The sequence below is a fragment of the Canis lupus genome, chromosome 11, assembly GCF_003254725.2.
Source record: "Canis lupus dingo isolate Sandy chromosome 11, ASM325472v2, whole genome shotgun sequence".
NCBI lineage: Eukaryota > Metazoa > Chordata > Mammalia > Carnivora > Canidae > Canis > Canis lupus.
Window position 1 is genome coordinate 57,714,777 of NC_064253.1, and position 288,358 is coordinate 58,003,134.

Sequence of the window (288,358 nt, forward strand, 5' to 3'; positions counted from 1 at the left end):
GAGTCAGAAATAGAATAGACCATCAAGTCTCCACCATTTTCCTCATTGCTTTTCACTAATGGGGGGATAGAAACAACTCCAGTTGGGAACTTGCTCCCCAAAATAACCGGCAGAGACTGCTTCTGCTTTGGGGAGGGGTGGCTCAGAGATACCATATTTGAACATACATATAAAGTGATGCAATTCATGCAATCCTCCAACTGATGCTTTGAAGGGTGTATTAGTTTCCTATTGCTGTTGTAACAAATTGCCACACACCTAAAACAACATACATATATTCTCTTATAATTCTGAAGGTCAGACGTCTGTCTTCTGGACTAATCAAGAGGTGAGCAGAGCTGGTTCTTTCTGGAGGTTTTAGGGAAGAATCTGCTTTCTGATTTTTTTTCCAAGTTCCAGAGGCTGCCCACATTCTTGGCTCATGGCCCTGGACCACATCACCTTTTCTTCCCCTTCTTCCATCAGCCCATCATTTTCTTCCCCCTTTACTCTCTCTGCCTCCCTCTTAATAAGGATCCTTTAATTACATTCAGAGCTCACCTGGGTAATCCAAGCTTATCTCCCTGTTTTGGTCCACTGGGGCTACTATAACAAAATGCCATAGACTGGTGGCTTATAAACAACAAACATTTATTTCTGACTGTCCTGGAGGCTGCTAAGTCCAATATCATGGTGCTGTAAATCTGGTGTCTGGTGTGGGCCAGCTTCTTTGTTGATGACTATCTTCTCCCTGTAACCTCAGATGGCAGAGGGACTAGCCAGCTCTCTGGGGTCTCTTTGATAAGGGCACTAATCTCCATCATAAGGGTTCTGTTCTCATGACCTAATCACCTCCCAAAGGCCCCACATCCTGATACCATCATCTTGGGGGTTAGGATTTCAACATATGAATTTTGAGGGCACACAAGCATTCAGATTTCCCCATCTCAAGATCCATAAGTTAATTACATCTTTGCCATATAAAGTAAGGTACTTACAGGTTCCAGGGATTAGGATATTGACATTTTTGAGAGCCATTATTCAACCCACTACGTGCCTACTATTTGCCAGTTACTACTGTTTGAGTTCCAGAGAGATAGCAGTGATTAAAATGAGAAAGCTCTGAGCCTGGACAGAGTTGGAGTTTAATGAATAGATGGGGAAGGTGATCAAACCATGCAAATCTTATAAGCCTTAGCCACTTGATTAGATTTTATTCAATGGGCAATGGGAAGCCAGGAAGTAGCATTATTCAGTTTGTGTTTTTTTATTTTTTTAAAGATTTATTTATTCATGACAGACACACACACAGAGAGAGAGAGAGAGAGAGAGAGAGAGAGAGAAGCAGAGACACAGGCAGAGGGAGAAGCAGGCTCCATGCAGGGAACCTGATGTGGGTCTCGATCCCGGATCTCCAGGATCACACCCTGGGCTGAAGGCGGCGCTAAACCGTTGAGCCGTCAGGGCTGCCCCAGTTTGTGTTTTTTTTTAAAAGATCATTCTAGGGGCACCTGGGTGGCTCAGTCGGTGAAGCATCCTATTCTTGATTTTATTTATTTATTCACGAGAGAGACACAGAGAGAGAGGCAGAGACATAGGGAGAGGGAGGAGAAGCAGGCTCCTTGCAGGGGAGCCTGATGTGAGCTCAATCCCAGAACTTTGGGATCACTTCCTAAGCCAAAGGCAGCTGCTTAACTGCTGAGCCACCTACGCGTCCCTGTCATTAGATTTTTCAATGGCAGTCATGGAAGCAATCAGATAATGCAGTAGGATTTCCAAGTGATTAAAGGGAAAAAAAGTTAGAAACCAGAATTTTATATCCAGCAAACTGTTGTTCAGATACAGTTGTTCAGGATGACAAAATGCTTCTCAAGTACAGGCAGTCCTCACTTTGCACAAAAGGGCAGGGCCAGAAGCATGTGCAAGCAGAAGCCACACAGAACCAATTTAGTAATGAGAAAAGTTATGATTGTTTCATGACCTTAAACATTTTTGCCAAAACTTTAAAAGCTGTCTTACTGTTGGTTGTAAATGTATGGGGAAATGAAAAACAGTCAAACTAAAATTTATTTAGTGCATTGAAATGTAAAGCTTAGAAACATTGAGAATTAAATATTTTATTTATTTGTAAAGAAAGTATCAATAGCAGTTTGATTAATGCTTACCTTTTTCTTTACTTCATATAAATTATGACGTAAGGAGTTAATCTGTCCTCAACTCTTTGTTGTCCACTTTGAGATTTCTCTGTCTTTCCTCGAATAAATTCCTTGATGGTGTTGCCTTTGGAAAAGGTTTTCCTCATCAACAAATAATATGTGATGATCATCATAACCACTTGGGTGTCCTGATTTCCTGACTCTGACCATAAACAAAACTTAAGTTTTCTTAATATCCTCATAGCATGCCCATGCAGCTTCCTAGCAAGTTCAGACACAAATGAGTATATGCAATGAAATGGAATGTAAGCTTCCAGTAACCTATCATAACAGAAAATGATGTATTCACTGATTCATGCTTCAAAAACTGAGGTGTAGCTACTGAGAGCTGAGCTTCTTAACCACCTTCTCTAGAAAGTTTCCCTGTTCTGGAACAATCTGTATCTTGCTCAATAAAATATTCATATTAAGTAAATTCTCTGAATTTCCTTTTGGCAGAAGCAATGAGCGGGATAGGGTGGGGGGAGACCCTGTGGTTTAGTGTAAAGTTATTCTTGAGGTCCTCGTTTTGTTTGGAGAGCTTTGGTGTTCAGCCCAATGACTGCCATGAGCAATACGTTTCTCAGGACTCACCTCTGACTCTCCTTGAAGCTGTTAGATTAATTAAATGAGGAGGCTGCTAGACCGATGTGGCACTCATGCTGTGGTGGCTGAGTTAAGCAAACCAAAATCTAAGCCTGCAAATGCCACAAGCTTGCAGAAATGAAAAAGCTAAGGGCAACTGATCACCAACAGCCAACGAGGCTTTAAGCTACACCTAATCAGTAATTTACTTATTTTGCTTATTCCTTTCTTTAAATGAAAGTCTTTCTGCTAGTTCCTCTTGGTAGAGTACTCCTAATTGCTTGCAGTTTGGCACTGCCTGATTCGAATAGACTTTTGCTCAAATAAATTCTTACAGTTTTTTAAAGATTTATTTATTTATTTTAAAGAGAGAGAGAGAGGAGGGGGGCGGGAGGGCGAGGGAGAGGGAGAGAGAGTGTTAAGCAGGCTCTGTGCCAAGCGGAGCCTGAAGTGGAGCTCAATCTTAAGACCCTGAGATCATGACCTAAGCTGAAACCAAGAGTCAGACACTCAACCCACTGCACCACCCAGGTGACCCACTCTTAAAGTTTCCAATATGCCTCGATTTCTTCTAACAAGCTTAAACCAGGCTCTATTCAGTTTCTTGTTGTAGGGGTAGAGGATGTCTTTTAATAATGGCAACAATATTGTCTCTCTCTTTTTTTTAAAGATTTTATTTATTTATTCTAGAAACAGAGAGAGAAGCAGAGACACAGGCAGAGGGAGAAGCAGGCTCCATGCAGGGAGCCCCGCGTGGGACTGGATCCTGGGTCTCCAGGATCACACCCTGGGCTGAAGGTGGTGCTAAACCGCTGAGCCACCCGGGCTGCCCTATTCTCTTTTTCAATAGTGAAGATTGTGCTTGATCAATTTACATATTAAAACCCTTTCATATTTATCTGTATGTAAATAGTTGATATATAAAATATTTGATTTAGAAAATGGAGTGAATGGAAGATGCTGTGGAGACAGAAAGTGGTATAAATCCTCACCTGGTAGCACATTGGTTTTTAAAGGTTTCTCATTTCTTGTAAAAATGAATGCTCCACTCACACCCCTATAATCTGTTTACTCCATTCAGGAACACATTGTAAGCATACTTCATGTTAAGAAATACAGCTCCAGATCATCATTTTAATGGCTGTAGAGAATTTTATATTTTGGATATCCCATAATGTGTCTAGATTGATTCTAGAATTTTAAAATGACAAATAAGACTGCAGTAAACATTTTTGTATAGTCGTATTTAAACAATTATTTGCTTTTGTTTTCTTTAGAATACATTATTAGAATTACATAGTCTAATCGTTGGGTAACTGGGTATGACTTATATTTTAAACTTTTAGTACAAATTGACAGATTGATGATCATTTTAAAAAGTAGGACAGTCTTCGTGAGAATGAAAAAAATACAAAACAAGATGTTCAGTACTTCAGATATCTTAGCATTTGCTAGCAGCTTAAAACTACACATCTCTACTGTTATTCTGCTTGCTAAGGCCACATTTCAAATAACCCAATCAAATTAGGCTTGGTGATCACTCAGGGGTAAATGTCCACATACATCATTAATAGCTCAGTAAAAATAAACACAAGCTAAAAAGAGACCATACCATACAGGTCTTAGAGGGAACTAGTCTTCAAGGTTAACTGACATTTGAAATGTCAATTCAGTGTCAAAACGTGCTCCATGGCGTGGACATGTTCAAATAACAGTATCTTTATCACTATACTTTTGAATTGCCCAATACCCTGGCATACAATTGCTTTTAAAGCCCTATTCAATTACAGGCTGCAAATAAATCCAGCCTCTAGGCTGGTGCATAAATTATAATTTGAGGTTTTGTTCAATAACTATAGCATAGTGACTTAATCTACGGTGAAGGGAAAATATTACCAGCCAGGAATATGGTTAGTAGAAAAAGCAGGGAAGGGATGCTGCCTGAACTCCCTCCCAACTGTTCCAAATAAGATGATGTGTCTCCTGCTTTATGACTCTCTTCAATAGGAAATAATATCACCATCCTCCAGTAGAGACCAAGCTAGCTTCAAATTCCAAGAGCTACCTGTGAGAGGTGACACATCAACTTAATTAACTTCACAGCAGACTGTGTGTGTGTGTGTGTGTGTGTGTGTGTGTGTGTGCGTGTGCAAGGTCAGAGTGTTTCTGAGGTTTTGAGAGTGACAGAGGAGGAGTTGGCAGAGTGCCAGAAGTATCAGGGGGTGATGCAGGTGATGTTGGTTGGGAAGACTTTACATGAGCTGAGGTGCTTGAAGCAGTCTCCGGTTTCTTTTCTTTTTTTAAAGATTTTATTTATTCATGAGAGACACAGAGAGATTCACTGAGACATACGCAGAGGGAGAAGCAGGCTCCCTTCAGGAGCCCGGTGTGGGACTCCATCCCAGGACCCTGGGATCATGCTTTGAGCTGAAGGTAGCTGCTCAACCCCTGAGCCACCCACGAGTCCCATTGGACTCTCTGGACACTCTCTGTTGACTTCTCAACTGTAGAAAATTATAACTGAGCTAGTCATCAGTGTGGTCAGCCTTATTCCTCTGATGTGGGGAAGCGGTGCCCAAAGGCAAGATTTGAAACATATAGTTCTGCTGCAAGATCTCCTTTTTTTTTTTTTTTTTTTTTAAGTAGGCTCCAATGGAGGGCTTGAACTCACAACTCGGAGATCAAGAGTCTCATGCTTAACTCAATGAGCCACCCAGGCATCCCAAGACCTCCTTTTAACTAGATTGGCTGCTATGCTTTTAGGCATCAGAAAGTCATAAATGGATGTATTGGAATGAATGTGAGTAACATCTTAATGCATACAGTTCATTGCAGTCAATGAAGCTTTAAATTGATACACTGTGTCAATTATATTATGAATTCTTTACTGATCTCAGAATTGTTTAAATGCTAGATGTATATAGTCATCATGAGCCACACAAGACAGCACATATGCAATCAATAAATAGTATTTTTCAGACGTAAGTAATGTACAGGCTCCTCTCTAAAGGAAAACAAATTTACCATGGACCACCTAGTGCTTACATAAATTATTGTTATTATAATGTTAGTTAAAACATATATAAACATAATCATGGAATAAATGCCTGTACTTATATAGCTATACAAATAAAAACATATATGAATTTAATATAAAGAAAATCCAGTAAGCTTCACATGAACAATATTTGACATGATGCTTGTTGTTGTTTTGCTGAAATTAAGGCCATATTTGCACTGTGAACATGGTGTGTATAGATTCTTTGGAGTTCAGTGGTCTAGCTCACCACTCTTGACTGCCCATTGGGGAAGATGACTGACCTCTATTCAGGTGGTTTCTTTTGAGATTTCTATAAACTCCAAGACTGAGAGAGAGAGAGAGAGAGTGTGCCTGGAAACCTGATGGTCCAAATTTGTGCTCAGAGAGGGTGAACTGGACAAGTATGATTACCCTGGCCTGGGATAGTGTTTATTTTGTGTGTGTGTGAGAAATTTTTTATGAGAAATGAATTTTGTGTGTGCCACAGAACATTTAAGTTCTACTTCTCTTAGCAAATTTCACTTATACAATATAACTTAATTTTAAAAATTAAAATGAGATTATACTATTCATAATGTCATGGTGTTCATATTATGACCATTAAGTTATACACATTTCCCATTGTGAAGCTGTTCCATAACTTAAGCCAGCTCTTCTTTTTTTTTAAAAAGATTTATTTATTCATGAGACACACACACACACACAAAGAGAGAGAGAGAGGCAGAGAGGCAGAGACATAGGCAGGAGAAGTAGGCTCCCCGCAGGGAGCCTGATGCGGGACTCCATCCCAGACCCTGGGATCACGCACTGAGCCGAAGACAGACGCTCAACCATTGAGCCACCCAGGCGTCCCTAAGCCAGTTCTTCTTGAATATATTCAAGAAGTATATTCACTAAGTACCTTCTGAGCCACCCAGGTGTCCCTATGCCAGCTCTTCTTGAATACATTCAAGAGAATATTCACTAAGTACCTTCTGCTTCTGATTATTTATAAATGTGGCTTCATGCACAGATCAGCTACAAGGAATATGTTGTCTTATTGAAATAATTAACAAATCAGCATTTTGATTATAACATTGCATATAAGTTTGGATAACGAGTATTTTATTTAGTCCCTTGATCACTCTCAGGAGTTCCTAAAATTGTTGTGTATTTGACCCAGATGGGACATAGGTGACTTCACCTATATAATACCACTCGGGGAGGAAACTTTATACTCATCAGCCAGCCTTCCCTAGGGGATACCCCCTTCTTCAATTGTGTTTCAAGTTTTAACAGTACCTTTATTGTCAGAGCTGATGGGTTTGCGCAACAAGAGCTCGGACATAATCTGGAAGGCCTTAGTCAAAGGAATAGAGACTTGAATTGGACTTTAAAAGACAGATATGAGTTAGATGGTTGAACTAAATGGGTCAGTCAGCTGTTCACTTCTGAAAGACATGATTGCAAGATGCTATTCAGCAACAACCATCAGAAAGCTTTGAAAAAATAAAGGTTTATTTCTTCCAGAACCTGGAAATTACAGTTTATCTGGAGCCACACAGTGAGTTTGGGAGGTAGGATGGTAGCAGGTGGAGGGGTAAATATCTACAAGGGCCTGGGGTTCTGCTACTATTGGGGTTGGGGGATAGGGGCTAGAGTTTCTCGGACTCACTATGGTTGTATCTAAATGTAAGAGTGTGAATTTAAAATGATAGCAGAGGGACATGTGGGTGGCTCAGTGGTTGAGTGTCTATCCTCAGCTCAGGTTCTGATCCCGGAGTCCTGGGATCGAGTCCTGCATCAGGCTCCCCACAGGGAGCCTGCTTCTCCCTCTGCCTATGTCATATCTCTGCCTCTCTCTGTGTCTCTCATGAATAAGTAAAATCTTAAAACAAAACAAAACAAAAAAACAAACCCAAAGCAGTAGCAGAGAAAAAAACAAAACAAACCAGTGGCCTAAATGATCAGTTCTCAAATCCACTAAGATCTCTAAAACAGAGGAACTCAGGGGGTGGGGAAGTGGTCTGGCTCTTTATCCAATCTTGTGGCTGGCAATGTGTTTATTCAAGATAGTATTCTTTAAAGTAGATGCCTCAGCAATCAAACCTATAATCATGCACTTGCATTACAAAGAGGAAAGCCAACTATGATGGGTTATTCTACAACATATTAGAAAAGTAGCAAGAAAACTATCATTATTTGCTAATTCTACAATTGTTCTCCACCCTCTGCTCCCTACCCCTCTTAGTCAACAAGAAAGTTTTCTAATAGGTCAAATGCAAAAATATATATAGCACTTATAAACAATTGGAAAAATATAATGTAAAAAGTCTTATTACTGAAAGCAACAAAGCCTCAGAACTATCTAGATATAGCCTTGATAAGTGACATGAAAGATTTATAAGAAGAAAACGATGAAATCTAACTAAAACATAAAGGAAGATTTGAGATAATAGAGAGGCATGATGTGTTTCTGGTTGAGAAGACTAAATATTAGAAAATTTCATTTCTCCCTAAATTATTATATGAATAATAGAATAATTAGTTCTATAAATAGAACAATTTAGTTCTATAAATAGAACTCACTATATTAACATCTCAATGGAATTTTGTTTGTAAAGTTTACAAACCTTACAATGTCAATTGTTTTGATTCCCTGCTCCCTCCATAGGCTCTATTCCCAAATACCATCACACTGAGGGCGGGGTGGCACATGAGCTTTGGGAGAACACAATTCAGTCCATAGCACTGGGTTGTTGAAAGTGTTAGAAATGGGCTCTTCCATTCTCCCCTCTGCAGGAGTAAAAACAGCCCATATCTTTGGAGTAAAATACTATAATCTCTTTACAAACCGCCATCTGAGTGATCAAGAGGTTGTCTGTGGGCTAGGAATAGGACCACCTTTCAGCAAGACTCTTGAGTTCATTTGCTGGAATCAGGTTGGGAGACCAGACCTCTGTGCCTCTTAGCAAGACTCCAAAGTGACATTCTTTGAACTCTCATAATTTTTGGGCCACCAGTGCTGGCTATCAGCAGATGCTGTGATGTGTTGCCAACCTTTAATGGAAATCAAAACTATAAAGATCTTAGTAACTTAAACATAGCATAAAAACATAAACCTCAATTCTATGACTGTACCATGGACAAAACATAGCTTTTTAGGAGAGCATTAAATGATGGGTGGCTTCTTTGACAATTTGTGACTAGATCATCTCTCAGGTTTCCTGGCTTCATGGACTAAATCCACAAGCATGATCCACAGAAATCATACAAAGAGGGAATAACATAGTGGACCCAGTGATCTGGGGAGAAGGAGGCAGGGGTGTGGGAAAGAAGAAAGATGTGTTATGGCGAATGTCTGTAAGTGAGGGGAAGCTGAGAACAAGGGGGCTGGTTTCTGCAGGATGCTCTCAATCAGGCATAGCTGGGTATCATCACTTAGTGTTCCTCAAACATGTCCAAAAGGGGGGGCATAATTAACAAAAGTAAGAACTTGCATTTCCAGAGTTTTCCTCTGGAGATTCTGATTCGCTAAGTCTAGAGCAGGGGCCATGGAACCTGCATGTTTATTTATTTATTTATTTATTTTTTTTGGAACCTGCATGTTTATATTTAACACATGATGTCAGGCTAGATAAAATACAATTGGATTAAATGTAAGGATAAAGGAATTATGTTTAGTACACAAAGAGCCCAAGCTAGGGTTTTAGAAATATTTGAATGCATGGAGATAGAACAATAATCTTACCATAGAACATTTTCAGGGAGCATAGCCAAAACGGTAAACAAAAATCCAAAGCATTTTAATTTTTGTCCTTTAGGAGAGCATTAAGCCCACCCTAAATAGTTGGCCAGGTTTCTAAGAGTTAAACTGAAGACATGACCGAAGGGTTAAATTGAAGACATGACCGAAGAGTTAAACTGAAGACACGACCAGAGTTAAATTGAAGACGCGACCAAAGAATTAAATTGAAGACATGACCGAAGGCAGTACAGTATTCTCGAACCAAAGAGAAGAACTGGGGATGTAAGCGTGTCACCTGCTGCCACCTCATGGCAGAATTGTGCAGTTAATAAAGACAGGTTGCAAGTCAGACTAGCAAATGCTGGTCTACTATTAATGAGGGCCAAATTTATTTTTTTAGGGCTATCCTTTTCCCTCTGGATTAAGACGTCGGACAGGATGTGGCCTGTCAGAAATAGGGAATAAGTTCAATGAGAGAGGTCTCTGCCATCCTTCCCTTCATCTATTCCATTTCCCCAATTATTTTGAGTGAGGCTACTCCTTTGAATCAGATGGGCAATGTCAGGGGTAAATGTAAAAAGTCTTATTCTTGAGGTGTCAGGTCACTGATTGGGGCTTTAAGAAAAGATAGATATCACCAGGATCTGGAGAATATATATGGTTATCTACATGATGAGAATTGAAAGATTCTATAAATATGTGCTCTCTTCTTAATTTTTCTGAGTGTGGGTTGAAGTTAGCAGTGAAGTTAGCACTCTGAAGTGTGGATTGAAGTGAGGGGTGTCCTCACAATTTCCCTGAGACTCTCTTAGTTCTGCCTATCTCTGTGTTGGCTATCAAGCTGGTTGGCAAGAAGCGTCCAGCGGTTTCAGTCCTCACACAAAAAATTGGGAGGATAAGTAGACTGTTGTAGTATTCCAAGCAATTAACCCTGATCAAATGGTCCATTGTTAAGACTAGGATTTTGCTTGGGGAATGAGACTTACTATTTACATTAAGACAATCTTTAGGGATGAAAGTGAAGTTAGCTTCCCCTAAGACATAGGGGACTACATGGATACTCGAATAAAGTCCTGATTGTGTTAAGAAAGTGAGGGGAAATGATGGATGCTGGGTAGGCAACCAACAATGTTCATTTAGTATCAGTGGTTGAGGTGTCACAGTACAACACACAGGTGGTGAAAACCAAATGAAACCCAACTAGTGTGAGGCAATTGATATTAGTGGAGATTATAGTAAACAGAAATAGAAGAGGATGCACTTCTCAGTTCTAGGCAATGTGACCATGCAAGACTACAAGAATATTGGAACATGTTAGAGCTTCAGCATTTTCAAGGAGTTGATAATCTGTATTTGTGTGTGTGTACACATTTTTATTATAACAAAGCAACCTGTACACTTCGAACGTTTAAAACTGAGCATCATCTTTCCTTTCCAGTGAAACAAAAAGAAAATTAAAGAATAAACAGGAACAAAATCACAATAGAGAATGCCAATTCCAAATAAGATCCTACAAGTTCTGCGGACTCTCCCATTGAGTGGCAGGGCTCACGTCACCATTAGAAGAGAGTTTTATTTTAAAAGTGTCATGATAACCTGGATTTTTATGTCAAGTATCTTATTTTGAATGTTGTAAACTAAGTTGGTTTTTGTTTTTAACCAGCCAGTACTGCCCAAAATAACCAAAGCTTATCTGGTGACCAAATACAGCTTGTGAAACCCTATTTCACAAACTTTAGGCTAGAAGAACCATTGCTTCTCATTCACTGGTTCTGTGGATACAAGGCTTGTCAAGAATAGAGCAGACAAAGGAAGGAAATCAGAGAGTTAGTGTCATTATCTCACACAATACATTTCAGTAGGTGAGTTTGATGCCAGGAGGGGGAGGCCTGGGGGGCCCAAGAGGGTCCTGCAGGACCAGCCAAGAGGATCCTTGGCTTCATGAAGGATGGAAACCAAACCTTAGCCAGCAGAGAGTGAGAGCAGAGTTCATTGAAGACATAAAGAGAACAGATACAGATGAAGCATCCAGGAGACTCAGAAAGGAAAGGAGCATGAGTTTTGTCTTTATTTGGGGTCTGGGGTTTTGAGGATGGTTCGTCTGGTGTACATGCCCTTTTAGGCATCCAGGTACCAGTTGGAAAAAAAAAAAAAAAAAAAGACAAGGGCCCGGGTGTTATTTCTTGGAGCCAGGGGGTCTTGGTATTGAGATGTCTAGCTCCGGTGGTATGAAACATCATATGATAGCCTCGCCATTCATCCTCACCTGGTCCTTCCTTAGACGTTATCTATACTAGAGACATCATTAACTCCTTGTCCCTTCCAAGGAGGACACATGCCTTTTGCATTACGAGGCATGTGTAAAAGTGGGGTGCAGATCCTAGCAAGAATAGAAGCAGGAAAGGGAACAAAAGGCAGATTTTTGTGGAGTTCCTCAGTTTCTCTATCTCCGGTCCCCAAACACAGTTCTCAGGCTTCTGCTTCGACTAACAAAATCTGAATTCCATTGGAGCCAGTTATTCCTCTCCTGAGTAGCAAACTACCCTCGTCCCCAGAATCACAAACACTCATTTACCCTCTTTCTTCATGCACAGGTGAAGACCCAGCGGTTACAGGGACCAAAATCTTCCTTACTACCAGAAATCCAGCGTGGCCTGGGCTTGATCCATTTTTTTCAAAGCTGCCTAAATTCCATTGGTTTTCTTTCTTTCTTTCTTTTTTTTTTTTTTTTAAGTTTTCTTTTTGAAAGAAACAGCTATCATTCTTGCATCTCGGGGCCCCTACCTGATGTCATTGGGCAGTTTCTCATAGTTCTGAGAGGCATACCGGTTTTTTTTAATTAATAAGTTAGATTGATTACCTTCCTATCATTCAAACGTTTAGGCATTTAGTTTAATTGAATGGGAAATAGCAGTTTGTTATGCACTAAAAAAAACCAAAAAACAAATCAATGCCTCATTAGCTTAAAATAGACTAATGTTTAGATCAGAAACTACTTATTGATCTATGTTTCTTATCTTTTCCCTGGTCAATTTCTTATTCTAAGGAAGCAAAAAAAAAAAAAAAAAAAAAAAAAAAGGGCAGTTACCTGTCAACCCAGTTTGCACCTTAGAATCTCGGGGCTGGAAGAGCGATTGAGGAACGCTTTAAAAAAAAAAAATGCCAGAGACTACCCGCCAGGGACCCAAACTCCCCAAATACTTCTCTAATATGTTGGCAGGGCTGTGCATATGAAACCTACAAGCCCCCGAAACCCATCAAATCTTTAGGACTTTCTCCAGAACCCTTCCATTCTGCACGAACCGGCTCGGAATAACCCCGGCGGGCCGTGCCGCAGGCGAGGTCCTTCCGCCCGGAGATTGACGGGACTACCAGCCAATCGGCAGTCAGAGCGAGTCTCCCGCGTACCCGGAAGAGGCAACGGAACCAGGCACTTTATTCCAGTAGAAAAACTGGGTCGCAGCAACAGTGGCCGACGAGCCGAGGAAGCCAGGGGCGCTCTCGCCAGCGACAGCGCGCAGCGGGTGCACGTTGAGGTCGGCTGCCTGGCGTTGCTGCAGCGACGGCCTCTGTTTCCGGGCGCGCGGCGCCCTCGCGGGACGTCACTTCCGCCCGGCCTCGGTGAAGCCCCTTCCTCTTTTGGTTCCCTTCTTCCTTCCCTTGGCCCCGCCTCCCGGAAGCTCCGATGGGTCCTCGCCTGCGGGTCAGGGGTGAGGAGTGGGGGCGCCGAGCGGACCCCGGCGAATAACTGCCCGAGTTCCGCTCTCCAGCGGCGCGAGTCGTTAGAGACCAGGTTAGATCTCGGCCGAGGGCGCTGCGGGACTGTGCGGGGCGTCGGGAGTCTCCACCCTCCCCGGCTGCGGGGCTTCCCTCTCCTGGGCCTGCCATTGGCCGCGCGGGAGGCTGGGGGTCCCTGCCCCCTCGCGACTCGGCTTGGGGTTGCGGCCGGAGCCTTGCCCTTCTGTGTCCTCTCTCCAGGCGAGGTCCGACTCGGGTTACTGCCGCCCATAAGCCCCCTTTTCCTGGAGCGTGGCTCGGACGCGGGGTAGTGTGTCGTCTCGGTGATGGCAGGGCCGCTTTCTAAAGCAGCGAGGTGCTTTAGCATCCATTTCTCCTCCTCGAGCTCCGAGACCCCGGGAGGCAGTTTGGGCAGACAGAGTATTTGCTCGCCTCCCCTGTTGCTGTGAGGAAACTGAAGCTCTTGTGGAAGTCCCTCCAGGCAACACGGCTCCCTGAGAGGTAGAATTGTGATTCACACTCAGGTCAGGGCTCCCCAGGGTTGCACCGAAATGATGAGGAGAGCGTTTGGCGATAGGGAAGAAACTGCAGATACAAGAAAAGGGAGCTGGTATTTCTGAGTGTGTTCTTCGTGTGCGGCGTTATGCTTAAGTTCTCCCTGTACTTACTCATCCTTTGAAAGGGGCACGGTAATAATACTCTTATCCCTGGGATAGGAGACTGAGCCTCAGCCTCAGTGATGATACACGGCTTGTTCAGTATTAATGATTCAGTAGACACTTCTCAGGTCGCTTTCAGCTCTGTGTTGTCCCCAACACAATAGATTTGGTTCCTGTCCCATTCAAACTATTATTCTGATTCTGGCATTTCAGGAAGTGAGATTTCTCTTTTTTCTTAGTCTCTTCATTCTTTGCCCATTGTCCCATTTGTCTTACTCCTTATCAGCATCCTGTTTAGAAATTAGTAGTTGCCTAGATTCAGCCCTGACTCTTAACTCCACACTTCACTTTTTTCTTTCCAGGAGGAATATGGGGATTGTGTTCCTTGGTATGAAGTTCATGGATTTAGGTTAAGAGGCTGGCAGAAAACTTGCTAGTTTTTACTTTGGAAGTGATCTCTTTATTGTTGCTCTTCTTTCATATCTTACCAAAGTTTCTGTTTTTTTTTTTTTTTTTTTTTCCCCCTCTCCAGGAAGACAGCTATCATCTGGTGCCAAGATGTCAGGAATTGGAAATAAAAGAGCAGCTGGAGAGCCTGGCACATCCATGCCTCCGGAGAAGAAGACAGCCGTTGAAGATTCAGGGACCACAGTGGAGACAATTAAGCTTGGAGGTGTCTCCTCCACGGTATGTGGAAACAGTTCTATGAGAGCGTGCTTTTCTTTTCTCAATTACAAGCTGAAAGTAAGAATTTATGGAAGCCTTCTGGTCTAAGAAAAATTTATTTGAAAAGAGGGAAATAAAACAGGCAGAAGTAGGTGAAATGATGTGGTCAGTTCTGAAAAGAGTATATTGACATTTGATCTTTATTTCCAAAGGTATGCTTCTGATCTCTGGAGAGTGTGGTGCCTGATACACATTGATTATAGGCATTCAACAGTGGGAAACTGTACAGTCATTTTTCATTCACTGAAAAGTTAGGTGCTAGGTACTAAGAGGCGGTGTTCCAAAATCACTGAGAGAGTTGTGATGGGTCACAGTCTGAGGCCAGACTTCCTGGAATTCACTCTCAGCACTAACACTTTCTAGCTGCATGGCTTATCCTCCCTGTGCCTCTTCTCCATGTTTATAAAATTTAATATGGTACCTACTTCATTGGGTTGTTGAGATGATAAAATGAAAGAGCCCCTGTTAAGGGTCGAAATGTTACCTTTAATATGTAAGTACTCCTCCATATATGTGAGCTATTAATAATAATTATTGGGCTAGGTATTATGACTATCATGGTGAATAAGATAGATACTGTCCTTGCTATTATGGAGTTGACAGATTCATTAGACTGTTCTACACCAGAAGCTTAGAGTAATGTTATATGTCCATTAGACATCAGAAGTTCACTATAATAAGTGTGGATCTAGATTAGGAGTCTGTATTCTGAAACTCAGCCATGGGGATATGGTGTTAAAATGCTACATTTGTATAGCTTATGAAACCACATCTCTTCCTTATTTGAATTAGGCTCAAGATGAAAGAGAAAATGGGAACATTCAGAGTAAATAGTTGATGAAGTGTCATTTCTGAGTCTGTCTGGGGTTCAACTACTCTGTACTGCTGCCAGGAGGTGATTTTGTCTTAACACTGAATCACGTTATGCATCCCAAGGACATTTGCTAATTCAGTAAATATAAATATTTGTTGAACATCTGTTATTTCTAAATACTATGCTTTACACTGAAGACAACCCCTGGACTTCAGTTTGTTAAGATGGCACTGCCAAGAGACCAGACTGTTCTAATATTTATGAGTGGGAGATGTGATGTTCATAGGGATAAATAGCCATAGGCTCTAAGGGAAGCAGACAGGATTCATCCCAGTTTGGACATTATCCACAAGTCATTAGAAGGTCTTAAGCAGGAGAGTAACATGCTCTGACTTCTGCTTGGAGAATAGATTATAGAGGAGCAAGATTTAGAGGTTGAAACGTTAGCAAAATTGTTCCCTTGTTCCTTCGCCCTCTTCTCCTTCCCATTATGGGTGGGGAGTTGGGACATATCTCCACTGATTCCTGCCCCAGTTGGTTGAAGGTTGCCTTTATAGGCAATATCTCTTCTGCACTTCAAGGTTGCTGTAGTGAGCCAGCTGAGATTGTGGAACAAAAGTTGAAAAGATTCCAGGTGGCTTGAGGTGGGAACACTGCCTGTATGAATGGAGCTGTCCACCACGGCTGTGCTGAAGTCTGGGAGACTGACAGGACATGGCATGGGGAACAAAAGTGTCCACTACAGGAGACTGTTGCAGTAATCTTTTTTATTTATTATTTTTTTATTGGAGTTCAATTTGCCAACACATTGCAGTAATCTTGATGAGGGATCATGGTTGCATGGGTCACCCTGGAGGTAGTGTTGACAAGATTTGCTGGTGGAGTGGATGAAGTTTATGAAATCCCCAAATTTGTAAGTATAGACTGTCCACTTACTGAGCTAGGGAGAAGTAGGAGAGGAACATACTTTTTGGGAAGCTGTGGAGGATGAATCAGGAATTTGATTTTTGACATGCAAGTTTGGGATACTTATTAAACATCTGAGTGGGTAGGTGGTTGAATACTATAATCTGCAGTCTGAGGAGAGGTCGGGGTAACGCTGTACATTTGGGAGGAGGTATTTAAATCCATGAGACTAGAGGCTCTAAGCGAGTGTAGATACAGAAGAGGTTTGATTGAGAACAGAACCCTGAAGCGCTGTGATGTTTTCATTTCAAAGAGATGCAAAGAGACTAACCCAAAGAGACAGAAAATGAAGTAGATGGAGAACAAGAGTGACTGGGGGCCCAGAAGTCAAATGAAGAGAGTTTCAGGAAGGAGTTGTTCAGGTGCTGCTGATGGTTTGAGTAGGGGGAGCATTGAGACATTTGGTTTAGCAGTGGAAGGTTCTCGGGAGCCTTGATAACTGTGTTTATGGAGTGGTAGTGCTAGAAGTCTGATTGGAGTGAGCTGAAGAGAATAGGAGAGGAGAGGAATTAGAGAAAAGAGGGTAGAGACCGTGCTTTGCAGGAGTATTGATGACTTTGTCTTTGCAAGATAAAGAAATGGGGCATTAGCCACAGGGAAATGTGGGGTTTAGGGAAAGTGGTTTTGTTTTGTTTTTACGATAGGAGCTATTACAGCAGGTTGATTGAAATTATTTGGTAGAGATGATAAAGTTGATGAGGTAGTAGAAAGAGGAGATGGTTGCTGGTGTGAATTTCATGAATAGGGGAGAGAGCATGGCATGTAACATACAAGTGGGGAATTGGTTTTAACTGGGAGCAGGGGCAGTTGATCCATAGCAACAAAGAGGAACACAGTGATATGAGTTCAGTTGTAGGTAGGTCAGTAGTTGCAGTTATGAGAGATAGATGTGGACATTCTCTCCTGATTGCTTCTATTTCTTTTTCAGTGAAATCAGAGGCGACTCATCTGAGAGTGAGGATGGGGGAGGAAGTGTTGGAGGTTTGAAGAGACAGGAGAAGGTATGAAGTAGTCATCTTGAAGAGGGAATGGACTAGAGAGATCGAGTATTGTTGCTGGGCAGCACTGAGGACCTACCTGACTCTGTGATCATGAGATAAAGTGAGCCCAGGCAGCACGGTACTTTGTTTTGTGGTCACATTCAGCTGCATGGATGTAGGCCTGGAGTAGTGGAGAGGTGGATGATACCACGGGTGGGGTTTTTACCAGGTAGGTGTGGAGAAGGAGCAAGGAAGGAAGAGGTTCTAAAAGGAGATGATTATGACTGATCATGGAATTCAAGTTCAAGAAAGAAAGGGAGTGAGGAAGTGAGAGGAGTGAAGGATGGGAAAGATAGAGGACCAATGATTGTAGGTGCTGGAGAAAGTGAAGAATTGGAGGAATCAGGGAACCCGAGAGAATGAGCTGGACAAGTAGGTGGTAATTGTGGAAAATGGGGTGTTTGAAATTCAGCTTATAGAGAGCATACACGTACAGCTCAGGCTAAGAATAAGAATAACAGAGTTTGGTGGCTGAGGGAGGTAGAGGACAATATCATTGGAGGAAAGGAAGTCAACGACTTGAGGATTTGAGATACAGGAAAGATCATCTATATGGGAATTGTAATCAGTAAGAACCGTGATAGTAGTAGCATTGGAGAGTGATAAGCTAGGTACTAAATCTTAAGGAAACATGGGGAAGTAATCGGCACATTTATAGACCAGTGCAGGAAGGCAGGGTGGCAGGAGGATGCCTGCCTGTTTCTGGCCCAGGGCAGTGCTGGAGAAATGTGCAGGGAAACCGTATTCTCATCCTGGTTTCAGTTAGAGCAAGAAGGGGAAAGGAGGGCTCAGAGAAGAGGTTAAGGATATCTTTTATTAATGGTATTAATAACTATACGTTTGGAACTATTGACTAATTTGGCATATCAAGTGTTTTAACACTGGAAGAAGGAGAATAAAATGGAAGAAGGAGAATAAAAGCAAAACAGGATATTGGTGCTCTAATAAACAGTGCTTACTTTAAAATATTCATGAACTTCGAGGTAAAGTAAAAGTGTAATCCTTTCCAATCCTTTGTTTCTGTGCCAGGGTTCTCCCTCCCTGACCTCTACCTCCCAACTTGTCCTAGGGAAGAGGTTAGGGTGAAAAGTTAAAGATACTGAGAGAGGTGTGGAATTACTGATGGAGTGATATTTTTGCAGAAACAGAAGGGAATGAGATCCTGAGCACAAGTTGAGGTCAAGTATGGAAGATAGTGGAGATAGAAGGGATTGACAAGGAAAAAGGAGAGAATTAAAATCCTGGAAGATCTAGATGAGGATTGGTATATGGGGATAAGGGCACAAGGTATCTGGAAAGATAAGATTTTATTCAAGGAATTTAAGGTCTCAGTTGTGACAGAGTTACAGATAATGACAGAAGTCCAAGATATGGCCTTTGAAATGTGTGGCTGAAGCACAATGGGGGAGATACTCACTAGAGTTAAGGAATTCAGAATGCAGTGTAGCTGCTAGAGGATTCGATGGTCTGTCCACATGTGTTCATGTCCACATGCGTATTGCGCTCACTGCATATGTTGGCAGGCACTGGGGCATAGAAGGGCCCAGGTGCCGAGGTTCTTGATCGAGTGAAGGGCAGTGCTGAGGAGATGGGTGGCAGCATTGATCAGGGTGGAAGGTGCTCTGGCTGAACAGCGGAGCCTCACAGGACTTTGTGGATGTCCATGAGAAAGAACAGTGAGATGGGCGAAGTCCAAGTCCTAGTATATGAGTGACATTCTCACTTCCCATCATCGCAGATTCTTTCCTTTTCTTCTTCTGTTCCTACTTCTTATCCAATGATTTGTTATAAGATTTAAAAAAAAAAATGAACAGCTTTAGTCATAGCAATAACGAATTAATGTGACCTTGTTGAATTTAACAGCTGATTTGCCTGATTTCTTTGGGGAGACTAATAAAATCGGTTTCCCGGGGCAGGAGGAGCTAGACATTCGAACACTGCAGACCAAAAATCGCAAGCTGGCAGAAATGCTGGATCAACGGCAGGCCATCGAAGATGAACTCCGTGAGCACATTGAAAAACTGGAGCGAAGACAGGCCACTGATGATGCCTCACTGCTGATCGTCAACCGGTACTGGAGTCAGGTAGCTGCCTCATTCATTTGCTCAGGTTTTTATTTGAGCATTTTTGTTCTCAGCACTCTTCATTTCTCAAGTTGTGTTCTTTTGGTTTTTCATAAATGTTGTACCCACCCTTCTCAGTTTGATGAAAACATCCGTATCATCCTTAAACGGTACGATCTGGAGCAGGGTTTGGGAGATCTCCTCACAGAAAGGAAAGCCCTTGTCGTGCCCGAACCAGAGCCGGACTCTGATAGCAATCAGGAACGGAAAGATGACCGAGAGAGAGGTGAGTATTTGTAGTGGATCTACCACCACATGCTGTGTGGGTGTTGGAAGTAGAGCTTTGCTTTCAGGATTTCTATTTGAGGCAAGAAAGAAGACTTTGGTATTTCCACTTTTATCATGTTGACAGCTTTTTTTTTTTCCCCTCTGTGTCCTCAGGGGAAGGGCAAGAGCCAGCTTTCTCTTTCCTTGCTACTTTGGCCAGCAGTTCCAGTGAAGAAATGGAATCTCAGCTGCAGGAGCGAGTGGAGTCCTCCCGCCGAGCTGTGTCCCAGATCGTGACTGTCTATGATAAATTACAAGAGAAAGTGGAGCTGTTATCACGCAAACTAAATAGTGGAGGTGAGGCAAGAACCAGGAGACTGGGAGAACGGGGAAAAATAAGAGCTCACCTTTGTATGCCGATTTATAGTTTGCAGACTTAACGTATTTATTTTTGATTAAATTCCTTGCAATCTAATTTCCAGTATTACTAGTAATACCTGTAATGTCATTGCTATGGCATGTTAGTATTTTCCAAGTGTTTCATATTTTGAGGCACACGATAGTCCTGTAAGAAGCTGAGGAAAGCCTCATTCTGAGGAAAGCCCCATTCTATTTATTAAACACTTTTATAATTAGCAAAATTAATTTTATTATTTAAGGAATAACTGTTTCTGGACATTTGTGTAGTATTGGCCATTGATTTATTTATTAGTGATAATATTTTATTTTAAATATTGGTAATTATTTTAAAAATTTTGTTTGTTAGATACTGAACTTTAATTTCAAAGAGTCAGTTTTTTAAAGATTTGTTTATTTATTTTAAAGATTTATTTATTTGAGGGAGAGTGAGTGAGTGAGTGAGCACAACCAGGGGGTGGGGCAGAGGGAGACACAGGCTTCCCCCCTGAGCAGGGAGCCTGACACGGGGCTCAGTTCCAGGACCCTGGGATCATCACCTGATCTGAAGACAGATCCTTAACCGACTGAGCCACCCAGGCACCCCTAAAGAAAATTATTCAAGAGATAGTCTGAGAGGTGGGTGGAAGGGCAGAGGAAGAGGGAGTGAGACAATCTTAAGTAGGCTCCATGCCCATTGTGGAGCCTGACTGGGGGTTTGATGTCACCACCCTGAGATCATGACTTGAGTCAAAATCAAGAGTCAGATACCCAGGCATGCCCAAAGAGTTTTAATATGTTCTTGTTTGTTTGTTTGTTTGTTTGTTTTTCTCTTATCTCTAATATTTTCAGAAAGAGATGGCTCAGGTTTTAGAGCTGTTGAATGATTTCTGTTTACAAAGATAAAAGAGGGGAGGCTGGGTAGCTTAGGTGGTTAATCGTCCGACTCTTGATTTCTGCTCAGGTCATGATCTCAGGGTCATGAGGTGGAACTCTGTGTTGGGGTCCGCCCTGGGCATGGAGCCTGCTTTAAGATTCTTTCACTTCCTCTCCCTCTGCCCCTCCCCCTTCACACAAAAAAATAAAAAGATAAAATATTATATGGATGGATAAGTGTCTATTTGAAGTAATTATGTTACTAGTCAGTGTTAATGGGGAACCTTACAGTTGTATAATATAGTAAAGTATTTGTGCAGTGAGGTTGCATTTTAAATGCCCAGATTTCACATTTTTAATAATCACGGTCTAGTTGTAATATCGTAATTTCTCTGATTGCTATTAAGATGTTTAACCTTCCAGGGTGCCTGGCTGGCTCAGTCAGTTGAACATGTGACTTTTGATCTCAGGGTTGTGAGATCAAGCCCCACATTGGGGATGGAGCCTACTAAAAAAAAAAAAAAAAAGATGATTAACATTTTATTTCTGAAAGTAATACAGAGAATGTAATGAATCATTGGATGAGCAAATAAGAATTTTATTACTCTAATTTTCTTTAAGGATACTTGGGCTAAATTATCAACAGAATTAAAAAATGAGAGATGTAAAATACTTGTGCGTATTTGATGGGAAATGGTTTCTTTTGCTTTTCTATACATGTATTTGTGTATTTAATTATTTGGATAATAGTTTTAGAATATACAGATCAAAAACATTTAAGAGTAGACTATAAAAGTCCTCCCCTTTCACTTCTCAAAGATAATCATTGTAAGCAGGTTATAGTACAAAGCTTCGTGTCCTCCTAGACGTTTGTATTCGTATATTACATCCACTTGTGAGTTCCCAGTTAAACTCTGTCCCCTGATGTAGTGCCGTGGCTCACTCTTCTTTGTTTCTCCAATGTCTAGCACTGTATCCGGTATCTAGTGTGTGCTTAGTTAATAGTGAATGAGTGGCTATAAATCACCTACTATAAACTGAGCTGGGCGTTACTTCGTTTTCCCTTGGCTATACTTGACCAGTTGGATGGTATGGTTAAATCCTAGTAATATGCCCGTGGATAAACCATATGGATTATGGTACGTACCATATGTATATTATATGCAGATAATATGCCATCTGCAGAGGTTATGCCAGTGTTAAACTTGATTTTATAAATGAAAGTCAAGTAAAAAAAATGGCTATATATTAAAAGGAACTAAAATGAGTAGCATACTAAACAGTATTTTAAAATTATTTTTGATGGCATGCATTTTAAGGTTAGAGTTTAAGTTAAAAAATAAAATAAGTGGGACGCCTGGGTGGCTCAGTGGTTGAGCATCTGCCTTCAGCTCAGGGCATGATCCTGGGATCCGGATTGAGTCCCACATTCGGCTTCTTGCAGGGAGCCTGCTTCTCCCTCTGCCTCTGTCTCTGCTTCTCTGTCTCATGAGTAAGTACATAAAATCTTAAAAAAGAAAAAGTTATAAATCGCTGAGCTATTATTTATAGCATAAAAGGCAATTGCTGTTGATAAGTTGAACTTGCGAAGAGATAAAGATCTATAAAGTATGAATTGTAGCATCAACTATACTTTTTTGGCAGTTCATTTTTTTCCCCATGTTTATTTTATTCATTTGTTATTACTACTATTTTTAAATATTTTATTTATTCATGAGAGACACAGAGAGAGAAAGAGAGAGAGAGGCAGAGACACAGGCAGAGGGAGAAGCAGGCTCCATGCAGGGAGCCCAACATGGGACTCGATCCCAGGTCTCCAGGATCATGCCCTGGGCCGAAGGCGGTGCTAAACCGCTGAGCCACCCGTGCTGCCATATTTATTTTATCTTTGGTTCAAAAGAATTGTATTTATCAGCTTATTAATTCACTATTTATTGAGCTCTTACTGTAGTCTAGGCTTTGTTCTGAGTATCTCAAGATATTAAAAGGACTGAAATTCAGCTCCTCATTCTTAGCTTGGATTATGAACCAGAAGCTTTGAGAACTTTCAGAGCATATGTTTTTTTGACCGTGCTCATGGGTATTCTTATTTAGTAGGTGTGGGATGGATCCTAGGGAAGTGTCTAATCTTAAAAGTTCCACAAATGATTCTATAGGCAGTCCTGGTTGAAAACCACGAAACCCGCCACATGACCATCCTGTTCTGTATGGTGTTTGAGTGATGCCAGGGAGATAGTAGGAGAGACCATAATTTTTCCTCCTGGTAACTGTCTTTACAGGGCATTACTATATATCCTGAGAGTATCTCGTTTCACTTGCTAACATTTGGATTTGAGCTATTATATTTGTCACTCTAATTTGAAACATATTAACTTATTGTAATAAGGTCTGTAAATTTATCTACTATCTTTGTAAATTGTAGTGTACATTTTGGCTTTTGAGCTTCAGGCGTGCACCTTGCATCCTGTTCTAGAACATGTTAAATAATTCTAAGCTCTTATGTTTACTCTTCCATGATTTTAGAGGTGCTCATTTGTACAAGGAAATTTCTGCTCTCTGCCCTCCCCTTCTTTGTGTCAACAGAGAGACATTTCATGTTGGTGTTAATGAATAATAGGAATTTGTGATAGCCTTATGAAATAGAATTTTATTGTTATGAAGTCTAACACTGATGAGAGATCCTCTATCTTGTCTACAGTTGTAAAATGTAGTTTTTTTGGTGATTCTGTCTTTTCCAAATAAAGTTAAAGAATCTCCATTTCTCTTCTCATGGCATTTTGACTTTATAGAAAGGAATGGGAGGTAAGTGACCTTGGCTCTGTGTCATTTTCTACTGAAGCACCAGAATGGCTTATTTCCTTAAGCAAGTCATTTAAGGTCTGGGTACTTTTTTTTTTTTTTTTTTTTTAAGATTTTATTTATTTATTCATGAGAGATACACAGACAGAGAGGCAGACACAGGCAGAGGGAGAAGCAGGCTCCATGCAGGGAGCCTGACGTGGGACTCGATCCCAGGTCTCCAGGATCATGCCCTGGGCCAAAGGCAGGTGCCGAACTGCTGAGCCACCCAGGCTGCCCAAGTTCTGGGTACTTAATCAGTCATTTGAGGATAATAACAACCAGCCTACTTCTTGAAGGTTTTCAGGAAAATAAAGTGAGATAACATGTTAACATTTTGGTGGGATGCATAGTTTTAAAATTTGACACTATAGATGCTAAACTAAAGTGCAGTTCTTCTCCCTCAGATAATCTGATAGTGGAAGAGGCGGTGCAGGAGCTGAATTCCTTCCTTGCACAGGAGAATATGAGGCTACAGGAATTGACAGACCTCCTTCAGGAGAAGCATCGCACCATGTCTCAGGAGGTACTTAACCCGAAAGGAGAGATAGTACTTCTCAGTGGCCTGTGGCAGACATTGACTCAGAATTTTGAGTACTTTGAAGGTCATTTGTCTGTAGAATGCCTATTTTTATATTGAAAAGCATGCAGAAAAAAAAGAAAGGAAAAAAAAAAGTATGTAGGGCAGGCTCAAGTGACCAGTTCTGAGCAATCAAAATCTGAGGAAGGGTTAAGGAGAAAAAAATAATCACATGTTTCTTCTAGACGTGTGCCTCTGTTAAACAGACACTTGATGATACTAGTTTTTAGGAAGAAATACCATCATATGGGGTTTTGTGAAACAACACAGCAATCCCCCCAATAATGAATTCCCCCAAATATAAAATATCGTGTACAATGTTATGAGGAATGGGTTGGTAGAAATTTCTTATAATGGGCAGTAGGAAGTACTGTTGATCACAGCCTGGGAACTTGAGGAATGTGGGTTTTCAATCCAGACTTGGGTGGAAATAGTGCCATGACCAAACTATGTCAGGATTTGGGTATTTATTTATTTATACACAGTGATTGAGATAAAGTGATAATAGCCCTTTAAGATTTTTTTGACATTCCTGATTATTGTTTCAGTTTAGTTCAAAGGATATTGTGCTGAAATTTGACATACTTTAGTTTGGCCACCCATGCCCTTGTGCTTATTATTAGTAAGTTAGTAGTTACCATCTATTTAGTGCCTAGCACTTAAGCACTTGAGTATTATCTCTAATGGTCAAACGATTCCCATCTTACTGCTAAGAGAACAAAATCAGGGAGGTTGATGAGTGGTCTGAACCCACAGCCAGAAGGTGATCAAACTGATTTGGATGTAGGTCTCTTTTACTTCAAAGCCATGTTCTTCATCACGCCGTTGTTTTGTAAACTCCAATGCCAAGGTCCATGCTGGGTGTTCTTATGAGAATCGTCTGGGAAGTTCATTAACACATGTGGATTCTTATAAGCCTTATAAAGGGTTAGAGTAAAGCAGTGCTTATAAATAGATTGGAGTGTAGTAGAAAAACAGAAGGACTGCTGTCACGTTGGAGACATAAACTAGGTGCCACCAAAATAGGAAGGTTCATCTCTACTGGCCCTTTCCCAATCCTCATGTAACATTACGAAGCTGGAGAGTGACGTTGCTTTGCTCAACTGAGCTGATGTCCATTGTGGCTTTTGTGGCTGGCTGTTGATGTGGCCTGTCCATTGGGTGGAAACTCACCTTTGGTTGTCCACTGGAATGCCTGCATGTTGTTGCCTCCAGCGTGGCAGTTTCAGGGTGGTAGGGCTTCATACATGGCAGCTGGTTTCTTCCATCTTCCAGAGAATGAATGTCTCAAGAACTTCAGGCAGAGTCTGCATGGCCTTTCAGACATGGCCTCAAAGTTACATAGCATCATTTCTATTGGGTCACTAAAGTTCACCCAGATTTAAGAGGAGGGGACTGTGCCACCACCTCTTGATGGGAGGACTATCACAGATTTTTGAGACCATTTTTTAAAACCAACAAAGGGTAAGTATAGATTAATGTGAACATGTAATAGTTTTGTAATTAAAGTTTTCATGATTGTAACTGACCCAGAAAGGTTAAAAATATCTGATTTCATTTTTATACTCATGCACTGGCAAGAAGGTGAAGGAGCTTCTATTTAAATTTTGTTTACAATGATCCATAAGCGAGGATTAATTTTGTGAAATTTGAGATGTAAGATAGTGATGGAAGGTATTGCTTTTCTTACTCCGTATTTTTTTTGGCTTTCTCTTTCTGGATGCCTTGTCTTTGGGATATAGTTCTCCAAGTTACAGAGTAAAGTGGAGACAGCCGAGTCGCGAGTGTCTGTCCTAGAGTCCATGATCGATGACCTGCAGTGGGATATTGACAAAATTCGAAAGAGGGAACAACGACTCAACCGACACTTAGCAGAAGTTCTTGAACGGGCAAGTGCTGTTTCATTCAGAGCTTAGGGACTAAGATCATTTTTAAGGAATCTGCTCAGAAAGGGTGGACTTGGGTAGTAGTACCTGGGGACAAAATGGACTCTTTAAAAGTACTTTGGTGATCAGACTAAAATCTTAGGGCCTCTTTTCACTAAAGAATCTTTTTCCTTGCTGTAGGTGAATTCGAAAGGTTATAAGGTCTATGGAGCCGGGAGCAGTCTCTATGGTGGCACAATCACTATCAATGCCCGGAAGGTAAAATCGGTGACTCCCTCGGGACACATTTTTGAACTAGTGTCAGCTGTTGTGCTGTGTACTTAGGAGTTCACAAATGGCAGAGGGGTTTTGATGGAAGAAGGGGTTAGTGAAGGTGGAAGCTTAGGAATGGGAGTGATTTAGAAATTCTTTTTCTTTATGCTCGTTTTGCAATTTTCCTGCTTCTCTCCAGTTTGAGGAAATGAATGCAGAGCTGGAGGAGAACAAAGAGTTGGCTCAGAACCGTCACTGTGAGCTGGAGAAACTTCGGCAAGACTTGGAGGAGGTCACTACGCAAAATGAAAAGCTGAAGGTAGGAGACACCTTTCTGAAGAGCCGTAAAATGAATCTTCTCACTGATCAACTCACATACATACCGATCAGGCCTCATAACTTATGAGGGAAAAGAAAAATGTGAGTTTTGGGGCCTCCTGGGTGGCTCAGTGGTTGAGCATCTGCCTTTGGCTCAGGTCGAGGTTCTGGGATTGAGCCCCACATCAGGCTCCCCATGGGGAGCCTGCTTCTCCCTCTGCTTATGTCTCTGCCTCTCTCGGTGTTTCTCACAAATAAATAAATAAATAAATAAAATCTTTAAAAAAAAAAAAAAAAAAGTGAGGGCAGCCCAGGTGGCTCAGCGGTTTAGCGCTGCCTTCAGCCCAGGGTGTGATCCTGGAGACCCAGGATCGAGTCCTACGTCAGGCTCCCTGCATGGAGCCTGCTTCTTCCTCTGCCTGTGTCTCTGCCTCTCTCTCTCTCTCTCTGTCTCTGTGTCTCTCATGAATAAATAAAATCTTTTTAAAAAAAGTGAGTTTTTTTGGCATACCAATTTATTTACTTATTTTTACCCTGCCTTGTTCTGGAAAGTAATTAAAATAGTCTACAAAGATGTATAGACTGAGCCAAGGTGTCCTAACTTGGAAATTGTTGAGAAAATTGAGGAGTAGGGTAAACTGGGGTGATGATCCAGAATGTATTTAAAAAAATATGTCTTGTATACAAGATATATGCATAGAGCACTTATACCCCATAACAGGGTCAGCTATCACATGCAGTAGTGGCAAATATGGGTCACAGAATTTGGCTCTGCAGTACCTAGATGTCAAAACCGAGAAGAAAACATGATCAGTGATAGTACCTATTGGTTCTCCAACCTGCCTGTTAGAGTTTTCTCTCCCCAGGTTCTTGGAGGGTGGGAAGAAAGTAGATCCTGAAAGTCTTCCTATCCCTCTTTCAGTAATAGCCACGTGTCTTTTATAATTTGATTTGTTTCTAGGTAAATACGGGAATAAAGATGTTTGAACCGTACAAACAAAACAAAAAACCCAACCTGAGTTAAATCAGTTAAAGTGTTTGCATAATTAAAGCAAACCATTGCTTAAGAGAAGCATAACTTTTTTTGATACAATGTCAAAAGTATATTTCTCTGTGACTTCTCATAAATAGAACCAAGTTAGTGACGGGGGTCCTCAACTATGTTTTAAGAATTAAACATCTTGACAAATTTCATAAGATTTCTCTGTGTCCTCACATCTGATAGATTTCACAGGGCTCTTCTGATGTTATTGGGTGTAAGTTGGTACATGTTGTAAAACATATCAATTAACACAGTTCTTGGGTGGAGAATACAGGTACCTGGTGTCACCTCTTGGATGGTCAGATTTAATTTGATATAGATTTTACCTAAGTGGAGGAGTGGGCAGATATAATCCATAATCTTCATAAACCTTGTCTGAAATTACACAGACCTCATAGTATTTAAGGTTTTATTTCCTCTCTAGCATCTAGGGCACAGACGCTAGCTAGCTTCTAATGTTTTTGGGCCCTCCTCAGGTGGAATTGCGGAGCGCGGTGGAGGAGGCAGTTAAGGAGACTCCGGAATACCGCTGTATGCAGTCACAGTTCTCCGTCCTGTACAATGAGAGCCTGCAGTTGAAAGCGCACTTGGATGAGGCTCGGACTCTGCTTCATGGCACCAGGGGGACCCACCAGCGCCAAGTTGAGCTTATTGAGGTAACAGCCTTGCTTTGTCTTCTGTATATAAGCTTTTCTGCCTCATAAATTCTATAATTTTACCCTCTCATGAGCAATTATCTCTCATTCAGCAAACATGTTTAGAGTGGTCAGAGGCCTTTGCTCTGCCGGTTGGTGGGCATCCTGCCATCCGAGATCAAACAGCCTCACGGGGAGAGTAGTGTCCATTAGAATGCAGAGTGGGACAACGAGGCATGCTTAAAACAGGCAATGATAAAGGAGACGGAGCATCTGATTTGACTGCAGAACCTTCCTGATACAGCTTGCCTGAGTAAAGTGTGAAGCTTAAGTTCCCTAGTAGAAAACTTGAATACAGATTTTATATAAAAATAGGTTCACTGGTAGAAAAAATAGAAGGGCATTCCCAGCAGTGAGAGGAACATATTTAAAAATAGCTGAGCATGGCTTGGAGCCTTCTGTGCCTGGGCAAGAATAGTGGGTAGAAGCTGCCTCCCCATTTATAAGCCATTATAGTGTGTCAGGGCAAATGTAAATACTGTTTTTTTTTTTTTTTTAAAGCAGAAACTTTTTTTTTTAATTTATTTTTTACTGATGTTCAATTTATTAACATACAGAATAACCCCCAGTGCCCGTCACCCATTCACTCCCACCCCCTGCCCTCTTCCCCTTCTACACCCCTAGTTCGTTTCCCAGAGTTAGGAGTCTTTACGTTCTGTCTCCCTTTCTGATATTTCCCACACATTTCTTCTCCCTTCCCTTATATTCCCTTTCACTATTATTTATATTCCCCAAATGAATGAGAACATATAATGTTTGTCCTTCTCCGACTGACTTACTTCACTCAGCATAATACCCTCCAGTTCCATCCACGTTGAAGCAAATGGTGGGTATTTGTCATTTCTAATAGCCGAGTAATATTCCATTGTATACATAAACCACATCTTCTTTATCCATTCATCTTTCGTTGGACACCGAGGCTCCTTCCACAGTTTGGCTATCGTGGCCATTGCTGCTATAAACATTGGGGTGCAGGTGTCCCGGCGTTTCATTGCATTTGTATCTTTGGGGTAAATCCCCAACAGTGCAATTGCTGGGTCGTAGGGCAGGTCTATTTTTAACTCTTTGAGGAACCTCCACACAGTTTTCCAGAGTGGCTGCACCAGTTCACATTCCCACCAACAGTGCAGGAGGGTTCCCTTTTCTCCGCATCCTCTCCAACATTTGTTGTTTCCTGCCTTGTTAATTTGCCCCATTCTCACTGGTGTGAGGTGGTATCTCATTGTGGTTTTGATTTGTATTTCCCTGATGGCAAGTGATGCGGAGCATTTTCTCATATGCATGTTGGCCATGTCTATGTCTTCCTCTGTGAGATTTCTCTTCATGTCTTTTGCCCATTTCATGATGGGATTGTTTGTTTCTTTGGTGTTGAGTTTAATAAGTTCTTTATAGATCTTGGAAACTAGCCCTTTATCTGATACGTCATTTGCAAATATCTTCTCCCATTCTGTAGGTTGTCTTTGAGTTTTGTTGACTGTATCCTTTGCTGTGCAAAAAAGCTTCTTACCTTGATGAAGTCCCAATAGTTCATTTTTGCTTTTGTTTCTTTTGCCTTCGTGGATGTATCTTGCAAGAAGTTACTGTGGCCGAGTTCAAAAAGGGTGTTGCCTGTGTTCTTCTCTAGGATTTTGATGGAATCTTGTCTCACATTTAGATCTTTCATCCATTTTGAGTTTATCTTTGTGTATGGTGAAAGAGAGTGGTCTAGTTTCATTCTTCTGCATGTGGATGTCCAATTTTCCCAGCACCATTTATTGAAGAGACTGTCTTTCTTCCAATGGATAGTCTTTCCTCCTTTATCGAATATTAGTTGACCATAAAGTTCAGGGTCCACTTCTGGGTTCTCTATTCTGTTCCATTGATCTATGTGTCTGTTTTTGTGCCAGTACCACACTGTCTTGGTGACCACAGCTTTGTAGTACAACCTGAAATCTGGCATTGTGATGCCCCCAGATATGGTTTTCTTTTTTAAAATTCCCCTGGCTATTCGGGGTCTTTTCTGATTCCACACAAATCTTAAAATAATTTGTTCTAACTCTCTGAAGAAAGTCCATGGTATTTTGATAGGGATTGCATTAAACGTGTATATTGCCCTGGGTAACATTGACATTTTCACAATATTAATTCTGCCAATGCATGAGCATGGAATATTTTTCCATCTCTTTGTGTCTTCCTCAATTTCTTTCAGAAGTGTTCTATAGTTTTGAGGGTATAGATCCTTTACATCTTTGGTTAGGTTTATTCCTAGGTATCTTATGCTTTTGGGTGCAATTGTAAATGGGATTGACTCCTTAATTTCTCTTTCTTCAGTCTCATTGTTAGTGTATAGAAATGCCACTGATTTCTGGGCATTGATTTTGTATCCTAAGGCAGAAACTTTTATTCATGTGTTCACTTCTGTACTTTCCGTAGTCCTTAAGGTAATGTTTGTCATAGTTGGTCTTTTACTGTATGTCTGGCAAATGAATTGAATTTAATGTATCTTACCATACATACGTTTATATCCTGTTTTACCACTTAGTACTTCTAGTAAATTACAACATTCTCACAGGTAGTGGCTATTTCCCTTATTTAATATCCTGCCAGTTCTCAAGTCAGTTTTTGTAGCTGACTGGTGCTCATTAAATGTCAACTAAATTGGAACATTGTAGAGTAATCCCTCTGAGTATTTCTTTTTTTTTCTTCTTAGATCCTTACTGGTCAAAATTAGGAAACCTAGTAACAATATGATGGTGTTTCCACATTTGGATAAGAAGTTTTGATTGCTTCCCTTTTTTGTGTGTAGCGAGATGAAGTTAGTCTTCATAAGAAGCTGAGGACTGAAGTGATCCAGCTGGAAGATACTCTGGCCCAGGTCCGCAAGGAGTATGAGATGCTGAGGATAGAATTTGAGCAGACCCTTGCTGCCAATGAGCAAGCAGGTATGATTATCCTTGCTTCACCCTGCAGTTTGCTGCACATGCTTCCCTTAAAAAGCATAATGTGGTCACCCGAATTTGTTAGTATTAAGTGGAGCTCAGATGTCTTAAAGACCCTTAAATCAAATCCTGTAATTCATTTTGGTTCATAGCCTGGGTATTTGTTTTGCAACTCAGATTAGCCAATTTTGTTTTCTTCTTCTGAGAAGGAATCTGTCTTTTGGTAATTTTCTGTATTTCTCAGAGGTTCCTGATGTGTTCTGCACTTTCTCTCCTTGTGCCTTTGCCCTTAATCTCAGTTCTTCATAACATTGCTATTGCTGTATTTAAGGCCCCATAAACCGGGAGATGCGTCACCTCATCAGTAGCCTCCAGAATCACAATCACCAGCTGAAAGGGGAGGTCCTAAGATATAAGCGGAAACTGAGAGAAGCCCAGTCTGACCTGAACAAGGTAACCAGGAGGGGTAGAATCAGTGCTGTCTGCTGTTCCATTTGTCAGGCTGGTCTCGAGGGAGGCGAGTAGTGTGGTTACCGCAAGTGGTGTGCTTCTTTTCTGTCTTTGTCTCCCAGACACGTCTGCGCAGTGGCAGTGCCCTCCTGCAGTCTCAGTCCAGTACTGAGGATCCAAAGGATGAGCCTGCAGAGCTGAAGCAAGATCCTGAGGACGTACCTGCCCAGTCCTCCGCATCAAAGGCATCTCAGGAGGAGGTCAATGAAATTAAGTCCAAACGGGACGAGGAAGAACGAGAACGAGAAAGGAGGGAGAAAGAGAGGGAGCGAGAAAGAGAGCGGGAGAAGGAAAAGGAGAGGGAACGAGAGAAGCAGAAACTGAAAGAGTCAGAAAAAGAAAGAGACTCTGCTAAGGATAAAGAGAAAGGGAAACATGACGATGGAAGGAAAAAGGAAGCAGAAGTTATCAAACAATTGAAGATTGAACTCAAGTAAGAGAATTTAGAGTAACTGTTTCTGACTCACAAGCTGAGGTTAGGACATCATGCACAAAATGTTTGGTTGATGGCGTGGGTTATAGAGTGTTGTAATATTTCAGGTGTAACTAAACATACAATTAATTGTGCTCTCAGTCCTTAATCAGGTGTACAATCCTTAGTACAGGTGGCTTGCACGGGCTCTTGCGTAGTCTGGGTCAGTGGTCAGGTCTCAGTAAACCCTCCTTGTGTAGCCTTGCTCTTCATGAATCCGAGTCAAGGGACAGGATGTCATGATTTAAGTGATACAAGAATTAGTGAAATTAACTGCTTGGGGATTGCTACCCTGAACTGTAATTTAAATCATATTAGGTTGAGTTTGTATCACTAGAACTTGAACAATGTTGATTTGTTTGCCTGGCAGTTAACTAGTTTGTGTATGTATCAGATCATTTTAAGAGCTGTCTTAGGAGGTTTACCCCTGCGAGCATTGAAATGGTAAGACAATCCTGTCGGTTAATGAAACACCAGCGTGACTTCACATGCTGCCCCTTCTCTTCCTGCATAACCAGTAACTTCTCTGGGAGAACTAGTTATTTATTTCTTGTTTCCCGTTGGTCGTGCCTTTATTGATACTTGGATTTGAAGGACAGCTGCGCCCAGAACATTTGAACTTCTTTGGTATATAAAAGTATAGTAAAGAGGTTTGATAAATTAGTAGATGAAGATTCAGTCTTCAGCTGATGGCTGATCACTGCACTATTGAATCTAGTTTTCTACCCCTTTTTTCTGCCATTCTTTCCTCTTGATCTCTTTAAGGTAAATGTTTTTTTCAAATGTATCAGAATCCTCTGGGTGACTTATTTAAAGTATATTCCTGGACCACATCACAGACCTGCTGAATCTCAGTTTCTAAGAGTAGGGCCCCAGAATTTTACATCTTTAATTAGGGCCATAGGCATTTATTTTTATAGCTTTATGTTAGAGAACTTAGTCTGAAGGGAGAAATGATTCTATTATCCAGCTTGCTTTTCTGTAGTTTCTGAGTATATCCACAAGTCTCCCGTTGGGTCTGTGCAGAAGATTTATCTTTTAGATCTGTGATAAAAGGTGTAAATGGAACTGTTGTAAACTATTTTGCTCAGTTCCAGTTTCCCTTGCTCTGATCTCCTGTGTTTTCTCATTACACCCTTTCCCTCCCCCTACTACCCTCATCATAGGAAGGCACAAGAGAGCCAAAAGGAGATGAAACTATTGCTAGATATGTACCGCTCTGCCCCAAAGGAACAGAGAGACAAAGTTCAGCTGATGGCAGCTGAGAAGAAGTCAAAGGCAGAGGTAATCTAGTCTGCCATTACCTGTCATTCTGGTTACAATCTGTATTTGTGGGATTTTCCTTCACATTTCTGAAGGATGTAGTTTCTTTCTTTATCTTTAAAGTCAGTGTTTAAAACTCAGCGGCATTTTCTTTCCTTTCAGAGACCATCTAAAATAAAATAGATTTCTGTATTCTCCACCAGGTAGTAAGGTATTTCACAATTTCTGGGAATAGGAGTAACCTTTTCAGACTTTTTATTCCCTCTTTCCCATTAGTGATTTCCCCATAAATCATTGTTACAGTGAGTTTCTTTTCTGATTACTTTTGGGAAGAATGTCTTAGTTTCTTACAATTTGGAGGCCTTAAAAAAAAAAAGGTGAGAACCACTATCCTAAAGAGAGGTACACGTGCACTTCTCACCAGTGTTCCTTATACAAGTGTGTCACGTTGGAACGAAGTGGAGTTACAACAGTGTTGTGCTGTGGTGGACCAGTATATCGTTTTTCTCCCTTTCTAATTCTGTCAAGGTACTTTTGGTGTTGGGGGCCCTCCATTTGCACGTGATTAATTGATTTTTGAAGTTTTATTACGGTTTTTTCTTCTTGTATGTGTGATTCTTTACTTCTCTAGTTGGAAGATTTAAGGCAAAGACTCAAGGATCTAGAGGATAAGGAGAAAAAGGAGAACAAGAAAATGGCTGATGAGGATGCCTTGAGGAAGATCCGGGCAGTAGAAGAGCAGATAGAGTACCTGCAGAAGAAGCTGGCCATGGCCAAGCAGGTGGGCACACTATCTTCATTTAGTTAGGTTTTTAAGTAAATGTTACTTGACAAGTTATTGGCAGTGCAATTTTCTTTCATTCCATTTTTTTCTTTTTCATGAATACGTTTTTCTCCTATATGTATGTTCGTTTTTATATTGAAGTCTTTCATTATTATTTTGTTTTATGTATTTGTGGGGCAGGAAATTTACTTTTATTTTCAAATGGATAGCCGGTTGTTCAAACATTGTTTATTGCGGGATCTATCCTTCCTCTGCTGATCTAGAATCAGGGATATAGTGAGTATAAATGAAAAAATATATATTATGTAAAGTTTTATGTATGTTATGGTTACAAATATATGAAACTAAGAAAAAAGAACTGTAGAGATTTTTCTTCTCACAATGAACATACTTCTTTTTTTTTTAAGTCCCCATGAATTTTATTGACTTTCAATAATAAAGATCCCGAAAATGGAAAAGCTATGTACGTACACTGTGAGGAACATCTTCACTGCGTCTAAAAAAATAGCAAAATGGCAAAGTGAAGGAGTTTTAGTGGTGATTTGATCATTAAGTACCTTGAGAAGAGGAACTTTATTAGAACTTTTATGCATTCTTTTTATAAAAAGTGGGCTTTGGCTTTTCTTAAATTTGGTGATTGCCAATTTTCTCTCCTTTGCTCTTTTTTTTTTTTAAAGATTTATTTATTTATTCATGACAGACAGAGAGACAGAGAGACAGAGAGAGGCAGAGGGAGAAGCAGGCCCCATGCAGGGAGCCCGACACGGGACTCAATCCCGGGACTCCAGGGTCGCGCCCTGGGCCAAAGGCAGGCGCCAAACCGCTGAGCCACTCAGGGATCCCCCTCCTTTGCTCTTTAAAAAAAAAAAAAAAATTCTTCTGAGGAAATTGCACTCTTAATAGGTTCTAGTAGCAGTGGAAAGGCACATGTATTCTTATATAGGATAACCCATTATCTTAAAAATGTTCATTCTCCGTAAGTTAATGTATAAATTTAATATGATCCTAGTAAAAATACTGATTTTTGGTAGTAGGCAGACCAGTATTAAAGTACATGTGGAAGAGTAAATAAGAGTGGCCAGTAAAACTGAACAAGAAGAGCAGTAGGGTTGAGGGGTGGCCGTTCCTATCAGATGTAAAAACATGAAGTTTCAATAGATAAAATAGCTTGAGGCTAATATAGACTGTTAGGACTGAATAGAAAGTCCAGAAAGAGACCAAAGTACCTATGTGTATTTAATATGTGCCAGAGATACAGTTTAAAGTCAGTGGAGGAAAAGGAAGACTATTAAATGTGGTAGGGCAAAAAGAAACAATAATATTGGGAAAAAGTTGGGTGTATAATCAGACACACTTTTATACTAGGATAATTTCCAACTGGGTAATAGCTGTAATATTAAAGAAGTTAATCCACTAAAAGAAAACAGACAAATTTCTTTATAAATTTGGATGGGGGAATCTTTTTAACTGTTAATATAAGTCTAAAAAATATGAAAAGAATTGATAATTTCAACTTATGAAAGAAGCCCACAAAAATTCTACCTGGCAGAAACCACTGTTAGCAAAGCCAGAAGATAATGACAAACAGGCAAAAAATATTTCTGACTCTTAGCATAAAAGGGCTTATCTTTCTTCAAGAAAAACTCCCCAGAAATGATAGAGAAGAAAACCCAACGCCCTAATAGAAGAATAGGCAAAAGATAAGACTCGTTCACAGAAAAGGACACAGATGGCTCTTACACATCTGAAAAGATGTCCAGTCTCCTATTAACACAAAATGTAAGTTAAAAATATTTTAGATACTGTTCTTCACCCATCAGATTGTTGTGCAGTACTGTTGGAAAGTCTAGTTAAATTTGATACTTCAGTTGTGGGGAAATCATGAGAAAATGTGAAGGTTTCGCGATAGAAGTTCACTTCACCAACTGCTACTTGATCATTTTGCTAGATTATGTATGGTATGTGTAAGCTTTGTCCACTTTGACTGTGAATATAGATCACCCAAGCATCAGACCATCAGTGCCAGTAGCTTCAGATAATAAGGGCTTCTTTTGTATTCCTAGGGCTAACCTAAGTGACAGAACTAAGCTTCCTAACACTGAGTCCCTCTGTCACTAGGTTAATTTATTTCTGAATGAACACTGGGAAAATTTAGTTTCCAGTGCTCATTTCTTTGGAGCTAAAAGATTTTATTAAAATGAAGGTTCTTTCTCCTTATTTTAGGAGGAAGAGGCACTCCTCTCAGAGATGGATGTTACAGGCCAGGCCTTTGAAGACATGCAGGAGCAAAATATCCGTTTAATGCAGCAGTTGCGGGAGAAGGATGATGCAAATTTCAAGCTCATGTCTGAGCGTATCAAGTCCAATCAGATCCACAAGTTGCTCAAAGAAGAGAAGGAGGAGCTGGCTGACCAAGTTTTGACTCTAAAGACTCAGGTAATTCAAATAAAGCTTTCCAGAATTCTGTTGACGTAGGGCGCTTTCTACGTGAAAGTATGCCTTAATGATTATGTGGCATTAAAAAATAAGAAAAAACCCTAAGAACTACATGTACCTTGTAAGCATTCTGGTAAATAAATTATACATCTCTGCAAGGGAGTACAGTGTAGCTGTTAAAACAAATATGGATCTGTTAATATGGAAGATGTTATCCTTAAGTGGTTTATTATCCCTTTTATGTTAGTAATGTGTACGTTTTGTGTATATGTGTGCTGTGTATTTTTACAAATTTCTGGAAGGCTGCATGAGAAACTGTGAGAGTGGTTACCTGATTATCTGTGGATATTGGGATGAGAGCCTGTGGGTGTGTGACTTTACTTCTTACCCTTTCATGTTAATTTTACCTTGTATGTGAATTTCAAGAAAAAGGCTGCTTTAGGACTTCTAGCCATTCTGAAAGATACACATGGCCTTTATTGGAGCTGTAATTTTCATGGTCTAGTATGAATTGCCAGGCTTTGAGAATTAGTATGGCTGAAGGAGATGAATTTTTGTAAATGGAATTCCCTTAGCTTTTGGCAATTTGAGAATAATTTTCAATGGTTTCCTAGACTCCTGCTTGAATCATTAACAATGAATTTTTAACTTTTTTTTTTTTTTTTGTATGAAAGGTGAAGTATTGTGCTCTTGCATGTATTTTGAAGGGCTCATAGGTAAAGACAGTGAAGGTTTGAGATTTCTAACAGACTCTTTTTGTGGGCCTACGGATTAGCAGCACCTAGCAGTTAATTGTTTTTTTCTTTCCTGTTTGTGTTAAAAATCTGATTTTCTTTTTCAAAGGTTGATGCCCAGTTACAGGTAGTAAGGAAATTGGAAGAGAAGGAGCATCTGTTACAAAGCAACATTGGCACAGGGGAGAAGGAACTGGGTCTTAGGACACAAGCCTTAGAGATGAATAAACGCAAGGTATGATTGCTTACACTGTAATCTAAAGTGATGATTAATCTCAGGGGAGCAAATAAGTAGGACACTGATGAAATTACAGGTTCACTTTCTTCCTTGGACCGGGTTAACATTTTGCCTCACTAGAAATAAGATGATGCTATTTGTATGTCCCACCTAGGCGATGGAAGCAGCCCAGCTGGCAGATGACCTCAAAGCGCAACTGGAATTGGCTCAGAAGAAGCTACATGATTTTCAGGATGAGATCGTGGAGAACAGTGTCACCAAAGAAAAGGATATGTTTAATTTCAAACGAGCTCAGGTAAGAGCAGTTGTGTTTTTTTTTGCATTTCACCTTTTAGGTATTTTCTGGGCTCTGGAATTTTACGAAAGAGTTATTGGTCTGATGTATGTCATTTTCTACTTGATTATAAGTTCCTTAAGTGAAGAGACCAAGCCTGTTTTCTTCACTGCCATACCCCTAAAGCTTATCCTGATACCTAGCACCTGGTGGGCATGAAATAAATACTAATTAATTGAATGAATTGGTGAATTTGTAAAGTAGCAACATACCAAATTAGAGGATTTTAAAGTTCTGTAATTTTTCTATTTTAGGCATGTCAAATGTTTCTCATAATAACTTTCTATCCTCATCCATACATCTGTAAATTATTATTATTTTTTTTAAAGATTTTATTTATTTATTCAGGATAGACACAGAGAGAGGCGGAGACATAGATAGAGGGAGAAGCAGGCTCCTCTGTGGGGAGCCTGATGTGGGATTGGATCTCGGGATCCTGATTTGAGCCAAAGGCAGGCGCTCAACCACTGAACCACCCAGGCATCCCACATCTGTAAATTATTTTAATCCAATCTACCTTCAGCTTAAAAAGAATTACCTTAAAATAAAGTGGCTTATCTAGTTTTTCAACCTTTTTTTTTTTTTTTTTTTTAATAAACTATTTCTATAGAACTAGATTGACAGTAGTTAGGTGCAACCTGAGTTTGGTGATAGGGTTATGGTTTTTTGCTCTGGAACAAAAGAAGGTATTTGCCATCTGTAGTTCTCCGCATCTCTAGAAGATAATTGGATTTGGGACACCTGGGTGGTTCAGCGGTTGAGCATCTGCCTTTGGCTCAGGGTGTGGTCCTGGAGTTCTGGAATCGAGTGCCACATCAGGCTCCCTTCGTGGAGCCTGCTTCTCCCTCTGCCTATGTCCCTGCCTCTCTCTCTGTGTCTCTCATAAATAAATAAATAAAAATATTTTTAAAAAGATAATTGGATTTGAAAGGACAGAAAGTGCAAATAAAGCACAGCAGAAGGTTCCAAGTTAGAGCAATTTTTTTTTTTTTTTTCTCAAAAATGGCAGGTCTAGGAGAGTATTTCTAATGTGTGCTGTGTTACCACAGGAGGACATCTCTAGACTCCGAAGGAAGCTGGAGACCACAAAGAAACCAGACAATGTGCCCAAATGTGATGAGATCCTGATGGAGGAGATTAAGGATTACAAGGTTAGGAAAATTGCCTCAGTGATTTCTTTGTGTGTTTTTTTTTTAAGTGGCCTACTAACAGACTGGGAGAATAAATGCTAAACTTCCTTACATGAATGAAGGTAACCAGGGGATGGTTTATTTTAGTGGGGAAGTGACACTCTCATCTTAGTGCATACGGGGTTTCCTGGTTGTTTGCTTACATATGATAGCCATTTAAACCTTTACAGTTGATCAGACTCTGATTTTTTTTTTTTTTAGGCACGCCTGACCTGTCCATGTTGCAATATGCGTAAAAAGGATGCTGTACTTACCAAGTGTTTTCATGTTTTCTGCTTTGAGTGTGTAAAGACACGCTATGACACCCGTCAGCGCAAATGTCCCAAGTGTAATGCTGCGTTTGGTGCCAATGATTTCCACCGCATCTACATTGGTTGAGCCAACCCAAGAGAAGAAGAGGGAATGGCTAGACAGGCACTTCTTCATTAACCACCAAACCTCTACCTCTTCTCTCCTTGACTGTCGCCTGCAGGGCAGTTTGTCTTTCGACTACCTTTCCTTCACAGACTTCACATCCAGGTTCCCCTCTCTAATGGCTAGATGACTTCAGGGAAAAAGACTGGTAAAGGCAAGGCTTGGTTTTCAGAATGAATTAGAAACAAACAACTGTTATTTGTCTTCCCCGCCAGCTTATTTCTTTCCTGCTTTTAGGTGTCTCAGCATTTTCTTCTTCAGGCTTACCATATAATCTTGGACTTCCATTCCTCCTGAAGAAGTAAATTGGCATATTTGACATGGAGAAGGGAACAAAGAAGAGTGGAGGCCTCTGGCTGTGTTGGAGGGTCAGGGTGATCTTTTAGAAATAAGCTGTCTCTGGGCACAAACATTTCTTGAGTTGGGTAGTAAACTTTTTGTAAAGTTGGATTATAAAATAGTGTAATTGTGCTACCTTTTCCTGGATGGATTGAAGCCTTAATGAAATTATGTCCAGGATGATTCAGTCCATTTCCTATTTACTAACAGAGTAACTTGTCAAGGTCAGCTGGTTTCCATGTTCAAGTTATTTAAATTTTGAATGTTCCACTCATTAAAAAGTCTTTAAATTTCTTGAGGCCAGAATAATTTCCATTTCAGTAGCCCTTTTGATCTTACAATGAAATCAAGATTGGAGAGGATGGGGAACAGGACTGAGATGATGAAGAGATCTTCTGGGTACTTCAGAAACTTGATATGGGGAGGCCTCAGTGAGCTATGAATTACTCTCATCTGCCTCTCCATGGGGATTGCTGTAATCCCTGTTTTCTGGAAGATTCCCTGTAATGTTTCTGTAGGACTTTATACTCCACCATCTTCAATTAAAGCAGGAATCAGTTTGTTTTAGTGTTTGTGTTTTTCTTGGGCAGCAAGTGGTTTGGGTTTGGATTTTTACTGTTTATGATGCTTGGCTAGGAGAGCTGGTTGTCCAGCATCGGGGGAATGCAGCCTGTGGAATGTTGTGGAAGAAACCACTAGTCCCATGGGATTTATGGGAACTTCCTCTAGCTGAGAACAGCAGAGAGCCCCTTGTCCCAACTAGTTTGAAGTCCCAGCAACAGAGAGAGAGAGCTCCTAGAGACATTTTGAGATAATTACCAAAAATAGTGGTGATTTTTGGACAGTGAGGCTTCTAACTACGGAAGAGGCCAATGAATGGGCTCCAGGAATACCCACACATTGTATACAAAATTTTGTTTGTGTTGTATGTACATTCTTCATAGCTTTTTTCAGATTCTCAAAGGAATTTTGAAGCTTCATAAATCCCAAAAAGGTTAAGAACCACTGCTCTAGGAGGACCTGGGTAGCTCAGTCTGTTAAACGTCCGACTCTTGATTTTGTCTTAGGTCATGATCTCAGGGTCCTGGGATTGAGCTCCACATCAGCCTCCTTGCTCAGTGGGGAGTCTGCTTGAAGATTCTTTCTCTCCCTCTGCACTCTACATCCCCGTGCATGCATTCTCTCTCTAAAATAAATAAATCTTTAAAAAAAAAAAAAAATCGGGATCCCTGGGTGGCTCAGCGGTTGAGCATCTGCCTTTGACTCAGGGCATGATCCTGGAGTTCTGGGATCGAGTCCCACAACAGGTTCCCTGCATGGAGCCTGCTTCTCCCTCTGCCTGTGTCTCTGCTTCTCTCTGTGTTTCTCATGAATAAATGAATACAATCTTTAAAAATAATAATAATAGAAAAATTTAAAAAAAGAATCACTGGTCTAGATCCATAAAGAACATTTTAGAAATTGCTTTAATGCTATATGTGATTCCAACTTCAAGGACTTATTGATCTCTTTTTTCTTTCCTCTCTCTTGTTGTTATCTTGGAAATTGTCTTGGCAATTTGGACCAAAATTAGGGTTGATGTGCTATAAGACATATATCTTAACTACATGGCTTGGCTCCTATATTCTTACCTCTATAGGGATCTTTTTCAAAGGTACTCAGCTATTTGTTAGCTGTTGCATTCTTACATGAATTTCTATTGGGATTCCTTGTTTCATTTTGTTTTTTAATCTCTGTCCAGATCCACAGCATCTTTGTTCTTCAAGGGCAGGAGTTCTGTGCACCTAGTACTGCGTGCATGCCATTTGAGTGATGAATGTGATTTGTTATTTTGGGGATTCATGGGAAGATTCTGGAGAATAGAGAAATGATCACTTCTTTCAGACCTATTGGGATGGTGATACTCACTTCTTTTTTTTTTTTTTTTTTTTTTTAGATTTTATTTTTTATTTTTTCACGAGAGACACACACACAGAGAGAGAGAGAGGGGCAAAGACACAGGCAGAGGGAGAAGCAGGCTCCATGCAGGGAGCCTGATGTGGGATTCGATCCCAGGACTCCAGGACTCCAGGATCACCCTGGGCCAAAGGCAGGTGCTAAACTGCTGAGCCACCCAGGGATCCCCTGATGCTCACTTCTTGAAGGAAGCTGTATGCTTCTCTCATCAATTTCCATGATCAGTTGTTGGTGTGGAATGCCTTTAAATTTTGATCTTTAAGGTTTTTGCTAAGGATTGTCCAATTGATTGATTGTCATTGATAGATAGACCCAAGTACCGGTGAGTACGCAAAAAAGTTTTGACTAGTTCTTACCATGGAAGTCTACCTGATTTAACATGATAAGACAGCTACATTGAGAGTTAGTAAAATTGGTGGGTTGTGTACATGTTGGATTGGGTTTATACAATAGGAAGTGTGGAAGGTATGGAAGTAACCTAAGCATTTCCTAAATCTGTAATTGTCCCAGCACACAGAAAAATTGAGCTTTACTCCCTGGGGATTTCTCCCTAAGTTGTTTTTTTTTTTTTTTTTTTTTCCCTAATGTCAGATATTAAGGTCTTATTTGTAGCATACTTCACAGGTATTAAATTTAGGACATAGAGCATTGTCTTCTTTTTTAAAAAAATTTTATTATAGAGAGAGTGTGTGCACAGAGAGAGAGAGAGAGAGAGAGAAGCAGATTCCTGCCACAGGGAACCTGACATGGGGCTCAATCCCAGTACCTTGGGATCCTGACCTGAGCCGAAGGCAGGCGCTTAACTGACTGAGCAACCCAGGCACCTGGAAAGAGTAATATGTTTACAACATAGTCCTCACTATTCAGTAGTAGGCCTAGCCCACAGCACCCCGGGCAAGTCTGCATGGTTAAGTTAATGCAGCTCGTTGCTTCTGCTAACAGTTCCTCAGAAGTCTGCTTTATTGGACCAGTGTGTAATTCAGACCTTACTCATTTTTTTTTTCACTCCTTTAAGTGGAAACAATTTTTCCTCATATATTGAAGTAACTTCAAATTTGGATTATCCTAAATATAGAACTATGTTAAATTTCCTTTCATGGTGATAACAAAAGGAATTATTATGAATTCTGAAACTGGTAACTCTGAGGTAATCCATGATAGCTATGGCTTTTTTTGTAGGTTTAGTCTTTTTTTTTTTTTTTTTTGAGGGAAATTGAAGACAAAGTTGGAAGCATGGTATATTTGTATTAAGAGTAATGCCATAGGATTTCAGGTTACTGAATCTAGAGTGGAATGGTTTGAAGATTAGGATGTGGGAGTTAAAAGGGACCTCAAATCATGTCCTTATTTTAGAGATGAGGAAACAGGTCCCAGGGTCACTCAGTTTAGCAGCAGAATAAAAATGTGGCAATCAGACCTCTGTTTTTTCTTTTTTTCTTTTACCCTAAGTGGAGACAGGTACCAACAGAATGCATGACATCAGGAAGATAATAAACGAAAATACCTTGAGTCTTTTAAGTCTTTCTGAAAATTTGTAATGTAATTAAGTAGGATCTCTGCCAGGCCCTCGGTTAGGACTTTTTCTTCCCCTATTCCTTGAGAGTTCCCATAGTACTTTGTTCCAGAGCAGGACTGAACCAAAGGGATCTTCGATTTCTCCTTATTCACCCAGCCCAGGCCATTTGTGCATTTGTTTAGTGCTTATTGTGATTCCAGGCACTGGGCTAAACGTGTTTCCTGTGAAGTCAGACTTTGGATGAGTATGGCTCTGCCTCTTGTCAGCAGGTTACTTCAGCTCTCTGTTTCAGGTTCTTAATCTATAAAATAACTATATTACAGAATTGTATTGAGGATGAAATGAGTCAATATGTATAAAACATTTTAACAGAGTACCTAGCAACTAGTAAATGCTCAAAACATTAACTTTATTGCAAAGAAATTGAGAGGTCAATTTTTCTTCTATATTTTCTTCCTATTTCTAAGAATAAAGAATAAAGACTGACATCTTTAGAATCTAGACCAAATGTGTTTATTTAGGTCTGTCTCTCAGTCCACCTGTCCTGGCTAAGTGATGTCATGGCCAAGTCATTCCCAGTCATCAAAAAGTTAACTTCATTTGCTCACTGCCCTACCAACAAATTGAATGCATGTAGATGATAGCCAGTTCCACCTAGCTGTGAGGACCCTGATTTTTTTTACTATAACCCTCTTTTAGCTTAAAATCCATTACTGGTTCCTGAAGTCTTTGGGATACAAATCCAATTTAGCATAGGTATCTTGCCTCTGCTTTTTTCTTTCCAGTCCAGTCTGTTACCCACATGTGCTTTATGTGTATCATTGAACTATTTGATGTTCCTAAGTTTTTTGATTGTCATGGTTTCCCACCTCTGGAACTTAGCACATTGCTTTTTTTTACCTGGGGTGTTGGTTACCCTCCTTTCAATTTCTCCACTGCGAGTATGTGCATGCACGTGCACACAACCACACACACACACGCATGTGCACGATGTGTCTTTCTTGCCTCTACAGTACCCGATGAGCATTTATCAGAATATACACCATGTTGTTTTGCCAGTTTGTGTCTCCCCATTGAACTGAGCTCCATGGGGTCAGAATCTGCTTTTTATTTTTCTCTCTCAAGCAGCTAGCTTGATGCTTGGCTCAGAATAAACATCCAAACAATGGATGATTGTATGATGCAAAACAACCTTCGGTAAGTTGGCAGTTGAATTAAGTTACAGTAGGTTTATATTTGTCTGAGATTTGACTTGAGTGTATTCCAAAAGAATGTGTGTGAAGAATGCATCCTGCTAGCAGGTTCATGATGGCAGGTTTGCCAGCAGCTAAAACTGCCAGGTGTGTCAGAAACAAGAGTGCCTGAGGCTGCAGGACTGCTGAGGGATTTTCAGGTATATTTGTACCAGTTCTCGGGCCAGGAAGCCAAAAGAGACGTCTAGAACAGCTGTTTCTGTGAGACTTGTGGGCTGCAGTGTTGAGTTCAGTGGACATGGCAATACAGGTGCAGTACGTGCATTGGTTTCCTTCTCTGTGGAGCTGGGGGGCAGGTTGAGGCATGGGTCAGACGCACTATGGCAGAAGGACTGAAGGGGAGTTGGAGGAAGGAGAGGGAGTTAGTCATAAGGCAATGATCAGAATCCTGACGACGTCAAATAGGTGTTCTGGAATTGCACTGCCTGTGTGTGAATCCATCTCTGCCACTACTCTTATTAGCTGTGTGAGCTTGGACAGCTTCCTTAATTCCCTGAGCCTTAGTTTTTCCATCTGTAAACTGGCTGTCTGGTTTATCTACTTTAGGTCTAGAAAGCCTGTGTCTTGGGGTTTTAATGAAGCTTAACATATGCTTAATAAATGTTAGCTTCTAGATCATTGTGTATTTACAGGTTGTGAAAAGGACAGATTGTGAGATCTCAGAGACTATGCCCATCCTATTCACTCTTGTGTCCCAGCACCTGGCACGTAAATACAGGCCATGTAGCAGATGGTTGTTGAATTACTAAGTGAGGGTGGCCAGGGCAGAACTTTTTAGAGATCTCTCAGTATTGTGGCTTTTCCTAGAATGTCTCCCAGATGAAGCCATTTCATTTATACTTTGTGATGCCCAGGCTCTGAGTTTTCTCAGCATACTTTGTGCCACGTTGACTCTACTGATGAAACAGTGTACATTATAGCATGAGTGAGTCTCCTGTGAGGAAGGGGCTGGTCCCATGTCCACATCTGAATCCCCAAAGACAATGCCAGCAGTACACCAGAAAGTGAAGTTTCTATCTGAACATTTATTCCACAGTCATAGAAACTGAAGATGGAAAAGACCTGAGAACATCTAGTCCATCCACATGGTTGTACAAGAAAAGTGGCTGGAGCAAAACAGCCTGTTCACTTCATGCTCACAAGACAGCATTTCAGTTCTTCCTGGAGTGGAGCGATTGCACACACATTAAAATGAAGACACAATGCAAACACTCTTTACAAACCTTAAGAAAATACTTCTAAGTACATTATTTTCATAAAACAATTAGGAACTAAACTTAAAAAGAGTGAGGGACTCCTGGATTAGATGGGTGGCATTAAGGTGAGTAAAGAAGGGAATAACTCAAAAGTGCAGATAGTGAAGTGGTTTTGATGATCAGAACTCAAGTTCTTTCCATGACTGGTTGAATTTTCTGGTTTGCTTATCAAAAATGAGTTGGGAGGAAGAGAGGCCCTAAAGTAGTTTCTTTCCCCTTCATTCTTTATCCACACCGAGGAAACGCTTATTAGCTCCAAGGCCCTATGAGACCCAGCAACAACACTGAGAAGCTCACTGCCCAGAAGATGTAGCTCGGTTTGACTTGGCAGTTGCTTCACTGACCACTTGGCTGGTTGGCGCAGAAGCAGCAGCCCCGGTATAGGGTTTGTGCAACAGCAAGATCCATGAATAATGGAGTCCCCTCCAGGCATGTTAAAGACCTCAAGTGATTGTGTCCCTGTGGCTGCCCCACTTGTCTGTTCCTTTTTTTTCCAACTTGTCTTTTAATTGTTGGAGGAATCCCCCTTGTTCCTCTACCCCAAGGCATCCACACTCTGGGGCCTTATAGTTACTATTTACATGAACCACGTTGCCCTATCTGTTCCTGCTCACCCCGCCGTATATTATTGTGTGCTTCCTGTGCCAGGAACTTCCCCTTTGGAAAATGGGGTGGGGTGTGCTACGCAACCAGGCCGTCTCGTTTCCCAGCAGCAGAGCTTGGAAAAGAATGGGCCTTCCTGATCTCATGAAATGGGAGCCCGGAAGAGGAGGCAAGCATCCCTTACCTCTTTCTCCTTTACTAGACTACCACCCTCCACCTGAAGCCTTTGCTCTTTGTGTTTTTGAGCCCGAGGGAAGTTGAAAGAACAGGTGGAGCAGAACAGAAAGGAGGGTTTTCAAAGGACCCACCATTTCATGAACTCTTTTTATGAAACACAACACACTGTTTCACACACTGCAAAACACTGGTCAGTTACTACCGATAACGACAACCACTGCTACTTGAGACTGCTTCATTCCACCACAAGCAACTATGCAGTTTCTCTTCATCCAGAACATGGAGGTGTTTCAAGCGATGCTGATGGCAGTAAGCCTGCCTCCAGCCCCTGCTGCTGCTTGCCCCGTCCTGGCCACAGTTTGGCCAAGTAGTTCCTCAGTAGATACTGGGGAAGCCGGGCACTGGTCATCCGCTTTGCGGGTAGGCAGGGCCGTCTAGCTTGTCACCACTGCTCAGAGTGCCTCAGTAGAGAAGCTTAAGGTAAACCCGAAATACAAAAATCCAAACTTACAAAACAGAGACATTAAGGGATAATTAATTGCATTACAAAAGGATTCTTTACTTTACAAAAGAATTCACCTCTGGGTTCCTTTAAATAGCCAGCTTCTCAAGTACAGTTAGTATGAGTTCAGTTACAAAAATGTCCATGTACATCAGGAGCATGGCTGTCACGTTGAGTTGAGAGGTACACCCGCACGTCAGCCTTCCGGGCCGCGCAGAGCATGATGGCAGGGTCTACGGCATCCTCAGCAGTTGCAGACAGGTGGGGATGGCTATGAGGCATCATCTTCCAAAGGTAGTTGCAAACCTACGTCTGGGCCTGGGTGAGAACACGGGAGGACAGGGTATTTCAAAGCAGGGTTGTCCTTTCTGTTTCCAGGGCTCCCCCCCCCCCCGACCCCAACACCCGTCGTTCCCTCACTGTTTCATCTGCAAGGTTAGGAAGTCTAACTAGAAGCCTCTTACCTCCCTCATCAGTCTCTGTGCCTCCATCCACCCCAGGGGTTTCTCAGATAATTAACCAAAGTGCTACCTAATTATAGCTGAAGGTGTTCTCTTTCCCTGGGGGCCTGGGGAGCTCCTGGTGGGAACGCAGGAGAAATTTTTTGATTGCGAGCCTTTCCAGGGATGGGTAGCTGTTACAGAGCACAGTGCGGGGGACAGTGCTGTGGATTCGTTGTGGGCATTCCCGTTGATGAGTCTGGAGCAAAGGAAGTGATAAACGAGGAAGTCGTCCTAAGTGGTCCCCTGGGGTGGGAGGGGCTGTGTGGAAGGTGAATCAGCAGGTGTGTGCTCACATCTAAAAACCTCTTAAAAGGGCTCTTCTCTCCAGCCTGGGAGCAGCCATCGTTCTAGAACAGTGCTTCCTGAAGAGGAATTTTTGGATCACATGTGTCAGTCACCTGGGGGAGTGGGGTTAACAGGTTTCTGAGCCAGACTCCCCACCACTTCTGGGAAAAAAGGCCCTGGTAGTCAGCATTCTAATGGGTTCCTAGCTGCTTCCCATCTACTCTAGCCCTGGGAACTGATGTCCCATGGTTCCCCATGACGTGCCCTTCCTGCATGTGTGACCACGCCGGTGCACCCGGGACAGGGATGCTTAGGCAGACGGGGAGGGGAAGCCAGGTTACTGATGATCAGTTCCTTGGGGGCGTCCGATGGGGCCTAGGGGAGAATAGGAGGGACCACATCTGGCCACAGCCCCTCAGGGAGGAGTGGGTGTCGGGCTGGGAGACTGCTTGGTGGTTACCTGTACAGAGATGGACGGCACAGGGCGCACCGTCTCAAATGTTAAAGCTTGTGGTGTTTGCAGGGGAGGTCCGCTTTTGGGATTCCTAGAGCTAAGGGGCTAATGTGTGGTTCGCAGAGCCTTTTAACTCAACCCACAGTGCCAGCTCGCTTGCCCCGTGTGGGCAATAAGCAGGGATAGTCCGGTTTCATCTAAGGCCACGTCCTTGCTTTGCTTTTTTTTTCCTTTATAAAAGGCACACTCTTGCGGAGATGCTTTGCTAGATTAGAAGTACAGTCCTATTCATGCATTAGCCAAATTGTTTTTTCTGGCCCAGCGCTTTGGTTCTTCAGCATGATGGCCATTTTTAACACCTCTTTTGTCTGTCCTCTGTTCCCTCTCACCACATCCCTGTCCCCTTCCAGAGTGGCAGGTAAGCCATTCCTACTAAATGTTGGTGAGGATGGTGCTGGTGATGCGGGACCCTCTCAGAAACATGACTCTAATCAATCCTTGGTCTGCTGTGACTCTAATGAGTTCACTTCATTATTTACGGACCCACACCCCTGGCTCTTATCCAGCTCCCCGGTCAGAATGTAGGAACAAGTCTAGATGGGGGGAGTTAGATCAAAAGCCACACCCCTGGATAATCCTGTTCCATACTAAAAATAAAACTAGGTATGAGTAAGCTTCTATCTCTTGTTGGTGACAGTGCAGAGAAAGGGCTAAAACCCCGAACTACTAGTGTGGCACCCGATGAGAAGGTTAGCAGGAGCCAGGGTTGCCTGGTCATTCATAGATCCTTTCCACAGAGTTTACCCCTAAGATACCATCCTTGCTCCGAAAGACCCCTTACCCTGGAGAGCTAGGGAGTTGGCTTGGGAAGGGCTGTGGCTGATTTTTAGGCTAGGATGGGCAGACTTGACCTCTAAGAAGACCTAGACCTCCGCTTCCCCGCACTTTTGTCAGTAGTTACAAAAGAGCATCGCAAAGTGTCTCAAGGGCTCAGAGGAATGCCCAGAACCGAGAAGGGGAGCGGCAGGCAGGGTCACCTAGGACTCACAAGTCCGGTTTGTCCTTTGATACTCTTCAAGCTCCGTCTTCCTGCTCACAGCCAGCTGCAGCTCCTGCCGGATCACCTGAATCTGCTTCTCGAGCTCTGAGAGTTCCTGCATCACTGAGTTCCGAGCTCCACTTAGGGAGTCCGCCTTCCCATTGGTGGTCAGCGAGGCGGGGAGCTCTCTCCTCCTTGGAGGGAGCGGGATGTCCTGGTGGGTCCGGACGCTCAGCTGGTTTTGTCCTCCCTCATCACTGAAGATGTACTTTCGCCGGTTATCATGACTCAGATTGGAAGTATTCCACACAGTGAGCTGACGGGGTCCCACACTGGACCTGGGAAACAAAGACACTTTAGATTCACCTTCCACTCTGCAGCTCTCAAAAGTGCTGCTCCCCATCTGTTGGCCATTTCAAACTGAATATGGAGCTGGATGTGTATTCAGAGATGAAGTAACAAAGCCTCGGATGGACTACCTGCTGGGGTGGTGTAGGGACAAAAAGAGCCATTTTACAGTTCTTTTCAACTGAAGTTCAAAGCTTTGCCAAGACTTCCGCTGCCCTGAAATTGGAATGGATCATCGGGAGGGCGGAGGGACCAGGGTGTGGCATATATCTTTTATGAAGAACCTTGGACGTCTTTCCATTTCCTTGCTACCAGTGAGGCTGAGCGAGCAGCACCGCCTTGAAACATTCAATGGCTACAAAAATGGTGCTTTAGTAAAAGTGAGAACCTGTTTATTCACCTCTTGGACTCTAAGCATAAGCCTGCTGATAGATACCATAAAACAGCTCATCCTCTGTCCCATAGGACTACCCTGATGTTTACTACTTGAGTTTGAGGAGAATATAAACATTCAAGTTGCGGGTTTCAGCAAAAAGTGTTCCATTATAGGGAAGACTTTATGTGGGTTGAGAATGACAGCTCAGGTCTGAAGCTAAAAAGAAACCCCAAGAAAGCCTCAAATTCTTGCTGGAATAATGAAAGTCAATAGAAATAGATTCACAACCCTCTTTCAGGCTTGCTTCAAACCACCTTCCACTGTCTCGGAGAGATGGCTGTGAACAGCAAGAGCTACTGCTGGACGGGCCCAAGAGAAGGGGGATTTGGTGCCCGAAATAAACTTTGACAGTTAGATGCAGTGAGAAGAGTTTCTTGCCATAAGAACAGACTAGAGCCCTCAGCAGTATGGCAGTTGCTCTCTTCTACTCTTGTAGGAGGAGGAGGGTTATGACCATTTTTGCATTGGTCATGGGGCGAACCTAAGTAGAAACACTCTGTTAAGTTCTTGTGCTTTTGTTCCCAACGATGTAACTGAATCAAGACTTTATTTCTGGGCTCTTTCTTCCCAGGAGAAGAAGGGGAGGACCTCCAGGGGAAGGAGTAGAGGGAGGGCCAATAAAGTCTTGATTCAGTTACATGGATGAGAACAGAAACACAAGGACTTAATAGGATGATTCTGTTTCATTTTGCCCTCTGGTTGACTGCAGAAATGGTCATAATCCTTTATTCCTCCTTTCCATCCATGTCCCTCGGTACTGGGACTTTGTGGCACAGCTCTATCAAGGAGCATTCAAGGGGAGAAAGTCTGGCTTTCCCTCCCTCTTGAATTTAGTCTGGTTTCATGACTTGTTTTGGGCCAAACTAGCAGAAATGGCAGGCAGCAGTTCCACACTTAAACTTTTAAGAAGCCTCGTCCACCTCCACTAAGGGTTTCTCTCAGAATCCTGCTGCCGCAATGTGAACAAGTCCAGACTGATCTGCTGATGATAACAGACAATGTGGAGAGAGTTCCCAGTCTCCCCGGTGGACCCAGCTGAGGCCATAGACCCACCAGCCCTTAGCTGCTTTCCCCCTCTCCACAAGCTGGCTGCAGATGTATGGGCAAATGTAGCCAAGATCAGCCAAAGTCTGGCCCAGACCAGTAAACTGCGCAGCTGACCCATAGATGCTAACTCGCAGTTTTTTAAAAAATTAAGTTATTGAGATAATTTTCTTACATAGCAAAAACCTAGATACCTGCCCCAAGCCATTAAAACACATATTCCAAACTACCCTGCAGTTCATTTACATTTCTCATAGTTTAAGTGGCATATAAATGAGTGAGTGGTACCAGAGCTTGACTTTCATGTGTCCTGGGTTGAGTAAAAGTCTATAATGAACCCACTTAGAGCTCCGCTGGCTTTATTATTTTTTTTTTAATTTTTATTTATTTATTATAGTCACACAGAGAGAGAGAGAAGCAGAGACATAGGCAGAGGGAGAAGCAGGCTCCAAAGGCAGGCGCTAAACCGCTGCGCCACCCAGGGATCCTCCGCTGGCTTTAAACCTTGGTCAGGGGTATGGTTAAAATTTTAAATTCTAGTCCTATAGTTCCCTTTAATTTTTCCTTCAAATCTCTTCCAGTTGAGTTTGAAAAATTTCGAGACAATCTTGTTTGTGTTTGTGTTATGTGGATTATAATTTTTTTATACCTTGGGGCAAGGAGAAAGGGAAAATGAAGGTGTATTGGAAACCTAGTGGGATGAAGTATAGACCAAAACTTATATGAAATCCCAGGTTGAATACACCAAAGACTGGATAGTGTCTTGCAATATTTACTTTTTTCTCTGCATTAAGTAGAAAAAGAGCAACATCTACTTTGGTATCATGGCCCAGAATTTCTTTAGGCCTTTGCTCAAATCCATATGTTAATCATTTGTTCATCATTTTTTTTTTAAGCTCAATTAAATCTTTATTTTCCAGAGGGTACACACACATCCATCGTCCCTGGTCCTCAGGGCCAGACTCATCTGCATACACCCACTTATCTATGGTTTTATTCATTCTATAAATATAGAGCATGCAGGAAGGATGCCAAATTGTAGCAGGCACAGGCATTTGTGTAGGTACTCTTCCAAAAAAGAGGCAAAGAGTTTTCAACCCAACAAACCTAACTGTAGTACCACAGAATGATTCATAGTAGGACACCTGCACATTTTCCTGGCATGTCCAGGCAACCACAGAAATCAGGTAAGTAGAGATAGCCAATCTGGTTTTCTCCAGAGCTTTGTGCATATATCTGGGAATAGAATATAGAGAAATAAGCAAAAGCTGGATTCCATCACAAACTCTATCAAGTGCTCTGGTAATCGACATGTGGCTCTGGGCCACCTATGAATGGAAGATGACAGATACTGATGTCAGATTTGGTTTCTCATTGGAGGCCTCTTCAGCATTTTGTTATGTTTTCTATGGAAACTTCCTGAGCCTTGGCATGTAAGGTGACCAGTGGGTGAACTGCACTTAGCACTTAAAATGAGCAAAACGAGCTTCCACAGACCAATTCTGTAACCTTGGAGTTCAATACTCCACTGGAGCATTCAGAAAAGGGATGACAGCTATGGGACCTCAAACACTCACTGCATTTGAAAGGTTATGGGTGGGTGCTGGGTAGTAGGGAGGTGGCACCGGAAGTGCAGGCCCAAGGTAAGCCAGGAAGGCGTGTTCTGCTTTAGTGCCTCAAAATAAGGGGCTTCAGAAGGGAATCTGCCAAGAAAGTGCATACACTGAGTGAAAGACACATTTGGTGCCCAACTCAGGTGAGAGAGATGTGACTAGGAATCACACCACGGTTGGAAATGGGATCACTGGGCTTCCTGTTTCTATTATGGCTGGTAAACAAATGCTTTGTCATGAGATGATGTCTTTGCTGCTATGTCTATCTGTGTTCCTCTGGTTAAAAATTTGTTTTAATTGCAGAGAAAACACATGTAACATGACACAGGACAGCTGTGACCTGATTAGTCTACAGCTTGTTGCTGACAGGGCTGCAACATGATCCAGGAATACCACAGACTGAGAGGGCGAGAAGTGCTCACTGACTGGAAAGAGAGGCTTCCAGAGAGAATGGAAATGGTTCTGACAAGCTAGATGCACACTGGAGACATGGGCACAGCAGCCGTCCCAGAGGAGGTATAAACAATGAAAATGAATGATGCCTTTCACCCCCTTTTTCCTTTTCCTCGATTAGGAGTGGGAAGTGTGAGTGGCAGATTTCAAAATCACCCAGAAGGCCAAGCTTTGAGCTGATGATCTGCCACAGATGAGAGTTATTTGGAGGCAGTGCCCTGAACTGAAGGCTCTGGTGTAAGGGAGGAGGAGGAGGAGGACGACGAGGAGGATGAGGAGGGGAGGAGGGCCACGGGGCAGCGTGCAGCACAGCCGGCCCCTTTAGCTGCAGCAGTCATCCACGGGCTGGATGTGGGGAAGGCGGGAAGCTTCGGTTTTCAGGTGTCCTCTATGCATTTACTGCTTGTTACTTCCTATCCATGAGATGCTTTTCTGGGCATTTGTAGTAAGAGTGCCAGGAAACGAATTAAGCAGAACACGTCTGTTGCATATTTCAAATATTCCTAGGAGTGCTGGAAAGGAGTGGGGAGCAGAAAGGCCCCACGGAGCCCACATGCCAGAAAGGGCACACTGCAGGAAACGAATTGTGTGCAGTACTCATGAATTAAGGTTTGCGTGTATTTTGTACACAAGAACAAGAGCTAAAATAGCTTCATTCCCGGGGCTTTACTTGTATTATTATCTCAATGAATCCTTACAGCCTCTCTAGGAAGTGAGTACTGTTTTTATCTCAATTTCACAAATGAGGACATTGAGGCCCAGAGAAGTTAAATAAATAATTTGCCAAGCCACACATACGGCAAGTGTCTGGGACAGGTTATGATCCAGGTGCCTGACTCCAGAGACCACAGCCGTGCTTTTAACCATACGTGGCCTATAATGCTTTTCCCTGTCCATATGTACAGAGAATTTTTTTTTATTCTGTCCTATTTCTGTTTGAAACCACACATACTCTTACTGGTTGTGTTATCAACAACTTGGTCCTGATCTGATCTGAATTACTTACACATAATTTCCCCTATGTGTAGGGAGACCCAGTTACATCTCTCCGCTTTTATTTTCACAAACATAAAGACACCTGGCGCTGGCCTCTTCTTACCTCTTTTCCACACGTTTTGTCTTGAAACGCTGCCGCTTTTCCTCTCCGAATGATGTGTTTAGTGCTCTATGTAATCTCTGGCAGGAAGAACAGATTCACAGGTAGAGATTATTAGAAACATACAGTTAATTGTGTATCTCACAGTTAACAGATCTTGGGCTCTCGAAACAAATTTCCAGGGATGCCTGAAAACGGATCAACCTTCAGCCCGAAATCTCAAGAGAACCAAATTCTAAGATATTATTCTTATCTAGAGGGTGGGGGGGGGGCGGAAATAAAAAAAATAACTTGGTAGGAAGCTTAGAAATGCTCTGATTTGTAAAAAGGCACGCGATACAATGAAGATACAACTAGCGTGTGGGGCAAGGGGCCTTGCAGAAGTGCTAGAGAGGAGTGTCAAAAACTTAAGTGCTGGCATCTGGGTTACTTGACAGAAATTCCATCCTGTGGCACTCGGCTTTGGCATCAGCCAACTTCAAAGCTCAGGGCCACTGAAGATGGGGACAGAACAAGGGCCGCTGGGTTCATCTAAATGGCAACAGGGACGTCAAGCTCACTTAAGGAGTTTCAATTCCGGCTAGAAAAGTCTTTAGGAAATACACTTCTCACACCATCTCTTCAGGTTGTCAGTATTAAGTGAAACGAGGCTGAAAACAATTCTATGGCTTCCATGTGGGCAATAGTGGAGGGTTCCATGAAAGGACAGGGAGTTATGGGGTAGGCTAATTTAAGAGGGAAGCGAATTAATGAGCTAGAAGGAACTCCGTCTTCTACACCAACTGTCTACACCACCCTAGTTTTCTTGGGAACTTGTCACCCATCTGACTTGGCCTCTCCCATCAGTGGGAGTTCTGAGGTTAGGATACTGGGCAGGATGCTGTGGCACTCACCTGGCTGGTATGGAGCCAGTACTGTAGCCTAGATTTGTTCTTGATTCGTGGTAGTAGGAGCCTGTACACTATGTGCTCACCAATGGTTGTCAAGATGGATAGACCAAATCCGATGCACAGCAGCACGAAAAGTCCAGAGAAGTGTTTGATGCCCATTTGCAAAGTCTATGGTGGAACAGGAAAGGAAAGGCCATGAATGTGTTGCTCCACCTGGCCCCATGCTGATACATTTTCCTGGGACCCAACGAGAGCTGGAGATCACCCCTCCCTGTGTGCTTGACCGGCTTCACTACAACGTGTTGTGGATGAACCAGCCTGGACCGAGGGCCACTGCCCGGCACACTTCCTGGGAGCTACGCACATATAGTCCTATCGTATGACTGTTCCCAGTGTCTGGACCACCCTATAGACTCTAGAGAGAGACTGAGAGGTAGAGGGACAGAGACCAAAAATTGAAACAATTTAATGTACTAAAGTGCTGCAGAGTTGTCAAGGAAAGAACCTTTCTCAGGGACACAGAACGAGTAGGTTTAAGGGGAAGAGATGATGAGTTCAATAATTTTGACATTTAGATCTGGTGGGAACATGGAAATCATCCACTTCAATGTTCTCATTTTACAGATGAGGAACCTGGGACCAGGGGAGTGAAGTAAATTCATGCAGGCCACAAAATTAGACAGTCACAGAGGAGGAAAAGATAGGACCTAATATTTATTGACTGCTTACTTTTTTTTGCACTGAGCTAGGTATTAAAACCACAATTTACAGTTGAAGACACTGAAGTCCTTGCAGCTTTTAAGTGACAAAGCTGGTCTATAAGTCCATGTTTGTTTAGCTGTGAAGCCTGGGCTCTTTCTGCTGTACACCAGAACAGCAGCTAGGGCACCTGGGTGGCTCAGTCGATTAAGTGTCCAACTCTTGATTTCGGCTCAGGTCATGATCTCAGGGTCATGGGATCGAGCCCCAGGTTGGGCTCTGCACTGGGCGTGGAGCCTGCTTGAGATTCTCTCTCAATAGTTACAACAACTATATGTGGCAGGTACTTTGCTAAGTGGTTTACATATGAGATCTAAGAGAATCCTCACGAGTTCTCTATGAAATGGGTATTTATTATTCAGTCACGGGTATCAATGACTACAGAAAAGACAGACTTTTGACACAGTGAGTATTTCAGGCACTGGTTGAGAAGTACCACAGGATTCGGATAGGAGGGTTACGTCCCTGCCTTTAATGGGCTTGAGTCTAGGGAGGAAGCAAACAATTTATACCCCATGATACAGACACTGATCCATGCCTTCTCAGTTTTATGGAGAAGTGGGCTCATGAGATAAAACGTAAAGGGAGAGAGGTAGAATGTGGAGGCTTGGGTGAGATGTAAGCACTCTGGAGGTTGCAGAAACAGGGAAAGAAGTGACGTCTGGCACCAGTGATGTAGGGGGTTGTGAAGCAGACCGTGGTGGCTGAGGGGTAGGTGGTGCAGGAGGCATGTGCTGTGAGGAAGAACCATACTAAGCAAGTCCTCGGATGCCAGTGCTTAGAAGCCTGATGTCATCCCTCTGCCGGGGGCTTTTGGTCATCATCCTCATCATTGATAATTATTTATCACTTAATATGTGGAAGGCACAGCTTTGAACACTTTATCACTCACAACTTGCTTACTATTCATAACAACCTATGAGGTAGGTACTGTCCTGTCTCCATTTTATAGGTGAGGAAACTTAGGAACAAAATAACTTAGCTCCTTGTCCAAGGTCGCACAACTAGCCAAGATTAGAGCTGGGGTTCAAAGTCAGGCAGCCTAGCTCCAGAGCCTATATTTTTGATCACCCTCAAATGACGGATGTCCGTGTCCTCCCGTTCTCTTGAAGGGAGTTTCCTTTCTTCCATTCTCCCCGCCTCTACCTCCAGTCCCGAAGAAACACTTAGCCAGACATGGTTCAGGCATGGGTCCATCTCCTGGGTATGCCAGGAAGTCCATCTGGGGGCAGCGTTCAGAGGTAGAACTTGGGGACTCCACTGGAGTCTGGGCATGAAATCGCTTTTTCTCCATGACAGTACATCCTCCAGCGATGGCTCCGCATCAATGACAGATGCTAGGATCCCTGGAGAACTAATGACCGGAGGTGAGCAGAGGCATGACCTGGTCTAGGCAACTGAGAACAAGGCAAGATACCTGGGCAGACCACCTGAGACAATGAGGCAGAAGCCCAGCCCTAGGGAATAAGGAATGCTGGTCTAGGAAAGGGAAGAGGTGTATCAGGTCCGGAGAGCTACACAAGTACTAGGGCTTCTCCTGGGACATCTCTGCACAAGTGGTGACCAACTGTATAACGCTGACCTCCAGAAAGTAGGTTACAAATATGTCTGAAAATAGCCCTCGGGCGGGACCTGTCGTAATGCATACAGGATATGGTTATTATGTAAGGATTCAGTGAGTTGTTGCTGCCATGGATGAAGAACAAAATGGGGGAATTCATTTTTGATGTTAACATCATCAAACATTTGGCACAACGCTTAACAGACTGGCAGTGCTTTCTTATAAGGTGCTGCCAAGACGACTGAGAAAAATGCAGCTTATAGTGAAACATCTTGCCTTTAAACACATGGCTCCCCCCTCTGTGTTTTTGTGCGTGACAATAACCAGTCTCATTTTCCTCTTATTACCTCAGTATCAAATAGGCTGTATTCAGTTTATTTTACACATTTTTCTTTAAATATTTATTTATTTGATAGAGTGGCACATGAGCAGGGGGGTTGGCAGAGGGAGAGAATTTTTTTTTTAAAGATTTTATTTATTTATTCATGAGAGAGGGAGAGAGGGAGAGAGAAAGAGAGAGAAAGAGAGAGAGAGGCAGAGACACAGGCAGAGGGAGAAGCAGGCTCCAAGCAGGGAGCCCGATGTGGGACTCGATCCCAGGTCTCCAGGATTGGGCTCTGGGCTGAAGGCTGCGCTAAACTGCTGAGCCACCTGGGGTGCCCGAGAGGGAGAGAATCTTGAGCAGACTCCGACACGGTGCTTGATCTCATGACCCTGAGATCATGACCTGAGCTGATACCAAGAGTCAGACATTTAACCAACTGAGCCATCCAGGCACCCCTCATTTTTTCCTTTGTTTACACCCATATACTAATAAACTAGTAGATATAATTACTGTTTGTTTTAAATTGGACAACTAATATATGTGCCAGGCATCACATATGCATATTATGATTTTTAATACCCTTTAAATATTATTATCCCTATTTCACATTCAAGGAAACTGAGTCTCATAGAGATTAACTACCTTCCCCAAGATCTTACAAGCTAATAAATGGGGGAGCCAGGTTGTAGATCCAGGAATGTTTGATGCTAAATCCCATACTACCTTTCTTTTCTCTCTCTCCCTCTTTTTTTAAAGATTTTATTTATTTATTCATGAGAGACACAGAAAGAGAGGCAAAGACACAGGCAGAAGGAGGAGAAGCAGGCTCCATGCAAGAAGCCCGATGTGGGACTCGATCCTGGGAATCCAGGATCACGCCCCGAGCCAAAGGCAGACGCTCAACTGCTGAGCCACCCAGGCGTCCCCCATACTACCTTTCAAGTGAATACCATTTATAGGTATCCCTTGCTACCTGAACTCTTACTGTCTATTCCCTAAAACAACGTGCAAATATTTTAATTCAAAATTCAACATCCGAATTGAAAATCTGCTATAATCTGCCTGTGAGCACCAACAAACATGTTTAACTTGTGTGTGAGTCTGAGTGATAAGATGTACAGCTGCAGTTGTAATTCAGCCATTCTCCTCCTCGGACGTGTTCCATGTACTGCGCATTAGCTATGTGCATCTGCCCCACATACCACGTGAAAACTTTCTAATAAAGTGGAACTTGCTCAACTCCACATTTATCACTGGCCAGAGGAAGAAGAGAAACAGTGGATATTCAAAGTCATATCTTAAAAATACATTTAAGCAACACAGACAAAATGATGGGAGTATGAACATCCTGTTCAGAAATGCGATCAGAGCCCAATGGTGTGTTGTCAGGAGCTGCATAAATGACAACAAAGAAAGGCAAACAGACATAAGGTTTTTGTTTTCTTTATCCTGTGGCTTTGTCTGCAGCTTCATTTGATAGCTCACAGCCATACACTTCTGAGGTCTCAAGTCTCTCAAGGAGAGAAGACTGTCCTAGGATTTAGCCATGGGCAAATCTCGGCCATTTATGGCTTTTTTTCCATCATACATTCATGCTAGGCCATCCAATCTCACTGAGCTACCTCTTTTTTTTTTTTTTTTTCTGAGCTACCTCTTTAATCAATATGTAACCACTCAAAAAACTGCCTTGCTTGACTATTTTGCTAAATGTTATTTATATATGTTATGCTTCTTTAGCATTTTATTATTTACATTAGCATATATTCATTGCATTGTGGAGGGAAAACATACTCTGCATATCACACCCACGAATATCCAATAATTATGCATTAAAGAAAGAATGAATAAGAAGCGATGTTTTAAATGCTTCCTATTATGCAGAAATCCTTGATGGACTGTTATATGCACTGTGCCTTAGATATTAAACACACGTGTCTAAGAGTGTTTTAGTGATATTTAAAACTGGTTGGGGTTTTTGGATGAAGTAGGAATGCTTTGTTTTTAGTTTTTCTTTTTTTCATTTAAAACAATGGAAAGGACTCCCACCATCTGGAAGTTCACCAGCCAACGTATTTCCAGGAATGGACTAGATTCAGATAAAGGGAGATGCCTGTTGTGTCAAATGTTCTAAGTGGTCCCTGCCCAGATTATGAGTGCTCCCAGCATAAAGAGGCCAAGACCACCAATTTTGTTGCTGCCTAAACCGTGCTTTGCATCTTGCTCAGATGTGGACATTTGAAACATCTGACAGCTGGTTAGATGACTAATTCTGAAACCTCCAGAAATGCAGAAGAGTGTTTCATGCATCATGCTTCAGATGTTACTGAGTCCAAAGAGCTAAGCCTTCCTAGCCCCCAGTACACATCCTCAACATACCAACTGCACACTTTCTCTGGTCCTCTAAAGAGTTGGTTATACTTGTTTTCAATTTCTCTGTCCCCATTCTCTTTTGAACTCATTCCATTTAGGCTTTTTGTCCCAACCTGTAACCTAGATAACTCCTGTCAAAGCCATCAATGACCTCCACATTGCCCAATACAACAGTCTTCACCTTATTCATGTACCAGGTTGGACACCATTGATTATTTCATCCTCTTTGATATATTTTCTTCACTGCTTCTGGGATACCTCTCTGTTCTACTTCAGTCTTGTTTACTGGTTCCTCCCCATCTTTATGATCATAAATATTGGCATGCCTTGATTCTTTAGCTACATTCACTTTCTTGTCCAGACTCACGGCTATAAATCCTACCTACAGGCCAATGATTTCTAAATTTATATCTTCCCCAACTTCTTATTCAGTCTTGCTGCTAGGATATCTAACAGACATCTCAAGCTTAACACATTGAAATAAACTAATTTTCCCCCCTGAAAACTGTTCCTCTCATAGTCTTTCTCATCAGAGAATCCCCATCCTTGCTATCATTCAGGCAAAAAGTCTTAGAGTCATCTTTGACTGCTCTCTTTCTTTAGCATCCATACCTAGTGTGTCTGCAAATATGGCGAACCCTACCTTCAAAGTATACCTAGAATCTGATGACTTCCCACCACTTCAACCAACCACTCTGGTCTATGCCACTGTCATTGCTCACTTGGACTATCGAAATAGCCTTCTATTTGGTTCTCTGATCCCCTCAGTCTGTCTTCTGCACAGCATCCAGCTTGGCTCCCTCAACAAAACATGTCATTCAATGTCTGGTGACAGTTTTCCATCTCCTCTAGAGTAAACTTGAGTTCTTACAATAGTCTAAATGACCTTCCATGATTTAGTCCTGTACTTCTGACTTCATATCCTTCTCTCACTTGTTCATTTTGCTCAGCTACTTGGGCTTCCTCTTGCTTAAGTCTATGGAGCAGTTGAGAGTCTTCATTTTCTGTGCTCTCTGCCTGCAACTCCTGCCAGTAATCAGTATTGTTCCTCTCCCTCATTTTCTTCAATTCTCTATTCAAATGTCATTTATCAATAAAGTCTCCCCTAACCATGTGGTTAAAAAGGGCAAAACTTCCTCCCCTTCCTTTCCTGGACACAACTTAACCCCCTTACTCTGCTTTATTTTTCTCCTAACATAATATATTTTATTTATTGCCTACTTCCCTTCTTACATAGAATGTAAGCTCCAAGAGGATAGGAGTTTTGTACATCTTGTTCAGACTGTACCCTGATTGCCTAGAACAGTGCCTAGCATTTACTTGGTCTTCAATTAATATTTTTTGAAAGAACGGATGAAAGCATTCAAAAGCTAGAATCTTTTTGTATAATGTAAATGTGTACCAATTTTTCTCCCTGAACACGTTATTTTTTATTTTTTTAAATAATAAATTTATTTTTTATTGGTGTTCAATTTGCCAGCATACAGAATAATACCCAATGCTCATCCCGTCAAGTGCCCCCCTCAGTGCCCGTCACCCATTCACCCCCAACCCCCGCCTCCTCCCCTTCCACCACCCCTAGTTTGTTTCCCAGAGTTAGGAGTCTTTATGTTCTGTCTCCCTTTATGATATTTCCTACCCATTTCTTCTCCTTTCCCTTCTACTCCCTGAACACTTTTGTATATCTCAGGAGATTTTTAGAATAATTCTGTGAGGGAGAAAGATAGAGATGGGTATTCTCAATTGATAGATGAGAAAAGTGAGCTTGGAAAACTCGCCATCATGACTTCATAATACCAGTATTCATCACTCTGGGACCTAATTGGAGGGAAGTATATTTGCAATTAATAAAAAGTTAGAGATTGAATGCAGTAATTTCAGCTGATTTGTGTTGGGCATGTATTGTATTGATTTTATTTGCTTAGGACCCTTTCCTTGGGGAAATTCGTAGTTTTCATTTATCAACCAATCAGACTCCTCATTGTTTGGTCCCTTAAAGCCAAGCATGTGACCTAAGGTAAGCCAATTTGCATTTGAAACAGAGATATTGGCATTGAAAGTTGAGACTGAGTCATTTCCAGTGCCAATGCTTCAAAGTCATAGTCCCTGGAGTCCTGTGGTTCCTGAGGCATTATCAGTTATTCTTTTCCTTACTTCAAAACACTGAGCTCCCCACTATTCTTTTGATAATCCCCTTTTTTCTTGCTTAATCTGTTGCTTGCAACCAAAGAACAGGACCCCATAGACTGCTTAAAGGATAAGCTCCTCTAGCTCCAAGCTGTAAATAGAACCTATCTTGAAATAGACTTTATTTCTTAATGTAGAACCCTGAAGTGAATCCATGAGTCTGTTCTAGGAAGATTTCTCTGATACAGTGAGGCTTTGCCTTTCTTTATATGCGTCCAAAAGCTTGGTGTATAGTGGGTGTTCAATACATGCCTATTAAATACAATATGTATCTGAAAAGAAACTTAGTTACAGTTAATCTCGAGATTTCCAGTACCCATTAAAGTAGGCTTCCCCCAGAATAAAATAACTACGAGAACCAGGGGAAATAATTTTATATTTTAGTGATCTAGTGCGTTAAACTTTGCATTATCTCTTCTCTGAGTCTGTAAAGCCCAATCCTGGTGTTCAAACTGATTTTCTTTAGTAAGAACAAGAGTTGGGGACTAATAATGATTTTAGTGAAAGGTAAAGGAAAGAAGAGCTATGGAAAGTCTGAACTATGGATGACTCCTAGATACTTGGAAGCAGGGTACATACATAGGAAGCAAATACGTTTTCTAATCTAGAAGACCTGATTTATACACTTTTTTTTTTTTTTGCCACCCACTATTTTGCTTGGAAGAGCAGCAGCTCAACAAATCTGGCAGCTTCATTGTTGTATCTATACAAATGATACAGTCATTTGGGGGAAGGACAGAAGATGGAGACTTGCAGGAGGCTGGGCTCGGAGGTCCCAAGGACAGCTCCCAAGGGATACAGTTTACCTGGCTGGAGAGTAGGGTAAAAGTGTAAGGTGCAATCATTTGGGATTTCTAAAAAAAAAAAAGAAAAAAAATGACAATGATTATGAAGAGGGAGAAAGAAGATGTTCACTCAGAGGATCTGGAATTTTTTCATCAATGAAGACAGATGGAAAGATCACATTTAACAAAAGAAACAAGAGGAGATGATCTGCAAAATCCAGCAGGACAATGCATAAGCAAAGTTAATTAACAGCGCTCACACATTTGCATTAGCAAAATGATGTAGATGGACAGCAACCAGTGTCTGTGGGAAAGTCTCATCACTTTCCAGGCCCTGGGGGCTGGGAACCTCTGTCTTCTTTAATCTGTAATCTGCTTAATGGCTCCGTCAGTGTGGCACTGCCCATCCTGTTCAGGAAACATTCCTTCTGTTCCTTGCCTTCTCCAAGCCCCTGCCCCTTCTAGGCTTCCACAACCACTTTTTAGCCTTGGACCTGGTACTCAATTTGCTACATTTCTCCATTGTGTGGTCTTTTGAAAATCTTGATTTATTATTAAAGCAACTCAGAAAAACATTTCTAAACTTTAGAGACGATTAACCATAATCCTTTTCCCATACATAGTTTCTTTTTAAAAAATAAGTGTCTACATCCCATGGGGGGCTCAAACTCACAATCCCGAGATCAAGAGTCACAGGCTTTAACCAACTGACCCAGCCAGGTGTCCCTACAAAACACTTTCAGTTCTTATTTTCTTTTCTGAACTGCATATGAGCCATATACATATGTATTTTCCAGAATTATGTAAATATATAGCAACTATGCTTTTTAAAAAAAATACTATTTTCCAAAAATGTGTATTTACAGTCATTTTATTTATTAATTTAATAGCTTTATTTTATCACCTATTATTTACCATAATTGGCAACTAATGTCAAACTGTCAGGTGTTTAATTTTCTTTAATATTATATATACATGATAAATATTGCTACAACAAAAAATCTTCTGTGTATAACATTTAAAAATCGGTTTTGATTCTCTGATATATATATATATGTATATATATGTATATGTATATATACATATATATATACAGTGGGTGGGATTAACAAGTCAGATGATATTACTGTTTTGAGGCCTCATGATGTGTGAAGCATCCTTCACAAAGTGTGAACACTGTTCCTGATGCTGCCCGATGCACAGAATGCTCACATCCCTGCCAAGCCTGTTTTATATGCAATCAATTTTTCTTGTTTTAAACATTCTGATTTGTATTTACTTAGGGAGGCTATTTTTTGATGTTTTTTCCATCTCCTTTTGTATGAATCATATATTTATATCCTTGCTGGTTATGCATTCCAGACAAGGCAAGGCTTTTTGTTGAAAAAAAGCTATTAACCTCTTTCCTACGTATTACTTATGTTTCTCTAATTACAAGTTAACTGTTAGTTTTTGTTATATTTTATTATATGGGAGTTTGAAGTTCTATATGGCTATATTTGTTTCGACTATTGTAAACCTATTGTTTCAGCTGTTAGAAAATATTGGTTGTTGGGATAAATGTTTTATGACCAGTTGCACTATTTTTGAAAAATAATGAACACTTTAGTCCATCTTGAGCTTTTGTACTAAAGAGTGGAGCAGATTTTCTCTTCCTTGAAGCTTTCCATTTTAGCCACATGCTTCATAGGTATCTTAGCCAATAAAAGGTCACTCTCATCTTGGGGTGGCATGCATTCATTTATGCTCATTTTGATTTTGATTTAAGAGCTTCAGATTTTAAAAATATTGGCAAATAAAAAACTTGTGAGGACAAACATCACATAAAACAACAAAAAAATTTACTTGTGGGTCGGATAAAGCCTATGAGTTTTCAGACTGTAGCCTTTGATGTACACAGCTGTCTTGCTGCTGGTGTTTCTTCAATGTTGTGGTTTTTCATTGTGAACCAGCTAATGTCTTTAAAGCTGACACATGATTTGCTGCTATGCGCACAGTCACCAGCCTTTGGGATAGCTACAGTAGCCAATATGAAAGGAGAGGCGTCCAGGCTGATTCTCAGTCTAGTGGCCTATTACGGTGCCACCTTGTCTTAAAAAACATCCAAGCCATTCCCTTTTCAAGGCATGCAAAACAGATAAAGCACAGTAGCCAGATCAATGACTTCTTATATGCTAACAAAGAGATTCAATAGTACAAGTGAAGAATAGAATTTGTAACTAAACAAAAAATATTTCCTGAGAGGTTTTTCCCTGAGAATGCCTCTAAAGCATGATAGACTTTGAGGATAAACCAATAGAGCTAAGGCTGTATTTTCTCTTATTTCAAAAAAAAAAAAAAAAAAAAAAAGAAGAAGTGTCTTGTGGTTTGGGATTGCAACATGTGGTAGAGAGCAGATAGAATCCATTAATATTGGATTTATAACAACATATTGTTACTGATCTGTATAGCCTGGAAGTATATTGGTTGCTATTATCAGTTTATTTTTTATTTTTATTATTTTTTAAAGATTTTATTTATTTATTCATGAGAGACACAGAGAGAGAGAGAGGCAGAGACACAGGCAGAGGGAGAAGCAAGCTCCACACTGCAGTGCATGGGTGCACACTCTCAAATGAATGAATAAATCTTAAAAATATATATATATAAATAAATAAATAAATAAATAAATAAATAAATAAATAAATAAATAAATAAAAAGCCTAGTTCAAGTTTTTGCTTTGCCACTTACCAACCGGGAGATCTTGGAGGAGATTCTAGATCTCTCTACAGCTTCATGCATTAAACCGAATGATGGCACCTACTTCGCAGTGTTGTTATGATTAAATGATATAACAAATTCAACAGTGTCTGGAACAGTGGTTCAATAAATGTTAACTACCATTATCACACAAGGAGTTGTACAGAACTATATTTGTTGGCAACTAGCAACTCACAGAAAAATCAAAACATTCTAACTTGGAAGTAAATGTGATCTTTCTCCCCAAATATCCATACAGTCAGATTTTTCCAGTTGCTAAAAGTAGAAACAGTTCTCAGTTCAAGGTCATTACCATAAAGCTCTGGGTAACTACATTAAGTAGACTGATGGAGCAATTAGCTTGTTAATTCCAGCCATTCCAGGAGCTGAAATATTTTTCCTCCTCTTGTTAAATTTAAACATGTAATTCAACATGTTTCAAACCCTTGGTCGTAATTTTTAAATTTCCATATTTTAATGTGTACATTGCAGAGTATATAAAAAAAAAGTCTCCAAGAGGCCTTGTCAGCTAGTACTACACATGCTGACTTTCCTCTTGCATAGTTTCCTCCACAAAGTCAAATAGGTTGGGCTAGAATGAGAGTCTTCTAAACTTTCTCTGGCCAAGAAGTCTCTCGTTACCTCTGCACATGAGGGGGTCAGGAGGGCTATGACATTGTTTCTTTCCTGGATTAGGATTATACAAACATCCAGCTAATTTTACACTGCTATAGCTAAGTACTAAGAAAGAGTTCAAGACGAAGAATTCTTTCCCTTATGTATCTTGATCTAATAGAAGTGGAGTAAAGGGGGGAAGAGAAGGAAATTACAATGAACTCATTGTGCTCTAGGCACTTTACTTTTATTATTATTATTATTATTATTATTATTTTAGTAGGCTCTACACCCAACATGGGGCACAAACTCACAACCCTGAGATCAAGAGTTGCCATCCAGGCACCCCTTAAATGTTTTAAATGTTTTATATTTTTGAATCTTCAAAATAACCATATAATGGATCCTCGTTTTAATTAGGAGAACTGATCCTGAGAGGTTAAGTAACTTGCTTATGCTCACAGAGTTAATAAATGACCGTCATAAAAACCGAGTTGCAAGCAACTCCAAACCCAAGTGTGTCTGATTTGATGCTATCCTGCAATGAGGGTATCACACAGGGTTGGGGCCATTTCTTGAGTATTAATACATTTTCTAGGACTGCACAGGAATTAAAGGACAGAGACTCCTCTATTTTTTGTGGTTCCTAAATAATCTAGAAAATAATAAGTGTGGCAGGGAGCCTTGGTAGATGGGTACCCTGACAGTAATTAAATTTGTGGACTTATTTTTCCTACTTTTGTTTTTTTCAAGACCAGCTACTAGCTTCTTCAAAATATAAGGATAATAGTATCTTTCAAACAGATATTCTTCATCCTGAGTAAAATCACCTGAGTTTTATCCTGTGTAGGGAGAGAATGTTTCATTGTACCGGTGTTTTGAGAGCCTTAAGCCCTTCCATGGGGGAGTGGTCCACTGTAAGGAAGAGGATTGGTAGTGAAGTGGCAAATGCTGGGACCAAGGACACCTTGTTTTCTGATAACTGACAGTTAAGTGGGACCTCAGAGATCGGGTAAGATCTGCAGTACAGGCAGTGATATACTTACTTATACTGGTTCTCCAAACAAAATGAAAAGTTTTTGCTCCTTCCCGTGATGTGCTAGTTCCACGGTGGCCAATTTCAATCTATCAACGTGATGACGTCACTAACACAGAGCTAGGAAGAGATGCACACTCGTTGCCTTTGCCCAGTGTAAATAGGCTCCAGTACACACCTTGGCTGCAGGTGTATTAGGGTATGAGGAAATATGGGCTGAGTGTTCCAAGAGAAAAGCTTCCTGGGGTGAAAGAGCTCTCAGCTTCCCTGCCAGGCCCGGAGTCTGATTTCTAAAACTAAGTTTAGCTAGTACAGATGGCATTCCCCCCCTTCTGCAGAGACAGGTCTGCCCGTATCTGCATCTTTTGATTGTGTTTGTCTCTGTCCTGTGGGAAGAATGACTCTGAATCTGTCCCTTTCCCTGTAACTGGGGTGGTGGTAGGGGGCTTGAGTTTTGGAGGTAAGAGCTTTCTGGGAAGGCCCCCACCCTGTTTGGCTGGAAGCAGTCTTAACTGAACTTCGTATTGGGATGGGTAGCCCACCCTGAAAGACTGCCACCGAGGCTGATAGTTGGGCTGGGCACTTAATCCAGGTTCAGTATTTCTTATAAGAGTCCTGAGACCAGTTTCTGGTCAGGAGCTGAAACGATGAGACAGGAGGAACCCTCCAGACAGGCTCAGGGATTTCTGCACGTAGGGTGGGCAGCTGGCTGCAGCCCAGGAAAGGGAAAGATGGGCTTTCGCTGCCCAGAGAGAACTGATCAAAGAGGTGTTCAGCCAAGAGAAATATATCTGCTCCTGTTGCCACCACAGGAAGTTAACAATCCGTCGTGAGAACTTGGCTGCAGGTAAATCAAAACTATCCACCCAGCACCTGATTTAAATTGTGCAATTTTCTCCCATATGTAACACCATGAGAGGTAAAGGCCAAGATGTGTATATTTTCTCATTTGGGGATTTTTAAAGTTCTTTTTGACTCTTTATAGTTTGGTTTCTGCGTCAAAGCCAAGAAAAAGGGCAGCCCCGGCGGCTCAGTGGTTAAGTGCTCCCTTCAGCCCAGGGCCTGATCCTGCAGACCTGGAATCGAGTCCCACATCGGGGTCCCTGCATGGAGCCTGCTTCTCCCTCTGCCTGTGTCCCTGCCTCTCTCTCTTTCTCTGTGTCTCTTATTAATAAATAAATAAAATCTTAAAAAAAAAAACACAACACAACAAAACCAAGAAAAAGACGTTTAGAAAAGCCATTTGGTTTTCTTTCCCCACCACGCTCCTTCATCTTGGTCTCCCCCAGTTAGAGCGTTACCCTGAATCGCTGAGAGAAAAAGAATGAATGACACCGAGTTGGTCATGAGGTTCGTGTTAGAAAAACGTGGCTTGACAAAGAGAAGCACTTCCAAGTAAGTCAGAGAGAGGGCTGCTGGGCTGCCTGGAGCCCATCTCAAAAGGGACAGAAAGGGAAGTAAGGGTTGGTGGGTGGTGCTCTTAACGGAAAAGCTCACACAATTACTACCAGCTTCTTGTGCACCTCCAGGCCTCCGACCACAGCACTGAACTCCTCGAAGGAGATCTTCCCGTCCCCGTCTCTATCCAGGGTGATGATGGTCTTGTCCACCAGCTGCTGTAACTGCCAGTCTTTCAGGTTGTCCCGGACCATCATCTTCAGCACCTGGAACAGCTCCCCGTTGGAGATGTAGCCGTCTTTATCCATGTCGTAGATGCTGAAGGCAAACCTCAGCTTCTGCTCCTCGTCCCCCCTGACGCTGAACTGGGAGGCCCCCAGGATGAACTCCCTGAAGTCCACCTCTCCGTTGCCGTCCGTGTCGAAGACGTCGACCACTCGCTGCACCAGCGGGTTCTGCTGCAGCTCGGGCAGCGACAGGAACTCGTCCACGCTCAGGGAGCCCGAGCAGTCCAGGTCCAGCTTCTTGAACCGCTTGCCCAGCCTCTTAATTTCGTCCTGGCTGAAGTGGGAGCACATCTCCTCGGGGTAACTGGCTTCGTTCCCCATTGTGCACGCGGGCATCCCTCGCTGGGGCGCTGGGGGCGCGGGGGGCGGACGGTTGCGGGGCGCGGGCAGCCTTGGGGGGCTCGCGGGACCCCCACGACCAGCCCCAGCGAGCGGGGGTGGGGAGCCAGGCGGGGAGCAGGGGGGAGCTGAGGGTTGCAGGGGATGGGCGCCCCGGGGGAACCCAGAGGCCCACAGGCTGCCCCTGCGCCCTCCTTCCTTCTCTCCTGGCCCTCCTCGATTTTCTCTCTAAATTTTTTTAAAATTTTTTAAATGTATTTATGATAGTCACAGAGAGAGAGAGAGAGAGAGGCAGAGACACAGGCAGAGGGAGAAGCAGGCTCCATGCACCGGGAGCCCGACGTGGGATTCGATCCCGGGTCTCCAGGATCGCGCCCTGGGCCAAAGGCAGGCGCCAAACCACTGCGCCACCCAGGGATCCCTCGATTTTCTCTCTAGTTCCCTTGCTAGGATTTTACCTTCTCACCTCCTCACATTTCCTTAGCAAATCACCCCCAAAAGGGCAGTCCCCCCACCCCCAGCACCTGTCCTGCAATACATACGCTTAATAAACCTGCAAGGCATTAGGGAGGGAAGAGCAGTCTTCGGCCCTTCCTGCTTATTATGCAGGCCTAGTGGGGGGACCAAGTGAGGTGGCGCATCACAGGGTTGGTCTTACACCTATTTTTCCTAAATTCTCTGGGAGGGGAAGCCAGCCTTGATCTTCTTCCCGTTGTGGTCATTGACCCTTGTCAAGGTATGGGGTTCAGGGCCTTTCTAAGAGACCACTCAGATGTCGCACAGGATTTCTCACGTGATCACCTACAGGCGGTGACATATTCCTGAGGAATGCAGGCAACGCTGGATTCAGGGCATTTTTTCAAGAACACACGGTTCCCCAGAATATTAGCCTTGGTTGCCCTATTGTTACTTGGAATTCATCATCTTACAACTGGTCTTCCTCGCTGTTGAACTGGTGCCTGATGGCTGTCCTGCAGACCACTTTGGGAATGGCTGTGATGAGCCCAGAGAAACCTTTGGCTTGTTCTGAGACTGCCAGTGGCCCTTCTGTGGTGTCACTCTTTCCTCTTTGCTTAAACTGGATTTGTCCTTTTTGTTAAATGGGAATCTGATGCACTACCCCCCTTCCCCATATTCCTTCTTCCTTTGGAAGCACATCAGTTACTCCAAATGCATAAGAAATAAATCGGATTCAAGAGCAATGCTGTTCAAAGGGTCTAAGGGGGGAAAACCCCAGGCCACTAAATCAAACCCAAGGGGGCAAACACTCACTTAAAAAATGCTAACACCTTCTTTGTGTTTTCAGTTCAGCCAAAATATCACTCTCACGGCGATTGTGCTGAAACATGATTCTATCCCACAACAAAGCTATGGGGTATCTTCCCCAAGAGCTAGACAATTTAAAGGGAAAGGCAAGCTTCGTAGACTACAACAAACCACTGAATTATTATCCCAAGTGACTGAATGAGCTAGATCTGAAAGAAGCATGATAGAGTGGAAAAAATTTAAAAGAGAATCACCTAGCATCAGCTCTGAACGGCCCACTTAGTAGTGGTAAGGCCTCAAACAACTTGCTTAACAGCAGTTTTTCCCATCTGTAAAATGGGGCTAATAATACATGTTTACAGCTGTAGGAGGATTAAAGTTGATCTTACCTGATATGATAAACCTTAATCATTATTAATATTACTACTAATTTCAGTACTATTTACCCTGCTGGTGAAGATGAAGTCTTAAAGAATGAACAGTTGGCAGCCTGGGTCCCTACGTGTCTGTTATTTACTGAGCGTTCCTCGTGTACCATTTACACGGTGCCACTTACTGCTCTAAGCATTTTCTCAGCATTGACTTTGGCTCCCCCAGTTCAGCATACTCCTTGAGGATTGACGACCTCACTGGCCCATCAGGCATGCTTCTGGAGTCTTCACTGATTTACCCCTGATGGTCATCATGTGGAAAGAGATACTAGCTTGAAAACTTTTAGTAAGTGTATTCCTCTATTCTTCTATGTAGTGAGGGGTAGTGGAAAGAGCATAAGAATTCAGTAGACCAGGTTCCAGTCCCTGCTCTGCCCAGATTAGCGATGAGCCCTTTGAGGAGCCATTTCTGTACCCACCTCAGCCTCCTCATCTGTAGAATGGTGATAGTAATTATAACTGCCTTCTCCACTGCATGTGGTTGTTCTGAGAGTGAGATGTGGGCATGCATATAGAAATGTTACATGAGAGGAGAAGTTAACTCCTGGTTGAACAGACACTCTCAGGAAGATGGTCCCACTTCACTAAAATAATTCAGTGTGTTACCAAGAATTGCTTAACTCCTGTCCTGCAGAGGATGCAATGTCATGCTGGATCTTAAGTTTTGGTCAATGTGAAGTTGAGTCCCCCATTGCTCCACATTACATAAACTTCGTAGTTGAGCATTATTATGCAGCTCAATGCCATTGCTTCAATTTTCTCTGGCTGTTATTCCTAGTCATTTTCAGTGTTACTTTTTCTCTTTATCACTGTGGAGGGATCTGGACCATTGGACATTCACCGCAGTAAGTAAATTAAAAGGGTTCACTGATTGTGCCAGAAGAAATCAGGAGCCTAATGGCACTTCCATTTCAGCAAGTCATTATTTTTTCCTCAAGAATTTTCAGGGAAAGAACTATGAGATGGTCACATGCAAAAATCACTGATATTGGAAAATAAAACCAATAGAAATGGAAGTGATGGATCCTTTGGCTCATTTAAGGCCTCATCTTCCAAGTCAGGAGAATGGGTTTCTGAGCAGTATCACACAGCCATTCTGGGAGCTTCCCAGGTAGTGGGTCATTGATCTTGACTTGGAAGCCCACACCTATCTGTGGTGTTGCAAATTACCATATTTAACATTAATCTGTGTTGAGGTTAGCCATCCTGTAGACTGCGGAACCACACAGCCCTGAGTTTAAAACCTTTTCTGAGCATCAGCTTCCTCATCTGCAAAGCAGGAATAATATGGTGTCGTAGTGACGTCTGGGTGGCTCAGTCAGTTAAGTGTCTGCCTGCCTTCAGTTCAGGTCATGATCCCAGGGTCTTTGGATTGAGCCCCCACATTAGGCTCCCTGCTCAGGGGGCAGTCTGCTTCTCCCCCTTCCTCTGCCCCTTTCCCTGCTGGTGCTCTCTCTCTCTCTCTTTTTCTCTCAAATAAATGAATAAAATCTTTTAAAAATATATAATGGTGTCATAGTATTATTTTAGATTTGAGTGAGAGAACATCTAAAATAATTAAAAAGCCATCTAAAATAGCATACCATGTGCACCTATCTTTTGTACCCTATCTTCTTTATTTTCCTTTCTTACTCTTTATTTGCTTTCTCCAAAGCAGATATTTGGCTCTGGCTATATGTGTTTTGTTTTCCTTGGATGTGACAAACGTTGTTTCAAGTTCAAATCCATTTAACAAATATATATCAAACACCTACTGTGAGCCAGGCCCTGTGCCAGCTGATGGGTCTTCTGTGGTGAACAAGATAGAGTCCCTTGAGAAATAAACGGTTTTGCTATTGAGAGATCTACAATTTAATAAACAGTATGACTGGAAAGATGTAGCACTATTTGCTTAGTCTTTTATGTGTAACATGTGTATTTAAAAGAATCAAGAATAATATGTTTGATTTTCTTTTGTAATTCTGGCATGGTGTTTAGTATGAGCACTGGTTTTCTTTTCTTTTTTCTTTTTTTTTTAAGATTTTTATTTATTTATTCACGAGAGACAGAGAGAGAGAGAGAGAGAGAGAGAGAGAGAGGCAGAGACACGGGGAGAGGGAGAAGCAGGCTCCATGCAGGGAGCCCGATGTGGAACTCGATCCCGGGTCTCCAGGATCACACCTTGGGCTGAAGGTGGCGTTAAACCGCTGAGCCACCTGGGCTGCCTAGAGCTTTCAATTTTTAACAATTTCAATTGTTAAATTTGCTATTTAACAACTCTATGATCGTGGGCAAAATTACTTATTTAAATCACTGCTCATCTATAAAACTGGGGCAACAATTGCTAACTCATTGCATCATTTTCAAGATTAAATGAGATAGAACACATTAAAGAATTAGGCTCAATGCCTAGCACATAGTAGGTACAAAAATGATAGATGTTATAATTGTGCCTACTTTAGGCTTGCCTAGAAAATTTTAAGACTGTTTATATACGTGTACATGTAGATATACCCAACTATATTCATTTGCTTTCTTCACAAATATTTATTAAACATTTACTATACAAGAAGCATGCATAGCATAGTGATCTAAAGCAGATACTTTTCCAGCTGTTTCTGTCCTCATGGAGCTTACAGTTTTGCAGGGAAGATGGGCATTAGCCAAATTACTATGCCCAGAAATGTTAAAGGGGCACCTGTGGTGAGTGTTGCAGGTTAGAGGTAACACATTAGGAATTTGTGGTGCCAGTGGAGTTCACACAATGCAAATTTGATCCAGTCGAAAAGATGAACTAAACTTTCATTGGGGAAATCATGATTAAGCTGAAATATCAAGGAGAATAATAAATTAATTGGATGCTCCGGGATGTGAGGGATGAGTGTTCCGGGAGGCAGGAACTATATGTGCAAAGGCACTGGGGCAGGAGGAGGGTCTCAAATAGAAGAATTTTAAAAAGGCCACTGTGGCCAGAACAGGGAGGTCACAGGAGAGCACAATATTAGATGAAGTGAAGAAATGTCTATTTCCTAGATACTAAAGAAAGTGCAGTGTTGGGATCCCTGGGTGGCGCAGTGGTTTGGCGCCTGCCTTTGGCCCAGGGTGTGATCCTGGAGACTGGGATCGAGTCCCGCATCGGGCTCCCGGTGCATGGAGCCTGCTTCTCCCTCTGCCTGTGTCTCTGCCTCTCTCTCTCTATGACTATCATAAATAAATAAAATAAATAAAAAAAAAGAAAGTGCAGTGTTTATTCAATCATTCCTTACAGGACATCATTTATCCAATCATGTTTCTTCAACATGTAGAGCACTGAGAAAGCCTACTTGCTGCTGAGTGACTTGAGGCATTAGAAAGTTGTAGTTAATTATAACATAAGATAGAAAAGGAAAGATGTCATCAGAAACGTAAAGCTAAGAGCTATAAGAATTCAGAGAATTGAGTTGTTGGGAAATTCCTAGAATTCTTGCTGGTAACAAATAGAGGAAGACTTGTCTTTGCAGGAAGTACTGTTTGATCCTGACGAAGACAAGGGGGGGGCGGCAGGTCCCATAACCACAGAAATGGGAAAGGGAGAGGTGGGGATCACAGCAACTGGTGCAATGTGGCTGAAGGACTGGAGTAAAATACCGAAGTGAAATGGAAGGAACCAGCTCAATGGGAGTTTTGAATGTTTGGCCAAGACATGTGATTTCTATAGGACACCAAAAGAGTGATAGAAAGCACACAAGAATGACTGAATCAGGATTCTATTCTAGAAAGATTAATCGGGCATTGTGAAGGGGAGGGACTGGCAGCTGGGAGGGCAGCTCACAACCAAGGACAACCACATGTGCTTGTCTGGAAAATGAGAGCCTGCAGTAGCCTGAACGAAGCCCTGGAGGTGAAAGGCTGGGTGCACGCATCTGCTTGGCTGTCGAAGCAAAGTACCACAAAGTGGGGCTTAAACAGAAGCTGTCTCCCAGTTCTGGAGACTACAAGTCTGAAATCAAGATGTCAGCAGGGCCATGTTCCCTCTGAAACCTTAGAGGGGTCCTTCTTTGCTTATTCCAAGCATCTGACAGTTTGTTGGCCGTCTTTGCATCCGTTGGTTTGCAGCTGCGTAAATCCAACCTCTGCCTCATGCTCATGGTGCTCTCCCTGTGTCTGTCTCTCCAGAGTGACCGTTTTCTTAGAAGGACACCAGGCATGTTGGATTAGGGACCCATCCCTCTAGAGTGTCTAGAGTGTGACCACACCTCAATTTAGCTAATCATGTCTGCAATGAGCCTATTTCCAAACCAGGCCTTGTTCTGAAGTACCAGGGGGTTAGTTCATTAGAACCTCATCATTGTGTTTTGGGGAACACAATTCAACCCATAACACCAGGCCTGAAGTCTTACTGGACAGAAGGATGGGGGGGGGGGGCGGACAGAGGCGAGGCCCCACGTGGGACTGCACTGGCTCCTCTGGCTGAGCAGCCCCGCATGCTCAGATGTTGCAGGAAGCCACCTAAAATGTGATGAGAGGGGCACCCCTTACGGGTCCCTGGGCTCCCCCATGATGCCGCCTTCTCATCTGACGTGTCCCGAAACTCCACCACTTCCCACAGCCGCATCGGGACAGAGGGTCTTCGGAGGCCTTGGGTATGACAGAGGGAATGTGAGGTCAATTTCTCACCTTCTTAGACTTGATTAATGATGTTTGTGAAGAACAAAAAAAGATGGCTTTTCTGATCGTTTGTGACACTTCACATCATAGCCGCTAGATGGCAAGCTTCACACATTTCCAAGCTTTCTGGGTTTTTTCCAGCCAGAATCTTGAGAGCCTTGGAAGCAACTACTTACTTATTAGCACGAAGAATAAATAGGGAGGAGTCTTGTTTCATGTGATTCCCCTATAGATTTCAGCGTATGGAAATCCGAAAACCTGGAAGGAAGACTGTCTCTCACAATAATCCTAATCAGTTTGAGCACTGTTCACACCTTTCAGTTGCATTGTAAATAACTATATTCATAAATATTCATGACTCCACTGAATGTAACCAGGGGAAAAAGCAAAAACTATTAACAGTATATCATCTTGGGCATAATTTATGCCCAAGCATCTCTTGTATACAAAGGAAGAGACCCTTATTCCATGAGCTCTGTTTACTTGGTCATTAGCAAGGGTGAAGGGGGCACCCGCTGGAATTAGTTTTTCTCATAACAAAATTCAAACTTCTGTCATGCACTATAAGCAGAGAGCAACAGAGCACCAGCCCCACCTTTGTGATGATGTGGCAGGAGAGGAAAACCACACAGGAGAACTCTAGGGCTCCAGCCTGCCCATCCGGTAACCTGACTTTGAAATACCAGTGATCACATTTAAAGAAAATAGTTAACTGCTGTTTCCCTAAAAATCTGATCTAAGTGCCTCTTAATGGTCTGCATACACCATTTTCAGGTTTCCCCGCTCAAACTTAGAAGCTGAGTTGGAAGAAAGGAATAACACGATACGGTAACAGCTGGTTAATCCAGCACTCTGCAAGGCAGAAAATTCCAGAATCATGTATTTCCCAAGTCCTCCAGGAAAACAGTCTTCAGTTTTATAACGTGTAAGTAACACAGAAAAGAATCTTTACGGTGGAATTGTAAGAGGCGTGTAATGATAAGAAGCTCCCACTTTTTTGGAGACGGGTCCAAAAGCTGGTCCAGAGGGTGCACCAACTGTAATTTCTTACACGTGCTTGTTATTTACCAAATATTTTTTTCTTCTGCACACGTAACTCTATACTCAGGGAAAGAGGAGGGAACATTTATTAACATCAGTATTCTTCCTAAAATAACTCGTTAAATATATTTCACTATTTAGAAGTAGATTCCATTATCGTTCCCAGTTTTGGGGGAAGGATCTGAAGTTTTCGAAGCTGCATGGCTTGCATGGACACACAGTGATGGAGCGGGGTGTCAAACCTCAGTATGCCTACTTTTGGAGCTGAAATTTTTTCAGTTATTTCAGACTGCCTTCCATATGGAGATTTAAAAGGATGTCTCTGCGGTAGTGGGAGTAACAGGGGAGCTATACGTCAGAACACAAGGCAAGGTGGCCGTCTATGATCTCAGAATCCCTAAGGAGGGCACCACTAGGAGGGCATGAAGTCCTGTCCATCCAGCAGAACTGGGTGCAGTGTCTCCGGAGGGTGGGGCCAAACCATATCGCTTGCAATATGGTTTGCAATCCGTGCCTCAGTGTCTTGCTCATACTCTGGCTGGAGGGTTCTTTCCCCTACAGGGGTGACCTCCTCCAGGAAGCCCTCTCTGATTCATTCTTACTCTTCCATAAGTGATTCATGGGCTTGCCCGTGTCTTCTTCTCCTGCTGTCTCTGTGACGATGTGGTGTATGGGGTTTGTTCACAGGTCTGTCTCCCTGCCTGTGAGTTCTGTATTCCTCTCTGCATCGGCTGCACCTGATGCAGGGCTGGCACACAGGGCTTCAATACATGTGTGCTGATGAGTGGGTGGATGGATGGATGAATTTGTTCAGGTAGCAGAGCATAAGAAGGTAAGGCCTTTCTGAGATTGGCCTCCCTTTCTTCATGCACAATTCCACACCACATCATAAAAGGACACACGTACAGTGTTGTGCTTCTCAGGTTTCCAGAAAGCACTACCTGGATAGGATCCATCTGACCTTATGCTTGGCTTAAATATGAAACTTAATTACTTAGGCTATTCCAAGGGAAGCACTCAGCTGTCAAGGTGGCTCCCGACATACACGGGTTTTCAATTTAAAGCAATCTACAGTCATTAACTCTCCTTGCCTCGCCATAACTTTCATCAGGTTGGATAGCAGTGACATTTTAAATTGAAAAAGGAAGGGGTAGGGATGAGAGGGGCAGGAGGCTGTTGAGATGTGACCTAGTTGTCAAGAGCAGAAAAGACTGCATTAAAACTCACTCCTCCCCCACCCCCATACCATTCCCTTTGGGTTTTAAAGACAAAATGGAAGGAAAACTGACAGCATTGAAGCCTCTTGATGTGACTTATGTGATCTATTTGGCTTTCAATGTGTAGTTGGTTAATCCTTTCCTCCCCGTCTCCCCCGCCCCCCCCAAATATTAAGGGAAGGAAGAATGGATTTACCACAAGACAACTCCATTTTATCAGTGAACAAACTAGTAAGCCTCCTATGGGATGCATGTTTTGGTGGTCTTGGGCCATGGTCAGAGATGGAGAGCCCAGACTGGAGGCCAGTCAATTCACTGTCCTTCTCTGTGTCCCAGGATCCGTGTCTTTTAGGACAGGATCCCTCTAAACCTGTCGGCCTGAGAACTACAGCGTTCTTTGAGCTGGACATGCTACACAGCTCAATCTTAAGGTGAGAAAACAAACCTGAGAGAACTTTAGTGATTCGTTGAAGGTCACTCAGTTGGTTCATGGCAGACAAATATGATGACTACCATTCATTCAGCACCTGCTTTTCTAGATGGCAGGCGCTTTTATGTACATTATCTCTGTTCCTTACACCAAGCCAGAAGCACCAAATATTGTTCTCTCCAATGAGCAGAGGAGACTCAGAGAGGTTAAGCAATTTGCATTTGATGTTTTGATGTACCTTTGTGACGGAGATATTTTGAGACCGGTTATTTTTACATTTGCACCTCTACAGTGCTCTTGAAAACAAATCATTTACCGTCAGCTTTAAAAAAATAACCTAATAATGAGCTTAGCAGACATCTCACTTCATCTCTGCCCAGTGGTCCCATCCCTTATTAAATGAAGTTCAGGACTGGAGAGGCCATGGATGGAGCAATTTCAGGGATGTAGTAAAGGTGAAGTTGAAGATGAGCTCAGAAATGGAATGGGGGCAAAGTTTCTTATTGTGCACTTCCCTTGAGATTAAGAAACACCTGAAAAGTACAATGATTTACCTTTAGACTGTTCCAAAATTTACTTCTCCTTTTCCTTACACCATGCAATCAAGGTCTCTGAACTCCTGAGATGGAACTCCTTTCCCGGCAATGTTTAACTTCCTGCTTAGTATGTATTTGTTTGTCTCAGCACTCAATAACAGCACAAGGACACCCTTGGATTCAGAGGAATCGTTTAACAATCCGGCAAGATATGGATTCAATTGAGGTTGAGAGAGGTTAAGTAACTTTTCCAAGGACATAAAGCTGCCTCCTCATAGTAATGCTGGAGCCACGATGGCCTGGCTCCCAAGTGTTGCTACAGTGGACCTGGTTGTACTTCTCTCTCTTTTTTGACTAAGGCAAGGCATGAGCTGTCTGCCTTCAGGTTGGACCTGGGTTTGGGTGCAGAAAGTGCACATTCTCAGATGGTCAGGCTGCGGGCACTTTCCTCTAACTGTCCCATCTCCATCTTCATCTACCATGAGGGGCTGTGCTGGACATTCTTTTGCCCTTCCAGATCCACTCTCCATCTTTCTCCATCCACCTTTGTGCCCTGGGGAGGTCCTCTGTGGACCATAGTGATAGGATCCCTTTACCTAAGGCGGTAGTGGGAGATGATGATGAGGCAAGAGGAGACTGAGGTCAGGTATTTATTCTCTGGCCATTTCCTAGCCGGGTCACTGTGGGTTGGCTATGTCCCTTGTCAAAGGCTGGCTCTGGCATCAGACACCCCATATTGGAAGCCTGCTTCTACCATCAGCTTGCCTTGGGCAAGTTGCTAAGTTACTCAGTCTCCACTTCTTCATCTCTTCTGTGGTTCCTGTTAGGAAGCCCTCTGCCATCGCCTCCCTGGGCTCTAGGAATGGCTCTCTCCATTTTTCTTCTTGATCCCAGATATGATAATGGCTTCTTCACTTTACTTGCCCTGGGAGAATGTGCTATTTCTGTTGGTTTCCTTAAACCATACTTTTGCAAATGGTTTCTTAGAAACTCCTCAGACTCTTTGAGTGTGATATCCATTCTCTGCCAAGACCACTATTTCCTCTTCCTTCTCTACTATTTCCAGTTGGTTAAAATGTTCAACCAATTAGGTCTTCAATCCATTATTTAAAAGATATCATCACAGATCTTCATAGTTTTTTAAAGAATTTTGGTTTGCTAAACTGTGGTCTATGGTCTGCCATCTTCCTGTTCCTGGTTTGCAAGTAACAGATTTCACAAAACAGTTGCCCTGGAACCCTAAATTCACTCAGTGACTTTACCAAAAAAATTACATTTTTTGCTTAGTCAAAAGGAAATGGAGGAATTTAAAGTCTACCATACATTTCTCCAGTGGAACTGAGTGACAAGGAAGGAGTCTGCTCTGGGCACAGAGTTGTGTTAGGACGACTATGGAGAAACAACTGAAGTCAATTTAAAATTCCACTCTGAGAACTGCCGGAGTCTGGTCAGCAGAACTGGACCTGCAATTTTCTAGGTGACTCTGGGGACCAGATAAAGCCCTGGAATTAAAAAAAAAATGAGTTTATCCTCCAGAGAGACTGCAGCTAGACAGCTCTGGGGTTGCCATGAGATGGGAGGTGAATACATCAAGATTCTCACAGGGGAGGAAGTACTAATGTCCAATTACCAGAAATAGGAAGAAAAAGCATCTTTCATGTCATGTTAGTAGGTGACCATATTACTCATTAGCCAAACTAGGATATTTTTTCAGAGTACAAGGGTGCTTAATTACTCTGTGGCTTAATTACTAGGACTGGACCTGGAAAATGGGAGGTCAGGTCAGAAATTAACAGAGTGATGTTTTCCACAAGAGCCCCTATTGGGAGAGGTGCCCTCCAGAATATACCTGCTTCTGCTGCACTGTGCACTGTAGCCCTCCCTCTGGGAGGGGGGGTGAAAGAGTGGGACGTGTCTATTAAACTACTATTTTATTTACTCTATTTACTCTATTTACTTTATTTACTCTATTATTTATCCTTTCAACAGAAGAGATGAAGAAGTGGAGACTGAGTGACTTAGCAACTTGCCCCAGGCAAGCTGATGGTAGAAGCAGGCTTCCAATATGGGGTGTCTGATGTCAGAGCCAGTCTTTGTTTCTCTGCACTATCATAGCCTAGCAATGTATGGCATTTAAGACAAAAGGGCTGATAAAGTACTAACAGGTATGCTTCCTTCTTCTGACCTTTTCTGGGAGAAGAGTTAAAAAAAAAAAAGCAGGTGGAAAATCATGGATCAAGCAAAGGGAAATCCAGCAGGCAGAGGGCCTTCACAGAGGACACCAAGCTCAGCTGAAGATTGGCTTCATTTAATTACATTCTACCTGTAGGTTTTGTGAGGGTGACATTCAGAAATTCTATCTTAGGTTTTGTACAAGACAAATGTGTCAGCCTGCACAAGGATGTGTACTGCTGTTTAAATGCACACAGGTGAGCATTGTCATAAGCAGTTATTGCATGGACTGGGAGATGCCATAGTACAGAGCACCATTCCTCAGAAAGAATAGCTCCCTGTATGTTCAGAATGTTCCCCGAGGCTGGGAGTGGCCCTCTTACCACCACACATACAGACTCTTCTTTCATTTCTGTCTCTGAGACAGAATTAAGAATACGCATCTCTTCCATTCTCTTCATTCCTACCCCTCCCCTCCTTCCAAATTCAGCTGATCCATACGACCAGGTTGGTCTTAACAATCATAACTTTTTAAAAAAGATTTTATTTATTTATTCATGAGACACACAGAGAGTGGCAGAGGGAGAAGCAGGCTGTCTGTGGGGGGCCTGATGTGGGACCGGACCTGAGCCAAAGGCAGACGCTCAACTACTGAGCCACTCGGGTGCCCCAACAACCATAACTTGATCCTGTTATCAGTCTCTTATTCAGCTGCTTCCAGTTCAATACACCCAGAATTTCCCACAATGCCTCTCCCCTGAATTTGGCCCATTAAAAGCCATGGCTGAAAAAAAATTCAGTGTATTTTGTATGCATCATCTAAACAGTTTATGACTTCTGCTGATTATTTGTTATTCAAAATCTGTCCTCTTATTTGTCCATACTTAATTGGTTTTGTTTGAAATTACGGTCAGTCCTGGGATATTTATTTATTTATTTATTTATTATTTAAAAAAATATTTTATTTATTCATGAGGGAGAGAGAGAGAGAGAGAGAGAGAGAGAGAGGCAGAGGGAGAAGCAGGCTCCATGCAGGGAGCCCAACGTGGGACTCGATCCCGGATCTACCAGGATCACGCCCTGGATCGAAGGCCGCGCTAAACCTCTGAGCCACCCAGGCTGCCCTAGTCCTGGGATATTTATGATAAAACTTCAAAATCCTTAAAAGCATAAGTGACCTTGTGGTTAGTATATTTGGGTATAAGCTCAATATTTTACAAGCTTTATCTGACAATTTTTACTATAATCCTATAGATATTCCCACCACCAATTTGCAGAAGATGAGGCTTAGAACCGTCAAGTATCACGTCCTATATCACAAACCTGAAAGGGTTAAAATCCAGAACTGTCTCGAAAGCCCGTTTTCAACCATGATGTTATACTGTAAAGAATATTGATATTTTTATCTCAGGATAATGTAAAGGGAAACCATAATCACTGGTCAAAGCTGAGAGGACTCCTGTAGATGATAAAATCCAAATACCTTATTGTATAGATGAATGGAAGTGAGTGGGATGAGAGCAGAAGCAACTTTCAATTTGTCGAGTGAGTGTAGAAGAGGTCAGTGATTGCTTATTTAGCATCCACTCTCCCATCTCCTTCTTCCTAAGGGAATCTTGCTTTTGTTTAGGTCTTCTCTATGTGATCATATATTTCAAGGGAAGCTGGCCCATCATCAGTCCAAGGGGATGACTCATGATTGGTCTAATCCATCATGGTGATCTCATTCCCCTCACACTGACTGGATTACATAGGGCAGATGACACAATTTTGGCCAATGCAATATGAGGAAATACACTGCTGGTCTTTGGGGAAGGTTTTCTCACTTCTATAAAGAGCTGCAGGAAGACACCTGAAGATATCTATGAACCTCAGGAAATTCTCCTGACAGAGGGAGAGGAATATTAGTACTTTCATTATTTACTATTTATTGTGTCAGGTTTCTTACTAGGTCTATACATAAATGATCTCCTCTTCTCAGAACAAAATAGCAAGGCAGGTTTTATCATATTCATTTACGGATGAGGAAACTCAGACTTCATAGCAGTTAAGTCATTCAGTTGTTAATTGGTAGATTCAGGATACAAGTCCAGAAATGTATGGCTTCAAATTTATCATGCTTTGTGGTAGCTCCTTTCATATTGGAATAAATAGACTTCTGCTAGTCCCCAAAAGGATATTCCCCTGTATGTGTCCAATGGGGTCAGATGGTCCCTTTAGCTGATAGCTCCATCTGACGGTCCTTTGAACAGCCTAGAGGTGTGATCAGGAGGTGCAAATCATTCTACATGGTTGGCTTTGGGGACATGACTGGGAGGCTCCTTTTGTCTAATGTCTTGCTGTCAACCTTCAATCACTTGGAAATTTTAGCATTAGTTAACCATGGTCACAGCAAATAGTAGAAAACACCAAGCGATTTGTACAATTTAAACAATTGGTTTGTTTGCTTCTTGGCTGACTTGACATATAAGACCAATTTTACTTCTTTTAGAAAGAGCCATGCAAACCACTCCAAATAAAAATAAAAATGCCTGACTAACAGGGTTGTAGTAGGAACCAATGAGTTCATTGGTTTTGTCACATGGTAGGAAAGTGAACATGCTAGTTTCCTAAGTCCCTCATTTTCCTCTTTGCTTTCTTTAAATCTTTGCCCTATGACCATCTTCTCAATGAGCTATACTAAATTAAAAAGGAAGATATGATTCGGATTGAAACAGCGATTATGGGCAGGGTCTGGAGAAGTGAGATTTCAGCTGGGAATTTATTTATTTAAAAAAAAGATTTTATTTATTTATTTGAGAGAGAGAGCGTGAGAGAGCACAAGCAGGAACAGGGACAGAAGGAGAGGGAGAAACAGACTCCTCGCTGAGCAGGGAGACTGATGCAGGGCAGACACTTCACCAACGCAGCTAGCCAGGGGCCCCTCAACTGGGAATTTATAAGAGGCATTAGCTGGTAAACGTCAGGGGTAAGAGTATTTGGGAAGGATGATCCAATAACATGTGCCAAGTTGCCAAGACAGGGAAGCCACTCACATTTCTCTATCTAAAATAACCATTGTGAAAAAAAAAATAAAAACAAAAACAAAAACAAACAAACAAAAAAATAAAATAACCATTGTGGGGGTCCCTCGGTGGCTCAGTTGGTTGAATGTCTGACTCTCTTGGTTTTGGCTCAGGTCGTGATCTCAAGGTCGTGAGATCAAGCCCCAGGTCGCTCTCTGGGCTCAGCTCAGAGTCTGCTTTAGACCTTCTCCCTCTGCCCCTCCCCCTGCTTGTGAGCACATACACGTGTGAGCCCTCTTTCTCTCATATAAATAAATAAATAAATAAATAAATAAATAAATAAATAAATAAAATAAATCTTTAGAAAAATAAATAAAATGGCCATGGTTGTGGGAATGTAATGAGGCAGGAGGAAAGTGATGTGAGATGAAACTGAAGATGTAGGCAGTCCCACAGGGCAGTGTAGCCATGTTCTGCATTTCAGATTGTTCCCTAATTAACATGACAGGCCAATGCAGACTTCTAAACAAAAGAGTGAACTGCCATGTAGAAAACAAATTGGAGAAAGGCAGGCATGGAAACAGAAAACAGGAGACTTTTGCAGTGGTCTGGATGAAGGATGAGGGCTTGAACTACAGCAATGACAGTGAAGATGGCAATAAATGGGCATACTTGAGATATATTTTATAGAAGGGAAAATGTGGCTTGTTGATGGATGCAAAAGGGGGAGATATGGAAGGCATGAAGGATCCTTGACAGTTTCTGGAATGAGTAACTGAATGGACAGAGGCGCCATTACCCAAAATATGAAGCACAGGAGGAAAAGCAGATTTAGGAGAGAAGATCAAAGGTTCAGTTTTTGACAAGTTGAATGTGAGATGCCTGTAGGATATTCAAGAGTGGAAAGTAGACATATGGTTCTGGAGCTCAGAAGAATCTTTAGATATGTAAATTTGTGAGTTTTTGGCAATTAGAGGTTATGTGAAGCCATTGTTGTTGGCTGTAGTGTTGTGTTTTTAAATGTCTGGCTGATCTTGTACTAGTTTATTTGGCTTCTCTTTTAAATACCTGAACCTATGGTTCTTGTTATATCTTTTAGTTTCCTATCTTAATTATTCACTTTCATGATTTCTTTCTAATTATATTATAAAGGCACAGCACTGCAATAGAAATAAGTGGATTTTGACTATTTGTGGGCCTTGGGCAAATCACTTAGATCTCTAGGTATTAGTTTCTCATCTGTAAAAGAAAGGTTTTGGTTGTTTTCAGTTTAAAAAAATCTATGATTTGGTAATCTAAGAATTACCCATTAAGGTGTGTTTATTTTGTGAACCCACAAAGGATTCATGGTTGGACCGCTGGGAAATACTTTGAGTAGATCCTGAAGGATCTACTGAAGTTCATATCATTAGTCCAGTAATTAACAATTGAACCAAACACTGTTAATGACAATCTTAGATACTATTGCTGTAATTCAAACAGCATTTCTTCTGCATTTTGGGATATAACATATAGAAAAAAAGTGGAAAATTCAGACATTGACTCATCAAAATGGCATCATATTTAAATCCAAGACAAACTAGTCTTTATGCAAATTCCTACCGGAATGTACACTCTTCAAGTGGAGTTAGGAGTAATGCAAACATCATGGTGAGTTCTAGTAGATGTAATAGCCTAGATTATTGACCACAAGACATATGTAACAGCATTTCTTCATATTCTTCAAGGTAAAGTGATACAAAGAATCAACATTATCAGCACTCTTTTTCCTTACCTCAGTGACAGCAAAGCTTCTCTTTCCACAGGGAACCACTTTGTACCACTTATCATGCAACACATCCATGAACCCATGTGACTTGTATTGGCTGATTAGCTCGGATATATTGGAGGTCAGTGGAGAGTTGGGTGGGAGGCCAATGCCATATCCTAGAAGAAAATATAATACCAGATCAGCTTTTAATTTGAGAGTATCCTAAGAGGTGCCACCACACTTATGTGATATTGCTATCAGATCTGGTAACAAGGGTAGGATGAGCTTTCACCATCTTTCTTTCAAAGGACTCAGTAATATCCAAGGTATGATTACTATGCATCTGCTGCCTTTCTGAATAGAAGAGATGATTCTGGAAAGGAGAGGAATCTGTGCACTGTGTTTTAGTGGCACACTGTATTCCAAGGTCTTTTGTCCTTCCTTTCAAGATAATTTTTGAGAAGATACCTTTGAGGCCTTTACCAGGACTAGGATTGCCTACCCACCTCTCTTACAACCCCTCCTGTGAACCTTAACACACACAATTGGATTAATTATAATCCCTGGTTTATGACATTCTCTCATCACTGGCCATGCATGAACCTCTCTTGCTTTTATTTTGTCAATTTTTAAATAATGAGACCATGTGAACATACAATATAACATGAGAATTAAAACATCCACAAAAATTTGTCAAAAAAAAAAGTCTGGTAAGGCCAGGTGTTGGAGAAGATGTAGGTCCATAACATCACTTATTATGTTGCTTCTGTGAATACAAATTAATATAACCATTGTGGAAAATAGTTTGCTATTATTTTGTATAGTTGAACATTTATATCTGCTAGGACCAGTAATTTTAAAGTACATTCCTAAAGAGCTCTCTACAACCATACCAGGAGATATGTGCCAGAATGTTCTAGAGGCACTATTCATAGTAAACATTTGGAAAAAAATGTTCTTTGAAAAAAGAATGGATAAATAAATTGTGGAATATTTACAAAATTGGAATATTATATAGTGTGTAACATATGAACTAGAATTACATGGTATAATATGGATGACTCTCAGCAATACTGAATAAAAAAGGTCAGTCCCAGAAGAGTATAGCATGAATCCATTGTATAAATTTAAACACATCCAAAATAAAATAGTGTATTTTTTAGGAATTCATATGTATGTGGCAAAAGTACAGTTAGAAGAAAATCAAGGAACTAATAAGCCAAATATCCAGGATAGTGGTTATTTAAGGCAAGAGAGGCAGGGGAAAGGATGAAGGAGGAACACAAAGGTGAATGTAATGTGTTGTTAGAGTTTTATTAATCAGCTTGGACTCTGTATCCTCACTCTGTGGTTTTACTTCCTTTCCAAACTATTAATTCACTGTTACTCTCTTTGATGAGCCATGTGAAAGGGCTAATTAACTAATTTTATCTTTAGTTATTGGATAACATAGTCCAAAGAGATGTTTCACCCTCAGGATGATTGAGGAAGATAAATTAAAAGTATAACTAGTTCTTTTTTCACTGATAAAGACTAAAAGGCTGTCAAGAATTCAAAAATACTTCATGAAAACAAATACTTGCTATAATTATTCTATCTTACAATTTATTTCTGGACATTAGTTTTTGCTCCATTTTTTATTGCAGATACACAAATCCTTTTTTAAAAAATGAGGCCTGAGATGTGTTTATAACCAATAAAAGAGAAGAAATAAATAATGCAGAAAATATTTTTGAATTTTAAAGAGCTGTATGGGATTTTGTCTGTTGCCTAACAATGGCAAGTCAAGGAAATGATGACAACGTCAAGAGCATGATTAGAATTTTCCATTCAAAGAGCTATTTTGGGTGCCTACTTTGTGCTTAGTAGTTTTGGTTTGAAAAGCAAGACTGACAATACAAGACTTTACATAGGCAGCCTGTTCTGCTGATGTTATCATTAAATAACATTTTTTTGTAATGGGTAACAACAAGGAAGTAACCAGTTTTCTTTAGAAACTTTTATTACAATGAACACTACTGACAACTCAATTGCATTTTCATTCATTCAGTATTTATTTACATGTCAGGCACAATACTAGTCATATGTCTAATAAAATTCAATGACTTACTGACTCATCCATCCATTCATCATTCATTCAATCATTCATTCATTCAACAAATGTTTGCTGAGGAATAGGCACTGCATTAAGTGATCAGGATTTAGCAATGAACAAGGCATATATAGTCCGTTACTGAGTGTATATGACATTACGGAGATAGTTATTGTTGCACTATGTAATGGTTATTTCATTACTAGTGACATAGATGCCATGAGAGAGAACTTGGGGCATATAAAACATATAGTAGGAAGACTTGGAACTATCTGCTGGAAATGGGTTGATCATCAGGATAACTAATACCAGGTTTGCTGAATATTACACCATTTTCCCCCTGAAGCAATAACTTTCAAAACAATTTCTAACAGGTATTGAGAGATTAGTATACACTATGTGCCAAAATAAACTTTGTATGTACCTTACCTCATGTTATAGATCATGCACTAGACTAAGATTGTATACTAGACTGTGGTATGTAGTTGAGTTAAATCATTCTGGAATTTAATAAGAACTGGAACATATTGATCCCTACTGTCTACCAGGTAATATTCCACATGTGTCTAACCCCTGTATGAACTTATACATGATAAGTATTACTTTAGGACTTAAAGAGTGAATAAGTAAACTGACCAAGGTCACACAGTTTGTAGTTGGCAAAGCTAGCATTTGAAAGTAGGTCTCTTTGAGTCTAAAGCCAATCCTCTTTCTACTGTGTCCAAAACTAGATATGATCAAGACAAGGGAATACTTGGCCTATTTCCTCCTCTTCAACACAGGTTCTATCACTACAGTCATATTGATGTAATCTCCCTGAACCAGGCAATTCAGTAAAGAACCACAATCAAAAAAAAAAAAAAAAAAAAAAAAAAAAAGAACCGCAATCATCTAAATTGATGGCTTTTTTTCAGCAAACAGATATATATGTCATTCATGGACAGATTGTTTATACACTTTTCAATAAGTTGTGTAAATAAATGTAAGTACAGCCCTGACTGATAGATGATTATACATATATGAAGAAATTAACTAGCAAGGATACTCCCTGACTATATCTTTTCTTCTAAGAATCATCTCAAAGCCAACAATTTGAGCCCAGGTTAAGTTAATAATGGCAAAATGTTTTCATTTTTCATTTGATATGCACTTATTGCACACTATTCATCTATTCATAATTCCACAAACATGTGTTGAATGCTTATTCTGTGCCAAATACTCCACCAAAGGCTATGGAGGCTTCCAAGCTAACTCAGACACCATTTCTATCCTTATGAAGCTCATGGGGGCATTGGGGAGATGAAGCAGACATAAATAGCTACACAACGTGGTAGAAAGTTACAGGACTTTTCTGGAAAACAAGATAGATGATGCATAAATTCAATAAAGGTCAAATAGAAAAACTGGATGCAATGAGGAGGATAGATAAAATTCTATGGAGTTTAGAGGAATGAGCTTGCTACCCAATGAGAGGATGAGAGGAGGCATCTTAGATTGATTCTTGATAGTGGCATTTAGGGTAGATGAGACAAAAATGCATGATGTAAAGTTTAAAAAGCTGAAATTAATACTTATAATAAATCTACATATTCTAAGAATAGAATTTTGGCACTACAACAAAAGTATTAAAAATGCCTTAGGGAAAAAGCTATGTTGAAGTTGCAGGGACATTTATAAAAAATTGCTACCTAGGAAATAATAAATATTAAATCACTCTACTCCATCACTTCAAGGTTAATTTGCAATCTGCTAAAAATAGATTACTAGCCTTTTAAATTTTCTATTTTAATATATATTGAGTATTGATATTTAAATGATTATTAGCATTAATAATGATTATTATGAGCTAATTAAAATAAACTATGCATATAGAACAAGGGGAGAAATTTCTCATGGGAAAAAGAGTTATGTGGTGATTAGAAGAGGTATTTGTTAAAAGACATAAAAATCCATTTTATTCAGAAACACAAAATAGTAAAACCTTGAAAGTTTCATTTCTGTCCTTCTCTTTATTAGTTGCTTTTCAAATTTGATTGTGTTCATTGGTTAAAGAATTTTTATTTTTAAATTGCTGACTCAACCTAGCAGCCTGAGTTGCTTTCATTATCATTAGAAACGTGGCTTTGCAATAAAGAAGAGGTTGACTATTTTGTGGTTGATGGATGAAGCAAAATGGAATCCTTCAACCCTAAAGATGAAGGCATCAGGCACCCTGGAAATTGGATACAGCTTAATAGCCCAAGAGAACAATTTTCAGAACAGAATTCTGATCTTTTCCCCATGGATAAATCAGCTTTACTCAGCTAAGAGTGGGGGAAATATATTTTGGCTAGCAAATGTATAGTTGGAAATTCATAGACTAAAAGAATCTTCCTGAAATGTAGTTGGGTAATAGATATTTTGAAAATGAGATCTTAGATAGGGTTAAAAAGGCTTCAGGAAGAAAGATTAATTCATTTTTGCTGTCTCTCCTTGGAATACCATATTTAGCTACTCTGGGGCAATGGTTGAGAACATATTGTAATAGCCCCAACTGTAAAGCAGACTTTAAGAATGGGTTTCCCTTACCCCCAAGCACATGAGAGTGAAGAGAGGAGTGCGTGGGAAAAGCTGAGATATAGGAAAGCTATCTATCCTGGGGTAATTTTATAGGGAATCCGTCTCGGTCTATTAATTCAATATACCGAATAATAATTTACTAGGCACTCTATGCTTATCCATGCTTCATATGTATTATTTTACTTAACCCTCACGACTCCACTCTAGATGTGGCATTCATAAGCCCATTATGCAGATGAGAGGCCTGAAAAACAGATGAAATGACTTGCTCAATGGGGCACAGTTGATAACAGCAACTGTATTCTAACCCAAGCACTCAGGTTCCAGAGCTAGTGCTCCAAGCACTGTATTAAATAATTAGTGGAAAGCAAGTAAAAGAACAAACTCAAAAACAGGCAAAGGTCTTTGGCAGAAAGGTCACAAATCATTACCGTGCAGTTCCATTACTCTTTCTTCCCATCTGACCTTTATTGTCAGCTAACTCCAATGCATAAATTTGGGACATGTATTCATTTATCTTAACACTTTCTTTTTTTCCAGAGCACATGATATGTCTTTGTGTCTCTGGTGTATGGTATTTAATATGACGAAAGACTTTCCACATGCTTCTGAATTCTGAATAGTTTCCGTTTGCTGAGCTGAGTCCTCAGGAAAAGGTTTCAAACTCAAAGTGGAGCCACTGGCTCACATGTGCCTCACCTTTGCCTTTGAAGCCTAAATAAGGGGTGCCTGGGTGGCTCAATGGTTGAGTGTCTGCCTTTGGCTAAGGTTGTGATCCCCTGGTCCCCTGGTCCTGGGATCATAGTTCCACATTAGGCTCCCCTCAGGGAGCCTGCTTCTCCCTCTGCCTATGTCTCTGCTCCGCCCCCCACCCTGTCTTTCATGAATAAATAACTAAAATCTTAAAAAGAATATTGAAGCCTAAATAAATGCAGAATGGTGAAGTTGGGAGGGGTGAGCAGTACTCACAAGGAGTTGGTGGGGTATCAGTACTATATAAAGTTAAGGTAGATTCAACATGAAGAAATTAATGGACTCTGTCTTCCCTCCTAAGTTCCCAAAGCCATTTAAGCACTTGGGAAACTATCTGCAGATACCAGGGTCCTTTCATGAACTCCATCAATATATGAATTAGATACTTATTTCAAATTTAACCTCATGAGTTACATACTAGGTAATACATCATCAATAACATCACTGTTATTACACAGGTGATACAGATACATATATATAAAACATTCCTGTAAACTAAAAGGGTAAGAATTGTTTGTAAATTTCATGACATTTTAATGCATATAATGTCTAATTAATTAGTAAGTCCACATTTTTATAAGTTCAAGAAACATAAATGTTGTCAAAGCATATAATATTTTTAAAAATTTCCTTGAGAGAAATATTCCCTAAAAATTTATGAGATTAACATTTTTTTTTTTAAAGATTTTGCTTATTCATGAGAGGCACAGAGAGAGAGAGAGAGATGTAGAGACACAGGCAGAGGGAGAAGCAGGCTCCATGGAGGAAGCCCAATGTGGGACTCAATCCTGGGTCTCCAGGACCAGGCCCTGGGCTGCAGGCAGGCGCTAAACTACTGAGCCACCCGGGCTGCCCGAGATTAACATATTTTAAAAAAGCAGTGATCAAGACTTTTACTAGTATCCCTATTACATTGTTGTTTGTGACTTTTAAGTATCCTCTCTTTGTGCTTTACCAAGTTGTTGTCAGGCTGTGAACTTGTTGGGAGGGGTAGTACTGAATTAAAATTTCTGATTTGCACCTTACCCAGAATAAACCACCAGTGGGTTTTATTTATTTATTTATTTTAAGAATAAACCAACAAGGAGGAGAATGTTTCCTATTCAAGTCTGTAGTCTTTCTGTTCTCTTGCAGAAAGTTCTTTCATGCGCCATTTTGTGCTTATCCCCTTTGAAAACAATGTGGTGTGTGGAGATGATGGGAACTGTAAGATACTAAGTCTCCGGAGCACAGATGGAAATGTAAACAGGAAACCAGTGGGGAGTTAATTGTGTGGCATCTGGCACTGGGGTCTAGCAGAGGCAAACAAGCCATCTCACCACTGTTTTTTGACAAGATAGGGTTGCCCCCTGAAGACAAAGGTGGAGAGTGGAGTCCCTCATTCTTATGCCCGCTACAAATGATTCATTGTTAGTAGCTGCTAAAGGCAGAAGGGACCTCAGTTACCCAGTGTATCTAGGACAGAAAAAAAAAGTAACATTCCTTTCATATCCCCAGATGCCACAAAAATGGGAATTTTTCCATCGTTACATCAAAATGGGGTTCTATGATAAATGTTCTATTGGTTTTCTTGCTTTTTCTTTCATTCTTTTGTTCTTTAGATTGTGCTGCCTCAGATTGTAGTTTTAATAGAAGACAACTACCACTAAATCTCTCTCTTCCTGAGTTCTATCCCTGGTTCAGGTGGAGGTCACTTTGCCTGGAGAAAAGATTGATTTCTCTTAGGAGAAGGCTCAAAGAAACATCAGCTCTTACATTCTCATTTATCACAAAAACAAAGACTGAAGTAAAAATTTTGCTGATATGTTTAGAGGAGACAGAGACCAACTGTAGCTGGGAGATTGGAATCAGAATAGTTTTGATACACTAGTTAACATACGGAAAAGCAGGGTTTTCTGGAATAGGAGTTGGGCACCCTCATGGGATTGTTTCAAGTCAAAGTGTTTTCTGACAAGTGAGCATGGCTGTCTTGAGAGCCAGCATGTACTGTCAGAGAAGGGAAGCTGGGAATTGGGAGATGTGAAATTTGCTGGTTCAAACTATCAGCTCCATATATCAACTGTTGTCCAGAATGAAAGGAGCAACTGACAAAGCAATCCTTCTCTGGTCCTGAAGTTTGATTGATTGGTTGATGAAGTTGGGAGTAAAAATTTGCTACCTGCGGGGAGAAAGGCAAACCTGAGGTCCCAAACAAGGTTTTATTTAGGATTCTTAAAGGTTATTAAGGTATAGAAGGAGATTTCTTTTTCTATTGTTTTCCCATCTAGTGGAAAAACATTTATTTAGAAACCATTGATATTTGGATTCTAATTCCAATATTATCATTTAATTGTGATTATGAAAAAAGTAATGTAATGTCCCTGAGCTTTCTTGTGGATAAAATGAGTAGATTGGATTAGATCGTCATTGAGGTCCTTCCAGTTGTAGAATGCAATCATCCTAGCTTTTGCGACAGATTCATTGTAGGAATTAGAAAATAAAGATTAAATTAAAATTGGACTCCCCGTTTGTTACACTGCACCACCACTCTCAGGTATTTGAAGCAACATCATTTGGGTAACAATGTTTGTTGTTTTTTTAACAATTGGGTAAATAAATTTTTGTGGAGTAGGTGAAAAATAAATTCCTAACTCCAGCAACTTAATAGCTAAATACTTATGAGTTGAAAATGAAAACAAGGCAAGATGAGTAGCTTTTTGCCTCTGACTTTGGCATTTATGACTTGCTAGGTTGGCAAACCGAGCACATCCTGAGTCAAAGTGAATCAAGAGTGACTGGCTAATACCTTCTATAGCAAATGGCTTCCCCACGGTTAGAAGTTTGCAGTCAGCGTCTATTGACACTTCATAATCCAGAAGGGCTTTGTCCATGATGAAGGCATCTAGTTTCTCTGGATCATTCCTATATTTAAGACCAAGAGAATAAAAGAGAAAAATGATTCATTAATAGACAGAAAGTTTGACAGCTGGCTTTTGTTTAGGGGACAGAAACCTGGAAAGGACAGCACAAGTTAGGTAGCTGCTGACTCAGCCTTGTTGACATCTCACTGACCCATAGAGAACAGACCAGAGGAAACAGACACTTTTCTAAGAGTGCATGACATCTCTCCAATGGGTTTATCTACCATTTCCTTTTATTACTTCTAAAGCCAACAATAAAGCCAAAGTGACTGAATTGAATGGGAAGGCTCAGTTCTCTTACATTAACTGAGTGACTGGATTGTTCTCCACACACTGTATCACTCATAATGACTGTGAGGTGGGGGGTATTATCTCATTTTAGTAGATGAGGAAATTGAGGCTCAGAGAGTCAAAGTAACTGGATCCAGGTTACATAGCTAGTAAGTATTGGAGCCAGGTGGTCTCATTAATCAGTGTGTGGAGATTTTTATTTCTTTCTGTCAAAATCACTATCATATTCTTCAGCAATCAGGCATCATTTCACATTTAGGAATACATATTAAGGAAATACAAATATGAGATCCAGGATTCCTGGGGAAAGAGAGCTAAGGTCTCTTTAAAGTCCATCGCTAGCATCCATTAACTGAAAGCGGAAGCACAGGTAATAGTAACGGGTCTTAGTGATCTACTTTATTAATACATCTCTAAAGATCCATGTTTCACTCCTATCTTAGGAAGTGATTCAGGCAGGGATCATTTAAAGTAGGTGTTCCTGGACTGTATCAGTGAATAAGACGTGGACTGGGCTCAAGATACCAACAGATGACTTGTGCATTCTTCATGTGTTCTCCTCATTTCTTAAATGTAGGCACAGAAATGGTCCAGAGATAGGTATGTCTCAGCACCGGTTGAGCTCCCAATTACAAAGGAGGTAAGGAAGAAGGAATTTTAAAAGAAACTCTTTAAGGTATATGCAATGACTCTTGTTTTCAGCTACTTCAAATCATTTTTGGACAGCTGTAGGACATATAGCCATTTAAGAAAGGCTTTCCGACTCTCAAGGCTATCCAAACATCTTGGCAAAGAGAACAACTCTTTTTCTATTCTATCTGGACTCAGTCGTTCCTCAATTAGAGCCAAAAATGAGTCTATTGGAATTCGAAGTGGAGTAGCCTCAAACTCAGAATAGAACACGGCTAGGGCCCATCAAAAATCTAAAAAAGAAAGACACCCTTAGCCACCTCTAAGGTTCATCAGTGGGAAGGAAGTACATATTTATCTGGATGGCTTTGTTGGGGCCATACATGGACACAGAGTAAATAGGCCAACTTCCTTCTAGATGCCAATGACCCTTGCTTCCTCTTTCTACTCTTTGAGGAAGTGAAACAGTCTATTCAAAAATGTGTTCTTTTTTCCAGGGGTATTGGATTTAAGTCATGAGACTTGTCTTTAACTTTAACCAAAATAAAAAACATCTCCCAGCTCCACAGCTGTGGGAAGCTTCAGAAAGGGTTGAGAATGTGAATTGTCTCCTAGGAGCCGATGATGAGGAACCTTAATGGAATCTTGGCAATAAAATAAAAATCAAGCTGAAAGATGTTTCTCCAATAAAGGTTTTACTGCCACAGTAACAAAATGTACCTTGGGAGCTACACAGCAACTAGTTACCATTTACCAATACTCTGCAAATATTTGAGGTAGCAATAACAATAGAAAAAATTGGGGTTCAGTTTTTCTAAGCAGTAATTACTGAGGTCCAGTCTCAGTGGTATCCTTAAATAATTACTCTTGATTTTGGATTGCAAAGTGAAGTTAGTTATGACAAGTCTCTATTGCATAGGAAGGTGAGAAGCAATTAGCTCACAGACTCCCTTGGGGCCCTGCACCGGTGAGGAAGTGGCTGGGTATGATTCAGGTATAAGCAGCTTCTAGATGGCTGAATCATCCTTACAGTTGGCAGGGCCTCCAATTTTTTCTCCCATTATAGAATCATGCTCTGTCTTTTTGAGAACTCTTTTAATAACACATATACCACAAAATAATGCACATATCACAATAATACACATATCATTGGCAATCATAGAGGTGTGTTCTTCAAGTCAGGGCTCTGGGATGTCAAAGGGGGTAATATGAGGACTGTGGTTTCTTGGAGTGGTGGCTAAGAGCATAGGCAGTGACTGGGCCAAACATGGAGAAAGAAGCCCAAAGATAAGAAGTCAGAGGGCATTAATGTTAAGTTCTGCCTATATTCCAAAGTCACTTCCATTAGCAAGTCACCTAGAGAGCTTGTTAAAATGCAGTTTCTGGGATGGGGCCTGACAGTCTGCATTTCTCACAAATTCCCAAGTGCTAACAGGAGCATGAATTCTGCTGGAACATGGACTATTCTTTGAACATCAAGGACCTACTTTTCTGTTACAGTTTCTAGACTAACCTGAAGCAGTGATTGGATTCTAGACAAGTGGTTTTAGTCCTGACTCTGGCTATATTACCATATTATCGTGGGCAAGTTGCTTCCTTAAGGTCTGGGCTTCTTCATCTCTGACTGCTTTTCTCATGATTTCATCTCTCCAGGCTAACGCAGGGCCAACTCTGAGTATTGGGGCCTTCTCAGGTGAAGTCTCCAGAAAAAAAATGAATACCCTGAGAGGAGTGGAACTGGGGACAGCCACAGTGTGGCTCATCTAACTCTTTTTATACTGCTAAAAGAGTCCAGTCTGACAGTGATTACTATCTAGCTGGGAGCCACTGCCATCTCCCTGACATCTTATTCTCTCTCTCAGGCATGAATTTGCCTGAAGGAGAGAATACAGAGGAGGGGCTGGAAGGCAAAGGAGCACTCAACTCTGTGTTAGAGAGGGACTCTAACATTTTAATGTTCCTGAAAAACTGAAAGTGCCATTTCATGGTGTTTAAACATCCTACATAACACTGCAAATCTGAGAGCACAAACAAGGCTTCCTCTCTAGACTCTATAAAAGTCCATAAGGAGTTTTAGGGTCCTGTCACCAGAGCTCTTGAGAAACATATAGCTCTCATGTCTTGTGCAATTATTTATTTGTTTCCCTTCTTTATTAAAAGAGAATTTGAGGTGGCAAGTCCTTCTGTTCATTGGGAAGATTATTGTGGTTGACCATAGATAAACCAGTTTTCTGGGGCTGCATGATTTTAGGGGTTGGAAGCTTGAATTTATGTCACGGTCCTGAGGCTACCAGGCACAAGGGAGAGGGCTGCTCACCCTCATGCTGTGGTGCTTATCAGGACCCATTCATTCCCTTTTCCCAGACAGATGAGATGAGCAGATCCATAACTGCACCACCCTTCTTTGCATTCAGCTTCACTGAATTACAGGCTCTGATAATCTGCCATGGCAATGTGATTGCTCTTGATTGCTTCTCATAAATTCTGATGAGAAGGATGCAGGCATGGGAATCACTGCCTTTTATCTTATTTCCTTTCTACAGGAAATCTCTAAGATAAATTCCATTTCCTTGTGGCAAGAGGAGACAGTCCATGGGCTTAGAGATTCACTGTGAAGGAAAGGGTTGCTTTGGGACACTTTATCCTCTGGCCACATTCCCTGAGTGTTTGATCATTTCAGCACCATTGTTTTCTCAAGTGATGCCAAGCCAACATTTACTTCCCCCACCATCTGCTACACTAATGACCCCACTGGCACTTTGAGCAAAGCTACTGCCAACTGGGGCCTATGCAGGTAACTAGTAATTTAGGTCACATAATTAAATGCACACTATTCCACACTGCCTTCTCAGTCTCACAATGTGAGGGAATACTGAACACACAGTGGGTATATTTAGCTGTCATTAAAACAACAACAACAACAACAAATACTATATATGTATCAGTAGCTAAGATATTTCTTTTGGTGAGAACTTTCTGGATCCAAGAGGTTGACACTCACTTCAGATACTCCACTCCGTCAGGGGTGGCTGGAACATTGTACCTTCTCATATACTCATGCATCTCTGGGAAGCTTTGCCTCACATAATCTTCAGCACTGCTCTCCCGGACAGTTCCAAAGCGGAAGCCTTGAGAGGGATGATGTAGCTATGAGGGCGAAAGAAATGTCTTTAATATAAATTATTCTTAGGATTGTTTTCAAAAATTTCATCTTTCATCATTCTTTGGAATCAAATAGTGATTTAGAATTTTTCAAACACACAGCATCATAAACATGTACATAGAAATGTGCGGATATGGACATACTCTTTCATATCCGAGCTTTCATGTAAGTAATTGTTCCATCTTCAGAAGCAAATGTATGGAAACAACAAACAGAAAACATTAAATGGTTTTCTGCTGTATACTGAGAACCTATCAGAATTCATTAGACATTTTATAAATAGGCATGCAGAACCAGCCTCATTATTATAAATTACATATCAGAGAAAGGATAAAGGTAATAAAAGTTGTGCTTCTTCTTGGTTAGAACTACACATAGACCAAGTTAAAACCTTGCATCCTGAGACTGAAATATACCTGACCCAAAGTAGTAAATACAGCTTTTTTATGTTTACCCATTTTTTGCTATAGTTTAAGTTTGTTGAATTTATTTTTGGAATAATTAGGAAATTCTCTTTCCTTTAGGATAACTGTATTTTCCAGTGCTGAATCATGTTACATATTTGCTCAAATGGAATGGGATGTAAAATAGTTAGGAGTCAAGAGGAGAAGGGTAGCAGGGACAGACCCTCTAATATGGTTATCCAGGGTGCAGGACCTTCACAGTGAAGAGAAGTAGCACACCTAGAGCTCTGTAGAAGCTTTCGGTCACCAAGGATAAAAAAGATATAGCACACACAACATTATTATTCATGAAAGTTGTATAGAAGTGTAAATGTAGCATCTAGACTTAATATTCTAATATAAGAATGAACTGGGATTGGGCCATGTTATAAAGATAGTTGAATATCCTGTAGTCAGGAGTATTTTAGAGAGGATACTTCTCCACAATTGTCACATTAGGTTTCCTGAACTTTTTTCTTCTGCTTCATGTTAACATATTTGGTATCCTTGCTTCTGACCTGAAGTCTTGGGACAGGAATCCATGGATGGGCTTTGTGAAGTTTATGAATCTCCTGAAATTGTAGGCAGCATCTTATGTAACTATGTTTATAATTTTCTTCTATGAAACCCCAAAAGGTTAAGAACTCACTGAATATGTAACAACTTATATTTAAGATGAATTAGTTTTGTCATGTGCCAAAAATCTAACAATATGGCAATAAATTAACAAATAATAAATTACATGGCACATGCTTATAGACTATTATGCAATGTCTAAATCATTTTTAAGCATATATAATAAAACAAGGCAAATGTTCATATGACAAATGGAGAAAAATCTCTTGTACAGTATGATCAAATAAAATATCTATATAGCTACTTTAAATGTTATGATCTCCAACATGTCTATGTCTCTCTCTCTCTCTCTCTCTCTCTCTCTCTCTCACACACACACACACACACACACACACCCCTTGGGAAAAAAATGTATCAAGATATTAACAATGGTTGTCCCACTGGTGGTGAAATGACAGTTTGCTTATTTATAGATTTACAGAAACATACCTCATGTTTATAAATAGAAAACAAACTTTATTTTATGATCAGCAGAATAAATTCCTCACTAATTTATTCAACATTTATTGAGGCCTACTTTGTACAACTTGCAAAGTTACTGGGACCACAGAGGTAACTATGCAATCACTGCCACATAGGAACTCACCACCTGGTTGTTCATGATATATTTTGGAGATCCCCTGTTGAATAGGTGATTAGGTATATCTTTGTGTTTAATGTAATTGCTCCATACACGGAACAAATTCTTATGTTCTGTGTCAGCATAACCTTAATGAGGCATCAACAATAATAACAGCCAACTTTTACTAAATATTTATTATGTGCCAGACATAGAATTTAGTGCTTTACATGCATTATCTTGTTTATTCCTCATAACAGCTTTATGAAGAGGGCACTATTATTATTTCCTTTTTTAAATATTAGTGGACTGAAGCTCAGAGAAGTAAAGTAACTGGTGTAAGATCACACAGAAATAGGAGGAACTGAATTTGAACCCATGTCTATCTGATTCCAAAGCTCATCTCATTATCAACCACATTGCCCCACCTTGCAGCTCATGGCAGCAACTGGAGAGAAGATGCTTATTAGAATAAACTCACTAGTCTTTTAAAATATTCTCCTTATGCCTTAGATCCCCCTTTGCATTCTCATAGGGGCAAACTGCAGACCCGTGCCTAGAGCAAGGCAAATCTAACAACACTGTCTGCCTAATACCTACTCATTTTTAAGGCCTAGATCAAGACTTTGTCTTTGAAATCTTTGGTCTTATCTAGCTTTACCCTCCTGTCTAGAACAGAAACAAAAACAATTAACTGCTTATTTATCTGTGCTGGTACAGCACCTTGCAGATACATAATATGGGGTCTAGCTATTTATTTAATCGTATTTAACACTTCTCATGCATCACTTCTTTCAATCCTCCCAAGAAACCTATGAAGTATTTCTATTATCTTCTTTTTATAGATGAAGAAACTAAAGATCAGAAAGTTTGTCATTTCCTCAAAGTCATAGAGCTAGTAAGTGTTGGATCTGGGATTTGAACCAAGGCAGTCTGATCGAAAATAGTAAGCTTTTGAACACTGTGAACACTGCTTCTGATACTATGTCATACTGACTCTTGGTGTGGTCATTACAAAACTTACTATTTATGTGTCTCACAGTGTCTCCCATTAGATATGTTTAATTCTCACAATAATCCTGCAAGATAGATATTTTCATGTTTTACAGATTCAGACACTGAGGTTTGGGTAGTTAAAGCGACAAATCAGCAGATTCAGGCTCATATTCCAGTGCAGAACTAGTCTTTTGTGTTTCTTCTTTTCCATGCCTTTCAGTTGCCTTTTGCTCATAGGCTTCCACATCTCCCTTCAGCTCTAATGTTTGTGAGGGGAACAGTTTTGAGGTTTTGAGGAGGGAAAGTTCCTTCAACACTAACACAGATAACCAGACTCCAATGGGAGGAAGTCTTTTATTAGTCTGACAGGGACCTCATTCTACCTTGGAGATGTTTTACAAACACTGCCACCTCTTCGGTCCGAGCCACCATCATTTCTGCCCTCTGCACACTTCCTCTCTTCCTTTCTAGTCCAGTCAGAGCAATCTTAGAGCCCAAAGCTGATCATTCCCCCACTTTTTTAAACACCTATCCGAGGCTCCCCCTTGGCCTTGGGATAAATATGACCTCCTCATGGGAACTCCAAGATTCAGTAAGACCTTGCTCTACTATCTTCTCTCCAGCCTCATCTCCTCACTCTCCTTTTGGTCCTCTAGCTTTAGCCAGTTCTCTCAGTTCTTCCAACGTATACTTTTTGCTTGATTAGAGTTCTTGCCCATAGTCATCACTCTGTCTAGAACGCTTTTTCTCCTTAACCTTACCTTTTCTTTGTGTAGATAACTTTTAAATATTGCTTTCCCAGAGAAGGTTTCACTGACCCCTAGATGAGATTAGGCCACCTGATACACTGTCTCATTACACCCTGCCATAGTATTGATAAAACTTGGAATTATTTGTGCAATGTCTACTTTTCCTGTTGGCTTATAAGTTCCATGAAGGCAAGGCCCATGCCTATCTCATTTGAGTGGTCATAACTCATTAACAAATGTTAGCTACTATCACTAATATCACCATCATTATCATCATGCAACAAATACACTGCTTAGCACACAGTTGATGCCTGATAAATATTGGTTATTTTTAACAAAATTCCCTTGGGTTAGACACATTACAAACTTGATACTTTTGTCCTACTTCATGTTGTCTTTCTTTCCCCTTAAAAGTTAGTTTTTCCCTTTAATTCTTAATTCTTTTGAAATGATATATTCTTTTTTATTTTCGTGTGTGAGATTCTAGTGGAAGAATACAATGGCCTACTCAGGCAATCACAGAATAATGGAATCAGAAAAGGGATCTTAGAAACAATTGATGCAACCCAATGGATGAGCATAGTCCATCCTGTGTATCCACATGGTATGTAATTCAAGCAGCCAGGGATGTCAGAAAGCCTGCATCAAGGGGGCAGGATAAAAGTATACAAAGAGCTAAAGCAGTTGTGCTGCATTACAACCATCACCAGAAAGTCCCAGGGAGAAAAACAAAATTTCTTTAAAGTTTCAGCTAAATATTTCACCAGCTCTTCTAGTTTTTTATATTTGTTTCAACCTCTTCAGGCCTTGGGGAAATATCTAAGGTTAAACTATCTATTTGTATGTGAACTGTTCAGTATTAATGGAATATTGAACTCTACCCAGAGCACCTGCATAGAGAATAATCAGATATGCATTTTGCAGAAAGCAGAGAAGTGGCTCAAAACAAAACAGAAGCAAACTCAAGGAATGATCAAGGGTCTATGTCCAAGGAGATATGATGCTTTAGATTAAAAAACAGTCTTAATGTTGGTTATTTTTATTCAAGGTCCACATTCATATTTATCTGAGATTGTATTCTAATAAGTGGAATGTAGTCACTAGCCTTGGTTTAATGTTCTTTGGAACTGGGTGGAAAGGGCCATTGTTAACCTGCCCAGTGGAATGGAATGCAGTAGTTATTGGGACCATGGCTTCTCCCCATGCCATTATTTTATTCACTTAAAACCTGTGGACTCTAGAATATTCTTAATTGGTCTCAGAGTTCAGAAAGGGCTTTAAAAGGTCTCAGAGTTCATCTACCATAATCATCCACTGGTTTCTGAATCCTTTATAGCAGGCCATACCAGCTGGAGTTTCTTTAAGATGTAGATTCTGATTCATTAAGGCTAGGTTGGCGCCTGACAGTCTACATTTCTGATAAGCTCCCAGATGATGCTGACACTTGGTTCATGGACCAGACTTTGAGTAGCAAGGCTTATTTATAACATCACTATTAAGGGCTTGTTAAATTCCTGCTTGAATGTCTTCAGAGAAAAGGAAGTCACTCCTCTTAAAGCCTATCTTCTGTATAGGAAGGATGACTCTATGCCCCACCTAATCAAACTACCCACCTGAATCTATAATAATAATGAAGTAATAGTGAACATTTTTTATGTATTAACTATATGTTAATACATTTAAATCTGATAAGATTGTTAAATTTATTATTTATTATTATATATGAGATTAAGATTCAAGGGGATTTAGCACATTGTATAAGACCAGCAGAAAGCGATAAAGATTTGAATCTGACTCTGTATGATTTGAAGGCCTCACCCTATCTAACGCCCTCACCCTACCTAGCACTATTTTCTGCCTTTATAGACTTGCGTTATTGTCCAAATTTTAACATTAAATAACACATACCTGTCTATGCTACAATTTCAAAACCATTTTGGTTCTTACAGCTTTGGCTATATAATTTATATTGCACTCTAGGACACTTCTCCAACAGGGGTCACTATTGATTATCACAGAGGGACAACAGGAACACTAAGACTGTTCCCAGCAAAAGGGATGTGTATTCACCTAGTTATTACTCGTGCTCTGAACATTGGAATACAGAAAAATTAGGCTGCAAACAACATTCTTGAGCCCCGCTCAGTCTTTCTCTCATGTGAATTACTGAATACATTTTATGTTGTAATTCTTTTTTTTCATGTTATTCTTATTTTCTTCTACAAAATTTAGGCTCTCCATTTTATTTAAGCATTTTATTTCCTCTCTTCATTTTTTGCCTGAAGCCCTCCATGTTAGGTCAGGTAATCTCTAGTCAACAACATTCTTTGGCATCATGTTTGATTTCTATAAGCTTTAGTCCCAATGCTTCTGACAACTTGAATCATTGCATCAAATCCCTTGTATAGTCTAGAGGTTAGCAAACTATGCCGTATGGGCCAATTCTGGCCTCCCACTTGCTTTTGTAAATCAAGGTTTATTGGAACACAGCCATGGCAATTCATTTACATATATGTACTACATATACTCTTGTACTACAACAGAAGAGTTGAGTAAGTGTGAAAGAAACTATATGGTTTCAGAAAGCCTAAAATATTACTATCTGGCCCACATAGAAAATGTCTGCCAGCCCATGGTATGGCAATATTGACCTATTTCATGGATTCTCATATTTGAAATTTTACTCTCTATTCTAAAAACCCATCCATCACTTAAGGGATGCCATCTTCGCAGGTGAATGAACAGAGGTAGATGTGATAAATCTCAGCAGGATTCCTGGCACTGCACAGATTTTGGCTTTAGCATTATGCACATCTCTCACATCTAGCTAAGTGGAGTATCAGTATTCCAACAGGGGGTCCCAACTACTACAGTCCTTTGTTTCTTTTTAGAGTCAGTAATAGAAAAACTGGTCACAAAATTTCAAAACAAAGCATTAGTATGATGCTTGGGTTAATTTGGAATTAAATTTTAAATCCAAGGCCAGGTGCTACTGGGGTGGTCCCCAAAGGACTGAAGTTGGGAGAACTGGCCAGGGACACATCTATTCACTCTAGCTGAACTTTTCCCTTCATTTCATTCTCTACTTTGCCACTTTCCCCCATTGCTCATCCTGGAGATGTAGACTTTGTGTATTTGTCATCTCATCAAAACTGGAGTTATTAATGATTCCTATAGTATTTCTTTCATTATTTTAATAATGGTAATAGCTAAACCTTACTGGATCTTTCCTTTATTCTAGGCACTGTGCCAAGATCTTAAATTTATCACCTCATTTAATCCTTACAGCATCCTTTTAGGGTACATACAATCATCATCCCCATTTTAAAGACGGGGGAACTGAATCTTAAAGTGGTTTAGCAACTTGCCCAAAGCCATACAACCAGAAAATGGCAGACCAAGGAACTGAATCCAAAGAACTTGTGCTATTAATCTCTAGTTTATACTGCCTTCAGGTTAGATTTTTCTTCTCTGAAAAAAGCTATAGATATGATAGGCTTCCTCAAGACTAATGGTCAATTTAATGCAAACAAGTGCCAGTTTAAAGAAGTAAGACAGAAAGCCTATACCCTTCAGGTTTTTGAACAAGGTATTAATCACAATTATAGCAACAGCAGCAAAAACAGCAACATTTGAACTGTGCTATTTACAAAACTCATTCATGCATATTGTTCCATTCACAAGGCACAAGCAGTCTGATGGGTTTTGTGTTCTATTCATAAAAGATAAAAAACAAGCTAGATGGGTTGGCCAAGCTTCCCGAAAACAAACACATTCATCGTGTATCCCATGATGGGGGAGGCTGGTGGGGGGGGCAAATGCTTGTGCTCCACATCTGGTAGTCTAGGAATAGCTGTAGGAAGACTGAACCCTGCTCCTTTTCCCTTGCTAGCATCCCCACATCTTCACACACATTGTCGCTGCTGCCACACTGGCCATCTTAATCCCACTGTCTGTGAGTTACTGGTGGGGCCTAGGTACTGAACTTGAAAAGAGATGCCAAAGTCGGGGAGGCTATAAAAATAAGGAGTCTAGGCTGGAGGACATGCTACAGATCATTTAGTCTATTTATTTTTATAGCTAATAATACAGGTAGCTTCCATTTATTAAGGCATTCTCTATATGTCAAGCATTGTGCTAAAACCTTAACTTGGATTATATATTTTAAGCCTCGTAACAACCTTATGGGCATATTTACTACCATCTCCAACTTTCCCACAAGAAACCAAGACTTGCATTTAAATAAATTCTCCAAGATCACTCTGTCAATAAGGCATATAGGAGGGTTCTGAACTTAGTCAGACTCCAGAGTCTTTGTATCTAAACATACTCTTGTAGTACTTTCTGTAAAGAAATTTAGGTCCTTAATGAGAAAAGTGAAGAAGGGACTTGCTCTAGGTCCCAAAAATTAGGCAAAGGTGAGCTTGAAAAACCCAAAAGCATTTTCCTCTGCTGGCCCTCCTGCTTGTGCTCTTTGATTCTCTGTCAAATAAATGAATAAAATCTTTATTCAAAAGAAGGTAGGGAGGCATCTGGATGGTTCAGTTGGTTAAGCATCTGCTTTTGGCTCAGGTCATGGTCCCGGGGTCTTGGGATTGAGCCCCGGATCGGGCTCCCTGGCCGAAGTGGGGAGCCTGCTTCTCCCTCTCCCTCTGCTGGCCCTCCTTCTTGTGCTCTCTCACTCTCTGTCAAATAAATGAATAAAATCTTTATACATATAAAAAAGAAAAACCCTAAATCAAGCTCAAATGTATAATCCTGTTGAATGGATAATCCCCTCCCCAAATGAATATGGCCGTTAAAAATTATTTCTTCTTTTTAGTATGCTATATTCAACATTTCCCCATCTACTATTTATGAAACCACTAAGTTCTAGACTTTTTAAAAAATTTTATTTTAAGTAATCTCTATACCCAACATAGGATGTAAATTCACAACCCCGAGATCAAGACTCACATGCCCTACCAACTGAGGCAGCCAGGTGCCCACATTAAGTTTCTGGTCTCTATTTCCTTCTTTAACAAATAAATTTGTTCAACAACATGTATGAAATAGCATTGTAGTCTTCATTTACTAGGCCTCTGGTAGTCCACAATATATTTGTGTCATGTATAGTAATACAAGGATAGGGCCTATTGTCATGGGGTATCTAGTCTTTAGATGCTAGAGACCAAACCAAAGAATTATAGGATTTCTACAGGGAAATTTGTAGCTATTCTACTACAAATGTTCAACCTATGTCTTTATTTCCTATTTCCTTTCTTTCATGGAAGTCTCTGGCTTCTTCTCTAGCCCTGGTTTCAATGTCTTATTCTATTCATTTGGAACTGCCGATCTTATTTAGTTCACTGAGACTCTTCCAATTGTCTTCTTCAAAATCCCCTTCTAATCCCAATTTATTTTCAGTGATCTTGTGGAGCAAAGTCCATTTCTCCCTCATATGTCAGACGAATTATTTCACTACTGGTGCTACCCACACTACTGGTATTTCCAAAGAAGAAGCATGGAATAATCATAATCACAACAGTGGTGGTGGCGATGATGTAGTTCACCATGTGCCACACGCTGTCTCAATGCTTTAGACATATTAGCTTTCTAAATACTTACAACCCTACGAGGATGATTCTATCATCTTATCTATTTTATAGATGAGAATCCTGAAACACAGAACAACTAACTTGTCTAAACTATGGAACTAGTAAATGAGAGAGCTAGGCAGTCTGAGCTCTATGGTTTATGCTCTCAACTGCTACGGTTTTACTGGCTATCCCCTTAACTGCAGTGACCCATTATCTGCAAAATGGTTAATTCAAAGAATTTAGCCATTATACATGGACCTAAGAGCTGATTATAGGATCTTAATTAGCTCTTAACAATATCTTAATACCCATAGCTGTCATTTCTTGTGCTGATTATATATGGGCTGCCCACATTCATCATCTCATTTCAGCCTTGCTTTTTTGAAAAAAAGATTTTATTTATTCATGAGAGACACACATAGAGAGGCAGAGACATAGGCAGAGGGAGAAGTAGGCTTATTGCAGGGAGCCCAATGTAGAACTTGATCCCAAGACCCTGGGATCACAACCTGAGTCAAAGGCGGGTGCTCAACTGCTGAGCCACCCCGGTGCCCCTCATTTCAGCCTTCCTATAGCCCTATATGGTAGGTTCTGTTAATAACTCCAGTTCATGAATGTGGAAATGAAGCTCAGAGACATGAAATAACTTTCCCCAGGGTCTTCAGCCCATGCTATTGGAGTCAGTTATACACACTTATCAGATGATTCTAGAACTCAACTACATGTAACATATTGTCTTAATGGGATTTTCAAGTGGGATTTAATTATGATCATAACACAATTGTCTAGAACCATAATTCTGCCAAAGATGTGATTCCACGGTAAGCGGCACAATTAGTGCATGAACCAGGTCAGCTGAGGTCAGAACCAACACCTTTTACGGAAAAAGGGAGGATTTCTCTAAGCCATGGCATGAGAATAACCCTGGTTTTATAATTGACTGGCTATCCAGCCAAACTTCAAGGTGAAAAATGACCTGTAGACTATGGAACCCAAACTTCTCACTTGAGTCATTGCCCATCACCAGCAGTACTGTACCCTGCAGAATGAGCAGGCAATAAGGTCCCCACTGAACCTAGAGTCAGCAATTCTGGGTTGATTAAATGCAAATGAATGAAAACAGCTATAAATTTACCTCCAGTCTGGTGATGTAAGCTTTTTGGCACAACTCCATCCAAATCTATGGCATAGGAACTTGCTTTAATGCCAGTTTTTATCTAACTATATAGCTCAGAAGAATTAAATATTAAAGCATGTCCAATTTGGACTTCATTCAGGGTGGGCTGTGTACAAAAGTACCGTAGTAAGTTTAGCCTAAAGGTCAGTAATCCCATAGCATGGGCCCAGGAAACCAGCCTCTTAGAGAAGCTGCTAAAGCAAAGCATCAAACAAACAAAAAGACAGGATACCAAATACAGTAAGATGAGAAATCCTTCGCTTCTGCTTTATTTTTCTCCTAGGCTAGCCCTTGGGGGTGACTTGGGCTATATCCAATAATTTTATTTGCCACAGCTGAACAGGCAATCTGTCTTTCCTCTGGAGCTCAGGGAATCAGTGATCGAGCTCTTACGGTGAAGGGGCTCTCAAAGATTCAAGTATTTATTCTGAACAAATGTATCCAGGAGAAGATGGCTCTCTCCCTACCAGGGCATCTTGCCTGTACCATTGCTCCCAGTTTTTCCACTTGAGACTACCTCCCAGTTTATGACTGAGCCGGTGTTTGCTTATCTTTCTTTTCTGTTCAGCACATTTGCTCCTGTTAAATGAATCACAAGAGCAGCACAACCAAAGTAGCATTTTGCTTTGTGAGCTAAGCATCAGAGGGCAGCAGTCAGCTGAGTTAAAAAGGCATTTTCTTTCTCTCTCTTCTGCAAATTTGAGAAATTTTCATGTAAAAGTAAGAAAGAAAAAAAATCATGTGATGATTCATAAAGTTTGCAGTTGAGAAATATGAGGATCAGCAAGATTAAGCAATTTGGCCAAGATTATAAAGAGCTAAGTGGAGCTATGTCATACGTGCATTTAACATACTACTTGTGTGTGGCCTCTGACACTTAACCTGAATGTGAGTTCTGATTCCACCATCTTGAGTAATCCTAGCAGCAAATAAATTAAGAGAATGAAATGAATTTATAATTCTTATGCAGAAGCTGGCTTGGTGCAAACTGGAAGAACAGATCCATGAACTGTGTCTAGTAACTAGATAGTAGAAATAAATGTTTAGTGTTTTTTTTTTTAAGTTTTATTTATTTATTCATGAGAGAGAGAGAGACAGAGAGAGAGAGAGAGAGAGGCAGGGAGAAGCAGGCTCCATGCCAGGAGCTCGACACGGGACTCGATCCTGGGACTCCAGGATCCCACCCTGGGCCAAAGGCAGGCGTCAAACCGCTCAGCCACCCAGGGATCCCTGTGTAGTGAGTGTTTGATGAGTGAATATGCCCATAATATAGAGAAGGAAAAGACAAAAGCTAACTCAGAACTTGCAAAGTTTAAAAAGCATACGTTTTAAAACAAATTAAATGTATTTCATCAGCTTAAAAAAGTAGTTGTAAGTGGAAGGTATTTGTTTTAAAAATCATCATCTGTTACATCAGTATACATTAAAAATAATGAACTTTTTAATGAAAAATATTGATTTAAAAATCTGTTTACTGATTAAACTTTGAATTAATACTTCCTTTTAGAATTCACTACTTTTAGAATTATTTTTGTTTGTTTCATATTCTGACTGGTAGTAGATAAGGAGGCTCATTTGCAAATGAATCATTTTCTTCCCAGAATTACAGCATGCTAGACTTAAGGTGATGTTAGAACCATTTAATTAATTAATTAACCACTTAATTTTATTATTTAATAAATAATAATTTATTTAATTTAATCCTTTAATTTTGCAGATGAAGAAACTAGAGTTGACCAAGGTTACATGAATAACCCCAAGACCGGGAAGCCTGGGTGGCTCAGCAGTTGAGCCTCTGCCTTCCACTCAGGGCGTGACCCTGGGGTCCTGGGATCGAGTCCCGCAACAGGCTCCCAGTCGGGAGCCTGCTTCTCCCTCTGCCTGTGTCTCTGCCTCTCTCTCTGTGTCTCTCGTGAATAAATAAATAAAATCTTAAAAAAAAAAGAAGAACCCAAGACCACAGACTTAACTATGGCAAAATTGAGAAAAGAACCTAGCTTCCTGGACTCTTGAGAATATGTAAGTTGCAAATTAAAATAATGTTCAGTGAATACATAGATATTGAAGAATGAAAAGTGAACATAAACAACCTTGAATATCTGGATTAACATTTAAACTGTTGAAATGGTAATTATGAGAAAACTTAGCTAGTTTCACTTTCTGAAAAAAAATCAAAAGCATATTCATTTATTTAATGCTATAAGTAATATACAAATCTATTCTCACTGTAAAATGCAAACAGAAGTTTCATGGCATAAAACATTATAGTATCTCTTTTTCCTCCCTGATTCTACTGCCTCCTCTAAAAGTAGCTATTGCTGATATTTTAGTGGTTATCATGGGTATTCTTGTTTTTACCTTGAGTTCTACAGGACTGAATTTGGCATTTAGATGTCCTTTTTTGATTAGAGCCTAGAAAATGTACTAGCCTTGATTGAGATGATTGTTTTGTTTAAGGAACATGAAACAGAAGTTTAAGTTTAAATGTGTGGCTACCTGGTGTGTCTAACCACTGATTGCTTAGATTTCCAAGGTAACTTTCTTTGTTATTTCTCTATTTATTCTCAGCTAAAGAACTTTAAAAACACCTTCTATACATATCCTCCTCCAAACCCTGGGATGTTAACAGAGAGGAACTGTTGTATTCTCCATTCATTGACGAGGAAACTAAACTCTAGAGACATTAAGTGTATACAGCCTATTAATTGTATTCATGGCTCCAAGTCCTCCCTTTGCCATGTCATCGTGAGTATCCTCCCTCTTTGACTCTGGTTCTGCCCAGGTGACTTACTTTGGTCATTGGAATGTTAGCAGAAATGATGTAAGCACAGTTCTGGAAAAATGCTTTTACCTTTCTGCTATAGCCCTCTGCTATCATCATAAGAAGGACACACCCCGGGTTAGCCTGCTGGAGGATGAGATATGTGGAACAGAGCCAAGTAACCTTACCAAATACTGAGGAAACCCTAGATCAGCCAACAGACAGCTGACCCCTCAATATGTAAGTGAGCCCATACTAAGGTCTTCTGAACCTTGCAAATTTGAGAGCTACGTAAATGTTTTTGTTGTATACCACTGGTGTTGTGTGATTTGTTATATGGCATTATTGTAGTAAGAGATAAATGACAGAGTGGTAACAACTATAAATGAGGATCCAGAAATTTAACTAAGATCTTCTGTCTTTGAGCCTATGTCATCTGGCCCAACTTTGCCTTTGCACACATTACCTCTGTCTGGAGTTCCCATTTCCCTTCTCCTAGTCTTCCTAGAAAATCCAGATCAGATACATTTCCTTTTAGAAGCCTCTCTGATCTTCCCAAGGAAGAGTTAACTATCCTTGTGGGAGCTACTTCTCTCTTTTACATATTTTTATTATTTCACTAAAAATTGTGTGGCACGATTAGTGGTTTACTTGAATCTATTTCTTAAGGGAATATGAGTTTCCTTGAACTGTTTTAGAAACCAGCTCAATGTCTCATCATTATTTTTGGAATTATATTAATTGGTAGAAAGAACAGAGAAAAAGAAATGATTTCTTGCTAAAAGTTTTCAAGCATATTTCTGATTTAGTCTTGCCTGCCATCTAAGTTAGAATTCCTGGGTCAGGTGATAGGAAGAACAAAGAATTCATTGATTGAGCACATATATATATGTCATATATACCCTGTTCTAGTTGATGGTCACTAGGATTAATAATATAGAAAAGGTGTCTACCCCTATAGAGAAAAACAATTAACAAAAAGCAAACCAGAAGGGCCCCTGGGTGGCTCAGTGGTTGAGCATCTGCCTTAGGCTCAGGTCATGATCTCATGGTCCTGGGATCAAGTCCCAACTTTGGATCCCCTCTCAGTTTAGTGGGGAATCTGCTCGTCTTTCTCCTTCTGCCCCTCCCAGGCTTGTGCTCTCAATCTTTCTCAAACAAAAAAATAAAATCTTTAAAAAAAGCAAACCAGATAATTACAGATTAGTGATCAATTGAAGAGAAAAAAATGGTATGATGCGATAGAAAGTCAGGTGGAGAGGCCACTTCTAATAGGGCGGTCAGGAATACTGATATCCCCACTGAGTACTTAATGGTGAACACACTTCCTCTCCTGTTTTCCGTGGTGTTTTAATCTCAACTTGATTACACATTTTATGAGGACAAAAATTATATGCATTGCCCTTTATATCTTCCACTAACTCTAGGCATGGAGAATAACTTGCTGGATGATTTATTAATCTGATAACGAGGGGGCACAATAAGTTCATCCTGTATATATGTGTGCGTGTATGTGTGTGTGTGTGTGTGTGTGTTCCTTTCAGATTTTAAAATTTATGCTACTTGCTCGGAGGGCTATTATAAGTCTGTAAATTCTACAAATAAATTTCAAATTCCTTGGTAATACTTCTGGGCTTCTTCTGAGATTTCCCATTAAAAATGGTCACAGGCTTTATTTTAAAGATGAATGTTAAAGCATAAATCCTGAGTGCCATGAATGTTGGCTGTAATTCTTCCTGGAGAAGTCAAGGATGCATTTGGTCTTGGCCTACTGTTAGAGGTCTAAGAAAAGTAACCAGCGTACATCCTCAGTCCTTGTATTAGATACAATTTGTCCTTCTTCATTCATCCAGTCATCTACAACCCTGGGATTATGGTTATCTACAACTCTGGAGAATTTAGATTTAGCAAATAATCATAGAACACTGTCAGAGGCCAGCACTCCGCTCAGGAATTTTATATATGCAATATCTCCTAACTGCCTAAGGACCATGCCAGGAGTAGGTATTGTTTTCATTTCTATTTCTTAGGTGAGGAATTTGAGGTTTAGAGGTTGAGTACCTTGTCCAGGATCACGAAGTCCAGTTATATAGCAGAGATAAGACTCAAATGGAAGTTTTCTGACTTGAAACAGAATTTAGAGAACTTTTACTGTGGGTTTTTTTTTCTTTTCTTTTCTTTTCTTTCTTTTCTTTTCTTTCTTCTTCTTTCTTTCTTTCTTCTTTTTCTTTCTTTCTTTCTTTCTTTCTTTCTTCTTCTTTCTTTCTTTCTTTCTTTCTTTCTTTCTTTCTTTCTTTTCTTTTTTTGGTGGCAAATATTTATCAAGTGCCAGGCTCTGCACTAGGTTCTGGAAATATATAATCAAAATGGCATGGGGCAATTCTCATGAGCTGCTTTCATGTTACCCTATAAACCTCAGAAGAGAGAGAGAGAAGAGAAATTGAAAGGAGGAGGAATAGGTTTGAGGTATTCTTTGTAGCACTTTGTCTATTTAGAAGAGGAAGCTTTGTATTGAATTCCCCAGACAGCCAGTAGTTGTCAACATCCTCCTCCCACTGAAGGCACTGTCCCCTAGTGAAGCAAGTGACCACCAGTTGATTATGGATGCTAGACAGTAAATGCTGTGCAATGCCCTATGGCTGGGGTTTTCATGCTTTTCCAGACCTCCTTGGACCAGGGGCACCTGGGGCTTAGGCAGGCTGGTGAGCTCTCATATTTTCCTTCACTACAAAATAGTCAAGTAAATATGTCTTTTGTGAGGCTTGGTTTTCTATCAGTATTTGGTTTTTATATATTCAAACTTTCCTCTAATATGCATAATTGCTAAAAGAAAAAGGCTGTAGAACAGCCATGAATTATGGCTTTTAGGAGAATGAACACTGCAGTTAATGTTGCAAGACAGCTTCCATTATAATCCCGTTTTCACATCCTTGTGATTTTTTAAGGGGGAATGGGGGGAGGAAGAATTTTCGTTTGAGCTAAAATTTTCCATAGTTTGACTCAGCCCAAGGTGATTTTAAAAAATGAAACAAACATGTGCACAAATGTTTCCATTTATTCTTGAGTTATTGTATTTGGAAAATGCTGTTCATTTTTACTCCAAGTAATATGAATGCATAAAAAATTCCATGTACGAATGGCTATTAACACTTCAGTCATTATGTGACACTTGTCTCAGACGTCAGCTAGATTCTTTCTTCATATAACTATGTTATAGCATTTACTGTGAAATGGTTAAAATATTTGTATTCACAGTTTCATTGTAATGCTTGGTTGGCACACAGATTTTCAGAGAGGAAATAAATATTTAGGTTACTTTTACTATTGTAAAATTTATGATGAACTCTAAGGTAACAAAATACACTTAAATAATTTCTATCTTTTTTGAACTATAGTAATCAAGCTTTTAAGTTTTTAGCCAAGGTCTTTTTCTTTTCTTTTTTTTTTTTTTTAAGAGGGAGAAGGGGCAGAAGGAAAAGAGAGAGATTGAGAATCTTATGCAGACTCCAAGCCCAGTGTGGACCCCATGATGGCACTTGATCTCACAACGCTGAGATCTTGACCTGAGCCAAAATCAAGAATTGGATGCTTAACTGACTGAGCTACCCAGGTGCCCAAGCTCGGGTGTTTTAAGTATCTCTTGTAAATGGCACTTGTTGAGACTTTTTTAAAAAATGTCACTTTCTTAGTGGAACCAACTTTTAGGGAGTAGAATTACTAATAATTTCCGTAAAAGCAAAACCAATTCTTCCTATATACCTAAGGATTTCTTTCTAGAATTTGGGGCATGTGTTTAAGTAAGTATCTTGTCCTATTGCTTTATGTCTCTAATTTGTTTTCTCCTCCTACCTATTCTTAGATATTCTGAAATACAATCTGTATTGTATATAATTTTCATTTAATGTGTATGATTTTAGATGATTTATTGATATTTATGCTAAAGCTCTGTCACTGTACCTCCTCACAATATAAAAAATACGTATATATAAAGTGATACAAATGAAAATTATATTGTCACTTAAAACAATATAATTTAATTTTTGAAATGATATTAAAATATTGAGAGATGACTTGTGCAGTCCAGAACTCTTTCCTGCCTTTTCCATTTGGTGGCAAACTTTATATTCTCCAAAATGAATGACATCTTCACTAGGTGATTGTTTCACATTAAATAACCTCTTGTTCATCTCTTTTAGAATCTGGGACCTATTATTGTTCCATTCAACACATTATTTTATTTTATTTTTTGAATTTTAATTCCAGTATAGTTAACCTGCCGTGTTATATTAGTTTCAGGCAACACAATATTTTATGATCTTATCTAATTTTTTCATCCTAATTAGTTATCCCTTAAATATTATCTCTATAGTTTTTTTTTAACATTTTATTTATGTATTCATGAGAGACACACAGAGAGAGTCAGAGACATAGGCAGAGGGAGAAGCAGGCTCCTCGTGGGCAGCCCAATATGAGACTTGATCCTAGGACCCCGGGATCACGCCCTGAGCCAAAGGCAGATGCTCAAACACTGAGCCACCCAGGTGCCGTCTCTATAGTCTTTGAATCTTATTCTTTTCTTTTGCAATTGGAGGTGAGGCATTTTATAAAAAATGGCCTGATGTTTTCTCATTGCAAATTCTGCTCTGGTGCACATACACGTATATATACACATCTATGCACACATATAAAACGTATGTATATACCATATACTTCTCATGCACACATATATCACATATACATACATTATATTATACAGAACATATATGCACATGTTTGTATATATGTGCATATATAAAATGAGAAATATGTATATGCATTTTACTATACTACATTAATTTTTTTAGCAAATACACATGACATGGAACATTGTGAAAATTTAAGGTGTACAATGTGTTACTTTGATACATTTATATATTGTAATGATTGCCATCATAGTGATATTTATCACAGTACAGAGTGACACTACAATATTGTTATCTATATTATTATACTGTGCATTAGATCTCTATGGCTTATTTACTGCTTGTTACAAGTTTGCACCCTCTGAAAACATCAATTTTATTCCCTCTACCTCTCATTCCCTGGTAACCACCATTTTACTGTCTGTTGTTTACAAGTTTGATTTTTTTCAGATCCCACATATAAGTGATATCATTCAGTACTTGTGTTTCTCTGTCTGACTTATCTCAATTAGCACAATATGCTCAAGGTCATTATTTTCTGATTCTCTTTCACTTTTTCCTCTAGCATATCCACACAGCTGTTCTTACCATTTGGAGGGGGGGAAGTAGATTAGATTTCTGTGCTTTCCTTTCAAGGTCTTAATATCTCACTCTCAATATGTGCTTGCTAAGAAGAAGCTTTGCCCTCTCCTTATCCTTTATGATTCTGACCCGATATACAGAGTTTAGTTCTGTTTACTTCCTCAAGGAGGCCTACTTTGATTGTGTCCTTCCCTTCCCAGTTGGTCGGGTTCCTGTTAATACATTGGCATAACATTCTATTCATCAGCATAACATTTATATCAGAGTTGTGGTTATTTAATGTCTGGTTCCTCTGCTAAAATGAAAGTTCTCTGAGGGCAGGGCTAGGGATCGGACTTGTCTGTTGCTATAACCCCAGTCTTTGTCTCAGTGGCAGATATATGGTGATATATACATAATTATGGAATGGTGGGATGAATGAATTGCCTGCCATTCTCGTTTTAAAAAATAATTCCTACGTTTAAAGTCATTAGTCAATATGAGTAGGCATTTAAAATAGTTTTCCCTATAATTGCTGTAGAGAACAGGCTAGTTATGGTACTCAATGGCTGAAAGCATTTCAACAACTCTTGCCCATGGGGAGCTATAATTTCACCTTATGATATCATAAACCACTCAAGGATTTCATGTAGTTACCAGAACCTTGAGCTAAAATTATAACCCTGAAAGCCCCTGCTGCCTATTAGTCATTTGGTACATGACACAAAGCAAAATGTATTGTGCATTCTTGGACTTCAGATTGGCTCTTAGTACACTGGCTGTTTGATTGCATTTTTTGACCTGCAAAATATTCAGCTTTCTGAAAGTTTAAACCATCCAAAAACTCAAGGTAATTCACAGTACTTGATCTATATCAAACAGTAAATAAATGTATTATGAATTTCTTATTTGCTCTGATCATTGTTTTCCTCAAATTACATTCCTGAAATGCTGACCAAACTTTGGGGGCTACCCTTGTACACTTAATAAGTTTTTGAATATAGTTTATATGAGGCAGCACATTGTATTGAAATCATGATGGATCTGAACTTAGGAAGCGTGGGTTTAAGTAGCAGCTTGAACTTTGGAAAAAAAATCACTTAATCACTTAACTCTTCTTAGCCTCTGTCTTTATTTCTATTAAATAAATGCCTTTTCTGCTGCAGAGATGTAGGGGCAAAACTGAGGTGCCAGACTGAAGCATCTGGGAGGCTATGGAGTGCTTTACAAATGGTATGTGTCACTTTTGTTGGTCATATTAGAGAAGCATAATGGTTATTTTCTAAAAGCATGTAAAAGTGAAAAGAAAATCGCTGGATCAGGATAAAATCTTGAATTTCCTATATGTAATATTTGCTCTTCTTTTAGTACTCTGTTGTAGATAAGAACTTGTGCAAGAGCATGCCTACGATAACGTGATGTGAATACAGGGACAGCGCCTTTCATTCCTCCAGATGCGCTGGAAACGATGGTTTGTCAAGTGATTCACAAGATGTGAAGAGTGGGGTGAGAAATGGGTTAATCACAGTTCAAAGGAGAAGCTGATAAACTGGTTACTATCTCCATAGAGGAAAGAACAAGAGTAAAAAGGCTTAAGATGCAATACAGAGAACTTTTTTGCATTGACAGCAGACTGGGGACAGAGACCAGGGAGTTTTTTCTGAAATTCTTCAGATGATGGACTGGTGTGTTGCTGGTTTGGCTAGAGGCACCAAGTAGTGTAAATCAGTTTGGTGGTGAGGCAGGTAGACAGTGAAGAACAAAACCGTATAGGCCCATCATCCAAGATGTTTACCAGCTGGACTGAAATTGTAACTGGCAGCCTGAGGCTCTGAGTCAAAACATCCCCCAGATGTTGGGAGAGGACCAGAGCTAGAAATCACTAGAAACTTGAAATTAACATGACAGTAATTATAAGACAGATGCAGATTTGGTCCTGGAACATGTCACTGACTGGAATTGCAAGGTAAGAGTGGGGCCAGCAGCAAAGTGCCAGATGCTGGGTCACGTGGGAAGTGGTCAACAGTGATGTTTCTCCCATCGTACTATGGAAATGAGACACCCAGGGATCTCATGAAAATACAGATTCTGGTTCAGCAGGACTGAGTAAGGGCCTGAGGTTCTACATTTCTAACAAGCCCCTGGAGATGCTGGTCCTTGGGCCTCACTTCTGAGGGGAAAAGACATAGACAGGCCATATTAAATTCTCCCTGAATGAGAATGGGATTGGTTTCTGAGCCCGTGGGGGGAAGGTAAAGAAGAGGTCTGTGTCTGAGTATGAGGCAAAAGTGGCCTCAGCTCTAAGAAGTTGAGAGTGAGGAGGAACTGAATCTTGGCAGCAAGCTAGACTGGCTGCCTCTCTTCTGGACCCTTCCACAGATTTGATGGTTTGTGTCTTCTCCCTAAAATTGATCAAATGGTCCAATGGTATATATTTCCCTTGCTCTCTAGGTAAGTAGAATTATCTAGTCTAAATTAATAACCCATACAGGAAACTAACAGAGGTATCACCTCTTTCAGGGAACATTTGTCTTATCTTGAAATAAATGCAGTATTATATAGGAGCCACCAGGAGGAAAATTTCCTGTTGGGAGAATTTCAGGACCCGTGCCAAGAAGAAAGAGATGCCCTCGATATCATTGTATTCTAGTGCTGAGCAACCCTCGTACAAGGGTGCCAATTTAGTAAAACTAAAAATTTTAATAGCATGTTTTCACAGACTTTTATTGTATAGGATTATTTTGCATAATCTACATTTTAAAAACTTGACTATATATCCCATTTTTTCCTTAACAGTAACATATTTCACTGAAAGAATGTGCCCTACTTTAGCCAATCTCCTCTTAATGACTAGAGATTCTTTCTAGACTTTCAACACTACAAACAATATTTTGATAAATAGAGACTGATTTAGTCTCTCTTTTCTCTGAATAAAATTGATGAGTTGAGTGGTGCTGAAGGTAGAGTGGGGTAATAGTTTGAGGGATTTCCCAGACATTAATTAGCACCAGGGTTCAAACATGAATATTACAGCTCCTTTTGAACACCCCTAACTGCAGCCAAGAGAAGAGAGGCTGCCATTTCTCAGGAGTGGTGGTGGGGGAGCAGGGTGGCATCTGAGGCTGAGGCTGTGACAGTGTGCCACGGTGGTGCTGGGGGGAAGACACGATGTGGATAAATAAGTCATCCTTAGTTTTTGAAGTACCCAGAAAGCCATATTCCTGCTGCAACACGTCTCTGGGTAGGGCATTAGTGATGATGGTGATGAGGGTGGAGTGAGAGTAAATCCTCCCTGGATCTGTGGGTCTCTTACTTCTTCATCCCGTATGAACCGTGTGCACAAATTCAAATGCCCTGGCCTCAGCAGCAGTCTCTGCCTGTGAATGGCCTTTGTGTGTGAGCAGCTTTCCCAGGTTAAGTCCAGGGGTGGGGAAAGGTCTACTTATAATACATCAGGGCTGGGGGTGACAGGGGGGGGGCACCTGGGTGGCTCAGTTGGTTCAGCATCTGACTTTGGCTCAACTCATGATCTTGGGGTCCTGGGATCGGGCTCCACATCGAGCTCCCCTTACTCAGTGGGGAGTCTGATTGCCCCTCTTCCTCTCCTACTGCCCTTCCATCTCCCACTCATGCTCTCTCTCTCTTTCAAATAAATAAAATCTTAAAAAAAAAAACATCATGTTGGGAAGAACATTCTTACTGCATATGAAAATGAAACACTGAGTAGGAATAATCAGTCAGATTTTGTTGGGTATGAATCCTGCCTCTACTATTAATTAGCTAAATGGCCTTGGACATGCTAGCTAATTTCTTTTAGCCCTGTTTCCTCATCTGTATGGATGCAGTAAAATTTAAATGAGAAAAATTCAAGTAAAGCAGTTAGCACAGTCCCTGGAACATGGCTGGTATCCAACAAATATTGTTATCATTATTATTTATTGATGCTATTTTCAGTTTCTGTCCCTGAAACTCTATCAGAAGTCTTATTATAATGCTAATACATACATACGTAAGAAGGTTCATATGTATGACCCTCAGGATTGATCATCATGTTAAACATGTAAATCACGGGGGATACATCTATTTATATGCCTACATTCACTTAATATTCTTATTTGCCAATAGAGCCACCTCCATTAATTTTATATCTTTAGATTATGCATGGAAAAAAAAGTGCCAGTTCAAGTATAATTTAAGGAAACGTCAATAAGCCTTGTTTTGGTTGGCACTGCTTGAATTTTCTATCATTTGGCATTTTTTAAGGTAGCAGCTTCCTAATAAAATGCCATGATAAATTCTTGAGTTTGAAAAAATTAATGGATTCTGATAAAACATCTTTCTGAATTCAAGTATAAATAACATCATATATATTATGTATACATTAGATATTATATACACATTATATACACCTATATAATATATACACATGTACATTGTATGCACTGTATATATACTATATATACCTATATATATATTTACATATATGTATCTTTGTAGTTGGCTGGAGTAGGCTTGTACGCAGTTGCAGTTGGGGAAAGCAAGCCCTAACTTGGCTGAATTTCCCAGAATGAACTCACAATGAAGCTGAGCTCACAGTTAAGCTTCCTGACATGTCACTAGATAGAGACACAGGGTGGTTAGCTCATGCTAGCTCCTGATCTGATTAAGGATCAAAATGTGAAGTTGAGGCTACATCATAAAAATCCAATATTCACCTTAATTCACACTGTTTGTGGAGCTACAGTATGTATTTTAGACATAAAAGAAGCCTCTTCGGGGTTTGTCTGCAACTTCTTCAGGTACAGAGATATTTATTGAACATGAAAATGAGATTCTTCACAGAGCTAACCTTCAAACCTAAGTTGCACCGAACATTTACCTATCCAACACTGGGACTTTGTCCTTTGTATCACCCTACATTGTCTCCTACTGGGGATTTCCTTCTATCCCTTCCCTAGCATCTAATATGAGAGTGGTGTGAATGCTTGTGAGATCAAGCAGAGGTGGCCAAGATGTGTCCAGGAGGACAGAGGCAGAAGGTGGGAGCCTCTCTCACTTGCAGTTGGAGGGCGTAGCTGTGAGATTTTCACATTATGTCCAAGAATGGCTTGGAGTAATTTAGCTCTCCCTAATTATTAATGCGTGTGTCCCTTGAACATTTATTAACTTTTAAATTATAAATATTCGTGTACAAACACACAGTTGAGAGACATGTGTACTGATCATAGTTTATAATTATATAAGATGTGGATATTTATAGATATCCTATAATACATTTATTGGTACAGAAAGTATGCTTAAAGCTAGTGCTTGCTAAGCAGGTTAAAAATGTAAACAAAGTTATAAGTCAATTTTCTTCTAATTTAAGAGAAAGGTTTGCAAAAATTTGGCACAGTCTCTGTATTCAAATGAAGGAAGTGATCTTAGACATTCATTAATGCAAATCCAGCAGGGTGTCTAATTGCTAACACTTTGCCGCTTTAGTGTGAATTACTGTATCTACTTGAAAGTCATAAAACTGCAGTTATTTAAAAAAATTCTAAAAGACTCCATCTCAAAAATATTTTGGAAGTAGATGAGGAAGTAAACCAATCACATGCTCATTTGTTCATTTTTCCATTTACCAATGTGAAATAGCACAATCTTTTTGGTTTTCCAAAATTTTTTCAATTGAACAACAGTCAGGAAGGGAAGGGAAATATCCAGTTGTCCAACTCCCAATAGGTGTCAGGTGCTGTGTGTTTGATCTTTACTGCAGCACTAAATGTTTCTAACCCAACTCCACAATCTGCTGCCAGGGAACCCAGAACCACCCAGGTTGGGGCAGCATTATCAGTCTCATGCTCTCATTCAAGGAAATCTACAACTCTGATCCTTGGCTCCACTATGGGCATCATAGTCCTAGGTTTTCTTTGCTCTGATGATCTGATTGTACCAAACTCATGGCTCAAAGAGTCCAGGTCACTCTTTGGATATAATTTGGAACTCATCTGGGTATATTCTCCAATTGCAAGTGAAAGGATTCCTATCTTCTACCTCTATTCTACTGGACACATGTTGATCACCTCTGCTTGGCCTCATGGCAAATCCATAATTTACAGAACACTTACCTACATGAGTGGTTGCTATATGCTTAGGCTCTAGGGATACAGGTCTTTTATTTTATATAGATCTGGTGTCCAGTCCCATGGAGTTTATAATTTAAATATAATTTAAATAAATATAATTTAAATATAATTAAGTACATCAAACTTAGATCTGTCCAAAACCAGAATTTTGTTCCTTGTATCATAGAGTACATTGTCGCTTACTGCGGCTTTCCTTCTATATGTTCCTTAGCAGCTAGTAGTAGAATGGTTTTAAATGGTCATTTTAAATGATGCTTTTGAGTCAAAAGCATGGATTTCAAAGTAATCCCTATAGGAGACTATAGCCCTATTCCAATGATGCCACTATTTTTCATTCATTTATTAATCAAACAACATTTACTGAATATTTACTGTTTACCCAACACTGTGAGATTCTAGTGGTGAGCAGGACACAGTGGGACAATTAACAAGTAAACAAATAGATGATATGACAATTTCAGATTGTTCTAACTCCTATGAATAAACTGAGTGGGAATGAAAATTTGCTTCTGAAAGTTTCTGTAGAAAGCACAACATCTTAAAATGTAAACGTTTTACTATGGGAGGGCTACTCATTGAGGAACTCAACCTGCCTGGACTTGAAAGTTTGCCGACAGCTGCACTGCATGTGGAGCCTACACTGCTGTTGTGACTACTGTCTCTTATCTAAATTATTCTGATTCTTACTTGGTTTATTATGAACTTCCTCATCACATCAATATTCCATGAACACTGTAGAAAATATGGAGTGGAAATGAAATAAATATCTCTTGTAATAACACTGCTCAGATACCAGTGCTGTTAATACTGTGCTATATTTCCTTCTAGGTCTTTCTCCTTTCTCCTTCTCCTTATCCAGTATATAGCTTTTATCCCAACTTTTCACTTCCTCTTATATTTTGATTTTTGATATTTAATTAAAACATTTTTATTATAACTTTTTAGTTGCAGTATGGTTTGACATATATTATTATACTAGTTTCAGGTGTACGATTTTTTTTGACATTCTAAAAGCTTTTCAAAATCATCTCTATTGGCTACATTTTTATAGTACATAGGAATATTATAATGCATTAATTGTGTTATTGTTGGATATTTACATGGTTTCTAATTTTTTGTTATTCTGAGTAAGCAATGAATCTTTGTAATAAATTATTGTTCATATATTAAGTTACTTCATTTGCATAGATTCCTAGAAGTAGAAGTCAAGGGTGAAAGGGCCTAACCCCCTTCAAGGGTCTTGACAGAAATGGCCAAATTGATTTATGAACTATTTTACCAACCTACCCTCCCAATAGCAGTAATGCTGGTGTCAGTCTTAACGTACTTCGACCAAGATTGAGAATCAGTAAAAGATTCCTAATATGACAGGTAAAATACCATCTCATTACTGTTTCAATTAGCATTTCTTTGATTATAAGATTTAACTTTTTTTCTTTAATTTGGTCAATTTTATTTCTTTTTTTGAATTGCTGTGAATATTCTTCATTTATTACCTGATTTTGACATTACTTAATGTATACCTTGCTCTCTTCCTGAAAAGATTTAAGGCAGCAGCTTAAAGGTCAAGCAGAATACAAGACAGCATAAATTAAAATACATTGAAGCAGAAAAAAAACCCCAAATGAACCCAGGAATGATGTTTCTTAAAATGCAAACTGCAACGAAAATAAATCTGCTGTTAGTAGGCAAGAAATTTGCCTCCAAGCTCTCTAGGAGTTAGCTCAGAAAGAGAATCTTGCCATTTACCGAGTTCACAGTGATGAGAGAGAAATAATTGTTCAAAATACATGGAATTAATATTAGTGTTAAAATCTGACAAGAGTTTTAAATATTCTTATTTTCTGCCCTCTAGTTGTCAGACACAATGCAAGTTGCTTTACTTGGATTATTTTAATTTCCATGACTACTCAGTGGGAGTGGATAATATGTTAATATCATTTACAACAGTGCCTGGCATATGGGAGTGGTCAATGAGTACTAGATTTTCTGCTATTATTACTAATATTAAGTATCTCAATATCTAGAAGAATAAACGCCTTGAATCTTCTTTTTCTTAGATTAAATTTAATATATATATATATATATATATATATATATATATATATATAAAATTTTAGGAGATACAGCAACAATCATACAAGTCAACAAAAAAGTCCATTGGTATTTTCATTGGAATTGCTTTATATCTATTAAGTAACCAAGAGGAAACTTACCATCTTTAAAAATCCAGTCTTCCAATTCAGTAATATGGTGGTTTGCTTATTTGTTTATAATTGATTAAAACAGTCTTTTTGAGCTATAATTCACATACCATACAATTCACCCATTTAGAGTGTATAATTCAATAGTTTTTAGTATGTGCAAGATACACAGAACCATTAGCACATTCAAATTTTTTTATCCAAACCATTTTTGTTCTGTACATTAGAAAGTGTTTTATTGCAATTCTCATGGAGAACACTTCCCTGATCTATTAAGAGTTTTTGCTGCCCAAGTGAAAGGGATGTGTCTCCCATCATGTCTTCTATTTGGAAATACACAGAGCCCATGGGAAGTGTAGCTTTTCTCAGACAATAAAATTTCTTAGATTTTTCTTCTTTTGAGAAATTTTCTCTCTAGAATGTCCTTTACCTTATTACTTGTCCTACTCTCCTCCCCCTTTCTCTGGCTTTCCAATCTCTCATAGCTCATGATGGAGTGGTCATGACTGCAGTCCTCTTCCTCTAGTCTTGGGGCTTCTGCACAGGCTGCCATGTCACTCTGAGGTGCTCTTCTCCTAACACCCCCTAACACGCCTGTCAGCTCATTTCCATTCTTCAGATCTCAGCCAGACTGGAGACCTTCTCTGATTCTCCATTGGATCAAGTCTCCTGTGAGGCTCTCAGATTCTCTTGAATTTTCTTCTACAGTAACATACCATGATTTAAATCATTAACTGAGTCATGTGCTCCTTTCATTAGTGTCTTTCTTTCCCACTAAACCGCATGTTACAAGGGCAGTGTCTGTTTTCTCACTGCTAAATTCCTGGCCACCTAGCATGGTGCCTGGAACAGAAGCTGCTGTTACTGGATGAATTAAAGAAGGAACGAGTGAATGGTTTGGTGTAGCTCAGTTTTCTTCCTTCTCACTTCCAACATCATGTTTGGTCTTGTCTGCCGTGGAGTTCTGGTACCCCCTCCTTTGTTCAAGGCCAGCCTTTATTGCATGAATTCACACGTTATATGAAGATCAATAAAGCTGGCTTTTATTATTTTGGGAAACGCTTATCATACCCTACCAGGACTACGAGAGTGTCCTTTACTTTAATACTTCTGGTTAAAGTTTGCTCTTGCCTTCACAGCAAGCCTATTTAATTTTTAATATTTACTTGAATGTTCACCAGGATTGTTTTTCTAAAGCAGCACCATCCTTTGCCTGTACAAAAATGACACCAGCCTTGTGTTCTCTATATGAAGCTGACTTTTTTTTATTATTAGACCCACAGAGATAAAGGGGGCATTTTATGTGAGAAGCTGGAAGAACACTAGAAGGTCCATTGTAATCGGTAGATAGCTAATTTCAAATGCTCTTGTGTCCTTTCACCTGGGCCATTTCAACTCTGAGGGGAGGTGGGGCTTTATTTCTTAGTGTATTTGTGCTTTATGAAGAAATTTTCTCATCTTGTCTTATATCTCTGCAGATCGAATGTCAATGGCTAGAAGGTTCTAAGAATGCCTATGTCTACACATTAGATTACAGACTCAGATGAAGACTTTGCTGGATAAAAATAATACTGCAGTTTCTATCCACCTGTCAGTCATCCCAAAGTGCTAAGAGGAAATGGCTTTGGATGAGGCAATGGGTGCTTGCTTCCATCTGTCTACTTTACCCTATTTTTTGCATTGCCTATAATGAATAGTGCTAGTTTTATGTCAGGAAAATACCCATCTAAGCTCTATTAAATATATCACTCATAAATTCTTGCTTTCATGGTCTCATGCTTCAAGAGCCCACCCGCTTTGAAGCATGGAGCTTGCTTCCCAGTAGAGTCAGTGGGAGGTTGGGAAAAGCTGCATATATTACTTTTAGTGTAAAATAAATTATTCTGGCGAAAATAGTTAAGTGAGGATAGAATCATCCTCTTGAATTTCATTTGCACAGCAGTCCAGTCCCTCTTCCTTGGGGTTAGCTATAGGAGCAGCCAGCAACAAGATGATTTCTTCCCTCTGACCCTCGTCAGTAAGAGAAAGAAGTATTCCAATCTGCCTTGGCTCCTGAAACATGTAGTGAATCATAAACTGGTCTGCCCCGCACAGCATTTTGCTTTTAATTTTATTTGATTCAAAGTAGTTAGTTGAAGCCAGTGAATTTCAATTCTGAAATGGTAATAAAATACTCACGCTCTTAAATTTTATTAATTGTGATAAATATATAGCCAGCATGCTAAACAATTATGATCAAGATGAAATATGGTGCTATTACATTCACTCTAAGTTATTTAATATCATGGTTACAAATACTTATGTGGCTCAATTTACTGATGGGCTGTGTATAAATACAGATCACAAATCTCACTTTTTAGGTAGGTTGATAGGTTTTCATCCAAACACATTTTCCCACAGGAATATTTTAGAAGTGGTGTTTGGATTCCAAGACTGATATTAAAAAAAAAAAAAAAAGCTGTAGCCCAAATTTTGGGCTAGAAATAGAAACCATTTCCAAAAAACCCCCACTATTATTATAATTGAAAATATTATATGTAACAGAAAAGTAGTTTTAAGGAAAGAGGAGATGGAAATCTGAGGAGTCCCTTTTTCAGATCCAGGGGCTTAGATGACGTCTAAGAGCTGAAGACATCTATTCCCAGGAGCACATTTCTTCATAAGCTGCTTCTAGAAAAGTCTGAGAGGTGTAATTCTCAAAGTTTTCAGGCACAGTCGTAATGGGTAGGCATGGGGAGATTAACCGGAGGTAGCTAAAGAAAAGTTAGAGAAGGCAGGTGTTCAAGAGCATTAATGTAGAGGCACAAGGAAATTTGCCTGAGGTGAGTTAACTGAGCTGTGAGGACTGTAACTGGGATGAGAATTGGCAGCGTGGCATAATGGGGGGTGTCCTAATACCTAGCATGTGAGGAGCACAGAAGGAAATGAAAAGAAATAAGACACACAGGGAGTCGGGGGTGCAGGAATCTTCAGAGTGTGACCAATAGGCTATTATGTCACCTTTCATTCAGATTTAGGGGATTTTCACCTTACAGCAGACAAACAAATGTCCCAAGAAAACTACAGACATCTGTGATTTCCACATAAGTGATATGTTTTCCCTATTCTGAATTAAAATGCCATCAAAAGAATTTGAGAGGAGTTTGGAAAAAAGACTAGGAAAAAGCAAACCATATAAAACCCAGTTTCATCAGACATAAAACACACACACACACACGCACGCATGTGTGTGCTCACTAACAACTCTCAGTTTGGACTGGGCATTGATCGGCTTTTGTCCTCTCTGATAACTGCTGGAAAGAAGCTAGAACACGGCAGACAGGATAATACCAATCTTCACTTCAAAAAAGTAAAAATCCAAACTATAGAAAGAGGGGCACTCAAGGGTCAGTGTGACTTTGTTATAGGGCACCTTTATCTCCTTGTTCTCCACCTTGTCTCTCCACAAATCCTGTCCTCCAACACCATGGGGCTCTTTGTGCCTGCTGCTCTCTTTCAGACAGCAATTCTTTTCTGTACCACCTTCTCCCTTGGGGTCTCATACTCTTCTGAGGACTTTAATACACAGGATCACCTCTCTGGTCAGGAGTCCCACCAGCTTCAGTCTCACTCCTGAACTCTGGCTTCCAAATGCCTGCTAGATCTCACCTGGATGTCCAAAACAAGATTTTAAGATGCTACGTGTGAAACTGAACTGACCACTCCATATTCTTTTTTTTTTTTATTTTTTATTGGTGTTCAATTTACTAACATACAGAATAACCCCCAGTGCCCGTCACCCATTCACTCCCACCCCCCGCCCTCCTCCCCTTCTACCACCCCTAGTTCGTTTCCCAGAGTTAGCAGTCTTTACGTTCTGTCTCCCTTTCTGATATTTCCCACACATTTCTTCTCCCTTCCCTTATATTCCCTTTCACTATTATTTATATTCCCCAAATGAATGAGAACATATAATGTTTGTCCTTCTCCGACTGACTTACTTCACTCAGCATAATACCCTCCAGTTCCATCCACGTTGAAGCAAATGGTGGGTATTTGTCATTTCTAATAGCTGCCATTCCATATTCTATTCCATAAACTGCCTTCTCTCCTTCCTTGAATGGTCCCAGCATCTCAGATACTCAGGCCTGTGACTCTGAAGATGACTTTTGGTTGCCTCTCACGTTGAGTTAATCACCAAATCCTATACAGACTTGATCACCACCCTATATCTTGCATCTGTCTTCTTTCTATTGGTGACTATAGCTATAACTTCTCTGCATCTTTCTCTTCTAATCTTGTTTACATGCTGCTCCCACGGCAACCACCCTAAATGGATACTGTTCCACTCTGCTCTTCCATTGTTCAAGAATGTCTGTGGATCTCTACTGTCAGATGGAGTTCACTAGTCTTAGCTTGATGTCAAAGATCTGATATCACAACTGAACTTAATTTGCAGGCGTGGATCTCCCCTCCTTCCCTTCATGTAACATATGCTATGGCAAATTGAACTCCCCAAGATATCCCGACTACACCATACACTTTTCCCCTCAAAGTAGTTCATTCTGTTCCTTGGCTTGGAATGACCACTCCTCTTCCCCTGACACATGTGTCATTTCCAAGTGTTCTTCAAGAATAGGCACACATTTTTATCTTGTTAATTAAGCTTTCCCTTAATGTATTAAGTGGAAGGTGATGGCCCTTTCCTTTAACTTTGACAGTATTTCATGTTTCTGAACTCCAGCATGTTTACAACTTTCAGAGTTGTTTTCTCCTCTCTTGGACTTATTTACCTCTCAATTTCTCTCCATCATTCAGTGTAAGAAAAAAGATACAGTCCTCTAAAGAATTTAGCATGGGTAGGACAGAAAAGTATGCATGTGAGTAACTGCAATACACTTAAGGATGAAAGTTGAGTGACTGAAAGGGTATGAACATTATCTTAATCATCTCTCTCTCAGAGAGGGTGACGACACTCCATCATTTGCATAATGCCACATCTCTGGATGAAAATGTAACAATTCTGTCACCAACATTATTTGTCCAAAGCCCAGATGTCAAGTATTGCTTAGTCAAATGATCTGGGTATCTTTATATGACAAAAACCTATATGTGAGAGACTTTACCATAGAACAATACTGGGGAAGAAATATACATTTGGGGGAGAACTATAGTGGAAATTCATTTATTATCTCAAATTGAAAGTCTTTTATTTTTTAAAAAAGATCTTATTTATTCGAGAGAGAGCACAAGCAGGGGGAGCAGGAGATGAAGAGGGAGAAGTAGACTCCCTGCCAGTGCAGGGCTCAATTCCAGGATCCTGAGATCATGACCTGAGCTGAAACCAGAATCTTAACTGACTGAACCACCCAGGCACTCCAAATTTAATGTATTTTAGATACTTGTCCCACTTCATTAAGAACGTACTAGCTATAACACAAAGTTGACTTTGTCTAGTTCTGCTCACTTTCTCTTGTGGGTGGGGTGAGGTTGATAAAAACTTCACCTTTTATTCTGGTGGAATCAGACATTGAATGGCTGTCTTGTTTTGTTTAAAGAAACTATTTTACTGCCGTGTGCCATCTATCTTTATGATTTTCTATTTAATCCCCTAAAATAATCATTGCCACTGGTTTCTCACATATAGCATCCATGAGTTAATTTTGACAATCTTTGGTTTTGATTAATGAAGCTCTAGTAGGGATTGTGTTCACCTTTTTACATTAGATAATGGTCTGGAATCTTCACAACAGGCACATATTAGATTGTTTTTTGTACTAGATTGGATTGAATGGTTTTCACTTTGAATTCCTAATTTAAGCATCACATTGCAAGATTCATGTAACATATCTGGGTAAGCCGCTAACAAGGCAGTGAACCTTTGGGAGATCTACAGCCCAACTTAGGCAAAAAATAAACAGCAGCTGCTAATACCACTGCAAAGCATGAATGCAAAAGCATGATTAAAATCTCTCTTTAGGGTGATACATTTATTTATGCTACAGACTTGGTGTTCATTGGATTCCAGCTCATAACCTGAAGCCCTGAATGTGCATTAAAAGGCAACGTAATTCCTTGCCTAATCAGTAAGCCATTGTTTGCTGAACTGTTTCCTGAGGTTCATGTCACTTACCAGGAGGTTTGCAGTGTATGGGTCAAGTTTCTCATGTTCCTTTTCTTGCAGAACAGACCTTATATCTTAATCCAAACTGTTTATGAGAGTCTCTAAAGGCACCACCAGCCCTCTGGGCCACTTCATCATTTGATAAAGATAGTTGCAAATATCCTGTGTGTTGATGCTCTATGAAATTAATTTTATTTAATTTTATTTTTTAAAAAAAGATTTTATTTATTTATTCATGAGAGACACACAGAGAGAAAGAGGCAGAGACACAGGCAGAGGGAAAAGCAGGCTCCATGCAGGGAGCCCGATGTGGGACTCGATCCTGGGTCTCCAGGATCACACCCTGGGCTGAAGGCAGCACTAAACCTCTGGGCCACCCGGGCTGCCCTGAAATTATTTTTAAATGTTTAATAGAAATTTATAGTAAAGTTTTAATACCTTGAGACTTGGTATGAAATGGGGTATTTGGAAAGACATAATGAGTGTTTCCCAATTTGAAATGCTCAGCTGAGCTGAGCTCAAGTTGCTTAAACACAGCGTGTCCCTTTAAAGGCACACTTGTGGGATCCCTGGGTGGCGCAGAGGTTTAGCGCCTACCTTTGGCCCAGGGCGTGATCCTGGAAACCCGGGATCGAGTCCCACGTCGGGCTCCCGGTGCATGGAGCCTGCTTCTCCCTCTGCCTCTGTCTCTGCCTCTCTCTCTCTCTCTCTCTGTGACTATCATAAAAAAAAACAAAAAAACAAAACAAAAAAAACACCATAAAGGCACACTTGTTTGTGAACAGAGTGGAGTATGTCCACTGAATTGCAACTTCCTCTGATCTCTCCTAGGTAGGTTGTATGCATTGGAACATACTTCTGCTCTGGATCTGAATTCTGTTCCCCATCAGGACTGTAGTACTCTTGGGCCTTAGTCCAATTTCCTTGAGCCTCAACAACCACCTCCTCCCTACTCTCACCAGATTGGACTAGGTTCTCCATACCCCTAGTCTCTGGAAGGCGTCCTGTTTTAATTCAGACAGAACACACACATGGCTGTCCTTACTCGAGTATCACCACAGCTTTGCCTGTATACCTGAACTCTACCCATCTCCTCCCATCTACCCTTGCGGTCAAAAGTCTAGGATACCAAAGGCAGCCTAGAATAGACATACTTTGTTTGAATGTCCTTGGACATTATAATATGACTGTTGGTACGAAACCCTCAGCCAAGGTGGCCAGCTGTATGGCTTTCCTTACTGTGAAAAAGACACCCTGTTTTTAGCTAAGCCTGCCATCTCAGTTAGTTCAGTACTCTTTGTTCTATGCCGATTGAGTTCTCTAGCATTTGACTTTGGATGTTTATGATAAAATGTTAGTTCTTTCCATTTTATTATTTTTTAACGGCAAAAAAAAAGATTCTTTACAATTTAAATGTGGATTCTATTATTTATTTCCATTATTTCCCAAGAGAAGTAATCCATCAGTTTTTGAAGTCTGCTTTGGGTGAAAATACTTTGTACGTCTATTCCTTGATGGCCATCCTGTCAGATTCACAAATAACACAACTAATAGATGTTCCTACCAGAAAAACCTTCTTTAGAAAAAACACCCTCTAAAGCCCCTCACTCTTTTTGTTTCATTCAATAAAACAATAAAGTATTTTATTTAGCTATTAGTCTGTAGATATGGCTGAGAGAATACTGTGTTAGATGAAAGAACATAGACATCCTATAGTGTAAGACCCGATATATGCAGTTACAATGGACAAGAAAGAAAGCTAGAATAAAAAGAAGCATTACCTTAGGATCATGTATTCCAGAAAGCTCTTCGTAGATCTTCTCACCTACCATGACAGCAGCCAAGTTCGCGGTGTATGTAGAAAGGCAAAACATACAGAAAATGGCCCAAAGGTTCATTAGAAACCTGCCAGTCCAGCATTTTGGAGGTTTGATGGCTGCTGTTCTACCAAACAAGAGGGCATAACAGACATTCAAGGCTGAAGAGAAGGAGAAGACTTTACTTCTATTTCGCCCCTTAGGAGTCATACCAAAAGGGCTCTTCCATTCGTACAGAGTCAGGAAGATGGCAGTGATGTGCAGAGCCACGAAAATCCCCAGCCACATTGTCCAGTGGAGTGGCCACATGAAGGCTCCAATGGGAGCTGCTGTGTCTCGGGTCCTCACTAAGATGCCCAAGCTGGTGGAAAAGAAAGGACTGGTGAAATCTATTACCTGGCTTCGTGCAGTATTGATGCTGAAGGAAGTGACTGCCAGGTGGGCCGACCCACTCAGGAGATCACCCACCAGCCCAGTCCAGTGCCCATTTTTCCAGGCTCCATACTTGCCATCCCCAACAATATAGAGGTCAAAGTCAAAGTTCATGTCTTCCGCTAGCTTTTCCAGCAGATCAATGCAATATCCATAGCAGCACTTCTTGAATTTGATGGGCACTGTATCATTACTGCTATGAAGGCTGTTAAAAAGGCTGTCCAACACAGAGGAGTCGTTAGTCATGGGGTTTAGACAGAGTTGGCCAGCAGGGCACAAGCCTTCATCATCTACCTCCCGTGTAAAGACAAATGGATGCTCAATCAGGGTAACCACCCTCAAGTGTAGTTTACTTGGGTATTGGAAGTGGGTTTTGTGCCTCTGGGCCTGCTCTGGCCATATTCCATAGTCCATGACAATCTTGCCCCCTTGCCATCTGCCCAAACGGGTCCACATTGGCTTTCCCATGGGGTCATGTTGCAGATTCCAGATGAAAAAGTTGTTTTCTGAGCTGATGATAGTGGAACCTTTTACTCTGATGGAGCCACTGATGCCTCTGAAAGTGGTGTTGGCTAGAAACCTGGCAAAGAGGAGCAAAGGCAAAAAGTAAGGAAGAGAGGTGAGACCAAAGACAGGAAGCAGTGCTCAGGTTTGCTTCTCTGCCTTAACAAAAAGAAATTCTAATTTTTTTTTTTTAAAAAAAGGGCATTGCCTATAATTTCCTCAGGAATTAATAACCTGGACTCTTTCTAAGAGTCTTATTTCATTGAGCAAATGAGATCTCACCCTTAGGTTCTCACATCTGGGCTAGGTATGAGACTCTTGGTCTTACTCCAAATCTCTTTATTCCTAGTTAAGGGAGGTGTTAATTGTTTCCTGTTGTAAACTATTAATTACATATATTTTCACAACTTTCTAAACTATGGAGGTTCTCAGCATCTTTAACATGCTTCATTTCTAACTGTTCACTCTATTCAATTGCAATGAAATCAGCTCAATAAATACTGTTTTTGGTGCAAGGAAGGAGTTTTTTTTTTTTTTTTTTTTAAGATTTTATGTGTTTATTTGACAGAGAGAGAGAGAGAGAACACAAGTAAGGGGAGCAGCTGAGGGAGAGGGAGAAGCAGGCTCTCCACTGAGCAGGGAGCCTGACATGGGGCTCGATCTCAGGACCCTGAGATTATGACGGGAGAGAAAGGTAGATGCTTAACCGACTAAGCCACCCAGGTGCCCCTTAAGCGATTAATTTTAATAAGTATGCCTATCCTTTTATAATTGCTTAAAAATTGGACTCATAATTCCAGAAAGTATCCAAATCTTACTTTCAACGTTTTTCTTTTCACAGTGGAAAGAATCAACACATCTGTCCTCATAAGACTAGTCAAAGCATGTTGGATATCATCCATGGAACACAGAAAATGATGAGAAATAGACTTGCAGATCTCAGGATAGCCTCAGGCTACCCTCCTTCTAAGTCATTAGAGAAAAACAATTGACTCTGGCTGTGGAGAGAGCTTCTTTGCCCAAGTCAAAGAAAGGAAAATTGCCAACTGAATGATATACTGATTCCTAACCAAGTGAACCAGGCACTGTCAAGTATATGTTCTGATTTCTTCTGATTTGGACAAGGCAGGAAAGCGCTTGCTCAGTGTCTGGGAAGATAAGGCAATACGAGATAACATACAAACTTGCAGTATTTTTCATACTCTTAATTATGGCCTATATCCAAAGAAAAGCCTGACTTTGACATCAGACCTCTCTGTTTGGATTTTGGTCCAGCCTCCTTCATTGGCTGGCTTTTTGGTGCCAGAGCACTTAGCATTGTCTTTGGTTTTGTTTTCAGCAAAATGGGGAAAATAATACGCCCTCCATTACAAGGGCTGGAAATAATGCATGTAAAATATATACCATAGCTTTTGACATAGAACAAATGTTGCAGATATAGTACCTATTATTCAGTGTCATTTGGTGGGGAATGACTACATGGGAAAGTTTCCAGAAGGAACTGGCCATACAGAAAACTCTGGAAACAGAGATGAGAGCCTCCTTGGAATGGCAAGGGGCCATGCATGTGATGGTCCAGATGGAAACTTTCCCATGTAGTCATTCCCCAGCAGTCACTCAAGTTTTTTTCAATCAAGGCTGTCCCCAGATCACTTTTCCCTTATCTGTAACAGAACTTTTCTAGTTGGAGACACAAAGTACTACAACATGGGAAAGTCAGAGGGTACTCAAGACACATTTTAAATGAGAAGGAATTTCAATGAAATGTGGAATGTAGCATAGAAGTTTTTTTTTTTTTTTTTTGAGGAATTAGATGATGCAAATCTAGGCTCTCAGCAAAACACATTCATCCATTGCCTGCCATCTACATGACTCAGTAATTTACAAATACCAATACAAGTAGTAAGAAGTTATGCTGCCATAGAAGGGACACAGAAAAATCAGAAAGTATGAAGAATGTACTAATTTTCATTAGAGATATAAATGTAAATCACATTTGAAGATGCTCCTATTACTAAATGCAACGAAACTGTTCATTTTGGTAGATTGCATGTAATGGTGATTATGCATGTTAGCACTCCCCAGTGGGACTCTCTACCACTTAAAATGAATTTTATTTTGCAACAAGTAATGAAGTCTCAGTTATCTTAGATTTTAAAACAGTTGTATCCTTCTTTAGAGAAGTAGGAAACCAAATTATTAAAGTATACAGATTAATCAACTGATAATTATCTAGGTACTATAAAGGAAGAGTGACAATTGTTTTTCTAATGAGCAGTCTACTGTTTGATGTGTTTGATGTATTTATCTCCACTCCCCCTGCCCCCTCCCTCCAACACACACACACTGACATAGCCTAGGGAACAAAATGGTTTGTAGTAAATAGGTTAATTTCATTTGGTCAATTTGGTGATCAGTAAAGTAAAGTAAGAGTTGTATATAGAGAAGCCCTTCACTATTTTAAGAATATTTGGGGAATTTTTATAGATTTTTAGCTGGATGGACCCTTGAAGGACTACCACTGAAAAAATATACACTTAAATCATCTCAGAAAAGAAATCTTGCAGTGATTACATAACTTCTTCATTCCAGGAAAACTAATTCCTCATTATTGATGTTCAATAACCTCCAAGAAGGTGGTGACTGAAGGACAATGCTCATTTGTCTCTGAGCCATTCATTTGTCACAGAAAGGCAAATCTACCAGGATCTAAAGGTCTTCAATTTTCCCAGACCAGAAAACCCAGTGGTTGTTTCACTATGCAATTGGCACCAAGAAATTGGGTCTCAGATTATTTCTGTCTATTTTATTTTCAGTTTTACAGAGAGGATAAGTTAAAATAATCTCATTGAGGGATGTGTGGGTAGCTCAGTGGTTGATCCTGGGCTGAGGTCATGATCCTGGGGTTCTGGGATCAAGTTCTGCGCCAGGCTCCTGAAAGGGAGCTTGCTTCTCCCTCTGCCTAGGTCTCTGCCTCTCTCTGTGTGTCTCTCACGAATAAATAAATAAAATCTTAAAAAAAACCTCATTGATAACTTTGGTTATAGTCATTCTCACTATGTATTCTTTGGAATATGATGACAGTCCATAAGCAAAGTTTAAATGCCCACGGAGTAAATGGCTGAAATCTTCCTTTTGCTTTAATCAGTTTCTACCATGTTCCTTTTTATCCTGCCTGGATTCTTTTTGGATGAACAAGAAAATGAAAAATCAGGAATACTTTTACTCACAAGAGAAACTGATGCAAATATGGTTCTTAACATGAGAGTTACAGAGATGAAAGACACACTCATTGTTCTCGGGGACCTTAAGTCTTCCAATGGAGAGAAAGAAAAGCAAGTAGGCATTTCTAAACCAATATAATGAGTGTCACAATAGAGGTAAATTTGGGTGCCACTGGGACAAGACCAAGGCCTCCTGCACATTTCACTGCAGACATGGCGGGGAAGGCTTCAGAGAGGAGGGGTGCCAGAGTTGACTCTGTTATGAAAGAATAGTTAGCCAGGAAGAGAAGCTGAGGACCGATCCTATTAACCCAGGGAGATGTGTGTGCAAAAGCCAGACACAGAGTACAAAATGATGCGTGGTGAGAAATAAAGCTAAAGACAGAAGTGGGAAATGAATTTCAAAAGGTCTGAGGTTATGATGAAGGTAATAGGGAGCCACTGAGGGGATTTCATCTGGGGAAGAACATGACCAGATTCGATTTTAAAAAGGTTTTTCCCCTTGTTAGCTATATAGAAAATGGTTTGGAAGGAGGAAAGGGGTGAGCACACTTTCATATGTGAAGAATAATGCTCCTTCCCTCTTTTTCTTGCTTCTCTCTCCGCCTGTTTCATAAGGGGCTTAAGGTGGCAAGAGCTAAGGTAATAGCAGTATAAGTGGAGAAAAGATGGCATAATCAGGAGATATATAGTCTTCAAAAAGAAAAGTAGTGATTTTAAGGCACCAAATGCACAGGGTTGCACTTACTCCACAAACCACATGAAAGATGTGTGAAACTCAGCTTGATGGAAGGTCACATAAATAAGTGCTGGAGTATTTAGTTGAATATCAGCTCAGTGTAAGCCCATATAACAACGTGGGTATAAAAAAGGAGAAAAGCAATCTTAAAATTTTTTTTAATTTATTTTTTATTGGTGTTCAATTTACTAACATATAGAATAACCCCCAGTGCCTTCACAAAAATTTTTAATAGAAATTTAGAGCCTGGGTCACAGGGACCAATAATATCACCACACTCTGTGTTGATCACACTACTGCTCTAGCCTAGAAATGAATTCTAAATAAACCTTCCAGCTTCAGGAATGTTATGAAGAAAGGTAGGGAGGGGGAAAGTATAACAAGGGGTAGGAAGCACAAAAATTCGATTGGAGAGCAGGGTAGAAAAATACGAGAAAATAATATAAGAAAAGCAGATTGCAACTAGGCTGGAGAGACTTTACACGTCCATTTTATGAGATTGGATTTTTTTTTTTAGTAGGAAAAGGGGAACCGTGAAGATTTTTGAGCAGAGTAATGATATAAGCAGAGGTCTGCATTAGTAATATTGATCTGGAAACAGGTAACCTGTGTACATAGGAAGAGATGGTGACCAGGAGACCACTTAGAAGAATATTACAATAGCTTTGTCATGTATGGTAAGGGCTTGGATCTTGTGCTGAGTAAGCGCCCACTTTAGCACTGTGCCTTTCCTGTCAAATGTTTAACAAAGCAGTCAGGTATCTGTGTTTTTTTTTTTATCAGCAAACCTCCCAAGATACCACTCTGCTCAAAAGAATGAAGCTCATTAGTTAATTTGCATTGAGGTAACTTATCACTTTAGTAAAAGCTCCCAATTATCTCACTAATTAAGAATATATGTTGATTTGTATAGGAGCCAAGATAAAATGTGTACTTTGCAAATTAAAATGTAAAAATTGTTTTTGAGACAGTTCACAGTATAAGCAAGATGAGTATTTAATACATTTAAGATACATTTTAATAGCCTCACTTGCACACAAAACTTGACTTGCTGATTCAAGGATTTTCTTATTCATTTAAACAAATGAGCAAAGGTGGTAAAAAACAAAAAAAAACAAAAAACCACAACACGTCACCCATTCAATCATTGATTCATTCAACAGTCCTGTGTGCCAGGCACTATGAGAAGTGCTAGGGGATATAGTAGTGAACAAAACAGGCACAAATCTTTGCAGCTTATATATTACTGAAGGAGACAAAATGAATGTGCTAAATAGGTAGTATGTATGGGATATGAGAGCTGCTAGGTGCAAAGGAGGAAAAATAAAGCAGAATAAAGAGATAAAATGTGTCTGGGGTGGCAGTAGTAGTGTGAAATTTTAAATTAGAGAGGCCAGCAAAGAAGGAGATATTTGAGTAAAGAGCAGAAGAAAGGGAAGCGGCTAACCAGAAGGGGGAGATGTAGGTAGAGTACTCCCTGTAGAGGAAGGACCAAGTCCAGCTTTCTTAAAGTGAGGGCGTTTCTACTGCTGGAGGGACACCTATGGGAGTGAGGGGCATAAGAGTTTAAGATAAAGTCAGAGAAGGGACACCTGGGTGGCCCAGTGGTTGAGCGTCTGCCTTTGGCTCAGGTCATGATCCTGGGGTCCTGGGATGGAGTCCCACATCGGGTTCCATGCAGGGAGCCTGCTTCTCGCTATGTCTCTACCTCTCTCTGTGTGTGTGTCTCTCATGAGTAAGTAAATAAAATCTTAAAAAAAAGTCAGAGAAAATTCATACATAGTGGGAGGTGGGGAAATAGCATGTTGTGGGTCATTATGAGGACTCTGTTTCTTCTCTGCATGAGATGGAAAGCCGTGGGTGGCTTTTGAGCAGGGAAGCAATATGACATGACTTACATTTTAACAGGATCACTACAGTGCTGTGTTAAGAATGAACTGAAAAAAGAGCAGCAGCAGCAGACCAGTTAGGGGGCTGTTTCCAATACCCAGATGAAAGGGTGAGGATGGTTTAGCCTGAGGTGGTAGCAGTGAAGGTTGGATCTTGATATATTTTGAAACTAGAAATGACAGGATTTGCTCAGATATGGTTGCCAGGAAAAGGTGACACAAGGATGACACCAAAGTTTTTGCCCCAGCAAGTGGAGGCATGGAGTTGCCACTGAGATCAAGAAAAGTGTAGGAGAGTCAGGTTTGAGGTGGGTGAGAATGACCAGTTCAATGTGCTTGGGTTAAGTTGGAGATAACTTACAGAAATTGAAATGCAGATGTCAAGTAGGTAGTTGGAGATCATCTGGAGCTTAGGAATGGAACTACGAAATTGGAAGCCATCCCTCTAGATGTGGTATTTAAGGAGACCAAAAGAGATCCCAAGATGAGTAACAGTAGATGAGAAGACCCAGGAGTAAATCTGAGCACTCTGTCACTAAAGGTGGTGCCTGACGAAGAACTAGCAAAGGGAACTGAGAAGTTAGCCAGAGAGGTAAGAGAAGAGCAGCCTGCGTTGGGTTCTAGAAGCCAAGTAAAAAAGATATTGCAAGGAGGGACAGTGATCAACTGTGTCAAATACTTCTATATTCCTTAATCAGAGGATGTTAGCTGCAGTGTTTATCTTAATTTACCTAATTACATTATTCATGTACTATTTTTACTTTTTAAAAAAACTTGGTCTAGGGACACCTGGTGGCTTGGTGGTTGAGCTCCTCCTTTCGGCCCCGAGTGTGGTCCTGGAGTCCCAGGATCGAGTCCCTCATTGGGCTCCCTGCATGGAGCCTGCTTCTCCCTCTGCCTGTGTCCCTGCCTCTCTCTGTGTCTCTCATGAATGAATAAATAAAATCTTAAAAAAAAAAAAAAACTTGATCTAAAATTTACTGAAGTTAAATAAAGTTAGCAGGAGTGCTACAAATGATGTTGTTATGTTCTTAACCAATTTTAAGATCTGTTGTCCCTGTTTTTTCTTCTTATTTGGCATATAGTTTTACTAGTATTATGTTTTTTCTATTTATTATAAATCTGTACCTTTTCTTACCTTTGAACTATTTCTGTAGTAATCCATTGTTTCCAGTCTTCCTTTTGACCACAGAGGAACTGAACCATTGTTTATAAACATCATCATCCTCCCGTGTCTTCTTCGGTGCCCAGTTGTTTACAGGTCAGATTTTTATTTCTATTTTGATCTTTTTTTCACTCAGCTTTGTATATCTACTTCTCTCATTTGTTTTTTATTTCTTTTTAGATTGCCCTCTTACCTTTTTTTTTTTCTGCTACCATTGCCTTCCATTAATCTTATTTGTACACAGGCATATCTATTTTGCTCTGTAAAGCCATAAAATTTATTTTCCCCTTTGGGAACTTTCTTTTGTATCATTAAAAAAATCTGTGTTCTCATTGTCTTATATCTTGAAAAATGAGCTGAATTTCTTTTCCTCTGATCATCTCATCACATTTAATATTCCCCCCCTGAGGAAGGGGAGACTTGTTCATCCTCCATAAAGCTCTATAAAATTTTTTAGACTGTGAAAACTTAATTTTGAATTCTTGCCTTTGCCTATATTATTGTTAGTGACATTCTCTCCAACTTCCCTCCCAGCAGCCCCACCTAATCCTTATCAGCTTGACTTGCTCCTATGCAGTGAATCTAAATATTTATTTCTTGGTCATTTTTAATTTAACTCCAGAGCTACTAACTACAGCAAAAGCTCAATAAAGCCCTCTTAGTATGAGACAAAGGAATATCCTTAAAGTTTCTCATTCTCCTTTTCATGGGGTAGGGGTTGGGGGTTGGAGAGGAGAGTTGGGAAGAGACCTGCTAATGTTCAGAAATCCCATCTTTTCTTCACATGATTCATTATCTATAATCATGTAATGAATCGCCAGTCAAAACTCACAGCCTCCAAAGTTCTACACTTTTACATTTGTGACAAGCTCATATTCATAGGTTTTTTTTTTTTTTTTTCCTGCTTTTTATCACTGGAGAGCCCCAATCTATTCTGTCTTTGGATAGTCTTATCTTTTAGAACTTACACCCAGTCCTGATCTTTTACAACCACTGTAGATATTTAGTTGTCTGAATTATTAGCTATTTATATTTTATGTTTGTATTTTAATCTATGTGTGTGATTTTTCTTAACTCTTCAAGACTTTTCCCTTAATGCCGCTTATTCTCTAAATTGTCCTCATTTTGTGTCTCTTCCCCAGGCTCTAGAATTCTTCCCCTTCCTCTCTAGGTTTCTTACAGTTTCTGATATATAGGTTAACCCATGGTTATCTCATTATTTTTTTTTTTGCTCTTTTCTCTTATTTTTCTGAATTTTCTTTTCTTCCTCTCTTTTCCTGTTGGTGGACTTTGTGTAACAGAATCACCAATATCCTGTCTTGTCTTGAATCAGCTCTTGACCATCTCTAGCTAATGTGATTATTTTTGTTATTGTTGCCACTCTAGTAGGCACTTTCCCACTCCTGAAATCTGTTTACTTCCCTTTATTCTTTTCATGTCTCTTTTGCCATCTCTCTCTCTCTCTCTCTCTTTTAAATAGCTCTGGAGACCCTTTGCCTATTTGTATGACCAGCTGCTATTAGTTCAGCTTTCATTTTGTGGCCTCTTTCATTGCAGCAGACCCCTGCCTGATGACATGAATTTGCCACCTGAGCCACAGAGCTTACCCATGGTCTAATTCTGTCAGAGGACATTGCTTTCTTTGGTTTTGTTCTCTGTGTATGGGATAGCTCTCCAAAATAAATATTAAATATAGATGATTTCTTGAGCTCCATGTGCAATGATGCCTTCACCTTCCTTTCTAATCGTTTCTAGTAAACAATTCTAATCGTTTTCAGTAATCCTAACCTGCAAGTATTTGGCAGATGATCACCTACATCTTTGACTTTGAACCATAAGTCTATAGTGTGGATTTTGACATTCCTCACATTCCTAGAGCAGTCTCTTCCACAAGAGGGGCTGGTAGGAATAAACAAACTCTCTCTACCCACTGCTCTGCTTTCTAACACTGCAGGCTGTCAAGCTGAAAGAGACTGTAGCGTGCATCGAAGCACCTACAGAGTACTGAGCCATCTTTGAATCTGAGGCATGACACAGTGCTTGGCCAGAGTTTCTGCCCAGTGATGTTTATGGGGTAAATGCAATCAAAGGCATGTCTTCTGCTCAGTTCAGACATGTATCACTTAAAGAGCTCTTCATCACTTTACCAGAAGAATGGGGCTCAGTCAGGCAGGAAGTATTTGCATCTGCAATTTACAAATTGTTCAAAGCATTAAAATTCTCGTATATTGGGCAGCCCCGGTGGGCTCAGCGGTTTAGCGCCGCCTTCAGCCCAGGGCATGATCCTGGAGACACAGGATCGAGTCCCACATCAGGCTCCCTGCATGGAGCCTGCTTCTCTCTCTGCCTGTGTCTCTGCCTCTCTCTCTCTCTGTGTCTCTCATGAATAAATAAATAAAATCTTTAATAAAATAAAATTCTCATATATTTTCCCCTCAAATAATGGGGAGTGACAAAATTAGAAATTAGGTTTAAAAAAAAAAAGAAATTAGGTTGATAGGAAACCTCTCTGATGATAAGGAATTTAATAGGAATCAGAAACTGCTAAATTTCTCAATCCTCAGAGCAGAGGGCCCCATGTATTTTGATCACTGATCACATCAGCTCCAAAACTCATCTTTTAAAACAAATTTCTATCAGTTAAAGGACAAGAGCAATTTAATAATATGTCAAATATACCTATGTACAAACATATGAATCATCTGGGTCTATGCTTTGCCAACATCAGCAAAACTCAGTTACTTATAAGCGAAACTGTATCATGGAAGGACAGCTCCTGTCCTTGTTAACTTTTTTTCCCAAGAGGAGAAAAATAGCCTATGTGATTGTGTTAATATACTTTTTGGGGACACCTGGGTGCCTCAGTGGTTGAGTGTCTGGCTTTGGCTCAGGTCATGATCCCAAGCGTCCTGGGACAGAGTCCCACATCAGACTCCCCACAGGGAACCTACTTCTCCCTCCGCCTGTGTCTCTGCCTCTCTCTCTGTGTCTCTCATGAATAAATAAATGAAATCTTTAAAATATATATACCTTTTGGTCTGTGTTACTATTGGTGTGAATAATACACACCAAAATATCAGACACATGGGGATGTCTGGGTGGCTCAGCGGTTGAGCGTCTGCCTTCAGCTCAGGGCATGATCCCGGGATCCGGGATCAAGTTCCACATCAGGTTCCCTGCATGGAGCCTGCTTCTTCCCCTGCCTGTCTCTCTCTCTCTCTCTCTCTCTCTCTCTCTCTTTCTCTCTCTGTCTCTTATGAATAAATAAATAAATCTTAAAAAAATTAGACACATGGATAGAACATTCTCTTTTTCCTGTTTTTGTGTGCCACAAATGACAAGCTGGCACTTTTTTCTTTCTGTGTTTTTCTCTCACATTGCAGTTAGATCTGTTCCATACCCTTAAGTAGTTTTCCTTACTCCTTGCTTTTTAGTATGGACCTTGACTCTTCTCCACAATTGTGATCTGTGCCCAGCCCTTGGACTGCTCCTAGTTGCTCTGTGTAACATCTCAACTTAACTTATTCTAGCTCTCTGGATCTGACTCCAGCACTAACCCAGGAACTGATATCCCCTCCAGTACTGCCCTGGCACTTCCAGTAGTAACATAGCCTTGGCATTGGCACATCACGTGGTATTTACCAGTCAATCATCCATCCAAAGGGTTATAGGGTCTGGAGATTGAAGTGGCCCGAGAGATAGATCTGGAATTCAGTAGAGCTGCAGTATTACCCTCTGCACTTGCATACCTCTTTCTGACATATTTCCAAATTTTATAGTAGATGTATACAAAGTAAAAAAGTCAAAACAATTTTCTCTCCAGCAAATAAATACAAGCTTGGAAGCTCTCCTCATTCGGAAAAATTCCACAGTTTAAAAGTTGCTGGATGCTGAACTAAGCAAATTTGAGCTGTTTTCATCAAAATAGGGTCCTGAGGGAATACCTATTTTCCAATGTTCCTTATTTGAAGCTTCCATGACTTTCTGAAAATTCCAGACTCAGCTCTTGGCATGACTTAAGTGACACAAAGAGAGAACAGCAAGTTCAATCAAGTTGGTCCAGTGACAGGAGTTCCTACTGGAAGCATCTGGAAACAGATCTTAAGTGTTGGACCCTAAGATTCACGACACAAAAGCATGTGCTTCCTACACCTTAGACACCCTAGCATAGAATATTAACTTAGGAGTAACAGCTGGACACACTAGATCCCTGCATAACAATGGGTTCTCCTTAGGGATACAAGGAACTAGTGTTACCAGCCTCTAACCCCTGGCTCCATATGCAATGCAACTCCACCTCTTCTAAGTACCTGATTAAACCTATAGGCTAACTAGTTTACTCAGTAGGGTCCTCAGGACAAGAATGCCTATACATGAGTAATCATGCCTGCTGGTGTCTATAGCTTTGACTGAAAGAATATAAACTGTCAAGTAATGGGAACCTAATTAAGGAAGGTGTGTGTGTGTGTGTGTGTGTGTGTGTGTGTGTATATTTTTTTAAGGAAGGTTTATATTAATTCTGAATTGGGAATTTGGATTTAGATGAACTGGTTTAAATCTTCCCCTATAAGGTACTAGCTGAATGACTCTAGGCATACCACTTGAGTTTTCAAGGTGGGAATCATTATAGTTAAGGAAATTAAAGTTTCCAAAGATTAAATAACTTTGCTAGGGTCACAGTGCCAGCAAATTAATGTAAAGGAGGGTGAGAACATCTAAAATTAGAATTTTATTATGCAGCCTCAAGTTCTTCTGGAACTCTCTAAATATCCAGGAATAAAATGTGGACCGTCAATTTAGATCTTGGGATTTTCGAATAGAGATTTATTTGTTTCGGCCTTTCTTTCCTGAAGCTTCCTAGTGCCTCACAATACCTGGCACATAGTACATTGTAAGCAATATGTGCAGAATCAATAAGTAAAACAACAATTTACTATTAATGAAAGGCCAGTGAATCTTGGTATTGCTTGACCATGCAAGCATAAAGATGGACGTAGCTAGGAGAGTCTCTAGCATGTTGGACTATTCATTAAGGATGAATGAGGATGGGGCCTAACAGTGCGAGCTAATGCCAGAAAATAATCATGGAATGGGTGTTGTTCCAATGAAGAATGATGAACAAACAAACAGGTCAAAGAAAGTGGATAAAAAAATATGGATAATTAGAGGAGCATATCTACTCTTAGTGTGAGAACAGAAGGGGATTGTCAGCTTCCTGAGAGCAAGACCCCTGTGTTCTATTCTTTGTGTCTCCAGCATTAGCCAAGGGCCTCACCTAATATTAGTAAGCTTCAACAAATGTTTGTGAATAAATAAATGAACTGCCTACTGCCTACTGCCTACTTGATACAGAACTGACCTGCAGAAGCTGTTCAAAGAATCAAGGCAAGATTCTATGGACTGTTTAGAAGCTGGAATAACTACCAGGACTATAATTAGTAAAGTAAAGGATCAGGGACTTCTTAGGCCCAGGGAATGAGGTGTCTGTAAGTGTCTAGACTGAATTCTTAAAGAAAAGATAACAGTCTTTGACCATGCTATGACTAACCCAAAAGAGCTCTTTCTCTAGGAACAATAGATTCATTAGAATCCAGTGCCTAAAGTAAGCATGGAAAAACCCTAATCCTAGGAACAGTAGGTCAAACTCCTACTCACTTTTGCCAGATTCTGGCATTTATAATGCCATAAGGGAGTAAACGTGGGCAAGGCTAAAGCCAGTTTTGAGAAATAAAAACAATTTTTTATCATAATGGTTTAAAAAATCACTTCCAAGGTTTTTATGCTATATTACTTTTTTTGCTTAATTTGTTACAGGATTATGATTTTATAAATATGTTGTGGCTAATGTTCAGTCATTCAAATGACACCCAGTATGCATATAAAATGCACACTTCTTAGCTTGGCATGAAAGCCCTGTGTGGCGCACTATCAAATTAACTACTTTTCCAGAGTCATGTCAAATGCTCTTCATATGCAATGTATGCTCCAACTGTACCAAATTTCTCTTTTGAGTCTTGGTGAATATACATATGCCATTTTCTACGAGTGACTTTGCTGCAAACCAGAAAATGACTCGTTTAGAAAGATTCAATTCCAGTGTTTCCTCCTTGGTCTCTGAGAAGAGTTCGTTATTTCCTCCTCTGTCTGTCTGTATGGACATATCTCTACTTTAAAGAATCATGTATCCTTTTGTTTTATAATCATTTCCTTACTTTTCGACCTCATGCACTGAGCTGTCAGCTTGAAAATGGCAGGATGCAGGAGGATCCCTGGGTGGCTCAGTGGTTTAGCACCTGCCTTTGGTTCAGGGCTTGATCCTGGAGACCCGGGGTCGAGTTCCGCATTGGGCTCCCTACATGGAGCTTGCTTCTCCCTCTGCCTTTGTCTCTGCCTTTCTCTCTGTGTGTCTCTCATGAATAAGTAAATAAAATCTTTAAAAAAAGTTTTAAAAAATGGCAAGATGCAGGTCTTCATTCTGCCTACCTCACCCTAGTTCAGCAAATAGCCATCAGCTGCCCCAAACCCCTCATATTACCAAGTAACATACCAGATTTCATTGCCTCAAATAATTATTAATAAAACAACTTGCAAATACATTGTTAAAGATCATACTATGAACTTAGCCCCCAAGTGGTTTTGTCTACATGTACTTATGATGGACATTTGCTCTGGGGTGTGGGGACCCTGAAGAATAAAAACCCTTATGCCTATAATTACATCTATGTAGCCTATCATGAGAAATAGTTTTTCTAGTCTAAAGCATATGTTGAAAAATCCATGTTTTTTGGCGATTTCATTAACATTTTAAAATGTTAACAATTATGTCAGCCCAAACTGAAAATGATTGTGTGAGAAATGAAAGCTTGCATAACTGACACTCGCTATTCATGGCTCATTATCCTCATGACTTTCGTGACGCAGTGAAGGAGTGGGGTCAGCCTCACAAAATTTAGGAACAATTAAGAAAATTACCGTATGCAGATGTGACTTATGGACTGAGAATAACGAACTTCCTAAAAGCCCATATTCAACAAAATAAATAAGACTGATGGAAATTCCACAGATGTTTTATGGCTTAAGGCAGCTTTTCAGTTATTCATTATAAAGACTCCTTCCAGGGTTTAGCCCACTTCCCTTGAACCTTTCCCGAACACTTTGAAACTTTCTCTTTGACCATGTTCCTCAGGGAGTCCAAGAAGTCCTAGGCATATTTCCTGAAGTTCCTGGAGTTCACTCTCAAACACATCCATGGAGATAAAAACATGGTCACTGACCCTTACACATTGTGAATTGCTACTGGGCTCCAAACGTCTTACATTCTTCTTTGAAACATTCAAACTTAGTGGAATAAACTATGTGGTAACAACCACAAGGGCAAAGGTTATCCACAAACCTGACATTTCATTCCAAAAAAAAAAAGAAAAGAAAAGGAAAAAAAGACTACATTTTTTATTTAGACAAAATGCTATTTATCAGCCACCTATTTTTCTTCTACAGCCACAGATAATGAAGCATGTAAATATAATATAAAATTTCCTTTCCTTCCTTCTATTTCAATAAATGTCTATTAAATGGCTGCTATGTGCTAGGTATTAAACTAGGCTGAATAATAGTGTCTCTACTTAATAGAATTTATACTTTAGCTCAGAAGTCAGACACATAGACAAATAATGATGATGGAATGGGCTAAGTACCATCATATAATTTCATGTACAAAGTACCATGGGATCCTTGTGAAAGGAAGCACATAACTTTAATATAAATTAAACCTTGAGGAGCCAGAAAGATCAGTTTGATCTTGATAAAATGAACCTCTAGGGTATATACAACCCAAGTCAACAAATATTTCTCCCTGTAGTTTCTAAACATTTTTAGGATCCAAACAGAATCATTTTTCTTGTGCTCTCCATTTTATATGAGGCAGAAAGATGCTAAATAACTTAATATAGCTTTCATAAGGGGTTTTTCCTGTCTGCTGTTTATGATTGCCCTTCCAAAATAATGACTATTCAAATTATACATAAAAATTTTGCTTATATTTTTGTATGAAGGAGAATTTTCTTATCCTAGATAAAATCCTGAGCCTCAATTAGGTGCTAGTTCAAAAATGGTAGATTAAATCTTGATAGCGGCTGTAAAATAAAATATGCAAGGACTTTAATCTTGTGGAAATTCAAATACAATATGGGGAAAATGGAAAGTTCACATGATGATGGAATATCTAATTTTATCATTAGTAGATGCCTAATAAAGGAATTTTAAATTATTTTATTGTATCAACATTCCTTAGAGAGTATACAGGCTAAGACTAAACTGCCAATATATGGTATTTAAGATGTCGCCTTGCACGTAGTAGATGCTCAATTCATATGTGTAAGATTAAATGTAAAATGCTTGTGATGGCCTGACATTTCATCAAATAGTCATATCTTTTCAAAAGGCAAGACACTATGAGGTTGTCTTTTGTTTTTCAATATAGTAAGATGTCCTTGCTCCACAAGGGCTGCATGCTCAGTCAGAAGAGCATGTGACTCTTGATCTCAGGGTTGTGAGTTGGTGCCCCAAATCGGGCTTAGAGATTACTAAAAATAAGTAAATAAACTTTAAAAATGGGACCAGCCTGGAGCTAAGCCCTCACCTCTAAAAGAGCAAAAATTTCTCTGATTTGGTCTTTTTGTTTTGTTTTTGTTTTGTTTTTTTGATTTTTTTTTTTTTGATTGATTTGGTCTTTTTGATCACAGGTGGTTTTTTTCAGGAAAAAAAGCTAGGCCCCTATTAAATATCTTTTAAAGATATTCTCCTTTTGCCAGGGATCATGAAAATTATTTCCATATTATAGATTATTCTTGAAATTAAATGGGCTATTTCATTCTATCCTCTGAACCAGACTGAGAAACTGGAGAAGAAAGGTACCTAAATAAAAAGTTACCTAGTTAAAGGTGCCCAATTATCTATCTATCATCTATTATCTATCTATCTATCTATCTATCTATCTATCTATCTATCTATCTATCATCTATCTATATATAAAATCCCATGTTTTTGTCAATTAAAGTCTTGTGGAACTCTTAGTTGTGTCCAGCTATCCATTATCTCTCTCTCTTTCTCTCTCTGTCTCTATCTATCTACCATCTAGTTAGCTAGCTATCACCTCTCTTTACAATGACCCCATGGATAGTAAGATCTATTGTTATGTCCATTTTACAAAAATGGAAACTAAGACTCAGAGAAGTTAAAGTAACTTGACTGAGTCACATAAGGAGTAAGTGGCAGAGCTAGAAATCAAGCTCAGAGAGTTTGGCTCCAGGCTCCATGTCTTTACCACTCTATACTGCTTTAAGCATCATGGCCTGAGAGGAGAGAGAAAAATCCATTTCCTACTTGACTAATTTTTTTCTCTGTATAGATTTAAAGAGATTTGTCTAAGTCTGTTGGTTTAAGAGTGGGCAGGGACAGAAACATTTGTTGGGTATCTATTATGAGCTGGCACAGTGTTAGGTACTTTTCATATATAATTTCATGGTATCTTAATTATCATATATCAAGCTATTCAATATAGTCTTCGCTTATTAATTAGAAAGCTGAGGGTCAGAGTTTTAAAATAACTTGTCAAAAATATCTAGTAAGGGTCTAAGCCAGGGTTTAAAAGCAGGACTGCATAGTCCCTACTATACACAGTGTGCTTTCAAATCTGTAGATCAAATTCCAGATGACAGATCATGAAATACTAGCCTATGTAACCAGAAGTGTCTCAGAAATATTATTAGAGTTAAAAGCTACTCAGTCAAGATTTCTGCAAATGGGTGAGGTAGGGGAACTTTACTTCCTGGCAAAACCCTACGAATGGGGATGTAACATAGGCCTTGCATCCTACCTTGATAAATATTGTCCTGAAGTGAGATTTGCAGTTTCCACATCCATGCAGTTCATCGTGCTGGGAATAAGTGCGAGTTCTGGCTGGATCATGGTGGCTGTGGCTACAGCTCTTGCGACCAGTTCCATGGCATCTTGTACATAGTACTCAAAGATGGATTGTGTTGTTTTTCCATGAGCAATGAGCCCTAGGGGCAAACCTTCTGTCCTCAGTTCCTCAACATTCTGGGAATCCCCCAGCACCCAATGAAGCTCAAGGGGCGTTACTCCAAACTGGGTGGTAATTTCGAAAATCCGCCGGATACTTTCCATGTCACAGCCAAACATCACCATTGTGGGCGTACTGTTCTTAATACTCTCAAGCTGGACCTGCAGGAAGCTCAAGAGGTCCTCGGTAGAGGAGAGGTTGGTGGTGATGTTGATGACAGATCCAAGGTGGAACTTGGAATTCTTCTGGGTAAGGAGGAGGAAGTCGGTGATGTTCCAGTCTTCCTGGCACAGCAACAAGCTAAAATTGTACCAGTTGTTCATGGTCAGGATTGAGACAGTGACATCAGCATCAGAACTTAATGAATTTTCTAAACTCAGTTGTAGGTGAAGGGGATTCTGTATTTAAAGATATGAAAAAGAAGAATTAGAAAGCATTGGCCAAAGATGGTAACGTGGGGTATTTTGCTTTCTTATGAGGCTTACTTAATCCTTTATTTTAAAAAAAATCCTTTATTTTTCCCTGCAATAGTCAAATGCCTCTGGGATAAAATTCCCATCATCTGGAAAACAACTTTCGTATCTAACTGAATTATTGAATCCCTACAGCTGACCTTCCTTGCTAAGAGTACCAGAGAGCAAATGGTTTTTGGTGTAAATGTCAGGGCTGAGGCAACAAGTCTTAAATTTTTATCAAGCTTTTCTACTTCCTTATAGCTTGTCCCCTTCATGTATTCCATTACCAACTATGGCTGTTTTTAACTCATTTGTTAAATTCTCCTCTCAGGTGAAATAATTAAAAGAAATTATGTTTGCTTTCCTTTAAAATCAATAGCAGAGAAGGCTAAAACAGTGCAGACACCTGTATAAGAATGGTGTGGAAAATGGACACCTCAGTTTACTAAACTTTTAGCCTCTGACAAAGGCATTTTTAATATATACGGTGCTACAGTCTGAATGCTTGTGTTTCCCCAAAATTCATGTTTAAATCCTCATTAATGCTCAATCTGATGGTATGAGGAGGTGGAGCCTTTAGGTAGTGATGAAATCATGAGGCCAGAATCCTTATGAATGAGATTAATGCCCAAGAGGCTCAAGAGAGCTCCCAACCCCTGCTACTGTGTAAGTACATAGTGAAAGGTTGGCAGGTTGTTACCCAGAAGAGGGCCCTTCCTCGATTATACTGGCACACTGATCTCTGATTTCCAACATCTAGAACTGTGAGAAATCAATTTCTGTTGTTTAGAAGCCACTCAGTCTGTGGTATTTTGTTAGAGCACCCTGAATAGATGAAGACCTATGTTATAATTAGCAATATATACATTAGGATAAAGTGTATAGCTCAATACTGAAGGCTTGATTATATTTGTGTCTACTGAGAGGGGATTTTTACTGTGAAATGTGTGCCATTTAAATACATTGATGGAACTTCCATCACAATTTCATCTACTTATGGAACTCACCAAATCAATGAAGGAAGAGTATTTTTTTCTTATTATCTTTTCTTATTCGAAAAGTCACAAGTCATTAATCATACAGGTGAAGTGGAAATAGTTTTCCAATGAATAAATTTGTTAACTGTTCTTCCTGAGAGCAGACATTCGATTTACTTATCCTTTACCATTCCTGAGAATGCTTAGCACAATACCTTACAAATATTAGGTGTATAATAAATATTGGCTGAATTTAGCTAAACATGTTCCCACTGATAACTAATAGACTATTGGCCTATTTTTGAGAACTTCCAAACATTCAGCCAAATAACATATGTAGAAAAATGAGGAAGGCTTTCTTAATAAAGTTTCAAGTGCTGAACAAAATGCAAGTGTGGCCTCCTCCCCTCTCACCTAAAAATGTGTAATGAGAAATAGGATTTGAGATAATTCTATGAAGGACTGAAAGAATCTTAATATGAGCAGACTAAGGAGTGAAGATTCAGAAGGGACTTATGGGAGAAAGACTATGGCTAAAAGCATTAAATGAGAGCAATCATGCTAGGAGGTAGGATGGAGTTTTAAAATTTATTTGAAGAAGTTAACTTCTGTTCTTCAAATTAATCTTTTAAGCATAGTTTGTAATGATCAAAACAGAGCTTCTGATCATCTATGGGCAACATTCAACACAGAGAGGAAAAATAAGCCCTTCAGGATCTTGAGTAGGTGCTATATGTTTAACCTGGAAGCCAGTATTAGTAATGGTAGGAAGGACATGAGGAAAGTTTTTTTTTTTTTTTAATTAAAATTTAATGACAAGATTAAATGTGAGAAGCAAAAAAGGGAGAAGTGTTAGAAACCAGGGGACAGCATCCAATAATAGGTAGTTCCTGGTTTCCAGGCTTGAGATGCCATACAAGATCTTGAGCTTGCCTTCCTCACTCCTACTCTTGATCAATATAAATTCCTTCAGAATGTTCTTCTTGTCCTAAAAAAGCTAAAAGGCTTTTCTTCCTTTGTATTTCCTCCTCTGCTTTAACCCTCTTCCAGAAGCAAAAAGGAATGGAGGGCAAGCTCTACATTTAGCTGGCAGAAACAAATTATTCCCAACTATCTTCTTGGCCTCAGCTCCCTATTTTGTTGCCAGCTTTCTTTGTACAACATAAATATGACCATATCGTTCTTCTGCACCATAATCTCTGAGTCACCCATAGAACAAATTTCAGAATCAATAGTATGGCTTAGGAGGCCATTTCTAGTCTTTAGCTTCACCTCCAACACTCCAAACATGTACACCAAGATGAGTCATAGTGGACAATTTATTTTTCTTATATCAGAGTGAGCATTTTCACACCTATACAAATTTGGTATGTTGATCCCTGCTGATTTCCTGTAATGGTGATTGGGGTTTTGTTTATTTAATTGTTCCTCTCACTCCTGATCAAGCAGAATTGATCACCTCATGTCTGTGTCACGGTCTCATTTTGGTCATTCCTCTAATACAGAATTCTTGACACCATAACGTAGCTAGTCAATTGTTTATCTTCCACACTAGACTGGAAGTTTCCTTAGGATAAAGATCACATCTCAGTCATCTCTTATCACACAGTTCTTAGTTAATCAGAGATAGTATTTGTCAAATGCCATTTTCCTTTGCTTGCTTCAAGTCCTAGGCTATGATCATAATATCTGACTATGGACTGAAAGACTGAGAAGAAGACAATTTCTAGCAGAGCTTCAAGACCCAATATTTTGCCCCTAGTTGGAACAAAAGCTCATCCATAAACTTCCTTCAGGGGGATTCATTAAATTGATATGTGAGGAGCAAGCTTTAATGGAAGCAGGGATAAAAATATTGTCCTTTGCTAAATAGGGAAGTGAAATTAGCTAATCATATTGAACGTTTAGCACCAAGCAGAAACAACTGCATTTGGCATGAAAGTGACATGGTAGTAAAATGAAGGACAATCTTCTCTCCTCCACCATGAATACTTATTAATCCATATAATCACACTCATCCCTATAAACAATTCTATTAAGAAATTCCAGTGGTTAGAAGTTAATCCTTTAACAAACTTAACATCATTCTTCAAAAAATATTTATTTAATAATAGTTTGGAAGCATCTAGTGATCTTATATTTATCTAGTAGCCTCAGATGCAACATCTTTCAACTTCTCTCTATGTAATATAGTAAAAGCAGAGGGGCAAGTGAACGTGCGCGCACGTGTGCACACGCACACACACACCTATTAATCCTTCTGTTACTACTTTCCTTTATTGGTACCTAAGATGGTACGCCATTCTGTTCCATTAATTTGTTAAGATTTAATTCCCATTATAATCTGCTTCAACATTATTTTGGAGGCTAGAATTCCCAAAAGTATAGGGCAAGAATGGTCATGCTGAAATGTACACATGGAATGAAATCTCAACAAGTCAAGTGCAGAGCTGAAGGGAGCAAGGAGCTGCCAAGATGACAATGCGGTTGCCAGTGTCAGAACTGCAAGAGTGTTAAGAATCATTCAATGGTGTAAGGAAAGATTTCTTCATCTGTTATATATTGATAACTAACAAAATACTAAAATTCCACAGAAAGTTAAATCAGACAAGAATGGCAAGAAAATTGGGAAATAGAAAAATGATAGAGGGGCCTTGCCTTAAGAGATATTAGAATACATCAGAAAATGCAATTTTTATAAAACAAAAACTAAAACAGGGAAGTAGTAACAGAAGGATTAATAGGTAAATAAAATAAATAGAACAATTGAGTTAATGTATGTAAAGAAGCACATTGATTTAATAGACTATCTTGATATAGGTTGCAAATCATAAAGGACTGTGGAAGAAGTACACATGGAATTAAGAGTTGAGAAAAGAGATTGTTTTTGAAAATAATTTCATTTAAATTCCTAATTCCACCATATATATTTTTTATATATATATGCTCCCTCTGGGAGCCTGATGTGGGACTCGATCCCACACCCTGAGTCAAAGGCAGATGTGCTTAACCACTGAGCCACTCAGTGGTCCCTCCACCATATATTAAAAATCAATTCCAGACCACTTAAGAATTAAAAGTATAATAGTAAATCATTAAAAGATAGACCTAATAGGTACATATGTTTCAGAAATCACAATAATGAAGAGAAATATATTAAACTAAAAATTACAATATACCTTATTTCTAGCATTAATCACCTATCATAAATAACCGCATCAAAAGGGGAAACATGAGAAATAAGAGAATATGTGCAACAAATTAGATAGACAAAGAGTTAATGTTCACTAAATATGAAGAACATTTACTAATCAATCAGGAAATAGAATCCTCAACTGAGCACTCACTCAATCAAGAAAAATAATTTTTAATCTTCTACTGTGAGCCATGCCTCTACAAGAAATTTCCCGTTGCCTGTATAGGGATTGAGAGACAATATAAAGGTATGTAGACAAATAAACAGTAATTATAAATTATAAAAATTACTGTAAATGAAACTAAGGATGTGGTAAGAGTGGGAAAGGGGGAAGAGGGTCCCAGGAAAAGTTTGATAATTATGATTAGTATGGTAGTGGATGCAAGTATCTGTACTATATAAGCACTCTGCAGTTAGGACTTCAGCAAAAATAAAGAATGTATATAAAATGAATAATCACTATAGATAGGTAAACATATATAACAATTCATAAAAACACACACATTTAACTAATATTGTGGTCTCATTTTGACCATCCATTCTCTTTCATCTAGATACTACCCTTCTAGTCCCAGATAAATGGTTGGAAGCACCACCTGCTTCCATATTCCCTTTGATTCTTCACTTTCCTCTTTTATAGTGTCTGCAATATTTTTCCTTAAGCCCTAAACAGTCCATGCTGGCTCAGCCACAGTTGAGCTTGTCTCTCCTTTCCTGGGGCAGTAAGTATCAATGGCTAGGGATTAGGAATCTTGGTAATCTCTGAAATTCTGGCTCCTTCATTTGTAAGCCAAGTGGCCTTCTACAAGTCACGTAAAGTATCTCGGAGTCACAAATTCCTCATCTCTAAAACTAGGATAATTCTACCTCCTACCTTACAGGTTCATTGTGAGAATTAAATGTGAGAATGTGTAATGCATGGGGAGTGCCTGGCACACAGTGAGGGCCTGGTTGGTAAATGGTAGCTGTTACAATTTGCTTAGAGTTAAGTCATTATGCTGAGAGTGCTTTTAAAGTGACTGCCATGTATTTTTTTCTTTGCTATTGTTCTTTTTTGTCTATTTTCACAAAACAGTCCCTGCCATACGTATCTTTTACTAATACCAATTACACCAACTCCCTAGCAGGCAAACAGCAACTCTGTCTCAGGCTGGGGGAGGCTATTTATTTGGGAGACAGTTGTGTTCACCGCAGAGTATCTGCCTCCCCGCCCCCCGCCACACACACACAAAGAAAAACCCCCAAAACTCTTCTTTCTTTGGTGCTGGTTCTAGTGTCACTTTACAAGTTAGGGAATTTTTGGCGCCAACTGCTGGAAATTCCCCATCAATCTTTGTTCTTCCTGAGAGCACAGATTCAGCTATTTTCTGGATCAGTAGAAGTTTCAAAAACAAGATTGGCTGCAGTAAAGAGCTTGCCAGATGCTCTGAGACGTTCTCTGACAAGAGAAAAGAGGTAACGAAGCCAGGTTCGTTTTGAGTGAAGAAAAAATGAAACTCTCTCAGCTCTTTCCTGGGCAAGCAAACCATTGAGTTTTGCCTTGTAGGCCAAAGCTCAGAAAGCTCAAGTGAGCATAATATTTCCACTACTTTTAACAGAGATGAAATTCCCTTCCTTTCCTAAGTCTGCTGATTACTAAAAGTGTTCAAGGAGCTCAGAACTGGCATTCTCTTCTGCTATTGCTTCTCCTCAGCCAAGGAGGCTGCAGTTTTGTGGTTTCTCATTATCTCACACCTCATTTGACCTATATTATACAGAAGTCTTTTTTTTTTCTGAAAATTAAAGCCTAGTCTTTTAGAAGCCCAGGCTTTTAAAGAAATGAACTGTTTGTTACCATTGCATTAGGGATTCAGGCAAAAAGAAGGCATAGTCCATGCCCAGAAATTGTAATCTAATAATAATAATAATACAAATGAAGAGCCAGTATCTACTAATGGCCCTGGTGCCTTACGCATATTGTCTTATTTTTTCCTCACAATGGCCTCATGAGGTGACTCCCATGATTAGCTTTTTAAAATAAATGACAAAATTGAGGCTCGGAAAGGGTAATTTTTTTTAAGGTTGCACAGCTACTGAGAAATAGAGCCTGGATCCCAAATCCAACTTTGTAGGACTTGAAAGCCTGTGCTTTTGGCTAGTACTCTGTAATACTCCCTCTACTTTATAAGAATGTGTGAAGTAGAACCTTGACATTTATAGACTTAATATTTATAATTCTGATTATTTGCAAGTAATCCTGAAGGCTCATGGAATCAAGTCACTTTTAAGATGCATCACAGCACGGGTTAGAATGATATGCCCCCTGTGGCTGGCACCTGGGAGCCGGTGAGGGGGCTAGCCTGCTGCCCAGCATGCACATAGCTTCCAGCAGTTTTCTTCACTCATCCTTCCATTTGTAGGAAGGAAATGACAAGATATGTATTTCTTCATTAACAGCAATTTAACAACAAAAGCCAGTTGTATAATTAATGACATCAGTTTTGTGTTCGGTAGAATAAGAAAGTTTGGAAAGGCTCACTTAAATTTTTCATTTAGGTTCTACTGAATTTTGTGGTTGAAACTATAATCTGTAATGGTGTTCAATCATTATGTATGGGGGGTGTCAGCAAAAATCTTAGGATACATCCCTCAGGATTTTTGAGTGATATATAAAATAGTACATAACAAAGTAGTAGAACACAACGAATGCTTCAGAAGGCAGGATTGTGGATGCATGGGGCAGTTGGCATAATATTGCCAATCAGGCTGGGTGCAGTCTGTTTCATTAGACTAGAATCCACCTCCTGGAATAGATAGGACACTGATAGACTGACCTGGCCTTAGGAAGAAACGTTGGCAAGCATAACATTGTCTTCAAAAACAACTGACTGATTTATTCATCCAACAAAACATGTTGAAAGCCTATTATACCAGACCATGGATAGAATAATGCATGTCTTCAGGTGGAGGAAACACTGGAAGTATGGCAAGCTATATCCTTTGAACCAACTCAGTCCTTCTTCATTTCAGGCTCACTTCCAAAAAGGGGAGTCAGAGGCATAGCAGGTTGGTTTGGGGTTGATTCTTCAAGTTACCCACACTCAGCTTTTGATCACACATTCTTTTTCTCATTCTATTTCCACCTAATTACTGCTATTCAATTTGTTTATCCGTGTCCCACTCCATTTCTGCTTTTTGTTCTAGATGGTTATACTTTATTTCTCTCATCTGACCTTTTGTAATCTTTAAAGCCGGCTTTAAAAATTTGGCTCTTTGGCTGCCACTCACTCTCTGAGCCCTGCTCTCCCAGACCACTCATGTAAAATAGACCTTTCCCAGATGCAACTTCTGGTGCTTAAAACTATCACTGGTAAACTTGGGGCAGGGAGGGCTTCGATCAAAAAGATGTGGCTGCTGAAGACATGTAGTCATAAGGTGCTTAGGAGAGCAGTCAGCTCAGGTAAAATGTCCAACACAGAAAAAGGTGAACCAAGGACAAAGGGTCATTGGAAATGTGGGCATTTGACATCAGGAAAGACTGTCAGCGAGCAAGAAAATCCAAAAGCTTGGTCTAGGGTTCAGAAAGTCACTGTAATTTCCAGGAGAGTCCAGAGAAGAACTTAGTGGCTGTATTTGGAGTTGTAATTGTGGTTCTTTTATCAGTTGTGTGTAACAGACTTTGTGAAAATCATTTAGCCTCATGGAGCTTCATTCTTCTCATCTGTGCAATGAAAATGATACTACCTACCTTGCAAGGTTTGTGAGGACTAAAATACATAATACATATAAAGCATCAGCACACAGTAAATAGTAAGTGGTAATCTATAATGCTGCTGCTGCTGCTGCTGAGATTAGGAACGTTACACTAAGAGAATCTAAGTATAAGGCCTAGACTGGTGGTATACTCAGTTTATTTAATAAACAATTGAATATGCTTTTTTGAGCAACTGTTTTGTGCCAATGCTGAATGCTGACCGTTGGGACTACAGTAGTGAAAAAGACCAATGTTATCTCTCTTTCATGGATTTCAAAGTCTGTCATCACTATCAGGACACAAATTGATAATTTAGAAATAAAGCAGAAGACTGGGACAAGAAATAGGGCCCAACCAAGGTGAACTAAACAGAATGGTGGTTTGGTTTTTGAGTTTTAGATTATGGGGCAAATATCATCACAGCCTTCCTGCTTACATTTTGGACAAGCTCTGGATACTGGGGCAAGACCAAATCTACAGATAGAGGTCAAGGGGTCATGGATGAATGGGAAGGGAAGAGGAGGCTAGATGGAGGAAGACTATGATGCTTTGGGAGGCTTTATCATATGCCTAATGTGTAGTAAATATGTGGTAAACATAGGCCTCTTTCTTCTTAGTGTTGTGAATAAAAGTAGCACACTTCTCTGGGCTGACGTAGTCGATCCTTCCCTGATGACTCAGGTCATTTTGATGTCTGCGCTAGTCATTGTACCTGGCTGCAGGGCCGTGATGTGTTCAGGGGCAATGGAGCCAGCAGGTGTCCATGTTGACTGAACCAAGGGGAACTGAGCTTATGGCAATTCCAGAATTACCGAGCCTCTTTAGAAACTATATTTTCTCTCTTTTCCTGCCACAGTGTCAGGCCGTCCCCTGTCCCTTTTCATTGTGTCAGCATGCCTTCATCAACTTCTTGAAGCCCCTTTTAAGATACTCTGACTTAGAGAAAGAGCATAACTCTCATGGGCACCTGGGTGGCTCAGTTGGTTAAGCGACTGCCTTTGCCTCAGGTCCTGATTCTGGAGTTGCCTATCTATTCCCCCCTAGGGCTCCCTGCGCGGAAGTCTGCTTCTCCCTCTCCATCTGCTCCCCCCTCCCCTTCATGCTCTTGCTCTTACTTTCTCTCCAATAAAATCTTTAAAAAAAAAAAAAAAAGAGCATAAAAAATAAAATTAAAATAAAATTTAAAAAATAAAAAAAGAGCATAACTCTCATGTAACAATTTTGTCTAAAATATGAGTAAAATACATCAAGACCATCCTATAAGCAAAATGGATCAGCTTTAGCAGTACTGAGGAGGCTGTGGACTGGTTTTGAGATCAGGACTATTCTGGGGATTGTGGTTTCCATTTCTTCAGCTGTGATGAGAGAATTATTACAATAGTTGACCAACTACTTCAGAGCAGTGGGGGACCATGTGATGCTATGCATGTGAAGGTGCTTTATGAAGCACTTTATGAACACGATAGAAATAGAAGGTAGGATCTGTTTGCATATCTATGTTCTGGACAGTAGGGGTGGCAGGATCAATAACCTAGAGAGAAGTAAAGGAGGCATCGCTGGAGTAGGATATTAAAGCTAGGTTTAATTGTCAAATTCTATGCCATTTTTAAATGCTCATATTACAAAATGACAAGATTATTTGTTACATTTTAAGAACTTTTGGAATACAGATGTTAGTTTGAGACTGATTTTAGTTACTATTTCACCACCCAGATTTTGGTCAAATTAAGTAATATTTGAATGAATGTACACATTTATATGTATCAGCAGGCAGATGATTTATAAGATAATTAAAATTTATTGAAGTGTTCAAACTATTGTTATAGACACTCTCGGTGACAAACTCTGGCATATTTTCTTATAATGGGAACCATTGAAATGTGCACCAGATAATTAAACTGTCTAGCATCCAAGTTAAATTTCCTATGGAAATTTGATTACTTTATGTCAATGCAGCTTGAAACTATTATTAAGAGATGGCTTATGTCACATGCTAATTTGCTTTATTACAATAAGAGTGAAAACTCAGCTAAATGATGAGTATTTCTATTTTTAAATACCCTCTAGGACTGACACCACAGTTGACATAAGCTTTTTTTCTCAATTTCTTAAACCATTCTTTTTTTTTTACTGATACAAGTACATGTTTGGTACATTTAAACCATGTTTCAACTAATTGTGATGTAATATGGCTTTTATATTATACTGGTTTAGCACCCTAGATTAATTTCATAATTGTAAAATCAGTTTAATTGCATAACAGCTTCTTATTTCATTTTGAAATAAAACAAAAATTTGTATAGACTCATATTCATTGCTTGCTCCCTGGCATTGACCAGTTTAACACTCTAAAGAGTATTAGCATGCCATTAAACAGTATCTCAGTAAATTTTCATTTTAGCACTTTATTTCAAAACTTGTGATCCACTAATTATGATTAAGCTTTGCTGCAATGACATTTTGTTTTACTTGCATTACTAGGCACACATTAGCATAATTAATTCTTTGTACCTTTCAGATCCTGGTTCAAAGTAAGAAGGCACTGGAAATGTTGAATTTAGTTCTTAGAGTCTCTGGTTGCAGAGGCAGTACTTTCTCATGAATTAGTGATCAAACCCAGAGGCTCTTTAAGCAGTACTGGTGACCTCAGATCCAGGACAATGAACAGGTCTATGTTCTTTCAGGGGGGGTCTGTGTGAGCATTATCACTAATTATGCAATGAAAAAAGGTCTAGTTGGCTAGTTATCAAGTTTAAGATTTGGATTACATCTGGCTCTATTGTGAACTCACTTGTCAAATCAATGCTTATATCTATTCAAGCCCAATAATAAACAGGGCAGATTTGTTAAGTTTGAATGATCTACCAGAAGCCAATTAGTGTACTTATGATCTTATCACTTGGTTTGGAAGGGACCTTAAAGTTCAGCTAACACAAACTTTAAGGAATGCCATGGAGTAAGGGGTAAGAATGAGTTAAAGGCATTTCTCAAATTAGGAAGGTTACTAATTTTTTAAATTGAGGCAGTCTGTCTTCCTTATATCTTCAATGAATATGACTGCATTTTAATATTTATGAATATCTGCTTGTGTTTAATTTTATCTCTTGAATTTTAAAGGAAAGATTCAGGCTCAGCCCAAACTTGCACACTCTAATTCTCTCTGTAGTCCTTAGGCCACAAATAACTGACCCTTATAAGGGAAGTGTGAAGAGTGCGTTGATTTATGAATTCAATAATTTTTCTTCCCCATCGTGACAAACATATATAATCACATCATGTCTTGAGAGCACAGAAACATTAGTTACTAATATATTTAGTGCTAAAAAGAATCAAATCAAATACAACGAGTTTTCCGGGTTTCCATCTGATTTACTGTATGAACCCTGGAATTATGTCTTTCTGGAATTATTTACTGTCCATATACAGTTATTCTGTTAACCTTTTTTAGCCTCTGTTGGCATTATTTTCTTTGAAACTCTTGCATATCACACCAGAAGCTTTTAGGCTTTAAAATGGGAAGAACCTCAAAAGACCATCTCTATGTTTTCCAAGTTGGTCCTGGAGCACAAACCCAAAAAGAGAACAGGGACCTTGAGAGGTCTTTATTATTTCTGGAAAAAAAAAAAGGGGAATTGATAACACTGTCTTTATAATACAGATCAACACTCATAATGCTAAATTCATGATGTTGATGATTTTCTCTCCTTTCTGTGTCCTGGATGTCCCCGGAGAACGCCGATATCCTATCTCTTGCTTCTCTCTCCAGATTACACAGGCTCCATCAGAGTGGACAGTGATATTTCTATGTACTCTAGCCCTCATGCTTATCTCCTCTGAAGCACAAGAGTGGTGTCATCTTGTCCTGTTTATTCAATTGTCTAAATATATCAGTTTCCTTTTATCTTGGAAGCCATCCCCCAGAACTTGGAATCCCCCAAGCACTTCAGCTGTGTCACCTTCACATGCACAGGTAGGTCATTTTCTGTGCCCAGAACACTCTAGCTCTCTTTTGACCTCATGAACTTCCAAACAGCTTTCCTCCAGCTACACGTTGCTGACTTACTTCACCCTCAAGTTGTGTTATAGGCCTCACTTTAATCTGGTGCCCTTCCACACTGTGCACATCCCCCAATCATTTATTACATGGCATAGTCATTATTCCTTTCTTCAACTCTCTCCTTTCCTGGACCGTTCAGGGGCTATATGGTCTTTTATAGTAAAATCCTGAGAAACAGTGCCCAGAAAATATGAGACTCGCAGCAAAGATTCGTTGCTTAAATGAACAAACAGTGATGTGTAGTTTAGATTTAGACAGCGAAGCCTGACCTTTAGCTGAAATGTGGGTCTATTTTTTATGACTCATTTTCCTTCCTATTTGACTAGTAGGGTTCTCTCTGGAGGCAAGAGTAATTATTATCTGCTTTCCCATAAAATCTTATCCTTCTAGATGACACAAATATTCTCTGATGTCAATCAGAAAAATGGCACCTGAATGCTGAGAGGATTGACAGGATTGCTCAATTGCATATGTGCCTGAGGCACTGTTTAGAAATACAAGTGAATCATGACATGTGCAAACTCAGTGTGTGTCACTCACTTTCTTTACACTAAAGATAGTTGTGGGGAAATATCTATTGTGATTTATAAATTATTCATAGTCAATTTTGTTTAAATGATCAACAATGATGCATTTAAAACATAATTGAATATACGAAAGTATCAATATTGAAGCAACCGTTCAGTTGCTCATCTGTTACGTAAAGTGAAGTACCATAACAGCACTGGAGAAATGGCTTTGGAATCTCTGACCAACTGAGAATGGTATTCTAACAAAGTACATGGAAGTGACAGTAAATAAAGAAGATTATGTTAAGAGAAAGAAGACTGACTAAAGCAAGATGATAGAAGTTTTATCAGGATTTTGAAACTTAAAATAATACACCTATTACTATGCACAACCATACATATCTTAGCATTTAGCATAAAAAAGCAAGTAATCAGGCTTCTATTTACTTGAATTCAAAGACACAGCTATACATGGCCTGGGGGAGGCGGAGAGGGGAACTTGGACAACCAAATTACAGTACAATTCCTGCTGCTCCTTTTTTATGCAAAGTGAAAACACTTCCCCCAGATGGCTGGTTCCTTCTCAACAATCAGGTCTCAGCTCAAATTTCTGGACTTTCTGCTTAACATTAACAGCCGTCCCACTGAACCACCCACCATCAAATCCATCACCTTCACGGATCCTAACTTCATCTTCTTGAGCACTGGTCAGTGATGGAAACTAACTTCCTTATTTGTTGATGGGCTTGTTCAACATTCTCTCACTATGAGGCTGAAAGTTTTCTGGGGGGTGGGGGCAGAATAATGTTTGATGGCATTTGTTGGTTGAATGACACTGACTCGAGTTATCTATTAATATTAAAGTTTATCTTTCCTCTAAAAACTTTAAAAATCTCATTTTTTGGCTGATAAGACATGTTCCAGAAGTTTTCGCCTTGAAATTAGTTTGGGATGGTTGACCGATAGAAATCTGTCCTTTGCTACCTCTGTCTCCACTTTACCTCCACTTCCTCTTCCATCCCTGTCTCTGTTTTCATCTTTATCTTGGTCTTTAAATTTCTTTATCAATATTTACTTTCTTTGTGGCTGAATCTCTGGTTTTCTCTTGCTTAAATACAAGGCAAAAAGAGCTTTCTTTAAAAGGAGGATACTAATGGCAAGGGACGGTATTTACTAAGCATTAGAAATAATTGTCATTGTATTCAAACAGCTTGCTGCTTTGGCTATTGTCCTAAAAAGATGATACATTTTAGATATTATTTGAAAAAAACTCATTATGGTACGGCTCTTTACTGCAAAATTGGCTATCTGTGGATCCAATCATGTTTCCTAAAATATTCTCATACAGTATTTTCTGATAGAATGGGGCTCATTTGTTCAATACCTTAATGTAATGCTGTAGAGAGGCAAAATTTAATCCTTTGGTGTTCGACGTCATATTCACTTCCAGAGTGTATCATGTTTCTAGGCAATATATTTTAGATACGTTTCTCTACAGAAAATATTTGGTTGAATTGCTACTATATGCCAGGCACTGTTACATATATTGGGAATGTAATGGGAATGAACAAAATAGACATGCCCTCTGTCTTCATGGAGCTTAGAGTTTTAGGGGGGAGGCAAATATTAATAAAAGAAAACGTTAATAAGATAAAGAATAATAATAATAGGTAACACTTATTGGATGAATGTTTACTATGTGCCAGGATGTGTTCTGAGTGTTTTACAACTATTAATTCATTCAATCCTTACAATTCTATGATGTTGGAACTACTAATGTGCCCATTTTACAAAGGATGAAACTAAGGTCACACAACTAGCTAGAAGCTAGGATGGGATTCAAAATGAGTCTCTAGAAGCCATTCTTTTAAACATTATATTTCACTACCTGGTGAGACTTGTTAAAAAAAAATGAGAGGTGAGATTCATTCCAAGTAAATTTGTAATTATGACAGTAAGTTCCATGAACCGAAAGTAAAGAGTCTAGAGAATATATTCCAGAGAAGCCTAGTCTGGGAATCAGGCAAGATTTTCTTAGAGAAAAGGAGTTAGAATTGAGACTGGAAGGATTTAATTAACATATATTTCATTCCTTCCAGCTTAGTCCTGCCCTACCTATACTACTGGAACTTTCTTTTCAAAGGAATACATAGGTCTTTCATTGAGAATTGGTCGTTAATTCATCCTTCTGACCTTTCCATTTCCTGCAAAATAATCAATCTCTGCTGTTGATTAACATAATGCAAAGTCAGAACAAATGAATACGGGTCAGAGGCACCTAAAAACCCCCTGGGTGGCCGTGGTCTGTCTTAGGATGAATATGATGCCATCAGTAATAACCCTAAGAAGAAAATAATAATAACCATGATTTTTTTTGTGTGTGAAATATTCTAGCCACTTGTAGATAAAGCTATAGTTTGAGAGGAATTATTTAAGAACAACAAAATCAGATTATGCAATCAGGGAGCTGGGAGGACTGACATTATTGCATTTAATTCACGACACGTTATAGAGTAAACCATTTCAGGGAAATGGAGCCTCTCCTTTTAATGCAGGTCATTAGGAAAACACTCCTCACTGTCCATGTGGCTGAACACTAGAATGTGCTGCCAGAGGAGGTCATCATAGGTTCTTTTTAAGCAACAGCTCATTTAATTCCCAGATAGGCCAGGAAGCTTCAATTTGTTCCTTGGACACAGATTTCATTCTTCACCCCAGCACTTATCTAAAAATGTAGAACGTTGCACACACGGGAGACCAAGAGAAAGAACGAGAATGAATGTATTGCCAAATGACCAAATTTTATAGTCTCTCAGGTCCGAGAGACAATTGATCGCTTTTTTTTTTTTCACTTGCAGATAAAACTTACAGATTTCAGGAAAGAAGTCACAGACTTGTAATGAGGTGGTGAGACTAAATCAGCAAATGAGGAACAAGAAACATCCCAACAGCAATTATTCAGCAGCCACTGAAATTTGCAAAAGATGCCAGTATCTCCCAGGAGAGCAAACAATCATGATGTTGAAATGTCAACTGTGGAAATAGTATGTTAAAAATGCAGTGCGAAATTTCCCAACAGTATATTTTGTCTTATGGAGTGTAGCATCATGCACAGCAGTCCGTAAGTAGCCCCAGGGTTGTAGCTACATCAGTTGAAATCTCTACTTCTCTGTCCATGGTAATAGTTAATGAACTGAGGACGTCTGGGTGGCTCAGCGGTTGAGCATCAGCCTTTGGCTCAGGGCATGATCCTGCAGTTCCGGGATAGATTCCCACATCGGGCAACCTGCAGGGAACCTGCATCTCCCTCTGCCTATGTCTCTGCCTCTCTCTGGGTCTCTCACAAATAAACACTTTAAAAAATAGTTAATGAACTGAACTGGGGCCACACTGGCTAGCTTAATTTATTATCACCAATATCAACAATGGCATTCAATCCAAACCTCATATACACCCACTTGACTGCTCTTTATGGCTAGTTTCTTGTTTGATCCTGCATATCTTTAGCACAGCAGAGAGGCCTCCCTTTTGGTTGCCCTTGTGATGCTTTCTTCATAATGTGTTTTAAAATATCGCAGATTGGCAGCTCCTCCGAAATAAGATATGGACAGAGATGGGGCTAAAAGTATTTTAGGCACAGACTAATTATTCATACACTTTTGTCTCTAGTTTAAGTAAGCACTGTATTTTTTTGTTTTAGATTTTTACAATTGCTCCCAGTACGAATAGAAATGTTTGAACACCGCATAATATGCCTATAGTTTTAAGATAATATTAGTGCAATAGTTTTCATTCTTAACTCTGGCAGACAATCTATTGTAAGGATCTGGGATTAGTCGACAGTGAACTTTTACTCCCTCTTGGAATGCGAGCTACCTCCAGGCAAGGGTAATGTTCTGCTATTCTTCACATGTAATGTTTCTGCACAGAAGGAGAGTGGAAAGGAGCATGAAGTCAGAAGTGGCTCACTTCTCTTTTGATAGTTCTTTCGCAAGACTTTCCCCTCATTGTTAACCAGTTGTATCTTGCTGAAAATCCAGTGAAGAAAAGAGGGAGTTCATCAATACAAAAGGTTGAGGGGTGGTGGTAGTGCTCAGAGGTACTGAATATGTAACGGATTTACATTAAAAGGGAATGAGAATAAATCTACCATTTGGATGAAGAATGTAAAATGAGCTAGCTGATGAGGGTAAAATATTTTACGTTCTAAAGGGTCCTGAGGCCATGTCAGTGAGTAAGTGTTAAGAGTAGACAACAGATCTTTAAGTGACTAATACAACACATTTCAGGACTTGAATAGCTAGCTTTATGTTTTCAGAGATTTAACATTACTTATTATGGGCAATGGGTTGTCCAATGATGGGGGAGACTGATGTCATGTGTCCTTTAAATATCTCTTCAAACAAGACAACGTGGTTTTTGTGATGGTTTTGCAGATAGGACCAATTGAAGCATATTTTGCGCCAACTGGGAATTTGCTCCACTGAGAATTATGTGATAGTATTGCTAAGTCATAGTGTGGGAATGGAATTCTCTGTATGAAAAAAGAGATGGGGTACTGTGGGTTAGCCCCCACTGAGCTCAAGGTCATGGATATTAATATAGTCTAGGAATTATCTATATGATACCTACCATGATAGGGTTCTATTTATATAATTAGAATTAATAATGAATGAGTCATTTTGATTTAGAGATCCAGAATTAAATTTATCATCTGCTTAAGGTATAAATCTTCAGAAATAATGGGATAATGATTTGTCTTATGCATTTCTATGGCTAACCTGACATTTTTATACCAGATGACTGAGCATCCAGCTCCAAAATTATAAGGTCTACACTAATGTCTCCCAGATGTTTATTAAAAGTCCCCAAAGTAATTTTGCAGACTCTCAAATAAAATTTTGCAGTAAATCCTCAACATATGAATATGTCATAGGACATATTTTATGAATCTCATATAATAATAGAAAGCTCAAGATTAAAATTTTAACTGTCGTAAATGTTTTTATAAACCTTTGAAAAAGATTCAAAATGACCATAGCACACAGGCAATTACGAAATGCTCCAATGACCTTTGGCCATAGACCTACTCTTAACCGCAAGTTCTGGTTTTCCCAACCATAATCTGTATTATAATTCTTTGAGTATTTCTTTTTCTCTTTTGAAACCGATTTTTCCTGAGACGATGGATTGCTTAAAATTTCTAGAAGTTAGACATGAATAAGGGAAGCTGATGATAAAAATATTAATATGTACTCAAGGTCAAATAGGTCTCAGAAAATTCAAACAATCTTTTCCAGAAAGAAATAAGATTATTTATCCATCTCAGCAGCTTCGGATGATAATAAACAATGTTTTAAGATGCCAAAAGGGTAATCTAACGGCAGTTTTCTTTGGTGGAATATCCCTGTTTTTATTGAGGCAGCAGACTTCGGTGATTAAAGTCTCAAGAGAGGAGTCAGGACCTTTGGATTTTGAAGTTGGTGCCATAGCAGCTCATACATTCACTACTAAGCTCTCAGAAGCAGAATCTCTGAATCCACGGTGACTTAGAGGACAGAGCACTGGACTTAAAATCAGCAAATTTCATTTAATAGTTGCATGGTAAAATAGTCTACCTGAGGCTCAGTTTCTTTATAACTTCATTTGTAATTTGGGTGAGTAACACCTTCCTCCTAAAGATATTGTAGGTTGTTATGTGTACGTGAGTTTATGTGAGCTGAAATTACTATGTAAATTGTAAAATCTTCATCACATGAGAATGAGTGCTTTATTGTACACATACCCAAAAAGACCCATGTCCTGTACCCAAGACCTAATGGGAATGAAACATTACCCTAAATTCACATTGCACTTATTCCTCTTTCAGTTGTGATGGAGTCTGTGTTAGAAAATGCAGGAATGGTATTTCTATAACCTATCAATATGATGGTGTAAAGAAGGGGCCTATCAAAAAGTGTTATTTGGATATCCCAAACTTAAACTTATTCTACATACAATCTTTTTTACTATTATTCCTGTAAATTGTTTTTCATGGAAACCCTTTGTTTTAGAGAATTGAGTGAATTCCAGTAATTTGAGAGGCCAGAGGAAGAGCTATAAAGAGATTTGAAGTATTGTCAGTATCAGGCCAGTCATTAAAAACTGGAACTTTTTTTTTTTTTTAATTTTTTTTTTTTATTTATTTATGATAGTCACAGAGAGAGAGAGAGAGGCAGAGACACAGGCAGAGGGAGAAGCAGGCTCCATGCACTGGGAGCCCGATGTGGGATTCGATCCCGGGTCTCCAGGATCACGCCCTGGGCCAAAGGCAGGCGCCAAACCGCTGCGCCACCCAGGGATCCCAAAAACTGGAACTTTATAGGTAAATGATAACTGGGAGACTGGGCAGAGTAGGGGTGGGTGAGTGGAAACTAGGGAGCTAACATATTGAGAATTTAAACCTCAACTATCAACAAATCTTGAATAATAGATAATAGCGGTATTGTATTCCAACGAAATTCTGTCAGAGAATTCTTATTTTTCTGAGTCTCAAACAGAAACACAAATTAAGATAAACATTCATTTATTGTTGCATGACGAATGCCAAAGTATGTGCAAATATTAGTAATCTTTTGCAGACATTAGTGGATATATTAATGTCTGAAGGTGACTAATGTCCTACATCTATTCTCAAGAGCAGTAATTTATTAACTAAAGAGAGATCTCTACTAGTTTAGAGATCTGTAATAGGTTAATTCTTTCCAAATTCTACCCTGTTCTATAGATTTCTATTTATGGCAAAAATGTATAATCAGTTTATCCAAGTTGCTTTTCTAATGGAGAGGCTACTGAGGACAGTCAGCTTCCGGTGATGAGGTACCTGAGGGAGGATTTTTGCCAAACAATGACAGTGACATTACAAGGGCATAAAGTCAACTGGCAACCCGTCATTGTTCCAGGCAATCTGAAAGACAAAGTACATGGCCAAAACAAATAATTCACATTAACATATTTTCCTAAACTTCGTATTGTCTGATTCAACTATCTGTTTAGTTCAGATGAATTGGAAAATTGCCCAGTCTCCACAGCTCTCAGCAGTTAGGCACACATGCCCAACATAGTAAGTTAAATGTTGTGAAATAACAATTTTATTGAGAATAAAACAAAATCAAACAATGTTGAGCAAAGAGGCATTAATTACTCACAAATGCATCTCAGAGTTAGAAGAAATCATAGCATCAATGCCATACATGATATGAGGCAAAGCTGCATAGAGACTTTGGAGATACACAGAGTGAATGTGACTCCTAGCCATGCCTCTTTGTAGTTGAGTGACCTTGAGTAACTGAGGTTCTAAAAATAAATGATGTTAACCAAGTAACTCCTGATCTCTTCACCAATAATATTTGGGTAAAAATAATATTAGCTACCTGAGAAGATTTAGTGAGAATTAAATATGAAAATGCAGGATGCCTAGCCCATAGTAATGGTGCAATGAATGCTAGCAATCAATACTATTTCTTTGATACCTTGAGTGACTCACTGAGTGGGTATGGCTATTGTCTCTCAGCTCCAAACCCACCTTTTCCTTCTCCACTTTGGGATGCAAGAGTTAGTACTCTAGTACCAGCTAGTACTCTAGTACACATCACATTTTGCTTTGCCAGGAGGATCCTGGTATGCTCTGCCAATAGAGGCCACCAAAAGGAGAATCCAAGACTGGAGGAAGAACAGGGTCTTGCTTCCTCCTGTCTCTCTTTGCTTCCAGTGGGTTTCCTGTCTGCTTCTGATTCCTTTTAGTATCCCTCCAGCAATACATATATGCACCCCTTCAGAGGTTCCTTCTCAGGGCAGAATTAAATCTGAGGCAGCCTAACACTTGCAGAACCACTTTTTCCTGTACCCTTAGAAATACCAACACCAACCAGCCAGTTTGGGGTTTGGGTCTGAGCCTTTTAGGATCCCTCCTTAGAGCTTAGAACCACCACCACCAGCTGAACAGCCCCACTTTTTTTCAGATATCCAAGTTTCAGCTTCACAAGCTCTTCCTCTAAGTTTCTAATTATTAATATTAACACTCTTCCTATTGTTTCCTCAGCTCTGGGATGGTAACTGGTTCCAGGTTGTTACTTTCATACCAGGGAGTTTTCTTCTTATCCTTCCAGTATTTGACTAACAACTTTGTACCATCATATTAAAAATTTCTCTCTTTAAATAATTGGTGTGGCTTCTATGTCCTGCGTGGCCCTCACTGATACACTGAATATCTGTAACAGTTTATATAATCACTTGGACAGCTTTGGTTTTTTTTTTTTTTTTTAAGATTTTATTTATTTATTTGAAAGAGACAGAGATAGTGAGAGAGCACGAGCGGGGGAGGAGACAGAGAAGCAGGCTCCCTGCTGAACATGGAGCCAGAAAGACATGGGATCATGATTTGAGCCAAAGGAAGATGTTTAACTGACTGAACCACCCAGGCACCCCTGGACAGCTTTAAAAGATCTTGGTTTTGAGTTAAACTTCCCCCTAGCGACTACCACCCATGGGGTCCTTTTGAACCACACAGAACTACTTTCTTCATGAATATTACTAACTTATCCAGTATTGGCATGTTTCAGACCAGATTACTGCTCTAAAGTCATAGAACTAGGTGGAAGAAGAAAGGAGGCAGACAATGCAGCCAGTAGGAAATGGCATGAAGGCATGGATAGAAATGAAATGATTGATACTCTGTTCAAGCTTAAACCACAGTGATGGATAACCGTTCTAGAGCTTATTCATAAAATTCCAATAAAATGCACAAACTGATATGATGCAGCATTCCTCAACTTTCCACTAAAAAAAAAATAAGACATAAAAATACATAAGCTCACAACTCTAAAAACCTCTATTAACAATCAAGAATGTTGCACAAACTGCAAGCTGGTGGAAGAAGAAAAAATATGAAATTAAAAAAAAAAAGAAAAAAGAAAAAATATGAAATTAATATTGTATCTGAAAGTAATAGTGGCTAATATTTCTTGAACATTTCATATGTATCAGGGCTTTCTTAACACTTTCTATAGGTTATTTCTTGAACATTTAATATGTATCAGGGCTTTCTTAACACTTTCTATAGGTTATTTCATTTAATCTTTTTAAAATTCAGTGGAATAGATCCTATTATTATCCCTATCTCATAGATGAGGAAACCAAATCATAGAGAGGATAAGTGACTTGCCTAGTTGCAGTTAGCTAATGTAAGTGTCAGGATGGGATTCAAACTCAAGTAATCTGGGTCCTTTAGCCCATAACTCCTATACTGACTATAATATCTTTCCTTCTACCACTCAGTTAAATTAGTCACCAGGGCCCGTCTATGGTATGGGCCCTGCTTTTTGAGGTAGTCAGAATGACATTTAGTCATTTTCTTCCTCTGGTTAGTGTTTTTTATTCCTGAATCTAGATAAAATTCATCTCCATGGGAAGAGTGTATGGGAGAGGTTTAACTCCCACACAAAAAGCACTATAGAAAAAAAAAAAAAAAAGCACTATAGAAAGGGGATGCCTGGGTGGCTCAGCAGCTGAGTGTTTGCCTTTGGCTCAGGGTGGGATCCTGGAGTCCCTGGATCAAATCCCACATCGGGCCCCCTCCATGGAGCCTGCTTCTCCTTCTGCCTGTGTCTTCGCCTCTCTCTCTGTGTCTCTCATGAATAGATAAATAAAATCTTAAAAAAAAAAAATCACTATAAAAGTTGGCAGAATCAGAAATCACCCTAAGAGACATGCAAACCAAGAGCCCTGTGTGTATATATGTGTGTTGCTGTTGTTGTTTTCACATATTTCATTATTTCAGATTAGTGAGTCTCAACCAAGTGAGCAGCTGGAAACACCTGGGAATTATTACTGTTTTGTTTTTTTGTTTTTTTGTTTTTTTTACATTTGCAAACCGATGTTTCTTAAGGTTTTGAGCCAGGAGATCTAGGATGCAGCCTAGATGTGAATTTTGAAATGGTTCCCTAGGTTGAGGAATTGATTAAGAGCCACTGGTTCATATCATCAAAAAGCAGTTCAGCAGGGGAAAAGTAGATTCCATCTTGGTTCAGCAGAGTCACACCACATGCTTGATTGCTGCTAAAGACTGGGATTTGGCTTAGGTGATAAACAGCAACTTTGTGTCCACTTGCATTTATTAGACAGAGATTTAACCAGAACATAAGTGAATTCAAAGTAAGGCAATTAGCAATCTAAGCAGCTAGTCTAGTGACAAACAGGTATAGACAGATCTCTTATTCTATAGTAAGAATTCCTCTTACCCAAGAAAGAGATAAAACAACATGGGCCCTATGCAAATGGTGTAGAACAGGCAAAGAAAAGGAGAATGATTTATTTTAGAAGCCAAAGAAAAATTAGAAAAAAATAAATGAAACACACAAGCCCCCTGACATTTCAACAAAAGCAGGATAACATGGTTTTTATGAAATATAAGTAAATCACAAGAGGCGAACACGTCGAGATGTGTAGGATGGAATAAAAAAGAACAGTGTCATATGGAAAGAAACAGGGAAACTAAATATCCAATAACAGATTTCAAATATGCTTTGGAAGCACAAAAGATATAATAGATATTGCAAAGGATTAAATTAGTGATATGGAAGGCACAATATAGAAAATCTTTCAGGATACAGAACAAAAGGATCAAGAACTATAATAATGAAAAAGTATGGCAGGGAAGTTATGAGTCTGTTTGTGCTCACACAGTTCCTGTTTCATGCCTATTGTCCTGTGTAATCATTAACTCCTTTCACTTTCAAAAGTGTCCTAGTTAGAACATAATCTATTTGGTCACCTAAATATGGGGGTCGAACCTAACAATTATGGTGTATCTAAGAAAGAAACCGTAACCACAGGACCAGAAGGACTAATCCAAGACATCTCTGAAGAAAAATTTTCTGTTTAAAAAAAACAACAACACAAAAACCACAGTTTGATGGATTTACCTCCTTCGTGGCATAATCAATAAAGATTTAGTTGTACTTAGACATATCTGGCAAGGTGTTTTAATTAAAAAAAAATAGCATTAGGAGGAAAGAAAAGGAAAAAAGTAACCTTCCAAAGGATGATTATAAATATCATGGGTTTCTCATTTCTGCTACATTAAATGCTCAAAGATAAGAAAAAAACAAATTTATTTGAGAATTTTATGCCTGGTTATTTGTCTTTGATTTGTAAGAAAAATGACAAAGACATGCTGAAATATATAAGGGTGTAGAAAATATGCCATTCATATGCCCCAACTAAGTAGTATTTATTTTCCTCTTCCGGGAATCAATGCTAAGGAAATAATCCATAAGGTAGACAAAAAGTCTATAAACAAAGATCTTTAGTGTGGAAAATTTTATGGCAAAAATTGTAAAAAACTTAAATGTCAACATTCTAGGCATATCCAAAAACTTAGGATAATATGCAATTAATAAAATAATAGTGACAGGGATGCCTGGGTGGCTCAGCAGCTGAGCATCTCCCTTCGGCTCAGGGTGTGACCCCGGAGTCCCAGGATAGAGTCCCACATCAGGCTCCGAGAGGGGTGCCTGCTTCTCCCTCTGCCTATGTCTCTGCCTTATCTCTGTGTCTCTCACAAATAAATAAATAAAGTCTTTAAAAAAATAATAGTGACAACTGGCTTCCCGTGATATGAAATACTAGCAATGCCGCATCAAATGAAAGATTCTGAATAGAAACTGTCCATGTTTACAGAAAAAGTTTTATGTAACAAGCACTAGGAGAAATATCTCAGCAAATTAACAGTGAGTATTTCTGGACAGCAGGATTAAGAGAGTTTTTCTAGGCTTTCATATTTTCCTGATTTTATAATGAGAAGAAAGTCAACAGAACAGAAATATGATTTGTTTGAAGTTTGTGGAGACATAAGATTCATGACCTAATGGGATTGAGAGCAAAGCAGAATACAAAATTGACTGTGTACTTATCATTTTCGAAGCATTCATTCATTCCTTAAGTATCTAAGTGACTACCATGTGCAAAAGACTAACAGGATCTTGGATTGTAATGGCAAGTAAAACAAAACACTGTCCTCAGAGAGATAAAAATGTACATAAGAGGATAAAAATCGGAAGGAAATAGATGTGAAGGTGATGAAACTGTTAGTCTTTATTTTTTTTTTTTTTAAGATTTATTTATTTATTTGAGAGAGAGAGAGGGAGAGCAAAGGGGCAGAGGGGGAAGGAGATACAGACTCCCTGCTGAGCATGCAGCTGACTCAAGGTTCTATTTCACAACCCTAAGATCATAACCTGAGCCGAAATCAAGAATCAGACACTTAACCAACTGAACCAAACAGGTGCCCCCAAATTATTAGTCTTTAAAATTGTAAATACATTTTTAAACATAATCATTACATTGTTTTCATATAAAATTATTTTTTAAATTGTTATTTTTTTAAAGCCCCTGAATAACAGAATACTATAAAGTAAAGGCAACCTTCCTACTCTGACCAGAGTATTATCAGAATTATTTTCAGAATAATCCAGAATTCTTCAGACCATTTGTTGAACAACTTCCTTTGCACAGGATTTAGAATCACTGAACTCATGGTAGAGGAAAGAAATCCAATGATGAGATACAGAGACATTTTTGTATTCTGAAATGACTTTTCCTATGAGGGACTCGAATCACTTTGTCATCACTACCTTGTTAATGATCTCATTATAGAAGTATTATCAGCTTTCTTGAAAACAAAAACAAGACTATCAAGGGAATTTGTCAGCTTTTTGCCATGAGCTTACTTTTCTTCAGTGCCTGTTGAATTTTAATGCGAGGCAAGAGAGCCTTAAAGAAAGGGGAAATAAGAGTGGCAGGATTTTTTTTAAGAACTTGAGTACCTGCTATATGTCCAATGACATTGTTAACCCACTTGATACGGTCTAGTTAATCAATACCTCAAACACCACGAAAAGTTATTATTATCTCATTATCCCTATTTTATTGAGTAAGGTTTCTAAGAGTTCATTTATGAGCACACCTGGAATTGATTACATTCATTATCTTCTAATGCCTTTTTCCCCTCTTGTTCTCTTGCTTTCAAATGAGGGTGGCCACCTGTCCTCTACAATATGTACTGATTTTAGTTCTTTCTCCCTGTACCTTAAAGCTACGGTACTTACAGGCCTATGTCACCTCCTATTGCTTAGCTAGTCACTGAGGCATTTCTAGTTAATACTTGTCTATGACAAATGCCTTGACACTTCCCAGTCCAGAAGTGTCACACTGGTGACCCTCCAGCCCTAGTGAACCTGCAGATTGTATTTTAAAACGTGAGTTACTTAATTAATGTGATGCGAAGAATCCTTTCACAACGTGTGTGTGTGTGTGTGTGTGTGTCAAATCATCACGGTGTATGCTTTCATATGCCTCACAATTTTGTCAATTATACTTCAATAAAGCAAAAAAAAAAAAAAAAAGGTGAGTGCATTGTCAACATTTAAGGAAATGTTTACATTTAAAAAAAATCCTCACCCTGGCTTCCTTTGAAAATTCAAAGTAACTGGCAACATCTCAATGGGTGAACAGCTGGTTGCAGCTGATGGTAGCTGGCTGGCTGTCTCCTTTAGAAAGGTTAGGCACTCTTTAGTTGCCCACGGTTTTTACTACTCCCTACTGTATTATCTGAAACTGTTTTTCACATTTCCATTACCTTCCTGACCCCTATAAGGCATCTGAGTTTGAGACCTCTGCCCCAGATCATTGATTCTCAAACTGTACTGTGCATATATGAATCACCTGGGGGAGTTTCTTTAAAAAAAAAAAAAGCATATAGGAGGCCATAGCATATGATTTAGTGGAACTCAGTGAGATTGAGAGAATCTGCACTTTAGACGTTACCTTAGGCTTTTTTTTTTTTTTTTTTTTTTCAGGTAGTACTTAGTCACAGTTTGAAAATCACATCAGGGGAGACTCTCAGGATAATGTGATCCCAAAATATGATACTCCAAATCCCCCATGGACACAATCACCAGTGAGGGTGTTTGTTTTTAGACAGATTTCTGTGCTCCAATCCCAGGAGTTCTGATTTGATAAGCTCGGGAACCCCTATTTTGAAAAGTTATCTGTGTGTTGCTGACACACAGATGGCCACCACTCCAGAGGTCTGAAAGCCTAAGGAATTATACTTAATGAAAGAAAAGGAGCCAGGAATAGAACCGGTTAGTCTTGGCCAGATCTGAATCCTTGTCTGATTTTTTGATCATTTTGTTTAACAAAGGATGACAGGATAAAATACAATTCCAGGCTTTTTCTCTTCTTAACTGGTGATTATTCCAGTAACTTTACTTTTCATCAATTCTGACATTCTTTAATTTTACATGTCGAGAATCTTTGGCTATACGATACAGTGAAATTGGTTGAAGGGGGATTAAAATTCGGGAAAGCAGTGGCTTAAAGATCTGAGAACAATATCACTTTTCTGTCACTTGTGGTCTCCAGGAAATTGAAAAGCGATTTGTGGACAATGAAGGATGCATAAAAAGCTTAATAGGGTAGTAGAAACAGGTTTTCTACTTCTTATGAAATCAATTTCCTCAAGGCCTTACTCTACCAGCTTTTTCTACATAACAGTAAATTCTGGGTGGTCAAGAACTCTCTCCACCACAGTGAATGAGGATCCTTTTTCATAAGGTGATACACTTTCTTAGGTTCACATCATCCCACCTGAACAGTCAGTGGGTTTTCCACAGGTGTTATACTTAATTCTATTACACTGGAAGGGATGGAAATGGACCACTCATTCAGTTTAAACAATAGTCACTGAGCATTTCTATTATGAGCCATGCACCGTACCAGAAGCTTAGGGTTTAATTTAGTGGAGGAGAGAGATATGCAGGTAAATAAATAATTACATGTCTATCTGATAGATCTAGTAAAGAAGAATGTGCAAAGTAGAAATGTCACACAGAAGTGGTTAACTGTGGTAGGGAAAGGATGAGCAGTGACCTGTGCACAGGTGATATATGAGCCAAGATCTGGAGGTCGAATAGGAGTTTCAGGCAGACACAAGGGGGAAAGAGCATTGAGAACAGCATGTGCCCAGGTTTGGAACAGGATTGTGCCTTTCAGCATTGCTGAGCAGAGTGCAAGGGCTAAGGGTTAGTATCAAGAAGAAATGAGGAGAGTTAAGCAAGACTCGGATAATGAAAGGTCCTGAATGCCTGCCCTAGGCTGCTTAGAATTCAGCCTATAGGGGCACCTGGGTGGCTCAGTGGTTGAGCATCTGCCTTTCACTCAGGCCTTGATCCTGGGGTCCTGGGATCAAGTCCCACATCAGGTTCCCCGCGCATAAAGTCTGCTTCTCCCTCTGTCTATGTCTCTGCCTCTGTCTTTGGGTCTCTCATGAATAAATAAATAAAATATTTTTAAAAAAAAGAATTCAACCTATAGGTTAGAGGCTGGCAGAGTGGAGGTGGTTCATGAGAAAATCTTAGGTTGATCAGGGGCTTGACATTAAGTAACACTGACTCACACAGTGAGAAAGTTAATCCCTTTTCAATTAGTATTTAATCCTTCTGCTAAATCCAGGAGAAAGCCTCCATTTGGTGTCAGTGTGCCTTTAACACTTCCCTAACACCTGGAAATGTTCCCATTTAAAGAAGAGCTCAGGCAAGGCTACCTAGCTAGAATGATTTTGTTTTCACGGTGTACTTATCTCGTTGTGTACTTTTTTCTATTTATGGCAAGGGGGACCGGTTCTTCACTGATATCACCATAAAAAGATTTTAAAAAATAAATTTATTGAAGTAAAACAGTAATTTAAAAAATTAGTTGCAGGGGGGCTTGGGTTAAGCATCTGCCTTATAGCTCGGGTCATGATCCCAGGGTCCTGGGAATGAGCCCTGCATCAGGCTCCCTGCTCAGCAAGGAGTCTGCTTCTCCCTCTCTCTCTGCTGCTCCCCCTGCTTGTGTGTGTGTGTGTGTGTGTGTGTGTGTGTACCTTCTCTCTTTCTCTGTCAAATAAATAAATAAAATCTTAAAAAAAATAAAATAAAAAGTAGCTATAGGTGATGTCAAAATACAGCATAAGTTATAAATTCAGTACACATTGTGCCTGAACCAGGCAACAATGATGTCGTTTTTAGGGAGGAGGCGGGGGGGTAAGGTGGCCAGTGAACCATCTCTCTTTCAGACAGCAGCTTGGAGACTGTCCTGGAAGAGCCAAAAAGCCTCCTAGAGTCAGCTAGGAGGACAATGAAATACTGGAGGCACGGATGGTGTGGCTGAGGTTGAGCCTGTTGGTTTATTCCTGATCTTTCCCTGCATTACTTTGCACAAAGGGGATCCTAAAGGTTCTCCTGGCCTGTGAGGGGCTGAATCCAGAAGTAATTCTGAAACATGGAATTGAAAGATTTTTACACAACTGCTGCCCAGCAAATGTTAAAGGCAGACTTGGAATGAAGGTTAGAGTGAGATTTGATTATTTTCCAGGATACCAATGAATCATGAAATATTACTTAGAAACCGATGAAATCTTAAATCTGAACTAATGTGTTTTTTATGAATGTAAGTGGCCAATCTGAGCTTTAATATCAGATTTCCAAAGTGTCTCTCATTCTAACCTGTGTCCTGGCTGTCACTTTGCTACCCTGTCAGCTCCTCAAAGCTCCTTTCTTTCCTCCTTAGGCCTAAGACAAGCACCTGACGCTAGGGACATTCAGAAGAAGCACTTTTCAAGTCTCTGTTTGGAAAGTGTGAAACTGCCCTGCTCTCCTCTCCTCCCCTTCCAGCTGCTGCTGACCGTTGAGGAGTTACAGCATGACCACTCTGGTTCAGTGCAGAAGGACAAGACAAGGACGGGCTATTCCCAGTGTTACATTAGTACTGGGAAAGATTAGTCCTGGCTTTCCCAAAGTGGAACTGGGAATGTTTACCTGACTAAAAAGATGCTTCAATAAGAATGCTTCTCATTTTTTTTAAAGATTTATTTATTTATTTTAGGGAGAGAGAGATGTGAGTGTGCAGTAGGGGGTAGGAATGGAGGGAGGGCACAGGGAGAGGGAGAGAGAGAATCTCAAGCAGACTCCCCAGTGAGCAGGGAGACTGATGCAGGGCTCGATCTCTCCACCCTGAGATCATGACCTGAGCGGAAATCAAGAGTCAGATACTTCATCGACTGAGCCACCCAGGTGCCCCTCATCTGTTTTTTAAGTCTGAATGTAGAAAATGTTTTTACGTATATTAACTCGCTGAAACTCATATCAATTCTTTAAAATAGCATAGTAGGTACACTCCACCAACCCCTGCTTAATGAGCAACTATTTATAATTTGTAATAGAAAAATGGAGACTCAGAGAAGTTTTCCAAAACTGTACAGATTACTCTGGCATTCTCATTGAAAGCCAGGTCTTCTGGCTTTCCTCCTCACTCCATACCCGCCCCCGCCCCAGCTTGGTCTCAAACAGAAAAAGCCTGTAACAGCTAGGGCTTAGTGTCTACAGAACTAATAGAATCCTGTCGTAGTATGGGCCAAAGAGGATTTTGTGGCCTGGCCTGAGGTCTTAACAGCCACAGATAACATTGTTTCAATGGAAAAATCAATTCTAAATAGGAGCTTAATTCATCTGCAAATTGTGACAACTTGAGTATATATCTGTCTTTCTATATAAATGTATAATAGAGAAATGCTTTTTAATATAATAACTTACATGTATTGATTTTTTAAAAGTCACACACACATATTTCTATTTCTAGAGATCTTATGCTTTCTGGACATCTGTATCTGTATCTCAGAAGGATGTCATGAATTGGAAAGAGTTATTTGCACATTGTGAAAGGTCTTGAGGACCAGGTTCTATCAATTTGCTAACTATTAACCTATGTCTCCCTAGCTTCAGGGGGGGCATGTCAGGATCTTGAGAGTGGGGGATGGAAGGCTTTTTTGGACTATACTCCCAAAACTTGGAGAGTCTGATACATTCTCTTAAGCATGGTGTACCCTGCTCCAATTCTGGGAATTACTCTTGTAGTGAATCATTGTTATTAAGGTGTGTTTCATCCCTCAGGAGTGTTAGGGCATGGAAGAAGAATGATAACACTGCCACGATAAAATGGCTTTCCAGCAGGGAGGTAGCATGAAGCTTAGTGCATTATACTTGGTAAGTGTTTGTTGAATAAAAAATGAAGAATGAATAAATAGATGAAAGTTGTTTTGCTTTCAAAAGATTTATCTAGCAGTAGTGTGCAGAATGGTTTGGAGGAAAGAAATAGAGTTAGAGAGACTATTCAAGAGTGTTGGCAGAAGGAGCTAATGTTTTGTGAAAAGAAGGAAAGATGAAGATATGGGAAATATACTAAAGAAGGCAACAGAGCCTGATGAGAAGAAAAGAGAGAGGTCCAAGGTGAGAATTCCTGTTATAGGTGAGAGGGAATGCCACCCTTGGGTATCTTTAAATATTTTGAGTTTAAAGTGACAATGCGAGATATAACTGGAAATCCCAGTTAGAAATTCCTGGTATTGCCATATGCAAGAAGACAAATTCAGTAATCTAAACCTTAGGAAATTTACCTTCTTTGAAAATGTGCCACTGACAAATGTTATAATGGCTGGTACCTTGGGATAGTCCATTTATTCATTTATTCAACAAATTTTTATTGCTATGCTCATTCCTACCTCAGAGGTTTTGTACTTTTGTTCTCTCTGCTTGTAATGCCCTTCCCTTAGAAATTTGCATGATTCGCTTCTTCATTCTCTGGTCAGGTGTCATCTCTTCAGACAGGACTTAGTGACTAACCAGTTATTTTTTTAATCTTTTTAAAATATTTTATTTATTTATTAGAGAGAGAGAGAGGCAGAGATGCAGGCAGAGGGAGAAGCAGGCTCCATGCAGGGAGCCCGACGTGGGACTCGATCCCCGGTCTCCAGGATCACACCCTGGGCTGAAGGCGGCGCTAAACCACTGAGCCACCCCGGGCGGCCCGACTAACCAGTTATTCTCTCATCCTTTACCCTGCTTCATTTTTTTCTCCATTGCACTTGCCTCTGCTTAAAAATGTTATATTTAGGGACTCCTGGGTGGCTCAGCGGTTGAGCATCTGCCTTTGGTTGAGAGCGTGATCCCAGTTCTGGGATCGAGTCCCACATCAGGCTCCCTGCATGGAGCCTGCTTCTCCCTCTGCCTGGGTCTCTGCCTCTCTCTGTGTGTCTTTCATGAATAAATAAATAAAATCTTTTAAAAATATTATATTTATGTTGGTGTATCTTATTGTCTGTCTCCCTTGCTGGAATGTAAATTCTTTGAGAACAGGAGTTTTGCTATTTTATTTACTGCTGTATTCTAAGGCTTATACTGAACACTTAACTCAGAAATCTGGCCGTTGCTGATTGGATTAAGGAAAGGTGTATAACTTGAGATGGAGGGGGAAGCAATGATTTGTTTTGGCTCATTAAACATCTGCAGAATGTGAACTAAGAGATACAAAACACATAGATGATTAAAGTTGAAAGTCCTACCAAGTTCAGGCTACATCCTGTCATGGTAAATTGAAACCACTTCCATGCAGGAGTTATGGCAGGGCAGAGGAAGAAGCTGGTATCTGGAGAGAAGGATGGAACAGATGTGAAGTGAGAAGCCAAGAGAGGATCTTTGGACCCCAGGGGATGGAAGGGAAGGTAGTAGCTGCCCCAGCACTTTCCAGGAGTGCAGGCTAGCCGGACCTCCTGCAATTCAGTTCCTGATCATGTTTTGTAGTTTCCAGCACAAACCCCTCACTTTTGAGCTCCTTAGAGTTTCTGTTTCTTACAACTACATACCCTGACAGCAATAGAGATATCCAACAGAACTTTCAATGAAGATAGAAGATGTTGTCTATCTGTGCTGTCAAATTCAGTAGCCACTACCTACATGTGCCACTGAGCCCTTAGAGCACCTGAGAAACTGACTTTCAAATTTTACATCATTTTAATTAAAACTTCAGTATCCATACAGAGCCAGCAGCTATCTTACTGGACAGCACAGCTCTAGGATTATTACCACAAGGGCTCAAAGACAAAAAGCACAAAAGATAATGAAAGGGCCGAAACCCCCGCCCCCAGAAACAACCTTGATGATGTCCCAGAACTCAAGCAGAGTGTTCCACAGGACCAAAAACTAAAGAATGTTAAAGAGAACAAGTCTGGTAAAGACCCATTAGTTATTGATTTTTTTTGTGGGAAATAACTTGGATTCAAACAAGGGGCTAAACAAATGAAATGTAGTGGGTAATTTGCCTTTGGATAAACAAATAATTAAATTATTGCCAATAAAATAATGAAAAATTATTAATGACTTGGGAAGATGCTTATAATATGCAAGTTAAAAATCATAAAATAGCACGATTCCCAATTTTATAATATATACATATGTCTAGATCCTTGGATTGTGGGTTTGTGTGTGATTTTTATTTTACTCTTTGGCATTTTTTTATTATTGTGATTATCCACAAAGAACATACCTTTTTTAATAATTAGAAAGAAGGAGCAAAGGATATGCCTAACACAATAAAATGGACACATCTTTTCAAGTTGCATTATAAACCAAAGTGATAGTAAATATACCTACTACAATAATTAACCACTCCGCCTTGCTAAAGTTAGTAAAAGTCGTTCACGTTTGCCTCTCCACACTTTGAGACATATACTTTCAGGTATCTTTAAGGTTTCTAATCGCAATTATAGATATGGTGGCCAAACAGCAGAAATTGTTGGATCTTCTTAGAAGGCAGAAAGAAGGTCTTTTCTGTGATGGATTAACCTAGATTCCCCACAGTCAAAAGAATAGGACATAGACGAAAAGCTGTTTGGAATCCTTCTCTTGCCTTGTCAGGCTGGATTTCTAGGATGCTTTAACTTAAAGCCAAAGCCGTATTTTAGGGGCCACTAGATGGCTCTCTGTGCCTGCGACCAAGTGAAGGCACACTGGATTAACTCAGGCATGGATTTATTATTCATTTTCAGGTATACATTGAAGCATTTTTTTTAAGTGTGTAACACAGTGTGTGAGGTGACTCAAATTAATTTCTTGTATAGCATCAAAACAATGACAGCTCTCCATCTGAACCTATTGAATTCACAATAGACAGAAGCAAATTCTTTGTTTAATGGAATCCCCACTTAACTACCTCTGGTTGGGACTGAACAAATAGAATTCCGCAATAGCCAGATTGTGATTCTGTTACATGAAGACATGCTGAGCATCTCACTTTGCTTTATGGGAATAAATTTTTAACGTTTTTAATCTGGAGAGTATTAACCCAATTGTTGCTTGGCTTTGAGTTGAGGCTTTCCATACAAAAAACACCAATAAATTGTATGCAGGTTTTGCAACTATCAAAGTGCTTGACGCTGAAAGTTCTGCTAATGACCACCCCTAGCTGAGAAGAGATAGTGGCAACCCATTTCCAAGCCATTCTTAGGAATGGTACTGAAAGATCCAGACTGAGCCATTGTTCGGAACTGTACAGACTCAGTCACTTGCAAAATGTTGAAAATATAAAGCTAGATTGCAAATACAAAGGAAACTACCACCTTTTAATATAGAAATACCATCAACTCAGAGTGCCCAAGATTCAGAAAGTCCTGTCAACTCTGAGTTTTTAGAAAATTAAAAAAAAAAAAAAAAAAAAAAAAAAGGATTTTCCTTTCTCTTATCCTTTGACAGCAATGCCTAGTTGGACCGACAAGAGGGCTTTCTTTAATTGTACCCAATGGTTTTTGAAAATTTTAAACAAAGAGCCTCAAGAGAATAAAATACATCAATATGTTACTCAAGGTCATCTGTGGACACCCATGGTGAGTAGTGCATATATATGCATTACTTTTATAATCAGAACAGCAATATGCATGTAAAAGGTCCCTTAAAATTGTATGCATCAAACAGTTTTGATACAGTCAGTATTCAATAAAATACAGTTTGCCTCATGGGTATCCTTTTTCTGTAAATCTTAGTGTATAATAGTGTTATTGTCACTAAACTTTTGAGCTAATATATGCCACAAGTCAGTTACATTAATATATATAAAGCTTATATGGAACAGGGGAAATTTGTAAACCTTGAATCCATGCCAAATTAAGACTCTACTCTTAACAACCTTATTTCCCCCAAGAAGTCTAAAATATCAACTGGCTCATGGTTCTACTGTTCCTTAAGTATAATTTCTGGGAGGTTCCTAGGGGAAATTAGAGTAGTAGATAAGGCAAGAATTATGAGTTCCTCACACCAATGAATAGAAATGAACATTATTTTTTACCTCTAATGTAACTAATCCAAAGATCCTATCATTCAGAACCAGTAGAAAGATGCAAGTAGTTGAAAACAGACCTCAAAGTTCACTTTTTTGCTAACCAACTTTACATACACCTAAACTTCAGTGAATGGAACTCTTAAGTGAGGTTTTAAAACAGCAGATTTCTTTGTTTTTCTTAGGGTTGGCCTACTGGAACTGGATCTCCTAAGCTTGAATGTCCTATGCATATAGAGGGGCATTGGGTTGGCTCAGTCACATGAGCATCAACCTCTTGGTTTTGACTCAGATCATGATCTCTGGGTTGTGAGATTGAGCCCCAGGGTCAGCTCCATGCTCAGCAGGAGTCTTCTTGAGATTCAGTCCCTCTCCTTCTGACTCTCTCCCCTCTATTCATACTCTCTCTCTCTCTCTCTCTCTGGAATAAATAAATCTTAAAGAAAAAAAAAAGAAAATGGATATAGAAATACTCTGGAGAGCAACCCAGAATATTTGAGTTCTTATCCAGATAATTTTAGTTTTGTCACATCAACAATTTATATTAAAAGAATGACCATTATCATAATAAGAACACATAGTGTTCTAAGGTACTATACTTAGAACTTTGCATACATGGTGTCATCCTCACCACAACTTTAGGAGATCGTCATATTTTATGGATCAAGAAATTGAGATATATTTCCCCAGGTAAGATGTCTAGAAAGTTGTAAACCTAAGGTTCAAATATAGGTCTGTATTTAAAAAAATCTCCTAATTCCTACTTTGTATTTCTCTCCTTTATGTTACTATTGTCTCATTTGCAAAATAAAGGTAATACATACTATTTGTCTTGCTCACCTCACAAAGTTAACTATGAGGATAAAATGAAAAAAAAATAGATGTGAAAGGACTTTGTTAAATCTAACTTACTCTACAATTTATTTTCCTATAATCTATACTTTCATATTGAAGTATCAAAGCATTGGTGAAGAAATGTGAAGCTAACTCATCATTTTTCTCTTAACATTTTTATTCATATAGGTAATACATACTTTTTTTTTTTTTTTTTTTAAAAAAAGCACATCGGGATGCCTGGGTGGCTCAGCGGCTCAGCGGTTGAACATCTGCCTTTGGCTCAGGGCATGATCCTGGAGTCCCGGGATTGAGTCCCACATTGGGCTCCCTGCATGGAGCCTTCTCCCTCTGCCTGTGTCTCTGCCTCTCTCTCTCTCTGTGTCTCTCATGAATAAATAAATAAATAAACAAACAAATAAATACAATCCTAAAATTATAAAATAAATTTAAAAAGTCTTAAAAATTAAAAAAAGCACAGATAGGGAAAAAATGGGCTCTATTACCATTTTTATAAATAAAATCCAAGACTTCGTATTTTCCAGGATCAAGGTCATACTTTATATACGTTATATAAAATTTTTTCTATATCTCTGTCAATATATTTTCATTTGAATGGGTATTAGAACTCCATTGTAAAGATCTACCATGATTCATTTAAGTCAATTCCTATTATTGGTTATTTAGTATGAAATATGCGTTTAACAATCAAACTTGTAGATATCTCTCTTATTTATTTTCCTTTCTTACTTAATTCAAAAGCAGTGATGGATCCAGTTTGTTCTTGGATTGTAGGCTAACAAATACACTGAATTTAGAAGGAGCTAATAGTCTGTTTTTCTTCTTGATGACTTCTCACTTCTCAGAATGCATAGGTCTCTCTAGTACTCTGTATGTTGTATGTATTGTTTTCTACCTCATAGGACTGTTTGAAGGATTCTGTGAACACATTTGTGAAGAAGGCCTGAAAAAGCACAAATGCTGTAAAAACATATATGATGGAGTATTTTCCTAAATCTATGACTCAAATGAAAAACAATGGCGCATAATTCAACCTGACTGAAAAAGAAGGCATTCTGTTTAATTCTTCACCACTTGAATCTTTGAAGGCTCATCTCTACCAGTAGACTATTCCTGGCCAACCAGATACTAGCTTTTCAGCGTCAGTATTTAGTCCAGTTGACACAATACCAGAGTAGGTCTGTATAATCAATCTTCTCCCTCAATGCAGGAGATCATGGTGTCCCCTTGAAAGTGACTGAATCTTACACTTTCAGAAGGAGACCTGAAAATGTGGCTGAAGTTTTAGATTGGGTCAAGGGGAGGGATGTGGCGAGAGAGGTAAGTTACTCCTTGTTTATCTTTTCCCCATTGTTTTTTTCTCCCATGATCCCATAAAGAAAAGATCTGAGAAAGACAAACAAGTGGCTTAAAGATTTCCATTAGTTTGTTATTCGTGCATTCATTCAAAAAACAATGTGGCAGATGCTGAGATGTCCTTTCTTCTTTCTTGCTTAGTTTTATAGATTCAGCATCACATTTCTGGTGTTGTACACTTCCTTTACTTTTCTGTGTATGTGAGTGGCAGTAGCTAGAGTAGTCAAGACAAAAGACAATGAGATTCTCATCTCTACATTTAGTGATGTCACCAAAATGCACAATACCTTGCTATGAGAGCCCCTGCAAAATTATCTACAGCAATGGTACCCAAAGTAGCTGGTGTGCAACTCTTTGTCATCTGTCCATGAGATAAGGAGCTTGTGCCAGTATGAACCAACACATTGCTTTTTTCTTCAAGAAAACTTGCTGTGAAAATAATATCAGATGAGCCAATGTACTTAGTGATATAATAGGTGAAGAGTCCATACTTTCATGAATAGTCTATTACTGTTAAGTTTGCTTATAGGAAAAACTTATAACCAATGTGAGAGATCAACATTTCTGAAAAACCTTGGGCATCTTATTGAGGCTTCTATGGCAATACCCAAGGCTCTAGATAGTGTTAGATGTGTAATAGGTAAAAATTTTCCATCGTTATAGAAATAGTACCTATGGCACATATCCCAGTTTGGGGCAAGTGCACAATGTACTTAGAAGCCTAGTTCTTTTTGTTTTTTGTTTTTTCCTTTTTGTGGGGAAGGCTAAACCTACTTACATTTTTTTTTTCTAAAGAGAAAGAAAATAAGGGAGTAGAGAAAAAGGTGGATGATGAAGACATGTTACACCGTGAATCACATTCCAATTTGATTGGTAACTACTAATAAGAATTAGTGAAGAATTAAGACTTGGATGATTCTTATCAGACAAACACTTCTCTACCAGTTGTTTGGCTAGCATTATAAATTTTCCCAAAGTACTTCAATCTCTTATTTGATGTAAAAAACAACTCTGTCAGATGGGTAATTACCTTCTTTTGAATTATAAGCATAGATGTTCAGAGACAGAGGCACTTGACAAGATTACATGGCCAGTAAGAGGCAGAGGAAACCTGAGAACCTTTTGATTGTTGTTTAATATACCTTCCTTTATATTGTGCCCTTTTAACCAACACTATTGGAATTTGACTGGAAGTTTTCTTGAAATAAAATCTAATGACACAAAATCCATTGTGAATTCTACACCACCAAAAGATAAAACATTAAGGAATTAGACAATGAAACTGGCCTTCAGAGAACTCAGATACTTAGTTCAGTTGATTCAATCATAAATTAATTCCAAGATGGAATAGTCAAAGAAGGTCAAGACCAAATATTCTGTATGACTATACTGTGGTAGGCACAAAGAAAGTGAGTGAGACAGATTAATTACCAGTGAATGTATATGGTAATCTTTTCTTTTTTTTTTTTTTTTTGGTAATCTTTTCTGATCTATTTATCTGGAAAAAAATTTTTTAAGTATTGTAAAGGAAAAAAAAATCCCCAAATTGAAAATAAAAACTTCCAAATTAATCCCAAGTCTCCGTTCCTCAAGAGGAATCTGTAAAAGATCACTTCCAAGAAAAGTTTTGTATCACTTGACATTTAATTTGAAATCATTTATCTTCAAGTCAGCAACAATTAGGTGCTACTACCAGCCATTCATCATGAAGTGTAGAAGAAATATATTTCCCCCAGAGGACAGAAAACAGTGCTTTGCATGAAGCAAGTCAAGGAAAACCAATACAGTTGAGAGCAGATACTTTAAAAATAAATGTCCTTTACTTGTCCCCTAATGACTCACCTAAGTCATATATAGTAGTCCCTCCTTATCCATGGGGGCTACGTTCCAAGACCCCCAGTGAATGCCTGAAACCATGGATAGAACCTATACTATAAATACTGTGGGGTTTTTTCTACACATACATACCTATGATAAAGTTTAATTTATAAATTAGGCACAGTAAGAGATTAACAACAATTATAACAATATGCTATAATAAAAATTATGTGAATGTGGCCTCTTTCAAGCTATCTTATTCTTTTGCACTCACCTTCTTCTTGTGATGATGTGAGATAATAAAATACGTATGTGATAAGATGAAGTGAGGAGAAAGACGTAGGCATTATGATTCAGCGGGAAGCTACTATTGACCTTTTGATACTATGTCGGCAAAGGAGAAATCATCTGCTTCTGGACCATGATTCATAGCAGAAAGCAAAACCTTGGCTAAAGGAGCACTACTGGTATCCCCAACTTTCTGAAACTCCTCATTATGCCACTTTGCTTTCATAAAAATGAAAATCCCCTTCTGAATTTTTTCCATTAGGGAAAACAGGTACTAATGTAGGTCTTTCCTCAAACTGAAGTGGCATTACACTAACTTCTGGAAAGAGGGGGGGATACTCTTCACTTTATGCCAGTTTGGCTTACAAAAGGTTTCATAGGAATGCTTTTCTTTCAGATAGTGGGGGAAGCCTGTACCTTAGTGGTATTACTGTTCTGGTCCCTCTATCATACAGAAGTGGTGCTGTGTTAGCCAAACTAATAAATAGACTTCAGTGCTTATCCTTGTGCTGTCAGAGAAAAGGGACCATCTAAAACACTTAGATATCCATGGGAATAAACATATTAATTAGCATACAATGGTTAATGAGACAGGCAAACTATGGTTGGTATGTTCAACTGGAGTTGAAAATAGTAATACAGTCACTTTTTGTTTTTTACTTATTTTTTAAAATATTTATGTATTTAAGAGAGAGAGAGAGAGAGAGCAGCCCAGGTGGCTCAGCAGTTTAGCACTGCCTTCAGCCCAGGGCATGATCCTGGAGACCCAGGATCGAGTTCCACATCGGGCCCCCTGCATGGAGCCTGCTTCTCCCTCTGCCTGTGTCTCTGCCTTTCTCTCTCTCTGTGTGTCTCTCATGAATAAATAAATAAAATCTTTCAAAAGAGAGAGAGAGAGAGAGAGCACGCACATGACCTGGAGGAGGGGCAGAGGGAGAGGGAGAAGGAGAGAAGAAGATTCCTCACTGAGCAGGGAGCCTATGTGGAGCTCAGTCTCAGGACCCTAAGATCATACATGACCTGAGGTGAAATCAAGAGTCCACTGCTCAACTGACTGAGCCACCCTGGAGCCCTGAGTCAGTTTTTGATTGTATGGGTTTGGACCTAAGCCAATTATATTACTCCATTAACTCTGCCTAATGGGCCAATATAGAATTAACATGAGATATTCATTTTAGAAATAAATCTGTATCTGTCACTAACTCAACGGGCAAATTTTGAGGAGTCAACTTTGGAGAAACAATATAAGAACCCTAGAAGAGAGGATAGTATGGGGATGGAAGAGAAAGAAAGAACAATTATGGGAACTTCATATAACTTAAATGTAACTGGGGATCCCTGGGTGACTCAGTGGTTTGGCACCTGCCTTTGGCCCAGGCTGTGACCCTGGAGTCTGGGGATCAAGTCCCATGTCAGGCTCCCTACGTGGAGCCTGCTTCTCCCTCTGCCTGTGTCTCTGCCTCTCTCTCTCTGTGTCTCTCGTGAATAAATAAATAAAACCTTTAAAAAAACCTTAAATGTAACTGGATCCATATGCAGCATCATTATTTGAAGGTCACAGGAATAGAATTTAGAACTAAGAAATTATCATTTTAATAAATGAGTGAGCCTCAAGTGGAGGTCTGGTGTGTAGTAAAATCAGAATTTTTAGATGGGAACAGGCTTTGATCCTATCTTTGTATGAAGCTTTTATTATGTAGTAATAATACATATCACTAAACTACCACTAGTAGTAAGAAAATAAACTACCACTAAAAGTGGGTAGCTTATTATCTTACTTAAAATGGATTTCCCTGCTTGAAGAAAGTTGGTTCCTCACAAGCTGATGACCTTACGTGTTTATTTAGTGAAAGAAACTATTTCAGTGGTATCACTTTCCATTCATGAACTGTGACAGGATGTTATCAAAACCACTATTTATTAATTAAATGTTTCATATCAAGGAAATTATCAACCCAAAAGAAAGTGAGAAAACTGTTGCCACTAAAGCTCCAAGCAATTTTGATTTGTCTGAATAAGACATAATTTTATTTTACTTGGTTGTGTAGACAAGTCCACTTCCTTCTGGAATTCTTTATTCAGGCATGGGCCCAATCTATTAGGTCACTGGGCAGTAGAATCCAATGAGAACAGTGGCTAAATTAAGTCAATTTTATTTATTTATTTATTTATTTATTTATTTATTTATTTATCTATCTTAAAATACAAAATGACTCTTACATTCTTTGATATTTTGAAAGTTGTTCCTTTTTTTTCAGTCACAACAGTGTTGGGAGAAAGGTCTACTCTTTAGTAGAAGCAAAGGAAAGATTAGTTATTATTTTTGCTGAAAGGGGATTATGGTCATATCCTAAAATTATATGTTATAGTGACTTGGCATTAAGTTGGACATTCTTAATATAGAACATTATAGAATGACATTTAAATGATATACTAAAAATGAGACAAGTTAGATATGTTTGAATTTAAAATACAAAGATAAATGAAAGAACATGTCAGTTGGGCAAACGAGAGCTGAATTAATACAATCATCTCTCTGTGTGCCATGAAAATAACAGTGACAACAGTGATTTAAAATACATTTCTGAATTGAAGTACAGAAGTAAATGTGCTTGGCGGAGTGTTCATTTTACTGTCAGCTTGTAAGGGTTGTCCCTGGAAGACTGTTCCCACAGTGGTCCTAAAGCTGTGAAGCTGTCTGATTCTAGATGCTGCTTCATCGTTTTCTCTGGTCCCCTTGTTGTAATGTGCTGTGTACTGCACAAATCCATCATGGAACACGATTTCCTTTCTAACTAAGGAACACTAATTTGGGGAAAATTCTTGCTATTTAAGATCTGCCAAACAATCTACAAATGGAAAGGAGTCTAGAGACCGTGAACACTATTGGCAACTTATGAAGTATTAGGTAATAAAGAAGCAATGATGAGAAGCACGTGATGCTGACTCTTGCATTTCGTTCAATCTGATTCTGCATATATATTAATAATGATGCACCCTATGGATGCAATTTCATGTTTATAACACTTTGGCCATTGGCAGCATTGTGCACCTGTGTTTTCCCTGCCTTCCCATCTGCTGCCTACAGTCATTCAGATTCAGGTGACGGAAATGTTTTAGATAAAAGTTAATTAGCCTGCACTCTGCAGATCAAATCTCTATAGTTCAGCATTAAATAGCAATCTTCAGGGTAACTGCTGAAAGTAGCGAGTGCCCAGCCTGCCTAAGATTAAAAATGTAAGATTCATTTTTCTAGAAAAAGAGATCTTTAGTACTCTCTTGATATTTTATGCATAGATTCTATCAAACTTTTCACTTGTATTTGGCCTTACTCATTTTCGCTTTTATCTCTGTATATATATCAAAAGTGGAAGATATTAGAAATATTTTTTTCCAGCTAAAGGGATAGCAGAAGGATATGTAGAGTTAGAAATTCCCCAGTGTCTAGACTCTTTTATTAGTACACTGATCAAAACTTTCCTTAGTCCCTCAATCTTTATCATGGGGCCAACACCATTTGCCTAGTTTCATAAATACTGGCAAGTCTTAATGAAGCTTGATATTTTGATAAAAATAATGCACAAAATGCAGCAAAATCCTATTCCTGAAAGGACCCCACCCTCTCTTTAAATATCTATATCATTATTGTCATCAACAGTAAGTTCACAAATAGCTTTTTTTATTGAAAATATATTCAACTTCTTAACCCATAAGAAACAAAACCATTAGATTCTTCTTTCTTTATTCCCAGATAATTGAGACAGAAATGGGCTGAACACAGCAACTGCATACAGCCAGTCTAGTCTTTGAGCCCACATCACGCAGAAAGAAGATAGGGACAAAAAAAAAAAAAAAAAAAAAAAGAAAAGAAAAAGAAAAAAAAAAAAAAAGAAAATCCCAAATGAGTCCTCCCATCCGTTTTTACGCTATCAGATAATAATTCTAATGCATTGCAATGCCCAAGGGTAACTGACCGCCCTTCTTTACCTATTGCTTCTGTACTAGTGCAGATTTCCTATTTACTCATAGAAATTCAGGGATGTTTTCTTCCTTACACCACCGCCCAAGCCTCAGGCACACCTTGTAAAGAAGTCAGAGCTGATGCAGCTCTTCCCGCCACATGCTCAGTTCCTGTGGGGAGTCCGACTCCAGCCCCGTCAGGGATCTTCCATCCCCATCCCCCGCGCCGGCCTTCAGAACCTCGATTGCTCTCCAGGGTCCTGAACTTTGACTTCCCCTTCCCTCCGGCATCCACTAGGTTTCCTCAGCTAGTCCAAACAGGAGTATTTTTTCGCTTATTTCCCCCACTTCCTTCCTACCATCTGCTACCCCCACCTCCTATTTTATTTCCATCCGCACTTAAACTGTCTTATGTTACTTTTACTGAGGTCCTTCAGCCAACCATCTCTGAATACGGTCCGATCTTTCAACAATACCAAAGTTGTAAAGCCCCACGTCCCTCCGGACTTCACCCTTCTCCTTTCTCCTCTCCTCCCCTCCAGAAGATCCCGGCCCCCAAAGTGCTCCCCACTCCTCTCACCTGACTCTCCCGCGGAAACTCGCGGCGCACGATGCTGATGACCGGAATGTGCAGGACGGAGCTGACCAAGTCGAGCTCCATCATCTCGCCCTGGCTCTGGGGGAAGGCGAGCAGCGCCGACACCCCTTGCACCACCACGGTGTGGCACACGCTCTGCAGGAAGGAGAAAGGGTCACTGCTCCACGGCGAGCTGGGGGAGGAGAAGGGCAAGAGCGGCAGATCGCCCAGGCCCGCCTCGATGGCCATCACCACTTCCAGAGACAGGTTGTAGGGCAGCAGACCTTCCACGCGGTTCAGGTTGTCCACGGCGAAGAGGAGGGCGTCCCGAGGCCACAGGGTCTCGGCCCCCGCGCCCTCCCCGGGCTTCCGGGCGCGCGGCGGGCCCCGGCCATGCAGGGCGCTCCCCAACCAACGTGCGCCCGGCGAGGGCGCCGGGGGTCGCCAAGTCCCTGGCTCGGGTTCATCCCGCTGGGCGCCTGCCCGGCTGCCGTCCGGAGCGCGGCTGGCGGCGCGGGGGGCCGTGGTCCAGGGCTGCAAGTGCACCGCGCCCACCCTCACCGCGTGCCCGATGCGCTTGAGGATCTGGCAGGGCTGCGGGTGCGAGGAGGAGCCGGGCACCCCGGCCAGCACCAGAGCGCAGGGCGGCGGCAGCAGCAGACAGACCCTGCTCAGCAGCCACCACAAACTCAGTCTCCTCATTACTGAGACCCGCAGGGAGAAAGCGCGCCCCCTCGTGCGCCCGGCTCGCCCCCCTGCAGCCGCTGCCTAAGGTCTCCGCCCCCAGGTCCCGCGGGCCGCTCACTCGGCGCGACCCAGCGCTCCCAGGAGCCGACGCGGTCTCCGGGCCATGCAAGTTGGAGCCTAGCGCGCCCAGGTCCCTCCGCCTCGCATCCTCTGGCCGCCCGGTCCCCGCAGGAGCCGGGCAGGCGGGCGCCGCTCACCCGCGGCTTGGGCGCGCGCTCCCTGCCCGCCCCATCTGCAGGGCGGCCCCGCGGGGAGGCTGGGCTGGGCTGGGCGCCCGAGTCCCGAGGGGCCACCGCGACCCGGGAGGCTCGGCGCTCACTTGGATTCTTCGCTTTTCCCCTTCCGCCCAGGCGAGACCCACTTCTTATTTCCTTGGGGTCGCGCCGGAGAAGGCGTTCACGCCCGGAGTGCGAAAAAGAAGCCAAATCCTCCTCGCCCCAGCGCCGGCCACCCTCTGGCGGGGCCCCCCGGCACTGGCTTCATCTTTCCTCCCGATCCTTGCTCCGCTCCCCGGTGGCCGCCGCCGCCGCCGCCGCCGCCGCCTGCTTGCTCCGAGGAGCGACGCGACTGGCCAGCAAAGGGTGGCTCTGCTCGGAGCGCAAAGTTCTCCCCGCCTCAGCCGGCGCCTCCCTGTTGCTGAGCCCTGGCGCCGGCCCGTCGCTTGGCTGCGCTAAACGCCCACTGATGGCGAGATGCGCCCCCGGGAAGCCCGCGCCGCTCCGCCGCGACCAGCCTCGGGCTCCGAAATTCCGAGCGACCCGCGAGGGCGAGGACTCGGAGCCGAATTCGGAGTCGCGCCCCAGGAGCCTTGGATGGGCTCTAAGAAGCCGTGATTTGAACGAGCCCCTCTTCCATGTGCCACTTGAAAGGTTCTTCTGGCTGAAGGGCACCGAAGCCAGAATCATCTACACGTTGCATCTCCCCCAGCCTCCTCCTCTCGGGCACGTGGGCCTCTGCGGTGTTTAAGGATTCCCTGTGTGCTTAGATTCCCAGAGGTAAAAAGTGAATGTGAAGCAATTCTATGAACAAGGAATTAAAGGGATTCAGAATGCTTTTGGAGTTTCAAGCCCAATCAACAACAATTTCCAGTTTAGACCAAGAGCCCTCCACACCGCTGTTTCTAGCTAAGTTCTTTCATTTGTATGGTAATGCAGTGACGTCCGTGGGTAAGGATTTGGTCTCTTCCCTCCTGGATCTGAATCATCCGAAATTAAAAGCAAGAGGGAGAGTTAAGGGCAGGCCCGTGGTTTCCACGCCTACAGTACATTTATTTGGTGCCCTGGTATCCTTTAGAAGACTAGGAGACGCATCCTTGGGGTCAGCAAGACTGGGGACCAGCAGTTCTGAATTTCAATACCCCTTCAAGAGAACCGTGACCTTGGCAATTTATTTCACCTGACCTTGCCCTGCAGTTTGGAGCTGCTAAATTGTTATGCAAATACAGCTTGCTTTTAACTCTGGAGGGCTGTTTTGATTCATGAGCTCAAATTTCCATCCTGCTTTAATCCTCAGGATGAAGAGGCTCTCGCTAAGTAAAATTCCCAAGAAGGTTGCAAAGTGAATGCTGTTTTCCTCAAAACAGACTTTTAAAGGTATCTCAGAGCAAAACTTCTCTGACAACCCAAACAGCCCCTGTAAAGCTGGTGTGCCGGAGAATTTGAAAAGGAGGGAAAATCGAAATAAAGGATGAACGGCAAGAGAAAGGGTCCCCCCTGGGGCCCTAGACAGCATCCCATGTATGGATGCTGGAAATTCTTTCTTGCTTCAGAAGATTCCACTGATTGGGCACTGAATAAGAAAAGTTTAGAATTTCGTGGTCCTTGCATTGCAAGGAAAACCAGGAATCTACTAATTGTACAGTAAGATGTGCTGGTCTGTGCACGTGTGCATTGAGGAGTGTAACATTCCAGATTATGGCCATGCCCTAGAGCGGTTAGCTTAGTACTTGGTATTATATATGTGTTCAAATCAGGTTCTCAAGAAAATAGATTGGTGATGAAGCATAGATGGGTCTGTTGGTTCGTTTGATCCTACGTTCTTTAGTCCTCTCAAGTCCATGACCACTTGAGGGAACAGCTGAACTGCTTGTTCACAGGAGAGGGGCCGATTCCCAAGGTTCTGAGGAATGTGCTCCACCAGCTCATCATAAAAACCAAAGGTTCATCTTGCGAAAACTGAGTATTCACAGTGATGAACAGCCTTTCCTTTCTGTGCTTCATTTTTTGCTCCTTTCCTGAGCTTTTTGATGATGATATCCTGGTTCCCTTTCTGTTGCCTTTTGCTGATTGGTTCTTTTTATCCATATCACTGCAATCGGAGTGTCTCTGACATGATTCTTTTCTCTCCTTTCCTCATGTCTCCCTTTCTCTTTCCCCTTCCTTCTCTCTTTTCATGCTTCACTGGTCATAATGTTGAGAGCTCTTTTAGATTCAGTCATCAGTTGAACGACCATTTATTAAGCTCCAACATCATGCCAGGCATTGCTACAGAACTGTCCTGGGGTTAGATGAATAAACTCTAGATCAAAGAAGTTGAGGGTTTTTTTCCCCCCACAAACCACATATTTAATGAGCGAACAAAATGCTGACATTGAGCTTTTATGCTAGTGGGAGAGACAGACAGTAAAGCATACAAAGAAGCAAATGTATGAATATGTTAGATGATGCTAAGAAGAAAAGTAAACCATCAAAGAGGAAGCATTAGATAGGAGAGCCAGAGTAAACCCCTCTGGGAAGATAACTTTTGAAGTTAAAGGGAGGTGATTCATATCAATATTCAAAACAAGAATTTCCAAGTAGAGGAAACAACGAGTGCAAAGGCCCTGAGGCAGGTGTGTTTCTGGCATGTCTGGGGAATAATGAAGGGTCCAGAGTTGCTGAGGCTAAGAGTAAGAGTGGTGACAGGTCAGGCCAGAGAAGCAATGAGAAGGTGGCAGGTAAGGTAAGGCAATGAGGAATTTTGGCTTCTACTCTGAAGGGGATGAGAAGGTATGGGGGCAGGTGGTAAACAAAAGTTTTAACAGGATTTTTCTAGCTGCTCTGTTGATAATAGGTAGGCAAGGGTAGAAGTCAGGAAACCAGAGATGAGGCTGTTGGCAATAATCCATGTGAGAGATAACATTACTGTCAAATCATAGAACCACTTCGTCAGATTAGTGTTATTACTCCCATTCTACAGGATAGGAAATCGTATTTGAGAAAAATTTGCGTTATTTGCACAAAGTCATTGCATAGTTAGTGAGTGGCAGCCTGGATTCGGTATTCTAAGTTCATCCCAGCTGCATTATTGGTAGCAGGAATCAGCCAAATTTCAAAATTGGCTCACCCAGAGAAGATGAAGCTCTTTTTATTACCAGATTCTAAATGGGAACTACTGATATAAGAACCCATGTTGGAGAGTCAAATAAACAAAAACAAATCCAAATGCTCACAATTGAAAATGTGCTTTTGTGCACATCTGTGCTTTCTGGTACCAGCAACCGGTATACTAAAAGCTGAGATATTCTGGAGGTAGCCCAGGAAAGCTGCGGTGAAGGATGCTGTGGGAGTCAGAAAGTTAGATTCTATTTTCAGCACCATTTCCCTATGGCTACAACATTTAACCTCCCAAAGCACAGATTCCTCCTTTGTACTGGGCTATGGTGACAGCTCTTGGCAGTTGTCTACACGGCAGTGTGTGGACTCCTGTGAACTCTTTCAAGTTCCATGGGAGTGGGAGGCTTTTTGTAGGGCTTTCAGTTCAGTCACATTTATAAAGATTTGGGAAATTACCCATTTTTCTTTCTTTTTACCTATACCCTGACATATTTCCTATACCCTACCCATATTTAGCTTTGTTTTGGTAGGTGGCAATAATATGAAATGACATGTTCCTATCTCTGGGTCAGCCTTTTATGCAATATTAGCAGTGTAGATTGTTGTTGTTGTTTTTATTCAATATCCAAATGAAAAACATGCTTACCTCTGGCTAATAATCCCCAAAGCCCAAATTGTGCCCTCTCCCTTATCAACTTCTTTGTCTTTGATGGGGAACAGGGCTAGCTGAGGAGAAAGCAAGGCTGATATCTTACAAATGACCCCCACCCAAGGTGGGATATTTGTGACATTCTTCAGGAAGCTTCCAGTTGTCTTAATGTTACTGCCTTGCTAGAGGGAAAAACCATCTTTAACTTGACAATGGCAAGGCCTCCGGTATCTTGTAGGTCCTCCTTAGCATGTAAAAATCCTTTTGGAATCTCTCTTCTTTTTTTTTTTTTATAATAAATTTATTTTTTATTGGTGTTCAATTTACCCCCTTACAGAATAACACCCAGTGCCCCCTCAGTGCCCGTGTCACCCATTCACCCCCACCCCCCCGCCCTCCTCCCTTTCCACCACCCCTAGTTCGTTTCCCAGAGTTAGGAGTCTTTATGTTCTGTCTCCCTTTCTGATATTTCCCACACATTTCTTCTCCCTTCCCTTATATTCCCTTTCACTATTATTTATATTCCCCAAATGAATGAGAACATAAAATGTTTGTCCTTCTCCAATTGACTTTCTTTTTTTTTTTCCAATTGACTTTCTTCACTCAGCATAATACCCTCCAGTTCCATCCATGTTGAAGCAAATGGTGGGTATTTGTCGCTTCTAATGGCTGCGTAATATTCCATTGTATACATAGACCACATCTTCTTTATCCATTCATCTTTCGATGGACACCGAGGCTCCTGGAATCTCTCTTCTGCTTTTTGTTCTCCACCAACTCCTGGGTATCTAATCAGCCTCCCCTCACAGGCCCAGGGCAGCCACTCTAACTGCCTACAGGTCCTGTTCCCCTGCTTTAATAAAACCACCATCTTGCACCAAAGACGTCTCAACATCTCAAGAATTCTTTCTTGGTCTTTGGCTCCGGACTTCACCTATATTCCAAAACTTCATCAGTCTCTATTGCCAGAGATCCTGTTGTTATGGGAATCCTTCTGGGTAAAAACAGCAAACAAAACAAAGAAAGAAACAAACAAAATCCAGAAACAAAATCACAAATACAGAGAACAAAGTGGTGGTTGCCAGAAAGCAGGGGGTTGGAGTGGGGGTGAAATAGGTGAAGGAGATGAAGAGGCACAGAAGTACAGCATAGGGAATATAGTCAATAATACCATAATAACATTGTGGTAACAGATGGTAACTACACCCTGTAATGTATAGAATTGTGGAATCACTGCGTGGTGCTCTGAAACTAATATAACTTGTATATCAACTATACTTAATAAAAATTTAAAACAATGTGTGTTGTTGGTAGAGAAGCAATGGTAGCAGAATTTGAGGAGGGAATGAATCACAAAAAATCTGGGTCAGTTTTGAGGAGCAGATCCTAAAGGTCAATTTATCTAAAGCCTAATTATTTTTTTTCTGTTCCCTTAATTGAAAAAAAAAAAAAGTCTTTAACCTCTTGACATCTTGTAACACTGTTTTATGTTCTACTCATTAGGCATTAATTTTGGCACTAGTCCTCCTCCTCAAAAAATGCAAGTAACTTTCATGATTATGGGATTATTAGGATAAATTATTTAACCCTGATTGTTGTAAAATTAATGTCCTGTTGGGAATTTTTTTGGGGGTGGGAGAGTAGCTCATTTTGCATGGGGATTTAGATACATAAGAAAGGACCAGGTGGAATTTCACTAAAGGAGTTTTAGGCAATTCAAGGAACTGGAATAAAAGAAAAGGAGCTTTAGGAACTAGGAAAGTGGGGTAAAGAAAGGAAAGCAAAATATTAGTTTGTCTTATCTATTTCAAATAGTGCTCGGTCTTTGCCATGACCCTGGAAAATATAAAGGGGAATGTCTCCTCCTTTATACCACATAATCACCTACACCCAGGAAACCAAATACAGGTCAGGACTATTACCTATCAACAAATTAGGAGCTGCCAATAGTTGTTTGCCTTTCCACTATGAAAAAGAACACTGTGGTGTCCTCAGTCTAGTTATTGTCAGGGGAGTAAGTTATCAGTTGTGACAAGTGCGTGGCCTTTTCAACATCCAGCAGGATTATTAGCTGAGTGTTTGGATTTCCTGATTCTTCTCTTAAACCACACACTACAGAAAACTCAAATAGGACTTGGAAAGGCCAATGTGGCAGTCTCTCTCACTCTCTTTCTCTCTCTCTCTCTCTTTTGGTAATAATCATTCCAATTTAGTGTTTATCCAAATGAATTTTGGGATAAAACTTGGCCCATCCCAGACTGCAACATTTTTAATGGACTTTTTTTGTGCCCAGTTTGTAGCACAAATTTTATAGCTATAGCCAGAGAATTGAGGACTTTTGCAAAGGCTATTTGCCTTCATGGTTCTCATGCCTTACATCTGGAAAAGCATTTTGTTTAAGAAAAAAAGGTTTTTTTTTTTCTTTAGAAAGAGGCTTTATGGAAGTTTTTCATCAGAAGACAAGAATTATGAAATCTCCATCACTCTAGAGTTTATTATCGAGTGACTTGTACATGTGAGGCACTTTGCATACATGATCTTCTAATTTTATGATTCAATAGACTGTGTTATCCTTATTTTATAGATGATGAAACTCAGGCTTGGTGAGGTTGAGTTATTTGCCAAGAACTGAGAAGCAAAGTCAGATTTGATCCTCTGACTCCAAAGTCCAAACTCTTTTTATTTCTACTTCCAAGTGTGAATGGACACATGATGATCAGGCCTAACTGACTGTAGAACCACTATCTAGTTAATGTACAGGGATAAACATAATCATAAAGTTACTTGACTATGTCAACTCTAGAAATCTTAATATTTTAGGAAATGGTTTCCTTACTGTTTAATACTACACATAAATAGGCATGGATCATTATGACTTTGTATTTTCTTATTGGCCCACAAAGTTTCCAGTGGATACTTTTTGTCTATTTCGTATGTGAAATGACTCTCACCTTGGCTACAGGCTTAAATGTCATTGGGAATATATTTTAACTCATTATCCTCCTTAGGACCTCTTTTCAGCAATCATATAGTCAGGATGTCAAGGACTATTTTAATATGTGAAAATGTGAGATGGTGCTTCTAGAATGTTCTCATTGGGATGAGTTCAATTCAAAGGGAAACTCTATGTTCTCTAAGGCAAGACCACAGCCTCCTCTTCACATATTTAATTGACAAGACTTCTATCTTTTTTTTTTTTAATTTTTATTTATTTATGATAGTCACAGTGAGAGAGAGAGGCAGAGACATAGGCAGAGGGAGAAGCAGGCTCCATGCACCGGGAGCCTGACGTGGGATTCGATCCAGCGTCTCCAGGATCGCGCCCTGGGCCAAAGGCAGGCGCTAAACCGCTGTGCCACCCAGGGATCCCAAGACTTCTATCTTGATCAAAGGATTTAAGAGTTTGCATGGTATAAGCTAGAGCACTAAAAAATGAGTTTGGATACATACTTCATATTGTGATGTATGACCTTTTGTTGGATAGAATTGTCCTTAATGCCATTTCCAGGTGCATCATTTGATGCAGACAGACACAAAAAAAATCTCGTGATTATGCTGAAGGAGAACCTTCTGAGAACTGAACCTCTCTTTGAAGTAAGGGCTAGTCATCTATAAACTGTTATTGAAATAGTCTGACCTCTTCCAGAAGTTGAAATTCCCTCAAAAATACACTGTCCCTTTACTTTTGGTGTGCCATCACTGGGTTAGAAAAATCAGTTGTGGGCACCTGGCTGCCTCAGTTGGTTAAATGTCAGACTCTTGATTGGGGCTCAGGTCATGATCTCAGGATCCTGGGATGGAGCCTTGCATGGGCTCCATACTTGGCAGAGAGTCTGCTTGAGGATTCTCTCTCTTTTCCTCTCCCTCTGGTTCTCTCTCTCTCTCTCTCTAATAAATAAATAAACCTTTAAAAAAATTAGTTGGCCCATACCCCCAACAGTACTACCAGTGCAGGGTATACTATAGAGAGCAAACTGAGCAAGTGACACAGTAGCAGCAATGATTAGCTTGTGATCACATGGCAGTCTACGGAGTACTCAATGGAAAAACATTTCATCCATTAAGAGTGCTGGTCTAATGAGACTGATTAAGATGAGGCAGGATGAAAATAGTAACCACTGTACTGTGAAATGGGATGACACCTTTTTGTTTGAAGAGCTTAATGCTTTCTTGAAGAATTTTTTAAATTCTTTCTCAAGTCGAAGAGAGTAGACATATTAATATATTTATATAGTTTTAAATCAATTATGAATAGCTGATGCCTGAGGCAGAGAGTCAATAAATGATAGCCCAAGGTTCCACAGCTCAAGGCAGACACAGAACTACAACCCCATTTCTTTTACAGCAATCAAAACGGGAAGGCAAGATATGCGACAATGACTGTAGCTGGTGGAGCTGGTGGGGTGTAAGCTGCTGTTTCTCCTCTGATCTGCTCCCAGGCAAAAAGACCCCTGTTTGGTTCTGACATCTGATGCCTTTAAGATGAGAGCTGAGCTTTTCTGATAATAAAAACACATGCAGCTCATTTGTTTATAATGTCTATATCTGCCTTAATCCTGATTCATGTTTTTTAACTGAGAGATTTGCACTTTGCTCCCTCCTTAGCATGGCTTTGTCCCAAAGTCCTTCATCTGGTTGGTGGCAAAGTCATGTTTCTGTGAATTTTCGAAATGGTCTTCAGCAAAAGCAATCTTCTTTTCTATTGTACCAGCTATTCAATCTTCCTCTTTAAGTCTCCCTACTAGCTCCCTGCTGCTTTCTAAATCAAGCTATGATTTTCCTGGTTTATCAGCCTCTCCATCATGGGGTTTAAATTTGCTATTACATATATATATATATATATATATTTTTTTTTTTTCTTACTAGTATCTTCCCCAGTGCTAAAATACATCATCTTCACTCCATAAGTGGGTGGTCAGAAACCTCTTCCTGACAACGTCCACGGTTAGTGGTACAGGTGTCTGTATATGTATGGGATGGATAGGGGAGATTGCCTATAGCTTGTTCACTTTGGCATCCACAGTTTTCAAGTGACTACAATGTGTGTAGGTTGCCTGTGCATTATTTCATTCTGATTCTGCTAATACCAGCAAGTCTTCTTCTGCTAATACCATAGCCAAGAGATATGGTTTTAAAAAAAGAAGCTAGCCAATACAGTCTCTGACCATTTTTCACAAGATCAGAAAATATAATAATTGGTGAGATTACACTGAATCCTCTGAGTGCAGCAGGAAAGGCTATAGCAATGTATTCATATATAATATAATGTAAAATGTAATATATGCATAATAAAAATATAATTTAGCAATATCTATAAGTTAAATCTATCTCAATTCTGCGTTGCCCAAAGTAGTAATATGACCTTATGGTAGAGTATATTTATCTAGTCTTTGACTTTGGGTTGGCTAACTCAATACTTTGACCAATGGTTTTTGTTTTTGTTTTTGTTTTTCAAAGATTTTATTTATTTATTCATGAGAGACACAGAAAGAGAGCCAGAGACATAGGCAGAGGGAGAAGCAGGCTCCCCGCCAGGGTGGGAGGGGTGAGGGGTGGGGAGCCTGATGTGAGACTTGATCCCTGGACTTCAGGATCACTCCCTAAGCCAAAGGCAGATGCTCAATAGCTGAGCCATCCTAGTCAACGGGATTTTAATGGACATGATGCAAATGAAGACTTGAAATGTGCTTGCACAGTTGAGCTTGTTTTCTTGAGTTCCTACTTTTTACCCATAGAAGGATATTCTTTGAATGACTATTTCTTCAAAGACCATGAGGGGCTTGCAAAACAGACCTGGACCCAACTGCAGGTGGGAGCCAAGTCCAATGGACCTCAGCCTAGGTCAGCTGAGCCCCGGTAAACAATAGTCTGGTGAATGACTCTGTTTTATGTTGTTGAGGTTTTCTCGGTATCCTTTCTGCAGCAAAGCGACTGAGACACATACATAAATCTGTGGGAAAAAATCTAATTAGATGCATCTTGTTCACTTTTAGGAGAGAAATATTCCAAAGATAAAGCAGAGATTTATGGGTTAAGCAAAAAACCTTCAAATGTCTCCATAGCATATTCTGGGGATAGTTTACATTCCATCTAAGCACTTACATTTACTTCTACATCCTCACATGGTGAAGGTTCACACTCTTTGCATGATCCAACACAATGAAGATTTTCAACCATCATGAAATTGAACATACTCAGCGTGCACTTATGAACAAAACATCCCACATATTCATATGATGCCTAGTATAAGTAGTATTAAGGTTAAGATGAACACATCTAGTCACAAAGTAATCTTAAAATAATACTTTATTTGTATTTTTCAAATAGCATGAAGAGATATACATACACTGAAGTAATACCTTAAAACTTTCATCTTTCCCATTCATTTCCTTTCTTCATTGCAAATGCTTTCACACTTCTTTCATCCTGAATTGACCCTATAATCTGCCAGCCTATTCTTGTTTGAAAATTTCCTCAGTGTTAGCCTGTTTTCTCCCAGTCGTTCTCTGACTCTAGCTTTCTTCCTGGTTCTGCACAACAAACCCCAAAAGAATGAGGTCCAATCTAGTTGTCAGGTGACTGAGGACTTCAAGCCAGAATCTTCCCCAGTTGCCAGAGTTAGATAAAGTCTGGGAATACTCATGATTGAGTAACTGTTGACACGTTACATGTCATGGCTCTGTTAGGGGCATGATAGTGTAAAATGCAGAAACAAATGAAAAGGTCTCTGCTTTGAGATCTCACTAGTGTTGGAGAATGTCATTCTAACAAAGCATTGAAAAGATATGGGTGCCTGGGTGGCTCAGTGGTTGAGCCTCTGCCTTTGGCTCGGATCATGATCTGGGGATCCTGGGATCAAGTCCCACATTGGGCGCCCTATAGGGAGCCTGCTTCGCCTCCTGCTTAAGTCTTTGCCTCTCTCTGTGTTTCTCTCATAAGTAAATAAGTAAAATCTTAAAAAAATATGAGGAATAAAGCTTGATATGGAAGATACTTCCTGAATTGCAATTGGGTTCTATAAGAGGAATCGGCAGAAGAATGACAGATAAAAGAAAATATAACATATGCCAGAAATCATAATGTGTGGCTTATAGGATAAAACAAAGCCTAAATATAAGATTAATATATGCATACAGACATATAAATATATATTTTATATTTGTCATAGTAACTATAGGGGTTTCCAAATTTTATGTTTTCCAACTAGGTGGTATCTTGGGTTATAAAAATGTCACTTCACTTCTGCATAACTAAAGTTTAATTTAGCTTTCAAATTTAAATTTCTACTGATGCTGAAAAACTTAAGTTGGCCAACTTAAGGAAAATTGATTTTCAAGAAGGAAAAATATATCAAAATATAATTCTTGTCCTTAGGTGTAAAGTGACCACTTCTTGGAAGATTGCATAAACTGAGAAAACTCACTCTTTACCTAATATGCTTCAGTGAGATTAAAGAGTTAAGTACAATCATACAGGAAAATTAAAATATATAGATCAAAGTACTTAAGGCCATGTCGTTGATGCCCTGAAGAAGTAGGAATACTGGGCAGCCCAGGTGGCTCAGCGGTTTAGCGCCGCCTTCAGCTCAGGGCGTGACCCTGGAGACCAGGGATCGAGTCCCACCTTGGGCTCCCTGCATGGAGCCTGCTTCTCCCTCTGCCTGTGTCTCTGCCTCTCTCTCTCTCTCTCTCTCTGTCTCTCAGGAATAAATAAATACAATCTTAAAAAAAAAAAAGAAGTAGGAATACTTGTATGCTGATTGTAAAATCAAGCTGGGAGGGGCACACAATTGTTAATCTTTTCTGATAAAATGATCTGCTTCATAGAAATTAATACCAGAAAACAAAGAAGAGAAAAAGAACAAAAGGAAGGAAGAAAGGAAGAAAAACCAAGAAGAGGTAGAAAGATATTTTGCAGTGTACTTGAAACTTGTGGAAACTTGGAAACTGGAAGGCAACATAAATAATTCACAAATAATAGGGCAATAAGTACATTTTTATGGCATGTTAATTCTATGTTATTTCATTCAGTTAGTAAAAATGATGAATATGGAAATTTTAGTATTTGGCAAATTACCTACAAATATGGAAAAAAAGTATGGATTGCATACACTTTGATTACAATTCTGTCTGTAAAATTTTCACTGGGGAACTCCTGGGTGGCTCAGTGGTTGAGCACCTGCCTTTGGCTCAGGTCATAATCCCATGGTCCCAGGATGGATTCTGTTTCTTCCTCTGCCTGTGTCTCTGCCTCTCTCTCTGTGTCTCTCATGAATAAATAAATAAAATCTTTAAAAAAATTTTTCATTGGTACATTGGAGACGACCAAAAAATATTAGTAGAAAATAATGGTTATAATTTTTAAAAATTAGCAGCACATCATTTACACATTTTAATGTAAAAAAGTGATATGCAAATTAAATTTCCAACTAATTTAGCAAGTAATTACCCAGTTACCTCTCATACTTGAAACACATTTAGGAACCAGAAAATAAGCAAGTACATTTCTAAGGAGCCAAAAAACAAAAACCAAAAAAACATTGCAGTGCCGATGCTCTAAAGTTCACACATTTTATTTATAGAGAAACACTTCCAACTTTTACTTAGAGCATTCTAATGAGCCTGATTCCTATACCAGTGCAGATTTGAAGAGATAATCAGAAGAGAGGAATCAAACCACAGGAAATTAATGATAATAAGATCCATACAAAAAAAAAATCCATACAAAACTTCTACTATTGATAAAATACATTCATATGCATTATTTCACTTGATTTATACAAAAACTTTGAGACATCATTTTTTTCATTGTGTTCATTTTACAGAAGAGGACATTGAGACACAGTGGTTAAGTGACTGTCCAAGATCACATAACTTAAACTCAAGTGTCCTAAATTCAAATTCCTAAATCTCTTTACCTTCATGGCATCCTCTGACTTACAATAGTGAAAAGTGACATCTGATTGTCTGCCAACTTGGAATGTCAGCGTAGCAGGTCCCTGATCAGTCAGATTGAAGTCAGCCTCCTGATTTATCTCTTTTCTGACAATTCTAAACCTTGGTTTCTTCTTTATAAAATGGGGAAAGCATTTATAGGACTTTTGTAATGATTAAATGAATAGATGCAAGTGAAGTGCTTGGAAGGGTGTCTAGCTAGTAGTATGGAAAATTTTAAATTTTCCAAGCTCACAGTAAACATGTACTTAAATTTCGGACATAATACAGAATAAGCTCAATAGACAGATTACCATATATTCAGTTTGGAATTTGACATTACTGTAAAGTGAAATATCTTCAATGGTCATATAATTGTATAGATGTTGGTTTCTTTTCTTTTAGACTATCCTTGCAATTCTGAATCTTCACACTTCTCTTAACCTCCATGGTATTCATTCTAATCATGAAATAAAAAATTAGGAACATTGAGCTTTTTCCATATACAGGTGCTAATTTTCATTCTAGAACATTTTAATGAATAGAAATACATAGAATTCTACTTGGTGCTCCTTTATATCATGGATTTTAGAAAAAAGACAAGGCCCTGAATAAATGGACATTAAAAGCTTCAATCATGAGCAAAGACTTCTGTGATCTATAGAAACTTGAATCAAATGATACTCCTTTGAAGTGAGCTTGAAGCATCATGTTCTCTTTTCTCATGTTGTCTTTTGGCTTTATGAGGTAGCTGATATTTTCCAAAGTCCTTTCAGGTAGATGAATTGATATTTTCTAGATTTTCTTGAACCCATTAAACTTCTACTCAGGGAAATAGTTTTGGTGCTGGTAATTTTTCACTTGTACACACACACACACACACACACACACAATCGCACACCACATACCACATAGCATTGGCATTTAGAATCTTAAATGCATTGTATTGCATTTCTGTCGTGTTTTTGTTTTAATAAGTGAACCTCTAAACTAAGAAAAACAAGTTCAATTATACAAAGAGATATTGAGATCCGCTCTTCCTTAGATTATATATATGAGCTCAACTCTTTGGCACCTCCCTAAACTTACTTTTGATACCAAATAAATACACAATAATGGGTGACAGACTTTCTTACTTTCAGCAGATTAGATACTAGCTGTATTAATCATATTATACTTGCTTTCTAGCTCAGGAGAATAGTTGTATCACTTATATGGAATGATGAATGAATAATTGGTAGGGGCCACTAGAGGTTTCAGCTTTGGCCCTCCTTCCTATTCTCTACCTCTGGTCTGCAAGAGTATGAAAGTGATTCATTGTTGAAACAAAACAATAGAACAACAACAAAACAAAAGTCCTCCCCCACAAACAAACAAGGCAAAGAAGCACCTGATAGAAGCTGCTGGGAGCAGAATCTACAGATGGTAGACAATGGCTCTAAAATGCCAATCCTTGTATACATAAGAGCTTCCGGTTGTGGTCAAACAGACTCAGCCACAGCTGGGCACTAATTTTAGGTTGAAATGTTCTAATATATATTTCTTTGTGTTAAGATAACATAAGCATTGGGATGTGGTGAGAAGTGTTACTGGTGATTTTGGAAAATTCATAAAGAGGGACGCCTGGGTTGCTCAGTGGTTTAGTGCCTGCTTTCAGCCCAGGGCATGATCCTGGAGTCCTGGGATTGAGTCCCATATTGGACTCCCTGCATGGAGCCTGCTTCTCTATCTGTCTCTGCCTCTCTCTCTCTCTCTCTCTGTGTCTCTCATGAATAAATAAATAAACTCTTTAAAAAAAAGGGAAAATCCATAAAGAGGAAGTTAAGCCAAGTGGTGTACAGAGTGGATAGAATGAGTCAATAATCAACTCCAGGGGATCCCTGGGTTTCTTAGTGGTTGAACGCCTGCCTTCCACCCAGGGTGTGATCCTGGAGTCCCAGGATCGAGTCCCACATCGGGCTCCCTGCATGGAGCCTGCTTCTCCCTCTGCCTGTGTCTCTGCCTCTCTCTCTCTCTCTCTCTCTCTCTCTCTCTCGCTCTGTGTGTGTGTGTCTCATGAATAAAAGAATAAAATCTTAAAAAAACAAAATCATCAACCCCAGGACCTAATGTCTGAGTAGGAAAGAAGGCTCAAGTTTTGAATGAAGTAACCTTTCTTAACTCCTGAATTAATCACAATGGCTAATAGGCACTGAGTATTAGCTATTATTATTGACTAAACACAAATTCTATATACCATAAAAAACCACCACCACGACCACCACCACTAAAACTATGAAAAATATACGGCTTCAGTATATAGGTAAACTGTATTACTTAATTCAAAAGTCTTTGAAAGCCTCTTTACATTTCAATAGAGTGCAATAGAAAGCATAGATCAGTTTATTCTCCCTCTCAATTGGATTCAATCACCACAAACCTATACTTTAGATTACATTCGTTGTTTCCCTTTAAGAATTGCACATCATAAGGGATCCCTGGGTGCCGCAGCAGTTTGGCGCCTGCCTTTGGCCCAGGGCGCGATCCTGGAGACCCAGGATGGAATCCCACGTTGGGCTCCCGGTGCATGGAGCCTGCTTCTCCCTCTGCCTGTGTCTCTGCCCCCCTCTCTCTCTCTGTGTGACTATCGTAGATAAATTAAAAAAAATTTTTTTTAAAAAAAGAATTGCACGTCATAAATTATACTTAATATTTTGCACTTGTCTTTTCTTTCACTTGTTACAACAAAATTTGCTAAAGCATTTACCGGAAATAAGGTTGAAGATTTTCCTCTACTATCTAACTTAGTTGTGCTTACATTAAATTATCTGTGAGCAACTCTTTTAGAAATAATTTATAGAAAAATCTTAGTTGCCCTTTAAGAACTATCATGTTCCCTCCCTTCTAGAAATAAGAAAGATAATTGGTTCTAATCACCCCTTTCATTGTCTTTACCAGAAAACTCAGTACCAACTTAGAGATTCGGGTAAAGCAAGTATAATGACATTATTTTTTTAATTTTTTGCTTTAAAATTTTTTTTTGATTTGTGTTTTACATGCATTTATGTCCTACAATTGCATTTCATGGTTTTTGTTTGCCAGTTGTCTCAAATCCTTTGTGTGAAGCAATAGATTCAAATCTAACCATTAAATCAATCAATCAATCCCACCATGTTCTGTATATTCTGCTTGAATTAAGAGAGAAGTGTGCAAATGACACATTATGCATTTATCTAAATTTATTAAGTCTGATAAGGGGAATACTCAACCCAAATGCCCTAATTCTAGATGTTAGTCTCTTATAAATGAAAGGACTTCAGAGGTCATCTACTTATACCTTTGATCTCTTAGTTTTTGCATTCCTGTTGACATCATATTTTCTTTCCTTTTTAAAGATTTTGTTTATTCATTTGACAGCGAGAGAAAGCACAAGCAGTAACAGTAGCAGGTAGAGGGAGAAGGAGGAGCAGGCTTTGTGAGGAGCAGGGAGCCCAGTGCAAAGCCTAATCCTAGAACCTGGGATCATGATCTGAGCCAAAGGCAGATGCTTAACCAACTGAGCCACCCAGGAATCCCTGATGTCAGTTTTCTAAAGATTATTTTTAGTGTTTTAATTTTTATTAATTTTTATTAGTTTTTAAGTCCAGTGTAGTTAACATACATTGTTATATTAGTTTCAGGTGTACAATATAGTGATTGAGCAATTTCATATGTCACCCAATGCTCACCATGACAAGTGCACTCCGTAATCTCCATCACCTATTTCACCAGTCCTCCCACCACTTCCCCTCTAAGCATCACTTTGTTCTCTATAGGTAAGAGTTGTTCTTGATTTGCCTTTGAAGATTTTTTAAAGCTTAGTTTATAATCCTTCCATGTTAAAATCTTGTGGTAAACAAGAATTTTAAAAACACACTTATTTAAATTAGGGTAGGAATGCTCAATAATGATAATGTACATTGCAGTACATCAAATAATTTTAACTAAAAGAATGTATTTTGATCCCTCTTATTTTTCTCATAATTTATATATTCATAAATATCCTAAGGTTCATTCAAGCCACTTGCTTCTGAATTACTTATCTGCATCTGAATGCTGGGAGGTAAGAGTTACCCGCTATTTAAAAACAACATCTAATTTGTGTCTTTGTAAACTTTTCTTGAATCTGAAAAAAAAGGTAAAGCAATATATTTCATCATTATTCAAATTGGGGTCTAAGCTTAAAATGTAGAATATTTTAAAAACTTAGAAACTTAAAAAACTTAGAAACTTTGAAAACTTAAAAACTTAGAATTTTAAAAACTTTACAGTAGTCAATCCCCAACACAGACAACTGTATACCCTTAGCTGTAAAATGACAAAAGCAGCAAAGAATAGTCAGTTAACTACACCCCACCTCCCTGACACCCTGTCAGTTTGCGCATAATATGGAAAGATGGTTTAGTAGCTCTGGAAAAACTAGCTGAGGGATAGGGAACATCTGATTCATAAAAGGAGCTGCCAATGAAAATAAAACCGCTAGTTATGGCTGGTTCTGTGTAGGAATGGGCAGTCATCACAGCTGGGTTTGCTGGACTGTGCTGGAAGAAGAGGTTTCTGTAAGTTTTTTGAGTAGAATCCTACCCTTTGTATCATGCACTTTCCGGATTCAGTGAGCCTCTTCACAGGCACTATTCTGTGGAATCACTTCCTTCTAAGAGACTCTGAGTCATGTGTAGATAGATGGCTGTGACATTCCCCTTCTCTGAGAAGGAAAGGAGAAAAGCTTCACTTATTTATTTTGGGTAAACTTAAAGTACTCCTTCTGTGGGGGAGAACTTCTGTGGAATCTTAGAGAAGTCATCTTTAGATGTGAGAACGCTGTGTCTTAGTCCAATATGCTGCTATAGCAAAACATCACAAACTAAGTAGTTTGTATACAACAGAAATTTATTTCTCGTGGTTCTGGAGGTTGCAAATTTGTGACCAGAGTGCTTCCTGGTTAGGTAAGGGCCCTCTTCTGGGTGGCAGATTTTTCCTTCTATCTTTATTTTTTTATTTTTTTGTAAGATTTATTTATTTATTCATGAGAGTCACAGAGAGAGAGAGAGGCAGAGACATAAGGTGAGACAGAGGCAGAGACATAAGGTGAGGAAGGCTCCATGAGAGGAGACTGATGTGGGACTTAATCCCAGATCCTGGGATCATGCTCTGAGCTGGAGGCAGACGCTCAACCACTGAGCCACTCAGGTGTCCCTCCTTCTATCTTTACATGGTAGAAGAGTCTAGGAGCCCTGTGGGGTTTTGTTTTTAAGGGCACCAATCCCATTCATAAGAGCTCTACCCTCATGACCTAATCACCTCCCGAAAGTTCCTCCTACTAATTACATCACCTTTGAGAGTTGGGATTTCAACATATAAATTTGGGGGAAGTGGTGCACAAACATTCAACCATAGCAAACCCTCTGCAAAATGTTCCTTGTGTCCCTCAATTTTAAATTTATGTCAGTACCAAAAATAGGCTGAGGGATGCCCCCATATGGAAGACCATGGGAATTTCTTTATGGGCAACTGTCTGCTGAGTTTCCTCTGAGGATTGTAGTCTTGGAATGACAGCTTGTGTTTGCTCTTTTCTTTTTCTTATGTTTGTGCTTTGTTAGTATCACTTCAGCATATCACATGTTCAGTTAGCCAATTAGTGTAAAATTACTTTATTGTCATATGAGCAAGTGGATATAGATAAAATACACAGGCTTTTTATTTTCAAAATAATGTCAATCCAAGATCAGTCAAAAGTTAATATTCCAATCAGACTTGACCAATTATCAGGTGAAACACTATCACTTACTAGAGCATGACAAGTGAACCACATAACTCTTTTGCAAGAGTTAGGAATGAATCATTGTGTTTTTATGATGAGGCATTGAAGATTCATGAACATTTCTTTTTCCCTTTTTTTCCTGGTTAATTCCATTAACCTATACATAACTCTTTGCATAACCTATCAAAGATGGAGATTGTTGGGCCCAGTTCAGAAAAGCTCAACTCAGCCAATCCAGAACATATAAAATTGCAACCTCAGTTGGGCTCCATCAAGGAGTAATCTGAGATGAGGACTGTGTTTTCACAGTAGGATTTAGAGAAATTGCAAGATTATCACCAACTCTGTATTAATAACTTGAGTTTTTAAGCTATAAACATGACTTAATATTTGTGTGTTCATAAGTCAAATCAAAATTACTTTGAGGATGATGCTCCTATTTAGGCACCAAAAATTAAGAAATGAATGTAAGGACATTTTAACTTGTATTCAATTTTATATTTCCTTGGAAACTCTAGTTTTGACATATTTTAATGTTTTTATTATAATTGATAAATTGACTCCAACTATTTAACTTTCTTAAATAATTTTATTTATTTATTTTATTTTTTAAAGATTTTATTTATTTATTTATTTATTTATTTATTTATTTATTTATTTATTTATTTATTGTTCTCTCTCTCTCATGAGAGAACAGAGACAGAGGCAGAGACATAGGCAGAGGGAGAAATACGCTCCATGCAGGGAGCCCCATGTGGAACTCGATCCCAGGACCCCCGGATCACGCCCTGAACTGAAGGCAGACGCTTAACCACTGAGCCACTCAGGCATCCCGTTCTTAAGTAATTTTATATGCTTTTGTCATCAGCTTGTCAATGAAAAAGTTTATGACAAACTGAATATGGAAATAGGTTGGTAGAGAAAGGTGTGTATCAGAAAAAGCATTTGGGTAGGAATGCAACAAAGAAAGAAAGATGATTCCAAAAGAGTGGGCCCATCATGGGAGAGTTCCGCTCTCCCAGGTCTGTAAGAGATCTGAGATACAATTCTCTTTGAGGAACCCAGCACTCATGGAGCAATCTGTGGCTTTAGGAACCTGTGAGGCACTGTAGTCTTCTCTTATTGTCTTAGGCCAATTCTCTGGAAACAGACTCTCACAGGAAGATTTGAACGCAGCAATTTAATTGGAGAATGTGCTTGGGAACAGTCCATAGAGGATGAGGAAAGCAAGATTGTGCAGAGGGAGGAGGTGATGCAGTTGTAGTAGAAGTCTCAGCAGACCCCATAGGAGAACTCCATAGCGTGGTTGGTCTCCCAAAGTTGTTCCAGACTGAGGCAAAGGGATAGGCCCCTTGCTCCCTCTACCCTTCTCTACTCTCATCAACCAGACATTGGAAGAAAACTGCTCTGAGAGGGTGTGAATCTAGATGCCTTTATCCGAGGGCATTTTCCAAAGACTTGGGACTTGGTCAAGTTACCAGCCATCAACATTCCTGGTAGCTGGGATAATAAGGTCTTTGTTCTGATGCAGAATTAGGACGGCCTGACCACAGCATTTCCTGTGGTTACCATGCCCTCTTGAATGCAAAGCATGCAATTATTATATTTTTCTTGTTATTATTAATAATTAGACCTAACATTTATTGAGACTGCTTTATGTATTGGACACCGTGCCTAATGCTTTATGAGGCTGGCCACTTTCAGCATAACCATGCTGTGAGAGCACTAGGTATGAATATAGGCTTTGGAGTTGAAATGTTCCAGTAAAATGCCAGCTCGTCTTCCTGCTTTCTGGCTGCACAAACCAGAACAAGACCCTCAAATTTATAGACACCACCTTGCAGGGTATCTGGGAATGTGAAATGAACTTATCTGTATAAAGCATTTAGAACAGTGCCCGTCATACAATTTACACTTAGGAAAGGTTAGTTATAATTATTGCCTTATCCATTTTACGAGTGAAGAAGAAACTGAGTTTTGGAGAGGTTAGATAAATGCCCGGGCACACGGACTCAGGCAATCTATGAGTCCATTCTCTTCCCTTTCTTAAACATTTTGTGTAATAAAATACTAAGCATATCTGATAGGTAGAGGTCCAGGAAATCTAACAGGTTATGTTCTCCAGGCCTTCTGAATGAGAGGGTCAAACCAAATAAAGGTTAACTCCATAAAATAATATGGGTTCCTCTGACACTGCAGCAAGATTCTAACTTTAAAGAGAATATAATAATTTATTTATCCATTCATTATTCAACAACATGTTTTTGAGTTGGGCCATTATTCCAGCTATTCTCCTGGATTCTGGAATAAATTCTGGAAGAAAGCAGGATAGTCATTGTTCCTGCCCTTGGGGACTTATGGTCAAACAAGAAAAGTATGTTAAATATTACAAAAGAGAAGCATAAACTATGTGGAGATGAGAAGAAGCATGGGCTTCAGATTTAGTTAATACTTAAGTACTTACTATAGTTATGGCTAAAACTGCCACTCTTATACTTATAACCTACATGAATCATTAATGATTACGCTATTTCCCCCTGACACTTGATGTGGCCTCACAGCATGTAGTAGCAGCATATTACATGTGTTCAAAAGGAAAAAAAAAAGTAAAAATTTAGTAGTACAGGTGAGCCATTTCATTCAATGGCTATATGCCCTGGAGAGAGCATGAAATGGGAAACATTACTTTGCTATTCAGTCAGTTGGCTTCAGTTTCCATTTACTTCTTATAATATGAACACTTTACTGAGCTGGGCATGATTCTTATGTTAAAGACACTTACTTTTCAAAAACATGGCCTCTAAACATAAACTAACTATTTCATCTGTGCTCAGTTGAAGGAACAGCAATCTGTTCCAATCCTGGAGGAAAAATTTCTGGTGTTGCATTTATGAGTCCCCATTGTAGTATAGAATACGTCCATGTATGGTACTTGATCTGTGATTAAAGGGACTTTTAGAGGTAGCTTTGATTAAATGCAATTCTTGCCTTATATACTGACTTCAGAACTTACTCCCTGAATAAGTTGTGACTCTCTATAGTATTGTCTTTAAGCAAATGGACTCTGGAGCCAGGTGAATTCGAGTTCAAATCACAGTTCCCACATACCTAACTGTGTTATATTGGAGAATTTAATTAACTTCTCTATGCTTCATTTTCCTCCTCTGTAAAATGGGGATAACTCTATAACATAGGACTGTTATGAGGATTAAATGAAATGAAATTTCATTAAATGAAACACTTAGTACAATGTTTTATTGAGCAATAAAGGTCTATTAAGAGAAATCCTTGTCAAACATAGAATTCTTAGAGTCAGAGTTGGCACAGCAGCTGAAAGTTATTTTGTGCTGATATGTGTATTAGGAAACAATAAAACATGGAAGAAAATAGTATATAAAACAGTGATTAAGTTTAATTTTGGAGTTAGTGCTGAGCTTGAAACCCCACTTACTACACTTACAAGCATTGTAGCTTTGGGCAAGTTATTTGACTTCTCCAAGCTGTTCATCTGTAAAATGATGCAACTAATTCTTCACTCACAGGGTTGTTGTGAGGATTAAATGAAATGATCCATATAATGCATTTAGCTGCGTTCTTTGACATATGGAATGCACTCCAAAGTGTCAGCTATTATTATTATGGAAAAATTTCGCACATATTAGCTTTTTAATCTCCAGTTATTTATTTTATAAATAGAAGAAAGGAAGTTCAGTGATTTGTCCAGCTGGTAAGTGGTGATGCTTTTCTCATCATGGATTATTGCAAATTCAGGTCCTTTCCCTCAACCTGCTTCCCTCCTCATACACCCCCTCCCTCTGCAATATACCTGGTGCTCCCCTCCCTAACAAAATATGGGCAAGACACTGTTACAATTTCTGCTGCTGGCATAATATTATAATAGCACACACCTGATACCAAAATTAGTACTATCACTAAAATTACTCATGGAAAATCTCTGCAAGGTTTCAATAATATATGAATATGTCAAACTGAATGGTCACATGCCAGAATGAGTCTCCAGAAATAATTGAGAGGATATGTCAAGCTTAAATATTTATACTCTTAAAAAGAAAATGAAAGATACCTTTCTGCAAATACAAAGTATAGACTAAAAGCTACAGGAGAAGGGCATGGAAGTAAACTCTTCATTGTAGTTGTCTTAGTTTAGGAAGAATTCACCATGATTTCAACTTTGCGGTTTAGGAAAGAAAATATAATCTCTTGTTCTCTCATTTTTTCTTTTTTTTTTTTTTTTTGCTAGTTACAGAAGCCTCTTTATACCTTTAAAATCCACTTTTTTTAAATTCATAGAGACACACACACAGAGAGAGAGAGAGAGAGAGAGAGAGAGGCATAGACACAGTTAGAGGGAGAAGCAGGCACCATTCAGAGAGCCTGATGTGGGACTCGATGCAGGGTCTCCAGGATCATGCCCTAGGCTGCAGGCGGCGCTAAACCGCTGCACCACCAGGGCTGCCCTAAAATACATTTTAATGTCAAAATTTATCAATAAGGAGTAGAGCTAATGTTGAATGTGCATTGGTTAGATACCTTATAAAGTTGATCCATGTTTTTGAGTCCTGGACTGCAGTGTAATATGACAGTGCCATATTCAGAGTCCCTAGAGCCCTGCATTCAGAGTGCTTGCTGCATACCATGTCTGTGACATGAAACAATAATACACACACCTGAGATCATGGTAGTTTTAGTCTAATCTAGATCATGGTAACTGTCCATTTGGTTTTGGTGTTGAATCTTTTTGTCCTTTGTGTGCAAGCCTGCCTAACATCCAGTGACTCATAAAAGTCAAGCGTATAATTCAAGCAGGAGTGATAAAATTTTCTCACTTCCCGGTCTTTAATTTCTGCCTATTCTCATTCTGACTCCAATTCTGTCCTGTTTCTGGGACTGGGCCGACTCCCTCCTATTTTCACATTGTGTCTGAGGAGATTTTGTTTTTTTTTGTTGTTGTTGTTTTTTTTTTTTTTTACTTTTTTTTTTTTTCTGAGGAGATTTTGTCTTGGATGTTTTACTAATGCTCCTTGCTTTGAATGTTCTCTGGTAGGATATCCTGCCCTAGTTGACTTTCCTGTCCCTCACACACTCACCTGTATGCACTCCAGGAAGAGAAATATAACCAAAATGGCTGGTTGGCAACATCACATAGGCTTCTTGAATACTTGTCCCTCTCTTGGGAGATTTCATAATTATTGCCCATCACTTTATGTGTGTGTGTGTGTGTGTGTGTGTATGAAATGTAATTCTCCCATTGCTCTTTAAATCACCATTTTTCACACACATTCTACTCAACTGCACGTGTACAATGAGGTACAATGAGTTATTTGCACAATCTTCCTCCTGGAAATTATAATAATTAATGCTAATATAGTAATTACTATAGACCAGACACTATTCCAAGCATTTTATATACATCAAACTCATTTAATCCTCAAAAAAATTCCATCAGATAAGTAAGATTATCTCCATTTTACAGATGAGGTAACTAAGCTACAGTGAAGTTTGCTGAAGGTTATCTGAAATACTATTAAATAAAACTTACACAGCATTCTGAATCTTAGAATTTATGTTATTTTACGTTAGTTCATTAAATCTACTCAATTATTACTCAATCATGGTTGTGGGTTGCAATATTCAGTAACAATATAAGATATGTTTGTCTATGTTTCTTATTTCCCCATTCAAATTATCATCCTTTCCCTCAAAGCCTAGTTCTTTGAACTGTCTTATCAGTACAAAAGCAATCCTAATAGAAAATGTATAGTAAAAAGTAACAGAATTCGGAAGAAGAAATACAAATGCCCCATAAACACATGAAAGGATACTCAACCTTACTAATAATCAGGAAAATGTGAATAAAAATAATAAGTTTTCACCTAACATATTGGCAAATTTTATTCATGATAATCATGAGGTGTAGGGAACTGGGAGGTCCCATTTATGCTCTGCTGCTGGATGAATAAATTGGTATAACCTTTTTGAGTGGTAATTTGGCAGCTGCTCATAAAGATTTAAAGATGTGTAATCTTCAAGGCAGCAATCCCACTTTTAGGTATCTATCTTAGGGAGGTATTCAGATGTGGGTATAGTAAGTAGAAGTATGTTTACCACAGCATTATTTGTAATAACAAAATCCATCAACTGGTAATTGGTTGAATAAATTGTGGTGCTCACATTCATAGAACACCATGTCTGCAGCAGTCCCAAAGAATCAGGTGGATATATATGTACTGACATTTCAAAAGCTTTTAGGCAAAAAGGAAACTTTTACTTTTTTTTTTTGTTTAAGACTTTACTCATTTATTTGAGAGAGAGAGAGAGCGCGCGCGCGTGCACACTCACACACAAAAGCAGGGGGAGGGGCAGAGGGAGAGGAAAAAGCAGACTTCCCACTGAGCAGGCTTGATCCCAGGATCCCTAGATCATGACCTGAGCTGAAGGCAGATGAGCAACCAACTGAGCCACCCAGGTGCTCCAAAAGAAATTTTTGGAAAAATAAATCAAGTTACCGGTTAACTTAAAAAGGAAATACAAAATTACATATCTCTATATGAATATGTGTGCCATATGCTTAAAAACCAAATAGAGAGCCAGCTGTAAAGGAGAAAGCATCTGGGAAGTAGAGACAGTATTGTTTGAAGTTTTTATACATACAAACACAAAAACATTTGTGGCTTTCTCTGTGTGAATTTTAAAAGTCAAATAAATGTATAATATGTCTTTTTACAGAGAATTTGTGTCTTTCATGCAATCCCTTCCTGTTTTATTTGCTTTTTAAAAGAGGACTGCAGAAGAGGACTATTCTTTGATCCTTTTCTATCTACTCAGAAGAGTCTATTCTACCGTCAAGGCAGATTAACGTCAAAGGCTTCCTAGTGTTTGTACATTGCCTTCAAGGCAAGTGGACTTAAATGATAGAGGGATGACACTATAAGGAACTCTGCAATCCCAGGATTTAGAATGATCAAATACTCAGTGTTAGTCAAACATTATATGGAGATATGAAATATGGTGTAGCATATTTTGAATTTTTGGAAAAAGCAACGCAATAGATGTTCTTCCATTAATTTGGGCAATGGACCCTGGGCTTATTTAGTTGACTGGACTATTACCCTAAATGCTTCCAAATAAATTCAATAGAGGTGTTCATTCATTGGGCGTCTTCCCAATTGTGCAGATCCTATTGTTGTAAAAGATGTTTTTTCTTTAAATCGGCATATGTATAGGTACCCAATAAAGATCATTACTTGTACTTTTCAGAATTAGTAATTTGAGAACAAATATGTAGAAAATGTCTTCACACCATTTATCTGTATGACCTTTAAAATAACCCAAAGTGTTTAAAACCAGGGCATTCACAGTACTTGTTTTTCTATCTATAGTTGAACTTTGTTTTCTTTCTCATTTAGATTTATAAGATTTGGCCCAACACCCAAGTCTCTGGGTGCACATGTTAACACGAATTGGAGGCAATCGAGTGCTTAGAAACCATAGTGATTTGTGTTGTTAAAACAGATTTTTAAAGTAATAACAACTCTTGAACTTAAGTTCCACTCTGGCAAAAGCTTGATTAAAAAGAAAGCATTTGCAGTTTGAAAATCAACTTATTATTTGTGCTCTAAGGATAATGAAAAGAAGCAGTCAGCATAACCTACCAACAATCTTCCAAATTTAATGGAATGCAGTGAGAGTGAAACCACAGTTATGGAGTGCATCATGTTCCTAGAAATTTAAACACAACAAACAGTCATTGTTCTCACAAACTGTACCTCATTTGATCATTCCCTCTTTGTCCTTATTGTTTCTATCATGTATTTACAGGATCATTTTCAAAGACAATCAAGGAAATAATGATTTTGATGCCCCCACTAGGAGACACTTAATTTTAGCCCCGATTCAATTATAATGTGAGTCAAACAATTTGCTTTTTGTACATAGTTTATGTTGCAGTTTTTAAGATATAATAGGAGAAACCTCTAAGTGCTTGGCTTGGTTCTTCATTACCTTGGTATATTTGTAGTCCAGAGACAATAGAAATTAAAAATAAAATAGCAGCTAACATTTATGAAGTGCTTATCATATGCCTGTTATTTTCATATATATTTCAGCAACTGACTTTTTGAAATTGGCCTCTCCAACTTGACAAAGACTTTCCTCCTGAGAATTCCTCCTCTCAGTTTCAGATTAGACTATATCTTTTTCCTGGATGGGTCGCAGAAGGTTGAACTTATTAAATCTGCATTCATCCTCCAGGAAACACTCTGTTATCTACTGGGAGGCACGATGGTAGCAGTTCCACATGGTCATGGCCTTGTGAATACTTACTTAGATGCTGTGTATTAAGGAGGGAAGCTATCATATACTTATCATTGCTTACAGGTATAGATTTTTAGTTGTCTGTCTTTTGGGTTAGACAATAAACTTCTTGGGTTCAGAGACCATTCCATGTTGCCCTGTATTGCTTGTCAGAGTTCTAGCATGGTGTCCATGTTGTTCCAAATGGAGGAATTTTTTCTTTCTCACAATTGAACAATATTCCATTGTGTGTGTACATATACAGAATTATATCTATCTATCTTTTTTATATCTATCTATCTATCTATCATCTATCTATCTATCTATCTATCATCATCTATCTAATCTGTCTCTCTACATATCTCACATTTCCTTCATCCATTTGTCTGTAAATGGACACTTAGGTTATTTCTCTATCTTGGCTATTGTGAATAATGCTTCATTGAACATGGGAGTGCAGATATCTCTGAGAATCTGATTTCATTTCCTTTGGATATTTGCAGAAAAGTGAGATAGCTGAGTCATATGATAGTTCTATCTTTATTTTTTTAATTTAAAAAAATTTAATATTTATTTATTGATTTATTTATTCATGAGAGACACACAGAGAGAGGTAGAGACACAAGCAGAGGGTGAAGCAGTCTCCATGCAGGGATCATGCCCTGAGCTGAAGGCAGATACTTAACCGCTGAGCCACCCAGGCATCGCTAGTAGTTCTATTTTTAATTTTTTGAGGAACCTCCATACTATTTTCCCTAGTGGTTATACCAACTTACATTCCTACCCCTAGTGCATAGGGTTCCTTTTTCTCCACATCCTTGCCAACATTTGTTATCTCCTGTATTTTTGATGATGATCCTTCTAACAGGTGAGGTGATATTTTATAACTCCTTATCAGATACATGATTTGCAAACATTTTCTCCCATTCCGTAGGTTGCCTTTTCATTTTGTTGATTGTTTCTTTTGCTGTGTAGAAGCTTCTTATTTTAACACGGTCTAACTTACTTATTTTTCTGCTTTTATTGCTTATGCTTTTGGGTGTCATATGTTAAAAATCATTGCCAAGACCAATGCCAAGGAGCTTTTCCTCTATGCTTATTTCAGGAGTTTTTTTGTTTTAGGACCTCTGTTTAAACTCTTCTTCCATTTTTAGTTCATTTTTGGGAGTTGAGTAAGTTAGAGGTCCAATTTCATTCTGCAAGTGTTTATCCAGTTTTTCCATTAGTTATTGAAGAAACTATCCTTTTCCCATTGCGTATTCTTAGCTTCCTCATTAAATATTAGTTGATTGTATGTGGGAAGACTTTTTTCTGGTCTCTTGATTCTGTTCCATTGGCCTATGTGTCTATTTTTATGCCAATACCATACTGTTTTGATTACCACAGCTCTGTAGTATAGTTTGAAATCAGGAAGGGCAGCACTGTTTTCTTTTTTTTAGATTTTATTTATTTATTCATGAGACACACACACACACACACACACAGAGGCAGAGACACAGGCAGAGGGAGAAACAGGCTCCATGCAGGACTCAATCCCGGGATTCCAGGATCACGCCCTGAGCTGAAGGCAGGCACTAAACTGTTGAGCCACCCAGGGATCCCCACAGCACTGTTTTCTGATATCAGGCTCTATATGCATAGACATATGTGGAAGTACCTGGTGGGATTAAGGAATGATATTGATCCAAGTTCAAGTAATCAACAAGCTGGGCTGATGCAAAAAGACAAATTGACTCTATCAGATTTTCCCTCTGGAGAATACTGAGAAAACATGGCAGAAGCATATAGGATAAAAGTTAGGAGGGAGGAGCCATGGGTAATAGACACAAAGATGGTGGCGAAGCTGGTAGAGAAACCAGGAAACACAGGCAGGGAGAGAGCAGCTATGTTATAAAAATGGAGAAGCATTTGAAGGAAAAGGCATAAGGTCTCTAGAGCTGCCAAGGACCCAACACAAGCCTCTAGTTTCTTCTGTGCCTGAGGCCTGGATGTCCGGGAAACCACTCCTATTGCCTGCAGGAACTTGGAAGAATTGCTGTTTTTTGTAACCCTAGAGTGTAGTACAAGAGTGCTTAACCATGGTGTAGAGGTTTGATGATCAGCTCAGGGACACTCCCAGCATCTGGCTGACCCCAGGCCCAGCAGAACTGGGAAGTCCTCAGTGTAGGACTCAGGCAAGGAGTAAAATGGTAGGTGACCCATTACTCAAATGGGGATATAGGGTTCAACTTGTGACCATGGGAACACAACATGTGTTTCTCCCATCTCACCTCATCCTCTGCCTTTACTCATTGTACTTTCTAGCCATATTGGCCTTTCTCATGGGTTTCTCTTTTTGTTCCCCACTGAAGGCCTTACCTTCTCTTCATTATTAGTGTCTACTTATTCTTCAGGTACTGGGCTAAATGTCCCTTCCTCTGAATACTTTCTTTTACTAATAATTCCAAAATATACCACACCTCTACTTTACCTCAGAACAGTTTATAGTTTTACCTCAGAGCCCTTAACAAAATTTGTAATCTTTACTTGCATGTTTCTGTTAGATGTAGGTTTTCTCACTAGATTACATTTCACAAGGGCAGGGCCTATGTTTGCCATAGTAATATCCATTTCCTTAATACCATCCCCACTGCTACAGAATTAACCCTATTAATATCTGATGAATGAATAAATAAATACACCAGAATTAAAGTGATGTAGGAGTAGAGAGTTGAGCAGTCCATTACTGAATCATGTTTACTTTCCTTCAAACCAAGATCATTATGGTCACCTAATGATAATTATCTTCTTACTGCAAAACTCTATTATATTTTTAGTCTTTCTGAATGCCTTTTTTTGAAAGCTCATAATCAAGAAAATGTCTTTTCTTTGGTGAATTTTCTCAGTGACTGGCATCTGCTATATGATTCTATTAACAGTTGCCTTTTAAATAATTTTTCAAAAAGATTCCTATATCATGCAGTGTCATTTGTAAATGATGTCACCCTTTCCTTGGAAAATCCTACATTTCCTGATTTTCAACTGGAAATCTGAGTATCATGAGCAGGGGTGACTCAGAAGTTTTTCTTCTTTTAGAATGTGAGTTTAATCCTGATAGTCTGGTTTATGCTGGCCCTGTAGAATTCAACATGTCAAGAACAATTTTATCTGTTTTTCATATCAGATTCCATAGCAAATTCACAGTTGGATCTAGCAGAAGGGAAGGCAGGGATGTCAAAGAAACAGATGTTGGCATTGTAAAAGCAGATGCTCTGTGCTTAATTTTACATGCCAAAAAAATTCTATTATTAAAATTCAGCATCTGTCTTTTTAGAGGAATTACTCACTCTCAACCAGGTTGAAACTAAGCCCTGGTATTCAATTACAGGAATTTTTTTCCTCACTCAGAATGTTACACATTTGAAAATCAAGTCGATAAACCAGATGCAAGCTTCTTCCAATATTAGAAGGCCTTTATAGTGGAGTATGTAAGTAGCTTCAGACATGAAATTTTCTTATATGAATTGCATTAATTTCTGTCTCCTGCAAACTCCCTGCTCCCTTGAAGAACCCGGCAATGACAGGGATGCTAGTATGAGACTATCCATTAGAAGGAAGCATGAAAAGGCAGCTTTGGTTTTTGAGGAACTGAAGTCTGAGCCCAGGAGTGTTCCTGGTGAGACTTTTGATCAGTAATGAAGGGAGACCTAGCTAAGCTGGTGCTTTGAAATCCTGCATCCTTGATAAGGTCAAAGATACAGAGCTAGCTGCCCTAGGAACCTAATTAAAGCCATGCCTCTCTGAGAGAAATTAAACATTGGCAGGATGGAATGTACCAGCAGCTGTCAGGAAGCCATTTCTTCAAGGACAGCCGCACCTTGACAACACTTTAAAAGTGTTTTCCTCATCTGCTCTGTGAACTCCTAAAAAAAAAAAAAAAATCAGTCCTTTCATCTCTGATTTGACAGCTGGCCCTGAACAACTTCGTGAGTCTGTGCTGCTCTTTGCACGTAGGGAACTGTATTCGTGCAAAGGCCTTCCCATTTGTGGCAACTCAAAAGTCGCACTGATTGGACAATGAGTCAACGGAGGGCCCATTCATTAGGAGAAAGCTGAAGAAGAAGCATCACGTTAATCAAGGAACCTGGGATTCCACTGTAACACATTTCTAAATTAGGCTTTCAGAGTTTCAGTACAGCTTTTCACTTGTTTTTTACGGAAGAGGGTTGCAGAGTCCCTTTAACCTCGTTGAAACTAGCTGGCAGAAGGGCACTTAGGCGCTCAACATGTGTTGATTTGTTTTCAGACAGGCTGAAGGCTTGGAGGAAAGGGTGTAATTCCTTCTAAGTTTCCATAATATTTCCCAACGTGGGTTCTTGCAAGTCTACTTCGATTCCCATCAGGAAACTTCAGGAGGAAATTGCTTTTCATCTGTGGGTTCAGCATCTAGATATTGGTGCCTGTCAGGAGTAGAGTTTGACAATGGCTAGAGGATGAGAAAATCCCCAAGGGAGTATTCTGAGAACAAAAGAGAGAAATCAAAAACTTGTTAGGAAAGTCAGAGGAAAAAAATGTATTTCCTCTGTAAGAAACTATCAAATTTATACTTCACTTCTTGCTGAATGAAGACTAAATTTGAGAGTTGAGCAGCATGAACTTTATAAATATGCAAGATTCTAATGTACTTGAAAGAAATCCACTTGGTAATGATTATAGAGGGGAGACTTCTCTCTCAGGACTCTTGGGAGGGCTTAATAAGATATTGGTAGCTGTCCAGAATAACGTCTGTTCCATAGTGCTGAGACCAGCATTAGAAGCAACAAACAAAAACCAAACATAAAAACATTTATTATATATAGCCATTTCTTTTAGTACTTGATATTTTAAAGCTTTTTTTTTTTAACTTGTATGTCCTGAATTTAGCATAAGGTGTGCTCTAGCATGTTGGCTTTATATAGAAATGACTATGACCTCTTTGAAAGTGCAAACGATTCTTTTGTCCACCTTCAACTTGGAAGCTGGAGTAAATTGAGACAGAGTGACAGTAGCAACATTTTCTCTAGGATATAAAGAAAAATAACACAGTCACCAGAAACACGCATTATTCTCTGATCCTTCCAAAGGACTATGGGCTCTAACAATGCGCTCTGATTCCCTCGGATGCAATAGGATTTCTGGAAGAAAAGTACTTAGATCTTCTTGGTAAATGACAGGAGGCTTCACAAAGGTGCTAATATTTTGGCTGAGCTCTAAAGGATGAGCAAAAGTTTGCTGATGTAAGATTGAGAGGTGTGGGTAAGCGTGGTGTGCTCAAGAACCTACAAATTCTGCTCCTAGCTTTGTTCCCTATAATTCACTCTTTACCCAGAAGCCAAAGTGCTCCTGTTAAAACAAAAATCTGTTATATTACTCCCCTGCTTGGTACCCTCTTTTGGCTTTACGATGCCAAATCTCTTATTTCTCCTGATGCACTCTTTCCCTGCCTGTGGCTTTTTATTTTTATTTTTTATTTAAAAAATTTAAAAAGATTTTATTTATTTGTTTATGAGACACACACACACATGCACACACACACAGAGGCAGAGACACAGGCAGAGGGAGAAGCAGGCTGCATGCAAGGAGCCTGATGTGGGACTCGATCCCAGATCTCCAGGATCACACCCTGGGATGAAGGTGGCGCTAAACCGCTGTGCCCCCTGGGCTGCCCCTGCCTGTGTCTTTTTAAACATGCCGAACTTCTTTTTGTTTCTTGAACCTGCTGACCTCCCTTCTCCTCAATAAATACCCATGTTACCTCTCCTAGAAAGTTCTCTGCAGATTTTCAAAGGTTGACTTCTTAGTATTCAGGTCTTTCCTGACCACTTTTCCCATCTAGTTACTCCATAATAGTTTTCTGATTTATTTTATTCATAGCATATATCCCTCCTTGAATGTATTAATTTTGCTATTTATTGTCTTAATAAAGAGAATATGTTGTTGTTAAAACAGAATTGTCACACATGGGTAGGTGCTCCACAAATGGTTAGCGAATGGCTGAGTAAAAAGGATGAAGAAATGGATATTTTTGTAAAGTTGAAAAATGATGGGAGTGTCAAAAAACACATCTTGAGAGGTAGACAGATACTTGACAATTAGGGTGGTATGCTGTCTTAGGAAATTTAAACTTTATTCCGAAAGAGTGGAAGGCATTGGATAATTTTGAGGAGGATAGCAAGGAGGTTGTAGCTGGAGAACAAAGAACAAGGGAAAGAGCAGAAGGAGATGAAAGAAGTGTAATTTCCTAAGGCTGTCATAACAAAGTATTACAAAGTTGTTTTAAGGGTGGCTTAAAACAACATAAATAATATTCTCTCATAGTGCTGGAGGCTGGAAGTATGGATAATAGGGTTTGGCAGGTTGGTTCATTCTGGAGCTTCTGTTTGCCTCTCCCACCTTCTGGTGGTTGCCAGTAATTCTTGGTTTATAGATACAACACTCCAGTCTCTGCCTCCCATGTCTTTCTCTCTTCTGGGCCCCTACCCCACCCATTGTGTGTCTCTATCTCTTGATTCTCTTCCTATGAGAACATCAGTCACTGATTAGGGCCCACCCTAATCCAGTATGACTTTGTCCTAAATAATTATATTTGCACAGACTCTATTTCCAAATAAGATCAGATTCTGAGATCCCAGGTAGACAATGAATTTTGAGGGGTTACTATACAATCCAGTATAAGAAATAACAAGGAACAAAATCATTTAGGTCTCTGTAGGCTATAGTAATATATTTGGCTTTTATTCTGAGGGAGATGGGAAGCCATAGAAGAGTGTGAGCCAACAAGTGACATGATCCAAGTTAAATTTTAAAGAGTGCTCTGGCTGCTGCATTTAGAATGGACTGTAGGGGGTAGGGGTGGGAAGAGGAGGCACTAGCTGGGAAACCATTGCCTCCTATTATTACTAAAATAATTCAGATGCCAGAAGATGGTGTTTTGGATTTGAGTAGGACCAAGGGAATGGAAAGAGATTATATTCTGGATATTCTGAAGGTAGAGACAATAAGATATTCTGATGGATTGGAGGTGGCATGAGGGAAAAAGACAGCAGTAAAGATTACTCAAGATTTTTGACCTCAGCCGCTGGTAGAAAGGTGTTGCCATCAACCAAAATGAGAAAGACCATGGCTAGGACAGGTTTATGGCAAATAATGGATGATCAATTTTTTATATAATTTCAGATGCCAATTAAGTATGGAAGTGAACAATTCATAAAGTAATTGGCTATAAAAGTCTTAGTGCAGTGAAGAAGACTTGGATGGAGACATGAGACTAAGAGTCATTAATACATAGATGGTATTTAAATCTGTAAGATTGGATGAGCTCCAATAGAAAAAGTGAGGATAAACAAGATGCTCAAAAATGGAATCTTAGGCCACTTCACTAAGATCAGAGATCGGAAAAAAAGCAAGAAGGAGCAGCTGGTGAGAGAATGTGAAAATCAGATGAGTGAAGTGTCCTGTTATCCAAATGAAGAAAGTGTTTGAAGGGGGAAGGGAATGATCAACTTTGCCAAATGCTGGAACAGAGAGGGGAACAAACATTGAACCCTGAAGTTAGTATTGCGGAGGTTATTAGTGATTTTTTAAAGACTTTACTTACTTATTCATGAGAGACAGAGAGAGGGAGGCAGAGACATAGGGACCCCCATGGGGAGCCTGCTGTGGGACTCAATCCCAGGATCCCAGGATCCTGACCTGAGCCGAAGGCAGGTGCTCAACCACTGAGCCACCCAGGCACCCCGGTTATTAATGATTTTAATAATGCACACTTAATGGAGTGGTGGAAGGGAATGCCAGATAGGAAAGCCATGAAAAAACAGGATGAGAAAATTGAATAAAATGGATAATTTTGGTGTGAAGTTTTGCTGAAGAGCAATGGTTATCAATTTGGGCAATTTCCTGAAGGGAAATTTGATAATGTCTGGAGATATTTTCAGTTATCACAACTGGAGTCAAGGGTGCTATTGGCAACTAGGTGACAGAGGATAAGAATGCTCCAAACATCTTACAATGCACAGGACAGCCTTCACCAATGCGTACAGACCATGCTCCATTCTTCGTCACTAAAATTTGGCCTTGAAACTATTGTCATCGTTCTCTAACATCCTCTATCACTTTATGAGGCAGTCATCTAACATCCTTTGTTTATTAGAAGATTTTAACCTTTGGTTCACTGTCACTCAGTCCAACAGTTCTCATCGTAATTGTTACTGATTTCAATGTCCACATAGAAAATCCTTCCAACATTCTTGGCCTCTCAGTTCCTTGAATTTCAACAACAGAAAACAAGTACTAACACTGTAAGGCAGGGTTCTGCAAGCTAGACCCATGGGCCAAATCTAGTACACTGCCCCTTTCATCTGGCCTATGAGCTAAGAATAATTTTAATATTTTAGAAGTGTGACAAATAAGAAAGAATTTTATTTGTGACAGGTTAAAATTACATGAAATTCAAATTTCAGCTAACCTAATAAAATATTATTAGTATATATCCAAGCCCATTTGTTTCTGTGTTGTCTATAGCTGCTTTAACACCACAGGGGCACAGGTAAGTTGTTGAGACAGATCCAGTGTGGCCCCCAAAGCCTAAGGTATTTACCATTTGGTCTTTTATGAAAAAAAATTATAGACCTCAGCTGTAGCAGGTTTATATAATACAGGGAGTTTAGAGGTAAAATCCTAAGAAAGGAATAATTCCTTTGTAATTCATGAACATAGATCTTTATTTTTTTCCAAGTTATTTCTTTTTTAAAAATAATTTTTAGATTTGAATATAGCTGACATGCAATGTTAGATTAGTCTCAGGTATACAACATAGTGATTTAACTTCCTATACATTATGCTATGCTCACAAGTGTAGGCACCATCTGTCACCATACAATAGTATAATAATACCATTGACTATATTCCCTATGCTGTGCCTTTTATTCCATGCCTTATTCATTCCATAACTGGAGTCCTGTATCTCCCAATCCCCTTGACCCATTTTGCCCATCTTCACACCCCTTTTCTTCTGGAAACTATCCATTTATTCCCTATATTTTACATCTGGCTCTGTTTTTTTGTTTGTTTATTCTTTGTTTTGTTTTGCTCGTCTATTTGATTCCACATGTGTGTGATATCATACAGTATTTGTCTCATTCTGACTTGTTTCACTTAACATAATACCCTCCAGGTCCACCCCTGTTGTCGCAAATAGCAAGATCTCATCCTTTTTTATGGCTTCCCCAAGTTGCTTCTTGTTCAAATATTCCTCAGATTCTCTTTGGCACTGACGATCAATATTTCCATGATACAAATCACATTATGTTTAATGCTCTGCTCTCCTTGGTCTGTGTTACTGGATTACCTTTGCCATATGGCAGCCATCAGAGCTCTGAAATTTCTAACTATGTTGTTTCTCCCATTTTCATTTGCCATTTTTTAAAACAGAAAATGTCCACGTTCCATATTCTGTAGGAGTTTTCCATTTACTCCGCAGAAGCATGTTACATGAGGAGGAAATAAAGCCTATAGCTGATATGCATTAAAGTAACTTGCTTTATTTCTGGGAGTTAAAACCATTTTGTCAAATAACTTAAAATAACCTTGCTCCTTTGGCAGAAATTGGACTTCCAGCAGCTGATGGTAAAACTGTTATCTGGAGGAGGGAATGATCTGTACATTTATTGTATAACATTCACAATCATAAGCCCTGTTGCAAATGTGCCCAAAATCATTTGCCATAGTATATTTTTAAATCTTTCACTCAGCCTAGTGAGCTTTCTAAGTCAATCTGTGTGGAGAAACTTAAATTAGAGAAATTAAATAACCTCTTTTTTCCCCCTACTTATTTTGACTTCCCATTAAACAATAACAGCAGTAATTTAATAACCTACTTCTGGTACAGAGAAGAGAGCCAGGAGGGATTCTGAACCACTGAGGTTTCATGGGGACTCCTCATTTTTCTGCACTTTGACTTAGGACCGCATGAGAGAATCTGGCTGGAAGAGGTTCGTTTCTGAGATGAGTTAGAAGTAATTAAGCAGCGGACCAAAGAGCATATGAAGGAGGAGCCAAGGACAGGATGAATATGCAGGAAAGACAGCAAATTGTGGATCGAAGTTAAGAGAGGGAAACAAAGGCATTCTGGGGACAAAGAAAAGAACCATATGGCTGTTCATAGGAAGGAGCTTAGGTAAAAGTCATATACAAGATGGTATTACTGGTGAATATTTGGAGTTTTCTGAGTCTAATTTAAATGAGATTTATTTCCATTAATAAACACACCATTTGGGGAAATGCAGGACAAAGCAAATTCTAATGAGATCTCTGGCAAAAGACTCTCCTGGCACAATTGGAGAGGAAGAAGGGAGGGCAGGAATTCTTCCGACAAAAATCCCAAGGATTTCCTTCCACTGTATCCTTTCCATTTCTTTATTTAAACTAGCTAGCTTCATCTAAACCAGTGGTTTACAATTCTGATTACGCAGCAACTGGCACATCACCTGTGGAACTGGCATATATACCAATATGCCAACATTTGCCACAGGCCGCTCAGGACCACAATTTTGGGTAGGGGGAGGTCCAGGCAATATTATCATTTTAAAAAGCTCTCTAATTCTAATGTGCAGCCAGGGTTGAGAACTACTGGTCTAAGCAAGAGCTTTTCAATCTCAGTACTATTCAGTTTGAGCTGGTAGTTCTTTGCTGTGGGGGCTATCCTGTGCATCTTAGGATGCTTAGCAGCATCCCTAGCCTCTGTCCACTAGATGCCAGTAGCACTCTTCTGCCCATCAAGTGGTGGCAACTAAAAATTTGTCCGAATTTTGGCAAATTCCCCTGGGGGGCAAAATTGCCTCCAATTGAGAACCCCGGACCTAGACCAAATAAAACCGGGAACATATAGATGCTCTGAGCTGCCTTCCAATTCCTTTATGGAAGAGATGATACCTTAAATAAAACACCTCGATAAATCCAGTTACATTGAAAATTGGTGCAGCATTATGTAAAACAGTATGGAGGTTCCTCAAAAATAAGAAATAGAACTACATATAATCCAGCAGTTCCATTTTGGGTATATATACAAAGAAAATGAATCAGGATCTAGAAGAGATACCTGCACTCCCATGTTCATTGCAGCACTATTCATAATAGCCAAGTTATGGAAACAACCTGAGTATCCATCAGTGGATGAATGGATAAAAGAAATGTGGTATACACACACACACACACACACACACGCACACATATACACAGTGGAATATTATTCAGTCATGAAAAAGAAAAACCCTGCCACTTGCAATAACATGGATGGACTTTGAGGGCATTTTGCTAAGTGAAATAAGTTAGAGAAATATGAAGGCCATATGGTCTCACTTATATGTGATCTCTAAAAAAGCCAAACTCATAGAAACAGAGAGTAAAAAGTGGTTTCCAGTGGCTGGGGGATGGGGGAAATGTGGAGATGTCAGTCAAAGGGCACAAACTTCTAGGTATAAGATGAATAAATTCTGGGGATCTAATGTACAAGCATGGTGGCTATAGTTAGTAATACTGTATTAAATACTTGAAAGTGCAGAGTAGATCTTAAATGTTCTCAGCACATGCACACATACACACACAAATGGCAATTATGTGAACTGATAGATATGTTAACTAACCTTATTGTGGTAATCATTTTGCAATATATATGTGTATCAAATCGTTACACTGCACACCTTATGTTTAAATAATAGGTTAATTATACCTCAATAAAGCTGGAAAAAATGGACTCTGCATTTTCTCATATTTTTTTTATTAATTTGTACACACAAATATGCCTCCTTGACTTGAAGATATCCCCTTAAGCTTGGCTCATTTGAAGCAACAGGGTAGTTTGGGGTATGTGTGTATGTGGGGAAAAAACTAATATTAAAACTAACATCACGTATTCTGTTTTATTTGTAGTGTTATACATGCATGTGGTATTAATACAGAACAAGAATGTCTGACCCATGAATCAAGTGATCGACTCTGATATACTTTAAAGAAAGCGTGGCAGAGACTGACCAACATGGGGATGGAAGACAGAATTGCACACTCCATAGTGTTTTAGGAAGCAAAATGGGACATCATGAAATACATTTTATCTTTTAAAAAACAGTCACAAATAAACCTATGGGGATTAATACCATCTCCTGGTAAGAACCATGTCAGTATTTATTACCAGTTTGCTCTGCTTGCAAGAGCTGTGGTATAATAGGAAGGAAATCTTTTAAGTTAAAAAAGAACTGGATGTGAATCCCAGCTACACCAATAGTAAATGTTTGCTCTTGTTGGTTATTCATGTTGAGATACTATTTCCTTATTTTTTTAGATAAAACATCATGGCTACTCTGTGTGAGAACTAGAAATCATGCATTAAGTTGCATAAATGTCTGGCAAGAGTTGACATACAATACCACATTAGATTTCTCTTTCAGGATGCCTGGGTGGCTCAGTGGTTGAACATCTGTCTTTGGCTCAGGTTGTGAACCCGTGGTCGTGGGATCGAGTCCCACATCTGGCTCCCCAATGGAGCCTGCTTTTCTCTATGTCTCTCATGAATAAATAAATAAATAGAATCTTAAAAAAATAGATTCCTCTTTTTCTTCCTTTTACTAAGTACTGACTGTTCTAGATGCATTTTCTTCATTTAATGCTTACAATAATTGTGTGAGTTAACTATTATAACTCTATTTTACACTTGAGGAAACCTAGAGTTAAAGAAATTAAATAACTTGTCTGAAGACAAATGCTAAAACACAGAGTCAGAATTTGAACCTAGTCAAACGCCAGAGTAAGAAAACGGAGTTAAAAAACTATTTCCCTATCAGGTTATATCCCTAAGTCCCCTTTAAACAGGCACGTGGATACTTTTTTGTTTGGATGTTGTGCTGCTGATCACTATGCAGAGAAAAATGGAAATAAGTATGGGAATTAAAGACATTTCAAAATTACATCCTTTAATCAGTTATAGACAAAATATTATCAGAACTGAATTTTTCATAGCCTCTTTTTCACTTAGTTTTTAGTTTATTTGGAGGAAATCCTCTAGATCCATATTTTTAATAAAGATTTATTTATTTATTTGAGAAAAATAGAGAGATAGTGTATGTGAACAGGGAAAGAGCCAGAGAAAGTAAAGGTAGAGAATCTCCAGCAGACTCCCTCCGAGTGTGGAGCCTGACAAGCAGCTCAATGTGACAACTTCGAGCTGAAACCAAGAGTTGGAGGCTCAACTGACTAAGCTTACCCAGCTGCCCCTAGATCCACATTCTCATAATTTTTTTTTCTTGAGAAGAGTGGCAAGAACTCAATTTTCCCCCATTTTTTCTTTCCACAAAATTTCTTTAGTCCTCAAAGGAGAGAATAAGTATGAAATCACAGCAGTTAAGAATAGAATCCATGCCCAATCAGAGTTCCACTTTTCTTAATTTTTGCAAAGTGTAGATTGAGTTCAGATGGGAGACTAAGTTTCAGATCAGTGATCCAATTAACCTAAGTCTTGAGAAGAAGATAAGATACTGTGTAAAGACAGAGTGACTCCCAAATAGGTAACCATATCTCACAATGATTAGAGTTTATTAATTAGATATTATAAAAGGTAAGATATAGCTAAAGAGCATCACAAAAATCCCAAAACAACGGGCAGCCCGGCTGGCTCAGCGGTTTAGCGCCACCTTCACCCCAGGGTGTGATCCTGGAGACCTTGCATCGAGTCCCACATTGGGCTCCCTGCATGGAGACACACTCTGATTTTCTCTCTGTGTGTCTCTCATGAATAAATAAATAAAATCTTTAAAAAAATCTCAAAACAAACCCCAAATGACAGCAACTTGCCAGAAACTGCAAAGAAGCAAGCGCATCAAAAAAAAAAAAAAAATACAGAGAAAAGATAAAAGGTGACAGGTTTTCATAGGTTTTCTCTGTACTGTTTTATTAACTACAATCAGGAAAACTGATAAGATGGTGTAGTATTTCTTTTCTTTTTTTAAAAGATTTTATTTATTTACTTATGAGAAACAGAGAGAGAGAGAGAGAGAGAGGGAGAGACACAGGCAGAGGGAGAAGCAGGCTCCATGCAGGGAGCCTGACGTGAGACTCGATCCTGGGTCTCCAGGATCACGCCCTGGGCTGAAGGCAGCTCTAAACCGCTGAGCCATCGGGGCTGCCTGGTGTAGTAATTTTTTTTTTAAGATTTTATTTATTTATTCATGAGAGACACACAGAGAGAGAGGCAGAGACACAGGCATAGGGAGAAGCAGGTTCCATGCAGGGAGCCTGACGTGGGATTCGATCCCAGGTCTCCAGGATCATGCCTGGGCCGAAGGCAGGCGCTAAATCGCTGAGCCACCCAGGGATCCCCTGGTGTAGTATTTCTTTTCAATGGTCTGGACAAGGAAGTTCACTTACCATAGAACTTCCTTGCACTTCCTTTACTTGGTTCAACTGTAGTAATTACCACTGAACCATGAGCATGCTCAATTTTCTCACTTTTACTACAGTTTAAATTTCAATGTAAGTTCAGGTATTTGTTTGAGAGAGAGAGAGTGTGTGATCAGGAGTGGGGAGAGAGGGAGAGGGAAAGAAAGACAATTCTCAAGCAGACTTCCACTGAGTGTTGAGCTCAATGTGGGGCTCCATCCCAGAACCCTGAGATCATGACCTGAGCTGAAATCAAGAGCCAGATGCTCAACTGATTGAGCCACCCAGGTGCCCCTGCTTAAATTTTAAAACTTTTCTTTAATGCTTAAATTTTTGGCCCATACATATGGATTAGTTTTTTTTTTTTTTTTTTTTTTTTTTTTGTGACAGGACAGAATTATGGTGACCTTTTTTTCTTTAAAATTTTCTGTATTAAAATAACTATTAGGGATCCCTAGGTGGCGCAGCGGTTTGGCGCCTGCCTTTGGCCTAGGGTGCGATCCTGGAGACCCAGGATCGAATCCCACATCGGGCTCCCGGTGCATGGAGCCTGCTTCTCCCTCTGCCTGTGTCTCTGCCTCTCTCTCTCTCTCTCTGTGACTATCATAAATAAATAAAATTAAAAAAAAATAAAATAACTATTAAATATTGATTTAATTTTAGGATTAAGCATAGGCTTTAAAAATCTTACATTTGCATGTGACAAAATCTGTCTGAACTTTACTTAGATAAATTCACAGAATGTCTTAAGTTTAATATTTTGTATGGTGTATCTATGGAAACAATAGAGTATTTTATAATAACTACCATATCAACTGGAAAAGCATCTGATGAGTTATTTGGCACAGTGATTGCACACCTGGCCCTTGCCCCTTAATCCTAATCTTGTTCTTTTGCAGTTAACTGATACCTTCATTATATCATTCTTATTACCTTTATGTTTTGCACTACTGAAGCTGGAGTTCCTGTTATCCATTGATGTGCTAACCATCTTATCAGCAAATCTGCTTTGCTCTGAGAAGTAAATATCATCATCAAATTTGTTATTTGCCCCATGTGGCAGGACTTCAAGCTCAAGAATGTCACACTGGAATCCATGCTTTTATATCTGAGGAAATGACTTTCTGATATTAACAGAAAAACCCATAATAACACTAAGAGATAGTTTTATCAGTTCTTTTGCAAAGTCTTTGCATCTATGAAACAAGAATTTTTTCACTTAGAAGTGATGGGGCAGTGATGTATGACAATTAGAGTCTGGGCTTTGGGGTTAGACACAACTTGGCTCTGTTCTCTACTTACCACTTGGGAGCTATTTAACCTTGAACAATTTATTTAACCTCTTTGGACCTGAGATTCTTCATCTATAAAATGCTGATAATATTACCTTACTTTATAGTGTTGAACTGAAATTAAATGGACAATTAATTTAAAGCACTTGGTGCTCAATGATTATTGCTGTTAATATTTTCATTGTTCCACACTTTCCTCATATTTAGAAAAACTTGGTTCATACAATGAGATTTGCCTAAAAGTGCCTAAAAATCTAAATAGCTTAAAAATCTAATAATAATAATAATAATAATAATAATAATAGTAGTAGTAGTAGTAGCTAATGTTCATTGAATTCTTTCCAAGCACTCTTCTTTCATTATCTTATTAAATTTCCCATAACATTGGACTTCTTCTGGCTAGGATGGACTAACAAGGACATGATTTACCCTTCTGTCTGAAATAACTAAAAAATATCATACAGTATATAAACAGTTTTCAAGACACTGTACATGAAGCAATGGAGGAGAGATACCCCTGAGACATGGGAAATAATAGAGGTGAGCTCTACAATTTTTCCAGTCTACTGACTTAAAAATACTTCCATGCCATGATATAGGGAGGGAGAAATCTAGATCTACACCAGAAGACTTTTTTAAAGAAAAAGATTTATTTATTTATTTATTTATTTATTTATTTGAGAGAGAGAAAGAGCACATACAAGTAGGGGGAGGGGTAGAGGGAGAGAATCTCAAGCAGACTTCTTGCTAAGTGTGGAGCCTGAGACAGGGCTTAACTTGTGGTTCCATCTCATGACTTATGAGATCATGACCTGAACCAAAACCAAGAATCTGATGCTTAACCAATTGAGCCACCCAGGTGCCCCTGCCCCAGGAGAATTCTTGAGTCTAGATGACAAAGATGAGAATCTAGAGAGATCAAGGTAGCTGGAAATCATGGGAGAGAGTATCAGAGATGAGGGGGAGGTACAGAGAACCCTGGGGATCTTCAGAGATTCCCCCTTGGGTATTCAGTAGAGTATAATTAACATACGCATATGAAGAAACCACTGAGGTACAGGAAAAAGAAAAGTCTGAAAGGATTGGAGAGAATAGTAGCTGGTACTCACACAGGGCCAGAAATAGTGCTTGTTCCTATTAGCCAGACTGGAAACCTCATAATTCATGAACATTGAAAAGAGCATTCAGGAGGGTCTTTTCCCAGTAGTGGGAGTAGTGGGGGATCATTAACCCTAGACTAAATGCTGCTCTGGTTCTGCCCAAGAAATTAAAAGCAAGGCCCAAAAGATTAAACTATGTATCAAAGTTCAAGGGTACATTTTATTTTATTTTATTTATTTATTTATTTTAATTTTTTTATTATTTTATTTTATTTTATTTTATTTTATTTTATTTTAATTTTTTCCAAGGGTACTTTTAGACATAAAAAAGAAGTTTAGTACCAGATGAGATAAAATTTAAAAAGTTTGGTATCCAATAAAAAATTATGAGTAATATAGCAGGAAAGTATGATTCATACTAAGGAGAAAAATCTCTATATTAAATTTTTTTTCTATATTAAAATTGACCAGGAATTGACCCAGATGTTAGAATTAGCAGACATTGGCATTGAAATAGTTATTGGAACTGCATTTTATATGTTCAGAAACTATAGGAAAGATTGACTATATTAAGTAGAGATATGAAAGATATTTTTTAAGATTCAAATTGAACTTCTATAGATGGAAACTACAATGCTTGATACAAAAAGTATACTGGATAGAATTAATGACAAATTGGACACTGCAAATAAAACGGTTAGAGAATTTCAAGACACAGAAGTACAAAATATCTAAGATGAAGTACAGAGGGGAAAAGGAATTAATAATAATAATAATGATGATAAATTAAGAGTGCATTAGTGAGCTGTGTGACTACTTTAAGTTACCTACAATGTGCAAAATTAAGTTGCAAAAAGGGAGAGGCAGAAAAATATTTGAAGAAATAAAGGCTTAAAATTTTCCAATTGTATGATCCCACAGATGCAAGAAGCTCAGTGAACCCCAAGCACAAGAAATGCGAAGAGAATTATGCCAAAATATATCATAAATAAATTTCTCGAAACAAGTGACAAAGAGAAAATCTTAACAGTTGCCAGAGAACAAGATACAGCATGTTTTGAGGAACACAGATAAAGATCACAGCAGATTTGATACTGGAAGTGAGGCAAGCGAGAAGACAGTGGAGTAACCTCTTTCATGTGCTGAAAGAAAAAAAATCCTGCCAACCTAGAATTCTATTCCCAGTATAAATATCTTTCACAAATGTGACGGGCACTGGGTGTTATTCTGTATGTTAGTAAATTGAACACCAATAAAAAAAAAAAAAAAAAAATAATAATAATAATTTAAAAAAAAAAAAAAAGAAAAAGTCTATTGTACTAGAAGATTATGAAAATGAGTCTTTGAGGTAGAAGGAAAATAATACCAAATGTAAGTGTGGAGCTGAACAAAGGAATATTTTAAACACTCCAGTTAAGAGCAGAAGTTGTTAGGATAAGAAAAGCAAAACCCAACTATGTGACCTACATTAAATGTACAAATGGATTAAAAGCAAAAGGATGGAAAAATAAGAAACATGCTAAAATTATCACAAGGAAGCTGAAGTGAATATATTAATGTCAAGTAAAAGTAAATTTCAGAGCAAAGATTTTTACAACACTACTATGAGGGAGAATAGTGTATTAGAGTTCTCCATAGAAATAGTACCAATAGGAAGTGAAATCTACTTATCTATCTATCTATCTATCTATCTATCTATCTATCTATCTATCTATCATCTATCTATCTATCACCTTAAGAGAGATTCATTCTTATGAATTGGCTGACAAGATCGTGAGGGCTGGCAATTCCAAAATCTGCAGGCAGGCTGGCAAAGCTGAAGACCCAGGAGAAAAATTGTGTTGTAGTCTTGAATCTGAAGATAATCAGGAGGCAGAATTCCTTCCTTCTTGGGGGGATCTGCCTTTTCTTTTAAGCCTTTCAAATGATTGGATGAGGCCCACTCACATTATAAAGGGTAATGGGCTTGACTCAAAGTTTAAATGTTAATAATTTCTTAAAAATCTTTCACAGCAATATCTCAACTGGTATATGAACAAACAACTGGGTATCATAACCTAGCCAATCTGACACATAACATTAACCCATCACAGATGGGTAATATTTTTAACATACAATGTTACACTAGTTTCAAGTGTACAAAAATTGATTCAACAATTCCTGGGATGCCTGGGTGGCTTGACAGTTGAGCATCTGCTTTCGGCTCAGGGTGTAATTCTGGGATCCAGGATCAATCCCACATCAGGCTCATTGCAGGAAGCCTGCTTCTCCCTCTGCCTGTGTCTCTGCCTCTCTCTCTCTGTATATCTCTCATGAATAAATAAATAAAATATTTTTAAAAAACCTAAATAATTCTATACATTACACAGTACTCATCATGGTAAATGTAGTTATCATCTGTCACCAAACATTATTACAATCTTATTGACTATATTCCTTATGCAACCCAAGTGTCCACTGATAGATGAATGGATACAGAAGATATGGTATATATGTACAATGGAATATTAACCATAAAAAAGAATGAGATCTTACCATTTGTGACATGGATGAACCTGGAGAGTATTGTGCTAAGTGAAGTAAGTTGGCCAAAGAAACACAAGTACCATATGACTTCACTTATATGTGGAATTTAGCCTTATTTTATGATGAAAAAAGCTACAGCTTTAAGATGAGATAACTTGCTCATGGACACATGGCTAATAAGCAGCTGAACAGATTCAACTCAGGGAGGCTGCCCCTGGAAAGTATCTTTATCAATATACTAAACTGATAAATGGAAATATCATAGTATAAAATTATCTCCTCCTTTGATACCAACTCTATTTGACACCTTTGTTGAATCCCTACATACATATTACACAGTTGAGGGCTAACTGGTATCTCTTAGATTAAATTTGTTAAGTGGGATCAAATTCTTCTACTATAAAGTTTATTTCAGGATTATTCTGTATTTAGCCCAGGGATGAATGCAGCATAAAGGTGAACTCAAGTTGATAAAAATATCTCACGTTTATTATGTGTCTATTATGAACAGACACATTTTACATGTATTATATTGTTTAATCTTAGAACATGGTAGGTGTTCTATAAGCTTTATTTCCATTACAACACCAAATGTTATAAGTAAATGGTCCATTTAGGAAAAGTATCCTTATTTACATATTGTATTGAAAGATTTCTCTTGTGTATTTAATTTCATTAATAAAAATTATATATGTTTGATGTGTACAACGTGATGATTTGATAGACATATACATATTGAAGTGATTACTACAGTCAAGCTAATTAACATATCTTCCTACATAGGTACCTTTTGTTTTTCATTTTTGGTGATGAGATCATCTGAAATCTACTCTCTTAGCAATTTCCAGTATTCAATATAGTATTTTAACTATAGTCAACATGTGGTATATTAGGTCTCTAGGTTACACTAGATCATATTCATCCTATATAATTGCAGCTCTGCACCCTTTAACCAACATGTCCCTATTTCTCCCGTCTTCCCACCTCTGGTTACCACATTCTAGTTTTTGCTTTTATGTATGTCACTTTTTTAGGTTTCACTCATAAGCAGGATCATTCAGTTATTTTCTTTTTTGTATTTGGTTTGTTTCACTTAGCATAATATTCCTCATGTTCATCCATTTTGCTGCAAATGGCAGGATCTCCTTTTTTTGCAGGCTGAATAATATTCTACTGTATATTATATATATATCTTAAAACTTCTTTATCCTTTCATCTCTTGATGGACACTTCTTTGTGTGTTTTGTTTGATTTTCTTTGTTTTTTTTTTTTTTTAATTTTTTTTTTTTTTTTTTTTTTATTTACGATAGTCACAGGGAGAGAGAGAGAGAGGCAGAGACACAGGCAGAGGGAGAAGCAGGCTCCATGCACCGGGAGCCCGACGTGGGATTCGATCCCGGGTCTCCAGGATCGCGCCCTGGGCCAAAGGCAGGCGCCAAACCGCTGTGCCACCCAGGGATCCCCGATTTTCTTTGTTTTTATTTGAACAGTAAAAGAAATAATGAAATATTTTCAAACATACTTCATATAAATTTGAACTAAAGAATGTCATTTTGTTTTTCTCTCAACCACAGTTGTGCAAGTTTTCAAATGTGCTATGGAAATCATACAGCTCAGTCAGTTTAATGTATCTTTTTATATCTTTCATGGTATTGAGCCCCAAATAGTTAAATAGCAAAATTCCTGAGCTAATTCATGCAAATAAAATATTTAATAGCAAGTTACATAGGAAGAATAGTGGTGACCTTATTTCTTAATGTGTTACCCATTTTCATTTCAGAGCCAAATTTGAAGTGCCAAAAAGAAGTGGGATAACCCCCTGTCCATCACATAACAGAATACTGATTCTGCAGAACATAGGCAGCTAGCCAGAGAATAAAGAAACAGAAAAAGGACCTATTCAGCTATGCAAGAGAAAGCAGAAATAATTCCCGTGGAGAAAAAAATTGGTTGCAGACATTTATTAGAAGGTATTGGAAGGTTTATAAGAATTCTCATACTTAAAGTTAGCAGATAGAGAATGAGGCTGAAGATTTTCTGCAATGAGTAATAAGTATCTGATGCAAAAAACCAACCATTCCAGATAAGGTTGGGCCAGTGAAAGAACAAAATCCAGAGTAGGCTGGAATAATAATGTTGTCTTAGTTAAACCAGGTTAAGAGTTTTTCTAGTTCATTAGGTAAAATGTACAAGTTAATATCCTTTATTTATTTAATCATTCATCAAACATTTTCTAAGCACCTACTCTGTGCCAGCCCCTGGGCTACATGCTGGAGAGAATGAAACAAAATAGATATGGTCTTTGCCTTTTTGCAGACTATAGGCTAACGAAGGAGGCAGATTAAGGAAATAATCAAAATGTAAATGTGAAATCACACTGTGAGAAGTCCTCTCATCATAGGACATTCAGTCCTGCTGACCCCTCTGCCTGGAAACACGTTTCCCTCTTTCACCTTTTTCAAGTGCTTGTTCAAATCTTGCCTTCTGGATAAAGCCCTCCCTGATCACCCTGTTAATATTACAGCTGCCACCCAACTGCCTTCACTGGTGCTCCTAATCCCTTTGTCCTATACTTTTTTTTTTTCCCAATAGAATTTATCATCTCTTAACATACATAATTTACACAGTTATTGATAGTATCATTCTACTGCTAGAATATAAGTTTCTTGAAGGCAGGGACCTCTGTTTTATTCATTGGGTTCATATCCCAAATACCTAGAACTGTGTCTGACACATAGGAGGTGCTCAGTATTAAGTGAGTGAATAAATGAAGGTATGAGAGTCTATCAAAACAATGGTCAAAGAGTTTATAAATTGCTGTAATGGACTTAATTCCATTGTAAAATGTATATTGTTTTCACATAATTGACTCAACTTTTTCTGTTTTCTCAAATAATTCGTGAAGTCCCAAGAATTATTAAAAGGAAAGAAAGAAAACAAGAACGTGGCAAGTCCTCTTGCTCTTCATTTCGGTTCTGATACTCAGATTGTGCCAACCAGGAGTGTGTGACATGCTTGCAAAATGTTGTCTTAATGCAGTTTAGTTTTATGTTATCTATTTGTATACACATTTAACATTATATACCAAGACATGTGTGACATGGACTAGTATGCATTATTTTCATGATATATGACAGTACTTCTCTGGCTTCTGCTTTCTCAAATCTTTTCTGTTCTTTGGCTTTACATATGTATATTTTTATTACAATGCTTACTTATTTGATCCACTCCATGATTATTTTCACAAAAACTGTAATTTATGTAACATTTCCATGGTTCACAGAGAAGAATATTTGAGATTATAATTGTCCTAGAGAATCTAGGTTACATGGCTACAATCCCTGCAAGAGATCTTCAGCATACAGTGAGGCATTGATTATGTGCCAGCATCTGGAGATTTAAAAATGAGAGGACATAGAGGATCTTCAAGGAGTTGCTTGGCTCTATTAGCCTTGGAATTGAGTCATTAGAGATGGTTCACTGCAGCCTAAATTCTGGGCCAATCATGTGTAAGTGTTGTCATAATTTAAGGAGTTCGGTGGAACTCAAATTTTCTTGCTAATGGTGTTTTTTCCCCCCTCTTTTTCTAGTGGCCCCCTCAGGGTTTACCAGAATTCTCTGTAGAAACCAAATCTATGTGTAACTAGTTATCTTTTTCCACAAATCTGGGGGTTCATTGTGATAGATTTCATTAGAAACCTCTGTTTTGCACCCTCAGGCAATTAATAAGGAAGTCTTCTAGTCTTTGATACAAGTAGAGTTGTAATTGTTCTGAGAAGCTTTTTAGGTTCAGTGGTTCAGTAGGGTTGGGGCACATGGGGGGGATGGGTGGTACTAGAGGAATGAAAGACAAGGCTGATGAATGACAAGGAGCCAGATTAGAAGAGAAGGTTATTCTATATTGGGAAGCCTGAAATTCATCCCGGGGGGCAGAAGGGTTCTATTGAAGTGTTTTATTTATTTATTTATTTATTTATTTATTTATTTATTTTTAAATCAGGGGAATGGTATAATCAGATTAGCTTATGTGGAGAATCACTATGGCTGCAGTTTGAAGAGAGGACTGGCAGGATAGCAGGATGAGATTCAGGACAATCTACCTGAGTGAAGATGGTGACCTGGAATTAGACAGATGGCCATGGAAAGGAGGTATAGAAATCGCCTGAGGTAGGGTGGGCAGAGGAACTGGAGAGAGAACAACAAGAGATGAAACCCATATTTCTGGCTTACATAGTTATGTGTCACTGAGGACAAGCAGCTCAGTTTGGGGAAAAGGTGATGAATTAGTCTGTGAATTATTGAGTTTTGCTATCTGTGGACCATCAAAAATATCACCTATTTAAACAGGTTCTTGTCTCTGGAGCTCAAGAGAGATACTAGGATGGAGGCAAAGATTTGGCATTTGTTAGCACTCAGATGTTAATTAAAGCTGTAGTTGTAAATGAGATTTACCAGGGAGAAGGTGTGGAATGAGAAGAAAAGAGAGACAATACTGTGGGTTACTACTACAGGGATATACATAACATAAGATCCTGTAAAGGACACTGAGATGGAGTGGAAGAGGAAAACCACATTCATGAATGATGGACCCATGGTAGCTTCCATCATCTACATGGGTCTTAAAGCTCTCCAGGGTGAGAGCAGAGTGAGGATGAAGACAGTTACTGCCCAGGTCTTTAATGAGGGAGGAGAATGATCAGGTGATAGTAGATGATGTGACTGAGGGTGACTAGATTGACAGGATGACACTTCCTTCACAGCAGTCAGAACAGAGTTTGGAATCAGAGAGAATGAGAAGCCTTCCTTGGAGAAGGTTGCAGGAGAAACAAGATCTTGGGAGGAGTGCTAGAGACTGAATGTTTGTGTTCCTCAGAATCCAAATGCTGAAACCTAATCTCCAATGTGACCATTTTAGGAGGTGGAGCCTTTGGGATGTGGTTAGGTCATGAAGGTGGAGCCTTCATGAGTGAAATTAGGGCCCTTATAAAGGACGCACCAGAGAGCTCCCTTACTTCTGCTAACACATAGCAAGACACTATGAATCAGGTTCTTGTAGGAGAATCGCCAATGCTATGATCTTGGACTTAGCCGCCAAAATGGTGAGAAATAGATTTCTGTTGTTTATAAGTCATCCAGTCTATAGTACTCTGTCTGTTATAGTAGCCTGAAATAGCTGAAACCAGTTTAACTTATGGTGTGAGAGGGATGAAGGAAATGGTGAAAAGCCTTCAGTTAAAGAGTTATTTTATAACTCAGGACTTAGGATTCTAGAGGGCACAGTGGAAAGGTTTGGGACTGAGGAGAGCAATGGTGGCTGTATTAAGGAGAAAGCAGCACAGAGATTTATGGGCCAGTGATATGGTGAAAGATAGCAAATAAGAAGGCTTTCCTCGGGTGCTTAGAAAAATAGCAGAGATTTGAGGTGGGTGGACTTAACTGGCAGGTTTCTTAGAAGTCATCTTTGGCCAAAAGATGGCTTTAGTTTTTGATGGGCGAGTAGATCTCAAAGCAGAATAAGTGACCCAAGGTCTGAATTGATGGCATATGTTATATGAGTGGCCCAATTTTCTGCAGGGTGGCCAACTATATTGGGTTCTATCTGCTAAACTTTGTTCTATATGAAACAGTCTTCACTTCCATTTTCAGATCACAATTTGAGAACTGAAACCTCTTTTATCCCCACATCATAGTTATATTTTTCCTTTTAAGTGCTCCTATAGCATAATTTCTGATCATAGCATTGGCTAAAATATAGTATTGCCAGGTTAACAGCTATATCCCCCATTAGGCCATATTCTTTAAAGGACAAGACATTTCTGACCTACTGATGTATTTCCAGAAATTTGGTTTGGTGAATGAAATATTTACCTACACACACACACACATGCACAGAGTGTGTGTGGGTAGGACTTGTTTATCCTGTAGCTTTTGTATGTTCTCTCTAAGGAAATGGTATATACCTGTATTCAGGGGCGGTGCCCTACTTTAGGGTGGAGCTTTTCTGCTTTCAGCATAAAGGGGGATGTGTTGAGGGCTTGTCCCCAATTCACACTGATTATGGCCAAAAGAGGGCAGCAGAGAGTCACAGACTGAAGGTGATTTGACGTGTGCAGAGAAGGGTGTGGGAGAGTACAAAATCAGGAGAGTTTTGGATGCTAGGGTTAAGGTGGTGCTCTTTATAGAAGTTAGAGCAATGAGGGGAGGTTTAGCAAGGGAAAGAGTTGGGAAATCCCCAGGTCTGAAGAGAGTATTTAAAAAAACTCAAAACCAGGGGATGAAGTGGGAAGTAGTTAAGATATTTCCTTATTGGTTAGAAGGCAATTTGTAATAATTGTGTTTTTACTGCTAAGAATATCCTTTGAAACCCAGACCAGACTCAGGAAGTGAGGCCTGTCAGTCATAGGAAGGAGTGAAGGGATGGAGAGGCTTCACTGAGTGAAGGGAATCCACAGTGTACAAGAGAGACACTTCAAGTAAATATTCTTAGAGGCAGATCAGGTCCATCTGTTCTGAATGGCCCAGAGGGACAAAAACTGGGACTTATGAGTAGGAGTGAAATGGAGATTGATTTTAATTTAAGATGAGAACTTTCTTCTCTAGCCTTGTCTCATGCCACTCTCCCTCCTTGTCTGCCAGGCCAGAGCTACACTAGCTCTCAGTTCCTTAACCACACCAAGACATCTCGGGCCACTTCACTACCAGCATAGTTGCATTTTCATCATCCCTAAGATCTTGACTGTTATTTCCTAAGAAAGTCCCTTTCTGACTATCCTCTGCTATTCCCTATCATAGCATTGTGCTCACTCCCTTTTGAACCCATAAGTACTTATCATTATGTACTCATTTATTTCTCTTTTGTTTATTGTCTGTCTTCCCCTGTGGACAAGGGCCATGTGTGTTTTACTACCATATTGTGGAGACAGCATCTTGTATAATACCCAACTGATGGTCAGTAGTTTAATAAACATTTGCTGGGCATATACACTGAATAGGTTGTCGCCTTTGGAGGGAGGGAGTTGCCCATTATGGAAGGTATTTGATATGAATTGGATATACTGTTGGGAGAGATCTTATATACAGGATTCAAGGATCAGATGGATTTTTACATAAAAAATGACATTTGAAGTTCCTTTCTGTCATTCTATTCTATTATTCCAAGAAATGAAGAGTGTAAAATTAATGACTCTAAAATGAAGGCAATAATGAGCCCATTGCTCATCAATATGAAAAGGAGAGAAAATAAATGTGGCTGATTAGAGAGTAATGAAAATCTTGCCAAACCATTAATAAAAATGTAATTTGTAAGAAATCTGGGCCTTATGTAAGTCAGACTGGGATAAATTCCTAGGGAAATATTTAGGGACTAATACCAAGACATATCTATTGTAACTACCTACCTATTCTCTTTGTGTTTTTCATAACTAGCACAGTATGTAGCATATAGTAAATGAACAATAAATATTTGCTGAATAAATAAATAAGGGAACTTTTAGAAGCTATACCACAGGTCTGTTTTCATAAATCTATCCAGCTCTACAGTCTGCATTGGATCATTCCTTACTTGGTATGACTTGCCCATTTACACCTTAACACCTTCCAACAGGTAATATACATGTGACATGTCGTTAAATGATGATAAAATGATGCCTCCATAAAGATAGTTTCTCACTGCTGAGTGTTGATGTAGGACCAAATTATTGCTAAAAACACAAACAGTTTTCTGAAATTGCCTCTGAGGTGCTGTTATGTTTCTGTCAAAGTTGACATTTAAATAAATATAATAATAACTAATGCTCATTAAGATAGTAGACATGATTTGGATAATTAGCTTTTCTTCAAGTTTTTTTTTAGCACACTTATATCACTGAATATCAAATATTAATACCAACTAAACATATGCTTATTTTCATATTACCTATTGTGGTAGATAGACTTTAAAGTAGCCTTCATGACCCCCAACTTTTGGTGTTCAGGTGCTTGTGTGATTCCTGCTCCTTGAGTGTGGGTAGGATCTGTGACTTGCTTCTAACTAATAAAATAGGACCAAGGGGATGGGATGTCACTCCTCTGATTGTTACAGTTTAGAAGATGCCATCTTGCTAGTAGATTTGCTCTAGGGCCTGTTAGTACCAAACTACTTAATAAATAGAAATGTTCAGTTTCTTTTGACTTCGGGAGAGACATTTTTGCGTAAGACACTAAAGGTGTTGTGAATTGAGAAAATTTGGAAACTTCACACAGAGTGCTTAGCTAACAACCCTTCACAATGACCCTTTAGGATTTGTATCTCTACTAACATATTTTGTAAACAAACAGATTAATCTCTGGCCATTTGAAAATAATAAGGTTTGTTGTTGACCAAGTGTTTGGGGATTCTATTAAAAATGTCACCACTGGTAGCAAAAGCTAAAGTAGACTAATGAGACTACATCAAACTTAAAAAACAAAAACTCTGTCTACTTTTGTGCATCAGAGACACATCAACAGAGTAAAAAAATAATACACCAGCATTGGAGAAAATATTTACATATTATAAATCTGATAAAGAGTTAATATCCAAATACACCAAGAACTCTGACAACAAAAAGACAAAAAAAAAATCAGACAATCTGATTATAAATATATATTTTCTAGGAAATTGGGTTGAAAATTGCTTGTCTGTTTTCCAGCTGTAGATTTTGAGACTAGAATGCAACTGCCATGTAAATAATAAAGTGATTGAAGATGAAGGCAAAATGCAATTTTCTCTAATGACAAGAACTGAATTTAGTCTTAACTTATTTGAAGATGAATAAAGAGAAAACTATAAATCTATGAATGAATAAAGCAGAATGAAAGAAAGGGAACAACACCCTGAAGACTCAGACAAAAGGTATACTTCTGAAAATTTATACTGTGGACACAGATGAGTGTTTGGTGCTCCAGTATGATGAAAAAATATACAGTCAAGAAAAAAAGGAAGTCATAAGTGGTAAATAATTTAGATAAAAGTAGAGACTGAGGAAATGAGGAATGTTTACCTAGTATTTAAAACTAAAATACATTATTTAAAAACAAAACAAACTAAAATGCCTAATTGACAGGAAAAAGCATGATGAACAATATGAAGAAAATCACATCAATCATGGGTGGATAAAACTGAGACACTCTACCTGAAGCAAGAGTTAACGAGAGCCAATGAGTGGGGAGGAGTAGAAACAAAGTTCAAATTGGAATATGTAAATTATTCAGATAGACATCAACATATCCAAGTTTCATATTTCAAGATAAGAACCATGTAGCTTTCTGCCCCTTTTTACCCAGTGCCTTGAAGAGTTCAAATAGTTATTTACTGAAGAAAACAGAATAACTTAAACTAGTTATGTGAAAATTATTAAAGAAAAAATTTCTAATTTAATAGACATTAGCAAATTTTGTGTACCACGGACGATATATTTTCTTTTTAAAATTCCATAGAACAAGTGCAAATATTTCTTTAAATTAGGCCATAAAAAGAATCAATTAATCCTCCAAACTGGGAAATGAAAGATCATATTCTTTGATCAAAATGTACTAAAATTTGAAATTAATAAAAGTTCATATATCCTCAATGCAAACTCAAACCTGTCACTCTTTAAGTGACATTCAAAGCTAAAATTTAAAAATGTATGGTATTGGCCTGAGGATAATCAGATAGGTCAATGGATCCAAATGAAGCCTAGGTACAGACCACACACTATGTAAGAAACATTGCATGACAGAAAAGTAAACACAATAGGTACCCAATAACATCTGTTGAATGGATGAATCACTACCTTTTCAAGTCAGTGGGATTATTAAACAGATATTATTTTAACAATTGATAAACATTTTGGAATTAAAATGAAATTAATTTTCTATTTCAGATTCCATATAGAATAAAGTCAGTATGAATAGAGTTAAGAGAAAAAATGAAAGTATAGAAAAATAGAAGAAAATAATGTTGAGTATGTTTCTTTTTTTTCTTAATAAATTTATGTTTTATTGCTGTTCAATTTACCAACATACAGAATAACACCCAGTGCTCATCCCGTCAAGTGCCCCCCCAGTGCCCGTCACCCATTCACTCCCACCCCCCGCCCTCCTCCCCTTCCACCACCCCTAGTTCAGTTTCCCACAGTTAGGAGTCTTTATGTTCTGTCTCCCTTTCTGATATTTCCCACACATTTCTTCTCCCTTCCCTTCTATTCCCTTTCACTATTATTTATATTCCCCAAATGAATGAGAACATATAATGTTTGTCCTTCTCTGATTGACTTACTTCACTCAGCATAATACCCTCCAGTTCCATCCACGTTGAAGCAAATGGTGGGTATTTGTCATTTCTAATAGCTGAGGAATATTCCATTGTATACATAAACCACATCCTTTTTATCCACTCATCTTTCGATGGACACCGAGGCTCCTTCCACAGTTTGGCTATTGTGAACATTGCTGCTAGAAACATCCGGGTGCAGGTGTCCCGGCATTTCATTGCATCTGTATCTTTGGGGTAAATCCCCAACAGTGTAATTGCTGGGTCATAGGGCAGGTCTATTTTTAACTCTTTGAGGAACCTCCACACAGTTTTCCAGAATGGCTGCACCAGTTCACATTCCCACCAACAGTGCAGGAGGGTTCCCTTTTCTCCGCATCCTCTCCAACATTTGTGGTTTCCTGCCTTGTTAATTTTCCCCATTCTCACTGGTGTGAGGTGGTATCTCATTGTGGTTTTGATTTATATTTCCCTGATGGCAAGTGATGCAGAGAATTTTCTCATGTGCATGTTGGCCATGTCTATGTCTTCCTCTGTGGGATTTCTGTTCATGTCTTTTGCCCATTTCATGATTGGATTGTTTGTTTCTTTGGTGTTGAGTTTAAGAAGTTCTTTATAGATCTTGGAAACTAGCCCTTTATCTGATATGTCATTTGCAAATATCTTCTCCCATTCTGTAGGTTGTCTTTGAGTTTTGTTGACTGTATCCTTTGCTGTGCAAAAGCATTTTATCTTGATGAAGTCCCAATAGTTCATTTTTGCTTTTGTTTCTTTTGCCTTCGTGGATGTATCTTGCAAGAAGTTACTGTGGCCGAGTTCAAAAAGGGTGTTGCCTGTGTTCTCCTCTAGGATTTTGATGGAATCTTGTCTCACATTTAGATCTTTTATCCATTTTGAGTTTATCTTTGTGTATGGTGAAAGAGAGTGGTCTAGTTTCATTCTTCTGCATGTGGATGTCCAATTTTCCCAGCACCATTTATTGAAGAGACTGTCTTTCTTCCAATGGATAGTCTTTCCTCCTTTATCGAATATAAGTTGACTATAAAGTTGAGGGTCCACTTCTGGGTTCTCTGTTCTGTTCCATTGACCTATGTGTCGGTTTTTGTGCCAGTACCACACTGTCTTGATGACCACAGCTTTGTAGTACAACCTGAAATCTGGCATTGTGATGCCCCCAGATATGGTTTTCTTTTTTAAAATTCCCCTGGCTATTCGGGGTCTTTTCTGATTCCACACAAATCTTAAAATAATTTGTTCTAACTCTCTGAAGAAAGTCTATTGTATTTTGATAGGGATTGCATTAAATGTGTAAATTGCCCTGGGTAACATTGACATTTTCACAATATTAATTCTGCCAATCCATGAGCATGGAATATTTTTCCATCTCTTTGTGTCTTCCTCAATTTCTTTCAGAAGTGTTCTATAGTTTTGAGGGTATAGATCCTTTACATCTTTGGTTAGGTTTATTCCTAGGTATCTTATGCTTTTGGGTGCAATTGTAAACGGGATTGACTCCTTAATTTCTCTTTCTTCAGTCTCATTGTTCGTGTATAGAAATGCCACTGATTTCTCGGCATTGATTTTGTATCCTGTCACGCTACCAAATTGCTGTATGAGTTCTAGCAATGTTGGGGTGGAGTCTTTTGGGTTTTCTATGTAGAGTATCATGTCATCGGCGAAGAGGGAGAGTTTGACTTCTTCTTTGCCAATTTGAATGCCTTTAATGTCTTTTTGTTGTCTGATTGCTGAGGCTAGGACTTCCAGTACTATGTTGAATAGCAGTGGTGAGAGTGGACATCCCTGTCTTGTTCCTGATCTTAGGGGAAAGGCTCCCAGTGCTTCCCCATTGAGAATGATATTTGCTGTGGGCTTTTTGTAGATGGCTTTTAAGATGTTGAGGAATGTTCCCTCTATCCCTACACTCTGAAGAGTTTTGATCAGAAATGGATGCTGTATTTTGTCAAATGCTTTCTCTGCATCTAATGAGAGGATCATATGGTTCTTGGTTTTTCTCTTGGTGATATGATGAATCACATTGATTGTTTTACGGGTGTTGAACCAGCCTTGTGTCCCGGGGATAAATCCTACTTGGTCATAGTGAATAATTTTCTTAATGTACTGTTGGATCCTATTGCCCAGTATCTTGTTGAGAATTTTTGCATCCATGTTCATCAGGGATATTGGTCTGTAATTCTCCTTTTTGGTGGGGTCTTTGTCTGGTTTTGGAATTAAGGTGATGCTGGCCTCATAGAACGAATTTGGAAGTACTCCATCTCTTTCTATCTTTCCAAACAGCTTTAGGAGAATAGGTATGGTTTCTTCTTTAAACGTTTGATAGAATTCCCCTGGGAAGCCATCTGGCCCTGGACTCTTGTGTCTTGGGAGGTTTTTGATGACTGCTTCAATTTCCTCCCTGGTTATTGGCCTGTTCAGGTTTTCTATTTCTTCCTGTTCCAGTTTTGGTAGTTTGTGGCTTTCCAGGAATGCGTCCATTTCTTCTAGATTGCCTAATTTATTGGCGTATAGCTGTTCATAATATGTTTTTAAAATCGTTTGTATTTCCTTGGTGTTGGTAGTGATCTCTCCTTTCTCATTCATGATTTTATTAATTTGAGTCTTTTCTCTCTTCATTTTAATAAGGCTGGCTAATGGTTTATCTATCTTATTAATTATTTCAAAGAACCAACTCCTGGTTCTGTTGATCTGTTCCACAGTTCTCTGGTCTCAATTTCGTTGAGTTCTGCTCGAATCTTTATTAACTCTCTTCTTCTGCTGGGTGTAGGATCTATTTGCTGTTTTTTCTCTAGCTCCTTTATGTATAAGGTTAGCTTTTGTATTTGAGATCTTTTCAGTTTTTGAATGGATGCTTGTATTGTGATGTATTTCCCCCTTAGGACAGCTTTTGCTGCATCCCAAAGATTTTGAACGGCTGTATCTTCATTCTCATTAGTTTCCATGAATCTTTTTAATTCTTCCTTAATTTCCTTCCATCTTTTAGCAGGATGGTCCTTAACCTCCACGTGTTTGAGGTCCTTCCAAGCTTCTTGTTGTGATTTAGTTCTAATTTCAAGGCATTATGGTCTGAGAATATGCAGGGGACGATCCCAATCCCTTGGTATTGTTTCAGACCCTATTTGTGACCCAGTATGTGGTCTATTCTGGAGAAAGTTCCATGTGCACTTGAGAAGAATGTGTATTCAGTTGAGTTTGGATGTAAAGTTCTGTAGATATCTGTGAAATCCATCTGGTCCAGTGTATCATTTAACGCTCTCGTTTCTGTGGAGATGTTGTGCTTAGAAGACCTATTGAGTATAGAAAGAGCTAGATTGAAGTCACCAAGTATAAGTGTATTATTATCTAAGTATTTCTTCACTTTGGTTATTAATTGGTTTAAATATTTGGCAGTTCCCACATTCGGGGCATATATATTGAGGATTGTTAAGTCCTCTTGTTGGATAGATCCTTTAAGTATGAGATAGTGTCCCTCTTCATCTCTCACTACAGTCTTCGGGGTAAATTTTAGTTTATCTGATATAAGGATGGCTACCCCTGCTTTCTTTTGAGGACCATTCGAATGGTAAATGGTTCTCCAACCTTTTATTTTCAGGCTGTAGGTGTCCTTCTGTCTAAAATGAGTCTCTTGTAGACAGCAAATAGATGGGTCCTGCTTTTTTTTTTTAATTTTTTTTTTAAATTTATTCATGATAGTCACAGAGAGAGAGAGAGGCAGAGACACAGGCAGAGGGAGAAGCAGGCTCCATGCACTGGGAGACCGACGTGGGACTCGATCCCGGGTCTCCAGGATCGCGCCCTGGGCCAAAGGCAGGCGCCAAGCTGCTGTGCCACCCAGGGATCCCCGAGTCCTGCTTTTTTATCCAGTCTGAAACCCTGCGGCTTTTGATGGGATCATTAAGCCCGTTCACGTTCAGAGTTACTATTGACAGATATGAGTTTAGTGTCACCATGATATCTATTCAGTCCTTGTTTTTGTGGATTGTTCCACTGAACTTCTTCTTAGAGGGGAATTTTAAGAATCCCCCTTAAATTTCTTGCAGAGCTGGTTTGGAGGTCACATATTCCTTCAGTTCCTGCCTGTCTTGGAAGCTCTTTATCTCTCCTTCCATTTTGAATGAGAGCCTTGCTGGATAAAGTATTCTTGGTTGCACGTTCTTCTCATTTAGGACCCTGAATATATCCTGCCAGCCCTTTCTGCCCTGCCAGGTCTCTGTGGAGAGGTCTGCTGTTACCCTAATACTCCTCCCCATAAAAGTCAGGGATTTCTTGTCTCTTGCTGCTTTAAGGATCTTCTCTTTATCTTTGGAATTTGCAAGCTTCACTATTAAATGTCGAGGTGTTGAACGATTTTTATTGATTTTAGGGGGGAATCTCTCTATTTCCTGGATCTGAATGCCTGTTTCCCTTCCCAGATTAAGAAAGTTTTCAGCTAGGATTTGTTCAAATACATATACTGGCCCTCTGTCCCTTTTCACGCCCTCAGGAACCCCAATTAAACGTAGGTTTTTCTTCCTCAGGCTGTCGTTTATTTCCCTTAATCTATCTTCATGGTCTTTTAATTGTTTGTCTCTTTTTTCCTCAGTTTTCCTCTTTGCCATCAACTTGTCTTCTATGTCACTCACTCATTCTTCCACATTGTTAACCCTGGTCATTAGGACTTCTAGTTTGGATTGCTTCTCATTCAATTGATTTTTAATTTCTGCCTGATTAGCTCTATATTCTGCAGTCATGAAGTCTCTTGATTCCTTTATACTTTTTTCTAGAGCCACCAGTAGCTGTATGATAGTGCTTCTGAATTGGCTTTCTGACATTGAATTGTAATCCAGATTTTGTAACTCTGTGGGAGAGAGGACTGTTTCTGATTCTTTCTTTTGAGGTGAGGTTTTCCTTCTAGTCATTTTGCTCAGTGCAGAGTGGACAAAAGCAAATTTTATTGGAAAAAGGAGAAAAAGAGAGGAGAAAAAGAAGGAAAGAAAAGAGAAAGAGAAAAAAAGGAAGAAAAAAAGAAAAAAAAAAGAAGAAAAAGAGAAAGAAAAGGAAAGAAAGGAAAAAAAAGGGTGGGGGAAGGAAACAAATCAAAAAGCAAAACAAACAAACAAAAAACAACAATAACAAAAAAACCATGGGGGATTATCTTCTGATTCTGTATACTTTAAGTCCCTTGGCTTCCCCTGGAACTTGTCCGTCTCGGTGGTCTTCTGGGGGAGGGGCCTGTTGTGCTCATTTTCAGGTGTTAGCAGTTGGGGGAGCTGCTCTGCCCCTGCCTGGTGCAGGGCTCAGTGGGGGTTGTTTACCCCGTGAGGCCACAGGAGGAACAGCCCCAGTGGCGGGGCCAGCTCTGGAGCCCTGGAGTCACCTCCCGCAGTAACTCCGGAGCTCTCCGTCTGCAGGGCCTGGAGGCTCCGGGGCGGGGCCGCTGATCTGCTCAGCTTCGGGCAGGAGCGTCCTTGCTGTCCTGGGCCCTCCCGGCCTCTGCCTGTCCCGGGGGAGGCCGGATCCTGGGCTGTGTCCCGGAGCCCTGTGCTCCGGGGCCTGCGCTGTTGGGATTCGCGCTCCCGCCCTGCAGCCCCCTCTGCGGAGCCGCCCCCGAGCCCCCCCCCCCCCCCCCCCGCCCGAGCTGCTCCGGGTCCCGCCGTGCGCGCTGCAGCCTTTAGGGAGCTCGGCGCACTCTCCTGGGGCGCAGGTGTCTGTTAGTGTCCCAGGGAGCCCGAGGGCATCCCCGCCCTCCTGGGTCCTGCTCCAACTCCCTGCAAGCCCCTTTCCCCCGGGCAGGTTGATGCAGCTCCTGCTCCTCCGGGACGGGGCTCTCCTGTCCTGGGGACACTCGCCCCGGCCTCAGCCCGGCTCCTCGCGGGGCCCCTCCCCCTTGGAGGCCTTTTGTTTCTTTATTTCTTTCTTCCCTTCTTCCTACCTCGATAGAAGCGTGAACTCTTCTCACTGTAGCGTTTCATCTGGTCTCTCTTTAAATCTCAGGCCGAATTCGTAGATTTTCAGGATGAGTTGAAGGTTATCTAGGTAATTTGGTGGGGACAGGTGATTTGGGGACCCTACTCTTCTGCCATCTTGCCCCTTCTCCGAGTATGTTTCTAATTTTAGGGTAAGAAAGTCTTCTCCAAACATCAAATCAAAGAAAAGAACATTATGATTAGATTTTACTAAAAATATCTGAAAATAAATATATATGCCTACTAGAGGACACATGTCAAATTGCCATTAGATATGTTGGACATTTTGTGAGTGTTTAATATCTTTAATATAAAAAATAGAAATTTATAGAGATCTATACAAGAAATACAAATACCTCAATAAAGAAATAGGTTGAGAACATGAGCAAATAATTCAGAAAAAGGAAACTATCCATTAAATGTGGTAAAATCTTCAACTTCAAGAACTAGCAAAGTAAAATAAATAGAAGCATGTTCCCAGCTTTAAATTTTCGAATTTGCATGCTTTGAAAAATGGTAATGCCTAGTTTGGGCTAGGGTGCAATTATGACTACTCTGGAGGGAAATGTTGCAAGATGCCAGAGGAGCCTTAACATCCTTGCACTTTTTGACTGGGTAATTTCTTCTCTAGGAATATATTTTTAGAATATGTAAAAAGATCCACCAAAGGATTTATATACAGGAATCTTTGCTGAGGCATAATTTATAGTATTTTGAAATATTCAAAACAAACTCTATGTCTTCCTATAAAGAGTTGAATGAAGTATTATACAGTTACTAAAGTCGTGTTTAATAATATATTTTAAAAAATATTTTATTTATGTATTTATGAGAGACAGATAGAGAGAGGCAGAGACACAGGCAGAGGAGAAGCAGGCTCCATGAAGGAAGCCGGATGTGGGACCTGATCCTGGGACTCCAGGATCACACCCTGAGCTGAAGGCAGGCGCCCAACCGCTGAGCCACCCAGGTGTCCCTGTTTAATAATATTTAATGATATATTTAAGTTCTCAAGATATATTATTAAATGGAAAATATAAGTTATACATGCATTTACAGAATGTCCAATTTTAAATAACTTTTGGGGCACCTGCATGGCTCTGTTGAACCCCTGACTCTTGGTTTTGGCTCAGATCATGATCTCAGGGTCCTTGGATGGAGCCCTGTGTCAGGCTCTATGCTCAATGGGAAGTCTGCTTGAGATTCTCTCTCTCCCTCATGCTCTTTCTCTCAAATAACTAAATAAATCTTAAAAAAAAAACAAAAAACCAACTTTCAGGAAGCCTGAGTGACTCAATGGTTGAGTGTCTGCCTTTGGCTCAGGTCATGATCCTGGAGTTTTGGGATCGAGTCCTGCATTGGGCTTTCTGTGGAGAGCTTGCTTCTCCCTCTGCCTGTGTCTCTGCCTCTCTCTCTCTCTCTCATGAATAAATAAATAAAATTTTAGGAAAAAAAAAAAACCTTCTTTTCTACGGAAAAAAGACTAAAAGGTGTTATTAGTGAATGTCTTCGATCTTTGCAGAAGTCATCTGAGAAACTGCAAATAATTTTTATTTTGCTCTATTTTCCAAATTTAGTAAAATATAAATATAATAATTGTATATGTAGAAAAACAAGAAATGACATTTAGTAAAGAAAAGCCGTGTGTCTCTCAGATAAACCTTTGAGTTTAAAAATGAAATTATGGGAGATAATGAGGATATTTTGAAAAATGCTTAGTGTAAACACTGTTTAATATTCCTCTATTGACTACACTCTGAAAATTCTAACCACTGTAAGTGGGGAAATGTCACCAGAGAATCACATTTGGTGAGGAACTATCTATTGAGGATGTTACTGCACATAATTGCATAGTGCCTTGCCTATATGTTGTGGCTTTGCAGAGCACTACGTTTTTTTTGTTTTTTTTTTTTTTTTTTTTTCAACTGCTCCTCAAAACCTCCCACTTTGGAGTCTCAGAGAATCTTTCACAGTCAGAAATGGAAGGAAACTTGGATCATTTGGTTTGATTATTTACATTTCGCATATGGGAACACATGGACATTATATGATCTCCTTACCGAAATGAAGCTAGAAGGCAGTGAAAGTCTTACTCATCCCTTCTTCTATAATGTGCTACCTACCTATACCTGAACATGATTCTGCAAACTTGTCTAAAAGCTTTTATGTTTTAATTTTTTTTTTAAGATAGGGAGGTAAATTCCTTGTGATTAGACATTTTTGCCTAATGGTCTATGTAAAAATTGTAAGTGTATAAACATATGGCTCACCCACTTACTTAGGACCTCTACACAAGATGCACTGATCTATCTGAGTATAGGTCTTTGGGTTCCTAAACCGAATACTGATGTGTGTGTGTGTGTGTGTGTGTGTGTGTATGTGTATGCGTGCCCATGCACACGCATGTGTATGGTGATTGGGCAGTGGGGGTTCTTTAACAAGCAATAGTCAGACACCAGATGGGTGTCCTATAACCTAACTCAATTGTGACACTATCTACCTGTAGATAGTATCAGATCCTACAGGTGAAGGGTCCAGTCCCATAAGACTCCTTCCTCCCACATCCACTTTGGATGCCAGCTGCAAACCTCGATTGTTAGAGAGCCACTGTATGTCTGACTCTGGCTATAAATCGGAGGTTTCCAGGACTCCTTCCATGAGTTTGATTAATTTAATAGAGAGACTCATGGAACTTAGAGAAAAATTTAGTTACTGGATCACCAGTTTATTATAAAAGGATGTAATTCAGGTACAGCCAGATGCAAGAGATATATAGGGCAAGGTGTGGGGAAAAGATGTGCAGCTTCCATGTCCTCTCAAAGGACCATTCTTTCCAAATCTCCATGTGTTCACCAACCCAGAAGCTCTCTGAATTCAGTCTTTGGGGTATTTATGGAGGGTTCTTACATAGGCATGATTGATTAATCACTGGCCATTGATGATTGATCACTTGGTTGGGTCCCCTGGAAACCAGCTTTCAGCCTTAGGTGTTTTCCAAAAGTCATCTCAGTAACACAACAAAAGACATATTTATCACTCTAATTACTTAGGAAATGCCAAGGGTTTTAAGAGTTTTGTGCCAGAAATGAGGATGAAAACCAAATATATATATTTCTATTATAGATCACAGTTTTACAATAGGCATATTTTTGTAGCACCGGAATGGGGAGGAGTATTAGATATTTATTATTGTACAAATTTCAGAGAATTCCGTCTTTAGTTATAATTTTTCAACTATAAAATTTTAAGCGCAGTCCTCATCAATTCTTTATTTAACCCCTTAGCTCTTTTAATTAGAAATAGAAGAATTTAATTTTCCTGTGATACAAGCTTTGAAAGATTCTTGCTGAAGCTACCTTTGTCCCAGAATGATTTTTGTCTCTTTTCTTGTGGTTTAACGGGACCATTTAGGGTACTCTAGCTTTTGATTGAATGGCAATGGCTTCTAGGTTGAGTACTGGGAATTGCACCTCAGATGCAAAAGAAATTGGCTTCCTATTCCTTCCTATTTTATATTATTAAATATTATACTCAGCCTTAGAAATACTGGAATTTAACTTAAATTATGCATGTGTAAAAAATGATTCTTTCTTAAATTAAGTTATTAAATTTAAATTATTCACTAAGTATAAACTACATATGTCCCCTAGCTGCTAATGTGGTGAACATCTTTTAGCAAATATACCAAACGAAAGTATTAAGAAAGCAAACAAATGAAATTCAGAAAGCAAGGTGTGTTGATTTCCCAGGTTCTCGATGTTGTGATGTCCACTAGGGATTGTGGCTGCATCTGAGGAAAGCCATTTAGAGATAGGTCCAGTGGGTGACTCATCACATTCCAGGGTCTAGTCTTCAGCCTTGCAAGGCCAGAAATTTGAACTTGTCAGAACTCTGAGACAATTAGACCCTAGGAAATTGCTTCATTTCAATAAAGAGAGAGAGAGAGATGTATAAACTAGAATATCAATTTACTCACTTGTAATGAAAAATATAACTGTAGCTAGGATTGAATTACTCTTGTTAGCAGATCAGCATTTTCTTTCCCTGTAGGCAATAGACAAAGGCTACAGCATTTAATCAGAAGTCTCATTTGATGAAAATAGATGTGTTTAATTTTAGGGAGTGCCTCTCCTAAATTAAGGAGAGACTAAACTAAGACTATAAAGATAGTTTTACCCCTTAGAGGAGAGATGCCTATTGAATCTACTGGCCTATAGTCTCCATGCACTGAATATGCAATCACTGTATTTTATTATTAGTCTCTCTCTCTCGTAGGCTATTGTGTTTACTTTCTATATTCCATATTATATTTTTAAAACTCTGATGTTCTGTAGTCTTGCACTAGATATACTTATACTATCTCATTTCTACACTGGTCACCACTGTACAAATTATTGCCTAAGTAAATGTTTTGAACTTAATCTTCTGAGATACTCCGTTACATACTTTATACAAACTCGCTACAAAAACAAATCATGTTTTTGATATCAAACTAGATTCTCAAATATGATTGTATCTATGGCTTTAGGTTTACTTGCACTTCAATTGATGAGTTTTCCATTCTTCTTTTTTTTCTTTTTAAAGATTTTATTTATTTATTCATGAGACACACACACACACACACAGAGGCACAGGCACAGCAGAGGGAGAAGCAGGCTCCATCCATGGAGCCTGCTGTGGGACTTGATTCTGGGTCTTGAGGATCAGGCCCTGGGCTGAAGGTGGCACTAAACCACTGAGCCACCCGGGCTGCCCTTTCCACTCTTATTTTAAGGCTCCTTGGGACTATTCCTGGAAGTCCTTGGAGGGTGTTGTGCTTCTAGGGATGCTGATGCCCATGAAGGAAGTGCTGTACTTCTGGAAATGCCCATCAGGGTAGATACTGTAGTTACCCTTGCCTGACGTTCCTGGCAACCACTTCCTGCCCCGAGAAAGCCATCCTCTGCCTGCTGCCTGTACTAGCCTTCACTGCAGGCAGCTCTGTACTCCATTGTGGCAAGAGCTATGGCTAATAATACACGTTGTCACAGAGGCAGAAGCAAAAATAATGGGGCTAAAACAGATTGTGATCATGGTCAACACCAAAATAAAAGACTTCTGGGTAAAGTCAGACCCTGAGAAAATGGGTTGCCAGGGGTCAAGCAAATAGGAGACAACCAAAAGAGTTTGCCTTAGCAAAGAAGAGGATTTTGAAGGGGGATAGAGAAAAAGGAAGAGAGAAGATAGAGAATGGAAATTTAGGTATCACAGTAGGAGGCGAGAGCAGAGCCTATGTTAGCTCTAGCTGGAGGATGCCTGGAGATGAATTCGGAAGAGGTCTTTCCTCCTTCCTGGCAGAGGCAACCCCTCGTCAGGGAGCATACTTAAAGAGATTCAGGGCTGAATTCTTCTGTTTTCACACCCTTTGACCAAATGCATTTATGCAGGGCACAAATTACACACTTGTTAAAGAACTGATGGCATTTAACAAGAATATTGAAAAATGATATAATTGTATGAAACTGGATGTTCTCAAGAATATAAACTTTTTTGGTGCTTATCACTAAGTTATTTACCTAGTAGAAAGAAATTCTTCTGTGCTGCCAGTAAGAAAAGAAAAAAGAAGGGAAGTGGGTTTTTAAAGATTTTATTTATTTATTTAAGAGAGGGAGAAAAAGAGAGAGAGAAAGAGAGTGAGTGAAAGTAGGGGCACGGGCACAGGGCAGGGCAGAGGAAGAGACTCTCATGGAGACTCTGCTGAGCACAAAGCCTGATGTGGGGCTCGATCTCACAATTCTGAGATCATGACCTGAGTTGACATCAAGAGTCTGCTATGGGGGATCCCTGGGTGGCTCAGTAGTTTGGCGCCTGGCTTCGGCCCAGGGCGTGATCCTGGAATCCCGGGATCGAGTCCCACATCCGGCTTCCTGCATGGAGCCTGCTTCTCCTCTGTGTCTCTATCCCTCTCTCTATCTGTGTCTCTCATGAATAAATAAATAAAATTAAAAAAAAAAAAGTCCGCTTTGTAACCGACTGAGCTACCCAGGCACCAGGGAAGTGGGTTTTTAATAGTATATGTAGATTAGATTAGTGTTGGTTTCCTAGTTTATGTCATATGAATTGATCTAGTGTGTCCCACCTCCAACTGAATCAGACCAGGAGAACCTACTCAGGGAATACCATCTTATAGAATTTCAAACTCTATTAGGCTCTATTTTCATAACTGTGATTTCCTATCTTTCTCAACTTAGAGTATGCTTGTCAACCATATCCAAGAGGCTACTATTAGGAAGTCAGCAACATCTGGTCTCTGTGCAACAGTATTCCTAGACAATATTACCTTTCCAATATTTGTGGCTGGTGCTATGTTTAGGTCATGATTAAATTGTTTTCTCTTAAAAACCACTCAAAATGGAACTTCTGGATTATTTCTCTCTAGTTTTCAGATCCTTGTAGAATAGAATGCTTTGGATTGAATCCTACTAAGAAATAGGGTAAATATCCTAGGAAAATAAACAAACTTCTTGGTTCTGTCACTTTCTTTACATTTTCCAATATGTATGTCTGTATATTTTGTATATTAATGCATGGATATATATGTGTGTGTAAACATATGCATATAGTGTAAACATATGTACATATGCTGTATTTGCTATATAGATTTCAGAAATTAAAAAAAATATGAAAAAAATGAAGTTTCTCACCTCTCTATAGGTGGTTGGTGCCTTAGAAGGAATTAGTATCACTGCTTTGCAAATTCAAACTGTGAACATTTCATTTGAGGTGAAATCCAGAGTCGGCTTTCACCAGTGTGTGCTAGAGGTGTGATATAATGGGGGAGTCTGTGGTGGGAACATGGCAATGTAAGGATTTTAATATAGATGCATGTAAATAAGAGTCGTAAATCTTGGCAGAAAAACAACTACTTCACTTTTCTAGCAAACTGATTTTCTGGACTCATCTCAAATCAATTTCTAAAATTGCTATGGTCATTTTTAGGCTGCCTGAACTCCTTTGCACATCCCCTCCCCCCAATTTTTCTCCAGCTAAATTCTACTTTTCAGATTTGGAATGTTTTCCCTTTTTTTTTTTTTTTGCAGTTGGTTTATCATCTACATCTTGAGTACGTGCTTCCCCAGGATGTGGCAGTGAAGTGGAACAGTCTCCCTAGCCTTTCCAGTAGTCCTTGCCTCTCAACTTACTTTCCTGTCACACCCCAAGATGACAACTAGAAATGGCTGTTTTTAATGTCTTAGCTGCTGATCATGCAGAAAAAAGGAAAACATAAAAAAGTAGTGCATGTGAAGACGATATGCATTTTTGAAAGCTTAAAGTACCTATAGGCCTAGTCCTTCATCCAGAAATGGCACCTGGTGGACTAGATGAGCAGACCACCTGATATCTTATTCCCAGGCATTGGGCAACTGATAGTACATTGCCTTCCTGCCACCAGCTACAATTATTATTATTATTATTATTATTATTATTATTATTATTATTATTTTTGGCAAATTCTCTCCTGGACATAAACAACAACAACAACAACAACATTGATGACAACAAAATAAACAAGTGACTGTGAAAAAAAAAAAGGATAGAAGCCATTATTTTTTGATGTAGTCAAGTGAGTTTTACTGCTGATAAATTGGTATCTTACTGATTTAGACTTAGGCAGTAATAGACATGCTTTTCCATGTATTAATTTATTCTTGCTTCTTCCTTTTCCTCATACTTCTGGGACTGGACTTCAAGGAATAGTGACTTTTGTTTTGAGTAGAACAGTTGAAACAACCTGAACTTCTGGATCTGAACTCCCAGGAAATACCTTTTAAGATCCATAAGCCTAGGTACTGATTTTATAATTTCCTGCTTGATCTCATTTTCTGTCTTCGGAACATATTTTAAAAATATGATGTAATGATAGTGTTGAACTCTAAGATGCTTATTTTGTAGGACTGATCTACTTGAGTCCTATAGCCAACATTGAGATAAAATACTGACATTTTCTCACTCTTTTTTTAAAAATTATTTATTAATTCATGAGAGACAGACAGAGAGGGGCAGAGACATAGGCAGAGGGAGAGGCAGGCTCCTCACAGGGAGCCTGATGCAGGACTCGATCCCAAGACCCTGGGATCATGACCTGAGCCGAAGGCAGAGGCTCAACCGCTGGGACACTCAGGCATCCCTTTTCACTCTTTATCAGGCTATCAAATTTCATTTGATAGCCAAATTTGAGGTTTCATTTCATTTGAGGTTTGTACTCATCTATATCATTCACTAACAATTTATGAAAGTACAACTTCTGCTACATAATCCTCAGCAATAAAACATCATTTGAAGAATATTTTAATATTTCATTACTAATAAGGGTAATTTTTCTTTATAAGAATTGTGACTTTATAAAAAATGGCAATCATTATATAACAGTATTTGAAGTATAAAATGTCTTTTTTCTATTGCTCTTTTCCAAGAAATTAAAATAAATGCTAGAGACTGAACAACCACATCAGTATTATGAGTCAAAGAGGTATTATTCCCTGGTATTAAATAACTTATGAAAATTATCAGAAAGAATAAATTAAAACATAATGAAAATTAGAAAAGGTAATAATAAGGTTCACTCTATGGTTTCCCAAAATCCAGAGAGAGAAAGGTCAATAAGTCCCAATGGCAGAAGGAATCATATAATCCAGTCTCCCACTGTGTTGGACAGAAAACCATAAAGAGAGTTTCCATGACTTTCCTAAGGCTTGTTGGTGGCATATAGGGATGTAGCACCCATTTCTTCTAACATCCAATATTAAAATAGCTTAACTCTGGTAATCATGCTCGTTTTAATAATTATTCCCTAAATTTTTGGCATTTTTTTCAGCTTCATCATTATTACCATGAAATATATCTGGTGATAATAAATTGCTGTCCCCTAAAAATATACTCCATTATTATATATTTAAAAAAACTCTTACAGGAAATCTTATTTCCTTTAAGCCTTGTCTGATTTTCATATACACAAATTCTTGTTACTACATCTTATAAAGAGTCTTGAAGGAAAACATTTTAGGGTCATGCTGTTGCCCATGTTATTCCATAGTTAAGTTAAGCTGATGCACTTTATGTGAATGCCGTCATTGGAGAGAGGGATGAGCTATTTATTGTCAATCTGCACATAGGAAAAGATTCTTCTTAATGGTAGTATTAGTCAGAGTTCTCTGAAGAAACAGAACCAATAGCATACATATAGATATTAAAGAAGAGATTTATTGTGGGAATTAGTTCACATGGCTGTGGAAGCCAAGAGGCCCATGATTGGCCATCCTGCATGCTGGAGAAACTAGGAAAGCCAGTGGTATAATTCAATCCCAGCATCCAAAGGCCAAGAACCAGGAGCTCTGATGTCCAAGAGCAAGGGAAGACGACATCCCAGTTCAAGAAAAGAGAGTTTACCTTTCCTCTGCCTTTTTGTTTTATTTGGTTCCTCAGTGGATTGGATGATGCGAACCCACAATGGTGATGGCAGATCTCTTTACTCAGTCTACTGATTCAGATGCTAATCTTTCCAGAAACACCCTCACAGCACACCCAGGAACAATGCTTTATCAGCTATCTGGGCATCTCTTAGCCCAGTCAAGTTGACACATAAAATCAACCATCATAGTGGTTATGTTTTTTATTTTCAGAAACTGACATTGATTGAGTCTAAATCTGAACTCAAAATTCCAGTGTCTACATTGTCCTATTGTTGAAAAATAATCTACCATTGAATCCACCCTTATCTCAAATTTTGTATAGCAGTTTGGTTTACCTATCACTATCAATCGATGTTTCCGTATCTGTAACAATTCAGCCAATGTCATTCTAAGACAGAAGGAAATAGCATTATCCTCAGGCATTACTGCAATGTGCCTCAAAAAGTATAGATCTATTTATAGGTGATGCGAAGCATTCTTCACATTTGTAGCCACTTAATTGTTGCTTTAATAGTGAAGTTAGCCTTGACTATGAACTGGATCCTTTTGAGAGGGTTATTTATGAGGAAGATAAGTTCCCCTTTTCAAGGATTCTAAGGTGCCAATATACTTTGACTTGGCTTTGAGTTGCTCCCAGCTGAGGATCTAAAACTCAACATTAAAGAAAAAATTTCAGTTTTTACTGAAATGTGGAAATTAATGACCATATATTTTAGCACCATAGAGTTTTTTCCATTACCTTTCTCTATAGAGAGTCTTGTCAATGGGAACTAAACAACATGTATCATCTGGTGTTTTCTTCTAAAACTCAAACACTACTAAAAAAGAATGGCATGTTCAGAGTTTTCACAGAAAATTATTACATTACTTTTTTGTTCTCTTCTTCCATTTCTGGAGGTTGAATCAGACATGGGAAAGGGGGCAGCCTGATTTGCCCATACACAAAAATATTTGGAGAACCATACATTCCTTTAAACAGTTATCCTTTTCAAGTCTGATAAAGTTCTTGAATTAAAAAGCTATAGAGGATAGAGAATGGCATTAACCCAGTTATCTCTGAGTGTAGTAAAGAAAATCTGGATTCGATTTTTGTAATGGAAAAGTGATTATCTCATTGAACCCAACATTTGTGATAGCTATTATGCTGAATAAAAGAATTAGTTCACCAATTAGCCCTTGACAGTTCACCTTAGTTGATTTCCAACTCTGAAGGCAGAGCAAATAAATATAAAGGAAATATTCATATATATTAGCTAGAATGAAAGGTTTAAAATAAAAAAATAAATATATCCCTTTTTTCTTTTCTTAAAGGAGCACAGTTGGAAATCATTTTTTACCTTTCATTCAATCCCAGATCAGTTTTGATCTCTCTTTTTAATCTTAATTTCTTCAACAGAGAACTCTGCTAAACTGATGTCATGTTCTTTTAGCTTTGTCAATCATGTGGTGCAATTACTATCTGCATCAGCACTATGTCAGGCACTAGGAGAAATACAAAGACATAGAGCATATAGGACATGGAGTCTCTGGAAGAAGGTGGTAATTTAGCTGGAGAGACAAACAATGAATATCAAAGGTTCAATAACAATTTAATAAAATAATAGAGATTAGTGTGAACTAATAGAATTTGTATTTATCTACGAAACAAAAGGGTAAGTAATGTTATTGACATCCTAACTTTTGTTTTTAGGATACCTGAAGTATCATAGTAACTTGCAATGGTTCTATCTCTCCAGAAGGGGATTAAAAAATTCAGCTTCTATGAGTATAAATGAATAGATCAGACATGTTAGAGGAAGGAACATATTTGGAGTCAGATGACCTGAGCATCTGGCTCATTCACAAAGCTGATATCCCTTGGACAATTATCTAACCTCCTCAAGTCTTAATTCCTTATATATAAAATAATGAAATTAATAGACCTTGTGGTAGGTTGATCTCATTATTGACCATAATTAATGGGTTTCCTGTAGCAACATTTTTTTCCCTTACACTATAACTCTGGGGTCAGGCATATCACCTGCTTTGGCTAATGGTACAATAGCAAATAATGCAATCCGAGGCCTCAGTAAGTATATTGCTTTTTTCTCTTGCTCCTCTACTTTTATCATGAGAACATGCCCTAAGTAAGGGATAAGGAATGTGAAGCAGTCAAGACAGCCCACTTTGACCAGCTAAGGCCCAGGGTATGTGAGAGAACCCAGCTCAGGTCATCAAAGCTGTCAAGGTGATGTGCAACTAACTGCAGATGCATAAATGAGCCCCCTCTGAACTCAGCTGAACAGTACAGCCAATGCCACCAACTTGTGAGCAAATATAAAAGATTTATGCCACTGAGGTTTTGTGATGGTTTGTTAGCAGTAGCTGACTGATAAAAATACTTCATTGTTACCATGAGGATTAAATAAGACTGTGTGCATGAATGAGTTTTGCAAACTGTGAAGTAATACACGGATTAAGAGTTAAAAACTCTTAAGATATGGGTTATTGGAGATGAAGACACAGAAGAGTGACAAGACATAGATTTTAGTTATTTCTAGCATTTATCCAAACATTCAAGTTATTATGTCAAGGTGTTTTTGTTGTTCAAAGGGATATATATTTATTGTGGTTACTTATTATTTGTATAAATGGCTAGAAGTTCTTAACAGTTACAGTTATTTTAAAAATGAAACAGTAGAGAAGAGTCCAATGCTAAAAACTAGATAAGGAAGGAGGTTACCAGGCTGTGTTCACTGAAATGGTTTAAAAATAGAAAATTTTCATTAGCAAGAGGTAAAATTTTCTTCCTTAGCAAGTTACTAATAGTTTGGCTTGACCAAGGTCAAGGGTGTGAGAAATCCAAGAAGAAAATTAGGCATTTGATATTATTTAACACTGATTTATGGAATATTTTTACACTGCTGAATTTCTTAAAAAATTAGATGCTGCAAAGATAAATAAAAAGATGAAACCTTCTATTTTTGGGTAGACTGCTTTAAAGGCTAATACTCAAGAGTAGGCTTTTTGGATTTTGGAGCACATTTTTCTAATATCAACAATGATATGTTCTGAGGGTAATCTACACAAGCTCATTTAACAGCAGTAATTTAACAAATATTCACTGAGAATCTTACATGAGCTTGACTCTATTCTAGAGGAGAGAGATATATTAGTGCAGAAAACAAAAAATACTCCTGTTTTCTTGCAACTCACATTCTATTAGGGGGGACAAAAATAAGCAAGATGCACAAGTAAAAATGTAGTATAGAATCTGGCAATAGGTTTTATGGAGACAAAGAAATCAGGAAGAGGGATACGGAGTCCTATCAGTAGGATTGTTAATTTTATTTTACAAGAGAGAAAGGGAGAGAGAATGTGAGTCAGGGAGAATGGCAAAGGGAGAGGGAGAGAGAGAATCTTAAGTGGATTCTGAGCCCAGCCTGGTACTGAGCTGACAAGAGGCTCAGTCTCATGACTCAGATCATGATTTGAGCTGAAATCAAGAGTTGGAAGTTCAACCAACTGAGCCATCCTGGCCCCCCAGGGTTGCAATTAAATAGGTGTTAAGAATGCTATTTCTGATAAGGCAACAGAGCCCTGGGGGATCCCTGGGTGACTCAGCGGTTTGGCGCCTGCCTTTGGCCCAGGGCGTGATCCTGGAGTCCCGGGATCGAGTCCCGCATCAGGCTCCCTGCATGGAGCCTGCCTCTCCCTCCTCCTGTGTCTCTGCCTCTCTCTCTCTATGTCTATCATGAATAAATAAATAAATAAATCTTAAAAAAAATAAAAATAAAAATAAAGGCAACAGAACCCTGTATAGGGTGTGCCTGTTGACAGCTAAATGTTCTCACCACAGAGAGGAAATGATAAGTATGTGATAAGAGAAAGATGGTAGCTAATGCTATGGTGGTGATCATACTGTAATGTATAAATGTATCAAATTGACATGTTATATATTTTAAACTTACACATTATTATCTATTTTTTTAAAGAGGGAGTGTTGCAAAAGATAGGAAGTGAGAAAGTGGATCTGTCCATTCCCTGAGTCCTACAGTATTCTGTTCATTGAAGCAGTCACAGAGTGGGCATGAAATCAAGGGGAAGAGGCATAGACCCCCCTCTCCCCACCATGGTCAAATTGAAATATTGAGTAAAAAAACTATGTTGTTCCCACTAGCCTTTAAAAAAGAATCTTTGAATCTAAAGACTCTGGTTTATAGTTTCTAACACTGGGCTAAGGCTGTCATGATAAAAGTTAATTTATTGGATTGAACGATGATTTTATCTTGCTTAATTTTTGAGGGCAAGTGTGAAAAACGTTTTTCAAAAATTGAGAGAGAATAAACGATGTAGGACTTTTCCTACATTGATTGTTTTACCCTAAGCAGTCATGGAACTTCCCCAGAGCTGTTTTCCTTTCATTGCAGATATGCTTGGCTGACCAACTGGACACCAGTTGTAGAATCAGAGGGGGAGAAATTACTTAGTAGATTCAAAGCCAGGAGAGAATGTTTCCTCCATCATGAACCCTAAGCTGTAGGTACTGAGGGGTCCTGCTTGTTGGAGATCGCTGAACAAATTTGATAGCCCATAAAGACAAGACAGGCTTAAAGCCAAGCTACAGGGTAGAACTGTCAAAAGAGTTTTAAAAGAGAATCATGCAGTGTTGATTTTAACTCAATGTTATGCTTAGGTATGAAAAAAACCATTCATCATTATTTCACTGCTAAAACCGTGCTCAGCTGGAATACAGCCTTATGAGGCTCCTGGAGAACTTACCCTTCATTTTTGTCCATACTTGTTAATCATGCTTAGAGAAGAGCATGCAGAGATTACAAACATTTTTTTTTTTTTTTTTTAAGAACAAAAGTTGATAAATGCGATGAAAACGAAATGTGATTGGCAGCTCCTGGCTGCCTAGAGATCAGACTCATTGTTCCCTGTACAGTCTGGTAATTCTTTCTTTATCTAAAGGTCAGAAGTTTTCAGAGTAGAAATGGGTCCCTACATTTGCAGACAAGATCAAGAAAGCCCTGTTCCTGGGAATTAAAAGGAAATTTGCATTTTTAAGAAGTGTTTCTAATTGGATCAGTAATTATAGTGGTAAAAGAAGCAGCCAGAAATCAGTTACTTTCTAGAAACTTAAAAAAAGAAATCAGCAATGCAACGTAAAGAATAGACAGACAAGTTGGCAATTTAGAGACAATTTAGAGGCCATTCTCTACTGGATGGACAAGTTGCTTCATGTCAGAGGTCTCATAAAATGTATCATTGTGAAGCTTAGGACAGTGTCTTTGGGATGGCCTCAGAAGTGTTGAAAACCCAACCTTAATAGAGTCTGGAATCTAAAAAGAAGAATTGACACCTAACTAACTGTAGAGATTCCTTCCCTGCCTACTGGCCTTCCCTACTGACTATAAGGTGCTTATCTACCAGCTTTGGCTTGGTTAATGATGGCAGTTGGGATTTGGCAAGCTACAGTTCCCTTCTGCCAGCTGGCTCCTAGTAGACACTACTAGAGAGATGGGGAACTAGAGAGAAATGGGAAGCCCGAGGATGGGAAAGGAGGCTGGTCCTTTTTCTGTCTCTTAATCCCATCAGGGCCACCCTAGCAATGGTGCTTCATTTATTTTTTTTTAAAGATTTTATTTATTTGAGAGAGGGAGAAAGGGGGACAGAGAGAGAGAGAGAGAGAGAGAGAGAGATAGCAGGCGTGGAGCAGAGGCAGAAGCCGACTCTCTGCTGAGCAGGGAGCCTGACACAGGGCTTGATCCTAGGACCTGGGAATATGACCTGACCTGAAGGCAGACGCTTAACCAACTGAGCCACCCAGGTGCCTCAATGGTGCTTCATTTTATTTTTTAAAAAGATTTTATTTACCTATTCATGAGAGACAGAGAGAGAGAGAGAGAGAGAGAGAGAGAGGCAGAGACACAGGCAGAGAGAGAAGCTGGCTCCATACAGGGAGCCTGATATGGGACTCGATCCCAGGTCTCCAGGATCAGGCCCTGGGCCAAAGGCAGGTGCTAAACCACTGGGCCACCGGGGCTGCCCAGTGCTTCATTTTAAATGCAGCCATTGGTCCCAGTAGCAGCAGGTGGCTCCAGGTTTCATTTCTTTTTTTTTATGTTTCCTGGACGAGGCTCATTGAATCTTTCCAGATTACTAACACTCGCCAGCTGTGTCCCTCCCCATAAGGCTGAGTCCCAGCTCTGCAGGGGTCCTCTTGAGAACCCTGAGGTACCAGTTTAAGCTAGCAGTGCCCCCTTATTAGAGGTGAATGCCCAGTTCTTTAGGACCTTTCTCCTAAGGTTCTAAGTTCTTAGGTTCCCTAGGGTAGTACCTGCTTCTTGCATTTACCATTTCTGTAATACCTCATGATTTATTTTTTGCCTTTTTACTCCTTTTATCCTCTTCATTAACTCTTTACATTAAATCTCTATTAAAATCACTGGTAAATGTGACTGTGACTGATACATCTATTTTGCAGGAATGTTTACAGTAGCCCCAGTGCTACTTTAATTTCACCATGAAGGTGCACAGCCTGTACCTCTCCTACCTATTCCACACAGACATACGATAATGATGCTGATCCACAGGTCTTGCCACAGGGCAGCTGACAATCAATCACCTAAGCATGCTCAAGAAGGGAAACATGTTGCATTCTGCAGAGAGGTCATTATTTAACTTGTTTAGAACTTCTGGGCCCTGCCAAATTTCCAAGGGCCAGCATTTTCTCTCTTCAAATTCTCTTTATAATCTTTCCATCCACCCTGCCCTCCCCCACCCCTCCTGCCCCAACTGTGAATGTCATCCCATGGTATTCTTGTATGTATGTCCCTGAGAATTCCATTTTGTCCTCGACCCTCATTGGTACTCTTCCTTCTTTTTGAGGGGTAGGTGAAGTGGGTGAAGTGAAGTAAAATAGAGGGGCAGGGTTGGGAATGGATTTTTTTGGGGATTAGGGTATGAAACAGGATGTCCAGAACACAGATTAAAGATACCTAATCCATAGAGCGTGTATCAGGCAATTCTTCCTATGGGAGGTGCATCTGAAGTGACTCTTGAAGGATGAACTGGAATTAACAGGATGGAAAGGGAGGGGCAGGTAGTTGCTAGAACCAGAAAGGATGAACCTAAGTATCTGGGTAAAAGGAGCAAAGTGGTAACATTTTGGCATATTATTATGTAGCAGATGGGAAGTAGACAATAAAATTAGCTTTCCTGCCATATCTATTTCCCAAGCCCAGAAAGACTTGTTGGGAACTGAATATTAAGAAAGCATCAGGATATTCAGAATTTTAATTGACTTTACTCAAGGTATATAATTTATATTATATTATATATTAATTGTTTGGGGTAAATATATCTTATTTCCTAATTAGACTAAGTAGAGATAGTGCTAAATCCTGTTGGGTGTCCAACCTCCATCACCTTACACAGGGACACATAAAAAACTTAACAGATACATTGGACTGAATAAGTGAAAAAAATTAATGAAACTCTTAAATAGCATTATATATCATGAAAATGGCTACTGAGGTTATCGTGGAGAACAGCATGATTTTTCCTTGCATGATATTGATCTCAAAAGGTATTGTACTGCCTCCTCCACAGTTCCCAGGATTTCCCTATGATATCTTCTTAATAAAATATGCACTTAGATTTGTTTAGTTATTGAGTCAGGAATGATTTTCCAAATATAACTGGAAGAGAGTTTTTTCTAGCTGTCATTTAGAGGTTTGATTTGTGGCAAAATAATTTAAATATTTGCCATCTGGGGGATGTTTGGCTTCCAGGCATGCTTCTTAGTTGTATTCTTGTATGAATGCAAAGGCCTTTTACTTGAAGGCAATGGCTACCTTCTATTGTAGGAACTGAAGGAGATATGTCTCCTTTCATTCTTTATCCCAGTAAAATCAGACATGAGTTTGGCCAACAGGTGTTACCTTGTAGGATGTGGAATCTTTAGCAAGTGATGGCACAATTCAGTGACCTTCCCCGGTTATCTTCTGCATAGCTCTCCAGAACTCCCTTGGAACCTGTCAAGTTTACAAGCCTGGTCTTCCAGTCTTCCAATATCATTCCAATAAATTCTCTTTTTGCTTTTGACTATGTGTGCTATTTTCTGTGTTTGCAACCAAACGCCCAGGTGATATAGATGGCATGGTTAAAGATGTAAGAAAACATATCACTCTTTGCCCTCACTCAAAACTGATTACTTTAAAGAGCATATAAAGTGAAAATTTGACCCCCAAAAGAGTATTTCTATCTTTAATGTCAACCATCTGTGAACAAGTTTCCCACTGGATACAAAGGTTTTTGACAGGTATTGTAAATGTCTTCGAGTGACACACACATTTTTGGATGGAGATCTCAGGGTTTCCCCAGTGAATGCGATGAGTTGTCCAGATGGTGTCCTGATAGCCACTCAGCAGAGTCCTTTAACGATAACAATTAACAGCTAATTACATTTAATGCCTTGAAAGGAGTCCAGTAGCATTTATCTGATCAGAATCCATCCCTGGGTAGATCCAGAAGAGAGAAAAGACTTCCAGCATAGCCATCTGGATGCTCTTTTTTCCCCCTTGCTCTTGCCATTGAAGAGGCTTTAGTGATGTCCATGACTCCTTATGGAGTACATATTCTGCTTCTGGAAGCTGCTTAAAGAGTGGGCCTTACTGAATTAAATTGCCTTTTGTCCTGTCAAAAACAAGAGTCAAGATGGACGAAAATCCTGTTTGGATGGAGAGGACAGAAAGCAAGCTTGGAAACCCTGCACCAGACATTTGTGGCGGCTCTAGGAGTCAGGACATACAAACAACCATGCCAAAAGAAGTTGGAACAAAATGCCTCAACTTATTAATTCAAAGAAATGTATGTTACTTCTCCTCATATTTTTCTCCATAAACACTATTTCTCTTTGTATGGTATATATACAGGACATTAACATTATTACAAAACTTTATACATTTCTAGATTCTTAGTTGACAATTCATGACAATTCTAATAGAAACTGGCACAGAACATACAGTTTTCAATGTATATTATTAACTTTCTTATTCAAGTGATAGCCCTGTCCACCTGACATGTATCACTAATGCCAAGTACTTCCTCAGTGGGAGACAGTACAACATCATGTAGTAATCTTCCATCTGTCATCTATATCTTGGTGCCATTGTTTACAAAGTTTGGGATCTACAGAATTGAGTCATTATAGGCAGCAAGTGGTCAAACAGTGAAATGTAATAAAATAAATTTTCCTCTCTGGAAATAGCCTTAAAACACAGTGGAGGACATCAAAAACCTAAAAGGCCATGACTGTGTTGTTGTATCTCCTACTTTTTGGTTATGTAATTCACCTAAGCTGGGCTGATTGGGTTTTCTTTCCTGGAATTGTGAATTTTGGAAGAGGGAAGAAGAGAGACTGCAAGTTTTGAAAGTGAACATTAATTAATGGCAATGCCCTAGAAGGAAGGCCCTTCTTGTATAAATATAATATATAAATATTCTATAATTTATAAAATTTTAAATAAATATTTAAAAATAATATGTATTTTTATAATATATAAAAATATAAACATTTTTATATTTACTAAAAGCATAGCTTTTATTTTTTATTTCTAAAAATTTATTTATTTAAGAGAGGGGCATGAGCAAGGGGCAGAGGTAGAGGGAGAAGCAGACTCCCCGCTGAGCAGGAAGTCAACAGGGACTTGATTCCAGGACCTGGTCTTATGACCTGGGCCGAAGGCAGATGCTTAACTGACTGAACCACCCGAGTACCCTAAAGCATAGTTTTTAAAAAAGTATATTTTTATAGGCTTTGATACAGTGTTTTTATTTTTTGTTTTTATAGATGTTCTATAATTTCTTTTTAAAAATATTTTATTTATTCATGAGAGACACAGAGAGAGAGTTGTAGGCAGATGCTTAACTGACTGAACCACCCGAGTACCCTAAAGCATAGTTTTTAAAAAAGTATGTTTTTATAGGCTTTGATACAGTGTTTTTATTTTTTGTTTTTATAGATGTTCTATAATTTCTTTCTTTTTAAAAATATTTTATTTATTCATGAGAGACACAGAGAGAGAGTTGTAGACATAGGCAGAGGGAAATGCAAGCTTTCTGCAGGAAACCTGATGTGGGACTCCATCCCGGGACTCCAGGATCATGCCCTGAGCCGAAGTTAGACACCCAACCACTGAGTCACCCAGGTATCCCAGATGTTCTATAATTTCAATTTGGATTTTTTAAGTCAAGTGTTTGTATCACAATACAGGATAGATTAACACTAACTTAATGTTCATTAGGGTCAGTTGAGGACTGTGCTCAGTCAACGCTTATCCAGAACCATCTGAAATGTTGCAGTCACTGCAGCACAGATTGGAGAGGAATAGAGAATAGCACCTTACATATGCCTGTTCACCTTTTATTGGCTAATTCAAGTCACATCACAATATCCAAATTCAAGGGTATAGGGAAACACAGACCTACTGTGTCCTGGGATAACAAGAAGGAGAGATACTAGAAATAAGGATGAGAAGCCCTAGTGTAACATCCCAGTTAGGGGAATTTTGTTCTTGATTTTGTTCTGATCAGAGAATGTTGCCTGTACTTCTAAATTTTGGAATTTATTGAAATTTGCTTAGTGGTTGACTATATAATCAATTTTTATGGCTGTTTTACTAATACTTAAAGAAGGTCTATTACTTATACTCAAAGTAAGGAATTTTGTATTTATATCAATTACATATATTTTTCAGTTTTGGTATTTCATTTTGGTATTTCATTTTTTTAAATTTATTCATGAGAGACCGAGAGAGAAGCAGAGACACAGGCAGAGGGAGAAGCAGGCTCCATGCAGGGATCCTGATTTGGGATTCGATCCCAGGACCCCGGGATCACGCCCTGAGCCAAAGGCAGACGCTCAACCGCTAGCCACCCAGGCGTTCCTGATATTTCGTTTTTAAAAATGTATTCTAGTCCATTTGATCTGCCATGGACTAAGAGAAAAAATGGAAACCCATTATTTTGAATATTGATCTGTTGATCTTTGCATCTTCTGTGATTTTTGCTTTATAAATGTTATTTGGTGCATATATTAATAACTGTTATTCCTTCAATATAAATCGCACATTTTAGAATTGCAAAATACCCTATTTTTTAAAGTTAATTTATTTTTTAAATCTCTACATCCAATGTGGAGCTTGAACTCATGACCCCTAATTCAAGAGTCACATGCTCTTCTAAGTGAGCTAGCAAAGCACCCCAAAAGCACCCTATTTTTATAATGTATGCATTCTCCTTAAATTTAACCTTACCTGACATCAAGATAATAATTTCTGATATCTTTTATTTATTTATTTATTTATTTATTTATTTATTTATTTATTTATTTTTTTTTATGATAGTTACAGAGAGAGAGAGAAGCAGAGACACAGGCAGAGGGAGAAGCAGGCTCCATGCGCCGGGAGCCCGATGTGGGATTCGATCCCGGGTCTCCAGGATCGCGCCCTGGGCCAAAGGCAGGCGCCAAACCGCTGCGCCACCCAGGGATCCCAATTTCTGATGTCTTTTAAACACATACTAATCAAGTATTTTCCCTTACCACTAATAGGTAACTGATGACTGACACTTTGCTTTACACTGATCATACTCTCTTCCTTGAAAGACTATTTTTACTTGTCTTCCAGAGTATCACGTTATACAATTTTCCTTCTACCTCACTAGTTGCTAATTTTTTGTCTTTTTTTTTTTTTTTTTTGGCTGTTTTCTTCTTATGCCCCGAAACTTCTTAATTAGTTGGAGTACTCTAGAACTCACTTCTTTGAACTCTTGCCTTCCTTATCTGTATTCACGCTTTTGGTGATGTCATCTAGTCTCATGGCTTAAATACCATCTATATTTGTATCAGTCAGGGTCCAATCAGGATACAGGAATCACATCTCTCATTTCAACAGAAAGAATTTGATATAAAGAATTATTAATTAGGCATATATTCATTGACTGTATCACCAATAATTATCATTCTGAGATATTCTGTGGGGCAACATGTTCAGCAAGTAGTTTTTAAAGGGTTGAGTACTTTCAGCCATCACTTCTCAGTATAATTTTTCTTTTCCACATGTGAGCCACATTTCTGTTGTGAAAGCTCTGAGAGCATGTCTTGGTATGTAGACTATCCCAGCTATCCTCTAGGGACTGTCATAAATTCTTTAGCTCCTCTTTTTATTTTCTTATTCACATGCTAATTATTGGTTTTCACTTGTTTTGGAGGAGTAAGGAGGTAAGAAGGTAAGCATATAGAGATTTGCACCTGCTCCATTGCTTTATAGAAACAAGCAAAGACTTTCAGCCTACGTGGTTCCAAGTCTCTCAGAATCATTTGGATAAGAAGGCTAGAGGTTCTTCTCAAGGTCTATAGTAGTCCAACAGAGCCCTCTCTTGGAGTGCAGCATAGACAGCTACCCAGCGATGGTATGTTCCTTTGAGATGCTCTACTGTCTCTACGTCCATATGTTCCTTGGGAATTTGCTTGTCAAAAGCAGAACTGACCATCTATCTAGTTGTAAATGTCCATTGGCCTCTTATTAAAGACTCCTTATAATTTGTCTGATATTTTTGTGTAATTAAAAGGAAGAAGAAAACATATAACAGTAAGAAACAAGGTTAAATTTTGGTTATATTTTCTCCTTCTCCAGTGTGGGATTCTCTTATCGTACTCTTTTTAAAAAATTATGTAGCTATTTTTGTCTATTTTATGAATGTTTTTGCTCTCTTAGTGTTATTGAAGTGTGATTATTTGCAATAACATAGTCATATAAATATATCCAATTAAAATACTGGCCAAAAAATATAATGAGTATAATTAATGACATTAATAGTGATTTTCTTCTCAAGTGCTTTGTTATATGTTAACTTATTTTGACTTTATTACAATCTCATGAAGTATTCTGGGAAAATGCTATCCTTTAGACTTTACAGTGAAGGACACTGATGCCTAGAGATGTTAAAGAACTTGTTCAAGGTCACAGTTTATTTATTTTTTTATCTTACATTATAGTGAAGGCTAAGCACTCCATGCTTACCACTAACAGCTTCCATTTTCTTATTCAAGTGGATGCTAAAAACTTTTCACTGGTTAGGACATTTTAATTTCTACAACAACAGAACAGAGTTTGACCTCCTGAATTGGCCTTTGTGAAAGCTAATGAAGAATTAAGCTGCTTGAGAGACTCAAGATGAAAGATTTTCTCAGGTCTTTTAAATATTGTAAACATACAGCAGGCAGGGGCCAGAACTTGCCTTTGTACATTGTGACGTACAAGGGAGGGATTAATAAACACGGAAGAATGAATTGCCTGCTGGGCACTTTTAATGTTGAAGAGCTTCCAGTAATTGTCACACTTCTGTCCTTACTTCAATCAGGTACACAGTGTACCTTTCAGTCTCTAATCATCCTGTCAGTGATTACATACCTCTGGTCTCAGAGCCATGTGTATCCAACAGGAGGCAGAGAACAACATGAGCAGAGAAAACCACTCACTGCCTTGGGCTCAGGTCTTCTTTACTGTGTCTACTCATGAATGTCACTACTTCAAATTCTCCAAGTTGTTAGATTCTGGACCTGCCGTGACCTTCAAGATTCTATTGATCTCTCCAGTCTTGGTTAAAACCATGGACTTAACCCTTTCCTACTCTCTGCTGACTTTGGACTTCTGTTTTATAAGTCCCAATTTGCAGGACTTGTTGGATTCTTAACGCACTGCTTCCTCTGACTTCAGTTTCAGATCTGCTCAAATCTGGTTGGAATTCAAAACTGCTCACTTTGCTTTGTCTGATAATTGCTGCCCTCTTCAATGCTTGGACATGGTTCTTTACATTTTCATTTGGTTATTCTACAGTTTTCTTAATTCTTCATTATTCTCTCCCAGAGTTAATTAAGTTGGTAGAAATGAAGGTGCTATACACAGTAAAAGCCAAGGTGATTGCAACCACAGGATGTATAGGATGATGTTTCTGAGGAAGAAACACAGAATAAAAATTTTGCCTCTTAGGGATTGAACTTTTCCACATTGAGTTCATACACTGTTGGAATCTGAAAAGTATATCTATTTAACAAAATTCAGTGAGGTTTCAAACCCATTCCCATTCCCAGCCCATACTCCTTAGTTGTAGTAAGGGGAAGATCTTAAAGAACTTGATTGAAGAGGAAAAAAATCAGGGCAGTGCTTCAGCCTCACCAAGTAGCAAAGGCAGCCTTTCTCTGAGTATCAATTTCTCAAATATGGCTGTGATTTTGATTTCAGGGCTGGAGATCTTGCTGAAGTACAGTTTCTTAGGCTCACCTATAATATTTTATGGGAGCATGGTTTGGAAACCTGAATATTTAACAAATTCTTGAGTTGATTCTGCTGCATTGGGTCTAAGGATTAGTATTTGAAAAATCACAGCTTTTTGCAATTGGGGTTAGCAATTATGCAGATCATACTTGAGAAAAAGAAAAATCTTAACAAATAGAGTTGATAAAGACTCTATACTTTGAGAAAAAAGCAATTGAGAAGAGACAGAATTCTCTGCAGTTATTATTATAGTTCTTGATACAAGAAGTTGCACAATCTTCAAAATTACTGGAGTTTGAAACATGGAAAAAGATCTGGATAATCATTACAGTGAAATCAAAATAGTATATAAAGTAGAAGAGGCACATTTCCCTACCAACACCTAGCTGATGGTTTCACCAGTTCCTACTAGAGATGGATTGTAAGTTAACATTAGATCACAGTGTTTTGTAGTTTATGTTTATTGTGACATAGCTATAGTTTTTTTTCTCATTGCAGATGTTTTATCTTACTAAATGATGTCATTTCATCATAAGTGGATTTTTCTTAAATGAAGTCCAAAAGTAAAATATCCCTCAGCTATTTTTATAGATAGACAAATCATCACTGAGTAGATCTTCAGTGGCATTAGGGATTTGATGTCTAGAGCATGAAAAAAAAAAGCAACTCTTCTTAATAACTTAATAAGACTTGCTTCTATTTAAGAATGATCTGGGATGATATTTAAAGTACATAACAACTGCCATGGAAATATAAATTTATATATAAATGAAAATGCATTTAAAATTCCTTTTATTCTCTAAGTTAAATATACATGTATATGTCTAAAGCCATACAATAGTTTACATAAATCATTCATCCAGTCTAATAATTTTCAAATCAGATGTTCATTTGTTTAGAAATTAACAGCATGATCTTACATCTGTCATGGCTTTCACTGACTAAATGCTGCTCCTGTCTGACCCATGATTTGATTTTGGGAAGCACATACACTATTTCAGTGTCTTCTTCATTAAATAATAGTGAATACATTCCTGGTACTTCTACTTTTAGCATTTTGAAGGTAGCTGACTGTTCATATGTGCAGAGAGCCTGAATTTCAACCGCTTGTGACAATGTTGCCACTGTGCTACCATTCCTGCCATCTGCTCTGCCAACTTGCTCCTGCAAATGCTGGGCTTTTCCAAAATAGCAGGTGGGCCTAAGAATACGACACTGCACTTTTGCTTCTACCAGCTTTGTCCACTCAACAACCTACTAAGGGTTGTCCATGTTTGTACTAGCAAGATTCATAAGTTCAATTTTCTGCCTCTGATGTTGCCGAACAACATTTTTACATGAAGTTTGTCCCCATAACCCAGTATAAAAGAATTTCACATCTTAATACTTAGCACAGCTATACTGGTATAAACTAGTTGAAAAGCAGTCCTAGCTAAGTGCTAAGTTATAGCACCACCTATATCAGTTAAGTGCTAAGTTCCACTACATGTAACAGGTAGCTTAAACAAGATAGAAATTTATTTTTCTTTCCTAGATAAGCAGTTCAGGATTGGTATGATGGATTGATAGTCTTCAAGAACCTAAGTTCCTTTTCTTTTCTTTTGATGCTCTGTTATACTTAGCATTCTGTCTCATGGTACAAAACAGCTGCTCAAGCTCCAGTTGTCATGCCATATTCCAGCCAGCAGAGAGGTAGGAAAATGGAGGCATGAAGGGTATGGTATCTTTTTTTTTAAAGATTTTATTTATTTATTTATGAGAAACACACAGAGAGAGAGGCAGAGACACAGGCAGAGGGAGGAGCAGGCTCCATGCAGATAGCCCGATATGGGACTTGATCCTGGGACTCCGGGATCACACCCTGAGCCAAAGGCAGACACTCAACCACTAAACCACCCAGGTGTCCCATGGTACCTTTGTTTACAAAGATCTCCTTGAATATCCATGCAACATTTTTCTTTACACCTATTTGTCTAGTGTTCAACTCTACTGTCACATGCAAGAACAAGGGAACCTGGAAAATTTAGTTTGTAAACTGAGAGGCTATATTTCTATCCCATAATCAAGATGATGGCTGAAGACTTGGCTTCTGGAGACAACTTGCACTCTGCCATGACACCCTTTAATTTATTCCCCTGTTTCATTAAGGATGATAGCAAAAGCCCAAGGACATAAAGACACAGATGCCCATTCAAGTTATCATTTGAAGGTATTTTAATTCTGGCTTAGGAACTTTTGAAAATACTTGCAAGGAATAACTTTTTTTCATTGCTGTACTAAGAGATCTGCATCCTCTGGCCCTACCTTCTCAGAAATCCTTGACTCGGACTTGGATACTGATGATAATATTTTCCGTGTGTGTTGTGTAAAGGCTTTAGGGAAAGAAAACACACTGGCAGTTCTGGATATCGCTGACTATGTCTGGTGTGCTGGAGAGAAACAAACTGAGAGTAGCCCTGAGTTCATTGTTGTTGATCCAGCCCCACCACTCAGCTGCATCCATCTGTGAAGATTTCATAAGAAGTCACATCCTACCAAGAACTCTAGTCTGAGGGGGAGAAAAATAACAAAACAAAACTCTCATATTGAGAATGAGAAACATTTTCAAGAAGTCCCTCTCTTGATATGGCTTAATTGCCTTCGGTTTACCCTGTTGGTAAGGGAAAGATTCCCATTCTAGTGTAATGAGATGGCCAGACACATGACACTTAACATTGACAAATGAGTTTGACAGTAGTTTATTAGTCACATATACCTGTGGTCTGGTGGCTATATAGGCCACATAGGGTGAATAGATTCTGTAGTAGTAAGAGGGTGAGATGTTCTTTGGTTCCTTTGGGAGGATGTGACTGACTTGTTTGAATCATTCTGCATGTTGGCAGGAAACTAAAACTACCTACTCAGAGATGACCTTCTAGGAACTGTGCTGGTTCCTCTTATAAGAACTATTTGGCTAGGGGACCTTATCTCAGGGAGCAGAGTTGGGATGGGATTTGCAGTTAGACCATTCAAGGGCCTTCTGATTTTCCAGATGTCTAGGTAGCATGTAATATTGAGCCTTAATTTTAGGCCTTATTCTAGATGTTGCCAATTTCATTGGGTTGGAGGTTCCTTTTGCCCTTTATTGGAAACCTGAGCCTTTGTATTTTTACCTTCTATTTGCTCAGGTATGGTACATATTCAATACTTAACTAAATTTCCTTTTTGTTGAAAATCAATGAATATTTTTTTCAGAAAAGAATAGATGTTGGGTCCATAGTTTTGATACTGCATCAAGAGAAAATATATTGCTTTTTTTTTTTCCTCTGCAGAAGACATGTCAGCAATGGGACAGCCCTTGCCATGCAGTTTGCAGGAAACTTGGAAGCCTGAGTCTCTAGCAGAGGAAAGGAAGGTAGACTAGGCTAGGGAATCTGACATAGTTCTGTAGTAGGCTCACAATGGAGACAGTGAGATAACTACAATATCCATCCATCTTCAAAGCTAGTAGGATAATATCTTCAAATCTTTCTTTGACTATGAACCTTTGCTTCCATCATCACATTTTCTCTGTGATCTTTTCTATCTGCCTCTTGTAAGGACTCTTGTGAATACATTAGACACAGTTGTATAATCCAGGATAATCAGATAATCTCCCCATGTCAAAATGCTTAATTAAATCACAGCTGCAAAATGCCCCTTTGCCATGTAATGTAACATATTCATAGGTTCCAGAAATTATGACATGGACTTTGGGGAGGCCATCATTCTGCTTTTCATGCAAGGATATGACAAAAATGTATTTACTTATTTACTAATTAGACATAAATATCTACTGTCTCTATTTGTATGATCCCTTGAAGCTATTTCTAACCTTTCATTCTCATTGAACCATTCTTCACTTTTCCATGTTTGTGTTTTTGCTAACTATTCACTTCATCTAACAATTGCTTCTGCTATCCAGATTTTGCTAATTCGTTCTTAAATTACATTTCATCTTGTGGGTAAACTGAAATTAACATTATTTAGATTTTTCCCCTCTTGTTCTATGGGGCTTCTGTTGAGTTTGTATTATTTAGTTATTTTTCAGAGTATTAGGCTTTTCCATAAACATGGCAGATGATTGGACTGAGTATTCATTATAAACCATATAGGAAATTCATCCCAATGGCCCATTTTTAAAATGATTTATTTATTTATATATATATAGAGAGAGATTGAGTGAGCACACACAAGCAGGGGTGGGGCAAAGGGAGAGGAAGAGAGAGAATACTCAAGCAAATTCCCTGCTGAGTGTGGACTCCCATGAGCTTAATCCTCAGGACTCTGAGATCATGATCTGAGCTGAAACCAAGAGTTGGATGCTTAACTCACTGAGTCACCCAAGCACTCCTCAAATGGCCCATTTTATTGACAAAACAAAGTAAGGAAGGAAGAAAGGAAGAAAATTAAAAGAGAAAAGAAATAGAAAGAGAAATCCAACCAAATAAATTTCCAAATCAGGCACTTCTCTACAATCTAAGCTCTGGATCATTTTCAGTTGCTCTGTCTCTTTCCTTGCCTTTAGTCAACAAAAATATTTCCATTAAAACAAAAAACAGAGAATCCAAAGACAGTTAGCTATATCTCCTCATTTTAGAAAGGAGAATCTGGAGCTCAGAGAGATGTCGTGATGAGGTCGCCAAATTATTAGGTGGCAATGTAAGAGTACATGAAACCCAGATTCTAGAGTCATTTTTCTAACAAAGGGCTTGCTTTACACCACACTGCCTAAAGTATAAATCAATGAAAATCAAACCCCCATATATCCATTAAGGAACTGCATCTTTTCAAAGCTTTGTGAAGAGAAGAGAACCTAGGATAATCTCTATTTTTTACTTTCTAATCAGTTGTGCTGGTATTGTGTAAGTTTAATGTACAGTACTTAAAAATGTGGAGAGGAAAAAAATCTTTCACTATCCGGTGAGCGTATGTGGTAGGCTGGGGCTGTTGAAAGCAGTAATTTGACACTGTTCTTCCTCTTACCCACCAAAATAAATAGCAAACTCAATATTTACTTTTTTAAAAATTTGTTTATTTATTTATGATAGTCAGAGAGAGAGAGAGAGAGAGAGAGGCAGAGATATAGGCAGAGGGAGAAGCAGGCTCCATGCACCTGGAGCCCGACGTGGGATTTGATCCCGTGTCTCCAGGATCGCGCCTGGGGCCAAAGGCAGGTGGTAAACCGCTGAGCCACCCAGGGATCCCCAATATTTACTATTGAAAGAGGAAGAAGTTTAGGAGATTTATCAGAACAGACATTTTAGGTTATTTGGATTCTTTGACTTTCCTTATGTGTCCCTGAAATCCAATGGTGCCTGGGTCGAAGGGTCAGTCTACCATTCCACAAAGTACAGTCAGATGAAAGGTCAGAAGATGAATTTTTGCTGCTTGGCTGAGGCATGGATCTTACTTCTCTCATCATTAAAAGATTTTACCGGGATCCCTGGGTGGCGCAGCGGTTTGGCGCCTGCCTTTGGCCCAGGGCGCGATCCTGGAGACCCGGGATCAAATCCCACGTCGGGCTCCCGGTGCATGGAGCCTGCTTCTCCCTCTGCCTGTGTCTCTGCCTCTCTCTCTCTCTCTCTGTGTGACTATCGTAAAATAAAAAAAATAAATAAAAAGATTTTACCAAATCCCGTTTCATTAGTCCTGAAAATTTGGGAGCTCCTTTTTAAAACCGTTAGTATGAGGTTGAGATAAGGTTAAGTCTTTAATCACAAAATGTATGAGAAGGGGGTGATAAAGTCAGGTGTTGGGTGAAAGCAAGCATATGGGAAGG

At 39.3% G+C, this 288,358-nt stretch overlaps 3 protein-coding genes and 1 long non-coding RNA gene across 8 annotated transcripts; 2 read left to right on the forward strand and 2 right to left on the reverse strand.

The window, feature by feature from the left end:
- Window positions 1-13,179: 13,179 nt before the first annotated feature.
- RNF20 (ring finger protein 20) lies at window positions 13,180-40,881 on the forward strand. Of its 4 annotated transcripts, none has more exons than XM_025432344.3 (20): window positions 13,180-13,319; window positions 14,456-14,610; window positions 19,386-19,553; window positions 19,671-19,818; window positions 19,974-20,156; window positions 24,317-24,435; window positions 26,232-26,378; window positions 26,556-26,633; window positions 26,827-26,946; window positions 28,464-28,643; window positions 31,468-31,603; window positions 31,932-32,053; window positions 32,173-32,543; window positions 33,749-33,866; window positions 34,477-34,626; window positions 36,853-37,065; window positions 37,909-38,034; window positions 38,192-38,332; window positions 39,421-39,522; window positions 39,763-40,881. In XM_025432344.3, exons 2-20 carry the CDS (start codon window positions 14,482-14,484, stop codon window positions 39,937-39,939), a joined length of 2,928 nt encoding a protein of 975 aa, XP_025288129.1. In that variant the 5' UTR covers window positions 13,180-13,319; window positions 14,456-14,481; the 3' UTR covers window positions 39,940-40,881. The 4 variants fall into 4 exon arrangements, with proteins under 4 accessions (XP_025288129.1, XP_048972287.1, XP_048972286.1 ...); XM_049116330.1 differs by lacking the exon at window positions 13,180-13,319 and adding an exon at window positions 13,377-13,509; XM_049116329.1 differs by lacking the exon at window positions 13,180-13,319 and adding an exon at window positions 13,628-13,765.
- Window positions 40,882-46,044: 5,163 nt separating this feature from the next.
- GRIN3A (glutamate ionotropic receptor NMDA type subunit 3A) lies at window positions 46,045-196,329 on the reverse strand. Of its 2 annotated transcripts, XM_025432653.3 has the most exons (10): window positions 195,458-196,329; window positions 151,225-151,829; window positions 133,362-134,409; window positions 98,841-98,986; window positions 94,804-94,919; window positions 86,639-86,790; window positions 55,742-55,906; window positions 54,852-54,928; window positions 49,868-50,196; window positions 46,045-47,895 (listed from the first exon to the last, which is right to left on the reverse strand). In XM_025432653.3, exons 1-10 carry the CDS (start codon window positions 196,154-196,156, stop codon window positions 47,849-47,851), a joined length of 3,384 nt encoding a protein of 1,127 aa, XP_025288438.3. In that variant the 5' UTR covers window positions 196,157-196,329; the 3' UTR covers window positions 46,045-47,848. The 2 variants fall into 2 exon arrangements, with proteins under 2 accessions (XP_025288438.3, XP_025288439.3); XM_025432654.3 differs by lacking the exon at window positions 46,045-47,895 and having other exon boundaries at window positions 49,857-50,196.
- On the reverse strand, window positions 69,456-70,160 carry PPP3R2 (protein phosphatase 3 regulatory subunit B, beta). Its single transcript, XM_025432655.3, has one exon. The coding sequence runs from the start codon at window positions 70,135-70,137 to the stop codon at window positions 69,610-69,612; it is 528 nt and encodes a 175-aa protein (XP_025288440.1). The 5' UTR covers window positions 70,138-70,160; the 3' UTR covers window positions 69,456-69,609.
- LOC112650033 (uncharacterized) lies at window positions 117,814-119,795 on the forward strand. The gene is made up of 4 exons (XR_003129888.3): window positions 117,814-117,995; window positions 118,312-118,378; window positions 118,514-118,651; window positions 119,666-119,795. It is a non-coding gene; the product is annotated as an uncharacterized LOC112650033 (long non-coding RNA).
- Window positions 196,330-288,358: the final 92,029 nt, after the last annotated feature.

Excerpts from the sequence above, each read along its gene's own strand:
- RNF20 (XM_035696796.2), top strand. The coding sequence starts at position 16,129 with ATGGAGCTGTCCACCACGGCTGTGCTGAAGTCTGGGAGACTGACAGGA. Across the intron at positions 32,544-33,748 it reads CAATTGAAGATTGAACTCAA|GAAGGCACAAGAGAGCCAAA; the intron begins GTAAGAGAATTT and ends CCCTCATCATAG. Across the intron at positions 33,867-34,476 it reads AGAAGAAGTCAAAGGCAGAG|TTGGAAGATTTAAGGCAAAG; the intron begins GTAATCTAGTCT and ends TTACTTCTCTAG.
- PPP3R2 (XM_025432655.3), bottom strand. The coding sequence starts at position 70,137 with ATGCCCGCGTGCACAATGGGGAACGAAGCCAGTTACCCCGAGGAGATG.
- GRIN3A (XM_025432653.3), bottom strand. The coding sequence starts at position 196,156 with ATGAGGAGACTGAGTTTGTGGTGGCTGCTGAGCAGGGTCTGTCTGCTG. Across the intron at positions 151,830-195,457 it reads AGTTTCCGCGGGAGAGTCAG|AATCCCCTTCACCTACAACT; the intron begins GTGAGAGGAGTG and ends CTTTAAATACAG. Across the intron at positions 55,907-86,638 it reads GAAGCTTTGCTGTCACTGAG|ACTTTGCAAATGGGCATCAA; the intron begins GTAAGGAAAAAG and ends GTTCCACCATAG.